We start from the raw sequence: 223869 nt of genomic DNA, 5'->3' as shown, positions 1-223869 counted from the left end.
TCATACGTTCTATCTTTTGCCCGTCAAAAATGCGATTCTTCAAGAGCCCTCTCAATATACTTGATCTAGGCGCCACGCTCTCTTTCTACGCTGACGCCATCATGGTTCGATTTGTCGAGGACGAGCCGAAGGATGTTGTCGAGTTCTTATCAATGATTCGTATTTTCCGGCTTTTTAAATTAACGCAACATCATCAAGGATTACAAATTCTGATTCATACCTTCCGTGCAAGTGCAAAAGAATTGATACTTTTGGTGTTTTTTCTTATACTGGGCATCGTCATATTTGCTGCACTGGTGTACTATGCCGAGAAGATGGAAGCTAACCCCAACAATCAGTTCCAGTCAATCCCGTTAGGTTTATGGTGGGCTATATGTACAATGACTACAGTAGGATATGGTGATATGACACCTCACACATCATTTGGAAGGCTGGTAGGATCGCTTTGTGCCGTTATGGGAGTCCTCACAATTGCTCTCCCAGTTCCAGTGAGCTATTTTGGGCAGAAAATATATCAAAGTAGTTAAAAACATCAAATGTTCAGGTGATCGTCTCTAACTTCGCCATGTTTTACTCCCACAATCAAGCACGTGACAAACTACCAAAACGGAGGCGACGAGTACTTCCCGTTGAACAGGTGACTCTTTACTTTTGCAGGGTTTTTGTAAAGGTCAGTTTTGTTTTCAGATTCGATTACAAGCTCGTCGTCATGCAGCGGTTTTAGAGCCATCCGGGTCGCAAGGAGGACTAGGAGGATCGGCGATTCGAAGGAAGAATATGCCAATACTTATAAGTGAGAGACACGAGAAATTTTTATAGAAAAAAAATAAAATTCTTTTCAGACCAAAACTGTTGCGGTGACGAGGAGAATCATAATCATAAGCATCGAGAGAAATCGGAAAATTCGGGTAAATGAGCGTAAAATTAGAAAATTACACTTTCAGCTTAACTATCTCGATTCCTACAAAAGATATCAATATTTTGTCAACTGATAAAAGGATTGTCACAACGTCTTAAATGTTTTATTAATTGGCAAATTTTCAATATCTCTCATTTAAATCAAAATTATTGAGCTCAAAGTGCAAGACTATATATCCAAAGCCTCCGATAGAACAAGATCTTATACCACTTTGAGCTCATGTATCTCGATTTCTAAACAAGCTATCAAAACTTTGCATACTGTTAAGATGTTTTTCATCTTATTAACAACATCTAATCAATTGACGTATTTTCCTTATCTTGCAAAAGAGCCGATATAAATTAGCTCAACATTGTCAGAGTTTGTTTCATTACAGCTTTCATATCAGTTGACAAAATTTAGATTTCTCTAATAACAATTAAGATAATTGAGCTCAAAGTACAAGGTGGCATTCTATCTGAGAATTTTTTTGTAAATTGAATGAATTGAAAATTTGACCTCAGTTTTTTTTTTCCGACTTCCAATGGCTCAGAATTTTAGATGAAGGCACAAACAGCTCCAGTACGGCTGGCGTGGACACGGTCGTAAAATTGGGGCCAAGTGAAACGGCTATTACAACGACTGTTTTAAATTGATTTTCATTTTATATGTAGCCCCGTCTCCTACCGTAACCCAGGTCATCCTTTAAATATTTCATATTTTTAACTTGCTCCTAAATTCTTTTTTCCTATCACCTTCATTGTAATCCCGCGCTTTTCCTTCATTTTTTGAAATGCAAAAAAAACTTATCTGAACAAACTGAAATTTTCTTTCTTTATCTACTTCTATTACTACACTTGACATTATCCTCTAAACTACAGAAGTCAATTCGGAATCTCACCTGTTTTTAAATTTTTTGAGTCGCCCCAAGTCTTCTTGAAATTTTTTCATAATTGTTCTATTGTAAATTTCCCAATAATTTTGATTTTATTTATGATTTGAATTTAAAAAAATAAATAGAAAAATAAATAGAAACACAGTCTTTTAGGAGAAGATTGAAAAATCACAACGGGGGTCATTATGTTTTTGGAGATTTCATGGTCATTTTTACAGGAGTGGCACTTTTACAGTCTGGGAGAAATGGGGCAAGAAAATGAGGGAGAGAGATGAAGAGAGTCAATTAATGTCCGATTGGATTTTTACGACGGCACTTCATTAGAGCATCAATGACATAGACGAGAAGGGTAAAGGTGGTAGAAATCTGAAAATGATCTCGTGTACTTTTAAGAAGAGGTAGCATACCAATGGAATGGTGAATGCTTTAGCATACGGGCTGTTTTCATAATCCACCACCAGTGTAATATAGGCTACCGAGTACAAGAATGTCTGGAGATAGACCAAGTAGCGCTCCTGTAACTCGATTATTTTAAAGTAAAAAAGGTTTCGAAAATCTCCCACTAAAAGGTATGGATTGGTCTTGTAGAATGCGTCATAGGCGCCGGCGACGTTTGCGATAATCAGAGAAATAGTGAGAAACATGCAGAATCCATTGAAAACAGCCAATTGGAACACTTGGGAAGAAGTGAAGTATCTGAAACAGAAAACAAGATTAGTATGAATAATTTTGAATTTGTTTACCTCTCTCCGCAGTAGAGAAAATGTGGGTTTGGATAGCACCAGTAGTTGGTGAGGAATGTGATGAAACCAAATACCTGAGAGAGGAGAAGTGAATATTTACACTTGGAAATTCATTCTGTGAGGTATTTTTTATGGAACTTGTTTTTGGATGTTAAAGGAGGAGGAACCGGAGAATTCAGAAGTTGCTTTTTTGTGTGTTTTTTGATTTTCGGAAATTTCTCAACATTCTTTAAATGATTTCAGAGAACGCCACCTAAAATATTAGCCTTGAGCTAATTTATCTCGTTTCCTGAAAGAGATATCGAAAATTTGTCAACCAGAAAAATGTTTGTAATAATGTCGTCAACGTTTCATCTGTAAACATATTTTCAATACTTTGTGCAGAAACTGAGGCAATTGAGCTTGAAGGGCGCATATGGGGTGGGTTTTTATAACATCATTTTTAAGCGTCTACATATTGAAGCGTTTACGGCAAACGTCCAAAAACATTGCCAATTTAAAGACACACATTTACATTAAATTTGTTCAACACATAAATTTTAGAAATTGTTAATTCGTTAATGGTAATTGGTTTTTTTTAAATGTTATAGAATTTTAATAATCATTTTCAAAATTTAGTTCATGCAGAAATTGTAAATGAGGGTCCAAAACGTAGTCCTAGTATTAGTCTGTTCCAAAATACGTTATTTGTCTTATAAGAAGCCCATTTGTGCATTCATTACCTCGAGCTCCTTCAAATGATTAAAACATATCAAATGATGAATTATTTATCATAATATTACCAATATTTCATCAGCGAAAAAAGTTTTGATATCTCTAATGGGAAATGAGATAATTGAGCTCAAATTTGACAAAGCTCCCCTCTCAGCTGCGACTGTCGTCTTTTGGGCGAAATTAGGGGCATCGCCGTCTTTTGGGCAAACATGGGTGCCTTTTGGGCGCAGTTAGCGCCGCCACCTTTTGAGCAAGCTTCGGCGCCTTCTGGGCGAAAAAATAATTTTTAGGCGAACCCAAGACGAAGGAAGAACCTGTTAGGCGAACCCAAGGCGAAGCCAGCCAGCTTTGGCTTTTGCTTTTGCCACCTTTTGAACGCTGATTGGGCACCTTCTGGGAAACTCCCTAGCGGAATCTGGCCAACCAGCGCCCAAAAGAAGACAGTCGCAGCCGAGTTATTACAGGTTTTACATTAAATTGAATTTTAAAGCCTTGACAAAGGAAGTACCCCAAGTGTCACTTCACGTTTTCTTAGATATCGGTGGCAAAAAATGTCCCTTTTTTAGACTGGCAAAAAACGGATAAGGTGTCCATAGGCAGGTTGTGAAAAAAATATTTTAAAGTCAATTCAATTGCTCACTTATAACATGTGAATTTTTTTTTCGAAAATTTTGGCTTCTTGATCACGATTTGACAATTTTCTGCCAAAAAAAAAACAAGAAAAAACTGATTCTTCGATTCTCAGAGCTTTTATGTTGTATATGGAAAAATGAGTTTGAAACATAGCTGCCCCTTTAAAGCTATTTATGATTTTTTGAATGGACTTGATACACTTTTTCTGAAAAATCATAAACATTTTTGTCATTCTGCTGTACCTGCGGATGGTCCGCTTATATTATTTAGTTTGTTTTAGTCCAAAGAAGACACATTTTTTGCTACCAATATCTAAGAAAAAGCGAGGGGACACTTCGGGTACTTCCATTGTGGGTTTTGAATTGATGACTAGTTGATGATAACTTTAGCTTTTCAAGAAAATATCAATTTTTAAATAATATCACGAATTCAGGTTTTGAGGACAGTGTTTCATAAATAGTGGTCGAAAACGTGGTCACAAAAATACTTTCACCTAAAAAATCAAACTTGTGACAAACCCCTCATTTCTCAAAAATCCACCTCTCTCATAAAAACCTAAAACTCACCAACTGCAAAATCTTCAACCAGTTCTCCTTTCTCTCGAAGAACGCTCGATTGAACATTAATGGTGGTCCATCGGTCATTTTCGTAACGTTCCTTTTCTTGTTTTTGTTCCCAACGACTCTTTATTCTTTCTTCTTCTCAAAAAGGTTGTAATGACGAAATTGGGTTGGGGGAGAGGTTGTGCCTGAGAGTACACCAATGAAGAAAAACAAGCGATGAAAAGAAGGAAGAGTGAGCTTCAGAAAAACAAGTAGCAAAAGAGAGAAAACGAAAACGGACAGGAGGATGTGTGATGGGTGGCAGCCGGAAAAGGAGGCGCTTCTTTTCTCGTTGAAAGGAAGGATGAAATGAAAATTTTAATTGAGAGTGAGTGTTGAAATTGGATAAACTAACTGGCCATCTTGTGCATCGCTGAGTTGAGAGTGTTTTGGCTCAAAAAGAAATCTTCTAGAAGAGAGAGTGAAGACGATAGAATGAGGAGTGTCTGATTTTAATGGGGGAGGGAGCGGACACTAGAGCGCAATTATAGTGAGAAGAGCAAGCCAATGCATTTGGAATGAGTAGGAAATGCAAGATCCATATTCAATTTTAGGAACCAATAAGGAACGGAAAAGGGAGCGTGAGCGGGGGGGAGGGGACATGCAATCCAATGCAAATCAAACTAATTTAAAACGAATTCAAAAATAAGATGAGAAGATTTTCTTGTACTGGATTTTATACGATGAGCATGGAATCAAGAGAAAAGATGCAACTCATCAAATATTCTCCACTCTCTGTGAGAAAATAGGAAAAATAGCGTGTATCTTATACTTTTTATGTTTTTGAAAATAGAAAATGTGCATAGAAAAATGTTAAGGGTCGGAAAAGAAGCTAGAAAATAAGCTCATTCGGAAAATTCAAAATTTCCCGGTTCATTAAATATGTTCTTGGAAAAAAAGACACGATTTAGTCGAAAACATGAGAGAATGCATTACACGAAGAAATTATAGGAAAAAGAAAGCGAACTGAAGTTCAAAACCATTTTTGATGCTCAAAAAAACAGGAAACTGATAGATATCAGCTATCGAAATATTTGTGGTTCTTCAAACTTCTCTGAAGCCATATTCATGGACCATTTTCTCTACGAAAATCAATGAAATTTTTTCCAAAAGGGAGGGAATATTGAAAATTCACTGAAAAATCACTTAAAGTTCCTAGTTCTATACATTCCTGTCAGTTGCATAAAAAAACAAAGTTTTTGAGTTAAACAAGATCAAGTCTTGAATTCTAATTAGATGATTATAAACTTGTTATACTATTCTTTTAATTTTTTTTTGGAAATAAGGAAATTGCTAAAATTTAGTGTTAACATAAAACAAAATTAACATGCCTTTTCCATGTAAATAGAAGAATTTTCGGAAAAAAACACGGTTTATTTTTCAAGTTTCACGATTTTCCAGTCAACATTTTCATAAAAACGGGCTCAGGAAAAAATATTGAGATGGATTTCGAAAATTCTTGTGTGCAAAAGGGTTTCTTGCACTTGTAGTTTTTCCATAAATTTTATATTATTTGCTTGCCACCTATCCAGGGGAGACAAAAAATTACTGAATTGCTCAAAAAATGCGCATGTAATTATCTATTCAACACATGTTTAAACAAAAAATGACGTACTGAAGGGGTATAAAAGTGCAAGGTGCTGACGGTAGGAGACAACAACAAACATGCTCCGTTTGACAATCATTTCTCTTGCTCTTCTAGTCTGTGCTGCCAATGCCAACCTTTTTGGTGGTCTTCTTGATTCCGAACAGAAAGTTGCGGTTGTTGAGGAAAAGGTATTTTTTCAAAATTCCAATTTTTAACAAAAATACAATTCTCAGACTCAAATTAACAATAATGAGGCCCAACTGGAAGAAACTGGCATTGCCGTCATTGACAATGACACCCCGATTGCCGCTGCCATGGATGATATTGGGTCCGAAGGACAATCCAATGGAGTTGTGGTCCGTGCTAAGCGCTACTACGGTTGCGGTTGCTGTGGATGCGGTGTTACTTGTGCTACAATGGCTCCAGGCGCCACGATGGCCCCATGCGGATGCGGATGCTGTGGATGCGGATATGGGTAACTTGCTAAGTGGCTTATTTAATTTTGAATAAATTATGTTTTGTTTACCTCCACATACTTAAAAACTTGTACTACAATTCCGTGAGCTTGAAAAGAAGAATTTTTGATAACAATATTATAGTTGCAACGGGCCCGGCCGGCCGGAAGACGAATTATCTCGGCAGGCCCGCCTCCCACTGTCGAAAATTTCTAATTAAAAATTGGGATTTTTTTTTAAAGAAAAAAAGTGCCATTATTTAACAAAATTAACAAAGTAGAACGGAGTAGAAAAATAGGTTTTTTTTAGCTCTTCAAGAAAATATCAATTTTGAAATAATATCACGAATTTAGGTTTTGAGGACAGTGTTTCAAAAAATTTTTCAAAAATTTTTCAAAAATTTAAAAAAAAGTTCAAAAAAATCAGCATCTGCACAAATGGCAAGCCAGTCCGTGATTTTGCACTTATGGAAAATATTTTCCTTATAATAAAAAAAATGAAGTTGCAATTTTTCATTTCTCAATTACTCTTTCCTCACATTTTTGAATAGCTTGGAAATTAAAAATAAATAGACGTGACTTTTCAAGAAATACAGAGGAGCCAAGCTAACGAACAAGTAAAAACTAGATTAATTCACGCCAAATGCGCACCATTCAGTTGTTGGGGAGAACACGAAAACTTTTAAACTGAAATTGAAAATTTTTCTGAAAAAAAAGCAGTATGAGTGGGGGAGGCTACTTCTGTGATGACTCACTAGACAGTTTGCGGCCAAAAATGGAGGCGCCAGGAAAAAAAGAAGAAGAATCACTCTGTTTGCTTTTCAGGACACTAAAGGAAGACCTCTCTCCACAGAAAAAAACACATATCATAAGTATATTTCTATACACCGGATGACTAACATTCAGACCACCATGTGCACTTTTCGAAGTAAACCGAGGAAATAATATTTCTCAAGACTAATTAGAAACATGAAGGGGTGTGTAAGATGACAGAGAGCACATGTTTAGTGCCAAAAATTCATTAGCCCGTGCATATGATGCTAGGGGTGAATAAGTAGAAGAAGAAGAAAATGTAGAAAACGAAGAAAGGAGAGGGTAAGAGCTCATACAGCAGCTCATTTCTTTTTATATATGCATGTAGATATGTACGAAAAAGAGATCTTGAGAAAAATGAGGTAGGATTACCGGATAGAAACATGTAAAAAAGTAGTAAGTGATAATAACAAGTTGTTGATAAGGAGAGATTTTCAGAATCTCGAGGGAAAAAAGAAGTAAGTGTGATATTGAGGAAAATATAGAGAACAGAAGAAAAAGAGAAAGGGAGAAAAAAGGGAGGTTGGATTTCGGTTTTCTAATGAGCCTCAAAACATTCTTGGGTACTTGAAAATTTATACACATTTTGAGGCTTGAGAAGACGTTTTCTACTACACATGATGTTTATAAAATTTAAAAAATTTATAAAATTTAAAAATGAAGAAAAAATAGCAAAAGACTTTGTAAATCCAGATTTTTAGAAAAATTTTAGGATGGACTAGAATTAGCCTACCGTATTTCCTCTATTACGAGCCAATGGGCTTCTATTTTTAAACAATTTATTTTCAAAAAAAAATGTTTGTTCAAAAATTCACAAAATTGACAATTCGGAAAAAAAGACTTTTGAAATCCAGCCTTCTGGAGAATTTGAAATTTTTATTCTGCAATTCTGAATTTCAAAATTTGGAATTTATGAAATTCTGAAATTTTAGGATTTCGAAATTGGTGGGCTTCTATTATAGGAAATACGGTATGCAGACAATTCTGAAGTTTTTAGAATTTGCTCGCCAGTTTCAGCTGAGTTATATCAGTTTCAGTACAAAAACAAAACCCGCATTTTTTGTGCACAAATAGAAATTCTCAAAAAACGAATCCCTCCACTTTGAGGATGGTTCAAATCATGAAATGTATTATATGCTCCTTAAATTAAATGAAAGTTCATTTTTTAGACATTTTCTCGAATAAATTTTCAATTTTAGAAAAAAAAATGAGAAAATTTCCGAAATATGAACTTTCATTTAATTCTAGGTTTTTAATACTGAAACTGTTATAACTCACCTGACACTGGCGAGAGGATTTCAAAATTTGGGGAGCAAATTTTTTAGGACCCGGGTTTTCCATCATTTTCCAATATTTTCCGATGTGCTGAGGTGCAAATTTAGAGACACTCTGTTTTAGGCGAGTCTTTCATTAGCCTTGAAAGCACTGGAAAAGCCCGGTTCGGTCTAACCCGGCCCGGCAAGTTGCAATCATAAAAAATCAGATTCAAGTGTATACGTATACCAGCCATCTGTTTGCCGCGCCACCGGCGCTTCAGTATATAAGAAAGATAGAATTCCGTCGCAAACGTGCTAGAACCAGGAAGAACAACACACACACACACACAATTTTATGGGAAATGAGTTGGTAAGCAATAAGAGAAAGAGCATGGAGCAATGCAAGGTAACAACAGGCGAGAGAAGGGGAGAATAAACACACTAGGATACACATTTTTGATAACACACACACACACTTTGAATGTTGTTCAATGAGAGTGTGAGGTTAGAAACATAGGAAATGAGTCAATTGGTGTAGGAAATGAATGAAAAAAAAGTCAATCCTGAGAGATATCTTTCGACGGCAAATTTGTCTTGCTCAAAATGCACTTGATGGATTTCCGATGACAAAATGCATGTCATAATATAGTCGGAAAAGGAGGAAGTTGTGAGAAAAAAGAAAATTAAAATTTCAGCTCCTTACTGAAAAATTTAAGAAAAGGGAGGAAAATAAAAAAGGGAGGAAAAAGAAAAAAAGAAACAATGCTGACGTTGGAAAACTCGCCGACAAAAAACAAAAACAAAAAGTTATGAAATCGGGTTAATTCGAATTCTCCAATGGGTAAATTTTGCTGCAAAATTTTAGAAATAAAGAAATGAAGTTTTCTTGTTTGTGTTGAGTTTTCGGCATTCTCATGTTCATAGACAGAGACACAGAACATTTCGAAGCGTATCAGAAACTTGAGAGGGTATGCATACATATACATAGCTTCATAGTGATTTTGTTGGCGCAACACTATTTGCATATGATGAAAATGAGAGGAGTAATGGAGAAGAGACCTTGTAAACCGAGATCTCGGTCAAAATAGATTGATAATACCATTTCTACACATTTTCAGCCGAGTTATATCAGTTTTAGTACCAAAAATCGCGTTTTCACTGCAAAAACAACTAATTTCAAAATCGATTCTCTCAAATTCTAGTAGATCTCAGAACAATGAAAGTGTTGTGTTTTACTAAGAATTTGATGAAACTACATCTTACAGAAAAGTTCAGCGCTTCAGCTCTATTCCGAAGAAGGTTACAGTCAAAAAACCTGTCGACGCGTTCTTTTTGTCCAGCACTGTATGTGTTGTCACCAGGCTTCCAATTGTTTCTAAATTTTTTTGGAAATGAGTGTTTTAAAATTTCCCCATTTTCCGATTAATGATATCCGAAAACAGGGTTCAATGAAAACAAAATGTCAATAAACATTTTTGGGACCATTCTCTCGAAAAAACCCATTTTCCTAATGTTAGGTTGGCAGGAAAGTAACTGTCCCTTGTTTTAATTGTGAATAATACAAAAACCAGGTTAAGCCAAATTAGCAGTATGCACCGTCGTGGTCTTTTATCTTTCTCGTTTAAGAGTTATTCCATTATAGAAGATAATAATTCTTTATGAGCAGAAACCTATTTATACCGTTTTTACCAACCTTTAGGCGATTGAGAAGATCTTCATCTGTCTCGTCCTTATTGATAAAATCGAAATAAGTTCCATAGTCATCCTTAAATATTAGTGTTGCTATGATAATTAAAGCTTGTTCGCTAACCGTATGCTTGGGCGATTTACATTGTTTTCCAATTCCTTGCCACATGCATCGCAAAGTAGCGCAGTTATTATTATCCTTGAGTACATGTTGCCACGGAACTCGTTCCCACGGAACTTGAAGAGATGAAAAGGAAGTGAAATAGTCAGAAGCAGCAACAACAATGGACCTACCACCATCACACACTGGCCTTTGTATTATGAACATCTAGATTTATCTACATAAGATAGTAGGTTGTTGTGGGTGATCCTTTCTGTAAATGGAAAAGTGAATATTGTTGTTCGATCAAAGAGAACACTGTTATAAGCCACATCTACGTATATACAGTGCGCGTCATAATGATAGGACCCCCCCCCCCTCCAAAATGAGTGTTCTGAAAAAACCAACAAAAATCTAAATACTGTGAACGCAGTTGGATTCAACGTGTGGTGGAAAAACCGGCTCTAGTATGAAATTCTGGTCCTTAAAAAAATTCTGTTCCTTAGAAAAAATCCTGGTCCTTAAAAAAAATTCTGGTCCTTAAAAAAAATTCTGGTCCTTAAAAAATTCTGGTCCTTAGAAAAAAATTCTGGTCCTTAAAATGCGTTAATGTAAATGTATATTTTTCATCTGAAAATTTCGTAAAATCCATGAATTTTGTTGTTTTAGTTTGTGTTTAAGAAGTTTTCATGATAGACATTAAAATGTTGTTATTAGAAAGATAGTAAATGTTGCAAGTATCAAAATAAAGTGCACATATGGTCTATTTTCTAAAGGAACATCAGAAAAATTGAAAATATACATATTTCGAGTTTCACCAAACTTGAAAAATGCTAGTTGGTAAGAAATAAACACTGAAAGGACCATCTCTACCAGATTCCGCAGGTCGAGTAACGTTCCAAGTTAAGTGTGTGTATTTTGATCCTCCTTTACAGATATAAAATTTTTTATTGGATCTAATCTGTTAACCATAGTTTCAAAACATATTTTTTCGGAAAGGCTGTCCTGATGGCTTTACATAAAAGAGAAAAAAATATATCGGAATCCGAAACTTCAAAATGTACATTTTGCGTACAAACTTGTGGTGCAATAGTCATTATCAATTTAAAAGTAATAATTCTTACGGGATGTATGGTATAGAATGGGGGTACTTCTGTTCATAGGCCGTAGGAATCATATAGAAAAACGAAAATATGAATATGAGATTTCACACTAATTCAAGAAGCTTCAGGAGTTTACATGTTTTTGAGTAAAAAAACTAAACTATTCAATCCAGACTATGTGAATGTTTTTTTCTCTTTTATGTAAAGCCATCAGGACAGCCTTCCCGAAAAATGTGTTTTGAAACCATGGTTAACAGATTAGATTCAATAAAAAAATTTTATATCTGTAAAGGAGGATCAAAATACAAAAAATTAGGCAAAATACAAGTAAACACTTAATACTTGGAACGTTAGTCGACCTGCGGAATCTGGTAGAGATGGTCCTCTCAGTGTTTATTTCTTACCAACTAGCATTTTTCAAATTTGGTGGAACTGGAAATATGTATATTTTAAATTTTTCTGATGTTCCTTTAGAAAATGGACCATGGGTGCACTTTACTTTGATACTTCCAACATTCACTATCTTTCTAATAACAAAATTTTAATATCTACCATGAAAACTTCTTGAACACAAACAAAAACAACAAAATTCATTTTAAAGGAGGCCAGACATCAAAAAAAAAGTTTTCCTGATATTTTGCATAGAGAACCCCCATGCGGGGTTGAACTCATGACAGGCAGCTCAGGGGTACAGCGCCGCTACCGGCTGAGCTACGGAGGCGCGAAGGCGCCTGACGACCGATGGTCTACATAAGCGCGGCGCGATTTCGTCCCCCGAACTGTCCCCCGAAATTTTTGCTGTCTCGCCTCCTTTAAGGACCAGAATTTTTTTCTAAGGACCAGAATTTTTATTTAAGGACCAGAATTTTTTTTAAGGACCAGAATTTTTTTTAAGGACCAGAATTTTTTTTAAGGACCAGATTTTTTTTTTAAGGACCAGAATTTTTTAAGGACCAGAATTTTTTTTAAGGACCAGAATTTTTTTTAAGGACCAGATTTTTTTTTTAAGGACCAGAATTTTTTCCTAAGGACCAGAATTTTTATTTAAGGACCAGATTTTTTTTTAAGGACCAGAATTTTTTTTAAGGACCAGATTTTTTTTTAAGGACCAGAATTTTTTTTAAGGACCAGATTTTTTTTTAAGGACCAGAATTTTTTAAGGACCAGAATTTTTTTTAAGGACCAGAATTTTTTTTAAGGACCAGATTTTTTTTTTAAGGACCAGAATTTTTTCCTAAGGACCGAATTTTTATTTAAGGACCAGAATTTTTATTTAAGGACCAGAATTTTTTTAAGGACCAGAATTTTTTTTAAGGACCAGAATTTTTTTTAAGGACCAGATTTTTTTTTTAAGGACCAGAATTTTTTAAGGACCAGAATTTTTTTTAAGGACCAGAATTTTTTTTAAGGACCAGATTTTTTTTTTAAGGACCAGAATTTTTTCCTAAGGACCAGAATTTTTATTTAAGGACCAGATTTTTTTTTTAAGGACCAGAATTTTTTTTAAGGACCAGATTTTTTTTTAAGGACCAGAATTTTTTTTAAGGACCAGATTTTTTTTTAAGGACCAGAATTTTTTCTAAGGACCAGAATTTTTTCTAAGGACCAGAATTTTTTTTAAGGACCAGAATTTCATACTAGAGCCGAAAAACCTATGATTACAAAAAACAAAATTTCGGACCAATTTAGCCATTTTCAAGCGCAGAAGACGCGAAAATCACTCTCGAAAATCACTCAGGCCGCGTCATAATGATAGGACTCCCCCCCCCCCTTGGAAAATGAAAAATCTCAAGTTGTTTTTTTTGGGAAAAAAGTTTAATTTTTTGTTAAAAATTGTCAGAATAGCTTCAAAGCAGAATTTATATCATAATACACACAATTATTGTTTTCTCTACTCATGTTTCAGAAAAAATATTTTACAGACTTTTTCGTCTTTTTCAGGTTTTCTGAAATAAATCTTCAATAACTCAGCTCCTGGGTTTTTTTTTTGTCTTAGGTCCTTTTTGAAAAAGCCACATATCTTGATATATTTATTCGATGAAAAATACAATAGGCTGTGAAAGAATTTTTTCACCATGATACATCATAATTTAAATGAGATAGAAAAATTAATTAAGAAAAAATTAACTCAAAAAAGAGAGAAATAGAATTGAAACCGAAATTTTGAAAATTTCGAATGATGATTCAAATTTTTATAAAGGAAGAAAAGCAATTCAACACTAAGAACGTGTAGCTCGGGGGAATCTTTGATATTTTGTATACACTTTGGGAATTTTATTCAGGATGCCTCAAGCCGACGTGGGTCAAAATAATGGCATTGTTTTCTATCTATACTTTTTGAATTGACATCTCGATACTATTTATCACAATTTGGAAATAATGCAGAAAAAAGTTCTTTAAAATAAGCAAGAAAAAAAAAGAAAAAATACACTGGTGACAGGAAATATAGTATGCATCAAGGAGATCATGAAAAGGGAGTCTGCATGTCAAGATCACATTAATCAACAGTGCGAACTTTTCTAGCACGAGGACAATTAATTGGTTCTTGTTGGATTTGTCAGAGTATAGATAGAAAACAATGTCATTATTTTGACCCACATCGACCGGTTGGCTTGTGGCATCCTATATAAAATTCCCAGAGTGTATACAAAATATCAAAGATTCCCCCGAGCTACACGTTCTTACAATTAGAGTTGAATCGCTTTTCATCATTTAGAAAAATTTGAATCATCATTCGAAAGTTTCAAAATTCTTGTTTGAATTCTATTGCTTTCTTTTTGAGTTAACTTAATGAGTTTTTCCTTCTCATTTAAATTTTGATGTATCATGGCAAAGACATTCTCTCACAGCCCATGGTATTTTTCATCAAATGAATCTATCAAGATACGTGTCTTTTTTCAGAATCTTTCGCCTTCCATCCAATTCCCATACTCTATCTTTCTTTTTTTTTTTAATTTTTGAAACATTCACATTGTCTTTTTTGTATGGTTCCCATCTTTTATCTATTCTGCATGTATGACACATTTTCCCAACGATTAACATATCAGATCGTTTAAAACCACGAATGCATACAGTTTTTGACATGATTCTCTAGAAATTCGTGACTTTTTTGAACAACGTTTCCGCGATATGTTATTGTTGTTTTATGAGAACTGCAGGGCTATAGTGATATTTTTTATTCGCCGTTAAAGCGCTTGTATAAAAGCAACTCTCCCCCGATTACTCGCCATTTTATTCCGTATAACAGTATAGCTGATGCTTTTTACTATATAAATTCGAAACTTTCAGATCATCAGCAGTTTTTTGCCGCTGAAATGAACAAATTGTTTTATGTTGACATTTAACTTCTAAATGCAGCAGATATTTATTTAGCAAGGTGACGATGAATGAGAAAAAAAAACCATTGAGGGACAGGAAATATAGTATGCTTAAAGCAAAAAATAAGTCTGCATGTCAAGACGACATTAATCAACAATGTGGACATCTCTAGCACAGAAACAATGAATTGGTTCTTGTTGGGTATGAGAGGGCATAGATAGAGGACAATGCCATTATTTTGACCCACTTCAACTCGCTGGCTCGGTGTTTTTTGCCATTGACTCTGAAAGTGCCGAAGTATCCTGAAAAAAATTTTCGGTGTTTATAAAAGCTCCTTGAAAAGTTGAATTTGGGTGTGAGATATCAGAAATTCCCCCGAGCTATACGTTCTTAAAGTTGGATCGCTTTTCATCCGTTAGAAAGAGTTTCGTTACAACCACCCGAAAATTTTATGAGCCCTTTTATTGCGGTATCTTCTGGGTTTTTTTCTCTGTGTGATTTTTGTATAAAAGCAATTCTCCCCCGATTACTCGCCATTTTATTCCGTATAACAGTATAGCTGATGCTTTTTACTATATAAATTCGAAACTTTCAGATCATCACCCAGTTTTTCGCCGCTGAAATGAAATGAACAAATTGTTTTACAATCCCGTCGAAACCCTCAGCTCCGAAAACAGCAAAAAGTTGGTAGAAGTCACTATCAAACGTCTACCACCGAACGCCGTGCTCTATTACCCGCGCGGCGGACAATTTATTCAGTGGCCTGCTTTCGGAGGGTAAATGTTCACTTCTGATTCATTTGTAAGTTCACTTTTAAGCCACGTCACCGACGAGTGGCTCTCGAAAAACCGCTGCCCTGGAGAGCAAGCTCTTCTTCGTGGAACACCGTTGGTAGTTTCCGCGGATGTGAAAATCCCAAACTCGTTCCCCGCCACGGAACTCCTCATTGTGACCCGAGTGGAAGGAGGGTCCCTCCGAAACGTAAGACTACTGAATGATCTTAATAGCATTTTCATATTTTAGGAGGGTAAAATCGGAAGTCAAAAACCTAGCGAGGTGCCGGATCAAAGAGCTGAAAATGCGCAAATCGGAGGTCATCAACCTAGCGAGGTGCTGGACCAAACAGCTGAAATTGCGCTTCTGAAAAATGAAATCGCGCTTCTCAAAAGAAAAGTAATATATTGATGAAACGGATAATAATAAAACACTGCTGTTTTTAGATTGGGGATCTGGAAGTGAATTATTATAACCTCAAGAGGTCTCATGAGGACGGAATGAGAGGGATTTAGAGCTACCCTTATAATTTTAAAGAATGAGGAAATGAAAGGATTTTGTATTTTATTTTTCAAATTTGTTTGTTTTTATACACTGTTCCCACAAAAAAGTTCCTTGAGGAGTTTCGCTTTTCTTTGAGAAGATAAAGATTTCCCAACTTTTCCATGATACTCCACCGATCGCTATCTTCAAAAAGAAACTGACGAACGATAATTAATCTTTTCCATGCTCCCAACCGGGTCGATCGGGATAAAAACGACTAAGTCGTGGATCTTTATCAAGAGACCAACTGACGAGAACTCTCAACATTTTGGATACACCAAAGTAGAAAAAATGAGCACAGTTGTTTTTTTAGTACTTCTCCCCACAATGAGAAATAAGATAAAAATATAACAACAATGAATTCGAAAATTTTGAAAATCAAATCGAAGCTGTTGCTCAATTTTTTACACCAGAAAATATTATTTTAACACCCGGAATTTCGAAATACTCAAAAATAAACTTTTTCATTGTTTTTTGGCTAATTACTCGTTTTGTCTATATGTGTCGTGGAATACACAAGTAAACCTTATAAGTTTGTTTTCAGATGACCTTGTTCCAGTTCCTCCGATGGTTTTGTCAGCTCATCCATCTTGGCTCGTATTATAAGTTTTTAATATTAATGATGTACACGCTCTTTGGAGCTTGGATGTTCAAGACCCTCGAGACGACACCACTCACTGAAGGAATTGGAAAAACCCCCGCCCTGATCATAAAAGAGCCCCAGGTAATTATTTTAAAAATGAGTTCAAATTTTAAGAATGAAAATTTCAGGATGCCTTTATCTTTTTGAAGAAGTTCCAAGAGACCGCCGCAAAGATGCCCGATGAATTGCTTTTGCAATTTGTTAAGAACCAAAGCGACATCCTGTTCGCCGCATACAAAGCTCAGGAAGAGATCGACTGGACGTGGTGCCTGGGTATCCTCTACTCAGTGGAAACGTACACCACGATTGGTAAGTTTTTCTTATGATCACTCTGTATCTTAAATTCCAATTTTCAGGTTACGGTTACCCCGTCGTAAGGACATGGCAAGCAAGGTTGGCCACAATCATCTACGCAATGATTGGTGTCCCATTCTTCTTGGTATACCTCGCGGTAATTAATTCGATTTTCAATATCAGGGCTTTAAATAATGGTACTTGTAACAGTTCAAACATCTAAAACGTTCAATTGAGTATTTCATTGAGATATCTTTAAACCGAGCTTTAATTAGAACGTTTTTCTTTTTATAATCAATTTGCTATGTTTCAAGCTGTCTGGTAATTTTTTGTCGAACATTTGTTACATTACACTCTATGAGATAGGTGAGCAAGATAAATGAGAAGCACAAAGATCTATTGAGAGATATCAGAAATAATCAAAAAAGCAATGGTTCCCTTTTTAGTCGGTCGGAAAGACCATGAGCAAAACCATGGCAAGGATCGACAAGAGAATGCGTCGAACTAATTTTGGAAAACTCCTCCTCTACTCTCGAGTCCCGGTAAGTTAATAAGGCAATTAATTTAGAGGGTACAACAGATTTGGGGTTATTTGGGTACAAAGCAATTTATGGGTATAAAATCTTCAAGTTAGGGGTGAAAAATCCTTGCGAAAATCCATGTTGTGTACCCACGAATGAAGGCTTTTGTATCCCTAAATCACTTTGTACTTCCCTTGTACCCCCGAATTGTTGTATCCTCCGAATTTTGTGCCAGTTAGAAATTGGTCTGAATTGAGAGTTTTGCACATTTCAAGATGGCCAACTCCGAAGCTTCAGAGGACCCTTTCTCGATCAGAATCGCTGTAATGATGCTGATTATTTGGATCTGTTTCACATCGGCATTCTTTTCTGTTTTGGAAGGTTGGACTTATGCAACTTCTGCATATTTTTTCATCGTCACCATTTCGTTAGTTTCCAAAGTTTTTTTGCTTCTAATTTAATTGCCTTTTTCAGAACAATAGGATATGGTGATTTGATTTTCCAAAACCAAAACATGATTCCATTCAATTTGTCGCTTATTCTGAATGGAATGTGCCTTATTTCCATGTGCTTCGAATTGACTATTAAAAGGATCGCCAAATGGAAACAAAATCAGTTCGAAAAACATATGAAAAAGATTCAAAAAATGGCATTACTGGTGTACGAGAAGGATCTATTAGTTGAGGACGCCTCACATCTTGATATTTGCATAAATCGTGAGTCTAAATCTATCGAAATTATTTTAAAATCACTTCTCCAGCTAACCTAATGGAATACGCTGCAACTCATACAGGCGAAGAGACAATTGGTTTCTTTGGAGAAATGAAAGAATGGGCTTATGGTATTTTAGTAGATCATGTGATCCAGTCCAAATTGGAAACGAATCCAAACTATGCTGATGAAGAGTTAGACGAAGAGGAAGGACAAGAAATGGTAAATATGGTTGTTGGCTCAAACGAAAGAGGAACAAGAAAAAATACCGGAATTCGTAAGTAAATTTTTAAAACTGTAAGGTATTCTTTTTTACAGTGTCTTCTTATTCTTGCACCTCAAAACGTATGATTCGCCAAACATATCACACACTCATTGATCGCATCAAGGCGCTGGAGCAAGCCAAGCCAAGGAAAAATGACATGGACTCAATAATGTTTATCCAATTTTTGGAGAACAAAAAAGTCGTCAAACTTGTGGAACTATTCAAGCATCCAAATCAGACTACAACTTCATGTCAAACCGATATTAGTGGACCAGTAGATCAGAAGACAAATCAAACGATGAATGAGAAAATCGGTAAATTTCATTTTGATATCAGGGATGCAGTCATAGCCTCCTCACTCCAGGCTCATGTTTCCTTCAACCTACCGCGTCTCCGATTTCAATCAGATCAAGCAAAGATGGTGAAATCGAGGTTTCTCTTTGGTCAATTGCATTCAAGGATCTGAAGTTTGGTGGTATAACTGAGTATTTCTTTTATGAGGGTCTTATCGGACAATCTACGGACTCAATTCTTTATGTGAGTTTTTTAAATGAATTTCAATTTTAAAACAATAACAATTTTCAGTTAGATGAAGATTATGTCAAAATTCCAGTCCATATGTTACGTCGAAGAACTTTGCAACCTCCAATGAGTCCTCTATCAAACCAGGCTTCATCACTCAAAGCGTTGGTGGTACAAGAACAACACGAAAAGGACAATTCAGAGAATCAATCAAAGCAAAGAAGGCGGACATCGTGTTAACGGGCATTTCGGGAGTTTTTCGGAATTTATGATTAGGTGTGAAACTTTAAATTTTAGAGTTTTTTTTTCATTTTCGGTTTCAAGTTGTTCGGGTTAAAACCTTAGATTCAAAAATTAGATTTGGAAAACAAAAGTGAAATGAATTCAGTCAAATTGTGACTTTTTTCAACATAATTTAGTCGAAAAATGGGATTAAATTTCAAGATATTGATTTGCAGAACTAAGAAACAATGGTTGATTTGATGACAATCTTCAAAATTTTCGATTTCTCGTTTGACCTACTTTTCCTTCAACTTTCCTTTAACATATTATTAACAATCTCAAATCAATTTTCAGTCTTTCTTTTATGTTTTTCTCCCACTTTGACTGATTTTCAGTATATTTTTTCAATACAATACCATTTTATTGAGCTGATTTGTATATGAAAATTTTCCTGTTTTTAGTTTTTTTTACTCTTTTTTTCCACTGGAAAAGCTAAAGCAAATTAGAGATCAAAAATGCTCGGTTTTATCTCCTGGTGAAGGAAGAGAAACAGACACGCACAAAAGACTTGGACCAGAAAAAAGATGAGAACATGTGTGGTTGAATATACAACCTCCAACAAACCTTTGGATGAGTGAGAAAGCAGCAGTTTTGAAAGGAATAAAAAAGTTGAAGTTCAATTAGATTGTCAGAATGGTTAGCTCCCCAGCGGATTAATTAATAATTTTTCAGGAAGTTATACTGCGAAATATTCTCAAAAATTGCAGAAATGACATTCAGTTATTTTCTAGTTATTTTATTTATGTTTTGGAATATTGTTTTTTTGAAAATTCAAAAAAGTATCATGTATAAAAAACCTGAGTTAACTTGTGTCAATGAAGCACCAATTTTTCCAATTTCTTCGTAGAACCTATGCTTGTCATTTTTAACATTGCTTCCGCATTAGAAAACCAGAGATTTTGAACATTCCGGATAAAAATGTTTTTTTGAAAAATTTTGAGTAGGCGTATTATTAACTGGAATAGTGTTTCAACAAATTTATTATAAATTCACAAAAATTAAAATCAATCCACAACAAAATTATTACTCAAATGCCAGTCTTTTGATGTCGCTTTCGTTGTGCCTCTGGTTCTGGCTTTATATAAAAAGGATCCGGCTGCTCTGGTTGACCTTCTATTTCTTCGATTTCTTGTTTTATTTCTTCGATTGGTTTCCGCTGGTTATCAACAGTTGGTGGTGTTATGTTGGCTTGAAATCTGATGCCGCATTCATGAACATTTACTTTTAGGTAAATAGAACGTGTAAATGATTTACCAAAAGGAAAATAGAGTGATTGGTATTCATGAAAAATTGGTAAAAGAAAGCATTTTCCTTCAGATTTACAGTGATTTTTCATTTTTCACGTCACTGATATTTTCTTTTTCTTTTTGATTTTTCAGTGATCATTTTTGTAAATATTTACACCTGTAAATCGATTTACCAAAAAATGGATTTACCGTATTCACAAAAGGATTTACTCGAAGTAAATATTTACCCTTGTAATCTATATTGAAATATTGTTTTTCACAGTAATTTATAAAAATATGGCAGAGTTGACAAAAGCTATTACGTAACTTTATGTTAAAAATAGATATCTAAATATTTGGCAAAGCTAGACCTTCATTTGACAATTAACTTTTTTTTGCTTATTAGCATCTGTTCTCTTTGGGAGCAATAATAAATAGTTACATTGACTCAAGGCCAGTCATAGGTCACCTCTAGAAATGGTCCAAAAAATGAAAAATTGAGATTATTTAGTTTTTGCCAAACATAAAAATAAAAAGCGGAAACGGTCTAGAAATTGTAGAAAAATGCTATTTTTGTCATTTCATTAACTTTTGAAGTGATTTTTTGGGGATGTGCAACTTTTTTGATTTTTTTTTTCATTTTTTTTTTATCTAGAAATGTTGTGTGCTTTTATAATATTCTCAGTTTCATCATAATTGAAAGTTTCAGTTTCAATATTTAAACTTTATTTTAATGAGTTTCATCCAAACAGTGAGGAAACTCTTATTTTCCTACCCCCAACTTTGGTAAATAAAATCAAGTGAGTAAATCATTTATCATTAGGAAAATAATTTTCATGAATACCAATCACGTTATTTTCCAATGTGTAAATCGATTTTCCTATTAAAATTTTTAAAAAGTTAACGTTATATTTTTCTTTCGTAAATATTTTCCTTGGTAAATGCATTTACCTAGGTAAATGTTCGTGAATACGGCCTCTGGAAAGGATAAATGAAGACAACTAGTTATTGTATAAACTGAAACTTACTGTCTATGAGCGGAATTACGATCATTGTCCAATACTCCCGAATCGAAGAATTTTCCAAGAGCCCGATGATTCTGAAAAAGGTGTCATACAAGGAATTCGTGAACTAAAAATATTTTTACAATATATGAAGGATGGGGAATTTTGTCTCCCAACTTGATAAACTTCAGTTTTCTATCTTCCGAAAGATGTGTGCTCCGGCCTGGGATGTTGTTGATTCTGAAAAGCATTTTTGTTGGAAAGCTAGACACCACAGAACGTACTTATTCTCTAAAAATTCAGGAACTTCCGTTTTTGTCATTTTTTCATGAATTTGGTAGTGTATTTTTTTATTTTTTTTATTCATGACTTTTCCTGTTTATCGTTGTTCTTCGTATTCTCTAGTTGTTCCATCTTCCTCTTTGAGAAATCAATAAAAATTTTACTTGTTCAAAAATTGGAGTTAGCCATTGTTTATGAATTTCTTTTTCTTCCTTTTTTTTTGTTTATTTCTGTCCCTTTTTCTTCCCTAAAACCATTTGAAAATATGTCATAAAATCAGTTTTCACGTGAAGTAATTTCCAAAATTATTTTCTTAAAAATCTTCACAAGATAATTAATTTTTTTCTTTCAGAAAATGGCTGATGATCATGATCTTTTAGGTTACACTGTTCAACTTGTCGAAGAAATAATGAATGACCAAAAATAACTGCAACTGGACTATATACGTATGATGGATGTATACTATATACGTATGAACAATGAAAAACAAATCGAATTGAACGACAAAACAATCGAAAACCAAGATTGGATGATTAAATTTCTCCTTCTCGAATTGAAGGACACCATCATCACAAAGAACAAGAAGATCGCGGCTTGGAGATCAACCGCATTGAAATGTGCGCCACCAACAAGCGGACTTCACAGTGAGTTCAACATATTTTTGAACTAATTTTAAATTCGCTTGAAAACTAAAAACCTAGATTGAGCTCCTTTTTTTTCAGAATTCGCCGACGAAAAAGACGTTCCCGACGTCGACGAAGAGTTTCTTGCAATTATCAATGATATTCTGAAAAAGCAGAAAACTGTGCCCGGAGCTACGCAATTTCCAGAATACGCCGACAGCAGCAAAGGTTTATTGACCAACGAAGGCAAAGCTGCGTTTAATGATTTTCTGAAAAAAAGCACAAAACTGTGACCAAACCTGGAGCTGAACCAGCAGTCGAGAAGAATACGACAAACTGGAAGAATAATTTTCAAAATCCCACAAGTTGGACTCTTGGGACTTATTTTGTCATCTCACTATTGATTTGGTTTCTTTTTTGAATTAATAAAAATATGTTGTTAATCAATGTGCTTAAGTTTCTGTAAAGCTTTTCAGATGAAAAATGCAACAAGAAGATTTGAAAAAGCATTTTGCGCATTTTTTCTAGAACATGATTTCAAACGTTCTCAGCTCACTCATTTGCTCTAAAACGCTAAAAAAAGTTTTCAGTGAAGCCACCGGCATTGTTCCTTTCTGTTTTTGGAACATTTTATTGTTTAAAACTTTGATCGAGCCCTTCCGAGTGCAAATTTCCTATATTTTATTTACACAAACTTGCTTCTTATTTCTTAATTTGAGCTTCTACCATTTAACATCATCCATTGTACGAATAATGGATTAGTTGCAATCAGTGTAGAATTACAGTGTATGATTACATGTTCTTCAACGATTCTCAATGAATATGGAAAAATTATGTCTTTAGGCTTAAATTTCAGCTCTCAAAATACCCGAAATCATCTGGGCAAAACAATCCGCTCTGTGTGGCCGATGGAGCACAATTTCTTATTCCCATCTAGGAGCTTAGAAAACCATCGCCACGGCCTCTTGATTACAAATATGAATACCGTTATTTCCGCACGTTCTCACTTGTTTTTGCATACAAGAGTGTCCTGAGACTTTTATCTGAAAACAGAAAAATTTATATTCCTTATTTTAGATCTGATTCATGCATACGACTTCGTGTTTTCCCATTCTAGAATTTTTTGTCATTTACCTCAATCTAACTTTCCACACTTTCTCTTTCTTCTCAGATCAAAGTCCAAATCGTGTCTAGACATTGCTAACTACTTAGCACAAAATGGACAGATGATGTTGTTGGCACCGTATGTTTTGGAATCAGCAGACACGTGCAAATATGGATGATGAAATTTTTGTGAGAGTTGGAGAGAGCGCATATGCATAGAGCCATGTGAGTCGTTCGAAGATGGGCGCGAAACGCAGAAAATTTGTGTTTATTAGTGTTGATTAATTTCTACTTTAAACAACCTTAAAATTTATTGAAATCAATGAAAAATAATATATCTCGGACTCAGAGACATTTCTCGCCGTATAAGCCCTGTATGGGGAGAAGTAATTTCAGAACATGGCTGCTGCCAAACCTGTAGTCACTGGCGACATCGATTTCGAACTTTTTAAAACTATGATGAAGCAGATCGATTCTGATATTGACGACATCATCAAGGAGAACGAGGAGATCGAAGAATTGAAATTGATCGCATTTAAATATGCGGCCGCATATGCGCGAGATCCCAATGAGTGATTTTGAAATTCGTATTCTATTTGTTTTCTCATGTTTTCAGAATCCGCCGACGAAAACGAAGGTTCAAGAATCTCTGCCAAAGCTGCGTTTAATGCTTTTGTGACAAAGCAGGGAGCTGTGAGCGGAGCTGAAGCAGAAGCAAAAGTCGAGGAAAAAGACGATAAACTTGAAGGATAATCTTCAGGATTCCACTAGTTGAACTGCTGGTACTCGTCTCATGATTTTATTGTTGAAATTTTTATGAACGATTATTACTATGGTTTTTATTTGCCGAGGAAAACGAATGACACCGAAAAGAGTCATGAGATTCGAGAGAAATTTGGAGAAGATCGGAAAATAGCCCCAATACAAAGTCGATGAGATGTTTGAAACACGAAATGAGATGAACACAAAGTTTTGAGGGGAAAATTGGAAAAATATGTGTGACGGGGAAAAATATGTCGGAATCGGGAGACTCGTAGCCGGGGGAAAGAACGGGAATGTGAATGGGAGCTAGATATCGGCGACATCCGAAGCCAACACGATTGTATTATTGGAGAGAGTTTCGAGCAGCTTTGCTTGTTCGGCGACTTTTTCAGCAAGCTTCATGTGGGACAGCATAACTGAAAATTAAAGAGGCTGATGAGAGAATTTGGAAAATTTCACAAATTTGAAAAAACAATTCGAAAACAGCTGAATTTCGAGTTCATTTTAGAAGTAGCCAGCCAATGAAATGGAAACACTTCAATCATACTTGTTGACGGGCCGGCTGATAACTCGCTTCACGCTCAGAAAGCTTTACTACCTCCCTTGAAAACGGAATGTATTAAAGTCCTGGCTGACGATTTTTCTTCGGTAAGATTCATTAAATGTCGAACAACACTTGATTAATTGATTTCAATGATGGTCGAGGCTTATTGGAGGTTGTGGAGCTCGCCGAGCTCTATCATCTGGCATGTTATTTTTCCCACGATACCAAGCATGAAACGAGTTATCAGCCCACCGACATCACTTTTACAGTTTTCGTACAATTTTAACAAAAATTGAAAAATTCAGGAAAATTGTTGAGAAGTTGAGAATAAATTCAGCTTTTGGATGAATTGTGGTCACGTTTTAGTACAAAACTTGATCAAAAACGGCTTTACATACTGGACCATAAACCTATTTTGATCAAAGCAATAGAAATCATAAGTTTGCCAAATTTCAGTCGACCGTAACAGCTTGTCCCGGAATCTGACCAACCTCCGGCCAGAAGCCGACGACACCAGATATACTTGCTGAAAGGATTGGACCGCCCGTTCGAATGTGATTACTCTTTTTTATTTGAAATATTTTCTTGAACTTGCTGAAAAACTCACTTGTAACCATGCTCGTGTCGTTTGGCGGCCCATATTTGTTGATAATCTCTTCCAGCGCAGCAATCTTTTTTTCCTGTGCCTCAGCCTCCAACTTGTATCGGTTGATTATCTTCTCGTTGATGTCGAGCATATCGTCTTTATTCTTCATGAGTTGATCCCAGTTCTTCAAGCGTTCCTCCTGTCCTTGATACATCTTCTCCAGATTCTCGAACTTCTGATCTTTTATCTCCATTATCTCCGTGAGACTTTTGATGTGTTCCTTCCTGATTTCGTTCAGCTGTTGAAGATCTTCGATTGTTTTTTTCTTACTGTTGGGCATGATCTGAAAGAAAAAAGATATAAAATGACAAGTACTGAAAAAGAAAACGGGAATTCAATTACTGGAAACACGAACAAGAAAAAACGCCTAGGGCACATAGAATCCAAACGCAACGCACGTCTGGCAGCGACGCGGTCACAGAAAAAACATATGCATAGGTTGCTGGAGAGAGTGCAAGACACAAGCAGAAGCGTTTGTAACGAGAGACGCTTGATTATAGATGATTATAATAGAGGGCAGCTAGAGAAGAAGAGCGAGCAGCAGGAAGGGTAAAAGAAGAAGAAGAAGAAGGGGAAAGCGACAGGTTTGTGTTAGAAAGTTTCGTTCTTCTTCTCCTACTTGTATATGTTCTCAGAATTTACTTTCTAATAGGAACTCTGTAACCCCAAAAAACCAATGAAGCATTTTAGAAGGAAAGTCAGAACATGAAATTTTATTAAAACTGAAAAAGTTTGTAACGAGAGACGCTTGATTATAGATAATTATAATAGAGGGCAGCTAGAGAAGAAGAACGAGCAGCAGGAGAAGTAAAAGAAGAAGAAGAAGAGGGGGAAAGCGACAGGTGTGTGTTAGAAAGTTTCGTTCTTCTTTTCCTACTTGTATATGGTCTCAGAATGTACTTTCTAATAGGAACTCTGTAACCCCAAAAAACTAACGAAGCATTTTAGAAGGAAAGTCAGAACATGAAATTTTATTAAAACTGAAAAAAGACATCGGAATTTTGCTCAATGTTGTACCCAAAATTGGAGAAATGTTTGGATTTTTCATAATAATTGAGATGTGTTTGTTGCTATTTGGGCATCAGTTCAGAATACGTCGGAAACTACATCAACCATTTCCTCATCAGCACCCTCGACGTTAGCACTAGAAGTTCCGACGTCAGAATTGGAGCCTTCGACGTTGGCACTGCAGCTCTCGACAGGTGCATTGGAAGGTCCGGCTTCAGAAGTGCCGGCAAGAGCATCAGAATTCCTTACATCAGAAAGTTTGACGTTAGCACTGGAGCTTCTTGCGATTTCTTTAGAACCCCCACCATTAGAGCATTCTAAGTTAGAATTTGAAGTTACAACTACTTCATTGAAATTCCCGGCATCAAAACATCCAGCATCGGAAGTTCCAGGTGCTTCGGCATCAACAATGGTTGGTTTCTGCATAGCATCCTCTCTCCATGGCATTTCTTCAATGGATTTTTTCACCAAGTCTTGCAAATCAGACTGCCAAGGCTCTGAAACAAATTTTTCTTACAACGAAACATCATTACCTTGTAAACCCAGATTTTGATGGGAATCTCAGCAAAAATACCTTGAAATTTGTGGAAAAAGTTGGATATGAACAATCGTTTTTTTTGAGAAAATGTGTGGAATATAGAATTTTTCCAATTTCAGGTATAGCACAATAAATATCATGTTCACCTTTTAAAAATTTAGAAAATCGTCTTAAAAGATACTGAAACTAATATGACTCAGCTGAATCTGGCAAGAGTTCATTTATTCTGAAATTTTTATCAAAAAAATGGGTTTACGAGGTATTGAGGTTTTGTTTTTTTTTTAGAAAGAAAACTTGCCTATTTTATAATGGCACGCCGTTCTCGGCAAGCTTTTATTTTGCCAAAAAATAATTGGGCTTTGAAATTTTTGAAATAGTCAGGCATTGCCTGTCGCAAACATGGTTATACAATCGTAAAATGGTTAAACAATTACCTTGTGGAGCGCCATGTTTGAAGAAAGTGTTGTTTGTCACATGTTCACGAAGCTTCTCAATGCTGAATACTGCTCTGAGTGGATCGTAGTTGCTAATTGCGTCCATTTCAGCGAGAACCACGGCATTAGTTGTTTTCAATTCCTCCAAGCTCTTCTTTTTGGCGATGTACTCCTTACTGTCTACCATTGGATCATTGGCTAGTTCTTGGGACATTTGGTCAATGCGCTTTCTGTTCGCAAAGAAAATTGCCGATTTATCAAAGAAGGCTTTAGCATCCATGACACCAACATCTTTGGCATCAATATCCATGGCTCCAGTGCCCATGGGACAAACATCCATAGACCCAGAAGTCATGGTACCAGGATCCATTGGACCAGAACCCATTAAAGCAGCACTGATGGGGCCAACATCCATAGGATCAGCATCCATGGTACCTAAAAATTCTTTATTATAATTTTTAAAGTAATTTTGAATAGGGGTACCGTAAAACCTGTATTGGAAGGGTCCACACACTGTCAATTTCAAACTCAGACATCTCAATTCCCATGCAAAATATCAGAAATGTGTCAACTAATAAAATGTTTGTGGTGTTATGATAAAAATTTTATCAATTGACAACTTTTTTCCTATATCTCTGACAGGAACCGAGAAAAATTGATTCAAAGCTAAAAGTTGAAGGGCCTTTTTATTACAGGTCATAGGGTAAGTATGAAGGAATTTAAAAAAGAGAATGTCTGAGAAGAAATGAAAATACGACATGATAACAAAGAGAAAATTGAAGAAAAATAAGAGAAAAACGGAAACAAGAGAGATGAGATTTCCCGAGAGCGAAAAGAGGTGAGACGTCCACTAAAAGAAAAAGAGAGACAAAATATAAATGCATATACATATGAAATCACACAGCTACGTTTCTTCCGCGACGCGCAGTCTCACGCGGAGCGGTTTTTCCAGCCAGCGCTGCGACGTTTCTAGGGAGAGTGAAAAGAAAGAAAAGTGAGAGAGAGAGAGAGAGAGAGAGAATGCGAAATGAAAAAAAAACACTCTCGCTGGAAAGTCGACGTGTCTACGTCTCTCTTGATTTACAAATGACAAACAAAGTGTGCCGAATAGCGGAGTACGGGGGAAAGAAGTGTTCTTTGGTGTTGATGGACTCCAATTATGCGGAGGGAGATGTTTTGAGCTAGCTTTTGTTCAGAATTACTGGAAAAAGGCTTAAAGGAGAGTTTCCTCAATCTGTGTCGGGTTTTTTTCTGAAACTTTAGAAATTTCTAAAATTACCAAGCCGTGCCAAATTTTACCAGACCGGGATTCATGAGGAGTAAAGTGTAAACAAATGCGGCAAAGGACCTGAAAGCGAGTACTTCTAAGATGGCGAGTTACTAGTGTGGTGTGTAATATAGGGAAAAGGGTTATTAGTATCGCACCTATTGTGCAACGGATAAATGCCCTCAAATATGGCAGGTGGTGCAAAAGAAAAAGTGTCACAGGAAGAAGTACTCATCTGTGTTTTGGTAAGCTATGACTAGTTAGGTGGATTCAGAAACATATTTTTAGAGAGAACGGAAATGAAGTTTGGAGGTACTAAGGGAGTATTGACCGCCAATTATTTGAAACTGAACCAAACTATAAGAAGTGGGTTTTGGTAGAGCCACACATGGCTTGTTTATAATTTAAACCTACATAGTGAAATGATGAGCAGTTACCAGGATGGAAAAAATTGAAGTTGAGAAAAACTTTGTTGCAAGTACAAGAAAATGAAATCCCCTTCCCCGATGGTATCTCGAATGATAATGTCACGAAAAATTAATAGGGAGATTTGTGATACAAAAAAAAATCTCATATCACATTTTCTTGAACATCAAAATAGTTTCCCGTTCGAAGATATTTGTTGCAGTTGGTAAACTGTGCAACAGATGAAGACGAGGCTCACGAGAAGCAACATGAAGTTATGACGACTGCGCAGAGTTGTACGAGAGAGTGCAGAGAAAAAATATGGATCGCATTTAGAAGAAAAAATAGTGTGTGGAAGTATGATACTATTTGTCATCATGATTTGAAAGCGGCGGTGAGCACCAAAATATATTAATTGGCGATGACTTGTGTTCGGTGCCTTTTCGGCTACGTTGAAACATCAAACACTTGGGACTCAACAAAACTACTGTGGGCATGGAGAAAGGGAAATCGAATTGATAATCAAGGAAGCTGATTGATTGGACGGCGGTACAACGTCCTCAGTTCGGAGGTTCAAATTACCTGAAAATTTTGAAATTTCGTAGCCCCGACGTGTGATTTTGTACCCCTAAATCACTTTGTACCACCTTGTACTCTCCGAATTATGTGCCTCTTCTGCCACCGTGCTACAGTTGGTAGTAACACAAAATTTAGAACTGTGGTTTCACAAATCCAATTTCTCAAGAAGCCCATGTGAATACAATTTCGAGAAAACTTTTTTCATGTCCTTCTAAAGCACAATGATCAGAGTCGAGTTTGCACAACTTCTTGGTTATACTGTCCTTAATTCATGAAATTGGGGTCATTGTTGAAAGCATATTTGAAGCTGCTTTTTCCCAACGTGTGGTTGAGAATTTTTAAATTTTCAAGAAAATATCCTTTTCATGTTGTTGGTGTATTGTTCGGTTCTCCGGTAATTGGATTGCTGAGTCGTTTCTACGAATGCGTTGAGAAGTTACCGGTCGCTTCAGAATGTCTAAGAACAAAAAAGAGCTGTCATTCCACTTGACAAATAAAGATAATATCTCAACTGCCAATCTTGAGTAACAAACAGTTTTCCGGTGGCCTGTTCTTCGATATGTTGATCTTCGTGTTGAATGGAAATGAGACGTCACTGATATTACTTGGCAGATTGCCTCAACGCTGGAGAAAAACAAAATATCGGTGGTCACTTGAAATGAATGATGAAGATCAAGGCATAGTCTACTCTGGTAGACACCGCAAGGAAAAATGATTATTAAAGCTACGAACCCTAATTAGAGAATATGAAAATATCTGATAGTTCTTATAGCGCCGCAGAGGTATGTCCCTACCTCAAGATGTTCCATAAGGAAAAGTTCCTATCATTATAGAATGGTCAGATCTTAAAAGTTTTATAGTTTTTGAATTATTATTATTATAAAAAAATTCGTGTTTTGCGCAAAAATATTGGCAGAGAGAAAACGAAAATGTTTTAAATTCATGCGTGCCTCCAATGCCCATAATTACGTGGTACGGTACCAATGAAATATGTATTTACTGTAATAGCTGTTGTTGCCTTTGCTGCTAGTCCAGTTATACGCTCGTCGAGAGATTTAATTTAATTTAATTTGTTTATTGATCAGGTGTAATAAAACATTAGAGGGCAAGACATGAAAGACTCAGAAAAAAAATGCCCCTCACGAGTCCGATCTGAGTAGGGGAGGGGAAACGGGATAATTTATATATTTGACACAGGAAAGATGTAACCGGTAGAAAAAGAAAAATAGGGAGCAAATATATCAATAACGGGTAATACTGGAAGAAATTAAGGATTCAAACTCGGAAGGTAGGAGAAATCGGGTAACTTGGGAAGGGAGGTAACTTGGGAAGTGAAGTAACTTGGGAAGTGAGGTAACTTGGGAAGTGAGGTAACTTGGGAAGTGAGGTAACTTGGGAAGTGAGGTAACTTGGGAAAATTTACAAACAATGGTCTCGAAACCTGTTATAGAATAGCCGACACACTTCCAAGATTAAGTTGGTTTTTCTTGTCTCCCATGCAGGTTTTCAAAAACGTGTAGTCTGATGAAATGTTTGTGATATTATTATAACAATTTATCGGTTGCCAGCTTTTAAATGTACTTGTCCAGAATCGAGACATATTGGCTCAAACTTAAAAGGGTTCTTTTATTAGAAGTTTTACAGTAATATCATTATACCACATTCCTTGAAATCTCTATCGAAAATTTCCATACTCGTCCTTCTTCTCACAAGGTGTCTTAAAAGTGACTCTTGTACTCTCTTGAACGTCACAAATCAGAGAATAGAAAAAGGTAATTTTATGGCAGAACTGAAGATCTTATCTTAAAGGACAGTTCCGAAAACGCAACAAGTGTCATCTCGATAATTATTAAAAACGCATTCTTCAGATCTTTATGGCAGAAAATTTGAATTCATGTGATCAGATTGAGTTGGGATTCAACACTTTAATACTGCTTAGTTGTGAATGATGATTTTTAAAACTAAAACTTAACGAGCCAATTTTCAGTAGAAAACTTTTTTAGAAAATGTTTTTCCAGCGAAACATCGTTTTTCAGGCATTCGAGGTATTCAAAAAAAATTATCTCTGCCCGTATGGAAGACATCAAAATTTTGACAACTGATAAAATATTTGAAATAGTATGATAAACAATTCACCAGAAGACAACTTTTTTATATTTTCGACAGGAACCGAGATGAGTTGTCTTGAAGCTAAAGGTCTCGGCCTTTATATTACAGGTTTTACCCTAAGTAAAAACGAGTGATAACCCTCCTAATCTCAACTCTCGTGATAAGCAATCAGTATGCTCGAAAAATCTCAAAACATATGGGTACACGACATCATCGAAACCCTTGACCTAAATAAATTTTGCACTGTTGTTTACAGATTTCTCAACCGACCCAAGGCCTACCGTATTCTCTATCTTCAATTCAGCCATGGATCAAAAAACGCCGTCTTTTTGATAACAAGTAATTTTGGTTCCTAATGTTGTTGTGGTGAAGGCCAAGAACTCAATAGAGACTTGTTTACAATCAAAATGTATCGAAACGTAGAAAACAACGATAAAGTGTTGAGAGTTTATTGGAAAACTGTATTTACAAATACTGAAATCAGGAAAAGGAAATTTTAGAAGTTAAGAAAACTTGTGAGAAGAACGGAAAATAAGTAAAAATGAAGATCTGGTGGAAATAAATAAATTCTGAATTTCAAATTTCAAGAAAAGATGAGTTTAGAAAGTGTACAAAGTTTGTGATATTCTAGGAATTGCTTGAGGAGGTGCCTGGCGATGTACTTGCTGAGGTGGTTGCGGAGGTCCAAAGAATTCCACTGAGTTTTTGTTATTTTCGTTCATTGCTTTTTGAGCTGAAATAATAATTTTTTGTAATAATCCCGGAGCCCCTTGATCTTACGAAATTCTAAAACGGTTGGATTGGCATCTAATTGCTGCAACAATTTTTTCTCAGCCTCAATTTCTCTTGACTTTACCACCTCGTTTCCTAAAATAGAAGATATGAGAGATGGGGGAAAGACGAGTGAAGGTGAAAAGAGGTTTTCAACCTTGCACTTTTGAAGAAAACATACAGTACCGGTCAACAAAATATTCAAAAACGTCTTTGTCAGTTTTTTCAGGTATTTGCAGGAGTCTGATGCTCGCCTGTCAAGTTTCTGAACCTTCAGAAAAATTTGATAAGTGTAAAACAGACCTAAATTGATAATTTTGCGTTCACAGAATTTATTGAAAATTCCTAGCTTTTCAGCTATTTGACGATTTCTTAAAAACAGGAGAGTTTCACGTTTTCAGAACCAAACGTACCAAAAAAGTGGGCTTTCAGATATCGGGAAATATCTGAAAAACTAGAAATTTTTGCAGTATTCTGTAAATGCGAAGTTTTCAATCTAGGTTTGTTCTACACCCTACAACATTTCAAGCTGATCAAAGGCATGCCAGACAAGCTCCAGACTCCTAAAAATTGTCAAAATTGGCAAAATTAAACTGAAAAATGCGTTTTTGTATGTTTGATTGACCAATGTTCCACTTTTGTGTCAAAACTCCAGCTCACCTATTGCTTCTTTTTCTTGTTGTTCTTTGATAAACTTCTGAAGTGCGACATCAAAATTATTCGCGGAGAAACACGGCATGAACTGAAAACAAATTATTCTGAAAGTCTTTAAATTCCAGATTTCCCAGGTTTCCGATGCATCTTGAAACCTAATTGGCTCATTCATAGAAAAACGAAATTTCATTTGAAAAGGAAAACCTTTTTAAGCGAATTCGTCTCACATAACATTGCGGAAAGCCGTGACGTCTTAAAAGGATGTGCAATTCAATAAAGTTCCCTTTTTTCTGGTTCTCTTTTTTTGCAGATTTCCCTCTTTTTCTTTTTTTTTCTCAGAGTTTTTCAGTTTTGGTGTATCTCTTTTTTCTCCGCTTCTACCTGAATTATCTCATTACACCCGCTGCAAACCCTCTGCCGACTCGTTGTACTGGTTTGTTCGTCGCAATGTGTCCATTCACTCCACTCGGACGTTACCGACCCGATGCCGTGTTGGCTATCTGCGCGAGGTGATCTTGTTTTTCGCAATTTATCTCTGCGAGTAAAACTTACCTGCCGTAACCGGTTTGTTGTCGAAGGGATAGGGTGGGCTGTGTGGTCGACCTCCTGAAAGCAAGCAAAACCTCAAGAATGATGGATGAACGTGCATTCTAGATAATCGCAACCGACAAGTTGTAGTAGGTAGTAGTAAGAGGAACTAAATTCTAAATGAGATAAATAGAATGGGTGTAACTAAATTCCGATATCTTGCGATAAATCGTAGAATATGATGACGGAATTGGTAGTAAAGATCAAGAACATTGGATACGGTATTTTTTCAATGGCTTGGTAATTGGGGACAAAAAAACACCATTAATACAGTAATCAGATGATCTACTTCCGCTGATGATGATAAGAGAAAAAGCTCAAGAATCACAGAAATCCATAGTTGCGATTATTGTAGCAAAACTGAACCGTTCTATTCATCACGTTCACTGTATTTTCCCTAATAGAAGATCACCCTCTATGTGCACTTTGATCTTAATTATTTCGTTTCTTTTGAGAGGTGTCAAAAATAGTCAACTGATGAAATGTTGGCGATAATCTGATAAATAATTTATCAGTTGACAATTTTTCGTATTTTTACAGGAATCGATATAATAGAGCTCAAAGTTGACGTGTTGGGTAGGCTTCTATTACAGAAAATGCGGTATTTTGTTTTTTGCATACTTGCAACGGGCCGGGCCGGGCTGAATTGTAAATTTTGAATGCTGGATTGTAAATATTGAATTTTCAATGGTTAAACAAAATTTTTAAAAATAATTTTTTCCGGAGGTGGGATCGGACTGAAAATTGCATTATTGAAGCAAAATAACATTTTCCTCTCAAAAACTAGTTTTTTTTTGAAAACTTTCAAAAATTTAACAAAAAAAATTTTTGCCGGGCCGGGCCGGGCCGGGCCTTCAACGATTTTTGCAAATATGATTTTTTGTTAGATTTTATCGAAAAGCTTTAATCAACAAAAAATTGGTGACGATAAGAAAATTTTTTATCAGTTTACCATCTTTTGCCATTTTTTACAAAAGCCGAAAAAAACTTGGATAAGTTTGATGGAAACTTTTATTACAGAGTTAACGGTATCAGGAATCAGGAATTTTTGAAATGAACTTTTCGTAATTTTCCGGACCATTGAAGGCTCTAAATTTCGAAGTGTTTTTTTTATTTCAGAATGTTCCTGTTTCGAAATTTTCAGAATTTGGGAATATTCCAATTTCGAAAAAATTGCAATTCTAATTTTCGAGTAGAAACCCCACTATCATATCAGACAATCGGTGAAAAATTTTGCGAACATTGTTCTCTTTTAACATACCGTAGTCCAAAAATGTCCAATTCCAAAATAAAAAATTTTGGAATTATTCCAGGCTTTACTTTCAAAAATTTTCGGAATTTTCGGAATTTTTGGAATTCCGATTTTTGTTCCAAAAGTTTTTATTGTTTCAACATATCTTTTATTACAAGATATACGGTAGCAGGAAAATAACATAACGTTTTTTTAGAACTTCAAAAGATCCCTACCCTATGAGCAATCCCTCCAAAAAGTAATTTTACGCGAAAGTCAAAAATAATGCTCTCCACAAATACTCCAACAATGTAGTTTTCGTGTGACCTTAATCCCTTGAGAAATTTCTCACGCCGGGCTTCACACTTTCTCAATCCTAATCTCTACCCTATAATTGGCGCATTCGTATATTTTTCATACTTCATTATTAGCTTTTAGTATTTTGTTTTTGACTATTTTCGACATTTGAACTGATATGATTTCATATTTTATAGGCACACTTTGAGTGTTTTCTGTCATTAGCGCTCGCTCTTTTTTCTACCTCTACCTACCTAAAGCCGAACTAGTGACACATGATCCGAGCTCAACATAATCCACTTTATAAGCCAGTTCTGGTGTGAAATATTGATTTTTCGTGTGCCGCGTATGCACGTTCAGGATGCAGTTGAGTGATGCAAAGTCCGGATAATGGAGAACAGAATGGCACGCGACGGACCGCATGGTCTGAAAAGGTTACTGTATATAATTAACTGCAGGCGAAACCATATGTTTCGCTTTCTTCTTTTAACAAATTCTCGAAAAAAACGGTTTTCTCTCAAATGCCGCTGATTGCTATCTAAAACGTTTACCTTCGCTTTAATGCATTCCAAAACGCATTCGTTTTCACTTGCCACCGATATAACTTCAGATGCGTGGCCTAAAATTCTTTTTTTTTCAATTATTTTTTCCTGATAATCTCAATACCTAAAAGTATGTGTTGTGGGATTCTTCGGAAAACGTCATCACAGGACATGGGTAGTACGGTATCTGAAACATTTAATTTTCGTTCTCTTTCACTTTGTTCCGCTCATTATTTTCACGGTAATTTACTACTTGTTGCTTTTTATTACTTTTCGTTCTGATAAGATAAGCCCCAAATTTATCACCTGTCGTTTTTGAAATTTACGACCCCAGGGGAGAAAAAAAAAAAGTTAAAACAGAGAGGGAGAGAGAAAGTGAAAGCACAGCGGCGGAATGAGAAGTTTTTTTTGAACTTCTCTTATTTTCTACTTTCTCTTTTCTTTTCAAGTATTTCCAACTCACCGGGAATACAAATTTTCTCAATATAGATCACATTTTGATTCGGCTTGTACTCAAGATATCCATTCGGGTTTATAGCATCGGAGTACACCGAACATTGCCTAGTTTGACGATTGAAATGAGCTGAACGACAGAGAAGCGGCAATCGAGAAGAATCGGCATACTGTAATTGAGAAATTACTTCCCGGTTTCCGAACTTTGTTCTTTCAAAAATGCAACGGTTTTTGCCTTCCACGATTTACCGTATTCATCTAATCGGCGCGTATCTTCTTTTTCTTTTTTTCGTTGCCCAACAAAATAAGTTTCATCCGTGTCATAGATCAAAAGAAGATGGTAATTGACGTAACGCATTTAGAAAAGAGGCCTCTGCTAAGAATCTACAGTAACCCGAAAGAAAGAAATCATCTGTGGGCATCTGTGGGAAGCTAAGTATGTTATAAATATGACTCGAGCTAAGTAATAGGGTTAATTTTACGAACTTGTTTAAAAAAAGTTACTTCTCAAGGTTACAACAAAATAAAAGTGAAACGCTCAGAAAAAAGTAATTTTGGAACTTGCAACAGGCTTTTTTCAAGATTTTAAAAGTCCAGCCCGAGTTTGAAAAAATATTTGGCTTGCTAAAATTTTTTGATATCATGAAAAGTTTTAACAACATTTTCCAAAAAAAAATTGTTTCTGAAATTTAAAATTGTTTTCCAAATGACTTTGACAATATTGAATCTTTGTTATTAGACTTTAAAATCATAGACTGCACAAATTCCAGCCGAATTTGATTTTGCATAAATGCGCAAATTGAAAGCTACCATATCCCATAGAACCTGTAATAGAAAAGAACTTAACTTTTAACTTCGAGCAAATTAATCTCGGTTCCTGTGAAAGATATAAAAAAGGTTTCAACTGATGAATTGTTTACCGATACATAAAAAAAAATTATTATTTAGAAAAAATTCTTATTTAGCAAATTTTTATACCTTGCACATGAGCCAAGATAAATGATCTCAAACTTGGCAGAATCTGTTTTTTAAAAGTATTACGGCATCTGTACTTTAAGCTCAAATATCTCAGTTTTGATACGTGAAATCAAAAATCTGTCAACTAAGAAGATGTTGGTGATTTTACGAAGATGTTGGTGATTTTAATATATGACATTTCCTCAGATAGATGTCGTTAACGTTGAGCTCAATTATCTCCATTCTTGCGTAAAACATCCAAAAATGTCAACTGATGAGTTATTCATCATAATATGAGCAATATTTTATCAGTGGACAATATTTTGATATCTTTTATGGGAACCGAGATAAATGAGCTCAACGTGCACGAATAGTTACACCTGCTCTAAATTTATTTAGTGGCCAGATATTGAGTGAAAACAATATGTGTCTTAAACCCTCATTAGGAGAATACGGTACTGTACAAAATTCAAGACATGACCCAATTAGTCTCTGTTCTCTCTATGTGATCCTTCTTCCACTTACTGTGCTGACCCGGCACGCCTGCACACACTGTTCAAGAATCGCCACCGGAAACGTGATCGTTGCTTCTCGTGATACCTGAAAAACACCGCCCACTACTATGAAATCTGATTAGTTACTAGAAATGACCTCGACGCCTTCAATTACTTGTATCCGAGAGTGTTCTCCAATTGGGCAGTCGGGAACGATGGGCAGGACCTAAACCGTTTTACGTTTCAACTCCGCCCCCGAAAAGCCTGTATAAAAACCAACCTCGACGGCAAAGTTTCGTAGTGTGTTATCAAACTGGTGATTACTACTAATACTATCAACTGCTGCATCGGCGGCCATCCCGGCTGCCATCTTTGGTGCTTTCCAATCTCCCTCGGCGACACCAATCGCATTGCTCACTATCTCAAACTGGTCTCCTCCCAGTTTTTTGATCTTTATATTCTGAAAAAGTTTTGTATGTTTCCAAAGAGACGAGTTTCAGGAAGTCATGGCTCCACCAAACTGTGAACAATCTAATGTTTCAAAGATTGCTTCTGAAGAGGCAAAAGATCAAGTTGCGGCCGAGGAGATGGCCAATCTCGACCTGGCTCGAGCAGCCTTTGGAGAAGTTCGTCGAGGAAATGACCGTTATCTCCATGCTATTCTTGAAGATGATGAGACTCGAATTCCAGAAGGAAGACCAAGAGCTGGTAATTTTTTAAACTACTATTCAGTGGAACATTTTGAGGTTAAGCTACCATTGCCACCGTCTCAAGAGATGCTCCAGCTAGCGGAGATCAATCCAATGGATTGGAAGACTCAGGAGTCGATGCTCCTCTCATTGGCCACCGTCCTCGCTCGTATTCGGTCCGCGAGAGACCATCTTGGCTGAGTAAGGATCTTCGTACAAGTACCGTATACCAGTATCTTAATTTTTGATCTTCACATACTGGTTTAAACCGCGCATCGCATCTCATGCCACTTAAATCTAGGTCAACCGTTTTCGCAACAGGTAGTCTTATCAAATCGCTTCTGTGCATCGAGTGAAAAGTTAGAAGAAGACACCTTACGTGCCTTATCAATCGAAACTAACTGATACGTTTTGATTGATAAGATATCTGCAAAAACGAACTGAGTGGGTGGCCGAAGGTTGGTCGTTCAGCGGGCCGATCATGATTTTGCTGCCTAACGAGACTAGAGTGTTTTGCGCGCAGAAGTTCAAGAATCAAATGAATTAGTGGCACGAGATGATGTGTAGAAAGATTAAAGTTGAGGATGTGATACTTTAGAATAGTTTTCAAAAACAAATAGAGAGTTAGTTCATTTAGAAATATACTATCTTTTCAGAGAAAAAACCCAGACCATCCAACACATCTACGGAAAATGCCAATGAACCACAAAAACGCGAGCCTGCCCCATCAACATCTTGCTGCGCTGGTACTCATGATTTTGGTTTGTGAAATTTTTTTTGAGAATTTATTATTTGCTATAGGATCAATAGTCGCGCATCCAATAATGGCAGCGGTCCTCTCAAACACAGTAAATTTGGACTGCTTCCGACGTCATTTGGATAATCCAGAAGGTCGAGAGAAACTTCAAAAAATGGCTGAAAAAGCGTTCCCATCATGCAGTCACTCTCACTCATGGCTGCCAGAACTTCCAAATGGATTATCCGACGTTCTGCCAGAAGTTGAGCAGTCAGCAGCTCGCCGAGAATTGCCAGTATTAAGCCCAGCTGAACAACTGGCCCTCGCTGCTAGCGACCAAAGAGCTTTGTTCTACATAGAGACAGGTCTCAGGGCAATTCTCGAGTCATCAACATTGCAAAACCCAACCTCAGGTAAGTATGAAGCAGTTTGAAAACTTACTGGTTTAGGCGTTTGAGGGGTAGCAAGTGCTGTAGGTAATTGTCCTGTGAATGTAGGTGACTGTACGGGTTGGAGGTCCACAAGTTGAGAGGTGTTTGGTGGAATTCGAATATTAACCAACTCTGATAGGCAATCCCATTGAGGGATGAGATGGGTGGTTCCGATAGTTGGGAGTAGCGAAGCTATCGCGCATTCGGTATTTCTAGAAATTCGAAAGTTTTGAAGAGGGTCCCGTAAAACCTGTAATAGAAGGGTCCCCTAACTTTTTGAATTAGAGCCAGTTTATCTCAATTCCCTTTGAAGAACTGGTGAACTGTTTATCATGATTTCACAAACATTTTAACAGTTGACATATTTCAAATATATTTTACAGGAATCAAGATAACTGAGCTCAAGTTTCATAGTGCCGTTCTATTACAGGTTTTACTGTGAGCAGGTTGAGGAAGGTTGTACAGATGGATATGATTCATAGTGCCTACAGTAACCCAAACAAAAAACTCACCCCAATGCAATTTCTCTTTTCTTCAAAGCCTCTGAAGCTGAAAGAAAAATCAAATTTCACCCATTTCCAATACTTCTCAAACTTACTCGTATCATTCATTTTCAATGGTGAAGGCACACTAAAAATCTCACAAACATTACGATAGTAGTCATACTGAACGGTTTGGCATTGAGTGTTGTAACGTATACACGCCGATTCGCATGCGTCTAGTGTAATTGAAGTTCTAGAACGAATTTATCAATATGATACGCCTATTTATCACTTACAATGTCTCAATAGATTTTCCGCAAGATATTCGAATGTTTTTGTGGCTCATAAAACATTTCTTTTTCTGAGCAATCGCTAGTACAAATAGTAGAAAAATTGGCAACAAGTTCATGATTATTAACCAGAAGGGGGAACAGTGTTACCGACTGGTCAGTCTGCGGCTAGCCACCGTCCACAAGCGGGTCGGTGCATTTTAAGAGGATTACACTACGGATTACGGTCACTGGTTATACATAGAATACCCGGCTAGGTAGGCTTGTTCAGCGGATATAGCAAAAACTAGATCATGATACCCTTCAAAATTTATTTGGAACTTATACTTTTCAAAAAAAATTGTCAAGAGGGTTTTTACAGGATCTGGAACTCAATTGGTAAGACCTGCGGCATACAGAATGGAAGGATTCTCATCATCTATGCAATACTGGGGATACGTGTGCCCGATGGATGAATTTTGTTACCGAAAAGTCCCAATTCAGCCAGCTATTGAAGCGCCAAAAAATGAGAAGGATCGACAAAAATAAATTTTCCTGAAATGTTCATTTCTTGATCTTCTTCTTTTCAATTTTCTCGTTCTACCATTTTCTTTAAGTTCTGTATTTTATCTCTTTTTTAATTTATCATCTTTTCTTCTGTAATATATTTGTGTGTCCGAGTTGCTTACATTTAGATCATTTTGTACGATGTAGAAAAATGTATAATCCTTTATTTAATAGTAATAATAATAAATGAAATAAAATATCAGTTGTTTTTCTGTGGATCAAAAAGTGGAATCACAAACTACTATGCACTGCATAAAATACTGTAACCATTCTTATAGAATGTTTTCCAAACCGTCAGCTTTGAGCCCATATATCACATTTCCTGTGGAATATATAAAAAATGTGGTTAACTTATCAATTATTAAGTATACAATCAATAATATGTCAGTTGAGAATTTTTTAAATATCTTCGGGAAGAAACAAGAAAACATAGCTCAGAATGAAAGGTTAGGAGACTCTTCTGCTACAGATATTACGGTATCTCGCATAGTTGGAATGTACAAAGCATGTTTGATTGAAAAGCAGAATCTGTAATTTTGTTTAGTACACTATAAAATTACCTCAACGGTGAACAAGTTATTACCTGAAAAAGTGAGTGGTCCGATAAAGCTGAAACGCGACATATCCCATTGGAAAAGTTAAATTTTTTTATGGCCGGTACTGTACACGTGTTCCTCACGTGTTACCAAATCGCATACATTCATGTTCTTCAAAATTACATTCAATAGTGGAACAGGATAACCTATGTATGCCGGAACATCACTACTTCATAATTTTCAATTCGAGAAAAATTAAAGTAGATAAAGAAACATTGAATGCTGTCAAAATCGCTTTCCCTGCCCTAATAGAATTTTTCAATGCAGAATGCAACCCTGAATCTGCGTCTTTTATGCATATCAACAGAAATGGAAATCCCCCAAGAAACTATTTTCACGAAAATATTCATAATCCCCGCAGGTCCCATTATCCTCCTCCTTCCTAATAGCTAATATTGTTTTTGCTGCTCCAATAATTCTTCCCCCTGCCTCTTTTTTTCTCACAATATATTTTTGCGCGTGCTAAACAAGAAAAAATTAATCCCCGTATTGGGATTATCCGATAATTTGTCTCCTATTCATCTTCGTGGAAGAGATTTATTGCATGCACTTCTTTTGTCCTATAGAATTGTGCTCAAGGCAAAAAAGAGCAAAAGGTACACATCATTATATAGAGATGGATATCTATTTTTCTATGTTTTCGCGTGAAAAAAAAACGCACTTTTGAAATTCTCCAATCTCGACGTATATAAGAAGAGAGGGTGGTGACGTGAGAAAACTCATTTTTGAGAAGCGACCTTTTCATTTTATTCTTATCGGGGCGCGACTTTGCTTGAGCCCCTCTTAGTGAACCACTTTCAATTTTCTTGAGAGTTATCCCAAAAAGTTATTTTTGAAAGTGCTAGGGGAATATTTAGAAGAAGTGAACTCTGTTTCTCAATATTTGGAATCTTTTGAGTCACGTTCTAGAACATTCGAACAAATTTTTTTGAAATGAAAAATAAGCACTTTTATTTTTGAATTTGTTTTGAACCTGTTGAGTCACATTTTAAATCATTTTAGCTAGTTTTATTTTTATATCTCATCTACAGGAAATACAAAATGATGAAATCCAAAATCCACCATTTAAGATGTTCACATTTTCCTTCATAACATACGAGTGTAATGAATAAATATGACGAAATCTGGAATTATCCTAGAAAAACTTTCAGACGGTTGATCTCAAGATTATCCGAACGCTTTGGAAAAAGGATTTTCTTTCTATCATCATATCATGAGAATTCTGTAATAACCAACCAGAAGACTTTCATCAGAGGCTTTTCAATCAGACTGCTCTTTATTTTCTTGATATTCATCATCCAAGGATTATTCATCCCTGACATTTTTGTTGGCTCTTTCATATTTTCGTACAGCACATTAATATTTTTTTCGGTCTGTTAAATTTAACCCAAAAAATCACGCGCGGTTAAATGAGTTCTAGCAAAAAATCTAATCAGCACACCCTCAAATGGATATAAAAGTATAAAACATGAGCTCAACTAATCAAATTTGAATTTGGAAAAAAACGTATCTAGTACTTTTTCTGCGATTTCGTATAGCTCGTTAAAAACACAATTTTCTGGTCTAGGTTGTGATTCTGGAACGTGAGTTTTGCTGTTTGTATCATTCAATTTGTTAGTAGTTTCTGATTCAAACGGTTTTGAAAATACAAAAAATATTTAAAAAGGCAGTATTCGTCCCTATCATTGACGAAAGAAAACGTACTATTCACTACATTCCTACTGTTCTGACATTATAATCCGCTCAGGTCCCCGGCACCAAGACTTCGAAACTCCGCCCTTGCGCCAGTTACTACTGTATCCTCAGCTGGAGTGTATATAAACCCCTGAGAGTTCAATTCGAGCCATTTTTCTCTTGATTTGAGTTCTCCTTTTCTGTTGGCGCCAGTTCGTAGACTGGAAATTAGCGGGGGCACTGATAAGCGTGGGTTTCCGTTGTCCTTTCCCATTCCCAACTATTTTTCACGAAAAGTCACAAGTTTCGGAGAGAGTGGTGCCATGGCACCGTCGTATCTGGCTCTTTGAGACCGGAAGGAAACAAAAAAAGTTCTAGAGGCGGGGTCTGGTGGTGAAAGTTTTTATCAACCATTTCGAGCTCAGTAACAATTGGGGGTTGATCTTTTTTGATTCCTAGAAAATAGATCGGTCACGCTGTTGCCCCCTCACTACCTCGGATGCATGGTGCAGGTAGTAGGCAAGCTTCTCTAGAAATTGGGTTAAAGTGGAAATTATGGCTTTTCAAACTTCTGAATATTCAAGTTTTTAGAAATAAATTTTTTTCTAAACATCAATTTTTATAGAAGCCTAAAATGACTTACTGTGAACGCGCTAATAGAAACCCATCCTATGCGTGCATTTTGAGCTCAATTATCTCGATTCCTGTGAAAGATATCAGAACAATGTCAACAGAGAAAATGTTTATAAACACGCAAATTATATTTTTTCTATTGACTGCTTTTTGATATCATTCATAAGAAACGAGATATATTTATTTGAAGTTGACTGTTAGAAGTTATCGTTCTTTCTCTAATAGACGCTCACAAAACCGTCAACTTTGAGCTCAATTATCTTTCTGCCTGTGACAGATATCGAGACTTTGCTAGCAGGTTTGGTTATTTTTTTTTTTGATATCTCTTGTAGGAACCGAGATAATTGAGCTCAAAGTGCAAATTTATGATGGGCCATTTACTGTTTTTGGATCAGTGAAGATAATGTTACAATACGATTTATTCCAGATTCAGTCATCACCAACTTGTAGGAAAATCATTGTATAATACCTTGAAAGAAATTCATTTTTTGAGATATTTTCTTCAAACATCAATTCCGACAAAGGCCTAAAATGGCTTATCCAGTTTGAATTAGCTGAAATGTTTTCCTATGTTGAATTTTGTTGAATTTTGTTGAATTTTGATGTTGAATTTTGATGAAAAGATTCAAGTGCTACAGTATCTGAACTTAGTCTACATATTTCCCTCCCATTAGAAGCGCCTCAGAGATTTATATTTTAGACTCTCAACAACAGTAACCCCATCGTACTCCTTACTCATCAACTAAAAAATTCTGAGTGTTTCGAGATACGAAAGAAGATAGATAATCTATTCTGGTTGCTCGAAACATGTCATCTCGTACATCAGCCTTCTCCTTATCTCTCTTCATCTTATTCCTCCTGTGGAGACTAACCAAATGTGCTCTTTGCATCAAGACCACCCTTTTCGTCGCCTTTTCTTGTCCTTCTTTTTCTCTTTTCTTTCTAGAAGAAGCAAAAACTTGCCTGCGGGTGCCCGTCGAATCTCCGGAAACATTCTCAGTCAAACTTGACTTATTCACGAATCCTGCCCTTGGTTTCCGGCGCGACGAGGTTCACCTCTTCCGTTTTTTTTTTCGCTTGCTCAGGTTTCGCTTTTTTTTGTTGTGTTTTTTTGATCCGAAACCTTTTTTTCACACCCTAACAATCTGAGAAATTTAAAGAGTTTGGTTTCTCACAGAGATTAGAAATTCCAGATTATAAGATCCCTCTATTTCTATATTTCCCACTTTGCAAAAAAAGCGGAATCATGATTTCCGATTCTTGGAAAAACGCCTCGTCAATTTTTGTTGTTTTTTTCATTGATAAGGACTTTGCCATTTCTTCATCGTATCATTACATTTTTTCCCTTTTCTGAACTCATCAAAAATCAAGTGCAAACCACAAAACCAACATTACCTTCTCAATTTTGGCTACTCAGTGAACGGAAGGAAAGGGCAATGTCTGCAACAGCAGCCTACGGATTAGTTGATCCTGATGGAAACCATACTATACGAATACCTTTTTAGAATCTAGTGTATGGTGTGCTCGGATTAAAGTGCACTCTTTAAAGTTTCTTCCTAATCTCCTAGGGGATTTGAGGAGGATGATGATTTGTTGAACAATCAGCGGATAAGGAATTTGTGATAGATCAACTACAGAAAGAAAAAATTCGAGAAAGGTTATTATTAGAATAAGGGGAGGGGGTGATTTAGATATGGCTTCCTAATAGGCGGATTACTCTGAATTTTACCAAAGATTGTTGTGTATATAATTAACCACGTCTAATTATTATTTTCCTGAAGTCCTGTGCTTGCCATTCTCATCGATCTGTCTCTTGGTAAGTTTCCAGAAATCTCTAATTCTTGATTTTCAGAAAAACTTGACACAAATATATTTATATATAAATAACTTCATATCCGGATTCACCTGCTCCATTACCCTTCCAGATTAATTTCGAGATTTTGAGGTAAGTCTGATTTGTGGATTCTTGAGCAGATCTACAGAACCGGCCATTAAGATACGCAAAAAGCCTTTTTGAATTGATTTTTAGCCTATCGGGCCATTTTCAGGAGTCTAAAGTTTGGTTGTAAAGTTTCTGATCGCTTTGAAATTAACGGTGCGTGTTAAACAGGCTTAGATTAAAAATTTTGCAAACACAGAACTATTTGGAAATTTCTAGTTTTCAATTTTTGCAGATTTCTATAAGATACTTGTTTTTTAACATTTTCAGTCCAAAATGGGTGGAAATGGTGACTTTCAGAAATCGGCAGATAGCGCGAAAAGTGGGACATTTCGAAAAGTTTTGTAAGAGCATAGTTACCAATCCAGGTCTGTTTCACACCCTCTACAATTTTCAAAAGAATAGGAAAATTGACAGCCGATCTCCAGACTTTTAAAAATGCTCAAAATGGCAGAAAATAATTTGAAACTACTTTTTTTCTATATCTTGTTGACCGATACTGTCAAGTAAACTAGAAAACTAACAGCTCAAAGCATTTTCAAACATCATTTTTTCCTTTTTTGCCTTCTTTTTCTCCTTCACCTTCTCCCCCTCATAAATAATGCACTTAGCGGTCCCGTACGAATGCTTCTATCAATTTTCCCGTAGAATAGATTTTTTTTTGTGGGCCCCATTTTTTCTTCTCTTCTCCTTTTTTTCCGACTAAGATCATAGTTCCTTATATTCTCGTTTTTTCGCACTTCACACTTCTCACAAAACTCGATTTGCATCAACATTTGAATGAGTGGCTGATCCCTTTCTCGTCACATCTCGAATGATGAAAAGAGCGAAGACTAGAATATTCAAATGCAGCATAAAAAGAAGTAGAGAGGGAAACGTTGCTCAGCTCGACGAGCTCTGGACCAAGAGAGTGCTCAATTCCTTTGAAACTTCCGGCAGGGGTTTTGCTCACGTATTTGTGTAAGGAAACAGGGGGCGTTTTTTTTTTGCTGTGAATGGAGATGGAGTAAAAGGTCCCAAAGATTTTTATTTCAAATTTTTTTGAAAGTTTGGTTTTGTGAGAGTCGTCTTTTCAGATCAACAGCGTAAACTGAAACCTCCGAAAGTTTGAAAACTTTTTGAAAAATACTTAAATTTGATCGGAAGGGGTTTCGACATTTCGGGATCTAAAGTACCGTATTTCCTGAACTTTAGCTCACCCAAACTGTATCTCAGAAAAACTTCGCAAACTACCTGTGACTCGAAAAACTAATTTGGCTTCAGTCAATTTTAACAATCTCCTATTTCACCTGTTCTTTGTGATTCACGCCAAATTTTTAGAATAGTTTGCATTTTAAATTTGTTTCATCAGACAGCTGAAAAAATTACCAAACACCTTGGTTTTTTAAAAGTTTATGAAAATGTATTTTTTAAAGAAACTATCAACTTTGAGAGACTCAAAACATCACAATACTCCGTATTTTTCTTTGAGCTAAATTATCACAAATCCTGTGAACTACGTATTGTAAAATTTGTATTAGAAGGGCCTCATTAATAGAAGGGCCCCTATAATAGAAGGGCCCCCGTAATAGAAGGGCTCTATGTGAAAAAGGACCCCCTTTAAAATGTGTTTTGAAATCAGTAAATTTCCGTACTTTTCAGTGTAAAATATTCCGGGAACTCCACAATTTAATAGAAATTTGTTAAAACTCTATTTTTCGATGAAAATCTTGCCAAATTTTGGTGAAATCGGCAGATTTTCATGAATTTCGAACAAAACTTCGTCGAATTTTTTGATGCGAAATTTCGGGAAAAAAACTGGCCGGAAAAATAGAAGGGCCCCTGTAATAAAAGGGCCCTCCAGACCTTGGAACAATAAAAGGGCCGGCCCTTCTAAAACAGGTTTTACGGTATATCAAAACTATGACCTTAAAGTTGAAGTTTTGAGTGAGCTTCTATTACAGAAAATACGGCATGCGTCCGTCGAGCCAAACAATTTCCAAACCCTGAACGCTCAAAAAGATTAATTGCAAATATTCAAGATTTCAGGTTTCCATAAAATCCTCCAATTTCACCTGTTCTTTGTGATTCACTCCCAATTTTAGAATGGTTCGAAATTTGAATTTGTTTCGTCAGAACAGGTGAAAATAATAAGCAAACATCTTGTTTTCTTGGTTAAAAATACCTTTAAAGTTAACTCTTAATTCTGAAAGGTTCAAAAGATCATACTATTGAACTACCGTAATTGATGTTTCAGAAGTTCATTCTTTAAATGCACTTCAAGCCTATTTATCTCGGTTCTTAAACGAAATATCAAAAAGAAGTAAATTGATGAAATATTGGTTACCGTATTTCCTCTAATAGAAGCCCATGGGCTTCTATTTTTCAACCTCTCTCTCAGGGTGGGTTTTAATGAGAGAGTGAGCTTCTATTTTTCAATGATTAATTTTCAAAAAATTTTTGTTCAAAAAATCAGGAATTTGTCAATTCGGAAGTTAAGAATTCTGAAACTCGGTGTTTTTTTAATTCGAATTTTTCATTCTGCAATTCTAAACCTCAAAGTTCCAAATTTATGAAATTCTGAGATTCTAGAATCTCAAATTCAAAATTCAGGAATTCTGTAGATCAGAAATCAGAAATTGGGAAATTTTCGAGTTCTAAAATCACAGCAGCTCTAAAAATTCTGGAATTTATAATTACCGTATTTTCTCTAATAGAAGCCCATGGGCTTCTATTAGAGAGGGGACTACAAATAGAGGTGGGCTTCTATTAGAGGAAATACGGTATTTTATGATGAAAATTTCATTGGTTGACTATAATTTGACATCTTTCGAAGCAACCGAGATAAATTGGCTCAAAGTTGAAAGTTGGCGTGAGCTTCTCTCAAAGAATAGTCCCAATGGAGACTTCAATAAAATTGGATAAAACGTTCTAGACTTCGATAGTAAGAACTTCTAGACAAATACAGAACGCAAATATTATAAACAGTGATTTTGTGCTTCCCTTTCTCCTCCAATCCCCTTAATAGCTCTTTAATGTATTCCGAGTCATCCATCCCTTCCCCAGTTTTTCTCTCTTTCCCTTCCTTCCTTGCTGATTTTTTCATCACACTTCCTGCAAACGGAAATTGAAGTCATTTCAGATGTGAATACATTTAGCAGATGTTCAGCATGGAAAATCGGCTTGTGTTTCTATGGTTTTGTTGAGAGAAAAAAAGACGAAGAAGAGAAGGAAGATGAAATAAACGGAGCATGAGTGAATGGGGCGGAAAATGCCGAAAAGATTCGTCCTTTTCGCTGAGAAGCAGCAGATGGAAAACGACTCGACGATGCCAGTTATTTTCGTTTCAAACTGATGTGACCGGCAGGCTTTTTCGATTCTTCTTGAGCGAAGTTCACTGAAAAGACCCATTATTCCAACCATCATTACTTTTCTGTTTATGACAACCATTCTGCCCATCATTTATTATTTTCTGCCATCTGGCACCATAGGACGAAGAGCATCTGCTTGGTTTTTTTTTTTTTTGGATTTTTTGTTGAACTTGGAATTTGTAGTCCACCCTGTCACCTGGCACTTCCCCATCTGTCAAACTTCATTCTCTTTTTTTCGTCTGGTTGTCGTCGTACACGACTTGCTCAGTGTTCACTACTCATTAGAATATCATTGTTGGTAAATTTGAATACCAAATAATTCCTGATCACTAAAAAATTTCGAGACAGTATTCGATCAGTTGAACTATTATCTACAGTAAGAGAAAGTTTGAGAAAGTTTTTGAAAATTTATCAAACTCAAAAATTAATAACTCAAAGAGCTAGTATAGGGTGGAGTTGTAGGAGAGCATTTCCGTAAGTAGACAAATATTGAATAAAAAAGTTTTCCCATTTTATAAAACACTAGTAAAAATCATGATTCATTTCCGATTACCCAAAATAGATGAACTTTTATTCAAACTCTAAGAACTGCCATCAGTTTTAAGTACATGTTAGCAAAAAGTAGTCAGCTATAATATGTTATTTCTAAAATAAAGAAGTATTTGGTCCGTTCACTACTTTTTGATAACTATAACAGGAACCGAGATGAATTGTCTTGAAGTTAACGGTCATTCTATTGGTGTTCATGGTATTTGCCTATCGAAATGAAACAAAAATGAAAAAATTAATCAAAGTTCTCTAATTTACAAACTACAGTAATCACTTGTGAATTGGGAAACTCACTAGATATCAGTCATACTCAGTTTTCCACCAACTGAGAATTTCCCATTCCCAGTGAATATCCTTGTTTTCGTATAATTTTTCTTTTTCCTTAATCTAAAATGACGTATATAGATTCCCCCTCTAATCCGGATAGTTTTGATTCCTGATGTAAATAACACTAATCAGAAAACACCGAAAAACAGATCATAAGCTGATTTCCATAGATCAAGGCTTCTTCTTGGAATCGGCTCTGTAGGCGAATGTGGACTTATATGTATATTCTAATCAACCCACAGGTGTGGCGAGTACAAACAGCAAAAAAATGGATTCAATTTTTATTTCTCTAGAATGTGATCTGATTTTGTATGAAGGGGAGAATGAGACTAATCAGATTTCGATGCCAATATATTTTCCCTATGAATTGTGATTCAAAATCGGCGGATTTGTGTACTATGGAGGAGGGATTTCACTTTTTTTTCGAAATTCATTCTGACTCACACGTAGATATGAAAATCACTGATCAAAGTTCTCAAACTTCTATTATATACCCACCGTGAGAAAAAAATAACTGAATATTATTATTTTGCGTCTCTTTTTGCTCTATTCTCACTTGTTATTCTCGAAAAAGCGCCACATCAGCGTTCTGTGGGTTTTTTGTCATCATTTTCTCTTACTTTTCACACCTCTAGAATTCCGATTTTTCAGCAGAAAAGTTTTTGTTCAATTCAAACATCATACTGTTCTTGAACTAGAACTGGTTACTAGTTAATGAAGTATTTCCAATTTTTTGCCCCAATTAGAGATTCTTGATCTTCAAAAACTACTACCTGGCGAAAAAAGTGATACATTTGCGAGCGAGACAAAAGTGTCTGTTTGATTTTGCACTGCCCTTGGGGAGCTTTTATCCTCCCACCGAAACACGTTTCGGATTGTTGAAATAAGGCCAGTAAAAAAAGAACGTTAGCAATGTTTGTCCAGCCAGTCAAACAAACACCATATTCATTTTTACGTTATTTTTTCTAACTTGTCCAGAAATGAGAAGTGGGGGGGGAGCACTTTTGAGAGCGCGAAAAGTTGATCTACCGATATTTTTGAGAAGAATAGGGGTACAGGAGATTTTGCGTTATTTTTGAAGTCAAGCTAGACGTGTTTGACATGTAACTCCAAAGCAAAATTCTGAAAAATTTCGAGAATAAAGTCTCTCAAATATCATTTTTGAGCTGTGCATTTTGAGCTCAATTATCTCGGTTCCTGTAAAAGATATCAAAAATTTGTCAACTGATTAAATATTACTCATAATATTACTAATATTTTAAAAGTTTGAAAATTATTGATATCTTCTATGGGAATTGAGATGATTGAGCTTGGAGAAAAAAATACTGTTTCATTAGAAAACTCACGGTAGTTTTTATGTGATAGGTGCCGTTTGTGATATGAAATTTTATGGCGAGGATTGGGGAATTCGTTAGTTATAAAATATCATAGAGTTTAAAGTTTGCTGAACTTATAAATTCATACTACCAATATTTTCTTATTTTGTAGAATTATGATGTCTCTTACAAAAATTTAAATAGCGTACCTCTCCAATAGAAGGCGTCAACTTTGAGCTCAATTATCTCGGCTCCTCCAGAAGATATCAAATATGAGTCAATTGATAAAATGTTTGCCATCGAATTCTCAAAATATTGTCAGTTGACACGTTTTTGATATCTCTCACATAAATTGAGATAATTGAGCTCAAAGTGTACAAATGCTCCTTTTAGAGAAAATACGGTAGTTAAGCTCATAGTGAACATGTAGGGATGAATATTTCAAATAGGAAATATTTGAAGAAAGTCCAACATCTAAAATTTTTTTGATGTTCAATTTGTCTGGGTGGCCATTCCGATAAAATTCCTTTCTCTCTCGTTTTGAACTTCCAACGCAACCCCTTGATCTTTCCATCCTACGGCACTTAGGAACACGATTCCGTCAAATTACTATTCCCTCCGAAAGTGAACGGAAATGTTTCCATACCAACGTTCTTAATTCTACACCAGGGTCGGCGCAACGGGTGGCTATTTGCGCATCCATCTCTCGGAGTGGCCCCTCCCCGATGGGTAGAGTGCCGCACAGGTTGCCGCGCACTCCGCACCTTGGTTTAGCCGACCACATCCATTTTTCCTTCTTCTTCTTCTTCTTGTTCTTCTTCACCCTCACGTCGACGTTTTTCCTTCAACTTTGTGTGGCCGGCCATTATTTGCGTCTCTTTCTTCATTTTTTCTTCTCGAAGGCTCTCTCTTCTCTTTCCGTCTATCTCTTTTCTCAATGCCAGAGTTGATGAGATGGAATGGAAAACGAGACGTGTGGAGGGGGTTGAAGAATCGAAAGAAAAACGACAGCCGGCGAGATACAACACAACAGACAGCCTCCTCCCTCCATCACTTTCTTCTGTTTTCCCCCCGGTCGGCGTTATCTCCCCTGCGCTCTCCAACTTCCTACAGTGTCTGTCGCAAGGTCTGCGTCTCTTCACCGCCACACTCACAGCACATTAGTCAGCACCCCTAGTCTCTCTTACTCTCTATGCGTAAGCCTCTCGTTTCTCGGCGTCTCGCTGTCTTTTTTGATGCCACTACTCTATTATGTGTTTGAGGTGGTGCGACTCTCTTCAGATCCAGCGCTATTTCGCCCCCCCCCCCCCCAGGCACTGGATGGATTCTCACTGTATCACACAGAAATGGACGTTTGTATGCCCTCTACAGTAGAGGTGGGAGGAAAAAGGAGGAAATGGAGGGAGAGAGAGAGAGAGAGAGAGAGAGATAGAGATAGAGAGAGAGAGAGAGAAAAGGAGGTCCTTTTCCAAATGATACAACAACGTTTTGGTGGTTGCGAAGAGGGAGGTGATCGCAAATGATGATGACTACTGGATGATCATGATTAGTTCTGTTTCCCCATATTTCGCATATTTAATTTTTAAGTGTGTGGAAACATCATACATCCCAACTCCTCGTGATGGATGGCAAGAAAAGAACGTGTGTGTTCGACGTCACATTTCATTCTCTTCTTTATCTTCTCTCTTCTTTTGAATATTTTTTTTCTGACCTTTCCTCTTTCAAACTTTTTTTCCCTTATAGCTCAATTTTTGAGCTTGTCTTTTTTATCTTCGTTCTTTACGAAAATCATTTCTCTTGTCGATCTTCAAAAGCCGTTTGAAATGCATCAACGACTGCATATACACATCGGGGAGGGATTATTGGGAAGGCCATGTCTTCGGATTAAGATCTTTTCCACCGTGTGTTTTGATCTTTGTCTAGGTTTCCCCTCTCCCTGGGGGTCATCTTGTCTGTCTCTATTTCGGTCTCATCTCCTTGGAATCTCTCCTAACGTTTTGTTTCGTAAACATTACAGTAGCAAACTTTTGTACTCAAAGAGCACGAGCTACTGATGATGACACGCGTGTATGTAGAAACAGATCGGGAGAAAAGAGACAGAAAGAGTTGACTTCCCCCCCCCCCCCCCCCTTGCCTCCCGTTTTCTCCCTTTTCTCAACACGCCCGTGTGCTCGACAAAAGTATTCCCAAACAGTGGACCGATTGAAAAGAAACTAAATAATCTTTCCTCTCTTCATCTTCTACCTCCTTCATTTACCTCCCCAACCTTTAACCTCTCTCTCTCTCTCGTTCTCTTCGGGAGATTTGAGCGCGTGTGTCAAATCAAAAAAGTTCACAAACGTCATAAGTTTGTGTTGATTTGATCTTCCACTCTGGCGGCGCGACAACGGAAACCACTTTTTTTCAGGAATCACTTTTCTTGTAAATTTTTCTATTTTCAAAATGATCCCTAAATTTAGCAGGCTGTCTATCAACTGATAAACTTGATAAACAGAGAGAAAGGAAAGAAGAAACTTAGAGAAATGAAGATGATAAAGATAACTCGAGTCATTTGGTAACGTAACGTCTATATGCCTGGAAAAAGGAAAATGCTCGGTGAAAGTGAAAGGGTCTTGTCCTTTTTTAGCAAAAAGGGCGCCACTAAGTCGTTGTTCACCCATTCGAGGCGCCATCACGTCCCTCATCTATCTTGTTGAATACCATAGCACTTGAAGAAGGCAAAAATTGCGAGGGAGAGAAAGAGAGAGTTCGAAAGTGTCGGTGTGGACTCCGCCTTTGTCCGCTAGACTTCTTTTCGGAGGCAATTCGTTTTTTTTCTTGTCTTTTTTGTTGTCTCCACCAATCCACCAAGACAAGGGCTTGGTGGGTCCTAGAATTTTTCTTTTTTTTCTCTCTCTCACACTCTCTTCGAGAAGAAAAAAAGTCAAAAGTGGGGGAAGTCTCGGTGTTTGGCCGCGAGCCAACCACCGACCATCGAGAAGTTAAAAACAACACATTCATTCAGCCACCCCCCCCCCCTCTAAATCACTTTTCTTTAAACTTTTCACTTTTTCTCTCATCCTCCTTATCTCTCTTTTTTTAAAGTTCCATATCTTGTGTTCCAGTGGGCTTCCCTTCTTCTTTTTTTTCTACCTCTCTATTTTTACTCGATTTCTGAGATTAATAGATCTCTCGAGAAGATTTCTGAGACACCGAGAGAAAATGAAAAGAAGCGATTGCTCATCTTCTTTTTTCCTTATTTTTTGTAACAAAAAATACCCCGTTGTCCCGAGCGACCCCTTTTTTTCTCTCGTCCTGCGGTCCATTGGCTCCGTTGCTCTTTAGAATCGCAGTCCTTGGGAGAAGAAGAAGTGGGGGTGGGCTCGACGACAACACGGCAAACCACTCAAACTCATCAAACCGCGCTCACCGCACCATTGCGCTTTATGCGTGTGTCCAGGGTCACATAGGAAAAATGCGGAGCAAAAAAAACGGCAAAAAAGGAAAGAGAGGAAGGCAGGAGACCCCGGTGAAGGCTTTCCCCCGTTTTTTTTCCATAATTGCTTCGAATCAATGAAGATAGCATCGGACCCTCTTACTTTCCTCTCTCGCCTTGATCCTATCTTTGCCTTCTGTCTCACAGTTGTTTTTCAAGGTCTCCCCAGGAATCGCGTTTGTTGATATGATTTAGGATCCATTATCTGCATCTCTAAGATTGTGGACCGTAACACAACAGTTGTTATCAATTAAAATGCAAAAATGAATGTGATTGTGTAAAAAAAAAAACACAGCCGGATGAGTGCACGTGCACTCATCCATTCATTTATTTTCAAACTCACCGCACTAGTATACTAATCCTTCTCTCTTCAATGCCCATATATTCCTCTTTTCCATCTTGTTGCTTTTTTATATCTCTAGTTTCAATTCTGAAAAGTTCATTGTTCGCTGCTAAAACATAATCTCTATTCGGGGATTATGTGTTTTTTATTTCGCTATGAATTATTTCCGACTTTCCATTCTCTAGACATAATCCTTCCACTTATAATGAGAACTTTTAGTTGATCTTTTTCGAGAAAAAACGCAATTTTTATAAACAATTTTAATAATTTTCAGCTGCCAATGGCATACGCTCCGGGTTCTGGAGGTGGTGGAGGAGGAGCGCCTCCAGGACAACAGATGATGTCACAAAATATTTCTGCAGAAGCTTATCTTCGATTATCAGTGAGTTTTTCATTTATTTTTGCAAATAAGGTGCGGTGATTCACTTGCGAATTGCAACCCTGTCCCTGATTTTTATCTCGTTGTCGTATTCCTGAAATCTAATCTATGCCTTGATCTTTTCTCTGTCTTTTCGCTCCAGATTCTTCTTCTTTCACTGTCCATACGCCTAATCGTTCATCAGAGGTTCAGATAAGGTCATCGAGAAAAACATAAAGGAAGAAATACTGTAAAGTATTTAAAAACTGTTTTCGGTTATTCTGACCACTTCCAGAAGTCCGGAGCTCGGCTGGAAAGTTTCTGTTCTTGTTTGAAATTCTTGCATGGTCCTAGATTGAAATTAAACCAAGATTGAAAAGTGTGCATTAACAAAATTTTCGAAATTTCCAAGTTTTTTTTTGTAATTTGTCAATTTCTGAAAAACCCCTTTTTGTGTAGTTTCGAGCGGAAAACATTTAAAAACAGGTGTCTTTGAGAAGTCCGCAAGTAGTTGAACAACTAGAAATTTTCTAGAACTTCTGTAAATGCAAAATTTTAAATCTAGGGCTGTTTTGCGTCCTTGAAAGTTTTCAAAATGATCGGAATCTTGAGAGCCGAGCTCTAGACTCCTGAAAATAAAAAAAATGGCCAAAAATCAACTGATAACTCAGTTTTCTTATATCTTTTTGTCCGGTATCGCACGTGATTAATCAGAAAAGGAACTATTTTAGAATTAACACCCGTTAAAAGGTGCGTCTATCTTCTCACTTGTTCTTTGATACTGTCATCGGTTCCTTGGTCGGCAAAAAAGAGAAAGATTCGAAGAAAAATGTGATTTTTTGAAATCATCCAAGACCAGCAAACGATAATTTTCCCATCTCTGTGTCCCCAGCGATAAGAAAAAGAAACACAAAGCGATGACTGTCACAAGTCCCGATCTCTCTCCCACCTTTTTTGTGTTCTCTTTTTAACACATTTCTTGTTTGATCTCTTTCCGAAACTTTTCTCAACATTCCTCAGTCTCTTCCCATCTAAGCCCCCCCCCCCCCCTTCGGTCTCGTTAGTGTCCAATTTCACAAAATAACTTGATCGCGCATGAACCCGAGCCTTTCAGGACACGGACCAAGAGCACCCTCTCAGGACCTTCTTGATGTTTGTCGCTGCCTTTTTTTCTTTTGCCCCCCGATTGTCTGTTAGTTGGTGTCGGGTTTCTAAGAGAAACACAAAAACACACACACACACAAAATTTGACGTTGGTTTTTTTTCTTTGGTGTATTTGGAAAAGAAGATGTGCCTAATGGGGGAAAGGTGGTCGGTAGTTAGAGCAAACATTACGCAAGACAAAAAAGTTCACACGTACCGATTTTTTTTTGTTTGATTTATACGTAAATGATAAATATATATTTAGTCTAGGGGTCATTGGGGAATCATTGTGTGGTCAGTTGGTGTTTTAGGGGTTTTAAACATTTCCAACTTCATAGGTACTGTAAAATAGTTTTGAGGGATCTTTTATCACACTATTTCCCATTATTGGAGCTCACTCAAACCGTTAAATTTAAGCTCATTGATCTCGATTTTCGAGAGAGGTAATGTAAATTTATCAATTGATAAAAAATCGGTGAGATCATGATAAATAATTTATCAATTGACACATTTTGAATAGCTTTCACAGAAATTGAGATAATTGAGCTCAAAATCGATAGTTTGGGTGGGCTTCTATTAGAGGGAGTACGAGATATTACTGGAATATTGATAATTTTTGTAGTGATCCTTGAGAAAAAGACATGCTTCTCACTAATTTTAAGATTCCAAAAAAACACGTTTATCAAATTTTTAAAAAGAACTTTTAAATAACGCTAAAATTATCAATTAGCCCTATTATGAGAACCCCTTTTTTTCTCGATAATTTTGAAAATACTATTCCGCTGTCTTTTCATTTTTTAGGTTTTGATTCAGCTTGAAAACTCAAAAAATTCCGTTCTCATATCTAAAATACGCTTTACTTAAACGTCACCTCAAATCAAAAACTTAGTTGAATTATTCAAAGAAATAACCCAGCATCAAAAAATATGGGGGTTTTATTTTGACAAAAATTTTACGTGCACTTTAAGCTTATTTATCTCCGTTTTTTTGAGAAATATCAAAAATCTGTTAACTGACAAAATATTGTTGGTACTATGACAGACATTTTATTTGTTGAGCAATTGTAGATATCACTTGCAGGAACTGAGTTAATTGAGCTCAAATTGCAAGCAACGGCTAGAAATTTATTAGAACAGGTATTTTCCGAACCACCTGAACAATAACAAAAATTAGCAAGAAAAAAAAACAATACGTTAATGCACTTTTGTTTTCACTCCAATTGTTTTTTAATAACAATTACGCTCACAATAGACTCCGTCTGATATCACTCAATCAAGAGAGTGTAGAATAATGGTCTCACAGCTGATCGTGAATTGTTGCCAATCACCCAAAAATGGACACATACAGGATGGGAGGCCTGTTTTTGTCTCATTTGTCTTCATCTTCGACTTCTCGCGCTGTCTAGATCTTCCGCTCTTTCTGATCTTTTTTTGCGAATTTCATTTCTTTCTTGTCATCTTCCTCTCTCATCGCGTCAAACCACATAATGATCACGTGAACTCACACTTATTTTCCATCTGCTTCGTTTCCTGCGTTAGATGTTTAATCAAGCCTGTTTTTGTTCCTTCCATCCTGACCCCATGTCCTCATTTTTCTTCATCTTCTGCTCTTTAGAATTTTTCCTTTCCTATTCTATTCCCAATTTCAAAACTTCTTCTCTCCCTCTTCTCTTTTTCCTCTTTGACGATTCTTCCTGAAAAAAAGAAGCAGAAAAATGAGTGCTTTTTTCTGTGCTCCTCACATATCACTTGGTCTGTTAGTGTCATGGGACCCGGGGGCACTCCGAGGAAGAGAGATCCTTTCAAATTGTCGACGAAGGCTCAAGCATCTCTTCTGGACCCTCCTTCTTCTCAAGTGAGAGGAAGATTTTTGAACACGTTTTTTTTTAAACGTTTGGTTTGTCGGCTCGTCGTCCCTAGAGAAGATGGATGAGATAAGAAAAGTAAGGAAAGGAGAAGATTCTGGACCAAAGTACAACTTGAGGGGACCACAATCATAGATTTTCGCGAGCGGAGATTTATAGCCGAGACAGATTAGACATTTGTGTTTTGAACTTTTCGAAATTATCAAAAGATCAGAACTAAACACATTTTGCTAGATTTCAAAAATTATCAAGTTGATTTTTAGGGTTACATATATGTACCGGTCAATAATTAATAAAAAACGTATTTCTTTTGTTTTGCTGAAAAAATATATAAATCGCTCAAACTTTTTGTGGAACTATACTATCTACAGTATCCGTCAAAATATATACAAAAACGTGTTTTTTAACAATTTTCTGGGGTATGAAGCTCGGCTATCCGGTTTCCGATAACTCTGAAAATTTTGGAGGGTGTAAGAAAAACAGACCTGGAATTAAAAATGTGGCAATCACGAAATTTTCAGAAATTCGCCAATTTTTGAAAGACACTCGTTTTGGCCTACTTTCACACTGAGAACTTGAAAAACTAGGTATCTTTCATAAACCAGTAAAAAACTAAAACACTCTAATAGGAATTTTCAAAAATTCTGTAAATACATGTTTTCAGCCCATGTGTGTTTTACATCCTTAAAAATTTACAACGTGATTGAAAACTTCAGCTTATGTAAGCTCCAAATTCCGGTATGTAGTCAAAACGGGAAAAATAACTTAAAATTGGGGTTTTGTATATTTTTGATATCCTAAAAAACTTCATACTAATTTGGAAGATAATGTAGAACCTGTTGTAAAAGAGCCGGCTTTTCTATTGTTTCAAGAAACCTCTGAAGAGATTTGCTTATACAGGTTATACGGTATTCAGTCTAACCCATATTCCTTAGACCCCGAATTCTCCCTGTCAATCAACACCCAGAACTTGGAACCGTGCCAACCCATGTATGACCAATCCACTATCTTCTTCCGATCGTCTTATTTCACAATACCCACCACCATCATCATCCCTGTGTCTCCGATTCTCTCATTCCTGAGTCATTGATCACTTCACCCCCAACACAGCCGGTCGACCATCCGAGTAATGATAACAGACACATACACACACAGGCCCGAGAAAAATTCAGATAGATACAAAGAGTAAGAGTGTCCATACATACACAACAATCGCTTTTCAAAATAGTGTTGAACATAGGTGAGAGCTGCAAAACTGCATGACATTGTGACGTCGTGTGGGAATAGGTGACGTACCTTTCTTGTGCCTCTTTTGCCGGTTTTACGGGCAAAAAGAGCGAAAATGATAAGGGAAGAGGAGAAAAGAAACAAGACTATGAACTGTTGTATATTGATAAATGTTATTACGAACAGTGTGTGCCTGAGGGCCAGTGTGCGCTTTGATCTAGGTGATAAGAGAAATGACTTGTCCTGGAATGGACGAGTCATCTTGGAAGAAGAAACAGTACACATGAACGAATATACATCTTATCTTTGGTGTTCTATCGCTGGTCCGATATCTTCTAAAGAAGATATCAAATTAGGAGAAGGATGTCTCACTGCAAAAGGCAGAGAAAGATCAACCTGGGAACAATCAGACCTTTTTTTCTTCTCCTATTCTGTTCTGACTAAAAACGTGATCGTTTCTTTGCCCGAAAATGAACTTTGTACATGTTCGATAAATCATTCGTCTTCTTCATGCTAATCAGTTCACGTGATCTTCATTCTGTCTTTTTCTGTTCCTCCTTTTTTTTTCCTAAGAATTCACACTCTCTGCTAAGAATAAACAGTCCCGGTCAATAAGACAAACGAAAACGTCTTTTTTCAGTTGATTTCTGGCCATTTCGACCATTTTCAAGAGTGTGGAGCTCAGCTGTCAAGTTTTAGATCACTTCGAAAAGTTTCGAGAGTATGAAACAAGCCTAGAATGCAAACTCCGCATTCACGAAAATTTTGAAAATCCCCAGTTTTCCAGCTATGCCCATTTTTTGCCTGTTTTTGTAGAAAACCGTGAAAAAACAAGTCTTCCAGAAATTGGCGAATAGGTGAAAAACTAGAAAAGTTCTGCGGATGCCAAATTTACAATCTAGGTCGGTTTTACATCCTCCGAAGTTTTCAGAGTATCTGAAAGCTTGACAATCAAGCTCAGAAAATTAGTCAAAATCAACTAAAAGCACTTTTTAGTATATCTTACTAACGGGTACTGTGGATTATATATTTCCACAAAAAAGTTCAAACTATTTAATTTTTTCAGCAAGTACAACGAGAGCAGCTCAATCAACAAAGGATACAAGCACAACTGCAAACGAATGGACCTGGAAGCTTGGGACAACAACCACAACCACAGCAGCCGCAGCAACAGCAGCAACCACAAATGCAGCACGTTCAGCAGCCACAGCAACCGCAGCCAGCACCCACGCCGGGTCAGCAGCAGCAACTACAGTTGAATGCACAATTGCTGCAAGCACTCTCCTCACCACAAGGACAAAATATTGTGAACATGCTTCTGATGCAGCAAGCGATGCAAGCACAACAAACTGGAGGACAGACACCGCAGCAGATTTTGCAGAATCATTTGGCTCAGCAGCAAGCTCAACAGCAGGCTCAGCAACAGGCTCAAGCTCGAGAACAAGCCCAGCAGCAGGCCCAACAAAATGCTCAACAAAACCAGCAGCAGCAGCGTGCCCGCGAGCAAGCTGAGCAACAGGCTAGAGCACAACAACAAGCCCGAATACAAGCCGAACAGCAAGCTATCACAACTCGGATAATTCAAGAACACCAAGCTCAACATAACACTCAGCGAGAGCTTCTCAATCAAAAACACGCTCAGGAACAACAGCAGTTGCAAATTCAAAATAATCAACAGATACAACAAATATCAGCTATGCAAAATCAAGTTGATCCTAATGTAAGGTTTCATCAGAAAATTCAAAATTTGAAATTAAAAAAAAAAAATTTTCAGATGTTCGGTCAACTTGTCCAGGCACTGCACGCGCAGATTAATCAAAACAACACAACTTTGCAAAATCAACAACAAGAGCAGCTTCGGCAGTTGCAACAGCAGCATCAGAATCAACTGGAACAGGCGCTTCGACAAGCTCAACAGCTCGTGAAAAACCAACAAGAGGAAGCCGCTGTTCGACAAGCTCAAGCTCAAGCTCAACAAGCGGCTCAAGCTGCCCGAGAGCGAGCAACGCCAGCACCTACTCAACAGCTGACTCCACAACAGCAGCAGTTGCAGCAACTGCAGCAGCAACAAGCCCAGCATCAACAACTCCAGCAGCTCCAGATGCAGCTAACTCTACAACATCAGCTTCAACAACAGCAGCAACAGAGAGCACAGCAAGGAGCTCTACAAAGACCATCGGTTGCTTCGACACCAATGCCACCAGCTGCTACTCCAGGAATTGAACAAATCGCTCAATTGCAACAACTTCAGCAGCAGCTTTTGCAACAGGCTCAATTGCAACAACAAAATCTTCAACAACAAGCTGAGCAACAGGCACGCCAACAACAAGCTGAACTTGTTGCCCGCCAGCAAGCCGAACGTGAAGCTCGTGCAAAAGCTGAGCAGGAAGAAAAGCTGAAAGCAGAGCGTGCCGCACAAGAAGCCAGGGAGCGAGAGCTAGCTCGTCAACGGGAGCAACAAAATCAGCAACCACAAGGAAGAACCGTGTCGCAAGCGTTACAGTATATCCAATCGATGCAAATGCAAGCAGTACCCGAACAGGGCACCTCAAATAGCGGTAGGTTCTTTTCAATTTTTGAATTTTCTTTTTGTCTCACCCTATTTGTCACATTTGTGTTTAATGACTCAGTTTTTTCCCCTTTTTCTAAACTAAGCTTTGATTTTTAAAAACATCTGTGTCGGTTTTTCCCCCCTTTGTTTCTCCCAAACCATTTTCCCTTTGTCTCCATTTCTCCCTGGTTTCTACCCCTGGATCCTTATATCTACAATTAAAATTCCCACAAGCGCACACACACACCACACCACAACTCCTTTTTCAAAAAAAAAATCTAGACCCTTTGAATTTTAGAGAATCTATTCATTTTCGGTACCATTTAGAGGCATGCTAGATAATAGAGCAGTGTGTGAAGTGTCAGGATATCTAATTCATTATCATTTCATCCATTCATATAGAATTGAATTCTTCTGCACCAGATACTTCTAACCAAATTATTTCTTTTCTGGAATGCTCTTCCACTCACCCCAATCATTTTTCCCCTTCAGCAGCCGAACCAACGCAAGAAGAGCGGTTGGCTCAGATGCTCAACGAGCAGCAGCAGCAAATGTTGCAAAATCAGGCACGCGAAGCGCAGCACCGTCAAATGCTTATCTCATCGACACCAGCGCCAAGAGGTGGTCTCACTATGGGAACACCAATTGCAATTGCAAGACGTGAAGAGCCGGCTCCAGCTCCTGCGGCTCCCAGCACTTCAGGGGTGACGGCGGCATCACGGGGTATCGCAGAACGCACGCCAATTGCAGTGCAACCTATCAAACAAAATTCTAACCCGGCTATGCTACCATCCTCCTCATCCTCCTCGACATTCGCGTCGCGCAGCCATCAGATTTTAGCACCGTCGCTCTCCAAATCGTTTGAGCAGCCCTCATCATCGAAGACATCGTCCGGCAACGAGTCGATGTCGGACCACATCAGCCGTATCATCTCTGAGAACGAAGTGATTCTTCAAGGAGACCCGGTGAGTGTGGCTACGACTAGCGTGATATGGATTTTTTGTGGTTTTATGATTTGATACCAAAAAATGCAATTAAAGAAACCAACCTGAAAACCCAAAACCCTTCTCCATGTCAATTTTACGAGTTTTATAATTTCAATCTGATAATTTTTCTTTGTCCTTTTTTTTGTTCGACGTCTTCGAATCTGTCCATTTACAGGTGATTCGCAAAAAGCGGCCGTATCATCGCCAAATAGGTGCGCAATCCTCGGTCGATCACGACAGTAATAGTGGTGGTGAGTTGTGGTGTGGTTGAGTTTCTTGAAAGCATCATCGCCTACCCTATCCCTTGTCTATCCTAGATCCATACTTCTATTATCCACTCCCCTTGCCCGGTCCCCCGTTTCTGCTATACCGTCTCGATATTTTGCATGCCAGTGCGTGTCTGCACGTGTCCATTATACATATTTAAATATATCTATATATCAAATTGTGTCCGTCCTGTAACACTATAATAGGTCTCTTATTTTAAGGCTCTACACGGACTTCTCCCGGACCAAACAACAGAATGTTGCAAGCAGCCAGTCGGAGCCAAAGTCTATTTGAACTAAGCGGATCCCGACAGTTTATGGGAAGTCTAACTAGTGGTCAACCATTGCTACGACAACTTCAAACCCAAAACGATCCAAATTTCACCCCGGAATGTGTCTACTGCAAGCTCACTTTCCCCAACGAAGCTGGTCTTCAAGTTCATGAGCAAGTGTGCTCCAAGAAGAAAGAGTTGGAGAAGGCTCAACAAGCGGAGAATCAACATGCTGCTCTCAAACGCCGCCATACTCATCAAGATGCCACTTTTTCAATGCACTCGCCAATGGGAGCTCGTACGCCGTCAAATATGCCAGGGCCCTCGGATCCGATAAAACGGATAAAAGAGGATTCAATTGAGTTGAACAATTTTCCATCAACATCCGCTGAACCATTGGTTGTCATCCCAAGACCAATGACAAAAGAGCGCGAACTGCAAATGAATCAAGCAATGGGTCTTGCTGCAATAATTCCACCATTTGTGAGTTTTTGGAGTAGTCTAACATACAATACCTGTCAATATGATATACAGAAACATATTTTTCAGTTAATTTTCGGTCATTTTGACCATTTTCAAAAGTCTGAAGCTTGGCTGCCAAGTGTCCTATTACTTTGAAAACTATGGAGGGAGTAAAACATAACACAATTGAAACTTTTACACTCATAAAATTTTTCGAAAGGAAATAGTTTTTTAGCTATTTGCCAATATCAGAAAAAACTCTCCTTTTTGGCCTCTTTTTGCACTGAAAATGTGCGACAAATGGGTGTTTTCAAGAAATCGGTATTAGCTGAAAAACGGAATTGACGAAAAACTCTGCGAATGCAAAGTTGCCAATCTAGGTCTGTTTCACAGCCTCTAACATTTTCAAAGTGATCGAAAACTTGACAACCGAGTTCTAGACTCCTGAAAATGGTCAAAAATGACTGAAAATTATTTAAAACAAGTTTGTTTTTGCCCTTCTTATTCTCCGGTTCAATTTCAAACCTTTGTACAGCTCCAAGCATATCTCGCCACAGCAATAATGAGCCAAACCTATACACTTACGCCTGGAACTCTCAAACACATCTATGACACGTACAACATGTCTCCTCTTGCCATACAACAATTCCTTCAATCTGCTCAAGCACTAGAAGTAACCCAACTGAATGAAATGATTGACCAACTTGAACGAACATATCAAGCCGATTTGCACACCGAAATTGTAAGTTTTTTGATTGTCTAACTGGTTTTTTTACTAACCCTGTTTTTTTGTTTCAGATTCAAACTCTCCCATCTTGTGAGGTCGAAATTCGAGAGATTGCAAAACAGCAAGAAGCAATGAGCCAAGGAGTGCAACCAGAGCTTTTGGTAGCGACGACATGTCTTCTTTCTCACTCAAGTGGAGCTCGAAGAATTCATACACGAGACCAGGAGTTTACATTGATCAAGTATCATCAAGCAGATCGAACTGAGACAGTGGAACACGAACTTCGAGCTTACTACTCGTTGGAAGTTGTTAATCAACGATTTGTGGCTGATATGCGAGAACTGAATCGCCTTTTAGAAATGGCCGATAAACTTGTGCATCTGCTGAGATCAGACCCCGTTGGACAAACGTCGTCTCTTTATGTATTTGCTTGTGAACAGGCAACAAGTTTGAAGTACTTGCTCCGATCTTATGGAATGGTTCATTTGACAATTGTTGCCAATGTCGCCGAAAGGTTGGGCATTGCATCGCTGATAGATAATGGACAATTCATAATTAATGCTCCGGAACAAGAGGAGATCAAAGAAGAAGTCGAGATGCCGAATCCTGCAGTTCCGTCAGGATCAGAAGGAGCGGCAGGAGGAACCGTCGCTTTTAACGGGATGATAATCAAAGAAGAAGTCGTGACACCACCCCCACAAAACTTCCAAGATGACGATGACGACGATGATTGTATTATTGAAGTCATCGACAAGGATCAGGAACGTCGGATACGGATGAATGCAGCCGCCCAAAAAGCGGAGGCGGAAGCCCGTATGGCTTTAGTTCCACAAAATCAGCAAGAGCAGCAAGTGGTAATGAATCGAATGACTGGAGTTCCATTTATGGTGAATTCTATCGGCTTTGCACAGAATGACATTGGAATGCCTGGTCCAAGTGGGCTCAAAGTAATTGAGGATTCAAAAAACGGGATACTTGGTGGGATGGCAACCGACCAGGACAACAAATATGGGATTGCTATGAAACAGGAGGAGGTGGAAGTTGTTGCACGAACGCTACCGCTAAACATTGAAGATCTTCGTTTAGAGCCGCAGAGAAGTGGAGACACGGATAAACCTTATTGGCTGGTGATCGACGGCAACATCGGTGGCCGTCCGTCCTTCATGGCTCTTCCTTCAACCGCGTCGCGCACCAATCGCACGACAAGCATCACCTCTGAAACCTATACAACTGTGCCACGACAACAGCCGATATTTGCTGAACAAGACGGGACGCATTCAATGTATGCAAACTGGGCAAAGCCAGTTCATAACGATGTGGAAACTAAAATGAATATATCATTCATGGGAATGGTCACCCTGAAGAAGCAAACAGGTCATCACAAGTTCTGGAAATTCACAACGGCAAACAAAGAGCTTGGGAACTATCGAATGACACATTCGTCATTTTGGGATATCAGCACAAAGATTCGGGATCGACAGGCCTCGATGAGCGAGGACAAACCAGTGGAGGAGCCGGACTACGATGCAAAACTCATTGATAGATTAGTTGGAGGTACTTATAATATTTCCGATGTACAAATTGCAACCTCTGCTCCAGTTTCAATGCCAATGATTGTGGCGCCAGAGATGGCGACAGCTGCGGGACCAAGTGGAATAGGTGGTGGACCCAGCACTTCAGATCAGCCGCTGATGATGAGATCTCCTCGACCACCGACTCCGCCGCCAAATGTCGTGCTTCCACCGCCACCAACACCACCACCTATTCCAGCAGCGGAAAACTACGAACCAATGATCGTAGACGAGGAAAATGAGTATGTTAATGCTTCAGCTTTATCGCTTTAATCTTAACCCCAGTGTTCTTATTTTTAGAGTCATTCCAACCAGTGTCGTACTAACCGCTCCTGTTGATGTGCCAGTTAAACATGAGCAAGAGTATCCGATGGAGGTGAAAATTGGAGAATCGTCGGACGAAAGGTAATTCCCCTTATATTTATGTGCAAATTCTGTTCTCTTACCCTTATAATGCGAACCAAATAAAATCATTTTTTGCCAATTACATATGTTTCGTTTTTTTGTGTTCGTTTCATCTCTCAACTTTTCTTCGGGTGTGATAATAAGAAAAAAAAGATACGCCATATCTTATCGCATGTCACTTTCTTACCACTGTGTTGCCTAATAACGGGAGTTTTTTGTGTTACAGACCCAGCGGAATCATCATTGATGATGTTGGCCGTTTCAGAAGCGCCAATCGCCATATGAAATATGTGAGCCGGATTCGACCAAAACACGAGCAGATTATTGGTGGCCATCGCACCGACGAGGTATTCATCTGCGCTTAAAATCTTCCCATTATATACTCAAAATGTGAGTCTGCAGGTCTATGTGTATGTACGTGGTCGTGGACGTGGAAGATATATCTGTGATCGATGCGGAATACGGTGCAAAAAGCCAAGCATGCTGAAAAAACATATCAAGTACGATTTTCTCTCATTAGAAAACAGTGATAAGCGTTTTTTCTTATACAATAATCATTGATAATGATGATGACCAAGAATGATTAAGTAGTTCTAACCTTTTTTTCAGATCACACACCGACATTCGCGCTTTTAACTGCAACGCATGCAATTTTTCGTTCAAAACCAAAGGCAACCTGACTAAACATCTGAGCTCAAAGACCCATCAACGGCGTGTTTCTAATGGTAAGCAGAAGTGATATAACATACAGTACTCGTCAATTAATATGCAAAAAAAAATTCCGTGAATCTCCGGCTATTTTCAGAAGTCTGGAGCTAGGTAATCAAGTTTTTATCACTTTCAGGAATTTTTAGACTGTTGAACAAACCTAGATTCAGAACTTTGCATTCGCAGCATTTCTTGGAAATTCCCAGTTTTTCAGATATATTCCGATTATTTGAAAGATATTCCTTTTGCCAATTTTGCCAGTTTTTGTACGGAAAACGGCGAAAAACGGGTGTATTTCAAAAATCGGCAAACACTTAAAACACTAAGAATTTTTAGAAAATTATATGAATCCAGATTCTTTAATCTAGGTCGGTTTTACACCATTCAAAATTTTCAAAGTAATCGGAAACTTGGCCGCTCCAGACTTGAAAATGGTCAAATTGACCGAAAATCAACTGAAAAACATGTTCTTTGTACTTTCACAGACCAGTACTGTAATTAGAAGAAACCCTGAAAATGAGGCCCTGAAAACCATGAAAACCCCTGAAAACGTATTCTAAAAAAAATCATCTTCAAAAAAAATTAAAATTTCAGCGAACGCTGGAAATGAGAGTGACGGTACCACACAATCTACAAGTAGCATAATGAATATGGAAGACGCATTCAAGATGGAGCCACTATTCGACGCCTATGATGATAACATGTAAGCCTATTCCTTATCTTATTATCAGTAAAATCAACTTCTTTCAGCTCCTCCGATGAAGAAGAAGATTGCGGCCACCTCAACGGCATGCAAGCAGAGCACAAGTTCAAATTCGGCCAGGAGCATATTCTCATGGAGCGTACCGCCCATACTCCGCCCACTCGTTGGTGTCTTGTCGAGGCTCAAAACGACCACTACTGGCCATCGCCAGATCGCCGAACTTGCATGTCAGCTCCACCGGTGGCCATGCAGCGTGAACTTGATGACCGAGGTGTGTGCTAGATCCAGTGGCTCAATGTATCAATTATCGTCGGTTTTCAGCAATGAGTCCCGTCTCGGGTACCATCTCTCCATTCACCAATCGCCGCAATCACTCGCCGTTCTCTGCCGCCTCGCCTCGTAGTCGTCTTATCTCCGAATCACAGCAAAATGACCTATCCACTGTTTTCTATCAATCCGATGATCCCTCATGCAGTTCACAGGTATGCATCTTACTTCATCTTTATGTCATCGATCATATTTGAGATATGAAAAAAGAAAAAAAAAGGAAAAGATAAACTATTTAGAATCCCAATTCATTTGGCCTCAAGCAACTTCCGTCTAGCAGCAGCGGCGGCAGTGGCGGCGCAATGATTAACAATGTGAATTTGTTTCAAAAAGACGAAATTCACAAATGCGAACATTGCGATCGCACCTTCCGCAAGACGTCAGAATTGTATCTCCATCAACATACTCATAACATCGAGTATCAGCTCCACAAGAATCGAATGTTCCAATGCTCGGAGTGTCGGATGCCGTTGCGTACAAAGGCGCTTCTATCCAAACATCTTCATCAAATTCATGGTGTCAATGTGAGTTTTAGTTTTTTTTTATATAAATTTTTTAATTTTCAGATGGATGAATCAGTAACAGCTTGCATCGACCCTTCAGCTACTACTCAATCAGTTCTTGGCGGTCCGTCTACAAGCAATCCTCGCTCTTTCATGTGCTACGATTGCGATATCGGATTTCGGAAGCATGGAATCTTGGCCAAACATTTGAGGTTTGTCTTAGTGACCCTCAACTTGGTGGCGGGACAATAAAATATCGAAAAACGTATTTTTAGTTGGTTTTTGGTCAATTTGGCCATTTTCAGGAGTCTGTATTTTGGTTGCCAAGTTTCCTATCACTTTGAGAAACTTGGATTGTGTAAAACAGTCTTACAGAATTTTTGGAAAATTCCTAGCTTTTCAGTTACTTGCTGATTTCTGAAAGACACTTTTTGTTCGACCCGTTTTTGTACAGGAAACCTGAAAAAGCAGGAGGTCTTTCAGAAATTGTCAAGTATCTGAAAAATCAGGAACTTGAAAAAATTCTGTAAAAAAAAATTTTTCGAGTTAGGTTTGTTTTACGTCGTCCTAAATTTTCAAAGGGATTGGAATGTTGAAAGTCGAGCTCTAGACTCGTGAAATTGGTCAAAATGGCCAACTGAAAAAATGTTTTGGAAATTTTTTTGGATTTCTTCTTGACCAGTACTATTTATTCAATAATTCAGTGTTTATTGAAGTTTTAAAACAAACACTTGAAATTTTCATTTATAATATATCTTAATTCAGTCTAGAACTTCCTCTTTCAGATCCAAGACACATGTAATGAAATTGGAATCACTCCAAAAACTTCCTGCTGACACAATGTCTTTGATAACTCGGAAAGATAACGGTGCCTGTTTGAACGAAGTGGATACCACCGATTGCGAGAGAGCCCGCGTGTCACTTCTCGGTTAGTTTTCAACCTAATTTTGGTTTTTTTTCCTTTTTAATGATCATCTGTTGTGACGTGAAAGTTAGTGTTAGTGCGGTGGTATGTGCTTATCATTATCACAGGTGAAAAAAGGAGAGAGAAAAAAGAGATCACGTGAATGCCTAAAACAGAGAAGTAATGGCTTATCAGTCAACAACCGCAAAACATTTATATCTCTAGATGTTGCCACTGCTCATGAGATTCCTTCTTCTTTTCTTGTGTTTTGTTTTCCTTCTCTAATCGCCTCTCCTCTTTCAGCAATAGTCACGAGACTACGAACCGACCTCGACAGCGAGGAGTCAAGCAGCTCCGCCCCACAAAGCGTTGCCTTGGCTCCCGAGGTGTTGAGAGCGCTGACGGCCAACACTCTGACACCGGCGGCGCCCTCTTCAGCACCGATATCCTCCTCGACGCCGCCGTTATCGACAATACAACACAACACGGTTGTGTCCTCGTCGTCGTCGTCTTCTTCGGTGAGTGCTGTGTCGGCTACGGGCAGCCAAAGTAACGTGTCTTGCGTTAGCAGCTTCAACAACTCCACTATGTCGCCCCAACCAACTGTGGTTCAGCAGGTGTTGTTACCAACAATCCCTCTTCCTCGCTTCCCGTCGGAATCGTCCTACACGCGCTCCACAAAGAGTCCAACGGAGGAGGAGGGCACGAGCTCAATCAAGCGATCGTCGAACAATTTGCCCAAAACCATTCTTCGCATTTCGGAAGTGCCAACTGTGTTTCCAACCAACCTAGTGAGCTCTCACTCTTTCCTTCTGTCCCTTACTTCTAACTCTGTCCACTTATTTTTTTTTGTCCGCAAAAAGTGTATTTTGTTTCTTTAAAGAAAAAGCTAGTGTCCCTGGGTTCATGGGTTTCTAATTCCTATTATTTTTTCTGATTTGCAAACACCATAATACCCAATTAATTACAGAAAACTGATTCGTCATGTCCATCTCCATCTCTTGCCAACCATGTTCATTCCCATTCTGCGAAAACATCACCGTCACCTGCAACAACGCATTTTATTCATCGCAAACGGTAATAAACCATTCTCGCAATCCCCTACAATTCCGATTCTTGCAGTTCGGAGTCTTCAATAATGGGACACACGGGCCCAACCATCGCCAAACAGACACGTGTCTGGAATCCACCACCACCGGAGCCAGTGTTCACATCGCAACCCCTGCAGACAGTCTTCGTCCCACCAGAAAAACCGAAGACCCCCGAGACCCAATCGCAGTCGATTCGTCCAAACTGTAATAGGCCGAAACCAATTCCGGACAATACTAAATGTATGATTTGTCATGAGCAGCTGGCAAACCCCATTGAGCTTCAGGTAAGAATCATTTGTTGGGAGCAGTGATGAACACTAATTTTTCAGGTTCACATCCACGTCGATCACTTTCAAATAAGAGATGGAGCTGAATTCAAATGCCCACGAAACAACTGCGGGCTGAATTATGAGACTGTAGATTGCCTACGCGCTCATGTCAAGGCTCATTATGAGAATGATCAGAAAATGTGTAAGTTATCGTTTCTGTTGGATCTCATGTACAGTACCGTTTTTCAATTGATTTTGATCATTTTCAGTTGCCTGGAGCTCGGTTTTCAAGTTGTCGATTACTTTGAAAATATCGGAGGGTGTAAAACAGGCTTAGGTGAAACTATTTGCATTCACTGAATTGTTATCAAGTTCTTCATTTTTTAGCTACTTGTCGATTTCTGAAAAACACCTGCTTTTCTCACGTTTTCAGGAGAAAAACAGAAAAAGCTATCTTTTAGAAATGGGCAAGTAGCTGAAAAACTAGAAATTTTTGGAAAATTACGTCATTTAAAAATTTCCAATCCAGGTCTGCTTTACACCCACCCCCCCCCCTTTAACCAAAATTTTTCAAAAGTAATCGGACATTTGACAGCCTAGCTCGAGACTACTGAAAATGGTCATAATCAATTTATTGACGGTACTGTATATTACTAAATCTATAAACTTTTGAATAAACAAATTGCAATTAAAAATATCAAATATTACAGTACTCGAAGAACAAAATCTGCTCGCTGATGTCTCTGTTATAATCCCATCACAAGCAAGCTCACCAAAAGTAGAACAGAAGTTCACAACTCCTTTCAAGCTGATTTCCGATCATCATGAGATCTACAATCCTGGACCATCGACGTCTACTGCTCTGCCACCGAAGACTTCGGACTAATCCATCTAGTCATTTTGCCCCTCCCAACATTCCAGCTTTTACAAAAGTTCAATTTTCTGTTTTGCCAGTTTTTTTCCTTCAGAATTCTATCTTTCTTTCCAGTGTGTCGGTATCATGTGATTTTCAAACACTTCGGCTTTTTTTCAGCTGTCGTCAGATTCTAGTTTTTTCATCTGTCGGGTTTTCAAACAAAAATTTCCTGATCTTTTCCTTCACCCCGGAATTCTATATTTGGTGGTTCTTTGTAATTTTTTCTCCTTATACCTTAAAAAATGGTGTTCAATTGTTCCTTTTCTATTGTAAATACTTTTTTCTTTGCCATCTATCTTCCAATCAAAATGTGAGTAAGTCTCATTTTCCAGTTTGTAATTTCTTTTCCTGTCCCTTGAATAATATAATTTATGGATAAACAAATTTTTTGGTCAACATAATCATTATCAATCTCTTGTGATGGCAGCTCTAGACTCCGTGTTGAGCAAAGAAGATGGCAAAAGAGGCGAGGATTGTATCAACGACGACGAGGCACCAAGCACCGACAGCCATCCAGAAGGCGGAGCCAATCTGAAAAAAATTGATGTTTAGATTTTGTATTCACACGGAAACAACTAAGTACACAATACCGTTCAAAGAGATATACAAAAACGTAATTTTCAGCGAATTTTTAGGTACTTTGACTATTTTTAGAAGTCTGGAACTTGGCTTTAAAGCTTGCGATCACTTTGAAACTTTCGGAAAATTTAAAACAGACCAAGATTGAAAACTTTGCATTCACAGATTTTTTTGAAAACTGCTAATTTTTCAGCTATTTGCCGATATCTGAAACACACCCATATTTCAGATTTTCAGTACAAAAACAAGCCAAAGAGAGGTGTCTCTTAAAAAATCGGCAAACAGCTGGAAACTAGGCATTTTCAAAAATTCTTTGAATGCAAATTCTTTGAAAAAAATTTCATAGTGTTTGTAAGTTTATCATTCGAGCTCCAGGCTCCGGAAAATGGTTAAAATTACCAAAAACAAACTGAAAAATTCGTTTTTGCATATCTTATTGCCCGTAACCGCATAATCCTTACATTAATGTCCAATTCCTTTCCGTTGAAGAAGTTCTGAATGTCAACATCATCTGAAAATCAGAATAAAAACAGACATCTCTAGTTTCTAAAGCTTCATACGTCTAACTTTATCGCTGTTGTAGTAGAAAACAGCAATGGCGATGGTGAGCAAGATGGTGATGAGGAAGGAGAGTGGCGAGAGGGGATGGAGAAGATATTTTTTGAAGCAGCAGGTGCATCTGAAAAAAACATAATGTTACTTCAGTGTTCTGTCTGCAGAAGCCCATCCGAATCGTCAACTTCGAGCTTCATTATCTTGATTTCTGTGAGAGATGTTAAAAATTTGCCAACTAATAAAATATTGATGACATTATGATAGATAATCGATCAGTTGACAAAATTTTGATTTTTTTCATGGAAATTTGAGCTTATGGGCTTTAAGATAAGTGGATGGGCTTCTTAGAGGAAAAATTAGAGGAAAAACAGTATTCAAAATGACCCACGAGGTGAGGAAGTTCCAGACGAAGGCAACAATCTCCAGGATTAGAGCTGATATCATGCAGATGGCGACCATTTTCTCGTAGGGTTTCATTTCCTGCAAATTTTCAGTGGTTTTCTCCACCAGTTTCTGGAAGACTCACCTTCCAAAAACGAGCGCATCCGGCGGCGTCGGTGTCACAGAAGAAGGGAAGGATTCCAATAAGACGCTCCGTTTGGTTAGCGTCTACATGCTGGTACAAATCAATTAGGTCAGCTTGGACGGTGGTCCACTCTGAGAAGTAATTTATTTTCTATATGGTATAGCTTGTGCCACGTGGCACCACAACTCACTATCCGAGAAGGTGGCTCCAAGAGTGAGCGCGATGGCACCGAGCATGACGACCCCAAACACTAGTTGAGTGAGCGATGAGCACATCTCCTGAAACAATAACAAAAATAACAATCAAAAAGTAAAAACGAATGAAAATCAATGTGGAGGTGGGAAGCGATGTGGAAAAACTGTGGCAAAAAAGGGAGGGGGAGAAAATGAATGCAAAAATTGATGCATCGACTTTTTTGGGATTCGAGAAAAACTGTGATTTCCACCCTCTATACATATTGAGGGGAAAACGTTCCCATGGCTTATTTTATGGTCGAGGAAAAGTGACACGTCTTTTGATATATGTTTTTAGGAGTTTCAAGATGGAGTAGAGGAATACGAAATAGAAAAAAATATATATATACAAAAAAGGGGGAATATAGATTGAACTTTTTAAAACAATATAGCTGACGTATAGGGTAAAATGATGCAATGTAGATTTAAACAAACAAAAAAAGCTGGGCGGAAAAGTGCACGATTTTTTTAAATCCAATTTTTTTGAACTTCTATGAGAAACTGTTAAATTAGAAAAATATTGATTTTGTTGCAAGGAAAGAAGCCAACACTCAAATTTTATTATGGCATCATACGCTTCGATTCGGGATGATAAAACTTGCAGTTTTGTACCAGAAAAGTGGAATGTTCAAAAAAGAAAAGAATCAAAAGCTTTTAGCACTTCAGCAATGGTTCTGGAGACAATTATCTCGTTAAGAGTGGGGTAATTGGAAAATGAACAAAAATCAGAAATAATAAAAAAACAGTTAATGGATATAATGTCTCCAAAACCGTGAACTTTGAATATCTCATTTTTTGTGAGAGATATCCGAACATGGTGAACGGTCAAAATGTTAATTATAATATCAAAAATGTTTTTTTCAGTAAACAAATTTTTGATTTCTTTGACAGGAACCTAGATAGATTCGCGTAAAGTTGAAAAATAAGTAGTTAAAGTTAGAAGTTCGGAATTCATGATTTTCTGAAAACGAGAACTTGCTAAAATTCCAGATTAAACAATTAATCTCAGTTTGCACAAAAGTTTTTAGTGAAAGTCCGCTTGAAACCTCATTCCAAATATTTTCGGACTTTTCAATTTTTCGGTAATTTTTGTAAAATTGTTTTTTTAAGGTCATATTACTCTGGTGCAAACGCTAGAACTAAAAGTCTCCCAACGACAACTACCGTAACCTGAAAATCATTTTTTTCAAATTTATTATTCCAATTATTGTGCAGTTTTAATCATTTTTTCTTTTCATTTTTTAAGAATTCTCATTTTACGACTTTTTCGAGGAAAATATACCACGAAAAGCGGTAAAAAACTAGATATCGAAAACGGAAAATAAGCAAAATATTTTTAGGTTACGGTAACTGTCGTTATGGGACCTTCGGCTTCTTTTTTTGCTCTTCTAGAGCCCGATTTTTGTGCCAGAATAATAAAACAAATTTCTATTATTTTTTTAGCATTTGCTTATAACTATAGAAATATTATTTAGAACGTTTGATTCTGTTCACACCTTATCGTCCGTTATCCTTATAATTTTTGCATTGTATTTTTTCGAACACGTTCTCATTTGCCACCTTTTTCTTTCAATTCCAATCATCTTGTCACATACACATCATCGTATTCTCAGCTCCTCATGTCATCATAACCATACATGTCTATACGAAATCGAATGATTCACTATTTTATTCTCCCATGCATTTCTTTTTCGTTTTTTCTTTTTTTGAAGAAAAGCCGCGAAACAAAACAAAATTCGTACAGTTTTCATCTCCATCGAGCCTTTTTGAAAATGTCGCGATTCGGTGAGGAACGAAAAAAAAACAACTGTATACGGAAATTAGTCATCGTCTCCTCGTCTTGCTCCTCCCTTTTTTGCCTCCTACCTGTCCGGAGCTTCCGAAACAGTGCCATTCGTGCTTCCCCATCCGTTCCCACGATGCCGTTATTTTTTAGGCTTCTGTTTCTCGCAAACTTTTTGGTTACTGTAGCTCTTGCTGTGCAGCAAGCAGTGACTGTGAAAGGAATAGTAAACTGTCGAGGACAGAAACAACCCGGAACATTTGTGCAGTTGTATGATGAGGATTCGAGTGAGTTTCCTGGAATAGTTTGACAATTAAGCATGTGTTGATTATATTTTCAGTCTTCGACAGCGACGATCTTCTTGGATCCGTGATTGCTGACCATCGAGGAGTTTTCTGTGTAAAAGGAAACACTGAAGAGGTTAGTTTTGTAATTTAGAAAATATAATGTACTTTTAAATTAATTTTTACCGATTTTGGCTATTTTCAGGAGACTTGAGCTCGGCTGTCTAATTTTCTATCATTTTGAGAATTATCGGGTGGTGTAAAACAAACTTAAATTTAAAACTTTGAAATGACAGAATTTTCTAAAAATTTCTAGTTTTTCAGCTAACTGCCGGTTTCTGAAAGATACCTGTTCTTGCACGTTTTCAGTACTAAAAAGAATGTTGTTTAGAAAACGGGAATAGCTGAAAAGCTTTGAATTTTTGAAAAATTTTTTGATTACAAATTTTTCAATATTGGTCTGTTTTACACCCTTCAAACTTTTCACGGTGATAGGAATCTTGACAGCCGAGCTCCAAACTCCTGAAAATTATATAAATTACCAGAAGTCATCTGAAGAATTTGTTTTTGTATATTTTTTCAATTGGTACTGTATACTTCAATCATGATTTTTTTTTCAGTTCACCACTATCGAACCATACATCTTCATCGAGCACAATTGCGGTTACGAGGGTCTCAATGAAAAGGTGAGCCAATTTTTTTGCTTCTCATATTTTTTAATGTTTCAGAGAGTCTTCACTAGAATTGTTCCAATCGAGTACATCACAGAAGGACCTAAAGCCAAACATGTCTACCATATGGGAGACATTGAACTTCTCACAGCTGGTATGAATCGGAATTTTAGAATTGTGTTAACATTGTCTTTAGATGCTCCTGTTCAAAAATACGACAAACGGATTTATGTAGAAACAAATATTGATGAGAGAATTCGACAGTGCATTCCAATCTATGTGCAATATAAGAGATACTATGAGAAGGTGGATTCAGAAATTTCGTTTTTAATTTTTGATCTTTTTTCAGACCGTTTTTGAAACTAAAACGCATGAAACCGTCCTGCCGACCGACGAAGAACCAGTTGAAATTGAGGAGCCGGTTGTGGAACCAACAGAAGGAGAGCAGGAAGTGGTGACGTCATCTACAGAAGAAGTACAGGAAACAGAAGCGCCAGTGGTCCATCATGAAATGTCTGATGAGGAGAAGAGACTGGAAGAGGAGAGGCTCCGATTGGAAGGTGATTTTAAAATTGTTGGTTTTTTTGTTTCGAAAATCAAGTCTTCCAGAAGAGCAACAACGACTCGATGAGATTCGCAGACTCGAGGAAGAATCCCTACGTTTGGAGGAAATCCGTCGTATCGAAGAGGAGAAAAAGAGAATTGAGGAGATCAGAAGACAAGAGGAAGAACAACAACGGATCGAGTTGGAACGTAGAGAAGAAGGTGAGAATTTAGGCGAATAAGTTCAAAAAACGTAATTTTAGTGTATTTTTGGTCATATTAAACCATTCTCAGCAATCTGGAGAATTTTCCGATCACTTCTCAAATTTTTTATGATGTTGAACTTTTATCTAGGAAAATCATTTACTTCCAAAAAATCGAATTAATTTTTCACCAAACCGAAAATGGTCGCGTGTAAATGTACGGAACATTGTTTTCCTTTTCTCGAATGATTTACCTGCTTTTGAGAGGTAAACAACTTTGGACTCAAATTTCTCAACTACTATGAGCTGAAAACTCATCTTTTTTGGACACCATACAGTACATTTTTAGCTCTACCTATTCATACCATTTTTTCAAGATTAAATGATTTTAGTGGAACAGACAATATTGTTTTTACAATATTATTCTATCAATAAATAATTTTTTTAGACTGAGAACCTTTCAAAAACTGGCTGTGAACATCAAACTTAAATAGTACCCCTATTTATTGAAAAAAAGGAGTATTTATGAAAAAGTAACTCCTGAAAAATGATTAAAATGACCGAAAATCAACCGAAAAATACGATTTTGTGTATTTTATTGACCGGCACTGTATAACAAAAATAATTGTAAATGAACAATGAATGATTCAGAACGCCGTCTGGAAGCTGAGCGTCGAGCTGCAGAAGAAAAGAAGCGAGAGGAAGAGGCGAAACTTCAAGAACAAAGACGAAAGGAACAAGAAGAGGAACACAAAAGAAGAATGGACGAGTATCATCGACGAGAACAAGAGCGTCAGGAAGCTCTGAAGCGTAGAGAAGAGGAAATCAAACGACGTGAAGAGGAGGAGAAGATTAGAATCTCCACGTCGTCTTCTGAAAAAGTGGAGAAGAAGGATCCGTGTGTTCACTATCCAGTCTTGACTCATGTAAGTCTGAAATAGGTTGAATGTTGTGAAATATGGAATTATGAATAGGAAGAGATGCCAGCAGATGGTGGTATGTCTGTGTGTTTTGTGTTTCATTATGGAGAGAAAAATACAAAAATAGATTTTTTTTTCTTTTTCGCCTTTTCACTACTCAAAGCTTCAACAGTTTTCTCAGGATTAATTCACCGTCTTTCCTCTGATAGGAGGTCACCCAAACCTTCAGCTTCAAGCTCAATTATCTCCATTTCTGTGAAAGTTATCAAAAATTTGTCAATTGATGAATTATTACTGGTATCATAAGAAACACTTGATCAGTTAACAAACTGTAAATATCTTTCACAGAATCAAGATACCGTAAGTATTCTAAAAGAACGCCATCCAAACCGTCCATTTTTAACCCATCTATCTCATTTCCTGTGAAAGACATCAAAAAGTCGTAAACTGACAAAATGTTCATCATAATATCAGGAATATTTTATCAGTTGACTACTTTTTAATATATTCCAAAAGATCCGATATAAATTGCATCAAAGTTGACAGTTTGGGGCGTTCTATTAGTGAGTTTACGGTAATTGCGCTTGAAGATTCATGGCTTGGGCGAGGGAATACGGTAATAGTGGCAATTTAAAAAAAAATAAATTTTTTCAGATCCAATCTATCAGTAGATCCATTGAAGCTCGTCACGAGTACGTCGAAGATCCATGTCTCAAGAGATAACCATAACACTCATATCATTCCATCATCATCAATTGTCTAGTAATAATTCAATTTCTCTTTTTAAATTGTTTTTTTTTTGTAATGCTACCCAAAATAACTGCTATCAGATCTTTTATTACGCTTTCAATCTTGATTTTCTACTCAATAATTTCACATGCAATTTAATTATGACTTATATTTTACAATTTCTATCTAAACCAATTTTACAGTTATTTTTTCCATTCTTTCGAGATCACACATAATGAAGTTGTTTTTTCACAATCGGTTCCAATCGGACAATCGTCGTCGATTTCACACGGGTCACCGATTTCGTAGATTTTGTTGTTCTTTCGATTGCCACTGAAAAGATAGCCACTTTCTCTCAAACTATCAAAAAAGAACTGACGCTGGTCCATAGTGACAAACCACATATGACATTTTCGGGCAGTTTGCGATTCCACACCCGAGACGATACGTACGATCCCATGCCATCTATAACGACTACTATTCCTTATCTTATCAAAAATGACCTCGTACCTGAGTGTAATGTCCAATCGCTTTCCCTTTCAAATCCCATAGTTCGGGTGTCAATACGTTATCAATTGGCGTACCGAACTCCTCTAGTTCTTGCCACCATTTCTCGACGGCCTTAAACAGTTTTTGTTTTTGATTGATGAGGAAGCGATAGATCAAAAAAACAGATACCGTATGAATTAGACTTCGGGGATCAGGATTCACAAATGAACTCATATAGAGGTTCTGTCCCTGGTTGGGGCGTTCGTAATGGGAGGAATGGGCGAAAACGCACTTGTTTGCCCAGTTCTGTGCAAATCGTTCCAGCATACAATCATATTCCATTTTTATCATTTGACTTGCTTTTGGCTGGGAACTATTGGTTTCTCCGTTCCACTCGAAACCCTTTGCTAGACGCGATCTAGAAGAATGCTTTTTAAATTTGAATTCAAGTTTTGAAATTTTTTCACTTATTTGAAGAGTTTGTAGCTCGGCTGTAAAGTTTCCACTTGCTTTGAAAAATTGCTGAGAGCGTAGAACAGACCTAGATACAAAACTGTGGATTTCCAGAAGTTTTCGAAAATTCGTAGTTTTCAGCGATAGGCCGATTTCTCAAAGACACCAACTTGTAAAATTCCAGGCAGGCCGGACCTGAGGAAAATTTCAAGGCCCGGGCCCGGCCCGGTAGGCCCCGTAGCAAAAATGTTGTCCTTTTGAGCCAAATTTTGAGCTCTCAATACAATTTTCCCCATTTTTTTTTGTTTTTTTTTTGGATTGTTTGTCTGTTTGATCAAAAAATATCAAAAAAACTCGAAACAAAAATTTTTGATTGAAAAAAATCACATAAGGGTCCCCCTTATGTGTTTTTTGAAATTTTCAAAACTTGTGAAATGACGGGCCCGGGCCGGGCCGGGCCTCCGAAATTCTGGAAAAAGCCCGGCCGGCCCGTTACAAGTATGAAAGACACTATTTTTCGGCCCATTTTTGTGCTGAAAACGGGAAAAAATTAGATTTCTTTCATAATCCGATAGATGGTTGAAAAACTAGGAGTTTTTCTTGAAAAACTCTGTAAATGTGAATTTTAATCTAGTTCTGTTTTATACCCTCCAAAATTTTTTAAGGAATCGGAAACTTGACAGACCAAGCTCAAGACTCTGGAAAATGATCAAAATGGCCGAAAATCGTATGACTGTACCTATAAAAATTATGCTGTTCTAGTGTAAAATTCCTTGTCACATCTGACACTTGTGGATTGTTACACTGCATACTGTCTCCACTATCTTTGGTCATCTGCGGCGCCTGACAAAGGCCTTCAGGCACTAAACACTTGGATCCTGGATACGTGAAGCAGTCCTTGTCTTCACAGCATGGTTTTCCATTTTCGTAAATCATCTCTTTTTCGCATTGAGCCCTGAAAACTTGTTTTGGGTTAGTTGCTGTTGAAAAATAAAATTTTTCGTCACTTTTCATTGTAGAGACAGGTGAACAAAGCCGACTCTGTATCCGGGCACATGATATACGAACATCCGACACGGTATGTTTTCCCTTTTGCCATCTGGAAAACAATTTTTTTTGCTTTGAATACAGTAATCTTTTTACATTCGCCCATCCAAAATAATTTCGTCTTGCGAAGAACCTATTTTTCTGATCCTCATTTCCCCGTTCCTCTCCTTGCTGCCACCAATATTTCATAGCGTTTCTCATATGTACTGTTGAGTCGTGACCATCGAAATAATAATAGAATCTGAAAGTCGATTTGATCAAAATTATTACTTTATTTTTGCTAAAGTGGTCACCGCTTGAATAGTTGAGCGTTCGAACCGAGTACTGATTGAGGCATGAAGTGTTGGGGACACGAGGCTGACCAGTTGGCGGCGAGTGCAGCAAGTTCACAATCCCAGTCCTAAATAAGTGTTTTGACTTTATTTTGAAGCAAAATAGCTAAGATTTTAATTTCACAACAAAAGAGGTATAGTACCAATAAATAAGATAAACAAAAAACTATTTTTCCATTAGTTTTTCACCATTTCAATCATTTTCAATAGTTTGGAGTTTGACTGTTAAGTTTCCGATAACTTTGAAATTTTTAGAGGATGTAAAACAGACCTAGATTAAAAGTTTGTATTCACACAAATTTTTGAAATGTCCTAGTTTTCAGATAATTTCGAATTTCTGAAAGACACCTGTTTTTTCATATTTTCAGTACAAATATAAGCCAAAGAGGTGTGTTTTGTTCTAAAGCCCTACGATAAACAAGTGTCTTCCAGTAATAGGCAAATAACTGATAAATTAGGAACTTATGCAAAATTTTCACAAAACAGCAGATCTCTAGACGTCGGATATTTGTCAAAATGGCCGAAAGCCCACTGAAAAGTCACTTGTTGTCTTTTGTTGATTGGTGATGTATGTTTTTTTTTAAATCATAGTAACCCAACTGAAGGGATCAAAAACAAAATTCGAAAATCCTCGGAAACTACAGTAACCCTGACCACTTTAACGACAAGACAAAAATATGCCCTTTTCTTCAAACTAACCAGTTTATACATGTTTCTCGCACTGTTCATGAGACCTCTTTTGTTCCTCTGCTTGCCATAAGCCAGTGATCTTCGTAATTCGTTATGTGTTGTTAGGATGATCTCTTGCTGTAGCTGGGTGATCGTTGATTCGTTACACACATGTTCGGTTAACAGTTCTGAACGGTGGGGTACCTTTAAAGGGTCAAGAGGTTCCATAACTTACCCTCGTCCAAGCCACCTAAAGCTTCTACAACCTTATCATCTACGGCGTTCCACACATTTTGTTCTATAAGATCATCACTACCACTTCCCTCGATGTTAGTACTCTGAAAACCAACTTTTGAACTTAAAAAAGACCATAAAAATCCAAGACTATCCCCACTTAAAAGATAAAAAGACCAATTTTTTAAAAAAGATGAAAATCCTCACCTGCACATAATTAAAAATAATAAAAGTAGTTGCCACGAACAAAATCCCGTTCATAATAGTTATCAGCAAGCAAAGAGCATTACGGGTATTGAAATTCTTTGTCACCACCGCTGAAATTTATTTTACGTTCCCTTTCAAACCACCAATAGCTCCGCCCCTAGGTTACCAGTTTTCTACGCCTCCTGAAAAAAAGAAAGAGAGACGAAACCGTCTAGGAACTTCTGATGCGCCGGCGACGACGACGACGACTTTGAAACGATAGAAACCGAAATCATCAAAACCAAACATAACAGAGAAAGTGAAAACGATGTGTTTTTTGGGACTTTTTTGTTTCAATGGAGTGATATGGTAACATTAAAAAAAGCGAAGGAAAGTTCAAAAGTCGGTGGCAATTCGATACAACTTGGAAGAATGGAGAAGAAGCATCGACACAATGACTATACTATATAACAGACAGTACAAAACACGATCACTGTAATAATTTATTAGTTTTGATAGGTCTCTTTTGTTCTGTAAAAGGGCGTCGCTCCTTACAGTTTTTCAATTTTATGCTAATTCGTTCGTACCTGTGAAAGCATTGGTAGAAGAAGAGGTCATATTCTCCGTGAAGACAGTCAAGTGTTAAAAAACCGCGGCGACAAAAAGTGAAAACCCAAAATTGGTGGTAGTGACAGCATATGTGGTAGTAGTGCCTTTCTTTTATGAAGCGGCGCTTTATATGTTTATTATGTTTCTTCTACGTTTCCCTTCCACAATAAAAAACCACTTTCCCCTCTCTGCCATGCAAATTTTTTATTCGGTGTCGTCTGGGTTTAAGAATTATGTGGTGAGAGGAAATGAAAAATCTTGTTTTCACTTTTCTCGTGATTTTGATCAGATCATCAATTTGGTTTCCAGGTGACAGATGAAACCGAAAAGAAAAAAGGGTGTTCTGAAAAAAAACCTACTGTCAGATTTGGTTTGATTTGATAAGTGAACTTTATTTTATTTGAATCGAATCGAATGATTTTGATTAAATCAAGGTCACAGCGAAAAAAAAAACTGAAAATCAAGTGAATCGAGGAAATTTTTGTCAATCAAGGAAGTGGTGGAAGAGTGGTGGAGCGGCTGGAAAAATTGATATACAGTAATGGTTAATAAGATTTATAAAAACGTATTTTAAGGTGATTTTAGGTCATTTTGACCATTTTGAGATTTTCTAAAGCTTGGTTGCATAAATGAGAGGTTTTTCTGAAATTGGGGTTTTTTGAGGTCGGGAAAAATAGTCGGATTTTTAATTTTGATAAATTAACCAGCAGTTTGGTGTTTTAAGGCTAAATCAAGTACGAGAAACACAATGATGTCAAAATGTGATCTGAAAATGTCTCATTTTCGAAATGCTGAGGTCGAATTTAAAAAAACAGTTCAAAATTTACAAATCACTTCACGTATGCTTGGTCGGCAAGTTTCCGATTGCGTTGAAAATTTTGTAAGGTGTGAAACAGATTTCCGAAAATTCTTAGTTTTCCAACTATTTGCCAATTTTTTAAAGACACCCATTCTTGCCCGTTTTTAAACTGAAAACGTTAAAAAAACCAGGTGTCTTTCAGAAATAGGCAAATAGCTGAAAAACTCAAATTTTTCCTTTTTCTTCTCGGTCTGTTTTATAACCTCCAAAACCTTCAACGAGATCGGAAATTTGACAGCCGAACTCCAGACTCTTGAATATGGTCAAAATTCAACTGAAAAATACGTTTTTGCATATCTAATCGACCGGTACTGTACCTATATAGACAAAGCACGTCAACTCTTTGCTCGCATTTTGCATAGGAACATCCCATGGACTCTGCTCCCACTGCCTTGTTATTCGAATTGCTAGACGCCAATTGGAGAGCAGCTTGAAACTGTTGAATGGTGGCTTCAGGGGTTGCAGTTCCGGTGACTGGAAAACTGACTTTCAAAGTTCCATCAGTAACTCCTCCGTTGTCAGTTAAACACTGTTTGATAACAGCAGCGGCTTTCGATTCCAAAGTGCAGTCCCAAGTCTAAACAATGACTGTAAATTTCAAATTGCTTAACTTTTTGTTTTTACATTTCCCTTGGCAACCGACTGAAGAAGAATGTTCCGTGTAGCAGTGGCCATCCCATTTGCGCACGTAGTATCAGCTATAAAACGATCAAGTGTTGGGAGTAAAGATCAATTTTGGGAAGCATCACACAGTTTATAGGCGATGTGTTTCGGAGATATCAGAATTGGACAAAAAAAAACTGCGAAAAAAACTAACCTGCGCGTTTCGACCGCTGTCTCTCTAGTAAGTAGTTGTCGTTGGCGATGTGAATTTGGCTTCTGTGAGAAGTTTGTGTGTGTGTGTGTAAAAAAGTCGAAAAGATTTATCTAGGTTTTTTATCGTATTGTCGGAAAAAACGAAAAAAGTGATATGAAAGAAAAAATACACCAAAACAAACTTTCGTGATAGAAAGGGATCTACATAATTTTGAAAAACAAAAAACTTAGGAATTACTGCAAAGTTTGTTAACATATTATGGGAAAAGTAGGACTGCTGTAAGAAGTTAGTGATATACTGAAAAAAAAATTACGGTAGAACTTCGAGGTTACTGTATAAAAAAGTATTGTTGTTGCTTCAAGGTTACTGTTTAAAATATGATGGTCCTGACTTTGGTCACTTCATGCGAGATTACGGTAGCTACGTCAACATTCCTGTATAACAGATTACTGTACGGCAGATTACGGTTGATACTTCAAGATTACTGTGTAAAAGAATATGACAATGACTTAGGTTTACTTCATAAGAGATTACGGTAGAAATTTCAAAACTACTGAATGGAAAATTACGGTATATATTTCAAGATTACTGCATACAAAACTACGGTGGATACTTCAAGATTAGTGTACAAAAGATGGCGACTGTTACTTCATGATTACTGGATGAAAGGTAACTGAAGATAGTTTAAGGTTACTGTATAAGAGATAATGGTAGATATTTATAAATAACTGTATGAAAAATTACGGTAATTACTCCAAGATCTGAAGTACATATAAACTAATTCAGAAATTTTCACTAGGATCTATTTTTGTGTTACAATAATTTTTTGGCAAACTGAATTTTCGATCTCCTACCGTAAAATTTTTTAAAATCCCAATTCTTCCGATTCAAAACTTTTTCTGACAAAACTTACTGTACGACCACGAAACAAACCAATAATCCCAAGAGAATCTGCTGCATTGTCAAAAAATTGAATGAGAGAAATAAATGGATTGCTCATTTTTACCAAATAGACTGACTGAGTGTCCTATTTGCGCACCTGGTCCACATTCAACCACGCAGTAATCAACAATAAAAAACTTCCTGCATGGCAATGCAGTAGCGGAGAGAAAGATCGGTTGAAAAATCATGACTCTTTATTAGCTTTTGGTTTTTTTTTGATAGACAGAAAATGATATTGCAAACTAGACGGAAATGAAACAAAAAAATTGGAAAAAAATGAAAAAAAATTGGCAGAAAAATTAAGAAGCAAAACTTATCATTATTAAATTAAAAAGAAAAAAATACTATAAATGGGAAGGGAACTTAGATTTGAAGTTTAGATTAGAATTTCAAATATTAGAATTGAATTGTAATAAGGCGGGAAAAGAGATCATTGGATTGGTATGGGAAAGAGAAAATAGGATGCATAGAGTAGTAGTCTTCATTTTGGTCCGGCATCCATCGTCTGCGATTTGCCAAATTTGGAGAATTTACGTGGAAGACCGATTGAGCGAACGCTGGATAAACTTATTTTGCGCGTTGTAGTGGTTGAGGAGGAAGAAGAAGTTGTGCTTTCCACACGTCTACCCTAAAACCGCATACTATGAACGTTGCCGGTGAGTGGAGAGTGCCCAAACTCGGTGGTATAGGATAGATAGGTATTTAGTGTGCAATTGTAAATTTATATAAATATGTAAATGTTAGTAAACTGTGTTAGTAAACACGAAATGATACTTTCTGAAAAAATAAAAAAATTTTGATCTATCTAAATCAATCATACAAAATAAAAATCACATTTCAAAAATAAATCACGAATATGAAGAAAAAACACAAAGATAGGTAGATCATTCACATCACAATCTCAAATGTCTTCTCCTGGTAGTCCGGCATAATGGATCATGTAATAAGTCTCGTCTTTTTTCGGTATACCCTCTCGCAACAACTTTGCCATTTCCAGAAAATCCTGTAGTATAAAATCATACTATAAATCATTTTTTAACCATATAATATCGGGTTAGCTTTCGGCGAATATATATGTAGTCGTTAACAAGACCCATTTCATATTTATTGAGACATGTTAGTGGCAATAGGGGAATAATATTAGCAGGAGAAGAGAACGTTTTTGTGTTTCAGGTGCTTGTATCATATTTGCTTTACGTAAATCAATATATATTGAATCATGAAGAAATAAATAATAATATATCATACACACGATTATGCAGACAAACATGCGGAAGTTTTTGTTGAACATATTAAGAAATGAAATAGGATAGGATAGAGAGGGTGGTTGTGAAAAAAGTGATTTTTCGGGAAAGTGATAGATATAGAAGTAGAATCAAATTGAGAGAGGGGATTCATGTTTTTGGTGAAAAGTGCGGTTCATCACTCGTGTCTGGGATCCATGCTCGCTTTTGCAGCTTCCAGTTTTGATATAAATGATCTCACTTTTTCGAGTGTCGCGTGTACAGTATCCTTTCGGTTCTCGAGCACGAAACGGCCCATGGATTTCCATCGAGATTGCGCCTTCCACACGTTTTCATTTGGACCCAACACTCGGCTCGTGGTTCGGTTGTTGGGATATTTTGGAGTGACTGCAAATAAAATTTGTTAATTGAATCTTTGAGGGAAAGATAGTAATAGAATAGTGATTTTACTACAAGAGAGATAGCTGAGTAAAATTTGTTTTGGAAAAACCCAAAATTTGAATTGAAACTCATTTTTCTCCCTTCACAAGACGTACAGAAAAAAATTTCAAATGATTCAGATAGTTTCAAAACAACCGTAAATGCTCTAATAGAAACCCACACGTGCGCTTTGAGATTGATTATCTTGGTCCCTTCGAAAGGTAACAAAATTTTGTCAACTAAAAAAATGCTTTTTGAGAAATTGCCAATATTTTATCAGTTACACACTTTTGATTTGCCCTACAGGAACGGAGATAATTGTATTCAAAGTCTACTATTAGCTGTCGATTTTATTAGAGCATTTACGGTAAATGAAAAATTGTGCGCTGAAAAGGTGCAATACGATACGGTAACATGAGCAATTGAAAAAAAGTGATAGAAGATAACGATAATAATATAGCCCTACGATCATTGCTCCTTTTTCGCGCCAGCGAAAGTGCTTGAAGCATACTTTGACCTTGATTAATTTTTGTGTCATCACACGTTTCTTCGACCAGCACGTATTCGGCATCATCAACGTTTGGACGCCGAGCTTTCACAAACACCTGAAATTTTAAACTTTAGTGATTTGAAGATTTTGAGGTTAAGAGGTTTTGAGATTCTAAAGCTTCAAAATTTTAGAAACCTGAAATTTTAGAATCCTAAAATTCTGAATTTCTGAGATTCTGAGATTCTGAGACTTTGAGATTCTGTGATTCTGAGATTCTGAGATTATGGAACACTGAGATTATCAAACTGCGAGGTTCTGAAATTCTTGTCCTACAAAATTTTAAAATTATCGAACTCTTAGATTGCAAAATTCGGCTCTAGTTGGTTATTTTGGATTTTAAAAAAATTTTTGGGTTTTAATAAAAATTTTGGATTTTAGAAAAAAATTTGGATTTTAAAGAAATTTTTGGATTTTGAAAAAAAATTGGATTTTAGAGAAGACCAGAAATTTTTGGATTTTAAAGTTTTTCAAGGTTTTTAAATTCATCAAAATCTAATATTTAAATTCATCAAAATCCAATATTTTCTTTAAAATCCAAAATTTTTTTAAAAACCCAAATTTTATTAAAATCCAAAATTTTCTNTAAAATCCAAAATAACCAACTAGAAAATTTTCCCCAAAATTCTAAGACCACCACATTTTGAAATCGAAAAAAATGTTAAAGATGAAAGTATGACATTTCAGGACTCAGATGTTCAGAAATTTAGTATCCAAAAACTGAAAATCTTGATTATGATATCTTGAGATATCATATTTTCATATTTCAAAATTCTGAGATTCGAAGACTTCGAAATTCGAGATTCGGAGTTACCATATTAGGAAAATCTCAAAAACTTTTCTGTTCAAATTTTTTTGTGTTTTATTATATCTGATTTTTAGTGCCTCAAGTTATCAATTTCAAGTTTCATAGACCAACCTGTCGAATAATATCTGCTGCTGTGCTGTTAATTCCAGCCCTCAGAATTGCATACGGCTGATCTTCGCTCACATTATGAACACATACCAAGAAAGTGTCGCCCATCGATCGCGCACGTGGATTCAACCCTGTAACCCCTAATCCATCATAAACCTTTTCCATGCCACCGATGCCATCCTTACACTTGCCTTCTGTCACTTCAAGGTGCTCAGCGTCAGTGTCCAATGAGCGTCCGTGTAGCTGATTGCTGATGCACTTTTAACATGTCCATCTTTGATAAGTGGACTTGGTGAAACTGACGTTGAACTACCACCGGTTCCAGATTTTATGATTGATGTTATCCAAGCTCGGGAGGATGGGTCCTAGAAAGAAAATATGTTAGAACTTTCAAAAGAAATATCTTCTCAGTCCACTTCAAACTGTTAAAATATGTATGTATATCTCCCATTCCGTTCCTGGACCACTCAAAAAATAAACAAAGCTCAAAAAAGTACAAAGTTTTGGATTATATATGCCAAAGCAATACATGAGTCATGCGAAGCGGATATTTGTGGAGCCGTATTAACACCATCATCCTAAGAACTCCTCAAAACACCAAATTGTGGCCATTCTTTTTGGTTTTTTTCTGCGTCTCGTTCATCAGTCGTGTCAGTCGGAAGATCTCACCTATGAGCCCCTCTCATCGGATCATTGAGGCAATTTGTAGAAGTCGTCTTGATTATTGGGGAGGAAAAAAACAAAAAAAGGAATTTTGGGAAATTGATAAATAGGTTACAATATCATAGCGGATGGGTAGAAGCGGTGGGTACATAATTGTGTAGTCAGTAGGAAGAAAAAAAAAGTGTGAAGATGAAATCAGACGTTAGCTGAAAGTGTTGACGCGTCGAATGTGGCGGCCCAGTTGAGTTTACGTGACGATTTGCTAGTTTTGCGCTGTCGACGCTTTTCCTCATAACTCACACTTCCTTTTTTGCGTAATACGAAGCGTCGCATCGATCCGTTCCAGCAAGCAACAGCGTCCATTATCGGCTCGTTTAGAGGAAGCACCTGGAAGATTTGTTTAATTATTTTAATTCTAATGATCTCTAAAAAATTTTTGAGTTTTCCTTGTTTATCGCTAGCAAAAAAAATTGAAAAAGAAAATCTACATCTACAGTAATCCTTCCAACAGTCTTCTATCCTACCCTCTGCTCAATCGGATCTTCTCCTGACGGTGCTGGCAGCGACTCCTCAATCAATACATACTCCTCAACTTGGTCCGCATTCTTTCCGGCATTCAGCAGCGCTTGCTGCATCACTGTCTTTACCGTACTACCCGATTCACTGTGTACAGTAATTGCGGTCTCATCGGCAAACGCGCCAGTGATGCGAAGCACGAAGATTTGCTTTTTCAAAATTGGCGTGGGTGAGAGGTTCGGAGTCTAAAACATAAATGGGTTTGCTAAACATGCGAAAAATCGTTGGGTAGAATACCAAATCAGTTCGATAAGCCAGTGTGTGCTCCAAATTACAATAAGAGTTTGAGTCATCGTCGTGGAGGTAGATGTGCTCTTCTTGCTCGAATCGAGTTCTGAAATAAAGAATTCTAAATTACAAAGACGATATCGAAAACTAAGCAAACTTTTTCTCCAGCAAACATTCCATTTGATATGAGTGAGATAAATAAAAAACAATAAACTATGTAAAACAATGCTATATGATGTGTGCCCGTTGTAAATATGATTAGATCATAAAAATAATCGATAAGGTTCATTAATCAGATTGTGATTTTATCACAAAGTTTTTGAGAGGACCTGGAATAGTTTGTTAGTGTTAAAAACTGAAAAAAAAGTTAGATGGTGCCAAACATTACCTCAAAAAGATCATGGCATTGTCAATTGGAAGATTCGTGGATGTGCGAAGCGGAAGATGTCGGAAACCGGGTCGAATGCATTTGACAGGCACCACTCGATGAGCAACAACCCGTCCGTTTTGGCCACTGTCACATACGGCGATTCGGAGGAATGCCAGATCAACACAAGCAATGCGTAGCTGTGTAGTGTGATTCCAGATCGGATTCACAGAATTTCTCTGGACAACTTTGGATTTTTCACGGACACAATCGTTGTGAATTCCGATCACTTCAATTTCAACGTAGAGACTAGCGTAGTGAGTGTTTGGATAGACGTGTTGGCCAGAGATGATCTAAACTTTTGAATTTTGTGGAAAAAAAAAAGGCTACTCACCGTCAAATTCAGCAGCAACGCCGAATGTCCAGCAATATCCTTGGAGAGCGGCAAGAATTTATTATACAACAAGTGAGATTCATCCCAAAGACATCTTGGCTTCAACTGATAGCCACAGTTTCCACTCTGCTCGAACATTGCTTGATTTACAGCCATTATGACATCAGGTGTTTGGAAGTTGAGTGCAACCATTTGCATTCCATGAGCCCAGCAGTTGATAGGGTTGAAGTTAGATGAGTCGTAGTGCTTGGCACTTGGATATGTTCGGATCAGCTAGAAATTTTAGTTTTGTTATACAATTCCGTTCAATTACATGTACAAAATCGTATTTTTCAGTTGATGTTCAGCCATTTTAACCATATTCAGGAGTCTGAAACTTGGCGGTAAAGTTTCCGATCATTTTGAAAATTTTGAAAAATTTGTAACAGACCGAGATTGAGAACTGTGCATTCACAGAATTTTTGAAAGTTTCTAGTTTTTCAGTTATTACCGATCTCTCAAAGAATACTGTTTTTCACGTGTTCAACACAAAACGAAGCCAGAAGGAAGTGTGTATTTCAGAAATAGCAACACAGCCGAAGAACATGAAATTTTCAAAAAATTCTGTTAATGCAATGTTTTCTATCGAGGTCTCTATTACGCCCTCCGAAAATTTCAAAATGATCGTAAACTTGACAGGCGATATCCAGACTTCAGAAAATGTTCGAAATGACCGAAAATCGAGAGAATATTTGGATATCTTAATGGTAGGTCAAATCTTACATGATCTCTAGTGTAGGAAATGCATTTCGCTGGATGACGCTTCATCAGTTTCTTTGCTGCATTCTCATTCAACGAGGTGACTTGATAGCATGTGGCAGTTGCATTTGGTCTTGCACTAGACAAATACTCGGATTGAAGCTCCTGACTCAACTGGGTGCTACTCCTCTGACGTCGCGGTGGAGCAGGCGTACTCAGAAGGGTTGATGGTGTTCTGGATCTTGTTGAGAACGATAGGCTGGTGGTTGATGTAGGAGGATCTTCCACTATCAACCGAGGAGATTGAATGCCTTCAACTGGTGGGAATCCCTGGAATTTGATAATTAGATTATTTCAATTCCCCATCCACCCTCCTCCCCCGCCTCCGTTTTTGACCTACTTTAAACTTAGTGGCTTGCATGTAAATGACAATGTCCGAGAGCTCGGGAGCAATCTGGACTCCAGTGTTGTTCTTTCGCGGTTGCTGGTTGCGGATGGCATTCTGTGCTAATTGAGCATAAAGCACTTCATCTTCAGTCTTTCCCTCGTTGGTCTGAAAAAAAAAAGAGTGAGTGCGTTGGTCCTAGATGCCTATTAGATTACCTTGGATGCACTCTTGCTGGTTGATGGCTTCGCTTGCTCTACCGAATGATCACTGCACAGGGAGTCTTGTTGTTTGATGTTTCTCACTGATTTCTCAGCACGTTTTGATGCCTTCGGACTGTCATCCTTCTCGCCACGAACTGGAACTTCTTCCTGGTCATCTTCCTCATTTTCTTCATCATCCAGGAACTCGTCTAAGTCGTCATCCTCCACTTCATCAACAGTGCTGGAAATTCACTTTGTAAAAGATGGTAAAGCAAATAGTCATGCATGTAATTCTATCTCTTCTCTCCAGGCTTCTGATATGATAGATAGGATTTTTGAAAGAAAAAGTGATATAAAAACCAATTTCCAAAAAACATAACAAGATAGATAGTGAAACTGAAAAGAACGGAAATAAAATGCTATGAAAATAAATTTTGATAGTGTTCCTGAGCAGTTAGTACCTAGATCTGAAGATGGAGGTTGAGTTGCTGAAATTCTGGGTTAGTACACTTTTACCTATCTGATTCCTTTCTTACCTGCTCTCGTACGAATTCTTGCTCTGCTTTCTGTGCAAAGTCAGATTCGTCTCTCCACGCTGAATGGCTCCTCTATCAATCATTGGTAAGGGAGTAGGAACATCCACTGGAAAAAATGCTCTGATTTATCAAACTTGAATTTTGAAAGTTGTTTTTTACCGATCATTTTCTTGTTCTTAATCAGAATCTTATTTTTCATCTGGAGAGGGCATGGTAGCCTTGGAGAATCTGAGAAGTCGGCTTCAAAGAGGAAGTTTGTAACCAACAAATCGCCGAGCACCGTCTTGAACATTTGTGCCATTTTTGCCTGTTGTTGGAGCGAACAATGATTCTCGATGGATAGAATCACGGGAAGATCCGAAGTGATGAAAGCGGATTTTTTGATGATTTCAACGACCTGAAACGTTTTTAGTGCGATTTTTGTGTTGTTAGGTGCAACTGACCTGTCTAAATCCAATTTTGCTAACAAGAGTGTGTCCGTGATAGATGAGTGGTAATCCATCATCGCCGTCCCAACAGTCAAGCTCTACGCAACGGCACCCGGTGAGGAGAACCTGAAAAGGGGTCGAGTTGTGCTTGATTTCCGGTTTTTGGGAAACATTTGGTTTATTTAGGAACCAGAATTCGAAAAATCTGAATTCTCTTTCCTCTACGTTACAAGAGAATATGTTTTTCTGTTTCATCACTACGAAAAAGGAATTTTATGTCACATGTTTATTAAATTTAGGTTTAACGTGGTAATAATAAGGCAGAGTTTTTTCGAGTTTCATGCCCGTTCGGGCATGATCGCTTCGAGACCCGCGGCGCCTGGAAAGTGTGTGCGCCTTTAATCTCGCGCGTCCTTTTTCTCCGCTCTTCAACGAAAAACATAATATTCCGACCAGGGTACCGTAGTATCTCTAATAAAAGAACACCCTGCCATGCATTGACTTTGAGCTCAACTTACTTGGTTCCTATGAGAAATATTGAAAATTTGCTAACTGGTGAAACATTGGTGATATTATCATAAAAAATTTATCAGTTGACCATTTTCGTTATCTTTCACAGAAAATGAGGTATATGAGCTCGAATTTGCCGCATGTGTGCACGGTATTCATGTTATGACAGTTTTTATCGAATTTGTTAACTTTTGAAATTTTTGAGTCGTTGGTTTTCGTTTATTTCTTAATGATTATTTTTTAAACGTAGGAGCCTATTCGAATCGTCATCTGTAAGCTCAATTACCTCGATTTATGTGAAAGGTATCAAAAATTTGTAAACTGATAAATTATTTACCATGATAGGACCAATATTATATCAGTTGACAATTTTATGATGTCACTTACAGGAATTGAGATAAATTGGGTTGAAGTCAAAAGTTAGGACACAGGTTTTACGGTGAACATTCAGTTTAGTTTTATTAATTCTAAAGTTTGTGTGTAGGTGTATTCAATGTGAGAAAGTTATTTTTACTTGCAAAACTTTTTTTATTTATACTGAAATTTCGATCGTGAGAACACAAAATTTCTCACGAAAAATACCAGGTCATCCTTGAGAATAGCCCAAGAAAGTGATGAAGTTCTTTTAGATCAACCTCTAGAATTTCTTGGAAAAGCTTCTCCATAAAATTTTCCTCATATCATAAAAACCCCAAGCTGTGCCATCTCTCACGCCTTCAATTTTCTTCCTTCGAATCAGTCTAACGGGTCCTCCCGGTGTGAGAACGAGTGTGTATGTGTGTGCGCGCGGAGCTGGTGCCAATTTTAAAGAGGGCGAGATCGACGAAAAACGTTTTTTTTTCTTTTTCGTTTGAAAAAGCCAAAATGCATCGCACGTTGAAACACATGCGTACACTGCTGAAATGAGCCCATGTCCTAGCAAAACCCCTCCTGATGACCCCGCCCGTAGATTTGTTTGTTGTTTTGTGACACAGAAAAAAAACACACAGAGCAAGAAAACACAACACGACGTGTCAATTTAGTGTTTTTCTAAATGTATACTTTACTTACCTTCTTTTCAGAGTATCTGTTCTCTTTTTTTCTTCTTTTTTTCTATTCCCATTCTAACGTCAGAGTCAAGTATCAGGTTTCTATTTCTTCTATACGCCACAAAAACACTCTTATTGACCCAGTGGTCTCTGCTCTTGCAGAAGAATTTTTTGTTCCAAAAATGTTTCATCTCATTTAGGATTCTACGACCTCAAAAACCAACAACAATGTTTCAAAATAGAAAAAAAGCTTTTTCGTGGAAATTAGGCAATTTCCGTTTTCTCTTTTTCTAGCTTGTTTGAATTGCACTTTCAGGGCAGGCGATGATGTCTGGTCTAGGTTTAAAACCAAATCACGTTTTCACCAATTCCCTATTGACAAACCTGTCTGTACATCTCGGAACTGCTGGGTCCCTTCAATTGGTGTCCCGTCAGATAAGTGTTGTGGCTCGAGTTGATGTAATAATGCGATAGTGGGTAGCGCAAATCTTCCTCATCGGGCTCGATGGTTTCCGGCACGAATGCAAAATTGACCGGGTCGCACAAGAAGCGCGTGAATCCCTCGAAAGACATTTGATTTTTCTGACGACATGTGGCATCCGGCTCATGATCCTGAAATTGTGAAATTTGTTTATTAAAAGAGTTGAGATCTCGTGCTTCTTTTTTTCATTCTCTACTTTTTTCTTAATATTTGGAGGTTTCCTTCCAAAAAAATCATAAAAGTTAATTTAACCGCCGGGACATATCAGTTTAATTTAATACCGAAAATACCCTTTTTCAGTGCAAATCAGTAATTTTTTAAGACAATTTTTTTCTTATTGTAGGATTAATCAGAAAGTGACAATTGTTATGGTACATGTAGAATAAAATGCAATTGCATATTTCAAACATTTTCTCAAAAAATGTATCCTTGAAAATTTCGAAATTTTCACGTTTTTACAGACTATATTGAAAAAATGTATTTTTTTGAGAAAATGCCTGAAATATGAATTTTCATTCATTCCAGATTGTTATAAAACGTTTAGAATAGCTTCAGAATAACCTATCTAGACGCGTCCGCTAACATTTCTAGGATTCGATCGCCAGTTTCAGCCGAGTTATATCAGTTTCAGTACCAAAAAATCGCCTTTTCAGTAGTAGTAGTAACATCAATTTTTAAAAACGATTTCCTCAACGCCTGGGACGTTTCAGAACATGAAATGTGTTGTGTTATACTCAGAATGTAATGAAGTTTCATTTTTCAGATATTTTCTCAAAAAAGAAATCTTTTCAATTTTCGATAAAGTTTGGAAAATCGTGAAAAATTTCCAAATTTCCGACAATACATTTGTTTTGAGAAAAGTCTGAAATATGCAATTGCATTGAGTTCCACATAAACCACAACAAATTTGACGTTCTGAAGCGTCCTATAAATCAAGAAAATCTTGTTTCCCTTTGTAAATTCTAAAATTCGTGGAGTTGGACTTTAAGTTCGTTTATTTCAAAAAATCTCATGATTTTTTCATTTTCCGATCTTTCCCAATTTTCAAAGATTTTCCTTTCAAAAAACAAAAGTTCATTTGTCCACTAAGGTCTTGAAAACTTGAAATTTGTTCTCCACATCGCTCTCTCATAAATTAAAAAAGAGCATCCCGGATGTGATTCCCCTGAGGATGTCAACCCCGGAGGCCTTGCTGAAAGCTTTCACTTCTCTTTTCCCAATCCTAGATATAAAACTTTTGCCGTGGAGATATCTAGTTTAAAATCTAGTAGGTTTAGGGTGGGAAAATCACTTTGCTCCAATTCTAAACATAATTGAAACTAGGCGCCAACAAAGGACATGAGAGAGAAAGAGAATCAATTGAGTTTCGTTTTCCTTTACATGTCCTAAATTATTCAAATTTTTTTCCCCAATTTTCACATTGCTGCTTCTCAACCCATAATTTTTTTCTGATCATATCATCACTTCTCATTTCCGCTCTGTTTTTAGTTTCTCAGTAAAACTAACTATATAGTAGTAATTACTAGTTGAAAAAAAGCGAGACTTGTGATTGTTGAAAGAGTGTTGTTGACGCATTTGAAAACGCTTCTTCTTCCCCCCTACCCACGGGACAATGTTGCTAGGCGCGATCCTATTTTTCTGTTTCTATTTTTCAAAGTCGTCATAAAAAATAAAGAGAAAAATAGAAACTTTAGCTCTCGAAAGTCACATTTCTCTAGAACATTCAATCATAAAAGCTCGGAGAGATGCTCTATGTTTTATTGTTTTTCATTTCTTTCATTTCGAAAAGTTTATAGGGCGTTTCTTCTTGTTTGATCTGTTGCAGAGCCAGGCTGTTTCGATTTTTCTAGAAAAATCGAGAATGTTGAAAACGATTTTTCGAAATAAACCCATCTGACAAGAAAACCTCAAAATCTTGCAATTTCAATTTTTCAAGAAAAGAGCAAAATAGATCACAAATAGTCTGTCTAGACATTTTTGAAAATTTTAGAATTCAAGTTTCAGCCGAGTTATATTAGTTTTATTACCGAAAATCTCGTTTACAGTGCAAAACTTTTTTAAATACGATTTTCTCAACATCTAGAGCGTTCCAGAACATGAAATTTGTTTTGTTGTACTTAAAGTTTTGTTTTTTAAACGTTTTACCAAAAATTCTTTTTTCTCTAATTTTCGAACCTTTTCCCAGCACTTGCATACATTCAAAAAAAAATGTTCGAATAATGAAATTTCATTTCAGTTTGATCATAACACAATGATTTCTATGTTTTTGAACATCCTAAATATTGAGAAACTCATTTTTGAAAATTGCTTTTGCACTGAAAACGAGATTTTTGTTACTGAAACTGATATAGCTCGGCTGAAACCGGCGAAATTTTTGGATTCAAAAATTTTCATTGGTTTCTAGATACGCTATTTTTGAATTATCTAGAAAATTTATCAAAATCTGAGTTGAGGTTCCCTTGTCAGTTCAAATTGGAAAGCAAGCCAGAAAATGATTTTTTTCAATTTTTCTAAATGTAAAAATTTGATGCTCTTGATCAAAATCGAAATGGCACTTTCAAATTTATCCATCGCCCTTCTCCTCGCGTTTATCTCAACGATTTCCGTATTTCCCCCTTTTCTACTCTATATCTCATGCACCGATCTCATTCCAGAACACACCAACCACCGGACATTACCATTTTCTTTCTATTCTTTTTTCTCTTTCCGAAAGTCAATCTAAAAAGAGAGTTGAGTCTCCCGGCGCAAGAAGAGGCGAACCCGAGAAAGGTGCTGCTCGAAGCCACGCCCACATCTTCTTCTCCGGCGTCTTCTCCAACAACTACTACATCTCTTTTTTGCGCTCCCGCTTTTACCCCATCCCATTCAGTCATTGCGATGCCACGACCGGCGACCGAAGAGGACGACGTTCGAGCGGCCAGCACCACGTGGACCAATCAGCCAGAGGTGGAAGTCTATGGAGCTGTGGAGCCGGTAACAAATAAATCTTCTATGACAACTCTTCAACACCCAGACGTTCAATCGACACCAACAATGCCCAAAAAAGTGAGATTTCTACTTTTTCTTTTTTTTTGTTCTTTGGGTAGCCCAATTTTTGAAAGAGAGAGAGAGAAAATTTTTGGAGGGGTAAAAAAGACAACCACGACCATCAAAATGAAAATTGTTGGGCAGCATGCACCAATCCTAAATTGCTTCTTCTTCTTTTTCTTTTTACTGGGTTGCGCTGCCCCATTTCTAGAAAGCGAAGACACAATGTTTCAAATTTAAAATATTACAAAAAAAATTTTTTTAGGTCTCATTCGCTGCTGAAGTCGACGAGCAACAGGAGCGGATCAGCAAAGAAGGCGCACGACGGGACGCATGCTGTTCGATTCAGTGAACTTAATTTCTAATTTCCCCACTATTCATTCTTTCCATCCATCCCATCTCCGCGAGATGACACCACCCCACGGGATTTTCAATTATTTTTGTCTAATTTTTTTCTTCTTCAATCAATAAAGTAGCTTTACCTGAATTAACTTGTTCGCCGTTGCCTCGTCAATTTGCTCCATTTGATGAGTGTTGACAAACGCGCGGAGCATTTGCGGTGTGAGCATTGATGATCGCGATGTGTCCATGAGTCCGCCCATGCTGAAAGTGAGAGATTGGAGGGAGAATGTTTATAATAATATATGCCAGTTTTTCGAGGGCGTGGGAGACTCTGGTTTTGAAAGCTCAAAAAAGGATTTCTGAGAATTTCCATCGTTGTTTTGACATTTTTCCTTTTCTTAATATCAGGATATTCACTTATTGTGACTCCTGTGACTCTGACTCGTTTTACGCGCGTTTTGGTTCATGAATAATTTATATGTAAATTGCACAAAAGTTACATCCTAGGCCTCTGCTGTCTTCCATGGAACAAATATATAAGAAAAAAAAACGTGTCTCCTTTTTTTGTGTCCCCACCTTCATTTTGTTTTTTTTTCTTTCTTTTTTTCTTTTCCTACGTCACTTCTTCATTTTCAATGAATAAAACTTGAGATGTCTGTTTTTTTCTTCATCTATTCTTTTTTTTGAGTCGTCAAACTATTATTTTGCAAGACCTTTTTGGCTTTTGACTCTCAAAAAACTTCGTAAAGTTCTTTAAACCCACCTATTAACACTGGCAAGTGCAAGAGCATTATAGATTTTGTTCTGCTTCTCGCTGATGTGATGTGAGCTCACTGTCGTGTTCTTGGTGAGGAAATCTGAAAATGCAGAATTTTTCGTAAAACTGAAAGCCAAAATTTCATACCATTTGACAGAAAATCGGCGTTGTATGAATTCGAGACACTAGCAAGTCTGGACTGCATTCTGGGGCTGTGACGATCGCGTTCCCGTTTTGGACAGTGTTGTGGTGTGGTGGCGGTGGATAAGACATCATTGAACACATCTCTGAAACATAAATTTTTGATGAAGACAGAGAGAAAAAAGCGAGAGGAAAAAATGATAAAAAATTATTGAATAAATAATAATGACTGCTAAAAAAAGATACCTCAAATCCTTCCTCATTCTGGTGTTAAAGAGTCGGAAGAGCTCTGCAAACTCCACAAGAGTCAGTGGTTTCTCTTGGAACTCTTTTCCGGATGGACCGCTTAGGCCAGAGACTTGAATTGACATTTGACCGGAACTGCTGATGGAGCCAGAGTTGGGAGTTTCTCCACCACGTGATCGCCATGATTTGCACGATCTTCCTCCGACAGAGCGACCTGTAAAGAGTTGTATAATGTTGTAAAATGATACCTGTTCCCAATTAATATTGCGAAATTGACCTGTTAAAAATCATAAAATGGTCATAAAACTCTAAATATAGACTTTTTGAATATACCGAACGCGATATAGAAAAACGTGTTTTTCAGTTGATTTTCGACCATTTTTTACATTTTAAAAATTCTGGAGCTCGGCAGTCTAGTTTCCAATCATTTCAGAATTTCGGAGGGTGTAAAACAAAATTTGAATAAAAACTTTAAATTTACAGAGTTTTTTTTTAATTTATAGTTTTTTAGCTATTGCAAGTTTCTGAAATACATCGCTTTTGGCCCGTTTTTTGTACCGAAAACATGAAAAAAACAAATGTTTTTTCAGAAATTGGAAATTTGCTGAAGAAATAGGAATTTAAAAGAATTGCATAACTGCAAAGTTTTGAATCTAGGTCTGCTTTACACCCTCCAAAATTTTCGAAATGATAGGAAACTTGGCAGCTGAGCTCCATAGTCCTTAAAATGGTTAAAATGACCCAAACGTTTTTTGTATATCTAGTTCTGTAGCCTCAACTCACCTCCATAGGAACTGCTCGTCGGTGTCCTTGATCTTGGCGTGTAGATACTATCCAGGTCTCCGGCGTCACTGTTTGCTGGCTCGCCACGTGGCTTTAACAAGTATCCAGGAGAGTTGGGACCTGGTGGACCGGATTGGGAGGATATTTGAGATTTGATCGATGGCGGACGAACAAGTGGAGAGTGTGGTTGTGGAGATTGGGATCGGGATCCTTCTCGAGATGCTCCGCGGAGCTTCTTTTGCATGGCATTTTTCAGATTTTTTAGTCTTAAAATGACTTGAAGTTACAGTAAACCGAATTATCAAGATTTTGAAATACCCTATATTTCATACCTGAACTTCAAGGTCAAGTATCTCGGTCCCTATAAAAATATGAAAAATCTGTCAATTGATAAATTATTCACCATAATATTGCTAAAATTTCGTCAGTTGACCGATTTTTGATATCTCTCCTAGGAGCTAACATAATTGAGCTCAGAATAAATGTATCGTAAACAGTCTGATAAGACGACTTCCGAATTAAAAATTTGAGTCAATTTATCACATTTTCTGTGAAGAATATCAAAAAGCTGTCAACTGAAAAATCGTTTATGATATCATAACAAATTTTTTATCAGTTGATAGATTTTCGGTATCTCTCATAGGATCCGAGCTACATCGGCTTAATTATTAGAGTTAGAGACGCTGTTCTATTGAAGTGCTTACGGTGTATGGTAGTGTTTTTTCAAATCTTTATGGTATCAGAAACGTCATTGTCTTGTTAATTAATTCCACGAGATTTTTCAACTTTAACGTATTTCTATAAGGTGAACATTCCCATAACATACCTGCTCTTTGCACCTCCTGGCTCACTGGACAACGACGAGTCATTGGGTCGAGTTGCACTTGTATTCGTTTGGCTCAACCCTAAAAGTGTGAGGGTTACCGAAACATTTTGCATACTTTAAGTGATCAGAAAGCGCTTTTTTATCAACAGAATGTGCTCCGAATATAGAAAGAAAACCCAAAATGTGGGCGGGATAGAAAATTCACAGCAAAAACGGAAAGCGTTTTTTATAACATTGATTGTGATGTCCTGACCTCTCTCTTCTCACTTTGCTTGATAAAATTTGAGCATACCAACACATAGCATAGAAAGAGAGGAAACAAGTGTGGAAGCGAAACAAAAATAACATAGATAACAATTTCTTCTTAACCTGTATGGCTGCGCGTACTAGTCACAAAAACAAAAAATCAACAAACCAAAGCCTTTCCAACGCTCAACTCGCCCACCAAATGCTTGAAGTGCTTCGAACGGTCGTGGTCCGCAGTTGGCTTCACCGGTGATCTCATACAAGGACAGGTACACATTTTTGATCCACAACATACGACGGTCCGGGTATCTTTGTTGTCCTTGAAGACTTTTTACCACAGATTGTAACCCGTTCGTCCAAAATGGGCGATTTGCTGGGGTGCCAGGAAATAGATAAACTCGTTATCAGAAAGCAACTGTCCATGACTGACTTTCCAGCAACTGACCGGAACCGACATTTCTTCCATAGAATGACGCCGATAAATAGCCTATAAACTCATTTTATGTATTTTCATATTTTTTTCTGCTTCTAACCTCAATGTCAATATCGTAGCTATCAACCAGTTCAACGCCCTTCACAACACTTAATTTGAGTTCTCCTTCTTCAACTCCTACACCTCCTGTTCCCGGAGCTCTTCCAGATGGCATTGGAGACGCAGCACCACGACCTGAGTCAAGTGGTTGGAGATTTGCAACGGACACTTTGGCAAGCACATCCTGAATCATTACAAATTAATTACTTACTATTTTTCTCTCTTCTATTATTCTCACTTTTTCCTTGGGATCTCTGTTCACAGAGTAGGAGATTTTATGCCAGTTGATTTGTCCACAACTTGGATCAAGTCTGAGCAGACACAGATTGCTTCGTCCCGAGTCTGGCTCATAGTGGATGACTGTTGTTCCGTGTTGGAGACGTTGGATGACGTCAAGGTCGAAGGTCAGTGTGTCAAGTGGGATAAGAGCCACTCCATGAGAGGAACCACGAACCACTTGCACTGGTTCATAGGCTGAAATTTTGTTTTTCAGGCTTCTATTGTTTCAAGTTCTTAAAATTTACAAAAAAAAATCAAATATACAACGAAATCTATCGTAATTGCGAAATTACATGAACTAAATCATAAAACGCCCATTAAAAATATTAGAAATAACCCTAAAAAATATAAATATAGATTTTTTAATATACAGTATCGGTTAGTCAGACATACCAAAACCTATTTTTCAGTTCATTTTTGGCCTTTTTGACCATTTTCAGGATTCTCGAGCTCGGCTGTTAAGTTTCCAATCACTTCAAAAAATATGGAAGATGTAAAACAGACCTAGATTGAAAACTTTGTCTTCACAGAATTAAAAAATATATTTTTTTCAGCTATTTTCCAATTTCTGAAATACACTTTTTTGTTCTGTTTTTGTGATGACAGTGAAAAAATAGGTGTTTTTCACAAATTGGTAAATAGCTAAAAAATTAAGAACTTTAAAAAATTCTGTGAATCCAAAGTTATTAATCTAAGCCTGTTTCACACTCTCCGAGATTTTCAAAGTAATCGGAAACTTGACGGCCGACCTCCAATCTACTGAAAATTCGCAGAAAATGTGACCGGTACTACAGTACTGGCCAAAAAGATATTCGCAAACGGTTTTTTGAGAGTAACTTTGCTGAAACTTAAGGGATCGATCTGAAAATTTTACTGTGCATGTCGTACACGGTGACGACAAATTGCGTACAAGGAAATTGCATCATTTTCAGAAATTTTTTGTTTTTTTCAATTTTTTCAATTTTTTCGTTTTTTCACTTTTTTCATATTTTTATATTTTTGGATATTATGGTTTCTAAGAATGTTGGTTTTGGCTCCTATGTATTTAAAACTGTTTACAGACATGGCCAGACCCCTCGGAAAAAAAAACATCTCTCAGGACATCCGTAAAGCCATCGTCATCGGCTTCAGAAGTGGATGTTCCAAGGACCTCTTGGCGCAGCAGTTCAATGTTACTAAACGTGCCATCGAGAAGATCTTGAAGCAGTTTCGGGATGAGGTAATATTCAAAAATAGTATAGTTATGGAAAAAAATGTTTAGGGAGCCTTGGTGGAGCGAAAATCGCCTGGAAGACCGCGTATCACGTCGAAGAACATGGATCGGAACATCGTCCGAGTTTCAAGAGAGGATCCCCAGAGGAGTTCTACGGACATTCAGATGGTCGTGAAGACACCAAATGAAGTCACACCATCCCTGAGAACCGTCAGAAGACGTCTTCAAGATGCTGGACTCCATGGACGACGGCCAGCTAAGAAACCATCGATCAGCAAGAAGAACAGAATCGCCCGCGTAGCATGGGCCAGAGCTCATCTCCACTGGGGACGTCAGGATTGGGCTAATCACGTGTTCAGCGACGAATCCAAGTTCAATCTGTTCGGTACTGACGGTATCAAGTGGATTCGCCGTCCGGTTGGATGTCGGTTCGATCCCAGCTACCAGCTCCAAACCGTCAAGCATGGAGGTGGATCGGTGATGGTCTGGGGCTGCTTCTCTGGGACTTCAATCGGCCCGCTGAGAAGAATTACAAGCATCATGGATCGCTTTGTGTATGAAGACATCTTGGAGAACACAATGAGACCCTGGGCAAGGTCTACTGTGGGCCGGGCGTTCTTTTCCAACAGGATAACGACCCGAAGCACACCTCGAAGCACATCAAGGAGTGGTTCCGACGCCGCCACGTGGATCTTCTGGACTGGCCAAGTCAATCTCCGGACTTGAATCCGATCGAACACCTCTGGGAGCATGTCGAGAGACAGCTTAGAGGGGTTCGTGCCTCGAATGCCAACCAGAAGTTCGACCAACTCCAAGATGTCTGGCAGGCCATCCCGATGTCTGTCATCGACACCCTTCTCGACTCGATGCCAAGAAGATGTCAAACGGTAATCGACGCCAAAGGCTTCCCAACGAAGTACTAAAGCTATTTTATTCATTTTCTATTATTATTTTTCGTTTACCGGTCTATCCTAGATCTCAGAAGTCAAAGTTCCATTTACCGGTTTTTTGCAATTTTCATGAATTTTTCGATTTTTTTTCAATTTTTTGAAATTTTGACTATTCTTGTTGTTGAATCAGTTTCTTTTACCGTTTTAAACTTTGTCTTAAAATATCAGATTGATCGGGAAGTTTCAGAAAAGTTATGCTCGAAAAACTATTTGCGAATACCTTTTTGGCCAGTACTGTATGTACAACACAAAACAACTCAATTTTATTGGGGAGGGGGGCTAAAATTACTGTAATCTAAATAAAATCTTACTCTTCGTTTCTTTTTCTTTTTGTTCTCGCTCATTCTGCGGAATCTGAGTGGTGGCGATAGCTTGATCCTCCAGCATCTTGATCATAGTTCGACTATGCCGGTGGAACAGTTCCAAGTTGTCCAGTACTGAAAAATCATTTCTTATTGAAACATTTTTTTTTGCCAGTGAAGAATAAACACTCACCAATAGCAACCAAATTGATTTTATCGGCATTCAACAGGCCGCCAACTCCGATTCTAGACGAGAAATGATCCTCTCCGTTGGGATCGCTCATAAACTCGAGCTTCTGCGTTTCGCCTTCTTGTCCAATCACCACAATGTTCGGCAAATCGTTGACAATGGCGTAGAGATCGCGAAGGAAGATTCCGAAAAATGGAATGACACGAGATTGAGGCATCCGGAGAGCACGCTGGACTGCGTTGATGTAGGCTTGTGACGGAAGTGCTTGGTTGGCCGGCAGCAGTGTTTCACAGAGCTAAATGAGTTTGAATTTAGGGTTTAATGTCAATTGAACTTTTTTCTGTTGTCTTCTGAGTTCGCGGGAATAGCTGATTTGAATTTTTACATGAAAAAAAAACTAACTGAATCGAATTGAGACTTTTCTTCCTGTCGAAGGGACAACCAGAATGGTCTTAGCTTCTCGCTCTTAAGTCCCATTAGAACTTCTACTGCTGCATTAAAATTTCCAATGTTCCAACATGTTTCCACAATTCTGAGGATGGCAGTGAGCGCGACTTTCCGGTCGTCATGGGTTGGCTGACTGACAATGACGTGGGTGATCCAAGAAGAAACCTACAATGTTGAAGGGTTAAAGGTTAAAGAATCATGTCTAGCTTATTTCTTCTAGTAGAAGCCTACCCAAACCGAGAGTTTTGTTTTGTTTTTTTTTAAATGTATCTCGATTTCTGAAAAATTACTTAACATGATATCAGCAAATTTGTTTTAGTGGACATAGTCTGTTATCTTTTACAGGACTCGTTAAGCTCTACGTTGACGGTTCAGGTAGTCTTCTATTAGAAGAAATACGGTAGTTTTTTGTGGAATTTAATACTCAACGTACCTCTGACAACCGCTTGACAAGATTCCGAACTGGACTTGGATTCTCCGAAACTGGTACCGATGTCAGATCACAGCTCACATAACGAACATAATCCATCGGTTGGATGGAGTAAAAAAGCTGATACTCGGTAGAAGAAAGCTGGAAGGCAACTTCTTCGGGAAAATGAAGAATGTACTGTAGTCGTTCGAGTTCGAGTCGGAACAAAGTGATGGGTTCTTCATTTAAAATGAATCCGGCGGTGGCTGATTGTGTGGACGAGGTGGAGTCACTACGTGACGTTGCTGAAATAGGAATTCGGTTTTGTTATGGCTCTTTGATCTCGGGATCTGGTGAGCCAGATTCTTCAGGCTTAGAGCAGAACTTGATTTGTAGTAACAGTAATCCCTTTTTTCGTGAATAATTAGAATGAAAATTTTTAGTTTTCTGAAAAACCATAAATTTTCTAACAGAACGCTACCGTAGACTTTCAAAGTTTTTCATAGTACCACCAACATTTCCACAGTTCGTAGTTTTTATACAGTACCAAGATATATAAGAACGTGTTTTTCAGTTGATTTTCACATTTTCAAGAGTCTGGGGCAAGTTTCCGATCATTATGAAAGTCTGTAAAATAGACCCAGTTTAAAACCTCGGATTCGAAGAATTTTTTGAAAACTCCTAGTTTTCAACTTTTTGCCTAATTCTAAAAGACACCTGTTTTTTTCAAGTTTTCTGTACAAAAATGGACTAAAAAAGTGTCTTTCAAAAATCTGCAAATAGTTGATGAAGCAGAAATTTGAAAAAATGATCCGTGAATGCAAAATATTTAATCTAGGTCAGTTTCACAACCTCTAAAGTTTCCAAATTGATTGGGAACATCACAGCTGAGCTGTAGACTCCTGAAAATAGCCGCAATCAACTGCATACTTGTAATCCGGGCCTTTGCCGGGCCTTCGCAGGCCTTGCCATTTTTTCTTTCAGAATTAATATTTTCGAACCAACTAAATCAGATATGATAGCGCTCCACGAGTACACTCTGTTCATAGACAAGATGGTTAAGATGGGTAAGCCACTTTATGATCTGTAACTTTGTTCATAGATAAAATATAGTATTCCAAATAATACCGTTTTGTAGTACTCGTGGAGCTCTATCATATCTGATTTAGTTGGTTCGAAAACATTGATTCTGAAAGAAGTTATAGCAGGGCCCGGATTACAAGTATGATCAACTGAACAAAAAATACAATTTTGTGCATTTTATTGACCGGTACTATACTATATCAGAAGTTCGTCAACTGATAAAATGTATGTCATAATATCACATTTAATATATTGACTCGTTTTCGACATCTCTTACCTAAATTAAGATAATTAGGTTCGAATTGCACGTATACGGTATCTTGATTTGTATTCAATTTTTCTAGAAGTTTCCCTTCGGTTTTAGTTTTCACCATCTCCCCACTCTGTCAAAAACAAGCAACAATCAGTTGGCTATTCGATACGAGGGTCCCAAGAAAAAACCGACTTGGTTTTCTTCTTCTCGCCCCATGTGCAATTAGGGTTTTGAATTGTGCCTCTTGGTATTGTGTTGCAATTTTTTTCTGGGTGCCTTCTCGAATTTTCTCTCTCATCTTCTTTTATTTGGTCAGTGTTTGTGATTTTGGTGTCAAAAGGAGAGGGGGAAGGATATATGTCGGAAAAGGGGGCTGTATGCATATCTGTTTTTTCCGTGACCCCAACACATTCTTAGTGAAATTTTTGAAAGCCGAGAAAGAGGAGAAGAAGAGGAGGAAGGAAAAAGCTGGCCCGCTAACAAAAAATTACTTCCATGAGAACGAATTGTTTAGTTTTAGTTTCGAAACAAAGAAGCAGAAGGAAAAGAAAAAGAACGTTTTGGGACACACCCTTTTTTGTCTGTGGATGATGGTCCATCATCATCGTCCCAACCGAATTATACGAGCGTCAAACTTGCACAACCAAGAAGAAAAACCAAAATGGCTTGAGCTTCAACACAAAAAATTCGATTTGAGCTGATTCGCTTTAAAATTTCCTTCGAATTTTGTTTTTCCTGGGTCTAAATTTGCTTTTTTTTGCTTGAGTTTCTGAGGAGAGAAATTAGTTAACTCAATGTTTGAGGCTCGAAAGGATGGCAAGATATTTTTGCTAGGAATTTAGCTTTTGAATCTAAATGATCAAGCTAGAATATTCTTCTTGGGAATTTTCTTAAAATTCAAAATTTAAAGCGAAGGTCAGAGTTACATGGGATCAAATTTGCTAATTGGCTATTTTAAATTTTCTAATTGAACCTATAAATTTTATTCCCGGAACTGAAATATCTTTTAAAAAATATGCTTATAATTATAGAAATAGTTTTTAGGTTTGAAATTAAAAATAGTTCCAAATGAAAGCACTAAATTAGATTTTTTTCAAATCATGATACATTTTAGAAAGAGTTGACACAGAAAAACTTTCAGATTTGATCATTTGTGCTAGATAATATTGGTTCCAAGTTTCCAGAACCCTTATACTGTGTTTCCTCTAACAGAACCTCCTCCAAACCGCAAATTTTAAGTTCCATTATCTCGATAACTGTAAAAGATATTGAAAATTTGTCAATTGATAAAATATTTGCGACATTATGATAAATAATTTATCTGTTTACAAAGTTTTCATATCTTTCGTAGGAATGGAAATAATTGAGCTTGAAACTACGTTTTTAATAGAGACAATACGGCATTTCGCAGCATTTTCTCTCATACAGTAGCCAAAAACAAGAGCTTGAACTCTCAAAACTTCCGATCAAAATTGCACTTATCTCCCAATTTCATCTATTTTTTCAAAAAAGTTTATTTTTAGTGACTAGCATTTTTTTTTCTTTATTCCGGATATCTACACTTTCATCTGGAAACTTCTCAAGACGAAACAGCCAAAAGGGAGGGGAAAAAACAGAAAACTCAAATGTCGAACGAGATAAGAAGTGGAACTTCTTTTTTTCTCATATAAAAAAGTTGGATATTTGACATCAGTTTTTTTTCTTGCACACCCTTTTGGGACTCTCAGACTGCAGAAGCAAAGAGACTTACCAAGATTACAAACATAAACCAGTAGACTATCTGGATCGGGCGGAATTTCAGGCTCCTCATGATCGTGAGATTTTCCGAGTGCATGAAGCAGACGGGACACAACCGATGTCATCTTACTTTCATGAGGCATTTTTGATGAATCATAATATAGAGTTAGGGTACAGTAATATTATCCAAAAATATTATAATAATCGAAAATGTATAGGGGAGTGTTTTAGTGCCCAAAGCTCGGCTGCCGTTTAGTGACGAAAAACCCAACAGATAAGAGATGGCACCCGTTTCAGGAAGGCAGCGGAAGAAATTTTTGACTCAGATCTACTAGAAGGCGGGCGGCAGATAAATGGGCGAAAAAAAAAAAGAAAGGAGCAGCAGAAGAAGAAGAAGATGCCAGAGGAGGAGGAGGAAAGAAACTGGAGGCATCTTGGATCTTTGCGTGCGTTGGGCCTTTGCCACCAGCCCAGAATTTTCCCTTGAGAATTGCGTTCATATTTTTCAGTTCGCACTGATTGGTTAGAATATTGGGGGGAGGAAAGGAGGGTAGGAAAAGGAACAAATGGTGGGAATGAATCAAAAAAGTTTGAGAAAACACTTTTTGATTTTTGATGGATCTAACATCTCTTGTAAGATTTAATGATGGATGAATTATTTCTTCAATAAAAACATTTAGAATTTGTGAGCATTGAAATATTTGACAAGCGATTTTGTTCAGAAATTTTGCAAATAAAAAAAATAAATATCAAAGAATCAAAGAATCAAAATTCTTTGAAAAATGAGGAAACACAAAAAGTTAAAATTTTCTAAATTTTTATAAGTCACTAGAGAAGTTAACCTTGCCGACCAACTATTGGAAAGACTGCTCTGTTAAGCGCCGTGCAACGCAAATGCCGCCACCAGTTGTCGGCCAGAGACGTACAGTAACGGTCAATAAAAAATACAGAAACTAATTTTCCGTTGATTTTTTGGCTATTCTAAGCATTTTCAGACGTCTGGGTCTTGGCTGTCAAATTTCCAATAATTTTGAACATTTTGAAGGGTGTAAAACAAATCCAGACTGGAAACTTTGAATCCTCGGATTATTTTAGAAAATTTTTTTTTTTGTTTGCCAAGTTCTGAAAACCCTTCTTTTTAGGCGTTTCACGTACTAAGAACTTGGAAAACCTGGTTTCTTTCATTGGCAAATACCTAAGGAAATCCGGAAAAAAGTTCTGTGAATGCAAAATTGTCAATCTAGGTCTGTTTTACACGCTCCGAAATTTTCGAAATGTTCGGGAACTCCACACTTGGGAAAATGATAAAAACAGCAGAAAATCAAGAGAAAAATTGTTTTTTTTGTATATCTTAATCACCGGTACTGTACATGATTGGGGTATTATAGCTAACATTAAAAATAGTGAATATAGCATTAACACAAAAAATGCGTGATCTGGGCTCTGTTGGACTTTACATTAAAAAATTAATAAATCTGAATCCTCAATAATCAGTTAGAAGCTGAAACATGTGAAGTCCCGTATTGAAAAAATGAAATGGGGTAGCTAAAGTAAAACGACTGTTATCACTAGATTTCGAAATTTCAAAAAAAAAAAAACTATTACTAAAGCATAAAAAGCAACCTTTTAAAATTGTGCTTATCAGTTTTCAGATAAAATAGAAATTCCAAAAATTGTTCTATTTTGACTTTCCATAATTCTAACCCACTTGTTGATCTTACCTCAACAACCACACCCTTGTGAAATATTGGATTATTCATACTATTATCATAACAAAAATTCTTTTTACGGTTTTCTTTTTTTCCAGACACAAAAAAAAACCCAAATATTTTGACAAACTTACGATGAATATAAGCTGGGATGGTACGTTTTGTCAAACGTCTCGTTTTCAGCACGCTTTTCAAAGTGTCCCAGTTCATTGCATTTTGTTGTTGAGATATATTTTGATGGTATTCTATTTACAATGATTACTGTAAGGGGCTAATTTCTATTTAGAAGATATTCAAAGAGCAAAAGACCAAAAGGTAAGATAAGAGAAAGAGCGTATAAGAAACAAAAAAAAAGAAGTTGGGACACGTCGTTTGTATAATATCAATGCAAAGAAGATGATATTGATGTTTTTGGCCTCAACTTTTTTTCTTATCCTTTCCAGGAGACGAAAAAAGTGACGGTTTACCACAAGGAGGAGAGAAAAAGGAAGGACAACAAGATCATGAACGTGTGAATGAATCATTCTAGGCGAGGAGCACTGATAGTAAGAGTTTCTGTTTTGGAAAAAAAAAGGAAAAATCGCTGCACGTGAGTTCTTTTTGTGGTTTTCAAAATACAAAAGTGTTTTGGATTAGATAACTCAAAAAAGAAAGAAAATCGATTTGAAAAATAGTATGAATCATACAATTTTTCAGGATTTTCGGGTTTCAAAAACAGGGAAAACTACATTTTGGTTTCAAAATTTTTCTAGTTGCTTCTCAAAAAAAGTAGATCATAAGCCAAAAACTGCTAAAGACCTCACATATTGGAAATTCTATTGGAATCAGTAACCACTGATAGTAGTAAAAAAACGCGGGAACACAAGCGAGAGTAGTCGGGAAAATGATGTTATGAAACTGTCAAAACGATGACGTCTATCACTAAAGAGGAAAAGAGAAATTTGCATTTAGAAGGATTTTGAAATCAAAAAAAAAGATCACACATGTTTTGGTGATGATCTTTAAAATTGGTTGATTTGAACATTTTTCAGAAACTTCTTTTTCAAAAAACAGTTGGTTTTGAACATAGATTAATCTTGAAAAAAGATAGCAACATACTTCTCCCGAAAATCTAAAAAAAGAAATTTTAATCCCAAATAAGAGGGAAATACGATAAGAGTCAAAAATGCTACTCTCAAAGGTGTTTACACTGATAAGAAGTATAAGGAAACCAAAAAATAAGACTAGAGGAGACCAGTAATTTTTAAAAATGGGGTTGAAATGATTTCAGAAAAAATATTCTAGTTGAGGATCAATTAGTTGAAAATGATAGGGCACAGGAATGTAGGAATCCTATTACGATTTCTCTCTTTTTCTCGTACTATCTATAACAGCCCCCCGAATGAACCTGAATGGGATTTCTTAATGGGGCATAGTTGACAGTTTAGTGTTGAAAGAAGGAGGCAAAGTTCTTGACTATCAATTCGTTTTCAGAAAGTTTTTCAAACGAGAAAACCAACGTACAGACTGTCGCCTCGGTGTGAGAACGATGCATCGACTGGTTGAGACTGCGCTGGATTGAATTGCTAGCAGAATTTTGCATAATCTCCCATAATGTCATTGATATCGATTTCAGTGCATTATACGATGGCGCTGCAAAAAAGAGATTTTATACACTTTTGAAACAGATAAGGTTACACTTTTAAAAGCACTAACGAAGTGGTTTTTTTTTGCTAAGAGGGGAGAAATGAGCAATATGATAGGCAGGATAGACGCATTTCCGTGGTTTCAAAATTCTAGTGGTTTTTTTTCTTGTGAACGTTGGTCAAGATAAAGATGTACTCAAACTAGAGTTTTTACTTAATTGTTTCAAATTGAAACAGTTTCACAATAAGAAAATTTTTTCGGACATTTTAGAACTTTTTCAGTATTGAAAAAACCGGACCCATCGATGGGCCGTGATTTTCAGTTACAGTAGTTACCATAATTTCGAAGTGCAAAAAAAAATTTAATCAGAAAAATTTCGATTTCAGTTACAACTTTGATAAAAATCTGGGAAATCAAAACATTTCGTTTGTCAGAAATGAACTCGACTAAGAATTAGAATAAACTTAAATTTTGTAGTTTCGAAGGTTTGAGTTGCACGAACATTGATATAAATAAAAAACAGAAAATTTTCATTTTTCTTTTTTTTTTCAAATTACATATTTTGAAAGAAATATTTAGAAATTTATTTTTCAAAATGTATTTTTTAAACAATTTGTTTTAAACAGTAATTGAACATTTGTGTGCATCCTGATTTGTTTTATCAGTTTTGAATAATTATAGGTTATCTTTTTCTGAGCAAATGAGAAACACTAGTCTTTCTTTAAAGTATAAGTTTGATTTACAAATGGTCTTTCATGACTTCGTCATAAGACTACGGTCTCTAATAGCCTATCCACGTACACTTCGAGCTCAATTATCTTGGTCCCTTCAAAAACATGTTGTATCACAAAAAAAGTTGGACTGGTAAATCATTTATTATAATATCACTAATATTTTATCAATCGACACATTTTTGATTTCTTTGAAAGGAACAGAGATAATTGAGCGTAATTTTTATAGGGCGGCCTTCTATTAATCAAGTACGATAGATCAAAACTCAGGTTTTCGAATAATTTTTCCGTAAAAGCTCATTATGGCCTGTTTTCCAGTATGCTTCTCACTTACCAATAAGTTGCCACTTGGTTCCACGAAACTCCAAAAGCAATTGATGCTTGCTGACACCTCCACCAACTCTCCACTGTTGCAGCGTCGACGCGTGCTGTCTTTTCAGCACAAGTTTTGTGGATCCGTCAAGTAGACACAGTTGGGCAGACGATAGACAGAGTAGTCGTAGAGTCTGTGGAGAAAACCACTATTAGAAAGCGAGAATACGGACTGTCCCCCAGAAAACCCCAAAATGAAACTGAAAAGGATTGAGAACCGAGGGAGGATGGATCAAAAAACCACGGAAGACGTTGGGTAGAAAAAATGAAAGAGACTACATGCAAGATGTTCCATCCAGATTAATTCCTCTAGAAAAAAATTTCTAGACATGTGAAAAAAATAACGAAAAAAGAGAACACGAAGAATGATGAGAGAAGGCAAAATAGAAAGAAAAAAAATTGAGAACGACGCAATTATGCGGTAACGCAACACATGAGCTTTGAGAGCTTTCAAGATGTCGCCTGATTTCTATTTTTTCTTTAAGGGAAATCCTCCCTTTTGAAAATTCAGGAAAAAAGTAAACAAGTTTTTTAAAGACCATAAAAAGTCAAAGATAGGAGGAAATGGGTGTAAACATCAAAAACGAGTGGACACACAAGGAAATTTCTCGAATAGTCGCTCAGGCGTCGGACAATTGAGTTTTTTCATCATTCTCGGATCGTTTTGCCTTACCTGTTAAGTAACAAGTTGTTAGACAGAAACGCAGAAAAGAAGAGACTCAGACAAAACAAAAAGTAGAAAAAATTGTGTTCCCGACAATTGAAAACGAGTGGTGTCCTACTGTTTGTTTTCTTTAGGGGTTGTTTCCCGGTTTCGGAATCAATACCCCTGACAACTAATTGCTTTTGAGTCATGGAGCGGCTGAAAATTGAGAAAATGGAAAAAAGAAAATCGAAATTCCTAAAAAATTTTTCCCACTTCACCCAAGTTCTAATCCGATCAGCAAATAATGTCCGTATCCTGCAAAACTCGGACGGTAAACCCCAAAAACTTATTTTTCCAATTTTTAGGATTTGAAACAGTCAGCGAAGTTTCAAATTTAGTAAAAGTTTTATTCACAAAAAGCTGTTTTTGTTTTTTTAGTTGAAAAAATTCAAACTAAATGAGCAAGGCCGTATGTATTTGAAGTGAGGTCTCTCCTAAGAACAGAGTCACAGAACAAAGCGTCTCGCACTCTACACAATCACTATAAGATACGCAAAAAGAGTGGAGGGGAGGTTAGACTTCGAGTGCGTGTCAATATAACCCAAGCATTTTCGAGTTTCAATTTGTTTTTCGATATTTCATGATATTCTCGTACCCTGGATAATTGTTTATTCTTAAAAAATCAACTGAAATTTAGGGGAAAATTGGAGGAAAACTCCTTCTTTCATTATATAGGGATATTAATTTTGATTCATGTTAACACTTTTAAGAAGATCGGTCATTCTTAAAATACCGCATTATTATTTAATTTGAACTATGAATTTCATAACTTCTCTACTCGAAAACTGATGTTTTTCAATACATAAAAATAGCATACCATATCTTTCGAGATATTCAGCTCAAAATGTATTCTCTTGACTCCAAAAACAGGAAAACCTTTTTTTTTTTTTGAAAAATGAACTCAGTTAAATTTTTGAGAAAAAAAACGATTTTCCAAAGAAAACTTTCAAGGCCTGTATCAGAAAAAAAATCAAAATGAAATCCAAATTTCGAAAATTGCGGAAATGATTTCGTAACTGTACTTTCTCGGAAACAATCGCGAACAAAACAGAATGTTTGTTCAACATTCTGGACGGCTTTGGAACTAACAAAAAAGTGGTTAGACACGGAAAACTGGATGAAAAATTTAAGGTCACCGACCATCGAACAATAACTTTTACTGTTTTTGTTTTGTACTTATTCAGGCGGAGGACTCGTAAACAGATTATTTAAAATCGAAAAGATAGAACTTTCTGGATAGAATTTTTTAGCTACAGTACTACGTCAAACTCACTTTTCGAAGTGTTCGTCCGTGTAGCAACTCTTTGACTTGAAAAACTTTACAACCAAATGCGGCGAGTTTTTTGGCGGTCTGAAAAAATTTGAGCAAATAGGCATAGTGACTAGGTACAGACATTAAAAATTTTTTTGAGACTCACAAAAAAACTTGGCTATTATCCATAAAAGCATAAAAAAGTGATGTGCTAGCAGGTGTAAACGTTTGTAAAACTAACAACAAAGATTAACTCTACAAAATTTGATTCTTGCTCAAGTTGAGCACAACCCCGACCGACGAAAAACATTTAATCATGGGTTTTCTCAGGATTTTTTCGGATTTCCTCTACGGATTATTGTTCCCTGACTTACACTGATGTACAATTTCTTCATGTCAATTTCGCTCTCGTAGACATTAGTGTGAAACAATTTCCTCTTCCTTTCTTTAACAAGTTTTATCGTTCTTCGGTCTCCTCTCCAATCAATCGGTAGACATTGAGCTTGCATCTCTTCTGACATCAACCCATCCGTATTGGTTATACACCTCAACAAAGTCGGAGTTCTGGATCTGTGTTGATTTTCCTCAACCACTGATTGAGCTCTGCTGGCGTTGGTGGACTCGTTCGGGAATCTTGGTGGTGTACAGTAGAGATTTTGATCTACTTCCCATGGGGTGACCATGATTTTTTGAGCGAGGTCTCGGATTCGACCTAAAAAAAGTGATTGGAGACATTACTGGATAAAAATATCAAATGTTTTGGGTTTTCCGAGTTTTTTGAAGTTAAGATTTTTTGAAATTTCTGAATTTCTGAATTTCTGTATTTCTGAATTTCTGAATTTCTGAATTTCTGAAATTTTCAAAATTTTTAAACTAAAAAATTATTTATCATAATATCGCCAATATCTTATCAGTTGACATGTTTTTGATACCTGTCATAGGAATCAAGATAATTGAGCTCAAATTTCACAGTTTGGGTGAACTTCTATTAGGGACAATACGGAATCTGTGTTCAGTAAACTCTGAAATTTGCAGACAAATAAAAAATTCTAGATCATTTTTTCCAGGATTTCGAAGTTTACAACCTACATTCCACTAATAAAATTCGAAATAATAACTTCTGCTCTTTTCTGTCAACGTTGCTTACTTACCAAACTGTCCTTTCAATAAATGCCTTCTAATAGTCTGTGTTCTTTTGTTGCTGGGCCATTGCTCTTCAACTGACAACTGAATACTTGCCAGATAAGCAGCATCCTCTTTTGGACACGGTAAGCTTCCGGATATCACTTGGTCTTGGAACTGGAAAACATGGTTTTATTAAAACTCTCAATTGTATGAGTTACTCTAAAAATTACAACTTTCCGCCCTGATTTTGACTTGACAATTCTGTCAAATAGCTTATGATCAATAAGATAATTGATTGAGAATAACACATTTCTGCTATCACTCGCACTTTCATTCCGACGAAAATTCAGGGAGTCACCCATTCTCGAAATAATAGAATTGCAGTAGCAGGTGAATAGGCACAGTTGGTTCTTGAAACACTTTTCGTATTCGTTTTCAATCGTCCACGAGTCAAATACAAAGAAATCGCTAGTTGAGGGAAGTCGTTGAATAAGTTCCCAAATCTTCTTTTCGTCATGGTCTATCGTGAGAAATGTGTATTTTGGATTGACACGTTTCTTTTCTTGGTTAGGGTTCAGAGATGAGGTTTTCTTCTTTTTCTTTGATTTGAAATCAAGTTTTTGAATTATAGTATCTAAAATAGTAGAGGACATGACCAGAAATAGAAGGACTGTGAAGGAATGAAAGGTACAACCAAAAAAGGTACTGTTTCGTCATTGATAAACAAAACTAGTCGTTCTTTCGAATCAAAACACGGAGCATGTGCAAATATAGAGTGCTTTATCAGTAGTAACACTATGCCTAGAAGCGTGTTTATAGTTTTATTATATTTTTTAAAAATTCAGTATGAAGAATAATAATAATAATAATAATAAACAAATAATACACATATTTCATCATTATTTCTTGATGTCTTGAACTCCTGAAACAATTGACAATGCATGAATCTGTTTTGCCAACTCATCGACATCATGAAACTTCTCATTGGTCATTCTCACAATACGAATCTCACTTTTCTTGTCGGGGAACAAAAGGTGTTTCAGCGTATTCCGAGTAACATTGCGCATTTGTGCCAGAAAGTCTTCGTGAGTAATTGAGGTTCGTTTACATTCGTAGTTGTTCGTGTTGTTGCTATTCCGTCGCCCGGCAACCGTCCGAGTAGCAAACCACTTTCGTAGAGAGCTTTTTCGTCGTATTGCCGCTTTGATTTGATCCATGTTTTGAATTTTGGGAAGAGATTTGGAGCGTTTGAGTTTGGCGGTTAGTTGTTTGGGGTCTGGGATTAATGCACCAATGTGGAGGGAACGGCGGGGAGCTCGAAGGTCCTTCGTAGGTGCCATTCGGTCTGGAAAGTATAGTTCACATCACAATGACAACATTTATCAAGTCACGGAGAACTGAATATTTGATTAATACCGTGAAACCTGTATCAGAAGGGGTTCTTCAATAAAGTCCCCTCTAATACAGGAAGGCTCAAGTAATAAATAGAAAGGCCGCTCAAAATGTGATTACAGAAATTTGTCTAAACACATTTTTTGCTAGAAAAATTGTTTTTTTTTCTATTAAATTGATAGACTCTAATAATTTTGAATCAGATTTATGAATAAGAATAAGTTAGGAATTTTGAGCATTTTGAAATTGCGAGCTGTATTGTTTAATATGAGATTGTTCCGTTTGCATTTTAATTTCAGTGTTTTTCTCGGTATCAGTTTACCCTGAGAACATCACATTGCGAGTTAAATTCAAAAAAAAAACATTTTCGCGATCTCAAAAAATTTCAAAATTCTTGAATTTCCCAAATAACGCTGTATGGAGAGAATCAACCGATTCTCTCCGCAGAAATTTCCGAAATTAGCAGAAATAATAGAAGAGCCCCTCTGATTGAAAATCCCTTTGAAGGTACTATGGAACAATATAAGTCGGCCTTTCTAATACAGGTTTTTCGGTATTCAGATTGCAAGAGACATTGAAAAGTGGAACACCAACTATTGAACAACAACAAAAAGAAGAAGAATTGGTCAGCCGATGCCGGTGGGGCAATTATGAGGATTCTCTCAAAAACCGAACATCAAGTTTTCTGTCTCAGATAGTTAGAAGAGCTTACCGGATGAATGTTCATCGTAGTTGGAAATAAATTCCTCCAAATTCCGGACAGTTCCATCGGTAGGGACGGTAACTTTGACAGTTGGGAGGACAATTTCGGAATCTGACTCGTTCTCAGTCTCTGTCTCCGTCTCAAAAATATCACTTTCATCCATCAACTCCCGAATCGACGGCAAATCGTGCATTGTTCGTCTTGGAACCGGACCATTTGGGAATAGGGCGCCGATAGTGGCTCTACGGACTAGCTCGGAGATTCCACGATTTGAAATTCGAACCTTTGATTTTCGATTCATTTGGGTTCGGGGAGCGGTGGAAGCAGAAATGGAAGAAGTAGGAAAAGAAATCAGTAAAAAGAACAGTAAAAAGAAGACAACGGTTGAAAAAATATATGAATCATAAAACCAAAAAAAGAAAAGAAACAAAGAAATGAAAACATATGAAGCGCGTGGTTGTCTCTCAAAAAGAATCTTCTGGAAAATCACTTACCTCCAAATACTCGTCATTAATTTGCTCATTATTCTCTGCTCGTGTTGGCTCTTCTTCTTCTACATGAGTATTGACGACGTGGATAATTTCAGCGCACCAGTTTTTGACAGTCGGATGTTGAGGAGAGTTTAGGATTGCGCGAAGGACATCAGTGCACTCGTTCATGGAGGACACGACATTTTTATTTCTAAAAAATTCATTTTTGAAAATTTTTGACTATAAAAACAAAATTCACAGTTGATTTTTGGCCCTTTTGAACATTTTCAGTGGTTTGGAGCTCGTCAGTCAAGTTTTCCTTCACTTTGAAAATTTTAGAGGGTGCAAAACAGACCAAAATTGAAACTCTGCATTCTTAGAATTTTTCGAAAATTCCTAGTTTTTGAGTAACATGCCGTCATTTGAAGGACACCTGTTTTTACTACTTTTTTACTTTGGAAAATAACTGAAAAACTAGAGATTTCAAAATCATTCTGCAAATGTAAATTTTTCAAATTAGGTTTGTTTCACACACTCCACAATTTTCAAAGTGATAAAGAACTTGATAGTCGAAATCGAGGCTCCTGAAAATGGTCAAAAATGGCCAAGAATCAAAAGAAAAACATGTTTCTGTATATGTTATTGACCGTTTTTACCTCTTGTTGTACACATTGAGCAAGTTGAGAATCAGCTGTCTGACACATTGAAAATCTGGATTCATTTCTGTCATACTTGCCAGATGAAGAGGGCTCTCTCTATCAGGAACTCTCAAACTATCACCGGAAGATCTTGATAGGGCTCTTCGGGGAATCGGAATACGTGTTCCAATGGTTGATGCTCGTTTTCTCAACACAAAGCTGAAGAGGAATGGTCCAGAATTGTCAGAAGCGATGCTGGTTCCTCCAGAGAATGTAGAAAGTCGAAGGCCGACACTGGATCGAGATGAACGTTGACTCATGACGGAGGAAGCACGACTCGACCATCCACCAAGAGAGGTTTCTGGAAAAATATTCAAAATGGTTATTTTTTCCAATTTATAAAATGAGGAACCTAAATTTCAATTCACTAAAATTTGCAAAAAAGAACTTCCCATGCCGGGAATCGAACCCGGGCCGCGTGGGTGAAAACCACGAATCCTAACCACTAGACCACATGGGATGGCGAGTGTATGTCTATTCAATGTTCTAAACATGTTGAACAAACACGCAGCCCATTTTTTCCTCCCTCTCTCTCACTCTCGCTCGTCTCTCGCTGACTCACCATCAGAACTTTTCCGGCTGCCACCTATCTGACCGCTGAGAAGAAGAGGAGCGCAATCGGACACTTCACTGCCCGACAATTCGGGCGAGTTGACAAAGTAGCCGAATTCAAATTGAGATAGTGCAGATGGACGGCGAATTTCGATCAAAGGCAGTCCAGGAATCGCTTCGGACTTGATGGACGTCGTGTGTCCAACAACATTGTTGTTCCTTCTTCTAACGAGTTTCCAGTCAATGGTCCAGGAGATCTGAAACTTATCATCTAGGACTGAAAAAAACAATTAAATTATTACCTTGGAGGACTAGCTCCCTGAATTTCCAGCTCCGGCAAATACACATATCCCATTGTTCTTGGTCCAATTTTCGAATCATTGGAATCTTGCTGTCCATTGCTTCTGTAGGTTAACCGTTGAGCCTCTCTTCTTGTCAATGGATAGTTCTGGAGTTTTCTGGTGAATTCCAGCACTGCATCCGAGCCACTTGTATTGCTCTCATTGGAATCTCCTGAATAATTATAATTTTTAGTAAGAAATGAAAATTGTCAGAAGGGTAAGTGTACAAACACTATTATATGCATTTTCAGTAAAACCAAAAATGTAAGATGATACATTTTGAAGAAGCAAAATGTGTGAGCTAACAGAAAATTCACGGTGCACAGTAACAGAGTGCAAGAATTGGAAAATGCGCGGTGATTACAGTATTTTACAGTTCATATTGAGCAATTTTGACTATTTTCGAGAGTCCGCTTAGCTGTCACGGTTTTGATTATTTTGGAAGTTTTAGAGGGTGTAAAACAGACTTAGAATGAAAACTTTGCATTCACCTAGTTTTTTTGAAAAATATTTTTTCAGCTACTTGCAGATTTCTGAAAGACACCTTTCTTGGTCGGTTATTGTACTGAAACCCTGAAAAAGTGAAATCGGCAACAAAGTGAAAAACTAGGAATTTTCAAAAAATTCTTAAAATGAAACGTTTTTAATCTAGGTCTCAATTACACTCTCTAAAATGTTCAAAGTGTTCGGAAACCTGAAAGCCGAGCTTCAGAGCCCTGGAAATGGCCAAAAATTTACTGAAAAATATATCTCGTTGACCGGTACTGTAGGTTCCTATCTAGGCGGGCAACTGTCATAGTTATCATTTTCAACTTTTCATGTCTCGCATGCGGTTACTCAGATTGAAGAAAAAAAGAGTTTTTACAGAAACTCCAGGCACAGTGTCGTGTGAAAATCTTATCAAGCATTTTCACAAGACATTGTTTGATGTGTGAATTTTAGAGAAGTAAAAATGAATAACACAACAAAAAGTCACTGTGCGGTAAGGTGGATTCACTTCTCGATGTCCTCTTGCACGGATCTGTCCCCATACGACTCCGAAAAAGGGATTGAATGTATTTGGGCAGATGCTTCTGAACGGATGACGAAGAGGAATTGGTCTTTTTCGAACGATTCGACCCGCTACTTGTATCTGTTCCTAGTCTGAAATATAATTTACGTGTTTCTGTATCCTTCCAACTAGTCGAACCTTTTCCTTCTCTCTCGATTCTTGATATCCTTTGCACCAGAACTCAACCGTTTAGGCCGAATAATCTCAACTGAGCTGGACCGTCTTATATGAACTCTCTTCGATGCTCGAGATCCTTGATCGACGCGCAGATAATTTTTGTCCCGTTTACTATCCTCTCGCCTATCAAAACATTTATCTTTACCGAAATTTCTGGAAAATAAGCGGATATCAAACAACGGCCAACTTAAAATTACACGACAATTTTATACCTATTGTTTCCCAGACTACAACTCGAGTGAGCTCTCGGATCGTTGATTGGTTTGCATACATGATCTACTACAGTAGTCGCTGCTACTGGCCGTTTTTTGGTAACAAGACCAAGATCCCAGGATAGTTTGTGAAGGAGGAGACGGAGAAGAAGGACCGAGTCAAGAACCAAGCCAAGTTTACAAAGATGTGCTTCCAATTGTTCCAGGGATATCAGAATTTGGCAGCCCAATTGTGTCAACTTCTCTGTGTTTTTCTCAATGATATTTTTCTGTTCAGATTGGTTGGGAAGAACTGCCGGTGGAGATCCCGCACTTGGTGATTCTTCTGTTATTGGCTCACTCGCAGATAGATGTTGGCTCTGTCTTACGAGCTGCAAAAAATACGAATTGTGAAAAAAATAAAGATAAATTGTATTTTCAATCTCGTACTTCAGCCACTTCAGCCAACACTTTCAATAATACCCCTTCCACGGAAACAGCTGATCTGGAAAATGTACTCCGGCTACGCGGCGTGGTACATGTCTCGCAAATGTAGTCGTCCTCGTTCTGTTGGCTTCCACTTTTTAGAGACGGCTCGGATGCTTCAAATTGTACTGTTTACTGAACATCAGGCTCTTGCAAAACCCACTCATTAGATTAAACAGGTTGACTCGACTATTAACTTGATCTCCAATGCCGACGTAGACCAGAACTCGCGCCGCATGATATTTGACAAAGGTTCCGTACTTTGTACTATGGTTGGTATAGTAAAAAGCATCGCCTGGTAGAAGCATGTTGTGGAGCTTCTGTTCAACCCCTACTTTAACAAAGTTTCATGAGTGGAAGAATCTAGAGCTATTAAAGCAACAACTTGCAGAAGAATGCATAGTAGTTGAGGTTCTAAAGTTGTTTCCAGGAGGGATATAAAGCTTTGGAGTTGATGATACTCGGATAGTCGATTCCGGAATTTTCTGAAAATCATATTTTGAACTTCAAATGTTTTTTAAGGATTTCCCCTACTTAGCATGTGTCAAGAAGAGCAACAATCTGGCGACTAGAATCTGTGTACAATGTGCACAACATTGCCTCCATCGGTGCGCAGGACTGCAAACGGGGTTAGAGCCATCTCGTTGTTGCATTGTTAATGCGTTGTGCAGAGCGGCAATAACTGAATGATAGAAATGACGACATGTTTTTAGTGCAAACACACATACCATGGCCAGGATCCATGTCACTGAAAGCATTCATTAAATCCGACTTATGGCGAGTGGGTGCAACTGTTGGCGATGGAAGAAAAGATTGGTCTCTGGAAATAATTATTAGGTGGAGTAAACTGGAGAATTGGAAGTAGTACTTATAGTTGGCTCCATAAATGAAAACGTGATCGACAGTTGAGTTTTGGTCTGCGTTGGAGTTGAACGATTCGCCAGCTGGAAAATCTTTTTCGTAGATGTGCACTTTGAGCTCAATTACCGTAAAAACTCTATTAGATAGCCATGGCACTCTATTGTTCGGAAGTGCTCTAGGATGGCACTATATTAGATGCTGGCATTCAATTAGGGGTGGCTATCTAATAGAATTTTTACGGTATCTCGGTTCTAAGGAGCGATGTCAAACAAAAATTTGTTAACTGATAGAATGTTGGTGATGTTGTGAACAACATTTTATCAGTTGACAAATTCGTGATAGCTTTCAAAGCAACCAAAATAATTGAGCTCAAAGTGCCCATATAGAGTTAAAACACTTGAAAACTAAAATCTCACATGGTGTTGGGGGTTCATCAGAATCAAAAGCATGAGATCTATTCAAAATCCTTGACGAATGAAATATGACATCGTTGAAAGCAAACAAATCATGTACCAAACCAGCATCAATGATCTGGAAGACTCTAAATTACATATTTCGGTATAATTCAAATATAGCCCCCCACCTCAATATGACCCCCCCCCCCACCTTATAAACAACTATAGTAGAGTCCCCCACCAGTACAAAAATTGGTGGGGGGGGGGGGGCTCTACTGAGGTGTGGGGGGCTGGAGTTGGATTGGTTGATTAAAGTATGGTCCCCCACCAGTACAAAGTGGGGGCCTATTCTTGAAGAACCTGGTATTCTTAAAATATGGCCCCACCCCTCCCTGCCTTCTTCAATTAAATCCCCCCCCCCCAAACATTCAAAAATAGCCCCCCAAAAAGAGAACCTTATCTGAGCCCCCCCACTTTATTCAAATATGACCCCCCCCCCCCACCTATTCAAAAATAGCCCCCCACCTATTCAATTTTAGACCCCCACCAATTCAAAAATAGGTCCCCACCATTTTTTGGCCTAAGCCTGAATTTTAGAATGTTTTAATTTTGGAAGTTCTGATAAGATATAGATAGCTGAAAAGTATTTTTCAGAAAAAGTTCCCAAGAAACAAGGGAAAACTTTTTTTGAATTGGGATGGACCATTTAAAAGTGGGGGTCTATATTTGAATTGGTGGGGGGGGGGCTTTTTTTGAACTGCTGCAAGTGTCTAGATTGTTGGAGGTGGGGGGCTCTACTATGGTTCATTTTGGGGGGCTATACTTGAATTGGGGTGGGGGCTATATTTGAATTCAGCCCATATTTCCCGAGTACACTTAGCAAAAACCTTATTCAAAGTGTTAAGTGCAGAAAATTGGCGGCTTGTCCCTTTCTGAAGAAATGTGAAACAAAACGTGGCAATTTGACTAAGCAACCAGGTGAGATGAAGTTTCTTCTGCTTTTTATAAGTTGGTGTCGACGATTCGTACTCCTCGATGGCAGTCTGTAATGTTTCGGAGTATCTTCCATGCTTACGATGGGCTGGACCTGACCAAGCCTCTTCCAAAACTTTTCGTGGTCATTAAAAAAGTTACGAATTTTCTGTCAAAACAAAACATTTGCAAAGAGTGTCATTAGAAAATTGTTTTTTTCATTGACAATCGAAAATTTCCTCAAATTTCAAATGGTTTTTTCTGGAACCTGGTTCCCGTTTTTTCATTAATGGTATTTTCGAGTTTTCAATCAAGTCTCACATGAATCATTTTGTGCAGCAGCCCTCCCATATGAGCGTCGAATTGATCGCGATCGACACTGCTTGGTGTGTTCTCCATTTGAGTTGCAAATTTGGAAAGAGAGTTCTGGAAGTTGCTGTTGAAGAATTCCAATTTTTTGCGAAAACTTACGACAATATTGTCGAGACATTCCGGATTACATGCCATCTTCTTCAACAATTCCCATGCCTGCTCCCAACTGACACAGTCGATGACAGGATCTGGAGGAATACGAATACAAGATGAAATCAAGCGTTTCTCGGATAGTGTTCTTGAGTCCGAGCGAAGAACCACATTTCGCCACATCTTTTTTAATGATTTTTGAATAAGTAAAACGGAGAAGGGATGTTTGGGGGAGAGCTCTAAGATTCAGAGATTCAGATTGAAAATTCCAACTTCATCCCTCCTCTCACTCTCTCTCTCTGCCTCTTTTATTCCTCTTTCACCCTCCATTAATCCCTATTTTCGCACACATCTTTTAGGGGTGTCTTTAACGGGTGGAACCACCGAAAATGATTTTGATTTTGAGAAGGGGGTCGTGGTGTTGTTTGCGCTGTCATAAACTGACGTTGGTATTAAACGTAGGGGATCTTAGAAAACCTGACATATCGAAAAAGAAGAAGGAAAAAACCAAAACAAGCAGCCGAAAAAGTTTGCAATGATTGCGATGACAAGGTTTTGAAATTAAATTCCTTCTCAATGAAGTATGACAAGAAAACGAGAGGAGAAGGAGGGGAGGAACAAGAAAAAAAAGAAAGTCCCATTTCAGTTAGTTCTCCTTTATTTTGTCGTTAGTTTTTTTTCTTCAAATGTATTAGGATGGACAAAATTCAATTTTTTGGGAATTTTTTCCAAGAGAAAAGTAACATCGGATTCATTTTTACAAGGTTATCTCAACACCTTGTGAACTTAGAATTTTATGAGAATTTCGGGATAGATCATACTCCGGTCGCCGATTTCAGCCGGGTTATACCAGTTTCAGTACCAATATTTTCAGAAATTTTTTTCAACTTTTTAAATTAATCCAAGTGGTGGAAAAATCAAAAATTTACAAAAAGGTTTCGAAAAACGTCTGAAATATGAAAAATTAATCATAAGTATAACACAACTAATTTTATGTTCAAAAATATTTTGAAAGTTGAGAAAAAAAATCGTCTTTAAATGTACTGTTTTTGAACTGAAGATAAGTTTTTGGTACTAAAACCGATATGAAAGTAGCTAGCGGCATCTAAAAACTTCAGTGGTACTTAGATAAGAAATTTTCAAACAAACCTGAGAATTTCATTGAAATCTGGATATTAGTTTTTAGTTAGAACAATTATAGAATTTCCAATTTTCAAAAAAAGAGCTCAACTATTTCATGAGAATACTTTTTTTTCAAATTTCGAATCTCTAGGATTGAAAATACTTGAACAAAATAAGTTCAAGTTGCTTGAAATAAAAGAACTCAACTAGTTGATGAGAATGATTAGTTTTTCAAATTTTCAAGTTTTAGATTTTAATACACTAGACCAAAATAATTTCAAGTTGCATTCATAAATTTAACGGTTGTCTCAAAACCCTACTTTCTCAAAACTCGGGTAATCGAAAACCCTCTAAAAATAAAGCCTCTAAAAATTAATCAAACGAAGGCAACGGCGGTGGAAACACATTTAAGATTGGGGCCAAACTGCAGAGAGCCGAATAAAGCAACAAAGTGTTGTGTGCAAACTCAAAACAAGAAATTGGGGTTTGAAATCGTAGGAAGCGGGGAGGAAAAAGAAAGGAATAGTGATAAGGGCGGGTCGGAAGCTGGAAATCTGCATTGAAAGCAAAAAAGCAGCAAAAACAAATAAACAAACCGAATCAAAAGTAACAACTTACATTCTTTGACATTTCTGGATTTGCGATGAAGTTGAAGTGAGACCAACGACTTCCTCCTGGCAGATTCTTTGGCCGACGACGTTTCCAGCATACTGCACGTGGAGACACTCGCTGCAGCAGACGGTTTTGGGCTCAGAGGTGCTTTGGACAGTGATCGCTCTCCTTGAGAAACTGAACAGAAAATAAACGACACACTAGGCAACTCAAAAAATTTAGCGAGGGTAGGAGATAATGCTGGAGCAGTGAGTGGAAAAAAAATCAGAGTGCTTTCATTGATCCTGTGTCGTCTTCTGTTGGAGAGAACGCGTATAAATCAAATTATGAAGTCATCAGCGGGTAGCTAGCACTTATAAGACAAAGATAGAGGAGAAGAAAAACGAAAAATTGTGCATATGTGTGAGCTCCTCTAGAACATGAGACGCTCCGATGTCTAATTTGATACACAACTTTTTTCACTCTTGACACTCACCATTGTCGACTTGAAGTCGATTCCAATTTTTCGCTGATGGACCTGGTGTGGATCGAGACGGCGGTTCACTATCTCCAGAGCACGCGTTCTTGAAAAGCTCTTCAACACATGTCTGCTGAAGTTTTTTGAGCTCAGGAGCAAGGTCAAGTGGACAGATTCCTCGCATATTTTTTTGCTCAATTCTGGAAATTAATTTTGGTTCGAAAAGTTATATTTTTGGACACTCACTGGGCTCCAAAGAAAATGAGCGTGTGTAGGCAGGGCCACGACAGCGGCGATTCTCGTACGGCTAACATCAGCGGCGTGTTGCCATCCTCATCACCTACAATCATTATTAATTCACCAATTATTTATTTTTGCCTCTTCGTTTTTTTCTTGACGACAGGAAAATGAGGAGTGCGTGGTTTGAGGTGGTAGACTCAATAAAAAATGCGTTTGATAAATAAGATATCTATCATACAGAGTTTTCTGGGGGATATTAATAATAATAGCTGAATAACAGTGTTTGAAATAGAATTTTGAAGCAGATACATAGAATAAATCATTTTTTGAATTCCTGATTGGGAAGTAGTCAAAATTGCAAAACGGTCTTGAAAAAACGGTCCAGAATTTTTCAATTTGTCAGAAAGTTTCATAAAACACTTCTGAGCATCTAATACAAATTCAACGAAACGATATGAGCAGCTCCCAACAACACAACTCTTGGCTTAATGCCAATCATTGAAAATTTTCTGGAACGTTTGTTCAGATTTCAATTTTGACAGTCAAAGTATACGGCTAAATAAGAGATTATGCAGTGTTTCTCAATCGAATTTTGAATTACATAACACTTTTTTCCTCATTTTTGGCACTTTTTCGAGGTTTTCGTTTGATAAATTTATTTTTGGCATTTTTGATATATTTTCCCAATGAATTGTAATCGTTTTATTTTTATTACAAAATTTTGTTCTACGTTTTATTTTTTTCAAATTTGCGTGCTTTCCTAAATTGCACATTTTTAGAATATGCCAACTTCTCCCAAGATCTTTCTCCCGAAATTCTGCAAGACCTCTCTCCTCCGCGTACCTAAATTGACATCTCCTCCGTAAGCGATGAGCAATGCTATCAGCTCGCTTGACTGCGACCTCACTGCAACACCCAACGGCGTCTGATCCACAATTGACACGACACGAAGCTGTGAGCACGTTGAACACAATTCTGGCGTCATGGAGTGCGTTCTGAAATCATTTGGGATCTTCATAAATGAAAAAAAAAGAAAAACGCGGACCTAAAATACAGCCCTTTTTATATATTCTTATCACGAAGCTCTTTGAAGAAGATCATTGATGAAAAAGAAGTACCCGACTCACCTTGGAATGATTGACGTCAGTGGTATATTACCAGTCGCCGTACAGTTTCCTTTACAATGACACGATGCTGGTGTATTTGGATCATAGCCATTTTTGAGAAGAAGTTCAACAATGTCTCGTTGTTTGTGAGCAACAGCCATGTGCAAAGTATTCATCATTGCACATGTGGATCTGTAGGAAAACAAGGAACTAGAAATTGAGGAAAAAACTGACAGACGGAGAAAATGTTTCAAAAATGATATTTGAAAAATTTATATTTTTTAAGAATATAACATTTTTAAAGATTTTTAAAATTCTTAAAAACGATATAGTGCCGATTAAATGATATGCAAAACCGTATTTTCAGTGGATTTTTGGCCATTTTGACCAATTTCAGGTAAGCTCTTTTTTACCTTTTAGTACAAAAACTGGCCCAAAAGAGTGATCATTCAGAAATCGGCAAATCGCTCAAAAACTAGGAGTTTTCGAAAAATTCTGCTAATGCAAAGTTTTCAATTTAGGTATTTTTTGCACCGTTGAATACAGGGTGGCTGAAAAGTATTGAGACACTTGTTTTTTGTTGTCGAGTTGTGCAACAATTGAAAGATCGAGGACATGTGTTGGAGCTTAATGGTGGGGACCTATTTTTGAAAAAAGAATATTCGAAGTTCGAGCCTTCGGCCTTGATGCACGCCTTCAAACGAGCTGGAACAGAAGCGACGGTGCGCCGGAGGTAGTCATCGTCAAGATCATCCCATGCTTTGAGCAAAGCGGCCTTCAGTGAATCCACATTTGGGTGCGATCGAGCCATCACCTTTTCCTCCAAATATCCCCAAACGGAAAAGTCGAGTGGATTCAGATCGGGCGAGGAAGCGGGCCACATGTCCTTGCCCCAGTAGCCAGGGAAATGAGCGTCGAGAACAGCTTTCGTGGATTTCGAGCCATGGGACGGGGCCCAATCTTGTTGAAGAATGAAGGGTTGCTGGCCAAAGTGGCTAGTGACCCACGGACGTAAAACATCCATCAACACCAACTTTTGGTACACATCCGAGTTGATTTTCACATTTCTATCAATGAAAACCAATGGGACTATACCTTCCGACGTCAATCCAGCCCACACCATCACTGACTTTGGAAAAAGTCTCTTGTAGGCCAGACGACGTTTTGGGGACTTTGCTTCGTCCTTTGACAACAATTGCCGAGCATTCTGTCGGTTCGGAAGCGGCTCAACCGTAAAAATTTTCTCATCAGTCCAAATGACTTCAGAGAGGCGGCGCACCTTGAGTGCGTCGAGCAACTTTTTCGCTTTTTCGAGCCGATTCTTCTTGGACTGTTCTGTGAGGTATTGGCCACGAAGGAGCCGATAACTGTTCAGACCCAAGTCCTTTCCACAATGGATTGAACCGATTGTCTTGAGATTCCGACCGATGAAGCCATTTGGTTCATGCTGACCGCATCATTTCGTGTGATTCTCTTCTTGATGATGCCACGAGTCCGGCGAGTGTTGACAGTACGAGGTCTTCCGCTTTTCTTAAGCTCCAACACATGTCCTCGATCTTTCAATTGTTGCACAACTCGATAGACAGTTGCTCTCGGAAGAAGAAGTCTTCGAGCGATGTCACCGGTGGAGATGCCGTCGTTGACAGCTTGGCAATGGTTTGGCGATGAGGAGAAGCTCGCATAACTTCGTGAAGAGATAAAGTGATGGGAAATGGCTCTAATGTCGGCTTATATACGCTCCCTATTTTCGAAATAATACGAAACTTTTCGAAAATACGACTTGGCACGGTGCCAAGAGCCATCATAACAAGTGTCTCAATACTTTTCAGCCACCCTGTATTTTCAAAGTGATCGGAAACTAGACATCCGAGTTCCACTCCTAATAGTTATTAAAATGACCAAAAATCAATTAAAAATACGTTTTGTACATTTGTTTTGAACATTATACTTTTCTGGTATTACGTAGACTACCTAAAGTGACTGTGAGACACGAAATGCCACAAGCAAAAAAAATTATGGCCTTGATTACTCATAACAAATGTATCTAGCTGTGAAAAAGCGTTACACTACTCTTTCGATGATGTTGGATGTGTGAATGCTTTTTAGAAAGTTTATAAATATTTTATACACTCCTCTCTGAAAGTTTTGGTTCCTGACAACTGAATGTCTGAGAATTTCGCGCTTCTTTTTTTTTGTCTTGGAGGTCCAAGAAGTTTGAAAATTTTTCTATGAATCTAAAACTAGCGAAGGTATCCAAAATATGGATGTGATTCACATTCCGAGGCATACATCATTTTGATAAATGTAGATTGCTCATGTTTAAATCATGCAACTTGTCACCCCCTATCTCGTCTACATGACATTCAAAGCCCCCACCTTCCTCCTGAATGCGTCGACACCGTACTGCTGGCGTTGGAACGGCGATGCGCCCCCGCGCCATGTCTTCGTTGCGCGAGATCGGTCAGTGTGTTTGTGCTACCTGAAAGATAGGGGAGAAATAGAGAAGGCTCGTGCCGAGGGCTCATCAATTCAGGGGCGTCCACCCGAGTTTCCTATGAATTACCAATTGACGGCGATGTTGACATTGGTTGTTTTGAACTATGCGCCGTCAGCAACCTTTCCACCAAGTTCACATCTTCATAATGTATTGCCTGGAAATTTTACGTAACTGATTAGAAGGATCGGAGATAAAAGGGAATAAAAATTCAATTTGTGTCTGTGAAGCCGGGAAGTTTAAAAAGTGGAAATAAAAAAGCGTTGATGTCTGTGGGTGAGCGAAGAAATAGCAAAATGTCAATAGAAAAACAATTCTAGAAAAAAGGAGAGGAACAAGAAAAAATGCAGTAAAAGGACACAAGTCATCAAGTAAAAACTTTAACGAACATTTCGGACGAGACGAAAAAGTTCATTTGTCACGAGTGACTCTTTTTTTGTTGAAACGTTTTTTTATTCAGAAGACAAAAGGGCATTCCTAGAGTTTTTTTGTATAGAACGTCCATGGGATCCTTCAGCGTTGAGAAGTTTCAAGATAAAAATAGTTTTAAAAAATCAATTTTTACTAATCGAAAAAAAATTTTACGGGAATAAGAAAAATTAGCCATTTGACACTAAAAAGTGTCAAAAACGCCAAATTTAGCATAGAAATTTAAGTTCTATCCATTTAAAGCAAATTCCCTCGTTTTTTATTATTACAAAAAAATGTTGTTAAATACGAAAATAATACTCAAGTTTCGGCTTTCACTTTGAAACTTTGGTCGTTGGAAAAAACAATTTTTGTACTTGTAAAATTTTTTGAAAAAAAAACGGGCCCAGCTTTTTAAAAATTCTCTCGGCCCTGTCCGATAGACCCGTGTTGCCAAAAAATAATTTCCTGAGAATTTTTAAACTAAATTTGAAGGTCTTGAGAGCCCGGCCAGGACCTCTTGATTTCGAAATTTCGAAAAATCATTTTTCAACTTCAATTTTTTTTTTGTTTCATTACTCCTTGTTAATAATTTTTTATATAGACTATATAAAATTCCCACTTTCAAATTCAAGGAACGTCAAACACAGACAACAAAAGTGGGGAAGACTAAGAAAAAAGAAAACAGAAGAAGAAATGAAACTCGAAAGAATAAGGAAGTTGTACTTGACCCCAACGCAGAATTTATAATGAAAATAGGACTCACCTCGAGCATTATTTCCGACAAGTTTTGGGTGACAGATGGTTTTCGATCATCACTGAAAAATAGACGTCTTCGTAGTTTTCGTGGTGTCGATCGTGATAGTCGCATTTTTTTTGCTTTCTCTCTCTCGAAATATTTTGAATTTATGATGTTCGAAGATTTTTTCTCTTTTTATACTACATACTAGTATATTTTAACGGACCATAGATCTCTGTGATAGACAATGAAATAAGGGAAGCTAAAAAAACAAAGGCTATTTGTATAATTAAATCAAACTGCTACAATACAAGACATGTTTTATTTTTGTCATATGTTCATTTGTTAAAAGATAAAACTAACATTGACGTAGATAAGTGGAAGGATCGTTTTGTAAAAGGAGAATCTATGCATTCAACTAAGTATTTATAAGTGGGAGGGAAATGAGCTGCATTCGAATTTGATATTCAAATTATTCCCGACTAGCGGGGACTGTGGCGGTCTCCGTTCTTTTTTTGAGATTCTAATTAGGATAACAAGTGAGTTGTATTTTGATTTTTAATATTTTGATCTCAGATATTTGAATTTTTAAAAATCGATCCAGTGAAAAAACGGCTCCACTATGACATTTAAGTCCTTCAAAAATGATTGGTCATAAATGTCTTTGGTATACCTCAGAAATAATTTTCTAGTCCTAAAAAAAAGTTTGTCCTTCGAAAGAATATTGGTCCTAAAAACATTTTCTAGTCTTTGAAAATTTTTGGACCTTTAAAACATTCTATGGTCCTAGAGCTCAAAACCATAACTGAAAATTGAAGTTTCAAATTGAAAAAATTCCTGATCCCGATCAGTTCATTTTTTTCAAATTTCAATAAAAATCACATAGCTTTCCTTCTTGACCTTACCGTTCCCGCATAACTCTCTGCGCAGCGCCAAAAGTGAATGATCTGCCAGTGTCCGTGGGTGTTCCGACGAGTGATGAGCACTCGCTACTTTCTCCCGTATACCGTCGACCGGATAATCCTGAAGTTTGATATAGAGGGAAAAAAACAACACATTAAACGTCTGACTCATTTATGATATAGAATTTTTTGTTGATAAAACAAAAAAATGTCAGAAAATTCTTGTAAAAATGAAAACTATGAATAGAACCAACAAGAGGAGCGAGTTGTCATTATCCAGAAAAAAAAACGATGCACTAATGCTCAATGATCCTCGCCTATTTTGTTTCTTTGAAAATGACGAGAGACACTCGAGGAAATAATACTGGGAGGTTTTGCTGTTCTTAAAGGAGAGAACGTTTTTTTTTTGAAAACTAAAGATTAGAGGGTTTGAAATTTTGAAGTAAAAATTCAGAAGGGACTTCTAGAAGAGGATGGCTCACCTGATTGCCCGCTTTGTTGTCGCTGAAGTCGTTGCCGAAGTCGTTTGGCAGTGGATGCTGATGGTTCGGTTCGTGCCAATTCGGTCGTATACCCAAAGGGGTACCTGTACTCATTGCCCATTTATTGATTATCAAAAATACCCGATCAACGGAAAAAATGTTGTGTGGATATTATGTTTGAATCGGGTAGGAGTGTAGGCCCCTTTTTGCTAACAAAATGGAATAAACACATACATATATTGAAATTTGATTATCTGCTTGGCGTAGAGTTGTGGATTGAAAGCCAAGGAGTTTTTTTTTCGTCTCAGTAGGAACAACTTAGACAAAAATATGAAGAGAGAAGAAAAACTGAGAAGACTAGAGACTGACTTAGTTCCCGAGAAATATGGGGATGGGGTGATAAGCAGGAAAAGATGAATTAGACTTCTTACATTACGATGATGACGGAAAACACATACCTGTTAGTTGAAGGGAGCACTTAGAAAATGATGCCTAAGGAATTGGCAAAGGAAATGGTAAATTAAAACACATGCGTAAATGTGTCATATGATCCTTTCTCCTAGTCTAATCAATAAAAATCCCAGAGTTCATAGGACCTGTTTTTTTTGGTCAAGCTAGAGCTCTCAAAAGGCCAGAGATTCCTTTTCCTCTTCAAAACTTTTTTTCGACTTCTTCGACTCTCTCCTCCCATCGATCAAATTACACCATTAACACCCCTTCTAACGATAATGGTCAGCTCGCATTTCAAATCGCATCCTAATTCTTTTTTTTCTTTTTTTATTATGACTTACTCATCACTAGTCAATTCAAGTTCACTGACATGGAATGACTCCCAAGTGTTACCTTCGAAAAAAAATCGAGACCTATATGGTTGGATAGAGCGTAAAAAGTTATTTTTGATTCCAAACGGAATAGTTGGTAAAAATTGTTTTTTGGGAGTTATGGTCCAAAAAGTACCAAAAAATGCCTAAATTTTCAAAAAATCGTAACTTTGTCAGTTTATGTCCGTTTGTTGAAATTTGAAAAACAATAGATAGACAATTAATTGAACATTTGCAAATAAATTTTATTAATTTTTTCCTATTGATTGGATTATTGATTTTTTGAAAAAATTAAAAAAAAATTTCAATATCTTAAAAATCCTAGGTTAACTTTTTTTCATTATGTTCATTGAATTCAGCACATTTGATTTACTATGGAACCATATCAATACCCCGGGGGAAATCATGCTCACACAAGTTATGCCGAAAAATATCGATTTTTGGCAGTTTGCTTCTTTGAATTCGTTGTCCTCGGCGGCCGGTATGGTGAGGGGCATACTTGTTTTTGTGATTTTTACTTGCGCATCGTTTGCCTAGAGTGTTTCAAATAAAATCCTGCGACATACAAAGTCAATTTTTCAAATGCCGTACCATTTCTTAAAATCATCATCTTGAAAAAATCAAAATTTTGACATGTGACCGGGCACATCTATAGTTAAACTTGATAGAAACGGCCAAACTGTTTTCTTAACATAATCAGAAGAACATAATCTTATCAACGGCTTGAACAGAATTTCGATTTAGGCCCTAGAATCAAAAATATTTCCGATTTTCCGAGCTTGACCCCTATTTTTGGTGAAGTGTGATATGTGACAGGGCACATCTATAGTTAATCTTGATGGAAATAGCCAGACTCTTGTTTAAACATGATTAAAATGACAAAATCTTATCAACGGCTTGAACAGAATTTTAAAATATCGAAAACCGTTAACGCCATTTGATTTAAAATGAAACAATAACATAGAAAAAAGTAAAACCAACTTGGTCCTTGTGGTGAAAGTAGGTTAAACGAACGATTTCTGAAAGATATCCTTCCAGCTTCGGACAGCCGAAATCGACCTTTTTCTATTTCACCTATTTTCACGATACGAAACAAACCAATAACATTTTTCTAATAGTATTTTTTAAGTTTAAATCGAATGGCGTTAACAGTTTTTCGATATTTTTCTTCGTTCTCAAGTTATGATCAAAAACAAAAGGTGTCCCATCATCAGTGAATATTTTTATTTTTAGGGCCTAATTAAAAATTCTGTTCAAGCCGTTGATAAGATTTTGTCATTTTAATTATGTTTAAACTAATGTTTAGCTGTTTCCATCAAGTTTATCTATAGATGTGCCCTGTCACATATCACACTTCACCAAAAATAGGGGTCAGACTCGGAAAACCGTAAATATTTTTGATTTTAGGGCCTAAATCAAAATTCTGTTCAAGCAAATGTTCAATTAATTGTCTATTTATTGTTTTTTAAATTTCAACAAACGGACATAAACTGACAAAGTTATGATTTTTTGAAAATTTAGGCATTTTTTGGTACTTTTTGGACCATAACTCCCAAAAAACAATTTTTACCAACTATTCTGTTTGGAATCAAAAATAACTTTTTACGCTCTATCCAACCATATAGGTCTCGATTTTTTTCGAAGGTAACACTTGAGAGTCATTCCATGTGAGATTAAATGTGGTTAGAGAAAAATAGGACGAAGACATTGATATCAAGTTGAAAGTATGCTAAGAAGAAAAGAATGGAGAAAGGAAAGTGTTGGTGAATAATTTACATGACAATCACTGGAAAAAAAAGCAGTGGAAAAGTCAGCTTGCAAGAAAAAAATTGATTTTTGAATCGTTGTCTATGGATTTCTTAAGATGTCGATTACTTCGAAAAGCGCACGCAAAAAGTTTCTGATTTCACTTAAATGATTTCACTTAAAGTTTGAAAATCTAAAATTTTATTCAAAAATCACATTACCGAAACTCCGAAATTCTTCAAATCGGAATATTTTAAAAATTCCGGAAAGTTCCGAAATTTTCAAAATCGGAATACTCCGAAATCTGGAAACTAGAAGTTCTCGAAATTTTGAATTTCTAAATTGAAATTATCTGAAAATCTGAAATTATCGGACTCGAAATATTCCTATATTCAGTAATTTTCAAAGTTGCAATATTCCAAAAATTCTGAAGTTTTCCAAATCGGAATATTTGGAAATTCCTGAATTTTCCAAATCAAAACTTTCCGAAAATTTATGATTTTTAAAATTGAAATAGTCTGAAATTTCAGAATTTTCCAAATTGCAATATTTCAAAATTCCTTAATATACAATCGGAAAATTCCGAAATTCTAAATCTCCAAAAAAAATTGGCATCGAAATATTCCAAGTTTCTGTAACTTTCAAAATTGGAATATTTCAAATTATAAGATATTTATTCAAATACGGAATATCTTGAAATCCGGAAAATTCTAAGTTTAAAACTCGAAATATTCTGAAAGTTTCAAAATATCAAAACTTTCGGAATTTTCGACATTCCGAAAAGTTTTGAAAAGGCATATATTCGCTATTCATCCGATTCAAACACAAGAACATGAGAACAATGGGAAATAAAAAAACCATTTTTAGAAAACCCACCGATCCGTTGTTTCCATAGACGAATCCCGTGATGTTGGCATTGAGTCGACCTGGAAAATAACTAATTATAAAAAACCGTCAAAACGGCGAGTATTGATTGCCCTAAGCGTTTTAACCTATCCACAATTTATCTATTTTCCACAAAAAGAGGATATAACAGACAGAAAAGAAGGAGATGAGCTGAAAAAGAATACGCCAGGGCATGTGGAAGATTAGCAAATTCGGGATTAATTTAAGCTGTTGATATGCACATCCATACACACACACATATCCACACATATACATATATAGATACACTAGCACAGCGTGTGTGCCTCTATACAAAAGTGTATCTAGAACCAGTGGTTTTCTGGGATTTTTGACTTTGATGAATTTTAGAAGAGTCTTACGTTACGGTTTCTAATGGAAGATGATAACAATAGCAAATAAAAGAAGAATGTATACGAAGACGTACGTTCCGGTATCATCGTCATCATAGTACATGTTTTTTGAGCTTGAGATTATTTTCAAGATTCGAAACTGGATGAAAAATGAAAAATAGGGTTCGCTTTTATAGGAAAAGTCATATGGAGGCGAATTGAATGAAAATGTTAATGGCTGGTACGATTTCAATCCCAAAGGGCTCAGAGGAAACATTTTAATTTATTCCAAACCCTGCGATTTTTTTCCAAAAGGAAGCCGACTTCCAAAAAATCCCTCTAGATCGCACAAGATAAAACAGGACCACCTGTCTGTTATGGGTGAAATTGGGAACGAGCAAATAAAAGAAAAAAAGGAAAAGAGCTGTCAAGTTTTGATAGAAAGTAAACTTTTTTTTTGAAAGTTAAACTTCACATCATTCTTATAAAGAGAACAGAGTGTGATAACAAAAAATCTCAAATCAAAAATAGAACGGAGCAAGGGGAAAAAGAACAAAGAAAAGCAAAACAAAAACAATGTTCGAAATCCGAGGTGATAATTAGTGTTGATCTAGATGATATCCCGAGCGGTCAGCTGAGAGAAAGAAAGACCAGGAGACCAGACAGAAGAGATCTAGGTAGGTGGTTGAGGACCATTGTAATATAGTGGGGTGGGGGTGGGAAGTGGACAATGGCAACACAATTGACTGATCGAAAACCGCTTTATTATTTTTTGTCAATCGGAGGCTTTTGGTTTTGAACGGATCACTGGTCATTTTTAAAGGTGTGAAACAGATCTCAGTTTTAAAACTTTGAATTGACATGATTTTTTAGGCCCGTTCTTTTACTGATAACGTTTAAAAACACGTTCTTTTGAAATTCGGGATATAGCTTAAAAACCAGGAGTTCAAACTAGGAATAAAAACTAGGAATTTTCAAAAAATCAATGAATGCAAAGTTGTCATTCTAAATCTGTTTTAGATTTTCCAAAATTTTTGAAAGATCGGAAATTTAACAGTCGACCTCCAGACAGCTGAAAGTGGTCAAAACCAAGAGAACAATACGCTTTTGCATATTTCATTGACCAGTACTTAGAGAAAAAAACTTCGAAAAGTAAGGAAAAGTCAGATTCCGTTTTTTTTCAAAACAGCTGGTCAATTTAGGCCTTTTAAGAAGTTTAATTGAGTTTTGGCTGAAAATTGATACTTTTTTAAAAATCGAAAAATTCTAAAAAACAGTAAAATAACCTTCGAACTTGCCTAGAATACTATGTCCGAGTTGTAGTAGAAAATACAAAAAAAACAGAGATATCAGTAAGTTAATAATGAGTACTAAAAAAGTTCACATGAAATGAACGCAAAATCGTTCAATAGTGTCGTTGGGCAATTATGAGAAAGGGAAGTGGTGGGGTATTGCCTACGGGAAACTAGCATACAGGGATATGGGCCAATGTTGATGGCAGTTTCCTAGGTTGATAGTTTAGGGTGTATTCTAATTTTGGGACTCGCATCGCCTATTATTTCCCGTCCCATCACCCTACATAATATTTTTAATCGATAGATATCGGTTTTTTTTAATTTAACAATTATCACAAATCCGTTCAAAAAAGATGCATCACCGTCCTCTTCGAAAATCAAAGCTCTTTGAATAACAAGATTTTCAAAATACAAAAAATTCAAAACGGTTCGATTGTTTTCATACTCTTTCGAAATTCTCTTTTAAAATTCCAAGAAAACTATATATGTTTCTCTTTTTGTCCCATCTTCTCTTTTCAAAAATAGATGAAAAAAGTAAAGAACACATAGCTGTTCGGCTTAACTATATGAGTTTTTTAGGCTTCTGACTTTTGACAAACAGCTGGTGGCAGAACAGGAAAAAGAAAACGAAAATTATATAAAAATGACTGGTGGAAGGGGTCAGACACACTGTCGTGCACTTTTATCTGATCCTTCCTATGCTAGGACTACTTCTCTGTCTTGTGACGCATTGAGGGACAATGTTGAGATTAGCTTTTTTCCATCAGTCTTCTTTTTTTCATATGGATATGTAAAAATTATTGAATGCAGATTAGTGGATCCTCTTATCTCCCGGCTCGAGGATCATAATCCGCTGGTACTAGTTCAACATGCCTTCTTATCTGAGAGGGACAAACTTCAAGAATTTTTTTTCTAGTCTTTCTTTTTTGAATCATGATTCATAAAGAAAATGGGAAAAAACTGGTATATGGCTTCAAAGATTTCAATTTTGAGTCTAGCAAAGAATATAACAATTTTGACCCCCTATACCAATATGAGCAGCAAAAGATACAGTTTCCGAGTTACAGTAATTCCTAAATTCTATGACGTGATCTCAAAGATATCAATCAAATGCAAAAAGTTACAAAATAAAAACAAACAAGTTCTATAATCAGGAAATGAGCAGAGGCATGAAAAGTGCGAATAAAAAGCGGAAACTCGAGGGCTGCTTTTTTTTCATAATGTGCTGCACATGACACACTGCAGTACACACCATTTTTTTGAACTAGAATGTGTTAAAATGGGTGAAAAAAGAATGGAAAAGATTGAATTTTGTGATATTGCTCTGAAGAATAGCAACAACACCACAGGAAGAACGTAAAGCGGACTGATCCCCAAAAGATAACGAGGAATAAATTGAAAAAAATTGATAGCTGAATACAAATCTTGTGCGTAGGTATATTATATAAAAATAAAAACTAAAACTGCTAATTTCCTCTGACCGGAAATGGAGTAGGAAATTGAAGTTTGAAGTTTTAGCCTATTCATTGGGTGAGTGTTTTTTCTGAAAAGGAGAACGCAGGGTGGGATGGAAAACTCCCAAAAAAGAAGTGGCGAGCGGAACAACAGAAAACAATGAAATTACTTGTCCGGAATTCGATAATTACGAGTTGTCTCTTTTGAACGAAAATAAAATGTCAAGGAATATCTGATATCTGACACTGGCGAATGGGGGAGGAAATTGCATATTAGTAGGGTGAGGACTTCTGCAAAACTAGTGGACCATGTAATTTGCGCTTTTGATTAATTTTGTTTTTTTTTTTAATTTTAGACGTGTAAAAATCACCAAAAAAACTACTGATACAACACATTTTCGTTGATTCGACCATTTTCACTAGTCTGGCTCTGATGTTAAGTTTCCGATCACTTTGAAAATCCAGGATGGTGCCAAACGGACTTAGATAAACAAAATTGCATTCACAGAATTTTTTGAAAATTAATAGTTTTCCAGCAATTTGCAATTTGCTGAAAGATATCAATTTTATTCATTTTTTCAATTTTTTAAAATTCATTTTTGCTTGAAGGGTGTCTTCCCAATATTGGCAAGTAGCTGAAAAACTAGGAACATCAAAAAATACTGTGGATACAAAGTGTTCAAAGTTTTCTAAATGATAGGAAAGTTGACAGCCGAGCTCCAGGTTCCTGAAAATCGTCAAACATTACCGACGATCGGCTGAAAATAGGTTTGTTTCAAAACCTTTTGCAGAATAGTTCAGAAGAGTACAGTTGTCTGATTGACTTGAATTGGAGTTCTGTTTATTACTGGATTTTCATTAATACGTACATCTTTCTTATGAAGTTGGAGCATGAATTCTTAGTTTTCAAAATAAAACGTCAAAATTACAGTGGGGATTGAAACAAAACCTGTAATAGAACAGTCCATATATTATTAACTTTGACCCAATTCATTTAGGTTTTTGTTAAATACATTAGAAAGAAATTGGCATAAGGACAGTAGTCCGCAATAATTCCTTGGAAGCTAAGATGCTCTGTGTCGAAATTGACAAAGTTAGTGCCATTTTGCTAGCGTTTTTATGGTATTCTAATCTTCAATACTAATTTTTTTTAACAATATGAAAAAATCGATATAAAAAGCATATTCACAATAAAGAATAAGGCGTGATAGCGACGGAAAGAAGCCAGCAAATTGTCGGGATGTGCTTTATCGATATAAGAGTATGAAAAGAAGAATACTTTGTTCTCGTCACATCCACCTATGATTTAATCCTCCCTTTCCAGCCCCGTAATCTCATTTTTTTCGCGCCAAAAAAGTACAATGGGAGAAGAGAGAAAAGATGAGCCATGTGATTTATCACTTATCACTTTTTTCTGGTCATGTCAGTGTGAGCTAGGAAAAAATAGGAGGAGGAACCAAAGCATAGGGGACCGAGCACATGTAGAATAAGTTTCCAGAAAATGTTTTTTTTTGTTGCAGACAGGAAACTAATTTTGACTAATTAGAATGCAGAAATTTTAAAAACGAACCATCCTTTTTGCTGTTTGAAGCAGGAAAACAGAAATTAAATGAGCAATTAGAAAACTCTAATAAGGATAAAGTTCAAGAGCCTGAACTAATTAATTAGAAAAAGAAGAACTATTCATGCAAAAAAAATTATCACCAGCTGAGATGCAAAACGTCATGAGAAATATTTTTTGCGAAAATGAAACAGTTCAAAACAAACTTTCAACCAAAATTTTTTAAAAATTCACTTACCGATGGAAATTTGTGTGACGCCCGAAGAGACATTTCGCGAAGAATATGTTGAAGAAACTGGGACAATGTCGATGATACACTCATGTTTGATACACTCCGACGGTTACCACTTTGATAAATTAGAATTTCGCGGCTCGCCGTATTCTCTCCTGTGAACTTTGTGCATACAGTGGAAGAAGAAGTATGTGTAATGACTTCTTCTTATTCTTTTTTCTTCTTCGTGTATGCACATGTAGAATAAGGATGAAGGATGGGGCACATACACACAACAATTTGCTCTCGACACCAGTAGTTTTGCATTATGTATGAGATATGTGCACTTATTCTAATCAAAAAACGACGAGTTCAATCTCATTAATGTTTGTTGTTTTTTTTCTTTCTCGAAAAGTTGAGTGACTTCTTGTGACTTCTTGCAACTTTTCATGGTTCGGTTGTTCCACTTCTAAGAGGTGTGTCCAGGTTGGCTTTTGGTCTGAACGTGGTTCGGAGCGTATAGAAGAGTTCTTCCAAAGGTAAACGATTTTCTAGGTTTCGTTCAGTTTGTTATCATACCGTAAATGCTCTAAATCAAGCCCTTATACGTGCAGTTTAAGCTGAGATATCTCATTTCCTTCAAAAGATATTAACAAAGTTTTGACTGATAAATCATTTACCGAAATTTCACAAATAATTCGCCAGTGGACCGATTTGTGATGATTATCAAAGGGACCGAAATAATTCAACTCAAAGTGAACATATAGGGTAGACTTCTATTGGAGCATTTCACGTACATATGTTGACTTTTTTCTGTAGAAGAGTTTTGGTAAAAGAAATTCTCTTGAAAGCTTCAAATCATTGCTCCAAATGTATCAATTTTAAACTTTTTAGGTTGGAAGGAAAGTAAATGTCCCATTTCGTGAATAACACAAAAACAAGAACTATCAAGGATTGAAAGTATGCGCCGTCGTGGTCCAAGACATGCTGACATCATTCAGGTAAATTGTGGATACCGTCCCTCCAAAAGCCAGCTGGCCGCGAATCAAAGCATACCTTCTTAGCCGTTATATCTTATCGACAGTGTAAAATTATTCTTCCTCCAGATGACTTTGCATATCTCCCAATAACCAATAATGAAAGGAACAAGTCTGGGGTTTACGGAAAGTGGAGAGCCGTCCATCCAAAGCGGCTTAGGAATGAATTGTTCTTTAAATAAAGCGAGATCCTATGTTCCACGGGAAGTCAAGTAAGACATGGGCCGCTTCAGCTGGACGATTCTTCTTCACGCCCCTCAAACTCCTAATTTGGCCCTTTCATTATTGGTTATTAGAAAATATGCAACGTCATCTGGTGGAAAATAGTTCAAAACTGTAGTTGAAATGAAATCTGAACTTGAAAACCACTTTGAGTCGCGGCCAGCTGGCTTTTGGAGCTATAGTATTCACAAGTTATCTAAATGTTGTCAACATGCCATGGACAGTGACGGTGCATACTGTCAATCTTGGATAATTCTTGCTTTCTTGTTACTCACGAATTAAAAAAATGGACAGTTACTTTCCTTCCAACCTAATAATTTATAGAGTATAACAGATTAGAGCTTCATTTTTGTACCTGACTGTATTTCTGAAAACTTTTAAACAAAGCAAGAAGTGAGTGCGATTCTTGAATGACAAATTTCAGAATTGGTTTTTACATTTTCAGCACGTTTCTGATTACAAACTGTATATCTCCTCAGAATGGACTTTGACTAAAACGTTGTCGACTAAAATGTCATGATCTTATACAATACCAGTCAATAAGATATGTAAACACACTTTTCCAGTTGATTTTCGGCCGTTTCGACCATTTTCATGAGTCTGGAGTTTGGTTCTCAAGTCTTGGGTCACTTTGAAAACTTTTATGAGTGTAATAGAGACCTAGATTGAAAACTTTGAATTCATAGAATTTTTTGAAAATTCCTAGATTTCTGCTATTTGGCAATTTCTGAGAGACACCCTTTTTCAGTTTGTGGGACTCCAAAGATAAATATATTTTTCTGAAACTGTCGAAAAAATTATTTTTTTTCTGTCCTGTACTGTGTATTCCATGATCCGGCACGATGAAACCGCGCAGCTGCAATGTTATGTTAATAATCAGCTTTTCAAAAAATTTATAAGCATTTTCTACGATTTAGAATTGTTCATTGTAGTGTTTTTTCAATTTTCTAAAATCACTATCAACCCAAAATCCAATTCTGATAAAACCAATTAAATCTTATTCTATCAAAAATACAAAAAACAATTGACCAAGGAGGGTAATGATCCCCAACTGATAACTCTCCACCGGTTGGCGCATGCTAACCACTACACCATCCCTGGTCGGTATTATATGAATGTTTATGAGGAGAGATAATCGAAGCAGTGGGCGACGTAGACGCGCATCCATTGATGATAACAAACAGCTTCCACATATCATTTGTACAAGAGGAGGCTATCAATCACTATTAAGTGATTAGTGGTGATTCCTTATTGATCTAAACAATTGACATAAAAGTTTTGATTTTTATAATTTTTTCATTATATCAAGATTAACGGTAAAATGACACATTATTCTAAATTAGGTTTGAAAAACAAAATTATAATTATAAGAAAAAATACAAATAGGAGAAAAAAGGAGTGAAGATCGTTTTAAGTTAACTGATTGAGGAAAATTCATTTTTTTAAAATAAAATCATTCTCAAAAGTTTTCACACTAACCCTAGTGGAGAGTAAAACAAGCGAATTCATACAAAGAAGTTCATACAACTATATTGCACTCATGGAAGAAAACAAAACAAATTTGGTCGAGGCTTATTTAAACGATCATCGAGAACAAAATGCATGTTGTTTGTTAGAAAAAAAGAAAATGGTGTTCGAATTAGACCGGGATGTAGAATAAATGGGTGTGTGGATAAGTGAAACAGTACGTTTGAGAGTAAAATGTTCATGAACTCGTGTGTTGGAGGGGGGAGCGGCGTGGGGGATAGATAGAGAAAGAGGTAAGTGTTAAAAAAATAGGACCTAACCATGAAGATGGTAACAAAAGGAAACTTTCAAAAAAAGGAAGTTTAGTCTTTGAGAAGAGCGTCTGGACTTTCTCGTTGTCCTGGTCGGTAGGCTTGCTTTTTGTCTGAAATTTGGAAATCTTGAATTCTCAAAACTTTTTCTAAAATTAGGAAATTTTTCGGCCTTAAAATTAATTCTCCTTTTTAGATAGATAGTCATACCTCAAAACTTTTATTGCAATCCCACATACGAAGTTTGAAACATTGAATTTTAGGAAAAAAAAAGAAATCTTTTTATAAACTGTTGCAAAAATCATAATATTTGTACTCTTTGGCCTATACCTCTATTTCTAGGTACAGTACCGTTCAATAAGACATAAAAAAACGGATTTTCAGTTGATTTTTGCTATTTTTATCTTTTTCAGGAGTCTGGCGCTTGGCTGATAAGTTTCCAATATATTTGAAAAATTTTGGAGGTATACAATATACCTAGATTGAAAACTTTGCCTTCTCAGGATTTTTGAAAATTCATAGTTTTAAGCTATGTGCAGATCGCTGGAAGTCACCTGTTTATTACGTTTTCAGTGCTAAAATGGGTCAAAAATAGATGTCTTTCGGAAATCGGCAAAAAGCTGAAAAACTAGGAAGTTCCAAATTCTGTGAATGCAAATTTTTCAATCTCGGTCTGTATAGCGTCGAACATTTTCAGATTGATGAGAAACTAGACAGTTCAGCTCTAAGCCCCAGAAAATTGAAAACAGAGCCGAAAATAAATTGAAAAATTGGTTTTTGTATATCTGCTCGAGTATGAGATTTGGAAACTTTTGTTAAAAATTTAGCAAATAATCTATTAAAAACTCACTATTGGCCACTTGTAGAAAATAATTGCCGAGATCAAAATCAAAAGCAAAACCGTAATGGATCCAAGAATAATCAAGGCGGTTCTCATTCCGAAGAACGAGCTCTCCGAGAATGGGACAGATGGGCGAGAATCCGACGAGGTGGTCACCTCGATAACACTTCTAGATGAGGTCACAATATCGTCGGCGGCTTTGGTGAATGTGATAATCTGAAATTTTCATATGTATGGATGTCGAGCAAGTACAGTATACCTTAGTAGTAGTGGTGTCCATTCTAGCGGTGCTTGAAGGGAATTTCTGCCGCAATTGTGGAGTGGTGGCATAGTAAGTGTCTGGTGGCAGTGAGGAGCCCTGAAAAGAACATCTGTATGAAGAGATCCATTTAAAACAACACGTATGTACATGTCTTATATTCTTTTATTTGATCAGTCCCTTGCTTCTTCTCGTAGTACTCAAGTAGCCTTGACCTATAGAGAAGTCTCCCCCGGCGGTACGTGAAACCTAAACCCTCTTGTTGGACACACTTTGTGTCGAAGAGTCAAAAAGACAGGAGGTGAAAGCCTGAGATTCGAGAAACAAGTCAAACATTGGAGTCGGTGTGAGCGGCTTTTGTCTCCCGCCGCACAATCTTACAGCTTGTTGAGGGAGAGAGCTTTCCGAACGCCTGTTTTAAACAGGGTCTCGTTTTGTTTGACTTTCTCAAGCACAAAACGTAAAAGAGGAGTTAACTATTTTTCCCGCCACCTCCCATGAGTTTTCTCATATGGTGCTTACCCCTCCGATGGAATTCGAAGCCTTCCTCCACTCAAGACGCACACTAATCCTCCTTACTGTCACCTCATCAAGCACCTAGTGTAGCGCGCCGTAATTGTCAGTAAAATTGATGCACAGGTGTGAGATGATGAGGATGGTCCCTCTATTCAATACGTCTGCTACGGTAATTCCTAATTCAATTGTGTACTTATTGCGTGTGTAGACGCGTATTGTTGCATCAGAAGGGCTCGAACAATACCCTACGGACCAGAAAGGGCAAGGTGTCCTCTTGTATTTATCATTTTTGGCACATTTTTGATAAAAAGGTCATGGAGAAAGGTGTGATAAGAATTGTTATTGCCTTACCTCCAAGTCGCTGTCTTCGTCGTCAGTGATACCATTGGCACTTCCTTCTCCGACGTGCACACGTTCTTCCTCGTCAATTGACTGAGCGAAAATCAGTGTGGCAAAGAAGATCAAGAGAAGGACACTCGTTTTCCTTAGCAGCATTCTGTAAATTTTTATTTTTGGAATTTTTGGAGTGCAAATCCGATTTCGATATAAAATGAAATAAGAAATCTAAATTGGGTAAAACAATAATTCCGTTCAGATGAAAGAAACAAAGAAAGAGACAATGGAGGTCATAATAAATAAGTTATATAACTTAAGGACCACGGGTCGAACATTTGGGAAGAAAGAAGGAGGGTCGGCAAAAAATAAAAGAGCCGAAGATTGATGAAAAATGGAGTAGTACACCTGGATGTAATACACCTAGATACAGAGGGGAGAAATTCGTGAGAAGTAAAACTGAAAGTAGGGCAATTTTAAATTAAATAAAATCCATAAAAAGCGTTTTTTTTTGAAAATCATTATCAGGAAATATCAGAGAAAACTCCTTACACAAAACTGAAGACGTCTAAAAATGTGACAACTATTTTTTTTTCGAATTTTTAAAATACCAAAACAACAATATCCATTCAACATTCGGTCAAAAGATATAAAAAAATATATTTCAGTTGATTTTCGGCCATTTTGACCATTTTAAGAATCCTGGAGCTCGGCAGTCAAGTTCTTTTGGACAGTATAAAACATCCCTAAGTTGAAAAATTGCATTTACAGAATTTTATGAAAATTTTATAGTTTTTTTGAGGAATCGACAAATAACTTAACTTCTAGCAATTTTAGAATAGAACTTCCAAAAAATTGTTTTCTCAGAACGGATTTTCTAAGCTTTTGCAAATAACTGGAACCAATGGAAACCGCCACAAAAAGCTTCCAAACCTAACTACCTAAAATTATTGACTACATTATGCCGATTTGAGGAAAGGTGTCGAGAAAAGAATAGGAAGAAGAATAAAAGTGAGCAGCAGACTGTATGTGTATAATTAGAGCGTGGGGCGGGTGGTGCGCATCGTTTGGACGGGGGACACTCTCTGCTCATGCACGGGAAAAACGGACGGGAGGGTTAGGACGAGGGGGCAGGTGGCATGGGAACAAAACCACTAGGCGTTTAAGGTTGATCTTGTTAGTCGACTTGACTTTACCAATAACTAAATTGAGGGGTTGAAGAGGCCTGCTGGCTGGGGAGTGTTTTCTACATCGAAAAGTAGTCCTTACAAGCCGGATGTGAATCAGAAATTGTCTTTCTTCATGTTCTATCATGAAGAAGATATCAAAACTGTTGTTTTTTTTGGGTGTCTGGTTGACAAGAGAGAGAGAGAGAGAGAGGTAAGTCAAGGGTAGTGAGTAATCAACGCGCTAATTTCTATTGTCAACATTATTTCAACAGATTAGCAATGTCTTCTGACTACTGTACAAGTAAAAAAAATAGTTATCATGCAACAAATTATTTCATAATAAACGGAATTGAATGTTATGATATCATAATTATAATTATATCATATGATTTTTTTGGATTGTACGTTTTTCTAAAAAATTGTTTCAATTGAAAAAAGTTTGATAATTTTGGGTACTACAACGTTCTCCTATTCAAACCACAGACTGATAATACAGAAGTAGGAGTGTCGAACTTGATTTTAATTATAATCGGCTTATCAAAAATTGGTAAATCATATTTCTAGCTCTTTTCGCCCAAAACCAATAAACACAGCCATAAATTTTCGACTGTTTTGTCTTTATACTCTCCAATTTCTCACTTGAGAAAAGGGGTATGATAACGAATATGTATGAATCAGAATATGATGCGTACGGTGTACAGGGCACAAATATCTTTTATCTTTTCGGTTGGAGGGGGACGACGAAGACCTTGGAAGACAGTGTGTAGGTGAGGGGGGGGGGGGGTCTCTGTGACGTTTCAACTGGCCCCTGCCAGTGATCAGCGACGATGATGAGGCCTGCGCATGAGCGTAAGACGCCACACGAACACATTAATCTTGGCCGTAATTTTCTCACCAGTTTTAATAATTACTACTTTACAGTACGACGGCCTGTCTGTGTGGTTTTGGTTCTGAAGCTGGATGGATGGACAAATCAAAATCCAACAGTATAATTTCATTTTCCGCAAAGATTTGAACAATAATAGTTAAGTTACTACAATTACACAACAGTACCGGTCAATATGATATAGAAAAGCGTATTTTTAAGTTAATTTTTAGCATTTTTAAAATCCCGGAGATTGGCTGTCAAGTTTCCGATCACTTTCAAATTTTCGGAGAGTGTAAAATAGTCCTATATTGAAAACTTTGCATTCACATAATTATTTGAAAATTCCTAGTTTTACAGCTACTTGCCAATTTTTGAAACAAACCTATTTCGGCCTGTTTTTCTCCAGGCAAAAAGGATTGACATCGTCAAATTGCTGAAAAGCTAGGGATTTTCGAAAAACTATGCGGATGCAAAGTTTCGATCTAGGTCTATTTTCAACTCTTCGAAATTTGAAAAGTGATCGGAAACTTGACAGCCGAGCTTGAAAATTCTGAAAATGTTTAAACTAGCAAAAATTATTTGAAAAATAACTTTTTGTATATCTTATTTACCGGTACTGTTTGTTGTTTCTATATTTGTCGTACTTTTCAAAAGTTTGAAAAGTTTAACTGTGTAGCTGTTTAACTGTGTAGCTTTAACTGTGTAGCTGTCCACTGTAAAATCACAACCGTTAAGAAAACCTAGGATGTCTATTGAAATGCAAATTAAACTTGCAAAAAACTGAGATTTGAAAGAAGCAAGAACTTCAAAAGAACGAGTAAGATAAGAATAAATTAATGAATAAAAACGAAAAGAATAAAAAACACAGAAAAAAGTGTGATTTTTCTCTCTCTAATTGTTTTGGATCTTGACTGATCGGTTCGAAAAAAAAACGATGATCCATCATTTTCTTACGACAGGTTTTGCATTCAGTGTTTGAATTTCAAACTTGATGTGTAGGAGTATTGAAATTTCCAAACTTAACAAAAAGATTTGTTCAAAAAACAGGAAAACAATTACAAAATTTTTTTTCCAGATTTCGACATTTTTGAGAAAAGTTCTTTCAGTAATTTCATTTTTTGTTAAAAAAATTATAAAACACTGAATTTGAATTTGTTAATTATGAACTCTCAAAAACCAATATGAAACTCTGAAAATGATTTTTAGAGATTTTCAACAGATACGGTAAACAAACGTTAAATTTTGAGCCAGTTTATCTCGGTTCCTGTAGAAGATATAAAGATGTGGTCAACTGATAAAATATTTGTTTACATTCAAATGAATAATTGTTCAGTTAACAAGTTTTTGATATCTTTCACAGGAAACGATATATATGGGCTTAAAGTTAACGGATTGGGGCGGGAGAGGGTTATCTTTGTTTGTCTTTTTTTGGTTAATCAGATTTTTTGAAAATAACAATCCAAGAAAATTTTTATTGAATTTTACTTCTAAATTCAAACTATAGATGTAGTAAAAAAAAACTAAAGTCAGTCCAATTCACACCTTCTTCGCAAGCTATTTTCCTCCGCATTGACAGTGAGTAATTAGCGCTAACCAGCTTTAACCGTTTTGAAGGTCGGCTTAACTAGTCGTCACATTTTTTGTAGGATTTCAAAGCTGCCTTTCACTCAATTTAGAGAATACCAAGGCCAAAAGACATTCAGCCTCCGATTCCAAAACAGTACAAGTTATAAAGAAAAGGAGGAACAGAACGGTGTATATATGTTACAAAATTCAATAGAGCGTGGAACAATTGAAACCGGGTAACAAGCAGCAAGTTATGCGTGAACACCAAATCGCTTGTCTTCGATGGAACCTATTTTAAACGGAATAATGATGATGATGATGAGCGGAAGAGAGAAAGAGAGGTGAAATCTGATTTTTCCGGAGGAGGAATCTTTTCTTTTCTTTTTCTTCCCAGATGAAACGACAAGATATCCCATTGTCGGTGCCCTTTCAACACTTCTCCGGACACATGCATGTTTTGCGATTAAAATGATTCATGAGGTGGCTAAAAAGGGTGGCTAGAAAATGCGAACGGTGGGGTTTGCGTTTAAGAAAACTAATTTAGAAAGTGTCAAGCGAGGTGGTCACTAAAAATGTGTTGGTTCTAAAATACGAGAAATTGAGTTTGCAGTGCCAGGGTCCAAATGTTCAATGTGTCCCCAGAGGGCTCCCCTGGTCAGTTTTATTGCCGTGAGAACATGGTGTTTTCGGAAAATTGAATTTTTTGGGACATTGTCAAGCTAGTAGCGAAAAAACAAGCGGAATGTTTGAAACAATATAAAAGGCAACAATCTGACGCCTTCTGCTGTCCACACCCCATACCAAAAAGTTGTCAGTTTTGATTAGCTGCTGACATATCATGACAAGCCGCCCTGTCTTTTTTCATACATGAGGAGAACATGAAAAATGGAAATGAAAAAGAAAAGAAAAAAACAAACGAGAGCGAGGTGAATCATGTTAGATTCTTCCCATATTTGCTTTTTAAAATTTCTTTTTTTCCGCTATCAGTTAACGTTGTGGCGGGCGATCTTTTGAAATGGTTGAATTGATGGACTTATCGGTTTAAAAAACGTGCGAGGTTTGAAAAAACAAGAATTTTGCAAAAAAGGAACCTCGACATCTTTGTTCAGTATATATTTTTTGGATTTGCGATTTAGGGTTTTCTATAAACTAGTTTCAAAAAAGGGAACCTGTCAGGATAGGTTGACTATCTGAGATATCCAAAAAAATTAACATCCATTTGCGAGTTCCAGCCGAGATATCTGTTTCAATACCAAACCTTGCGTTTTTAGTGAAAAAAGGGATTTTTTAAACGATTTTCTCTACTTCCAGGACGCTTTAGACCATGAAACTTGTCGTGTCATGCTCAGAATTCAATGAAATTTCATATTTCAGACAATATTTTGAAACATTTTTATTCGAATTTTCGAATTTTTCCACCCCTTTGGTTTATTCAAAAATTCAAAAAAAAACTATTTTGTGAAAATTATCAGAAATATAAAATTGCCTTAAATTTAAAGTACAATAAAACAAATTTCATGTTCTGTAACGTCCGAGAAATTAAGAGAAAGTCTTTGAAAGTCGCCTTTTTGCACTGAAAACGAAATTTTTGGTACTGAAACTGCAATAACTTGGATGAAACTGGTGAGCCGATTCAAAAAATTTCGAAAATGCCTTGATAGGCTATTTTTAATCTATCTTGAAATTTTCATAAAAATCTGGGTTTACAAGGTATTGAGGTTCCCTATTAGTGTTTGAAAAATTAAAATGTATAGAAATAAAAAAGACTAGAACTCATCTCTATATGTCAAAAACAGTGTCCATCCAAGCAAACTGAGATAGCGTTTAGCCGCCGGAAAAAAAGGGAGAAAAAGTAAGAAACAAGACAAAAAAGTGACATTGATTCTAGTGTTCTTTATGGTTATGACAAGAAAAGTAACTCCCCCTCCGCGTATAGTCTCTCCGATTCTAATCGTTGATGACGGACGCGCATCTTATTTCTATCTATACTATATCTGAACAGCATCTCCTAGGACACTGTATATAAAAATCTGTGCATAAATCAACACAAGATTTACATCTCAGGTACTTGACAAGAGGGAAATGCCGACGGGTAGGGAGGGGGGGGGGGGGGGTTTGAAGGAGCTCTTTCTCTTGGAGCCGGATGTTTTTTTTCCCACGCATTTAGGAGAGAGTAAAATGTTTCTTTTTTTTGTTTTTGTCTTCATCATAGTTAGAGGAGGATGGCAAAAAGCACTGGGGGGCGAAAAAAAAACTAATTTGAAAGATACGAGGCGAAGGACTTCTGCCCATACACAGAAGTTTCGTTGGGGCCGGTTTGTGATGTCCCTGGTGAGAAGACAATAAAATTGTGCAAGTCCGTATGTAATTCTGTGTGGTCACATCGTGTTACGCGACACAAGGAAGACGCTCGCTCACACGAGAAGAACTAGAAATTTTTTTCGGAGCAGTGCACAAGAAAAAAAACTGGATAGGGGAGGGAATAAGTCATTTTTAGAAGAGATAGAATCGGATATTCAGGGGATGAAGAAGTCTCTCTCTCTCTCTCTCTCTTTAGCTTGCCATCTTTTGTTTTTGAGCCTTCATAGAGATTGAGATATGGATAGTGATGCAAGAAAAAAAGAATGGGAAGAGTGGCCCGGAATAATTCGGAATTTTGGCTTGATTGGAAATGTGGGAGTAGGGTGGAGCCATGTTGCAAAATGAAAAAAAGAGTTGAGGAAAAACGTGGGAGGCAAAAAGAGGGAGGCGAAAAAACTGATTAAGGTAAATGCCAAAACCTGAGGAAAAGCAAAATGAGAAAATTGAGCTACACAACAATGTTGGCGGTTATAGTGCTCTGTGGTGGAATTGGGAGTAACTGATAAGCGAATTTCGAAGCCAGAACTTTCATAATAAATATTGAGTGACAGTTTAATGACATTTAGGAAAATTACGAAAAATTTAGACAAATTTAAATAAATTAAAAAGGATGTTTTAGATTATATAGCCATGTGAGAAAAGAAAAAGATGAAATAAATTTTCCTGGAAGTCGCAAAAACGAACTACCATGTTTTTTGAAAATTTCTCGTTTTTCCGACCATTCTCGTAGTATTTTTTCGACGATTTTTATTAGGTTGGAAGGAAAGTAACTGTCCATTTTTTTAATTCGTGAGTAACACAAAAACAAAAATTATCCAAGATTGGCATTATGCATTGTCGTGGTCCAGGACATGCTGACAACATTCGGGTAAATTGTGGATACCATCTCTCCAAAAGCCCGCTGGACGCGACTCAAAGTATTTTTTCAGTCCAGATTTTATCTCATCTACAGTGTTGAACTATTGAACTATTTCCCTCCAGATGACGTTGCATTTATCCTAATAACCAATAATGAAAGGTCCAAATCAGGAGTTTTAAAGGGCGTAAAGAAAAACCGTTCAGTTAAAGCGGCCCATGTCTTACTCGACTTTCCGTGGAACATAGAATCTCGCTTTATTCAAAGAAAGTCAATTTAGTCCTAAGCCGCTTTGGATGGATGGCTGTCCACATTTGTTAACCTACAGACTTGACCTATTAATTATTGGTTATTCGGAGATATGCAACCTCATCTGGAGGGAAAATAATTTTACACTGTCGATGAGATAAAAACGGCTTTTTGGGAATACTTTGACTTGCGGTCAGCTGGCTTTTAAGGCGACGGTATCCACAAGTTACCTGAATGTTGTCAGCATGTTGTGGACCACGACGGTGCTAACTGTCAATCTTGGGGAATTCTTGTTTTTGTGTTATTTGACGAATTATAAATGGACAGTTACTTTCCTTTTAACCGAATTCTATTTTAATATACCGTTTCCCAATATTGTACACCTATGAGAATCTTTGAAAAATTGAGAAAGTTAGAAAATGAAATTTAAAATAGGCCCAAAAATACGGTAGTTCGCTTTTGCGCTTCCAAAAAAAAAAGAAATTTACCTAAAACAGTTCGAATTTGCATTTTTCTGATTTCGAAAAAACGGCGAATTCGCGGAGAATTCACCTCCTGACCCAATAAATATGCTCAGAGCTAAAAAATTATTTTTATGTTGGAACACAACCTGGCACGATAAGTGATTGTTGCTACAACGTTTGATGTGGGTCATTTGGAACAAACAAAACAAAAAGCTTCTGAAAAAAAAAGACAAGTGACGAGGTTCTTTTGATGATACCGCCAGATGGCTACCGAAAAGGCCAACTTTTTTGGGCTTTCAATCTTTTATTATCTTCAATATATTTTCAAAATTACACCTAACCTTTGAAAAAACGGATTCGGAGAAAAATGCCACAAAAAAGAATTTCAAAAAAATTGCAACATTTTTTGGACAAGATTTTTCTCTTATCAGTAAAATTATCACAACGAGAAAAAAGGAAAAAATTCCGGTGGTGTAGGTGTTAAGTAAGTGGAATTTGTTTGATGTACAGTTTATCAATCTTGAACAATGGGTGGTACGAATTCATACGTCATCACAAGAACAAGCGAAACGAGAAAAAAAAGGAGAGAATGACACAAAAGTAGTTGTTAGGAGGACAAGGACAGACAACTAGTGTTCAAGCCCATCAAAAAAGTGACAGGTTGTCAGTAGTCGCAATGTCCACAACTATGATTCTGACCTCATTTTCTTTCATGTTGTTTATATATTCTGGTATGGTCATCTAAGAGTCATTATAACCGAAAATAGCGATTCAGAAGATGTTTTAAAACAGAAATTAAGCTTCTAAAAGTTAATTGTTTCTCTGTTGATTTCGTGACTGTTGGAGCTTTTGGTTATGTTGTAATTTTTTACAAAATAGGTCTTGAGCTTGGCTGCCACGTTTTGACTCAATTGGAAAATTTTGGAATGTGTGAAACAGACCTAGATTGAAAACTTTGCATTCATAGCCTTTATGAAAATTTCTAGCTTTTCAGTTATTTGCCGATCACTGAAAGACACAAGCTTCAGACTTCTAAAAATAGTCAAATTAACCGAAAATCAACTGAAGAATACATTGTTATATATCTTATTAACTGTTACTTTTGTGAAATTAAAAGAGTAAAAATTAGAAATTAAAAATAGGAATTAGAAGAGTTCAAAGAGTTAAAAATCGGTTTCTAAAGGACTTAGGACCAAAATTGTGATTTACGAGCGGAAACAGCAAGACCATATATCCGGTAATGACCCTAGCTCTCTTTAGCTCACAAATTATGACAGCTGTCGTATATTACAATTCTTTTTAATTACAAACGAGCTAATTACCCGAAAAGCGGCAGCCCTTACACTAAGGAAGTCAAGAGTCACATCAGCGAGCTCTAAAAAGAGAAGAATGAGAAAGAGAAAGTATTGGAGGGACAGTCTTTTTGGCAAATTTGCATAGAAGGAGATTAGGGAGGGTTGACCTGTAACCCTCTGCCTTTGTGTTCTCTTCCTCCTTCTTCTCCTATCGTTACCAAATTTGATAGTACTAGAGATCAGCTCGAGTGTTTGTTCTTCTTCGCGCATCGATCACCTGCCACGTATCTGATTCTTGCCGTGAGCGTGCCTGTTAGCATATTGTTGCTTTGGCAAACACATACCAACCGGTAGAGCAACCAAAAAATGACAAGACAGATGAATGGTAATTTAATGAGAGTGAAGGGAGAGGAGAGGGATTGGATTGATTGAAAAAAGATGAAATTTGAGATGCCTTCTTTGGAGAAACATGGAGATCTTTCTGAAAAACCAGGACCACTAAAGAACGACTGACCCAACCATCGGATTACATTGCGTAAAAATCTAATGAATGGCGTCATGGTTAGTAAGTTGAAACTTGAGATGTGATCCTAATGAAAACAAATAGAATAGTAAGGATCCAGAAATCATCTGAGCAAACTCTTAAAACTAAAAAAAATTGTTTTTTTCTACCGCAATCCTTCAATAGAACGTCACACTCCACTTGCACTTTGTGCCCAATTATCTCGGTCATTATGTTGGAAACAGGAGAAAACTCTTTTGAATTCATATCAATAATTTATACCATTCCTCATGAAAAAAAGACGAACAAAACATTTTTTTTTTTTTTTTAATTGATTTTATTTTTATCTATGACGTTAGAAATGTGAAAAAAGTTGTTAGTGAATAAAATAATTTTCAGATCAATAATAGCTAAATATGTGCCTAGCATTTGGGCAAAATTCGATGATTTTCAGTATTTCTATGCGATTATCAAAATTTCATTTTTCTTTTCCTTTTCTGATTATTATCATTCCTGATTTTTGAAGTTTTCGAATTTTCAAACATTTAGAGTTTTCTGAACAACCACGCTCAATCACTGAATTATTAAAGCAAAATGAAAATCAACAGAAAAAGCAATTCAGCAAATTTTTGACAGTTACAATAATTTTCAGCTCCAAAAATTTTTTCCCGGAATTCCATTCTTAAACTTTCTCTGGGAATTAGTTTCCGGTTGAAAGTTCATTCCGAAAATGTTTGTACTTTCAAAATGTTCGGGAATCTATCGTTAGAAAAATATTTCTAACATTCAATAAACTCTACAAATTCTACAAAAATAGCACCAACTTCAAAAAAAACCACACCCAAGAAAAAACCCATCTAACTATACCCGGGAAAGCCCACACACAGCCACTTTAGAGGTTTTCGGTTACTTGTAAGACAGTGAAAAAGAACAAGAGATGAGAGATGCTCTGCCCCTGTTTGTCTTGTACCACATTGAATGAAAAAATGATACAGTGCAAATAAAACAAAAGTGGTGAGAGCTTCTTCACCTCGGGCTTTTTTATTTATTTAATCAGATTTTGAATGATTGGTTTCTCATAAAACGTTTCTTATGAAAAGAGAGAATCCAGGAAAAGAAAAAGTTTAATCAAAATACTAGGACAGACACGAAAAAAAATAGATCATCGCGTAGCATTTCTTACGTCTCTCTTCAATTCGTTGTAATAAAAAAGTGAACCGATGAGCGCGACGTCAAAGTGTCAGGTGGCTCTTTTTCAAAACCAATCACTACGCTTACAACTGATTTCTTTTTTCTTCTGCTCAGATTTTTTCTGGGGTTTCAATGACGGCTCGTTTATTTTCACAACACCTCTCGCTTTTTATCGGTTGAGCTATCATTGCTTTTCATCTGATGTGCGAAATTTTTTCCCGCTATTATTTTGTTCAACCAATTTACACTAAGATTTATTGCATGAGAAAAACAGGAAAAGTGTTTTGTGGATCTTAAAATGAAACGAAACGAAAAATGAAAGAAAAACGATTGGTCATAACTTTAATAAGCCACTATAAAAATGGTATTAAAAAGAAAAATGCTTTAGAAATGAAATGTCTTGGAACACACACACACACACACACACACACACACACACACACACACACACACACACACACACACACACACACACAGACACACTTTTCAACTGGATTTTGAAACGACAAAGTGGTGTCCCGGGTATTATAGTTTCGGTAGTATCGACCTTCAGACAATAGGGCACCATGTTTTATTGTCACATTTACCTTTGAAAAGAGAATTAGATTTGAAGGGATACGACGGAAGACTGGGTTTTATTCAAAATGGTAACAAGAAAAACTTATAAAGTTGAAACAGATTGATTCTGCACCAATCTCCAATAAACCCCTCTCAGCTGAAGCAATTCTTCATGTGTTCCTTGTTCGGCAACTTTCCCATTTTTCAGCACGGCTATGGAGTCTGCATTAACAACAGTTGACAATCTGTGAGCCACGACTACTGTAGACAATCTTTCACTAGCAGTGTCTAGAGCATTCTGGACGACTTTTTCAGAATCGCTGTCTAGTGCACTGGTTGCCTCGTCTAACAGCAAGACCTTTGGATCTTGAATAATTGCTCTGCCGATGGCGATTCGCTGTTTTTGACCTCTAGTTGGGCACCTCGCTCACCAACAATTGTGTCCAATCCCTAGAAAAGTAGAATTAAAAGTTTTGATATTTCAGTGAAACCTGTATTTGAAAGGCCAATTTAATTTAAAGGTACGTTTAACGTTCTCTTCCGAAATGTGTTGTTTGAAATTGAACATTTTACAACTTCACAGAAATTTGTTGGACCCCAACTTTTTGCTCTAAAATTTGCTCAATTTTGGAGAAGTGATTCATTTTCATGAATTTTGAATGGAAGTTCGCCGAATTTTTCGATAAAAATTTCGCGATAAATTGCTTATAAAATAAAAGATCCCCCTCCTATTGAAGAGCCTTTGTAATAACAGTGTCCTTAATAGGTACCTTGGAACAATAGAAGGGCCGACTTTTCTAACACAAGTTTTACGCTATCCTGCATTCCTGAAAATCTTACCCCAGGAAACTGTTACACGAAATTGAATGCGTTGGCAATTTTCAAAGCTTTGTCGATTTCCAACTGCGATACATTTCCGCTCAATCCGTACAAAAGATTCTCCACAATGGAGCAGTTAAACAGTATCGGCTCTTGTGAGACTAATTGCCAAGTTGGAACGTAGATGATGTAAAGTAATATCCTCTATTCGTTCATCGTCAATTTTCTGAAAATATCGCTATCAGATTTTTTCAAACTAAAATTCTTACGATTTCTCCATCATCTGGTTGATAGAACCTCTCTAAGAGAGGTTCTATCAAGATTGTTGATTTTCCGCACCCGCTGGGACCAACCAATGCCAATGTCTTTCCTGGCTCAACTCTCAGGTTTACTCCATCCAAAATAGTTTTGTCCGGACGTTGCTCATAATGAAACTTGAGATTCTCTCCAACAACTTTTCCCAGCTTGATGTTCTTTGTACCGTCTTTAGAGCCATAAGCCATGGTTTCTGGATAAGTGAACAGATGGAAAATCAATCCAGCTGCATGCGCTGCTTTTTTGTAGTCTGGAAGATAAGCTACAGCCGATCCAGCCATAAGCCATAAGTCATAAGTGGAAGTCAATGTGAGAGTCATCGACACCATGTAAGTTTCCATTGGCATAATTTCTTTATGCATCGCAAGCCAAGTTCCGAATTTAAAAGAAATCGAATAGATGTAAAAGAAGCAACAGCAGAAAAAGCCGTTTGCTGCACCCTGGATTACCGCTCGCTTGAAACACGAATTATGGCTTTTTTGCAAATGATCTGCGACCATATCCATTATTCTGTCCTCCATGTTTAGTGCTCGAACTGTTCGGATGTGCTCTATGGCTTCGATCGCTGCCTGAAATCATAAAATTGTTAGTTGCATTCGATAATAATAACAATTACCCTATTGCTATTTTCAAAAGCCAACGTATCCTTCTCGATAGCGCCATCTATTGCTCTTTCGTAACAGTATTCAGCTAAATAGAGAATAGGACACAGAAGAAGGACCTAGAAACGTTTTTCTGATTTTGAAATTTTTTTCAGTTCTACCTGAATGGTCATCTTCCAGCTGTACACCGTAGAAGTACTAATTGCAATTGAGATTGCTACAAAAGTCATAAAAACCGACCCAAGACGATCGTCAACAGAAGCTTTTACATTTGAAGCATCTGTGTTTAGTCGATTTGACAAACGAATTGCAGAATGCTTAGGGTCGTCGTAAAAAGAGCAAGGTAGTGACATTAGATGTTTGAATGATTTCATTCGAAGTCTTGTGGAAAGTCTTTCAGACACTTTTCCAAGATAGTAGTACTGACAGCGAAGTGTGATTGGGCGGAACAATGCGAGTAGGAGTATGGCGAATGCCCAAAAGTGCCCGTAGATCATAATATCTTCTCCATTCATGGCGAAGGCCTGATCATATTTTTATTTATTGATTAACTGACACAGTGTAACTCACTTCATAAGCCCTCACAGTCAGTTTTACCGAAATCTGATAGCTCAATCCTTGCAAAGCACTTCCTGCTAGTGCAGTCAAAAATAGGCAATAGTCAGGTTTACACATTTTGATGATTTCTCGAAGGTTCGATTTTTGAGCACCCTCCTCCGTGAGCTCATTCATAAGACGTTTTATCTCATCGTCTTGGGCTTCGTTTGTTTCAGAAAATTCTGTTCTGCTAGAATCTTGACGAGCTGAAAGTTCCTGAGAACTGTGATCTAGAACGTTGCCTGAAAATTAAAAAATTTGTCATTTTCCAACTTTTTTAGTCTGACTTGGTTGAACATGAGCTGGCCAGATCACTGTAGACTCCTTGCAACAAAATTAGCTTTTCATGATTACCAACTTTAACGATTTCTCCTTTATCCATCACAATAATTTTACTAGCGTTTCTGATTGTTGAGAGACGATGAGCAATGACAATCGTTGTTCTTCCTTCGGATGCCTGAAATGCGAACAAATAATTAGGTTCTAAAAAAATTGATCACCTTTTCCAGAGCTCTCTGCACTACATGTTCACTCTCATTGTCCAGAGCACTGGTCGCTTCGAGAAGCAAAATTTTTGGATTACGGACCAAGGTTCTCGCAATAGCGATCCGTTGTTTTTGTCCACCCGACAGTTGAGCTCCTCTTTCTCCAACAACACTTTTGATTCCTTTCGGGAAAGAGTTCACAAAATCATAGGCATTCGCCTTTCTCAAAGCTTCGTAGATTTCGGAGACAGTAGCGTTGGGATTTCCGAACAGGATATTCTCCTCAATGGTTGTTTTAAAAAAGCACTGGTTCCTAAGACACCACTCCAATCACTTGACGAAGCTGATTCGAATGGATGCTATCTAGTTTCACTCCATCTATCAAAATATCTCCGGAATCTACATTATAGTAGTGTAGAAGTAATTGAACTACAGTACTTTTCCCACTTCCACTGGCACCAACAAGTGCTATAGATTCTCCATGTTTCACTTCGAAAGATATTCCTTTGAGGACTGGAGCCTCAGGTCGGCTTGGATAGACAAATCGGACACTTCTAAAGGAAATATTACCTCGGACATTGTCAAGATGATTTTTTGAGTCATCATCTACTTCAATCTCATTGGTATCCTAAAAAAAATAGCAGGGTTTACAAAATCAATGGGACATTCTCACATCTAATAGAATATCAGCAATAGGTGAAGTTGAAGAAACTGTACTTGCAAATTTAGATAAATGAGGAGTGGCTTCGTTCAAGCAGTAGGATCCAAGTAGTAAGAAATTATACAGCCTAACAACAATGGAAGCTGAGAGTTTCCTTTTGTAGATTATATTCGCTCCAAAATAGATGATCACAGTGTTCAAAGCATTGATAAAGAAAAAACACACTCCTCGAGATGCCGAATTGTAAAATGCTTTGCGGAATCCATATCTCTCCCCTGCTTTCAATTCCTCTGAATATCTGTGAACCTCCTGTTGTTGCCCAGTCAGGGAGCAAACAGTTTTGAATGCTCCTAGAGCTTGAAAGGCTATGGAACCTGCATTTGCATAATGTTTTTCCTGTTTGCTAGTGATTTCCATTTAAACTTGATAGAAACTGCCAAACTTATTTTTTAACATAATCAGAAGAACATAATCTTATCAACGGCTTGAACGGATTTTTGATTTAGGCCCTAGAATCAAAAATATTTACGATTTTCCGAGCCTGACCCCTTTTTTTGGTGAAGTGTGACATGTGACAGGGCACATCTATAGTTAATCTTGATGGAAATAGCCAGACTCTTGTTTAAACATGATTAAAATGACAAAATCTTATCAACGGCTTGAACAGAATTTTAAATTAGGCCCTAAAAATAAAAATATTCACTGATGATGGGACACCTTTTGTTTTTGATCATAACTTGAGAACGAAGAAAAATATCGAAAAACTGTTAACGCCATTCGATTTAAACTTAAAAAATACTATTAGAAAAATGTTATTGGTTTGTTTCGTATCGTGAAAATAGGTGAAATGGAAAATGGTCGATTTCGGCTGTCCGAAGCTGGAATATCTTTCGGAAATCGTTCATTTAACCTACTTTCACCACAGGGACCAAGTTGATTCCACTTTTTCTATGTTATTGTTTCATTTTAAATTGAATGGAAATACCATGACTTCCCCCGGGGTATTGATATGTTTCTATAGTAAATCAAATGTGTTGAATTCAATGGTCGTAATGAAAAGAAAAGTTAACCTAGGATTTTTGAGATATGAAAATTTTTTTTGAATTTTTCAAAAAATCAACAATCCAATCAATAGGAAAAAAATTAAAAAATTTTATTCTCAATTTTTCAATCAATTGTCTATCTACTGTTTTTTAAATTTCAACAAACGGACATAAACTGACAAAGTTATGATTTTTTGAAAATTTAGGCATTTTTTGGTACGTTTTGGACCATAACTCCCAAAAGAAATTTTTTACCACCTATTCCGTTTGGAAGCAAAAATAACTTTTTACGCTCCATCCAACCATATAGGTCTCGATTTTTTTCGAAGGTAACACTTGGGAGTCATTCCATGTTAGAGTTCAATGAAACAAAAATCAACACTTCTGCTTTATTGCTTATCTGTTTCTGTCTCAAAAAACTCACTTTTCCATCTTTGACCTGAGCAAATTAATGAAGCAAAAAAACTAGAAATACATCGCTCTAACAAACGTTTGCATATATAATTTCTGAAACTTGGATTACCTTTATTCCCTTTCACCAAACCGAATGCACAACACTAGGCAATCCTAACACATCGGGAAAAAAAATGACGCGAGAGGGTCGTCGCCTTTTTTATTTATTTATTGTGTTCTCAAAGGTGTTTCTTTGAACTTTAGGGATGTATATTTTATTTCAAATGACATCATAGGTAAGATCCATGACAAAAAAAGTTATTTCTCCTGTTTTTGAATCAGTCTCCAGTAGGCGCGTTTGCGGTGTAGAAGTTCTTGGTGAGTTCCTAAATTGTATTTAGAAAATTTTAACTGCTTTTTTGGGATTCTACCTTGTTCCACGACTTGTCCGTTTTCAAATACTGCAATTGAATCGGCATTAACTATTGTAGATAAACGATGAGCAACAACTACTGTTGACAATCGCTCAATGGCAGTGTCCAGAGCATTTTGCACTAGTTTTTCACTATCACTGTCCAATGCACTAGTTGCTTCGTCTAGGAGGAGAATTTTCGGATTTCGTAAAATCGCTCTAGCAATAGCGATCCGTTGTTTTTGACCTCCGGATAGTTGGGCACCGTGCTCCCCGACAATGGTGTTCAGACCCTGAAAACGCTTTAATTACTGTAAGTGTTCTAACCACTCTATCCGTTTTTTCAGCTCGATTATCTTGGTTCTTTCAAAAGATATCAAAAATGCGTCAGCTGCAAAAATAATTTTTGTAATGTTACCAGAATTTTGTTAGTTTACAATTTTCTCGTATCTTTTGAACGAACTGAGATAATTGAGCTCAAAGTGAACGAACCGAGGTAAATGGGATTAATTTTTTTCGAAATCTTACCTCTGGGAACTTTTGTATAAAATCGAGCGCATTTGCTGTCCGTAGAGCTTTCTCGATTTTTATCTCTTCTACTAATTCTTCTAATCCATAGAGCAAATTTTGCCTTATTGAGCAATTGAATAGTACTGGCTCCTGGGCTACCAGACCCAAATTTGAACGCAGATGGTGTATGTTGATATCTTCTACATCTTCATTATCGATTTTCTGAAAACTTGATCTTCAGATTTCTTTCCCCCATAGGTTTTTGCAACATACCACACATCCAGTGTCCACTTGATAAAAGCGTTCGATTAGAGAAATGAACGATGACTTGCCAGAACCACTAGGGCCAACCAGAGCTAGTGTTTTTCCAGGTTTAAGGGACAAATTTACGTTTTTGAGAACCATATGGTCGAGACGTTGATGATAGTGAAAACTGATATTCGATCCTTTCACTACCCCATTCTTAATTTCCATACTCCCTTCTTTGGAGTCATAAGGCATGGTTGCTGGAGTTTTGAGCAAGTTGAAAATTAATCCAGCAGCATGAACAGCTTTTCGGTACTCCGGAAGATACAACATGACGTTCCCAACCATATTCGAAGTGTAGGAGAGAGTTATAAATGAAACATACATGTTCATTGGGAGGATTTCTCTCTGGAGAATAAGGTGGGTGCCAAATTTAAAAGAAGCTGCGTAGAAGAAATAATGACATATAACGGAGAACCCATTAGCAAGACCCTGAAACCATTTTCCTTGAAGGGTGGATTTTTTCTTGAAAAGTACAGTTTAACCTACCAAGGTGATGGCTTTCCAGCGATACTTTTTTCTTAATACTTCCAACTCTCCAATAATCATTGACATGACTTTATCCCCCATATTTAATGAACGGACTGTTTTGATATTGTTCAATACTTCAACAGCAATCTGAAAATTTGATAATTTTGCTTTTTTCTTTTTTCCTTTTTGGGCCTCAACAAACCTTATTGCTTTTCTCAATTAATGCTGAATCCTGCTTGACAGATTGCACAGTTGCATTGTCATAGCATCGTTTTCCAAAATACAAAATTGGGAAAAACAAGATGATCTATAATAAATCTATAAATTTAAAATCCAAAAATCCTTTAGAACCTGAATAGTAAGTTTCCATGAATAATAGCTGGCAACACTGATGGATACAAGAAAAGAGACAAGTGTAGTAAAAATGGTTCCTAGTCTTGAATCTACGGCACCCTTGACATTCGAAGCATCGGTATTTAAACGATTGGCAAGTCTTGTTGGGGAGTTTTTAGATTCGTCGTAAAATGCGCATGGCAAGGACAACATGTGATGAAAGGATTTGATGCGAAGACGAGTTGATAGTTTTTCGGCAACTCTTCCATAGCAATAATGTGTCGTATATGCTGTGATAGGTCTGATGAGGCCGAGGGCAAAAAACATTGAAGCCCAGAAGTGTCCGTATATTAGAATATCTTCTCCTTCCATCGAGTAGGCCTGAATAAGGCGAAGTATTCGATTTTTTTTTGAAATTATTGTTTAATTTTGCTCTTCTAGCTCAATTTTCTCAGTTCTCATCAGAAGTATTAAAAATCCCTAAATACTCTTTTTTCTTTTCCAGAACTGTTACCGATTTTCGGAAAATCGCAATAATTTTAATTGGGGTTTTTAAAAATGTTTTTTGCCTGTTTCCGCAATTTCATGTCGGCTTTTATCTATATTTCAACGTGACTTGTAAGACAAAAAACAACGAAAAGGTAAAAATCGACAGTAGAAAACATATACAGGAAAAAAAGCAAGAACAATTCGAAAAATAAGAATAGGTTAACATCTTTCTGATGCGAATTCTCAATCAAAACAAATTCGCACAAAAATGTTAAAATGTTACAAATTTTCAAAATTTTGTTAATTCTAAAACCGATATAATTAACCCTTATTGTGAAATTAATGTTCAATTTTTTTAAATAAAAAATATGGAATACAAACTTACTTTATAGGTCCGCACAATTAATTGAGCTAGCAATGGAGGCGACAATCCCTGCATAAAACTTCCAATAATTGCTGTTAGCAGCCAAAAGTATTGAGGGCGACACTCATTGATAATTTCCCAGAAACCAGAAGACACTTCCTTCTCTTCTGGGGTATCCGTGAGACTAGCTTGGCTACCCTTGGAACTTTTCCGAAGCGAATTTGAATTTTCTTTTATTTTGTTAATATCCAGAGGATCTTTTTGACTTGTTTGCTTTTCTTCAGAGTCAAAAATCTGAGAATTGATCAAATTGTTGTAGGCGCCAGCTTTTTGAATCAGGTGTTTATGAGCGCCACTCTCGATTATCTAAAATTCTAAATAATGGTCTCATTTTAATTATCTGTTATGCTCACTTGTCCTTGTGACATTACAATAATCTTGTCACAATTATTGATGGTTGAGAGTCTATGAGCAATGATTATCGTTGTACGACCTTCTGACGCCTAAATTGGTGGGGTAAAAAAAGTATTTTGAAATATCCTTACTTTTCTCAACGCCTTTTGAATTTCCCGCTCACTTTCATTGTCTAGAGCACTAGTTGCTTCATCGAGCAGCAAAATCTTTGGATTCTTAACCAAAACTCTGGCAATGGCAATCCTTTGTTTTTGGCCTCCTGAGAGTTGTGCACCTCCTTCTCCAACAATAGTTTCGATGCCATTAGGAAACGAAGCCACAAACTCGTAAGCGTTTGCCTTTTTCAGAGCGTCGAAGATTTCAAATTTCGAACATTCCGGATTTCCAAACCGAATATTCTGTTCGATAGTTGTGTCGAAGAGAATTGGCTCTTGAGATACAACTCCAATATTTCGCCGCAATTTTTTCAGACTTATGTTCTCGAGCTCCACTCCATCAATCGATATACTTCCAGAATCTTTATTATAGTGACGAAGAAGTAGCTGTACTAAAGTACTCTTTCCACTACCACTGGCTCCTACAAGAGCCACACATTCTCCTCTCTTGACTTCTAAGGAAATTCCTTTGAGGACTTTGGCATTCGGTCGAGTTGGATATGAAAATCTGACATCTTTGAACTGTATAACTCCATTTATTGGTTTTTGGTCATCCGGGACATCCTCATTTTCGATATTGTCATCGTTAGATGTCAAGATTTCAAAAATTGATGAAGCAGAAGAGATCGCATTGAGCAGATTGGAAATGTGGGGTAACACTTCTGCCAAACTATAGGCGCTGAGCATCATGTAATGAAACAGCTAAAAATTTTATAGCTAGAAAAATTATCTCTAGAAAAATGAAATATTCTAATCTTACTGTAACAATGCTTGCTTGATCCATAGTTTTGTTGTATATCAATCCTGCTCCAATGTACAAAAGTGTTCCATTCAATGCGCTGCAGAAAAAGTTGGTAACTGCTCGAGAGGTGGCAAAGAGAAGAGCTCTATGGATACCATGTTTTTCTCCAAGCTTTAGTTCAGAAGAGTAGCTGAAAATAATGATGGTTTTGAATTACAGTAAAACCTGTGACCCTCTGTGATAGAAGGGCTCCTTAAAGAATGAGTTGAAAATTCAAATATTCCGTACGTTTTTAGTGGGAAATAATCCGAAATTTCATCTTATTTGTTTCAAAACTTGCTCAATTTAGGTAAAATTGATACACTTTCTCCGGAGGTATATTTTGGAACAAAAGCCGGGCCTTCTAATACAGATGTTACGATATCTATTGATCACTTACCTCTTCAGCTCATAGGATTGGCCATTCAAAGATATAACAGTTTTAAAACAGCTCAATGCTTGATAAGCAATGCCTCCCGCATTGGCATAGTGATAACTTTGTGCTTTACTGGCTCCCATCATACTTGTAGAATTGATAAGCCCAGAAAAAGCAAGACCAACTGCGAAAAATAATCCGTATGAAGCAAGTTTCCAATCGGTATAAAAGGCAAGTGTGGTCCCAAGAAAAACATTAGTAGATAAGTGAATGATTGTAGCGAGTTTCTCGTTGAAAACCTCTCGGAAGCGATCCATGTTACTGAGTTTATATTTTTATAGAAGACTATTGGCTCTTTTCTGAAATCGGACGCCCATGAACAATCGGAGACTTGTGAAGAATCTATTTTTGAGTCTTTGATTATTCAGTGAGCCGCCCATTCCAGAAGAAAGTCACTTTTTAAAACTTACTCATTCAGCACAGCTGACAACTGTCCAGTAGATACAGTATCAAAAAATTTTGCGTCCTTGTGAAGTAGTTTATGTATGAGTTTACTTCTAACCCGATAGGTGGTATTATCACCGACATATTTGAACAAAGAAAACTGGGAAATGGTTTCTAAAATTGAATGAAAAAATAATCTCACTTGAAAAAATCCAAAAATAAATAAAGCACAGCCCCCTAGAAGAAAACGAATAGTGACTGCATTCATATCAGACTGAAAATCTTCAAAAGATGTGTTGAGGTCAGAATTGTCTGAAATTTAAAACATTCGAAAAATTCTAAAAATGGTAAAAACGTACCCAAAGTCTCATTATTCATTGCTGATGTTATTTTTGAAAATGTCTGAGATACTATTCCATAGTTTTGGTTCATAATCGGCTGACATATTCCAGAACATATTGCAAAAAATAGTGCGAACATGGACAAACACTTCTCAAGGTTAGTAGTACACTCCCACTTAATGTTTTTATTCATTTTGGCTTCCAATTGAGAAAAAAACTCACAATTACAAATAAAAATCTAATGAAATTCGAATACATTTTTACATTGTCTGATGGTGGCAAGAGCACTTTTTTCTCAGCCATACCCGAATTTGAACTTCATATCAGTAGCTGATTGTTCTATTTGTACAGCCAATTGTGACGTAAAGTTTCGAAAAAAACGAGAGACCGAGAAAATGAGTAAGATAAGGAGAAACTGTGTCTCTTCGAAACGTGTGGTCTCTATATCACAGTTCTATGTTAGAAAATAAGTTGAGAACGATTTGATGATGTCATTTCCTAGGAACTATTCATCCTTCCTCAAAAATAAGCAATGATAATTTTTAATTTCTCATGATTTGTGTAAAATTGCGAAATCTCAATGAATTGTTACAGTCACTTCTTATCATTAAATTCTTTGACAATTTTAACTGCAAAACATGAAATTTGATTTGAAATTGTTTTCTTTTTGGGAATTGCTCTTATTTTCCTGGAATAGAAGGCCAATTTCATTTCTTCAAGGTTTTCAATTCGATTTTTTTATATAAATGGCACAAATAGATGATTGTCAATTGCATCCAAATCCAGGTGGTATTCTTTTGTGCAGCTCGTCCAATGAGAAAAGCAATAACCTCCATTTCTAAATTCTTTCATTTATTATTTTATTGTACTTTTGATCCATGAAAAATTATGGTCCTTGAAGGGTGTTCATGTTAAATATACAGTATTGGCGCCTTTCAGAAACTGGTGGCAAATAGCTTTAAAACAAGGAATTATTAAAAAAATTCAGAAAAGCAAAGTTCTCAATCTACCGTAAAACCTGTATTAAAAGCGCCGGCCCTTCTATTGTTCCAAGGTACCTCCGGAGGGCCCTTCTATTACAGGGGCCCTTCAATTAGAGGGGGCTCTTATATTTTACGGCCGTTTTTCCCGGGAATTTTTCATTGAAAAATCGACGAGTTTTCGTTCAAAAGTCATGAAAATCTGTCAATTTCACAAAATTAATCAAGGTTTTGAGCAGAAAAATAGATTTTCAACAGATTTCTATCAATTTGATGAATTCCCGGAATCTTTTTCACTGAAAACGTACGGAAATTCTTTAATTTCATGACTGTTTTAAAGGGGTTTTTCTTTACAGGGGGCCTTTCTATTACGGGGGCCCTTCTATTACAGGGGGTCCATTTATTTTTCCAAACCCCTCTCCGGAAGGACCTTCAATTAGAAGGGCCCTCCTATTAAAGGGGCCCTTCTAATACAGGTTTTACGGTAGGTCTGTTTTACCTAATTTTCACAGTGATCGGAACCTTGACAGCCAAGCTCCAGACTTTTGAAAATACCAAAAAATCAACTGAAAAATACTATTTTGTATGTCTTATTGACCGGTATTTTCATGTGAACACTTTGTAATATCCATAAAATTCTTTATTTTAATTTATTTTCAAAAGTTCAGTTCTGTGATGCCGTTCATTTGTGTTCTTTGCAGCGTCATTTGGCCATCGAAGCAAAGCTTGATGAATTTCGGAAGAAAGGAAGGAAGTTTTTTTCTGAAATTTTTTGTTTTTTTTTCATAAATTGAAAAAATTGAGCTAAAAACACTATGAAAAAAATTGTAAACTCACCGTTTTGTCAGTTCTCATAAAGACCACCTCTCAATAGAAAGGGAGGGAAACGAGAAACAGGAATATCAGAAAAATCAAAATTTAGGATCCCAATCGGGGTTCCATAGAAAGATATTGAATGACTCAGACTTCGCAAAAGGCGTCCTGAGACTATTCCAGTCTAAACAAGCCACAAAGATTTGCTTAGATCTGACCAATCTGCTCCACCTTCAGAGAAAACATCGAATAGCAATGAATTAGGGAATCTCCTGGAGCCTTTTATAGGGGTTGTCGTAAGTAGGCGTGTCGTTGTCCTTGGGAAGTCTGGGTTATGTTAAATATTGTGATTTTATGTGAAATCGTTGAAGAGAATACAAAGTGTTCACATGAAAATACCGGTCAATAAGACATACAAAATAGTATTTTTCAGTGGATTTTTGGTATTTTCAAAAGTCTGGAGCTTGGCTATCAAGGTTCCGATCACTGTGAAAATTATGTAAAACAGACCTACCGTAAAACCTGTATTAGAAGGGCCTCTTTAATAGGAGGGCCCTTCTAATTGAAGGTCCTTCCGGAGAGGGGTTCGGAAAAATAAATGGGCCCCTTGTAATAGAAGGGCCCCCGTAATAGAAGGGCCACCTGTAAAGAAGAACCCCTTTAAAATAGTCATGAAATTAAAGAATTTCTGTACGTTTTCAGTGAAAAAGATTCCGGGAATTCATCAAATTGATAGAAATCTGTTGAAAATCTATTTTTCTGCTCAAAACCTTGATTAATTTTGGTGAAATTGACAGATTTTCATGACTTTTGAACGAAAACTCGTCGATTTTTTCTATGAAAAATTCCCGGGGAAAACGGCCAGAAAAAAAGAAGAGCCCCCTCTAATTGAAGGGCCCCTGTAATAAAAGGGCCCTCCGGAGGTACCTTGGAACAATAGAAGGGCCGGCGCTTTTAATACAGGTTTTACGGTAGATTGAGAACTTCAGGCGCCTTCGCGCCCCCGTAGCTCAGCCGGTAGCGGCGCTGTACCCCTGAGCTGCCTGTCATGAGTTCAACCCCTCATGGGGGTTCTCTATGCAAAATATCAGGAAAACTTTTTTTTTGGTGTCTGGCCTCCTTTAAGTGTACCCAAAATATCTTGAAATATTTCAGTTTTCCCACCTATGATTTGTTGAAAAAAGAGTCGTTTTGCACTACGGATCCATTCAAAGAATTCCATTATCCTCCAATGATTCTCAACGGAGATCTATCACCGGTAAGACATTGAGAATGAAAAAACTACGTTTACAGAACTACAAAAGTTACTGTAGTTTAGGAAATGTTCAAGTTTCAGAGCTACGAATTCAATGTTCTATTCCATCACAATTGCACTCAAGGAGGGCTTCGCCGTTGGGCATGTTATTATTCGCCAGAGCCCCTCGTATTTTGTCCTGTTGATGGAGAGTGAGTACAGTGATTCTACAGTAATTTAAAACAAAGGTTTCACATTTTCAGGCAAACGGTTGCGATGGATGTGTGGATTGGGAACAAATGGAATTCTAAAGAGTGTTGGCCTCTGTTTGCTGATCCAATTTTTTGAATTGATGAATTTTTAATTTGATTAATGAATTTTTCGTGTTGCATTTATTTCAAACTTCAAACAGTTTCAAGTTTTACAGAGTGTCCGAATTTCAATTTTTTTGAAAATTTCTATCTTTCCGATTTAAAGATCAAATTTTTGTTGAAAGAGTTTGAACGCCCACGCATTTCTACGAAACCTCGAAAAACAGCTCTAGGCTGAAACTGTCTCTTTGTTAGTTGTTTTTGTCTAATTACTTTTTCATGATGAATGTTTATGGCTAATTGCCATGTCCTTGATTCAAAGAGTATATGTCATTCATTGATGTAATTATGTAATTTGACTTGGAAAACAAATACTAATGAATAAACACATTTTTTGCGTATAATTTAGTGCGTACAAAGAAAGTTAAAAGGAATGAAAAATTAGAGATTATTGGGTTCCTTTAATACTGGCCAAATTTCCTTCTTTCCAAACCACGATCAGCTCTCCAGCATACTCAGCCAGGAATTCTCCACTTGAAATATCTTCTTTGGCGAATATGCCGTATCCTTTCGTCTTTGTATCGCGAAACTCCAGCTTCGGGTTTACATAGCCCTTTGAGACATTTCGGTCATTGCAGAGTTCTCCTGCTGCAGCATCCTTGATAAGTTCCGCCTTTGGTTTTTCATTGCCTTTCGTATCCTTTAGTTATTGTGCCTCGACGCTCCAATTTAGGGAAAGGAATATCACAAAAATCAAAGTATAAGGATCCCAATAGGGGTTCCATAGGGAGTCTTAGAAGGGGGGGGGGGGGATATTCAGAAAAATAAATAAGTAGAATCCCAATCGGGGATTCATTGAGCGGTATTGATGAATTCCTAATGGGGTGTAGATTGATCCAGAATGGCTAAGACTGACCAAAAGGCGCCTGAGACCATTCCTGCCTAAGACAAGTCTAAAAAACTTTCTAGGCCTGATCAAACTACTCCGCCAATCGAGAGAACATCGAATGCCAATGAATATGGGAGTCTGTTGGAGCCTTATATAGGGGCTCTCCAAATGGGCGTGTCCAGGTGAATGGGCGTGGTCTTGGAGGAGGAGGATGAGTATGCGAAGAGAGTGTGGTCCCAGGGAAAGACTTTCTATGACGTACGTTAACGAGATAAATCTACCAAAGCTGGCAATAAGATAATTGAACAATGGACAAAGTGCCCATCAATCTATTTTTATGACCTTTTTGAAGAGTCTCTCCATGTTTTATGACCCTTCTGAAGAGCCCAAAGTATCCTAGAGGGTCATAACATATGCCACCTTACCCAAAAGAACATTTATATATATTCAACAATTTTGTTACTTTTAAAATTGAAAACCAACACACAAAAAAAATTGAATTTTTGAAAACATTTTCCAGCAACCATTTCTTTCGTCAAGTTTGAAATTTGAAAAACGACTGTCATTCTATTAGGTTGGCAGGAAAGTAACCGTCCCTTGTTTTATTTGTGAATAATACAAAAGCAGGATTAATCCAAGATTAGCATTATGCACCGTCGTGGTCCACGACATGTTGGCAATGTTCAGATAACTTGTGGATACAATACCTTCAAAAGCCAGCTAGCCACAAATCAAAGTATTCATTGTTTCCTGTTTTTCACATAAATAGTGCAAAATTTCGTATTCTCTAGATGAGGTTGTATCTCTCCGAATATTTAATAATCTGATAGAGCTCAGTCGGGACTATAAGTAGGTGAGGGAGAGCTTTTTAATTTCTTCCAGTATTACCCGTTATTGATATATTTGCTCCCCTATTTTTCTTTTTCTACCGGTTACATCTTTCCTGTGTCAAATATCTAAATTATCCCGTTTCCCCTCCCCTACTCAGATCGGCTTCGTGAGGGGCATTTTTCTGAGTCTTTCATGTCCTGCCCTCTAATGTTTTATTACACCTGATCAATAAACAAATTAAATTAATTAATCCAGAATTGTCAGAATGTACCGTCGTGATCCACAACATGTTGGCAATTTTCAGATTATTTCTAGGGTAAAACTTGGGAGTCACTATATTAATGCAATATATTTTTGCCGGAGACCTTTTTCAATTTTTTCTAGTTAGTTCAATGTTTTTATTTTTTCAGATTTCCAGATTCTTATATGTTCTCACGTTATTCCGGTGTTTTTTCAGTTGCATTGGTCAGACACTCATTTGAGAATTGGCTAATCAAGATGAGAATATGCCAATGGGAAAATTGTCATACTTTATGACCCTCTTGGAAACTATAGACTCTTCGAAAGAGTCATAAAAGACTCTTCAGAAGGATCATAAAAATAATTGCTGGGCACTTTGTCCATTGTCTTATTATCTAATTGTAAGTACTTGGAGATTTATCTTGTTACCGTATGTCTTAGAGTGACAGTCAAAACTCAAACTTGATGAAAAAAGTCTTCCGGGGAAAAATGTTTCAAGAACTCGAACTCACAAAATTGCTCTAAAATAGTTGAATAAATGTTTTTTATGTACAATTTTCTCAAATTCTCCGATTTGCAGAAAATTTCAAATGCTGTTATATTTTGTTACATTACTAAAAAAATAAATTTTTAAAAATTTGATTGAAAAAAAAGTTTTCGAAAAAAAAAACAAAAAACAAACAGTTTTAAAAACTTCCAAAATTTTTTGAACTTTCAGCTCCAGATTTTTTCAACATTTCAGATTTTCAGATTTTTTATCTTTGAACGGTTTTCAGGTGTTTTTTAGTTGCATAAGTCGCAAATCTGGAATAGGCTAAGTAAGATAAAAATATGATAATGGGGAAAGTGTCACATTTTATGACCCTTTAAGATACTATAGACTCTTGATAGTGCCATAAAAAATAATTGCTGGGCACTTTGTCCATTGTCTTGTTACTTTATTTCCAGCATTAGTAGATTTACCTCATTAACGTACATCATATTAGGTTGGCAGGAAAGTAACTGTCCATTTTTCATTAGTAAATAACACAAACACAAGAATAATTCGTTCCCATACCAAAAAAGGGTTCTCCTTCATCGCCCGAAAAATATCGCCCCATTTCGCTTACTGACCCATTCGCTCGAATTTTCGAACGATTGGTATGTGATCGCATCAAATGGGAATTCCTCCATCAATTCAGTAGTCTTCAACATGGTTTTCTCTCCAACAGATCCTGCACCACCTCTCTAGTTCAATCTTTTTCGAATTATAAAGCTACTCTTTTGAAATACAATACACTAGACGTCGTCTTTTTCGATTTCCGCAAAGCTTTCGACCAGATACAACATCAACTTCTCATCCAGAAACTTTCTAGCTTTGGAGTCCCTAAATCTTACGTAGCTTGGTTCTCCTCGTTTCTCTCTGGTCGAACGTTCTCTGTCAAAATCTATGATTTTATTGGACCCCCTTCCTCTGTCATTCCCTCTGGTGTTCCTCAAGGATCAGTCTCCGGTCCCTTACTATTTCTCATCTTCATCAATGATCTGCTCTTAAGACTTGAACAAATCCCCTCTCTTCACCTTGCCGCCTTTGCTGATGATATCAAATTGTATTCTCATGACCCAATCGCCCTTCAAACTGGTATCAACATGGTTGTAAATTGGGCTACCGCCAACCATCCCCCTCTTGCCCACTCTAAAACTGCCCTTCTTCGCCTAGGTTCCCATAATTCTTCCCATCCTCTCAATATTGCGGGTGTCGCACTTACTCCCTCCTCCTCCGTCCGGGACTTGGGACTCATTACTGATTCCTCTCTCAAATTCTCTGCTCACATCAACAAAATCACATCTTTAGATAAAGATTCAAAGATAAAAAATCTGAAAATCTGAAATGTTGAAAAAAACTGGAGCTGAAAGTTCAAAAAAATTTGGAAGTTTTTAAAACTGTTTGATTTTGTTTTCGAAAACTTTTTTTCAATTCAAATTTTTAAAAATTTATTTTTTTAGTAATGTAACAAAATATAACAGCATTTGAAATTTTCTGCAAATCGGAGAATTTGAGAAAATTGTACATAAAAAACATTTATTTAACAATTTTAGAGCAATTTTGTGAGTTCGAGTTCTTGAAACATTTTTCCCCGGAAGACTTTTTTCATCAAGTTTGAGTTTTGACTGTCACTCTAAGACATACGGTAACAAGATAAATCTCCAAGTACTTACAATTAGATAATAAGACAATGGACAAAGTGCCCAGCAATTATTTTTATGATCCTTCTGAAGAGTCTTTTATGACTCTTTCGAAGAGTCTATGTTTCCAAGAGGGTCATAAAGTATGACAATTTTCCCATTGGCATATTCTCATCTTGATTAGCCAATTCTCAAATGAGTGTCTGACCAATGCAACTGAAAAAACACTGGAATAACGTGAGAACATATAAGAATCTGGAAATCTGCGACGGTGCATTCTGCTAATCTTGGATTAATCCTGCTTTTGTATTATTCACAAATAAAACAAGGGACGGTTACTTTCCTGCCAACCTAATAGAATGACAGTCGTTTTTCAAATTTCAAACTTGACGAAAGAAATGGTTGCTGGAAAATGTTTTCAAAAATTCAATTTTTTTTGTGTGTTGGTTTTCAATTTTAAAAGTAACAAAATTGTTGAATATATATAAATGTTCTTTTGGGTAAGGTGGCATATGTTATGACCCTCTAGGATACTTTGGGCTCTTCAGAAGGGTCATAAAACATGGAGAGACTCTTCAAAAAGGTCATAAAAATAGATTGATGGGCACTTTGTCCATTGTTCAATTATCTTATTGCCAGCTTTGGTAGATTTATCTCGTTAACGTACGTCATAGAAAGTCTTTCCCTGGGACCACACTCTCTTCGCATACTCATCCTCCTCCTCCAAGACCACGCCCATTCACCTGGACACGCCCATTTGGAGAGCCCCTATATAAGGCTCCAGCAGACTCCCATATTCATTGGCATTCGATGTTCTCTCGATTGGCGGAGTAGTTTGATCAGGCCTAGAAAGTTTTTTAGACTTGTCTTAGGCAGGAATGGTCTCAGGCGCCTTTTGGTCAGTCTTAGCCATTATGGATCAATCTACACCCCATTAGGAATTCATCAATGTCGCTCAATGAATCCCCGATTGGGATTCTACTTATTTATTTTTCTGAATATTATACTCTTTGAATCAAGGACATGGCAATTAGCCATAAACATTCATCATGAAAAAGTAATTAGACAAAAACAACTAACAAAGAGACAGTTTCAGCCTAGAGCTGTTTTTCGAGGTTTCGTAGAAATGCGTGGGCGTTCAAACTCTTTCAACAAAAATTTGATCTTTAAATCGGAAAGATAGAAATTTTCAAAAAAATTGAAATTCGGACACTCTGTAAAACTTGAAACTGTTTGAAGTTTGAAATAAATGCAACACGAAAAATTCATTAATCAAATTAAAAATTCATCAATTCAAAAAATTGGATCAGCAAACAGAGGCCAACACTCTTTAGAATTCCATTTGTTCCCAATCCACACATCCATCGCAACCGTTTGCCTGAAAATGTGAAACCTTTGTTTTAAATTACTGTAGAATCACTGTACTCACTCTCCATCAACAGGACAAAATGCGAGGGGCTCTGGCGAATAATAACATGCCCAACGGCGAAGCCCTCCTTGAGTGCAATTGTGATGGAATAGAACATTGAATTCGTAGCTCTGAAACTTGAACATTTCCTAAACTACAGTAACTTTTGTAGTTCTGTAAACGTAGTTTTGAAAACAGCAGTTTGGTTTTTTCAAACGCTTTTCTAATCCAATTGAATGTAAACTTTTTCAAACTATTTAGATCGGAACGAACAAAGTCAAAGCATTCTCAATGTCTTACCGGTGATAGATCTCCGTTGAGAATCGTTGGAGGATAATGGAATTCTTTGAATGGATCCGTAGTGCAAAACGACTCTTTTTTCAACAAATCATTGGTGGGAAAACTGAAATATTTCAAGATATTTTGGGTACACTTAAAGGAGGCCAGACACCAAAAAAAAAGTTTTCCTGATATTTTGCATAGAGAACCCCCATGAGGGGTTGAACTCATGACAGGCAGCTCAGGGGTACAGCGCCGCTACCGGCTGAGCTACGGAGGCGCGAAGGCGCCTGACGACCGATGGTCTACATAAGCGCGGCGCGATTTCGTCTCCCGAACTGTCCCCCGAAATTTTTGCTGTCTCGCCTCCTTTAATAATACGTATTTGTTTTTGTTTTCTCAAAAAGAGCTTCAGAATGGGCTTATCTATAATTAATCTCGCCTAATTTCAACTTCTCAGTGAGCTCATTTTGAAGCTTACGACGTGGAAAAATTTAATTTTCAAACCTCACACCAAAATTTCACCTTCCTTTACCAAAAAACTCACGTATTATCCTTGAATTCACATCGAACTTGATATTCCAATCGGATCGGATTTGATCAGAGAAAATCCCAGAAAAATTAGAAGAAGAATGCGATGGAAAATTATTTCCGATTTCTGAAAATTTTTCATCCGAAGGGAATATTTATAGGCGAAAATTTTTTCTGAAATTTCCCAGATCGTAAAAATTCCAAATGTTGTGAAACTGGAAAAACTGTGAGAATCTCAAATTTATTGGGAAATTTGATCTTTTGATCGGAAGAATCGGAATTTCAGAAAATGTTCAATATAAAAAACTTATTTATTGAAAACTCTAAAAAATAATTCTAAAAATCGTTAATAATTGATGTCTCTGCACTTCTTATTATCTCCAATTTCGTGGACAGTGCCGTTGAAACTGGCACTGTGTCTGAACAGAGAATGAACAATCAGACAAAATTTTTCGAGTTTTTTTCCTTCAAAACTTGGCTCAAAATAGTTCAACTGTGAGGATTTTGGTATCGGATATTGTATGCTTAGCAACGTTTGGAGCTGAGCATTCGAAATCGCAAAGTTCCTAGAGACGTTCAAAAATCTAAAATCCGGCTAACAAAAGCATCGTTTCGAAACTTTCAAGTTTTCGATGCTCGAGAGTTTTTGATAGTGACTCTATTATTACTTGAAGCACTGTACGAAACAGGATCTATTGGAAGTTCATCAATGTGTTTCTATGGATCCTCGATTGGGATCCTAATTCTTAATTTTTCTGATATTTATTCCCTTTTTCCTCCGATCCCTTCACTCTTCGATGTTCGTGCCAATGAGAAGGTCACCTATGAGCACATGGCAATGAGAAAGAGGTTGAGCTGATCAAGGATGCTGCAGCAAGAAATCTTTGTGATATCCGCAACGTATCCAAGGAATTTCACAACTCGAAGCTGGACATGATGACTGAAGACTACGGGATCGTAGCCTAAGAAGATATTTCAAATGGAAAACTCCTAGAAGAATACGCTGCAGAACTGATCGTGGTTCGGAATAAGGAAAACTTAGCCAAAACTGAAGGAACCCGATAATCTCGAATTTTCAATTTTATAACTGTTGTTCGTTGCACGCAATAAACTTTACATGTTCAAAAATTTGTTCGTACCTGAATATTCGTTTTCGAAGACAAATACCATCAATCATATGGACATATTAGTGTAAGGGTCTGCAAGACCCTTATTACTCGAGTTTTGATTTTAAAAAACTCACTTTTGATATCAATAAATCTTCATCGCTGAATTTGCCTTGAACTTTTCTGAAAAGAAAATTTTTTTTGACGATTTATCAATATTAAAATTTTAGAAATAATATACGAACCTTTTGTTTTCATTCCATCTAGCGAACAGATTCAATAAGTAAATCAGCAATGTGCCAATCGAACCAAATCCAAGCAAAATAAATATTGTAAGGGTCTGCAAGACCCTTATTACTCGGTTTCCCATGTAATCGGTTCTACTGTTTCTAATCTGATTCCTTAGCGCCACGACGTGCCTTTCTCTCTGGACTTTGCCCCAAGAGTCATGAAATACCATTCTTACATGTGACATATTGGCTCTAAGAGATCAAGATAGAGATTCCCAATCCTCCGACTGCAGAAGCTCTAGACAAGGGCTCTCCAAGATCTACACCATCTCTTATTAAATTCCTCATTTTCCATTATCTATTTGTCAACATTTCTGTAACCCCGCCCCAAATTCCATTTATTCCCCGTTTGTATATAAGCCCATTCATGTAACCCTAGAGTCACGATTACACCTTATTCTTTTGTACAGCGCACAAGTCGCCCTTTTCCCCTAAACCAAACCTAAGATTAGAGAATAAACCTATTTCATATTTATGAACTCTTATTTTAGATTCTTTAAATAAAGACATGACAAGTATCCATAGAAACTTCATCATGAAAAAAGGTACTTAAAGTAGGTATCTGTCAAAAAAGACAGATTCATTGAAGAGCAGTAGTTTGGGATTGTGTATAATTGCTTGAGCAAAAACTATTCTTTTTTTTTGCCTTCCAGATAGTAGAGCACCTCGTTCTTTTTTCTAGTCCTCAAATTATCTGAATGACCGTTTTACTCTAATAAAGTTATATGAGAACACTGTTAAAACATACAGTAGGCATTTGTGAAACAATTTTTACAGGTTAGAAGTTTCAAGTTTTCTTTGAATATCTAGGTCATTTTATAGTCCATCCGAACAGAATTCTAGAATTGAAAGAAAATTCTAGAATTCTAAAACAATGCTGGTTCCTGGATTACCAGAGCAATGAATTTCGAATTTCATTCAAATGAAATTTGATCTTCTAAGCGAAAAATCTGAGTTTTCGAGAACTTGAAATTCTGAAATCCTGAAAATTTAAAACAGTCTGAAGTTTAAAAAAAATGCAATGCGACAAATTCATTAATTCAAATGGTAGATGTATCAACCCATAAGTGGCCAGCACTCTGTCGACCTCCCTTTATTTCCAATTTCCACATCCATTGCAGCCGTTTGCCTAAAAATTTCAAAACCATTTTTTTAGGATTAATGTAGAATTACTGTACTCACTCTCCCTTTACTGGAACAGTTGCGAGGGTTTCCGGCGAATAACATCGCCAAATAAAGGGGATCCTTCCTTCGCCTTGAGTGCAATTGTGCCAGAATAGAACATTGAATTCGTAGCTCTGCAATTTGAAAAATTCAAAAAACTACAGTAATTTTCGTAGTTCTGAAGAAATATTTTTGAAAAAAGCAGCGCCTGTTTTGACTTGAGAAGCGTTTCAAAACAGGCCTAATCACAACTTTTCATCGCTTATTTCAATTTTTCAGTTGCATCGCGGCCGTGCGTCACCTGTCCAAGCGGAAATTTCAAAATGAGCCTGGCCGTGCATGAGTTTTTTTTTGATGCGCCGCTCAAGTCCAATCTAATGAAACAGTTTTTAAAATGTTTCTATAGGAATTGACAAAGTTAAAGAATGCTCAGTGTCTTACCGGCGAGAGATCTCCATTGAGATTTCTTGGAGGGTAGCGGAATTCTATGAAGGGATCCGTAGTGCAAAACGACTCTTGTGTCAAGTAATCATGAGTTGGGAAACTGAAATATTTCGAAATAATTCTTGCTGGAAAGTTAGCAATTAACGTTGCCCTCCCGGACCAAAAAACCCACGTATTATCCTCCTCATAGACAGTCAAATTGGCACACCAGTTCACATTGAATTGGCATCGAACATTTAGAGATATATTAATCGGATCGGATTTCATCAGAGAAACTCCGAGAAGAATTGGAAGTAGAATACGATGGAAAATCATTTTCGATTTCTGGAAAATTTCTCTCTGACGGGAATTTTTATAGGCGATTTTTTTCTGAAATTTCCCAGATCGAAAAAATTTGAAAATTTGGGAAACTGGAAAAACTCTGGGAATCTCAAATGTATCGGGAAATTTGATCTTCTGGTCGCAAAAATCGGAATCGGAAAAAAATTTTAAGCTATCATGAAATTCCAAAAAAAACTTCTAAAAATCATTGCTGATTAGTGTCTTTGTTCTCATCACTTCCAAAATCGTTGACGCTGTCGTTGCTGTAACTGTGTCTGAAAAAATTTTTCCTATCCAAGACTTGGCTCAAAATAGTTGAGATTGGATGATTTTGGTATGAAATTGTCGTATTTTTCATGCTGAGCAATGTAATGTAATTCATTGCGAACCATTTAGAACTGATAATTTTGAGATCGTTAAGTTCCTAGAGATGTCCAATATCAAAAATCAAACTAAAATATTTCTATTAGTCGGCTTATAATTGCTCAAAATTGATGATTTAGAAATACTGTCTTCAGATCCAGTTAGCCATGAAACATAATGCACACTCTAACTCAAAAGGAATACCGAGAAATCTCCTCTCCTCCTCCCTTTTTAATTGAAAGTAATTTTTTCTCAAAATTTTCACATTTCATTTTTATGCTCCTTCAAGATATTGTCGGATTAAAAAAAGTGACACGTAAAAATCTCGGAGACGGCGCTCGTGTCGATTTACGAAGGGGCGGAGCGAAAACGGATACTGTAGATAACAAATTTATTTATGTGAATTTAGTGAGATTTTCTGAACAAAATTTTGATTTCTTGGTCTAAAAATGATCGTTAGCATCTCTAGAATCTATTTTTCAGCAAAAAAACTAAATTTAAACGCGAAAGTAGCTCGAACGGAAATATTACGTTTTTGCCGGACCACCTGGACACGCCCACTTAGATAGACCCTATATAAGGCCCCAGCAGATGCTCAAAATCATTGGCCTTTCTATGGAACCCCGACTGGGATCCTAATTTTTTTATATTTTTCTGATATTCCTATTTCTATTCCCAATGGCGAGTTTCTGGTAATTCTCAACACCCACTTATGTTGCCTCCGACTCAAAGGTCCCGACGGATTTCAAGATGACCAACAATGCGGGATCAGAAAAAAGAGTGAAACTGACTGCCTCCGACTTCGACATCATCTCAACTCGAAATTTCTCAAATCCAATGTTCGATGACCGGAATGCAGAAGACAGTGAACAATTTTTTGGATGGATGGATTTGCTAGAAACCACACAAACTCGGAGGTCGCTCACAATTATGTCTTCACGTTTTCCAACAGAAAAAACACGGAACTCTTCAAGGGAACTGAGACAACCTATCGACAACAACGTAAGCTCCAAATTATAAAACGCTTGTCTTTATCATTCATTGATTTTCAGAGTCGCGGAAATGAAACCAATATCTGATGTGAGTGTGGAAGCTGGAGTTGCAGTGGATTGGTTGGCAAGATAGAGAATGTCCATGTCAAAAAAAGCGGATCAAAGAAGAGAAAGATAGATGCTCTTTTGAAATTGATTTGAAGAAAGCTAGGTCAAGAAGAGAAGATGCTGATTCGACCAATGTTTTAAATGTTCTAACTTGTGAAAATTGATTGAAATAATAAAAATTACGAATAAAAAAAAAAGTTCAGACGAAAACAATATATTCAACATGAACGCCATTCATTTTTCAATAGAGCTGTACCAGTCGGTTTGAGCCCGCTGCCGGGGGCTCAACCTCCTGGTTACCGCTTACTGTATCTTACACTGGAATTACTAATTTCTGAATTTCCCACTTTCGAGCCCGATACTTCGAAATATTTAGATTTTCAAATTTTAGATTTTTCCAATGGGAGTCCTCATCTATCTAATGACCGTCTCTGATCGCTACCCTGGCCAGGCCGTTTGTTTTTTGGTTATTGAAGGCGTATACAGTTTTCTGATTTTCTGAAGTTCGAATGTTGAACCAAAAAAAAACTAAAATTTGAAAAATACCAAGAAAATTTTGGAATTTTTCGGAAATTTCTGGAAATTTCTAGAACGTTCTGAAACTTTCTAGAATCCTTTGGAATTTTCTTGAAATTTCTTGAACTTCCAGGATTATTCTAAAAATTTCTGGAGCTTTCTAGAATGTTTCGGAACTGTCTAAAACGATTTGGAGTTTGCTGGAGTTTTATTGACATTTTCTTGAAATGTTCTGGAATTTCCCAGATTGTTCTAACTATGGTCTCAAATATATAGCTCACCGTCCATTTGAGAGAGATTTTAGAAAAAATAATATTTTTAAACTCAATTCCATGTATCCCTATACAATGTATAGTATACATGCGAAATTTTTTTCGAAAATTGTCACTTCTTGATCACGACTCGATCATTTTCTGAGAAGAGAAGATGATAATTCGATCAAATTAATAACTTTTTTATATTGCTTTAAACTTCAAAAAGGAATTGGAATAAAAATTATGAATTCTACGTAATGTTCAGAAGAAAAAAAAGTATTTTCCATGAAAACCCTTTAGGAACAAACTTTCAGACAAAAGCCATAAATCTTTATATATATGTGAAAATTAGGTATACAATATCTTAACATAAAAAAAAGTAGAGAAACTAAAAATCGTTCATCTGATCTTTAGTTCAATGGATAGAGATTAGACTAATTCTCAATTTGCTTTAATAGAATCGAGTCAAAACTAGCAAAATGTTGTGGTGCATTCTTAACTGCTTTTTTTACATGTGAAAAACCCAACGAGTCCATAAAAAGTTGTTATTTATTTAATTCCTTTCTTTCAATACAAATTAGGAAGCTTGTTTCCGAACCAGTTTCCAATAAGCACCTTTCAATTTGAGAAGTTCTTCGTGAGATCCTGAAACATTAAAAATATGATCACAATCGTTTTGAAATCATCTCACCTTGTTCCACAACTTTCCCCATTTTCAAAACCGCAATGGAATCTGCATTCACAATTGTAGACAAACGATGAGCAACTATTATAGTGGATAATCGCTCACTGGCAGTATCCAAAGCGGTTTGGACCAGTTTCTCACTATCACTATCCAATGCACTTGTTGCTTCATCCAAGAGTAGTAGTTTAGGATTTCGTAGAATCGCTCGAGCAATTGCGACTCGTTGTTTTTGCCCTCCAGATAGTTGGGCACCTCGTTCTCCAACAATTGTGTCTAGTCCCTAAATCAACCAAATCACCAAAAACTTCATAATGGAAGGCTACATTATACTTGCACTTTGAACTCAATTATCTCCATTTTTGGGAAAGATATGAAACTTGTGTCAACAGATAAAATTTTGGTCATATTATGAAAAACATTTCATCAGTTGACAGATTTTTGCTACCTCTTATAGAAATCGAGATATTTGAGTTTTCAGTGCGATGCAGTGTAGGGTGTCATCACATTAGAGACGGTATATGAAAACCTAGTTAAAACTCACATTTGGCATTTGTGAAACAAAGTTGTAGGCGTTTGCAGTTTCGAGTGCTGTTTCAAGATTTTGATCACTTTCTGGTCCATCCAAACCATAAAGCAAGTTTTCTCGGATCGAACAATTAAACAAAATTGGTTCCTGGGATACCAAAGCCAAATTCGAACGCAAATGATGAAGATTAATGTTCTCCACATTTTCATGATCAATATTCTAGAAAACTCATCATAATTATATTTTTTTTCCAGGTCAACTCACAATGTGTCCAGTGTTCACCCGATAAAACATTTCTAGCAGTGAAATGAATGTCGATTTTCCTGACCCACTCGGACCAACCAGAGCCAGAGTCTTTCCAGGTTCAAGGTGTAAATCTACATTTTTCAGAACAAGATGATCAGGGCGTTGGTGGTAATGGAACTTGACATTCTCGGCATTAACGATTCCTTGGCTGATGTTCGTAGTGCCCTGATCGGAGTTGTAAGGTGCTGTAGCTGGATAAGTGAATAGGTTGAAAATCAATCCAGCAGCATGTAAAGCTTTCTTGTAGTCCGGCAAGTAGGAAATCGCCGATCCTGCCATGTTGGATGTATAGGATAGTGTCACCAATGCCAGATACATATCCATCGGAAGAACTTCGCGTTGAAGAATTAAATAGGTGCCAAATTTGAAAGATAGGGCGTAGACAATTTGAGAGCATCCCGCGGAGAAGCCACTTGCAAGACCCTGGAAGTTTGATTTGAATAGATCAAGTTAAAATTGGACACACCAAAAAAAACGCCCTCTTGTGATATTTCCTCTTCAACATTTCCAACTGCCCTGTGACCATACTCATCACTTTTTGCTCCATGTTTAGGGACCGCACAGTTTTGATATTGTCAAGCACTTCAATAGCTATCTAAAAATTAGTACTTTTTGGGGTTTAAAAAAAAAACGTAATGGATACCTTATTACTAAACTCGAATGCTAGGGAATCCTGCTTGATCGACAATACTGTAGTTTTTTCGTAACAATATTTGGAAAGATATAGCACCGGGAAAAATAGAAGGACCTAGAAACCAAACAAATTTTTTGTTTTTTTTTTGCTTAAAACTCAACTAACCTGAATAGTGAGCTTCCATGAGTAGTAGCATGCAATAGTGATCGCTACAATGAATGACACCAAAGTCATTAGGACACTTCCGAGTCTTGCATCTACTGCTGCTTTCACATTTGAAGCATCAGTATTCAATCGGTTGGCCAGTCTTGTTGGTGAATTTTTAGGATCATCATAGAATGCGCATGGTAATGACAACAAGTGTTGAAAGGATTTGATTCGGAGACGAGTTGATAATTTTTCTCCGATTTTTCCAAAGAAGAAATACTGGCAGTATAAGGTGATTGGGCGGTACAGGCCGAGAACGAGAAACATGGATGCCCAAAAATGACCGTTGACCAGGATAGCCTCTCCTTGCATTGCGTAAGCCTAAAAATAATATAGAGTACCGGGCAGTTTTTGAAATAAAACTTTTCTTTCGAAAAAATGTAACAAAAACGAGATACTTTTTTTTCTAATATAAACCCATCCAAATATTCAAATTTGGTCTCAATTATCTCGATTTCTGTGAAAGATATAAAAAAAGCCAACTGATAAAATTTTGGTGATATTCTGGGTGATAATTTGTTATCAAACAAATTTTCGATATCTTTACAGAAATCAAGACAATTGAGCGCAAAGTTGACAATATGGGTAAGCTTCCATTAGATCAAATACTGTAGCCAAACTTGCAAAATGTTTACTCAAATGTCAATTTTTTCTTTTTTGGCTATTTTTTGTTTTGACAGCATTTTTCATAAAAATGAGATTTTTCGAAAAAGTTGAAAATTCAAAAAAAAAAGGATTTCTTATTTTTAGTATAATTGAAGCTTTTCAGAGAAATGCCTCGGAATTTTTTTACAAAGTTAAAAGAAAATGTTTCCTATGCTGTACAAAACAGAGCAAAATAAATCAAAATACCTTATACACTCACTTATGGCTAGTATAATTGAAGCTTTTTAGAGAAATGGAAGCACTCTGCCATTTTTTCACGATTTCATAATTGCCTATTGATCCACCGAAAAAAAGCAAAACAAATCAAAATACCTTGTACACTCTCACTATCAACTGAGCCAGAATGGGAAAACTGAATCCTTGAATGGCACTACCAACAACAGCTAGAAACAACATGCAGCAATGCGAACGGCATTCTCTGAGAATCTGCCATATCGTCGAACTCATGGTTTCTTCCTCCGGTGTATCTTTGAGTTCTTCTTCTAATTCTTCATTAGTCGGATGCTTTGTTTCACTGGTGGCAATCGTTTTGATGCTTTTTTCAACTACCGAATCTTCCGAGTTCAAGGATTGTGCTTGGACCAAGTCTTTGTAAACAATGGAGTTCTCCATCAACTTGTCATGAGTTCCAGATGCCACAGTCTGTAAAAATCTCGCTTCAATTTTATCTGGATGTACAAACCAGTTAACCTTTCCATGAGACATCACAATTATTCTATCACAGTGCTGAATTGTGGATAGCCGGTGAGCAATTACGATGGTTGTACGGCCTTTGGATGCCTGAATCGTTTTTTTTTAAAGATGATACTGTCTTCTGAGAAGTTTGTTACCTCTTTCATGGCAATTCGAACAACATGCTCACTCTGATTATCTAATGCACTTGTCGCTTCATCCAAAAGAAGGATTTTCGGGTTTTTCACCAAAACACGAGCAATTGCAATTCGTTGTTTTTGACCGCCAGAAAGTTGAGTACCTCTCTCACCAACGACAGTTTTGATACCTTTTGGGAAGGAGTTCACAAAATCATAAGCATTTGCAACTCGTAGAGAATCGTAGATTTCCAAAGTAGAAGCTGCAGGATTACCAAACCGAATATTTTCTTCGATTGTTGTGTTGAAAAGTACAGGTTCCTGAGAAACGACTCCAATATTCCCACGCAGTTTCTTTAAGTTGATTTTGTTTAAGTCTACATCATCAATTAAAATATTTCCAGATTCGATATTGTAGTAATGGAGAAGTAGCTGTACAATAGTGCTCTTTCCACTTCCACTTGCACCCACTAGAGCCACACATTCTCCTTTTTTGACATTAAACGTGACTCCTTTTAATGCCTGAGCTTCTGGACGAGTTGGATAAGAAAATTTGACATTATCGAATTGAATATCTCCTTCAATTCGTTCGGAATCACGTTCTGTATCATTTTGATGGTTTTCAATTATATCATCTTTAGAAATTAGTACTGCAAATATAGGAGAAGCTGAGGAAATTGCATTGGATAGATAGGAAATATGAGGAAATGCCTCGCCCAAACTGAATGCACTGAACAGCATGTAATGGAACAACTGCAATAACATTTCTAAATGGGAAAATAAAAAATCATGAAAAAAAAAACTAACCGTCACAATAACAGCTTGATCCATTGTTTTGTTGTATATCAAATCAGCTCCGACGTACAAAATAATTCCATTCAATGCATTGCAAAAGAAATGAGTGACACTTCGAGAAGTGGCCAGAAAAAATGCTCGTCGTGCTCCATATTTTTCTCCTGCTTTTAATTCTTTTGAATACCTGAATTTTTAGTTGCAATTCAGCAAAAATTTGAAACCTTCAAACCTTTCTAATTCTTGCGCTTGACCGTTTAGAGATATAACTGTTTTGAAAGAGCTTAAAGCTTGGAAAGCAATTGCTCCTGCATTCGCATAATGTGTATTTTGTTTGACAGTAGAACCCATCATACTTGCAGAATTGATGAATCCAGAAAATGCAATACCGAGTGCGAATATACTTCCATAGGAAGCCAATTTCCAGTCCGTGTAGAACGCGAGAGTGGTGCCAATCACAAAATCAGTAGAAAAGCAAATGATAAATGCGATTTTTTCATTGAATGCCTCTCGGAATCGTTCCAAATTACTGAAAATAAAAAAGTGAGGGATTGTGATAAGTTTTATAAAACGTTCTTCAAAAATTAAAAATTTTTTGAACGGAATAACTGGATTCTCAAAGAATCTGTTTAATTTTCGTCCACAAAAAACGTTTATTATACACATTTTAAATAAAACACTTTTCTAAAATTTTGGCGCCGTGAAACCGCGCTCCGCTCAACAAAACGTTTACAGCACTAATTTTCAGCGGGGGATACCGTACAATAATTAAAATTTTGCGAATTACCCATTTTTTGAAATATTTTTGCTGAAACCGCAAAAAATAAACTCAAAGTTGACAGTTCAAAGTCATTCCTAGCAGACTACTCACAGTATCCGGATAAAAATGATACTCACTCATTCAAAACTGTTGATAAATATCCAGTAGACACCGTGTCAAAATATTGCGCGTCTTTTTGAAGTAGTCTTGATATGTATTTCCTTCGAACCCGATATGTAGTATTATCTCCAACGTATTTGAATAGGGAGAACTGAAAAATAGTATGACATTATCTGCAAGAATCATTATTATTTTCACCTGAAAAAATCCGAACATTGCAAATGCACATCCAACCAGTGCAAAATAAAGAACAACTTGGTTCATCTCATTGTGGAATACTTCATAAGCCTCATCTAGCTCGGATGGATCTTAAAATGTGTATATTTAAAGAAATCCCATTTGAAACCTTACCTAACGTTCTATTATTCACGGCTGAGGTGATTCTTACAAAAACATGAGACACTTCTCCAAACGTATAACTCAAAAATGGCTGACATAATCCTGTACACACTGCGGAAATCGTTCCTAACAAAAATAATAATTTTTCCAATTTCGAAGTGCATTTCCACTGAAAATTTCCAATTTTTCATAGTTGTAGGGGAGGAAAAAAACTTACAACTACCCGTGCAAAACTTGAAAAGTTAGAATATTCCTTTACATTTTCTGCCGGCAACAGCAGATCATTTTCGTTGTTTTCCATTATTTGTAATCTGACCAGTAGGAATGATTAGTTTTCTATTTCTTGTTTCATTACGTAAAGTTTCGAAAAATAACGAGAAACGACCAATACACACTCTTTAAAAGACATTGTGTCTCGTGCAAGCCAAATATACATCAAAGATCTCTACACGAGAGAGGAAAAAAGAGACTAAAAGAAAGAGATCAAACTAGAGTGATGTGAAAAATTATTTTCTGATTTTTATCGCTTCGAGAAAGTTGTTAGCGAAGATTTTCGCAAGCGAAAATAAAAATTAATTATTCTGAAAAAAATGAAACAGTGAGAACAGAAAAATAAGGTTCAAGTGAAGATGATAGAAACATATGACATGTTTTTTGGAGAGGAAAAAAATATTTTCGAAAAACAAGCGACAACAAAGAACAGATGAAGATAAAATAATAATAATAAATAATAAACAATTATAATAATTTTTTTCGATTTTTTGAATAGTTTCAACTAATCACTCGGTGCCTGAACATGCATTCCTTGCTTCTGCACCAATCCCCAATAGACACTCCTCAATCTCAGCAATTCTTCATGTGTTCCTTGTTCAGCAACTTTTCCATTTTTCAGCACAGCTATGGAATCTGCATTGACAACGGTTGACAGCCTATGAGCAACCACTACGGTAGACAATCTCTCGCTAGCAGTGTCTAGAGCATTCTGAACCACTTTTTCAGAATCACTGTCTAGTGCACTTGTTGCTTCATCCAACAGCAAGACTTTTGGATTCCGAAGGATCGCTCTAGCAATCGCGATTCGCTGTTTTTGACCTCCGGATAGTTGGGCACCTCGCTCACCAACGATTGTGTCCAATCCCTGAAAAAATTGAAAGTTATTCGTGCCTATTCTTAGAACTTTTTGATTTTTTGGAATTTCCGAATTTTCAGGTTTTCAGATTTAAAAAAATCGAATTTTCTAAAATTTAATTTTTTTAAATTTTAGAATTTTTTTTTTAATTTTTTTTTTCGGAAGATTCTGGAACTGTCTAGAATTTCTGAATATATCCCAGTTTCTGAATTTTCTGATATTTTGTAATGCCCGAATTTTCGGAAATTCAGATTTTTTGAAAATTAGAGGTTTTTGAAAAGACTCAAACTTTGGAAGTAATTTTGGGAGTAACTGACCTGAGGGAATTGATACACAAAGTGGAATGCGTTAGCTGTCTGTAGAGCCTTCTCAATCTCTAGCTGCGGAACTTGACGGGTCAAGCCGTACAAAAGGTTTTCGCGAATGGAACAGTTGAATAATGTTGGCTCTTGAGACACCAAAGCGATATTAGCACGCAGATGGTGGAGGTTGATGTCTTCAACGTTTTCTCTGTCGATTTTCTAAATTGACTATTATCTGTCTGAATTTCAAAAGGAAAAACTTACGATTTCTCCATTAGTCACATGATAGAATCTCTCCAACAATGAAATAATCGTAGATTTACCGCAACCACTGGGTCCAACCAATGCCAGGGTCTTTCCTGGTTCGACTTTCAGGTTCACTCCATTTAAAATCATTCGATCTGGCCGTTGATCATAGTGGAATTGAAGATTTTCTCCAACGATTTCTCCCTTTTCAATGTTTTTCCTCCCATCGCTAGAGTCGTATGGCATGGTGGCTGGATAGGTGAACATGTTGAAGATCAAACCAGCAGCATGGACGGCCTTTTTGTAGTCTGGAAGATAAGCAGCCGCACTTCCAGCCATATTCGCTGTCATGGATAGAGTCATCAATACCAAGTAAGTGTTCATTGGTTCGACTTCTTTTCGAAGAGCCAAGTAGACACCGAATTTGAAGGAAATTGAGTAGACAAACAGGAAACAACTCATTGAGAGACCATTAGCTGCTCCTTGAATGATTGCTCTTTTGAAGTAGGAGTTGTGAATCTTCTGAAGGTGGTTGGTGATCGATGACATCACTTTGTCCTCCAAATTTAGTGCTCGCACAGTTCTCACATTCTCCAGTGCTTCGATAGCGGTCTGAAAATAAGAAATTGCGGGTCAACATTCGCGAATGGTGAGAAATAGCTACTTACTCTGTTACTATTCTCAAATGCGATTGAATCTTCTTGAATAGCATTCTCAGTTGCTGCTTCGTAGCAATATTCGGCAAGATACAAAAGTGGGAAGAACATAAGAACCTGAAAAAAAAGTTTGATCATACCGGCTGACATGTCTCTTCCTGGCCGTTAGAAAGCGGCTGATAACTCGTTTGAAAATTAACATTTTGGTCTAGACAACATATAAGATTATAGAGCTCGGCGAGCTATACAACCTCCAACAAGAATCAACCAGCTCGAAAGCGGTATAATGGTCCGGGCCGACAATTTTTTTTTGCCTGGCTATCAAATTGATAGGCCGCACCCCGTTGATGATTTAAATTCTTTATGTTTTTTATTTGAAGTTGTAGAACTTGACAAGCTCTATCATTTGATATGTTGCCTTGCCCAAATTTCCAATTTTGAAGCGGGATAATCACTAAAAATTTAAAATAAGTACCTCCAATGTCATCTTCCAACAGTAATTGGCCGCTGTAATGACAGCAATGGAAATCGCCACCAAAGTCATAATCACACATCCCAAACGATCGTCAACAGCAGCTTTGACGTTTGAAGAATCGGTATTCAGTCGGTTGGACAACTTGGTAGCCGAGTGCTTTGGATCATCGTAGAATGCACTTGGTAATGAGAGCATATGTTTGAACGATTTCACTCGTAGACGAGTAGACAGTTTCTCGGCGACTTTTCCAAAGTAATAGTACTGCAGGTACAATGTCAAAGGTCTGAATACTGCCAAGAACATGAAAGAGAGCGCCCAAAAGTGTCCGTAGGTCAGAATATCTTCTCCATGCATTGCGTATCCCTAAAAATTAACAAATATTTTAGCATTTTCATAACGGTTCTAGTGACAGCATCTTACCTGATAAGTTCTGACGATCAATTGGGCTAGAATAGGGTAGCTGATACCTTGGATAGCACTACCGAACACAGCAAGGAACAAAATACAGTAGTCTGGACGACACATTTTCACAATTTCTCGGAGATTCGACTTTTTGGCTCCTTCTTGAGTAAGCTCATCTAGCAGACGCTCCATATCATCATCATGTACTCCTGCATCAGTGCTGGTGCTTCTTTGGAAGGAATAGCTATGCAATGGGGAGAGCTCGTGGGAGAGTTGTCGAGCGGTGAGGGGTGGGAGTTCGTCTGGAATAATTTTAGCTCTGATATGCTGAACTGAAAACTTTTTTCTCACTATGATCATCATGAGAGTTCAACAATTGTGCTTGGACCAGGTCGTTGTAAGCACCTTGCTTGGAAATCAACTCGTCGTGGTTTCCAACCTCGACAATCTGAAAATTTTGGATTTCTTGACTACAGTAGTCAGGGGTGATGTCAAAAAACTCAAGCTCAAGCTCACCTCTCCCTTTTGCATTACAATAATTTTATTAGCATTTCTGATTGTCGACAGACGATGTGCCACAACGATTGTAGTCCTTCCTTGCGATGCCTAAACTTTTAGATGAAGTTGCTCATTCTTCCGGCTATAGTTATTTCACTCACATTTTCCAGAGCCTTCTGTACTACATGCTCACTCTCATTGTCCAAAGCACTGGTCGCTTCATCTAGGAGCAAAATTTTTGGGTTACGGACCAAGGTCCTGGCGATAGCAATACGTTGCTTCTGTCCGCCAGATAGTTGTGTTCCTCGTTCACCCACAATTGTCTTGATTCCTTTAGGAAACGCACAAACGAAATCATAGGCGTTCGCTTTCCGAAGTGCTCCATAAATTTCGGGTAACGTCGCTTCCGAGTTACCAAATCGGATATTCTCTTCGATGGTTGTGTTGAACAGCACGGGTTCTTGAGAAACTACTCCGATAACTCTTCGAAGCTTCTTCAAGTTGATTTTGTTCAGCTCTACTCCATCGATCAAAATGTTTCCGGACTCAATGTTATAGTAATGGAGCAGAAGTTGGACTACAGTACTCTTTCCACTACCACTTGCTCCAACCAATGCGATGCATTCTCCATTTTTGACATCGAATGAAATTCCTTTTAGTACCTGGGCATCCGGGCGAATGGGGTAGGAGAATTTCACATCTTTGAAGCTAATGTTGCCCTGTACGTCTACTCCGTCTTCACAGTCTTCTTCATCTCGCTCGATTTCATTGTCATCCTGAATTTTTCACATTCATTCATAGTAATCTTTTTTAAAATTTACTGTAGTTAACATTTCAGCAATGGGAGCAGTTGAAGAAATCGCACCAGCTAGACGAGAGATGTGTGGAAGAGCCTCACTAAGGCAGAAAGCTCCAAAGAGCAAGAAATGGAAAAGTCGAACGACAGTACCAGTGTCCAAAGTTCCGTCGTAGATCATATTGGCTCCAAAGTAGAGGACAACGGTGTTGAGAGCATTGCAGAAAAAATAGGTGACACCTCTAGAGATAGAGTAGAAAAGGGCTCGGTACAGACCATACTTTTCTCCTTCCTTGAGCTCTTTGGTGTATCTGAAGATATTGAACATAAAATTCAGTTTTTTTTGTAAATTCCTTACCGTTCAATCTCCTGACGCTGACCATTCAACGAGCAAACAGTTTTGTAGGCTCCTAAAGTTGAAAAGCAATTGATCCGGCGTTAGCATAGTGTGCATTCTGCTTATCTGTGTTCTTCATCATGCTCGCAGAGTTAATAAGACCAGAGAACGCGATACCAAGCGAGAAGACGATACCATAGGAAGCTAGTCGCCAATCTGTATAAAATGCGAGCGCTGTTCCAACAGTGAAATCAGTGGCGAACGCGATGATGAGGGCAATCTTCTCATTGAAAACTTCTCTGAATCGTTCCAAGTTGCTGAAAATTGTAATTATTTGATAAAATTAAGAACATTTTGGTGACTCACTCATTTAATATTGTTGATAAGTGTCCAGTAGACATACTGTCGAAGTAGCGAGCATCTTTTCGCAGGAGTCGAGAGATGTACTGTTTTCTGACACGATAGGTGGTGTTGTCGCCGACGAATTTCATGATAGAGAACTGAAAGTCAGGAATAGTACGAGAATTTTAAATTTAGAAGTGATGGTAGTTCTCAACGTGCATTGATTTCGGATAACAGTAATATTCTCCAGGAAACAAGGGCCATCAAACTTACCTGAAGAGATCCAAAGGTAAAATAAGCGCATCCACAGAAAAAGAAGTGCAAAATTACACTATTCATGTCTCTTTCAAATACTTCGTAGGCTTTTTCGAGATCAGCGGGGTCTGCAATCGAATTTTCCTCTTCAGGCATCTAAATTTCTTGTAAAACTCACCTATTGTTTTGTTATTGATTGCATTTGTAATTGTTACCAGTACTTGAGACACTTCTCCGAATGTATAACTCATGAACGGCTGGCAGAGACCGGTGAGAAGTGAAAAGAAGATGCCGAGCATAAATAGTAATTTTTCGAAACATGATGTACATTTGAACTGAAAAATTACAACTTTTTTACTTTTCAGCAGGAGCAGAAAAACAAAGAAAACTCACTATGACACGAATAAAACTGAGCAGTGGTGAGGATTTTTTCTGGCTTTCCTCGTGCAGCAAGGGAGTACTGGAATTGTTCGAATTTTCTTCCATATTTTTGTAGTTTTACAACTGTTCAAACAATCGCTCTCGTTATCATTACATTTTTCGAAAGAAAGTAAAAATCGGAAAGACAAACTAGAGACGTCTCGCATAGAAGAGACGCAGGAGGTGTGAGAAAGACCTCGTCCTCGATGTGTGTCCGCGCGCACGTATTCTAATGTACTCAATGGCAAACAATTTGCCATCCGCACTTACTTGTCCATTGTGATGGGTGTTCGCTTTTGATAAGACAGTCCTTTGGGCAAACGGGTCGTCGATGGCTTTTAGGTGAAGAGAGCCGAAAAAGAAGACATTTATGTATTGCTCAAGTGTTAGAGTGTATTGCGCAATACTTGGCAATTCTGACGATTTTTAGTAATTGGATAAAGAAAAAATAGTGTCTCCGCCTTTCGATTATTTTTTATCAAGATTATCGAATAGAAAAAAACGTCATTTTTCAGCGGAAACAATAGATCAAGTGGTGATAAGAAAGTGAAATTTGTGCGCTGTATTATAGTTTGAAGAAAGAATTGTTGGTTCTTTTGCACAGGGATAGTGAAGAATTTGTATTGAAATGGGTGAAAAATGATTTTCAAACAGTTTTCCAGGAAGAAAATATTTTTAAACCGAACACTTTACCAGAATTTCCCCTTCCCCATACCGTCAACTTTGAGCTCATATATCTCATTTCCCGTAACTCATATCAGAAAGTGTTAAACTAACAAAATGATTACTGTAACATTTCAAATATTTTGTCCGTTGATACCTTTTTCATATCTTTCACAGAAAATGAGATATATAGGTTCGAAATTTCGAGTTAGGGACATTCTGTTAGTGTTTATGGTATGCAGTTTACAGAAACTGACGACATGGAAGAGTAAATCATTGACATGACCAACTGAACAATTAAACAACACAAAAAAAGTACCATCGAAATACTCTAAGAAATGATCCAGCCAAAAATTTGGTATTTTCAGCATAAAACAACAAAAAATAAAAATATGAGCCATATATAACCAGAAACTCTCAAAAAGTAACACAATTCTTCTAATACACAATTTCTGTCGTTACTAATTTGAATATGATTTCAATTTGGAAAAGTTGAACTTTTGAAGCCATTTATCAATTTTCAGGATATCTTTTTTTAGAATACCCTCAAACTTGTGAAAGTCGGTCAGTATTTCACATCTTCTGACTGCAAGTTTTTTCCTTATATTTTCCATGGCGGACGATGCGGAGAGGACCAATGAAAACCTGATCTGATTGAACATTACCTTTTCTTTTTTTTTCTTCCAAAACTTTGTTTATTATAGTCTAATAAAAAGTTTATGCTTTTTAGTATCTAATTGCAGGTTTTTCCAGACGACAATTTTCAAACGACATTTTTAGAACTTTTTTTTTTCCAATTCGATTTCTATTTTTGTCGGTTTTTCAATAGTGAAAATGCGCAAAACAGGCAATTTTTAGATTACTGCAGTTTTCATTGTCGGTCCTTCCACGACCACGAACACCGGCGTTTCCTTTCCACAGCTCTGATTTATTTGTATCAGAATAATAGACCCAAGATTTCGATACCAGAGTGAAGTTGTATTCGCGTTGCATACCTTCTGAAATCATTTTTGCATTAAATCACAGCATTCTGATCATTCTGTTATGTTTTCAGGACTCAGGGCACACCGTTTTTAGGTTTTTTATTTGAGTAATTGCGCAAATTTTGCCGAAACGGAATATAACACTAGAAAGAATCAGTTGTCTCAGGAACATCAAGAAGAAGCAAGGAACTACCTGGAATTTGTTTTTCGCACTTAGAATCTGAACAATGTAGTCTCCAGACAATTCGTATTTTTGATCATATATGGTCTCAAATGTCACGTCTAGTTGCTATGGAAAATGCTATTATTCTATATTATTGAGTTGGACCCCCATGCCAGTAAATGGATGGTTGGGACTGAAGTAAGAAAAATACAAACTTTAAAGAAATTGATTTTTAGGATTTTGAGAAAATACTTTTTTTCTGGTTTCTGAACTGACAATAAGCTACTCACACTTTCTTGGTTTTTTGGTATTTTTTCCAGTTTCAAGATCCGTACAATCGAATTTTCAGATTCAAACCCAAATACAACGAGTAAGAAATTGAAAATTTCGGAAATTTTTTTTGTAAATTTGATTTTCGATACTTGAGGATCTCCCAGGTGAGTTTCTCATGTGCTACCGTAACCCATACTCGAAAAACCAATAAAATTAATTTTCCTTTGTTCCAATTTCCCCATTAAAATGATAGTTTCGTTGACAGATTTCCGAATATCTTTTTCAAAATAGATCTCATGACACTCCAAAACATTTTTCTAGTTACATTACGGAGCACACATAATTGTGAAAGGGGGTGGAGGAAAGAGACGAGGAGCGAGTACTGTAGTTTTATTGCCTTACCTTGGTCAATAACAACCCGAAAAGAGTGAAGAACGATTATTCGAAACTCTACCGGAGGTGAAAAATTGAATTTTTCCCGGGAACTTCTTTCCTTCCGGTTTGAAAACTGTTTGATTTTTGCATTTTCAATGGTTACTTGAACTTTTGAGAAGCCGCATTCAAAAACAATGTCCACGAAAAATGATTTTTCTGAAAATTTACCCTATCTTGAAAGAAATGAAACAAACTTTTTGAGTAAATTTCAATTTTTCAATTTTTGAAAAATCTCCTTGTCGGATTCGGTTTAATATTCTAGTTTACCCCATTTATACTGAAAACAATAGTTTTGAGGGGAACAGTTACGTAATCATGCACTTATAATACTGTTTCCCATCAACACATCATTTTTAGAATGAGGAAAAATTTAAAAATTCAGTGTGAGCACAAAACAAAATTAGTGTCCCTTTTTCATTATAAGAGAAGAATTTACAAAATAAAAAATGATTTTTTTTCCGATTTTTTAGTTTTTTTTATAAAGTTCAGAATTTACTTTTGAAAATTTAATGAGTCTGCCATTATTTCCCAAAATTTTGATTTCTAGAAGCTATGATTTTCGATCGAATTTGGGACCCGATCCGCAGAGTTTTTGGGGGACAACGTCAACGAGTCAATGTCTACCCAGAACAAGAATTATACAATGTGAGCCACAGATTAATTTTCTTGTTTCCATTGAATTCCAAAGTATTTCTTTCCAGACTGAAAGACAAGCTTTCATGGCCTTGTATTCATTGTACCAGTCAACTGTCAATGATCTTCGTGGACACCGTAACCCAGCAGCAAAGGAAACCATCAAAAACTTCGATGACGAGGCCTATCCAATAATTTTCGCCGGATTCGCACGCACATACAATTATGAGGAAATGCTGGTCAGTTTTATTGTCGGAGTTGTTGTGCGCGAAACAAAGAAAAGGGAGGAAAGATAAGATAAGGAAGTTCTGTGTTAATTGTTGGGTGGCCGAGCAGTGAGAGCTGAAATTTTATGAGATGGGTCATATATGAGTGATAAGGAAATAGGAAGGGAGCACTAGTTCGGTTCAATTAGGACTTTTGGAATTTTAAAGGAGGAAAGACAAGAGGTGTTTTTCTAATTCCGAGAACATAATCTTTTTCATGTTTTCCGCCTTAAGGAGAATATGGAGGTTTTCGAAAACCTAAAATTTTCAAACATCTTGAAAAATGACTTACTAATTTGATCTTTGATCATTCGATTGCTAAAAGCAAGTACAATATCCGCGGTCCTCTCTCGACACCTTTAGACACGTGCCGCGTATGTTTTGTCTGCTTTCAAGTTTGAATTTTCCCGCCGAAAAAAAATATTCGCGTACCAGTCACCGGTGTCAAAACATTTCATACTAATTATACACCTTGTCCCACCAGAAAATTATATCTTTCGAAGAGAAAGAAAGTTTTTATTTATTTTTTAATTCTAAAATTCGGCAAATAGATTTTTTTTGAAAAATTATTTTTCAGTGGAAGATCATAAACTTTGGAGTCCTAGGAATGTTTCAATGGTTTTCAAATCGTATAAAAATTGCAGAAAATAGTAAACAAAATTAGAGGGAAACTTTTAAAAATTCGTTTTTAAATTGAAAACTTTTCTTTTTGTCAAATTCCGTTTTTAAGATATATTCCATTTTCAATTTGAAAAAAATTACAATCAAAAGTTCGCGCAATTCAACTTATAAACAATCCAAGTTGTATACTGTAGGTTAGACTCCGCCCCTTTTCAATTTTGCTTTTTCAACGCTTTGAAAATTCTCAACAAAACTACAGTATCCCTCTTCCCTTCTATCATTCTTCGCTGCGCAGCGAAATCCCACAAAATCCCTTTTCAATTAATTCTTACAGAATCTTCGTATCGCTCTACAGAACATAGTCATTCGCATCGGGATCAAAGTGCGCGAGATTGAGTAGGCCCCATAACTCATTTCGTTTTATTTTTCCATTTTGCTTTCTTCCTTCCCCAACACACCGCCTCTTCATCCCATTGACTCCCACCCCTTTTTCCATTTTCTTCGTCCCTTAAATTTCGTCCTCCATTTCATTTAAAATTGTTGTATTTGATTCGTTTGCTTTTATGTTCGTAAAATTGTCGTCATTCTTTTTTTTTCGAACTTTTTTCTTTCTTTTTCAATAGGGTTTAACCCCCCTGAAATTCTTGCTTGTATCTCCTTATTAATCTTGTATCCAATCTGACATTTCAGTTTGAGGTCGGGTTAGCCCCATTTTTTAATCTTGTTTCAGCATTCCAATTTCCGCACTAGCCACATTTTTTCGCCATAGCAGAAAAAAGGTTATTGCCTAGTTATATCAATCCAAAAAGAGGCAGGCGAAATATTCCTTAAAAATCCGCCCCCTGTCCTCGGTACCCATTCATTTGTTCTTCTCTCGCTCCGCCCCTTCCTATCAACTAACCGTCTCCAAAAACTGATAACCTTTTTCAGTCTCATTCTTGGTGTGAACGATATGAATGCCCTCCGTCGTTTGCTCGGTCCGGCTCCGTATGATCCAGAGAGGGAATTGAGAGGACAGGTGGCTGAGGAGTTGAAGAAGGGAAGAAATGGAATCAACGATCTTTCTGGATTGGTGAGTTTATTGGGGCTCAGTATCTAAGACTACATCGAAAAGGAGTACATCCATACTTGCGGGCCTTTACCGGGCCTTCGCGAGCCTTGCCATAGTTTTTTTTTAAATTATAATTTTTAGGCGGACTAAATCAGATGCGACAGATTTTGACGAGAACTACAAAACGATATTACTTGAAAAATTGTGTCTTAACTGTGAACAAAGTCACAGACAAAATAAGAGGACTTGCCCTGCGCCATTAGGCCCGGCTTCTTCAAGGCTTGTAACTTTGTTCATAGATGAGATACAGTTTTTCAAATACCGTAAAAACTCTAATTTAATACCATGGCGTTCTTTTTTTCAATGTATAGGTGAGAGAACGTTGTATTAGAGGGTGGCATTCTATTAATCGATTAAAAAAATTTTCGCGAAGATTCTGATGATGCGCAAAATACTTTGAGAATAAGCGAAAACTGGGGAGTAACCAGGGAGAAACAAATAAATAAAAAAACCACCTAATTGCGTAATGTCTCAACCCTATCTGAATAGCAAAAATTAATAACATGATGAATCGTAAATTTTTTTTGAGGTATCATTCTATTAGGGGTGGCATTCAATTGGAGGATGGCGTTCTATTTTTCAGATCACAGCTCAGCGAACGTTCTCTTAAAGGGTGGCGTTCAATTAGGAGGGGCTATATATTAGAGTTTCTACGGTAATATTGTTTTGTAGTGTTTGTCGATTTCTATCATATCAAAATATTTTTTTAAACTTATTTTTTTTTGAAGAAAATGTTTGAAATATGAAATTTCATTCAACTTTAAGCATAACACAACAAGATTCATGCTCTGAAACCTTCTGGGAGTTGCGAAAATCGTTCTTGAAAATTGCTGTTTTGCTGAAAAAGGCAATTTTTGGTACTGAAACTGATATAACTCGGCTGAAACTGGCGAGCGGTTTCTAATATTTTTAGAGAACCTATTGTGGATCTATTCTGATATATTCATCAAAATCTGGATTCAGGAGGTGTTGAGGTTCCCGTACCTATTGATTCGAAAAAACAGAAAATTCCAAAAACCGAAATTCCAGGTCTTCCGTCAGCCATTAGCTTACCAGAAGCGTAGAAAGGATCGGTGTTCCGCTTTGGCGGCCATCGTTGAAAGCAACGGAAATCAATCAGATCTGACTCTCAGTGTAAGTTTACATTCATAATCTGATTCTTTGTCTAAATGCCAAATTTACAGACCCGCCACGATGATCTCAAGACTGTCAACGCTGACATCGAATTCTTCAAAGCTCGCATGGAAAGCGACAAGATTGGCTACATCGCGGCGTGGAGACAAGCATGGAGAAAGTATTGGATTCGCAGAGCAGTGCGCATCGAACGGGAGCGTCGCAGAAGAGAGTGGGAGCTCATCGAGAACGGCGTGACTCCAGTCGACCAAATCAAGTTCTATTACTAAATTTGTTGGATCGGATCATTTTTGTATCTGTACTTTTGGTTTGCTGGCTCTCCTTTCCTTTTTTCCTTTTTTTAACTGTAACAAGTTCAACTTGATCATCGAATCTCTTTCTCCCTTTCCTTTTTTCATGCCTCCAAAATTTGTCTGTTTTGGACCTTGGGTTTCTTCGGATTCCAATCTTCTCATTGGACTCTTCCCTTGACAAAGACCATGGTCCCTAATAAATCCAATCTTCTGTTAGTCCAGCTGCAGTTTTATTATCACATTTGACAGATTGTAAAAAAAAAGAAAAATGAAAGTTCAGATGGGTGTCCTTTTGGGTGGCAGCACCTGGAGCCGATCGCCGAGGATGCCTGGTACGGAGCACAGCTGAGGGATACGATAAAAACAACAGATTGGATAAAAAAACAACTGGATCGGATAGATTGGAGCGACGATGCAGCTGTGGGATTACTGTAGAAATTGAGAGCCCTATTAGAATCTAGTAGATCCTAGCTGTCTAAAAGTAAGATCACTTTTGTGTTTAGGTTACCGTAATTCAAAAGCTTAGGGGACTGTGGTTTAGAAGTTTAGATTACTATAAATCAGAAGCTTGGGTTACTGTGAATCAGAAGCTTTGGTTACTGTAAACCAAGAGCTTGGGTTACTGTAATTTATTAGCTTGGGTAACAGTAAAAGCAGCTTGGGTTACACTAAATCAGAAGTCTCGGTTACTGTAAATCAGAAGCTAAGGTTATTGTAAGTAATTAGCTTGGGTCACGGTGAATCAGAAATTTGGGTTAATTCAAATAAGAAGTATAGGTTACTGTACTCCATGGGTCCTTCCTCTATTTACTACCGCGTTTTAGATCTTCTCAATTTAAACTTATCCTTACCGTACCCCCATCAAACAAGTCTATAACCACCCGGAATCATAGTTTACGATTTGTGTACACCGGACCGACAACTGCCGGTGGCCCTTTGAGCTCTTACTCTTTATCAGTCCTCCATCGTCAATCACTGGTTTATTTGAGACATCCTTATCAGTTTGGGAGACCATAAAGAAGGTTTGGAGGGGCTCGCGAATGTTTCTAATCAGCGTGATGTTTACCTACAAATGGACATCGTTGTGTTGTATTGTACATGTTCCAATTTAGGTTCTTAATTGATTTTAGGAAGTTCTGGACCAATAAATAGCTCTGGGAGTGGTTTTTCCTTTTTTTTCAGTTTCTGATTTCTATTTTCTTTTTGTCACAACTGTACTTTTTTGAAAATATAGAATCGAGGAGGTCATAAAAATCCCATTCTCTTCCTGTTGTCTCCTCTCCCCGCTTTAGAATTTCAGCTGTGTTTCTCATAACTATTTTTTGTACCTTTTCTTGAGAATTGGTTTTTTTTCAGAAAATTTGAAGATGAATATGGAGATGCATGAATCAGAAGTGTTGGGTTTTCTGGAGGAATCTATGGTGGGTCTTTTTTTTGGACGATTATGTGATCCCAAAATTTTCAGGTTGAAATCCGAGAGTTCTCTAAAATCCGCAACTATCACTTCCAACTTGTCGATGGATTAAATCTCTTGGTAAATTCATATATTCAAAGTGCCGATCAATATATATATATACGTATTTTTCAGTTGATTTTCGGACATTTAATCATATTCCGGGGTCTGCAGCTCGACTGTCAAGTTTCCAAATATTTCGAAATTTTTTGGAGGGTGTAAAACAGATCTATATACAAAATTTTGCATTCACAGAATTTATTGAAAATCTCTAGTTTTTCAGCTATTTGCCAACTTCTAAAAGGTACCGCTTTTAGACGCTTTTTTGTACTAAAAACGTGAAAAAACAGGTGTCTTACTAAAATCGGCATATATTTGAAAAATTAGGAATATTCAAAGAAATCTGTAAAGCAAAGTTTCCAATCTCTTTTGTTTTACAACCTCCGAAGTTTTCAAAGTGACAAGAAACTTGGTAGCCGAGCTCCAGACTCTTGAAAATAGTCAAAATGTCCGAAAATCTGATGGAATGTACGTTTTTGTATATCTTATTGACCGGTACTGTACATTTTTTTCCTTGGATTTCTGACTGAAATTTCCAATTTTCAGCTCTGCGACCCAAATGTCAAAACCCATGACGAATTCCCATTACAAATAGAAAGTCTCAAACGATCCGGCGCCTTCATATGCATGCACGCGAACGAGAATTACCATGTGAGCGATTTTTTTTCTCGAGGGTTGTATAAGGAAGGAGAGAGTCGGAAAATTCCTCCAATCCCTTCCAAAAAACCTACTCCCTTTTTATATGGTTTATGTGCTTCTAGAAATTTGGAAGACGACTCGAAGACGTCAACGAGGACCTGCTCGTTCTCACCTCCTACATTGTTCGTCACCTCTACCTAAACGAAGATGGATAGGGTCCTTCCGGCTCGTTTTTGAATTCAAATATGTATCTGGGACATATTGTCTTATTTTCGCGTCTCCTTTCATCTTGCTTCCCCATCTTCCAGCTTTCGTACACCACCTTCCACCCAAAAAGAGGAAAATAAATTTTAAAAAAATCCGAAATTCTTCTAGATGTTTTTTTCTGATATACCATGTCTATAACAGGGGCTAGAGGAATGTACTCTTGCATTTGTTTGTTTTTTCTTCTGAAAATTTTATGCGTGTTCGAAACGGTGTGCGCTTCTTTCGCCCTTTTCTCACAATCGTTTTTGACTGTTTTTTTATTTTCCGCTCAACACTCAATCATAAATCGGGCGAAATACGGCTCGCTTTCCCATCGATTTCGTTTTTTTTGCAACGCTCGAGGGGCGGGGCTTACAGCCGACTGCCGCGGCTGGATCTCCCCATGAGTTTCGTCATTGGACGTCCGCGCTCAGTCTCGGCAAGCTGTCTGGTGAGGTCTTCTATCGAGATGCCGGTCAACTTGGAGATGCGAATTAAGGTTAGTAGCTCTACTGATAAGACTCTATGAGGATACTAGTAGACCATATCCTGAGTAGTTCAGTATCCTGAATAGCCCTATGAAATAACGTGTTTCAGAATCTGGACGATGTGTTCCGTGAGCAATGGAATACGTTCGATGAGGCGTCTAAGTATATCACAAAAGCGGTGAGTTTCGGGAGCAGGAGGAGGGTTCCGGAGTAACACACAAATGGAGAATTGAGAAATTTGAATTTTAAAGACTCTTCCTGAAAGGATCTGTGAGTGATGGGCGCCCTTCAAAGGCTCCCTGGGTTACGGTAACAAAAAACTTATCCAAACAGTCTGGAAAAAACTTCCTAGTTTTGCAGGTACCTAGACTTCTCGTAAAACCAATTTCCATATTCCAGATTTCTTCTCAATAGCTGATTGAATCAAAAACTGGTAGGAAAAGTTATAGTGTATAAAAAATGGTAGGATCGCGTGACTAAAAATCGATAAGGTTTGATTAGGATTTTAGGACTTAAAAAATCATTTTGATAGAAATTCGTTTGGAACATTGGGGGAAAACGACATTGGAATTTTCCAAAAAAAAGTAATCCAGAATACTCCAGACTCATTAGTAGGACCTGTGTCAGAGATACCGTATCTGCGTCAATGGGAACCTACTCATAACGTGCAATTTGAGCTAAATTATCTCGGTTCGTATGAAGGATATCAAAAAGCTGTCAACTGATAACACTTTAGTAAAAAACAATATATCAGTAGACAATTTTTTGATATCTTTTGAAAGAACCGAGATAATTGAGCTCAAAGTGCAAGTATGGGATGGAAAGGCGTCACCTATATTCGCATTTTGAACTCAATTATCTCGATTGTTGTGAAAGATTCAAAAACTTTGTCAACTGATAAATGGTTCATCATATCATCACCAGGATTTTACTAGTTGACAACTTTTCGATGAGTTTCAAAGGAAATGAGATCATTGAGCCTAAATTGTCCATCTAGGATGGGAAGGCGCTACCCAATATGAAATCAAGGGTGGGAACACGGTTTTCGGAAACGAGTTCCAGCAGGATATAATACGGAGAGTAAGAAATTGAGCAGAAAGTTTTGAAGCATTTTTTAATGTACAGCGAATGTAATATGGGTGGCGTCTTAGATGATTATGATGAAACGGGACAATGAATAGATTATGGGCAATTGAAATTTCCCGGGAAACTAGAGTTTTATACAAAAACTAGATCGGATAGAAGTCGACGGTACTCTAAGGATTCTAAATTGTGATCACGGAGACAATCAAAGTAGGATATATAGGAATAGTTGAACTTCTTGTAACATCGGAACAGGAATGACTTTTGGACGACTACAAGAAGCTTGACTTGCTCCTTGAGGACGGGGGAGAAAACAATTGTACCGTACTCAAGAATGAATGTAGATGACAAAACATTTTACGAAAATATCCATTTTAGACTGGCGGAGAATATTAAAGAAAGGTTAATTCGTTGGTGTGCTTTCCGGAGTGTGGTAGCGAAGTGGTCAGAGAAAGTCAGTGACGAATTGGGAATGACTCATAAATCACGAATCCTCTGAACAGTTGGCAATCTCTCGTCGTTAATTGAAAAATGATTGTTAGTGTTATTAAAGGTGGGGGGACAGGAGATTTTACGGGGGATTTTTCGGGCCAGAGTATGCATTCTACCGTGACGGTGTACAACGCTTAATGTCACTCTGCGTACAGCTGTCGTCCTCGCTTTTATGTATCCAATCGGGCGACCGCTTTCTCTTTGCCCGTGTAGCTCAGTCGGTAGCGGCGCCGCACCCTCAATCCTCGCCCCACACGTTCAACTCCTCGAGGGGCATATTTGAACGAAATTTCGAGAACATTATTTTTTTCATGTCCCCCCACCTTTAAGACGTCTTTTATGAGAGAAAGAGATAGCTTCACAATTAGTGGGTGCAACACGCATTTATATCATTTATATTTATCTATTGACACATTTTTCATATCATTTCTTAAGAGCCGAGATAATTACATAAGTTCGAAGTACGTAAAGTGTGGTTTCCTATTAGAGCAAAAACGGTGTCTCTGGTTATGCGATAGGTCACTTTTGAGTAGATATCTGGGTTTAGTGAGTTCTATTTGGTTCTATTTGGGTTAGTAAATTTCAAAATAGGTTTGCTAAAAATAAATGAAGCAAGAAACAACAGCTACATTTTGAACGCCGATTTTTTATTTCAGCTCACCCACGAGTACTTTGGACCATGGCAACACATCTCGAATATATTGGGAGCTTGTCAGAGCCGCAACAAAATCATCACAGGAGACTATCTTCGTGCGGACAGCTACGAATCGATGAGAGTGAGTACTGAACTTCATTCGAACACAGTAAAAACCTTCCTGATTTCAGATCATCAACACCCGTATGACCGATGTGCTCAACGCGATCATTCCAGTCCGTGACTTCATGGCGTTTGCAATAGAGCAGTATGAGAAACAAAAAGAGGAGACTCGCATGGAGATTGAACGTCTGAAGCAGTTGGAGGAGGCTCGTCTCAAGGAACTTGGACCGATCGATGTTTTGAAGAAGGTCGTGGATGGGCTCGATGAGCTGAAGATCGTTACCGTCAACAAGAAGACAATTCAGCCAGCGGCTCCAGCCGAGGAAGCTCGAGCTCCAGCTCCATCTGAGACCAATCTTCTGCTCAACGAGCAAGCCGAGAAGTTAAATGTCTACGAGGAGCCACCAAGACGTGGACGTTCGTTCTTCAAGTGCTTTGGAAGACGCTAAACCCCTGGATCCTGGAAAATCAATGGTGCTGTACTTCAAAGCAGAAGGATATGCTTAATTTCATAACTTTATAATTGTGCCAACGACATAATGTACATCGAACAATGTAATATCTCTTTTCTAAATATATTTCTCTCTCTCTCTCTCTCTCTCTCTCTCTTTCTCGTATTCTGATAATGTTACTCCTTACCATTGAATTTTAATAAATAAACTTTGTACCGAGATGATGGAAAAGGGTGAAGGGTGGCTCAAGAATCGATACACCGTAAACCTGTATTAGAAGGGCCCCTTGGATAGAAAGATCGGCCTTCCTTGTACCGGTCTTTTATTAGTTGCATCTACTTACCCAAATAGACCGTTCAAAATTGTCTCTACAGTTCAAAGATTACGGCTCATCTAACTATTACTACTGTAATTGTACCTGGCTCGCACCTCGCCTAATAAAACGATCGTAAAGTGTCATAAAGGCGACAATATTCTACCGTCCGACGACAACAAGTACCTCCACCGCCGATAACACTCATTTACACTGCGAGCGGCAGAATTGATTAATTTACATTTTCACAGAAAACTCAAAACACCTCTTTTGGTAATTTTTGAATGTTGTCATTTTTCCTCCTTTCAGAATTCTCCTAAATTTTTAAATTTCAGAACAAACAATTCCAGTTGAAACGGTTCTTTTTTCTGAATTTTCCCACTGAAAAGGAGAGAACATAAAAAATGAAAATTTTGCTTCCATGTCTTTTCTTCCAAGAATGCAATATGATTTTTGTTTGGAGGGGGGGGGGGGGGGGGGAATTGGAAATGACACTTTTGGTGTTGGCGTGATTAAGATTAGAAATTATTTTTGGTTTGGACTTTTTCTCGTTTTCTGGAGACATTTAGATATTCTGAGCGCTTTTGTCTTTTGTGTGAGCTGGAACTAAAGAGCATGCATAATGATTTTTTTTCTGTTTTTGTGGTTCTGTTCATTCCAAAAGAGCAAGTTCAGTTCTTGAACAGTTTGGACACATGATTTTTTTGTGCGTTCATTCAAAATTAGTTGTTTTCTCTGATAGAAGAAAACCCTATACGTTTGTTACTTTGAGTTCAATTAGCTCGGTTCCGGAGAAAGATAGAAAAAATTGGTCAACTGATAGAATATTTATCTTGATATCATCAATACTTCATCATTTGACAAATAATCGATATCTCTCCCAGGAATCTAGAGAATTGAGCTCAAAGTATACGGTATTTGGTTGGCTTCTATTAGAGCAGATATGGTATATTCACCATTTGTTTTGCAGAAGTTCAAAATCTGTTTACCACAAAGTTTCACCGGTAAAATCTGTTCCTAAACTTGAAAGAAAAAACTGTTGCCTCCCTCACTTTCCTTTTTTCTTTGTTTTCGATTTCGTGAATAATTTTCACTTTCCGTTCACCTGTCTAATATCAAAAATAAGTTTTTCTATAGGATCCTTAATTGCACGTTCCAAAATTCTTCCATCTCGTCGTTTAAAACAACGAAGACCTTTGTGTTTTGTGCCCGCAGTTCTAAATGGCAACCGTCGCCGACCCTTCACTTTGCATTTCGCGTATAGCATTTATGACTTTTTGTTGTGCAAAACAACATGTCTCAGTCGTTTTTTTTTGCTAGGCTTCAACACAAATTTATTCTATTTTAGGAGCTCATCCCTTATGAAGGTCGCGCCAGTTATGGATGAAGTTTTCGATCTTCGTAGGAAAATCCATATTGTAAGTTTGCCAGTTTCCAGTTTTAAAATTGAAAATTGAACTTTCAGATGAACGCCGAGAACTTCATCAGAGCCAAAAATGAGCATTCTCTCTTAATCGCTCAGGTAGACGGGATGGTAGGAAAATTTCAAGAGAACGTTTTTAATTTATTGAATTTTTAAGAAAATTGATACTTTTGCTGATGAGCTCAAGGAAAAAGTTGAAGCCATTCGTCGCAAAGGTGCTTACTACTCAGTTCGTGGAGGAATGAATTTTGTGGTAAGGAGAGATGCAAGGGGATGAAAATAGAGCTAACATTTCACAGAAATAAAAAAATTTGGTACCGTAGTCTAATAGAAAATTACTCGAACTTTCAACTTTGAGCTCAATTATCTCGATTTTTGTAAAGAATATAAAAAACGTGTCGACTAATATGAAAACTGTTATAATTATGCGGTATTTCGATTCATAAAAAATCCTATCAGAGAGCAAAAAAATTACTGATCATAAGGCAGAAAACGAATTTACTGATTTTTTCTGCTGTCAAAACTGAAAAAAAAGCCTGCAAGCTACAGGAAAAATTTTATCTGCATTCAAAAAGTCTCACGAACCTGAACAATTCGCTATTCTTTACTAAAAATTATCAAGAATTACAATTGTTACAAATTTCAAAAATCGAAATTTCCAAAAATTGAAACCTACAGGAAACGTTGAATTTCGACAAATTCTACAAAAACGTTCCGCCTTGAAAATTGATTGAAGTTGAATATTTTTTTTAATTTCAGATTTAAAACTTTTTCGATAATGCCTAATTTGCAGCGCTACACCAAAAGCCTCTCCGAACTCAACACCATTCTTCGCCGTATTCTTTCCGGGCAACAGATCAACATTGATAACTGAATTTTTGTTTTTTTTTCTCTTTGACATATTTTTCACTTCTAAACTTCAATCTGTTTTAAGTTCAAACATTTTCTCTCATTTTGTGTTCATACCAAATCACTTTTTTTTCTCTTGTTTTTTTTCTCATTTTGTTGCAAATGTTCATTTTTTTTGGTATTCTCAAAAGCCAATAATAAAATTTGGGTTATTTTATAAATTTAATTTCCAAGTTAAAAACTTGAAAAAAAGGAGAACAACGTTTTCAGAAACTTTATTCTAAAATTATAAACAAACAGAGAAATGTTTGTTTACCCTGAAAATATCCGAGCTAAACCAATCAAAAAAAATCTTATGAAATCTTTTTTTTTCATATTTCTGAATTTCATAAGTTTTTTTGCTTCTGAACCTGATTCCCAAAATCATCCTTCTTGCCTTGTACTAATAAAAAATGTATTAATGAGCACCAGAACATATCAGCAACCAACTAAAAAAAAAGAAGGAAAGGTGTAATTATAAAAAGGATATACCCAATGTGTACACATGTGTGTGAAATCCTATATCTGCCTCTCATAAGTATAGGTTCATAGATCATGCTCACACCATCGAGCTCCTTTTATTCGATTTTTTCATAAAGGTGTATTTTGTTTTTTTCTATGTCACACTGGAAGAGCACATGAGAAAATCTGTCTCTTCAAATTTTTTTTCAACATTTGTATTCTTAGAATTTGACGAGTTATAATTGTAGCTCTCAGTCTTTCTTAAATATAATTTGAAGAGACAGGTGTGTTTTTATTTTTCTGCTTGTTTTCTGCTTTTTCATACATTACAAGCTACTGAAATTTCTAGAAAATATCAGCAAGAATTCTTCAATCATCTTTTTTTTTGCTTTCGGTAAAACAAAAAGCAGCATTAGTCAAATTTTCGTCATACAGAAAACAGGATGACTCATTCTTTAAGAGGGAAAAAAGCCTTTAATAATTTTTTCTGTGTTCTTTCTGGATTCGTATTCTCTTACCAGCTACAAAAATTTATTTATTTTCGTTTTCAAATTGACAGCACCACCGGCCGAAATGTGATTATTAATTTTTCTTTTCTCCAGAAACCGGTGTCTTTTCTTGTTTTCTCTTCATTCTGCATTTTCAAGTCATATATTTTAGTTACAAAATGCCATCGCACCCTATCGATGATCTTACTGGAGCTCTTAACTGGCTCACTCATGGAGATGAGCTTGAAAAATACGAGAACCTCAAATCTCGCTACCACAGGCTTATTAGAGGCCTCTGCACTATTGTGAGAACAGTGATTCAGAACTTAGAGTGTTTTATTCTTGCAAATTTGAGATCGAGATGGAGTGCATGTCTGATTACCATTACATTCTTGAAATCTACGACTCGGCAGTGGCTATGGGTCTAAATGTCATCAACGAAGATTTTCCCAAGGCTACTACGAATGAAGACTTTGCTGTGAGTAACTGTTTTAATATTTCTTCTGGAAGAGAAAAATAGGACTAATAGTAAAACACTTACCGTTTTTGCTCTAATAGACGCCCTTCATGAACGAGCACTTTGAGCTAAGTTATCTCGGTACCTTTGAAAGATATTTTAATTTTGTCAAATGTTGGATTATTCATCATCACATCACCAATGTTTCACCAATTGACGGATTTTTGATATCTCTCATAAGAACCGAAATAATTGAGCTTAATTTTTGTACTTTACAATCATTTCGTAACACACCATAGAGTGAGATAACCGGTTTTGAAGCGGCAAAACTCTCTGAATACTAATTTTGATTTTTTCTTCACATTTTTGGTGAAAAAGCCTCATGTCTCATCGGAATGGGATGTTTTTATTTTCAATTAAAATAACAATTATCAGAGTAACGGAAACACTCGGTTGTAATTTTTTAGTTCTTCCACTAAAATCTCCAAAAATAATTTTTTTCTTATTGTGTAGATACCGTTTTAGGTCATCCTATTAGGATTGTCACAACATTAGCTTCAGAATAAAACATTATCTAATGTCGAAAGTTTCTAATCATTTTGTTATTTTTGGTAATTAGAATCAATAACTTCACATTTCTAAGCTTCAAAATTTCCAGATCATTTTCGGCAAAATGGAGGTCGCAGTGGACAAGCTAGAGGCTGTGGACAGAGTCATCACTGGATGCGTCAGCCGTAAACTCTTTCTTCTTCGTTGAACAAACAACAAGTACTCTCATTTTCAAAAATGCCTTTTGTGCCAGTGAATTCTCCCGTTTCGAAATCCCCCAAAAATGAATATTTTTGAAATTCATTGAAAACAACATTTCTCCGGTTACCTTTTCTTTTTTCTCACTATCTCTTATTCTTCTTTTTTCAAATGTGATACAGGGTGTGGTACAACTCATTTTCATTTTTGTTCGTTTTGAATGTTCAATCTACAAATGATTTCCAATGAAAAATACTTTTAAAATGTATCAAATCTTTACCAACGTTGTGGTGGTTGTTGTCTTTTGTCGTAGTGATGACGTGGCGCCGAATCCATATGGATATGGTGAACCCTTCCAGGATTTTCGAAAATGACCTGAAATCTCAATTTTAAAAGCAACAACTTTAAGATTTAAAACCTCTTGTCCAGGATTTTGAGCTTGCAAACGGAATGATCTTCTCAAAGCTCGAAGAACATAACAAACCACTAAAGAGGCGCAGCCAAGCACTGTTAAGACAAAAGAAATGAGCATGGCCCACCTGAAAATTTGAATTTTAAGAAAAATGAGGGAAAATATAAAAATATTGACACTCACGTCAGAAAATGTGGATCAATTGGAGCACAAATGTACTTCTGGCCCATGTTGTTGCAATTTTGAATAAAAACGCATTCCGATTTGTCGCAGTGAGATCGGCAAACGTCCATGGTGTCATGGCAGACCAATTGCTCAGAATGGATCGCGTTTCCCATTTCTAGAACAAAATTCAAAATGTTAAAAAAACAATCGATAGAAAAGAAAATGGTCAGATGGTCAGTCAAGAAGGTAAAAGTGACAACGCCCAAGAAGAAGACGTTATTTTGAGAAAAAGAGGAAACAAGAAAACATCGTTTACGAGACGGAGAAGTTGACCCCAAAAGAATAAGGCATGGTCAGGGAAGAGAAGGAGACTGATCAGAAAACGAATGTTCGATTAGTCCTTGCCGAACTGGATATGATTAGAACAGCAAAATGTCGGATAGAAGAAGCATATGCAGGATAACAAGACGTAAAAAATATGTGTTTTGCATCCAGGAGACAGGTGTCAGATGAGACGTCAATCTGGTAAAAACAAAAACTCCTAATTTCTTTAGAAATCGAAATTCCGGAATCATGTTTCCAATAAAGTTCGAAATAAGAAACGCCCAACATGACGTTTATCATAAATCTGGAAATATGGAATTACAGTAATCCGAATTTATGTTTCAAACCACAATAATCTGAAATTAGGTTCTGAACATTAGTAATCTGAAACTGCTTTTTGAACTATGTACAGTAATCTGAATTAGGCGTTATACTACAGTAATCTGAAATTATGTATTAACTACAGTAATCTGAAACAATTTTTTCTTTTTTCCACCGACCTTTCGAATAACAGGTGCACCCCTCCTGTACGACAACTAATAAAAACTCTCGACCCAAACTAAAAAAGGACCAGTTTCAAAATGGAAAAAAAGATCCCAGGTGCATCACAGATGGCCTCAAACCCCAGCTGTGACCTTTGAGCCCATCGCTCATCGAGGCGGAGAGAGTATGGTACTATTCATTTCAATCCAACTGAATCGCAATGAGTGGTGACTATCCAATAACTTCCCAACCTGGCTCCCCAGATCTGCTATTGGACATCCGTGAGACTAAGATTGACATTTATCCGGCTCCAAGCATTGTTGAGGTCGAGCAGACCAGCTTCTACAGGTTAGTAGATTTTCCGTTTTTTTCAACAGGGTTCGGAATTTTAAAAACGTTTCTGGAATATAGATTAACAACCGAAACTTTCTTCGATATATTTTTAGTTGAATTTCAACGTTAAATGTTTGGAAATATATCATGTTTTGTTGGATGAATCTGAAAATTCTCAAATGTACTAACCAAAAATTAAGCCTCAATTTTGTAGTTGACAACTTTTTTGTAAATGTTTATCTGAATGAGATATACCGCTTGCAAATGTTAGTGATGTTTCTGAAAGTTTTGACGCTTGGTTGGTTTTGAATGGTATGTCTCATTTGTTTGAACTTATACAAAAAAGCATACTTGCAACGGGCCGGGCCGGGCGGGGCTTTTTTTGGAATTTTCAGAGCCCGGTCCGGCCCGGCCAGTCTCGGCCCGGGTTTTCAGAAAAAATTTTCCTGACTTTTCAAAAAAATTTTTGAGGTCAATAGAAAAAAATGAATGATTTTTCTGTCAAGTAAAAAAAAATTTAAAATAAGAGTGTCCATAAAAAAATGTTTCACAAAAAAATTTGAAAATTTTTCTGAAATTTTAAATTTTTTTTTCAAATTTGAAGAACCCGGGCCCGCCGGGCCGGGCCGGGCCCTGATTTCGCAAGTATGCAAAAAAGTTGTCAACTACAAAAATGAAGCTCTATTTTTGTTCAGTAGTGTCATGAAAATTCCAACAAAAAATTCGACCAAGCTCATTGATCTCAAATAATAACTACGGCTCTAGTTGGTTATTTTGGATTCAATAAACTTGATTTCAAGGAAAGCTAGAAATTTTTGGATTTCGAACTATTTTCTATCCTAATCATCGATATTCGGCTGAGAAATAAAAACTTCTCTGATTCAAAGATTTTAAAATAATTATTTTTATTTTTCCAGCCGCGTTAAGAAGTTCGTCGCCAACACTATGGCCAGCATGATCTGCGCCATTGCTGACCGCCCATATTTAAACTTCACCGGCCGTCCACTCAACGTCCAGACCGTCTACATCACCAACGACGATCTCCCACCAGTTTGAAGCGTGCTCAGACCAATTTTTATAATCGCACATTCTTTCTCATTTTTTTAAAATTCAACCCACTCTTTGTTTTTGTATTCGGTCTGATGAAATATGTTGTTTGTATCCTTGACATCACTGTTTCTTCTGGACTTGAACTTTTGAATGCTCAAAAAATCAAGAATTCGTGAAAAATGTAATTCTTTGAAACCTGATAAACAAGATGTTAAGAGCAGGTGCACACAGAAGTTTTTCGCGCGCTTACACTACATAATTAGAGCAGGCGGCTCGCTCATGCCCGCGCTGTTAGTTTCCAAGCAACGGCATAATCATGAACGCGCGACTTGACTTCTCCTCTTTGGCGTTGCAGTAGCTACGTGTTCTGAAGTGAAGCCATGGCTGCGATGGTGATGGCATGGGAAATTGCTACACTGTTAAGAATGCGTCTATTTTATCAGTTATAGAAGATGCGCTACAACCTGGTGAGTTCTTTTTTGAAGGATTTTGACATACAGATTTTGTGAATTTTTGATCAATTCGACCATTTTCAAGAGTCTAGAACTCGGCTATCAATTTTCAATTTTCTTTGCAAGCTTTGAAGGGTGTGAAATAGACCTAGATTGTGAACTTCGCATTCTTAAAGTTTTTTTTCAAAAAGTGCTAGTTTCTCAGCTATTAGCCAATTTCTGAAAAGCAACATTTTGCACTGAAAAAAGCTACAACACGGCCGTGTTCCAAAAATTGGAGAATTGTCAGAAATTATTTAAATGTAAAGATTGCAATCCGGCTACCGTAAAATCTGTATTAGAAGGCCCCCCGTGAAGGAGTTGGAAAAATAGAAGGACACTCTAAAAATGTATTGTTTGAAATTGAAAACTTTCGTACATTTTCAGTAAAAAATATTCCAGAAATGTGTCTAAACATAGTTTTGTTTTTACTCAAAAACTTTCTTAATCTTGGTGAAAATGATGAATTTTCTTGCATTTTAATGCATTTTAGAAGGACCGGTATATTTGATACAGGTTTTACGGTATGTTTTACACCCTCCAAATTTTTTAAGGTTTTGAAAAATTTGATTGCTGATCTCTAGACTCCTGGAAATGACCATACAACCAAGAATCAACTGAAAAATAATCTTTGCTTATCTCATCAACTGATACTGTATGGAAAATAAGGCTATTTTAGGAAGCCCCTTTTCTGCATTTCTGCTGGCCGTTGAAATTTGTCTCTGCTTCATCTTCTTGTTCTCAATCCCCAACACCAGAAAAGACTCCATTTTCTGTTTCCTCGCTATTGTATTGGCTCCGTATCTGGTGAAAACTACTGTCGAAGTCGCATATTTTGTATCCATCTATTTTTATACCGCTTCTTATACGTTTTGGAGCTGGGTGCATGATTCCGTAGTGTCGTTTTGCTATTCCAGTTTCTTGTTCAATTATCAGTATGGATTGGTATTTTATTCCTGGCAGGGGATATATGCTGCAATCAAGAAACGGCCGGTGTCTAAGTCTAAAACAAGGTGAGGTAGTTTTTTGAATTTCATCTTTCGAATATTGAGTTCCACATGGCCCTACATGCTGATATTTATGATAACTCTTATCCAGTCTGCTATTTATTGGCAGATAATGACCGTTGGTTTAGTTTCCGCACTTCTGATTCTAGTTCTGGCTCCAATTTCCATAATTGTGGTAATTTTGAACAAGAAACTAGTTTAAAAATATTACCCCGATTTCAGTCCATTCTCTGTGTATTAATCTGCAAAACAGATCATACATCCATGTTTGAAATGGTTAGGGAAACCAAGTCGAGACTTCTATGGAATATTCCATGCCTGGTAATATCACTGGCAGATGTGTCAGCTGAATTATACTTGAGTGAGTTTTTGCCGCATTTCCTCTAATAGAAACCCACCCCAACCGTCACCTTCAAGCTTCATTAATTCGATTCTTTTGAAAGATATCATCAACTATTAAAACGTTTATGAAATTGTAATATGATAAATAATTTATCAGTTGACACATTGTTGATATCTCTCGAAGAAATCGAAAAAAAACTGAGCTCGAAGCTGCCGGTTCGGGGTGAGCTTCTATTAGAAAAATACGGTAGTTGTCCCAGTTTAACCTAAAAAGTTTGATTCAGATTTCCGCCCAAACGCTTATAAAACAACCGCTGTTCATAACAAAGGATATCTCTTTCCGATCCTTTTCCCGCCGGTTGCCATAATTGTATTGTTTTTAACTTTGCCTGCTCTCAGGTAATATCACAGCTCAGGACTATTCATTTCATTCTCAAATTGTTTCAGGCGGGCTATTTTCCCATGTTGCTACAGTAATGAAACCGATTCCGATCGAATGTTCCTACTTCGACGTAACACCAACTCATCCAGCGGTTCCCCAGCTCCTTCTGAGCAATCCAGTGTCACTAACCACCCGATAATCACGTACCCCAGCAATACCGTAGTCCCCTACAACACAGAACCCCCTCCATTTTATCCATACTATACTATGCCTCATGTATATCAGCCTGGATTTCGTCAAGGGTATGGACAACATTTTGGCCAGACTCCTGGTCAATTTTGTCCTCCGGAAAATGGTCAACCAATGTACTTTCCGATTCCAATAACTTTCTATAATCCTTCGAATGTTCCGCTGATCAGAAATCCAAATGATTTACCACCGGTGCAGTGAATTCGACCGAAAACAGTTGTTTACTTTATTTAAATTCGAAAAATGTATTAATTTTTGTTAGTTCGATTTTCATGCAATAATAAATGGTTACATACATTTTGAGTAAAGAAATAAGAATGCATACAAGTCCGAGATAAGTTCAATATCATCAAAAAGCACAGTGAGAAACTGTTTGGAAAGATAGGTGAAATCAGAAAAAATTCAGCAAAAGAAAATCAATCATCATCCTCTTCTTCCTCCTCGGAATCCGTAATTGGGATCAGCGAACGATCCTGAACAATTCCGGTTGGTGTCTTGGCGAATTGACGGAGTGCATCTGGATCCAGTTCCTCCATAGCTTCCAATGTCTCCAGATGGGGTAGGACAGTCTCCCAGATCTTGTTCTCACGGATCATCTCAACCACAGCGTCAATTTCCGGCTTCATGTAGCGATCCTCGTTGAGTGGTCTGAAAATTGATAATTTTTTAGAATAATTTTTTTATCCAAAAAATAATGAAACTCACGGAGCCACGGAGCGGACAAGAGTGTAGACCTTGTGGAGTGGAGCAGTAGACATTAGAGGCTTCAGGAACTCGATTCCTTGACACGCGGCCAACAATTCCATCGCAAGAACCGCCTCGACGTGTTCAACTACAGTAAGTGCTTTGCGAGCCGAGAAGCCTCCCATGCTGACGTGATCTTCCTGAAAAATTCTAATGTTAATCATCTAATAACAAAGTTTTCACCTGGTTGCAACTGGTTGGAATGCTGTCGACCGAAGATGGATGGCAGAGGACTTTGTTCTCGGAAACTGCAAAAACACACGTCTTCAAGTAAGAATACAAAGATCATCTATACCCAAACTAGCAGCGCACAGCTGCACAGTCATGAAACCAGAGTTAAGCCCTCCGTCTGGGGTCAAGAATGTTGGAAGACCGCTCAACTCCTTGTTCACCAGTCTTTCCAAACGCCGCTCACTCATTTGGGCCAACTCGGCGACGGCAATTGCCAAATAGTCCAATGCCTTGGCTGGGTACTCTCCATGGAAGTTTCCACCGCTAATGATTTCCTCCCTATCGGCAAAAACTAGCGGGTTATCAGTGGCCGAGTTCATCTCGGTGGTGATAATTTCGCGAACAAACTCAATTGTATCATGAACAACACCGTGCACCTGCGGCACGCAACGCAGAGTGTATGCGTCTTGAACTTTTGAGCAGTTTCGGTGAGACTCTGAAAGTTAAAGGTGGTGGAGATTGAAAAGGGCTAGATCTATGATAACTACCAGCAATTTGCGATGGGTTAGCTTCCGAATGGAGTAGGGCACGGAGGCGAAGAGCAGATAGATTCTGACCACGATGTGGACGGATTCTGTGAATATCCGGGTCATAAGCTCTAGTGGTTCCTTTGAGAACATCCAAAGACAACGCAGCAATCACGTCAGCCTGACGGGCAATGTTGTGAGCTCTTTCCAAGGCTAAAAATCAAAATTTTCACTGAACCTCAAATAGTTCAAGCTTACTGAATGCTCCGAGAGCTGTAACCATTTGAGTTCCATTGATCAGGGCCAATCCTTCTTTTGGTCCTAGCACCAATGGCTCCAAGTTATTCTTCTTGAGAACAGCATCCGCTGGTCCCCATCCGGTATTTGGACTCCACATTTTTCCTTCTCCGAGGAGGCCGAGAGCAAGATGAGCCAGTGGGCACAAGTCTCCGGAACATCCGACTGTTCCTTGCTGAGGAACGTAGGAGACGCAGAAAGCTGAAAATTAAATATTTTTTAAAGTTGTGGTTAATTATTCCAGATACCATTGAACGCTGCAATCATCTTTTTGATGTTTTCCACCGAGATTCCACTGTGACCCTTGGCCAAAATGTTGATGCGAAGAGCCAAAAGCATACGAGCTCTGTTTGGGGCAAGTGGTTCTCCATAGCCAGTTGCATGGGAACGAATCAGGTTCAATTGGAGTTTCTTGATCTTCTCCGGTGGAATAGTGACATTGGAGAAGGTTCCGAATCCAGTGGTGATTCCATAAACTGGTCTATGCTCCGAAGCGATCTTTTCCAAGAAAGTTCTAGCCTTCTTGATTTTGACTTCGGCTTCCATGGATAGCTGGATCGCACATTCTCCCTTTTCACATCTGACAAGATCCTCTGGTAGGAGACTGTTACCATCCAAGATGATCAGCTTGGTAGGGGGTGCCAAAACCATTGGGGCGAGAGCATCGGCAAAGGAGACTCTGAAAAAGTTTCTTTTAAGTTTGGGGAGAAAGAAGAATACCAACTTTCTCCTTCGATTGTCAATTCTATCCAACTCGGCGCGAGCATTGTCGATTTCTTCTTGCTTCTTGGCTTCCTTAGCATCCTCGGTTTCTTCGACATTAGCAGCAACGATAATGAAGTCACTATCCTTAAGAACATCTGATACTAGATCTTCAGGATCCAAAAGAGAGTTTCCAATGGTGCGTCGGACTTCAAAATAGTTATCAGCCAAAGGAAGTTTAGGACGAAGGCGACGAAGCTTCTCAACGGACTTTCGAGCAACCTGAAAGATGTTACAATAGAGATGTGAAGCTTTCAAGTAGGCTTACCGAATGAACAGTATCTTCTGGCTTGCATGGCACAACCAAACATTCAGTACCAATTTGAACTTGGAGACGCATCTTGTCGCACACCACCGTCGGCAACGACTGTTGAATCTCGAATGAGGCAAAGATGGGCGGGCAGTGTTGGATGGTCACGTCTTCACCGTCGTCCTCTTCGGGTTGCACCTTTTTACGGCTGTCGATAGTCATCAAAACTGAATGGGAGTACTGTTTAGAAGATGATGTTGAAAATGGGGTCGGTGTGGTTATCACATGGCTCTATTAGATCCAATAAAATAAACGAGAAATCGTTTAATGAAGGAAGAAAGTAGAAGAAGGAAGGAGAGACAATCGAAACAGCCAATTAAAGTTTTTTTTTGTTTAATTAGTTCCCTTTGATAGATCAGAATGAACGTTTGATTTCTCACAGAACATTTCATTGAAATTATCAGAATCTGTTACAATGAAATTGGAAAAATAAACTTTTAACAATCAGACAAGAAAAAAAAAGGTGATGCCGTTGTGTCAGGTCCTATCAAAAATGAGTCGTACGGCTCGAAAAGCGTTCCATATCAGTGATTTTTTCCCACTTTTTTTGACGTTTCTATTCAGGTGATAGTGATGATTATCAAGCGACACTCGTTGGTACGGCGAAAAAAATCGGAATGTGTGTGCGGCATAAAAATTGAGACTATCAGGCAGTCATGATGGGTCGACGAGCAGTTTTGACAGGTCTGAATCGATTTTCACAAGTTTTATGGTGCATTTTTGGTTGTTTTCAAGGTCCGTGGTCTCGACTGTTTTAGCTCAAAGGGCTCTGACGTTTTCGAGGACGTTTCTGAAATGAGATTCCAGAATTTTTACACATACAGTATCGGTCAATAAGATATCGTAAACACTCTAAAAGAACGCCACCCAAATTGTAAAATTTGAGCTCATATTTCATTTTCTGTGAAAGATATCGAAAAGTGGGAAACTAATAAAATGTTGCTTATATTATGCTAAACATTTTATTAGTTTACAACTTTTTGATATCTTTCAGAAGAATTGAGATATATAGCTTCAAACAAGGACGGTCCGGGTGGCGTTCCATTAGAGTGTTTACGGTATACAAGAAAAAACCTATTTTTCCGTTGGTTTTTGGCGATTTTTACTATTTTCAGGAGTATGAAGCTCTGCTATCAAATTTCCGTCAATTTAAAATTTTGGAGAACGAAACAAGTAAAGATGGAAAACTTTGCATTCTCAGTATTTTGCGAAAATTCCTAATTTTTCATCTATTCGCCGATTCCTAAAGGCACGCCTTTTTGATCAGTTTTTGTACTACAGAAAATATTTTTTTCCATTTTTTCATACATGATCGGGTCCAAAAAAGTGTCTTTCAGCAATCGGCAAAAAGCTAAAAATTTTCAAAGAGTTCTGTAAATGCAAAGTTTTCGATCTCGGTCACACCCTCTATAAACTTGAAAGTGATTGGAAATTTGACAGACGCTTAAAAATATCAAAATAGCCAGAAATCTACACCTTTGAGAGTCTTATTTGAATTTCACAAGTTTTAGGTGCTTTTGTGGTTGTTTCAAGATTCTTATGTCTATAACAATGCCGCCACATTTATCCTTGAATATTCTGTTTCGTTAATCCTTTGATATCACCTTCCTGCAGACACTTTACAGCTCTTTAACTATGCCGCCAGAAATAGGGATGAAACATCAAGAGACAAGGTGCGTCATTGATCAGATTCTGCGCACTAAACTTTTATGATAGCCAAACTCCTCGGGACGGAACAAAACACTCCTCGTTGATGACCCGAGGATTCCAATTCGTTTTCTCATCATCCGTATTTTATTACCACGTGGGGTTGGGGTTGGTGATTTCGTCATATCACTTGACAGTCCAGTCATTGATTCTAGAACTAGTTGGATGGTTACCTGAACAACACATTACAGTTACAGTTACGATTCAATTACTTTTACTTGACAAGAAATGGTTACTACCTGGTTTGCAGGGGCCAGGTTTCATTTAGCGGGGATGGAGGGGCAAAAAGCGGGAGGGGGAATAGAGGGGAAAACTAATAACGTACTCGTTACCAAAATTAAATTCTACTTATAGAAAAAAAAGAGAGCTTACAAAGAAAAATTGCATTGCAATGACTAGGAAATTTTCCAGTGACATTTTTGTATGTAAGAAGCGAATGGGTTACAAAGAATGGAGAACCAAAAGGGGGGATTAGATAGAGAGCTCGAATTTGACATCGACATTGGTGGCACGGGCAAGATCGACAATGTTGGAGAGCTTCACGACCATCTTGGCAGCTTCGTCGAGGTTATCGCAAGGAAGGATTCTGAGTTGAGAGGTAGCAATGAGAGCCTTGGCGTCTTCGACCTTTGTTCCTGAAAAAATCAATTTTTGTTTTTTGATGTCACATTTTGTACGTTTTGTCTGTTATCAGACATATTAATTTCTACTAAACTGTCTGATCACAACTATACAACAAACCTTGCAGTCTGACAACAATTGGAATCTTGAGGTCCAACTCTCTGGCGGCTTGAATGATTCCTTGAGCAATGACGTCGCAACGCATGATTCCTCCGAAGATGTTGACGAGAATTGCTGAGACCTTGTCCTTGTCGGCGGTGATAATCTTGAAGGCTTCAGTGACTTGCTCAACGGTGGCACCACCTCCGACGTCGAGGAAGTTGGCTGGTTCTCCTCCATGCAACTTGATAATGTCCATAGTGGCCATCGCGAGTCCGGCTCCGTTCACCATGCATCCGA

At 37.1% G+C, this 223869-nt stretch overlaps 41 protein-coding genes and 1 non-coding gene across 42 annotated transcripts in view; 17 read left to right on the top strand and 25 right to left on the bottom strand.

Moving 5' to 3' along the window:
• Positions 1–29: 29 nt before the first annotated feature.
• Positions 30–1554, top strand: CBG27573 (the record flags this gene model as incomplete). The annotated part of the gene is made up of 5 exons (XM_045239262.1): positions 30–488; positions 545–637; positions 727–793; positions 843–908; positions 1460–1554. 5 exons carry the CDS (start codon positions 30–32, stop codon positions 1552–1554), a joined length of 780 nt encoding a protein of 259 aa, XP_045100025.1.
• Positions 1555–2078: 524 nt separating this feature from the next.
• CBG17604 lies at positions 2079–4527 on the bottom strand (the record flags this gene model as incomplete). Its single annotated transcript, XM_045239261.1, has 6 exons — positions 2079–2159; positions 2201–2308; positions 2357–2489; positions 2537–2610; positions 3578–3628; positions 4450–4527. The coding sequence occupies 6 exons, from the start codon at positions 4525–4527 to the stop codon at positions 2079–2081; spliced, it is 525 nt and encodes a 174-aa protein (XP_045096257.1).
• Positions 4528–6150: 1623 nt separating this feature from the next.
• CBG17603 lies at positions 6151–6552 on the top strand (the record flags this gene model as incomplete). The annotated part of the gene is made up of 2 exons (XM_002644067.1): positions 6151–6261; positions 6307–6552. The coding sequence occupies 2 exons, from the start codon at positions 6151–6153 to the stop codon at positions 6550–6552; spliced, it is 357 nt and encodes a 118-aa protein (XP_002644113.1).
• A 2864-nt stretch (positions 6553–9416) lies between these two features.
• On the bottom strand, positions 9417–9506 carry CBG27572 (the record flags this gene model as incomplete). Its single annotated transcript, XM_045239260.1, has 1 exon — positions 9417–9506. The coding sequence occupies one exon, from the start codon at positions 9504–9506 to the stop codon at positions 9417–9419; it is 90 nt and encodes a 29-aa protein (XP_045100024.1).
• Positions 9507–9548: 42 nt separating this feature from the next.
• On the bottom strand, positions 9549–10610 carry CBG27571 (the record flags this gene model as incomplete). Its single annotated transcript, XM_045239259.1, has 2 exons — positions 9549–9611; positions 10407–10610. The coding sequence occupies 2 exons, from the start codon at positions 10608–10610 to the stop codon at positions 9549–9551; spliced, it is 267 nt and encodes an 88-aa protein (XP_045100023.1).
• A 4820-nt stretch (positions 10611–15430) lies between these two features.
• Positions 15431–16092, top strand: CBG27570 (the record flags this gene model as incomplete). The annotated part of the gene is made up of 4 exons (XM_045239258.1): positions 15431–15579; positions 15622–15784; positions 15827–15976; positions 16024–16092. The coding sequence occupies 4 exons, from the start codon at positions 15431–15433 to the stop codon at positions 16090–16092; spliced, it is 531 nt and encodes a 176-aa protein (XP_045100022.1).
• Positions 16093–16664: 572 nt separating this feature from the next.
• Positions 16665–19316, top strand: CBG17601 (the record flags this gene model as incomplete). Its single annotated transcript, XM_045239256.1, has 9 exons — positions 16665–16844; positions 16892–17072; positions 17120–17214; positions 17504–17599; positions 17854–18005; positions 18053–18294; positions 18339–18566; positions 18608–18975; positions 19140–19316. 9 exons carry the CDS (start codon positions 16665–16667, stop codon positions 19314–19316), a joined length of 1719 nt encoding a protein of 572 aa, XP_045096256.1.
• Positions 19317–22399: 3083 nt separating this feature from the next.
• On the top strand, positions 22400–22786 carry CBG27569 (the record flags this gene model as incomplete). The annotated part of the gene is made up of 2 exons (XM_045239255.1): positions 22400–22514; positions 22593–22786. The coding sequence occupies 2 exons, from the start codon at positions 22400–22402 to the stop codon at positions 22784–22786; spliced, it is 309 nt and encodes a 102-aa protein (XP_045100021.1).
• Positions 22787–24665: 1879 nt separating this feature from the next.
• Positions 24666–25829, bottom strand: CBG27568 (the record flags this gene model as incomplete). The annotated part of the gene is made up of 2 exons (XM_045239254.1): positions 24666–24775; positions 25511–25829. 2 exons carry the CDS (start codon positions 25827–25829, stop codon positions 24666–24668), a joined length of 429 nt encoding a protein of 142 aa, XP_045100020.1.
• Positions 25830–26635: 806 nt separating this feature from the next.
• Positions 26636–27959, bottom strand: CBG27567 (the record flags this gene model as incomplete). Its single annotated transcript, XM_045239253.1, has 2 exons — positions 26636–27054; positions 27530–27959. The coding sequence occupies 2 exons, from the start codon at positions 27957–27959 to the stop codon at positions 26636–26638; spliced, it is 849 nt and encodes a 282-aa protein (XP_045100019.1).
• Positions 27960–32488: 4529 nt separating this feature from the next.
• Positions 32489–36783, bottom strand: CBG17597 (the record flags this gene model as incomplete). Its single annotated transcript, XM_045239252.1, has 9 exons — positions 32489–32622; positions 32670–32756; positions 33321–33402; positions 33726–33814; positions 35685–35856; positions 35982–36049; positions 36097–36159; positions 36436–36555; positions 36675–36783. The coding sequence occupies 9 exons, from the start codon at positions 36781–36783 to the stop codon at positions 32489–32491; spliced, it is 924 nt and encodes a 307-aa protein (XP_045096255.1).
• Positions 36784–38382: 1599 nt separating this feature from the next.
• CBG27566 lies at positions 38383–41032 on the top strand (the record flags this gene model as incomplete). Its single annotated transcript, XM_045239251.1, has 5 exons — positions 38383–38584; positions 38629–38766; positions 39222–39326; positions 39367–39714; positions 40866–41032. 5 exons carry the CDS (start codon positions 38383–38385, stop codon positions 41030–41032), a joined length of 960 nt encoding a protein of 319 aa, XP_045100018.1.
• A 14500-nt stretch (positions 41033–55532) lies between these two features.
• Positions 55533–72475, top strand: Cbr-sma-9 (the record flags this gene model as incomplete). Its single annotated transcript, XM_045239250.1, has 21 exons — positions 55533–55634; positions 60911–62402; positions 62888–63360; positions 63557–63632; positions 63870–64402; positions 64917–65123; positions 65180–66921; positions 66980–67084; positions 67311–67431; positions 67487–67584; positions 67676–67809; positions 68387–68495; positions 68543–68766; positions 68817–68977; positions 69062–69537; positions 70111–70253; positions 70455–71062; positions 71200–71306; positions 71352–71604; positions 71650–71791; positions 72300–72475. 21 exons carry the CDS (start codon positions 55533–55535, stop codon positions 72473–72475), a joined length of 7482 nt encoding a protein of 2493 aa, XP_045096254.1.
• A 459-nt stretch (positions 72476–72934) lies between these two features.
• Cbr-clc-4 lies at positions 72935–74440 on the bottom strand (the record flags this gene model as incomplete). The annotated part of the gene is made up of 6 exons (XM_002644064.1): positions 72935–73036; positions 73546–73595; positions 73645–73763; positions 74028–74119; positions 74166–74296; positions 74356–74440. The coding sequence occupies 6 exons, from the start codon at positions 74438–74440 to the stop codon at positions 72935–72937; spliced, it is 579 nt and encodes a 192-aa protein (XP_002644110.1).
• Positions 74441–76317: 1877 nt separating this feature from the next.
• On the top strand, positions 76318–79525 carry Cbr-ttr-14 (the record flags this gene model as incomplete). Its single annotated transcript, XM_002644063.1, has 9 exons — positions 76318–76468; positions 76522–76601; positions 77086–77151; positions 77194–77290; positions 77333–77442; positions 77486–77696; positions 77746–77901; positions 78534–78808; positions 79457–79525. 9 exons carry the CDS (start codon positions 76318–76320, stop codon positions 79523–79525), a joined length of 1215 nt encoding a protein of 404 aa, XP_002644109.1.
• A 209-nt stretch (positions 79526–79734) lies between these two features.
• On the bottom strand, positions 79735–83540 carry Cbr-scl-22 (the record flags this gene model as incomplete). Its single annotated transcript, XM_002644062.2, is given in 11 exon segments — positions 79735–79864; positions 79911–79996; positions 80042–80152; positions 80210–80438; positions 81213–81428; positions 81481–81572; positions 81617–81920; positions 82448–82539; positions 82552–82709; positions 82757–82859; positions 83529–83540. 11 exon segments carry the CDS (start codon positions 83538–83540, stop codon positions 79735–79737), a joined length of 1533 nt encoding a protein of 510 aa, XP_002644108.2.
• Positions 83541–83835: 295 nt separating this feature from the next.
• On the bottom strand, positions 83836–85084 carry CBG17590 (the record flags this gene model as incomplete). Its single annotated transcript, XM_045239249.1, has 3 exons — positions 83836–83893; positions 84727–84986; positions 85034–85084. The coding sequence occupies 3 exons, from the start codon at positions 85082–85084 to the stop codon at positions 83836–83838; spliced, it is 369 nt and encodes a 122-aa protein (XP_045096253.1).
• Positions 85085–86649: 1565 nt separating this feature from the next.
• On the bottom strand, positions 86650–111514 carry Cbr-plc-1 (the record flags this gene model as incomplete). The annotated part of the gene is given in 32 exon segments (XM_045239248.1): positions 86650–86796; positions 87618–87799; positions 88299–88437; positions 89299–89481; positions 89547–89660; positions 90259–90345; positions 90483–90719; positions 90772–90868; positions 91151–91482; positions 91524–91796; positions 92286–92591; positions 92662–92814; positions 92865–93090; positions 93386–93491; positions 93545–93782; positions 93829–93939; positions 95736–95963; positions 99342–99462; positions 99965–100058; positions 100106–100245; positions 100346–100559; positions 101129–101394; positions 101955–102033; positions 102400–102527; positions 102539–102687; positions 102734–102916; positions 102971–103206; positions 105486–105611; positions 105670–105961; positions 106069–106278; positions 106547–106827; positions 111439–111514. The coding sequence occupies 32 exon segments, from the start codon at positions 111512–111514 to the stop codon at positions 86650–86652; spliced, it is 5754 nt and encodes a 1917-aa protein (XP_045096252.1).
• CBG17589 lies at positions 98710–99211 on the top strand (the record flags this gene model as incomplete). The annotated part of the gene is made up of 2 exons (XM_002644059.1): positions 98710–98877; positions 99125–99211. The coding sequence occupies 2 exons, from the start codon at positions 98710–98712 to the stop codon at positions 99209–99211; spliced, it is 255 nt and encodes an 84-aa protein (XP_002644105.1).
• Positions 111515–112727: 1213 nt separating the features above from the next.
• Cbr-frm-9 lies at positions 112728–117769 on the bottom strand (the record flags this gene model as incomplete). The annotated part of the gene is made up of 6 exons (XM_045239247.1): positions 112728–112936; positions 113996–114167; positions 116013–116090; positions 116366–116703; positions 117143–117290; positions 117347–117769. The coding sequence occupies 6 exons, from the start codon at positions 117767–117769 to the stop codon at positions 112728–112730; spliced, it is 1368 nt and encodes a 455-aa protein (XP_045096251.1).
• A 246-nt stretch (positions 117770–118015) lies between these two features.
• CBG17584 lies at positions 118016–126050 on the bottom strand (the record flags this gene model as incomplete). Its single annotated transcript, XM_045239246.1, is given in 18 exon segments — positions 118016–118461; positions 119221–119686; positions 119706–119892; positions 120338–120680; positions 120942–121188; positions 121248–121444; positions 122249–122415; positions 122462–122653; positions 122713–123083; positions 123142–123293; positions 123341–123497; positions 123560–123662; positions 123712–123859; positions 123906–124121; positions 124455–124569; positions 125321–125476; positions 125727–125831; positions 125877–126050. The coding sequence occupies 18 exon segments, from the start codon at positions 126048–126050 to the stop codon at positions 118016–118018; spliced, it is 3942 nt and encodes a 1313-aa protein (XP_045096250.1).
• Positions 120768–120839, bottom strand: CBG28471. The gene has a single exon. It is a non-coding gene (tRNA).
• Positions 126051–127361: 1311 nt separating the features above from the next.
• Positions 127362–133961, bottom strand: CBG17582 (the record flags this gene model as incomplete). Its single annotated transcript, XM_045239245.1, is given in 10 exon segments — positions 127362–127543; positions 127608–127778; positions 128064–128258; positions 128305–128356; positions 129070–129131; positions 129142–129293; positions 129426–129596; positions 131781–131883; positions 133033–133124; positions 133951–133961. 10 exon segments carry the CDS (start codon positions 133959–133961, stop codon positions 127362–127364), a joined length of 1191 nt encoding a protein of 396 aa, XP_045096249.1.
• An 11879-nt stretch (positions 133962–145840) lies between these two features.
• On the bottom strand, positions 145841–147900 carry CBG17577 (the record flags this gene model as incomplete). Its single annotated transcript, XM_045239244.1, has 4 exons — positions 145841–145902; positions 146636–146846; positions 146890–146988; positions 147757–147900. The coding sequence occupies 4 exons, from the start codon at positions 147898–147900 to the stop codon at positions 145841–145843; spliced, it is 516 nt and encodes a 171-aa protein (XP_045096248.1).
• An 11262-nt stretch (positions 147901–159162) lies between these two features.
• On the bottom strand, positions 159163–168489 carry CBG17574 (the record flags this gene model as incomplete). Its single annotated transcript, XM_002644052.1, has 19 exons — positions 159163–159267; positions 159990–160520; positions 160568–160672; positions 160715–161077; positions 161124–161392; positions 161505–161607; positions 161651–161917; positions 162522–162670; positions 164164–164437; positions 164673–164876; positions 164928–165392; positions 165450–165578; positions 165634–165738; positions 165783–166145; positions 166639–166983; positions 167031–167120; positions 167163–167888; positions 167947–168118; positions 168368–168489. 19 exons carry the CDS (start codon positions 168487–168489, stop codon positions 159163–159165), a joined length of 4887 nt encoding a protein of 1628 aa, XP_002644098.1.
• Positions 168490–169265: 776 nt separating this feature from the next.
• CBG17573 lies at positions 169266–172503 on the top strand (the record flags this gene model as incomplete). Its single annotated transcript, XM_002644051.1, has 4 exons — positions 169266–169285; positions 172077–172179; positions 172258–172367; positions 172419–172503. The coding sequence occupies 4 exons, from the start codon at positions 169266–169268 to the stop codon at positions 172501–172503; spliced, it is 318 nt and encodes a 105-aa protein (XP_002644097.1).
• A 411-nt stretch (positions 172504–172914) lies between these two features.
• On the bottom strand, positions 172915–174649 carry CBG27565 (the record flags this gene model as incomplete). Its single annotated transcript, XM_045239243.1, has 3 exons — positions 172915–173166; positions 173839–173922; positions 174623–174649. The coding sequence occupies 3 exons, from the start codon at positions 174647–174649 to the stop codon at positions 172915–172917; spliced, it is 363 nt and encodes a 120-aa protein (XP_045100017.1).
• A 2062-nt stretch (positions 174650–176711) lies between these two features.
• Positions 176712–176753, bottom strand: CBG27564 (the record flags this gene model as incomplete). Its single annotated transcript, XM_045239241.1, has 1 exon — positions 176712–176753. The coding sequence occupies one exon, from the start codon at positions 176751–176753 to the stop codon at positions 176712–176714; it is 42 nt and encodes a 13-aa protein (XP_045100016.1).
• A 1132-nt stretch (positions 176754–177885) lies between these two features.
• Positions 177886–180174, bottom strand: CBG17572 (the record flags this gene model as incomplete). The annotated part of the gene is made up of 5 exons (XM_045239240.1): positions 177886–177970; positions 178022–178131; positions 178301–178403; positions 179849–179876; positions 180162–180174. The coding sequence occupies 5 exons, from the start codon at positions 180172–180174 to the stop codon at positions 177886–177888; spliced, it is 339 nt and encodes a 112-aa protein (XP_045096247.1).
• Positions 180175–181262: 1088 nt separating this feature from the next.
• Positions 181263–190513, bottom strand: Cbr-pgp-8 (the record flags this gene model as incomplete). The annotated part of the gene is given in 18 exon segments (XM_045239239.1): positions 181263–181335; positions 181389–181504; positions 181812–182183; positions 184677–184697; positions 184955–185013; positions 185060–185333; positions 185595–185798; positions 185844–186308; positions 186352–186480; positions 186529–186633; positions 186685–187047; positions 187705–188172; positions 188223–189180; positions 189226–189672; positions 189891–190024; positions 190042–190137; positions 190172–190381; positions 190430–190513. The coding sequence occupies 18 exon segments, from the start codon at positions 190511–190513 to the stop codon at positions 181263–181265; spliced, it is 4578 nt and encodes a 1525-aa protein (XP_045096246.1).
• Positions 190514–190563: 50 nt separating this feature from the next.
• Positions 190564–196136, bottom strand: Cbr-pgp-7 (the record flags this gene model as incomplete). The annotated part of the gene is made up of 17 exons (XM_045239238.1): positions 190564–190626; positions 191003–191350; positions 191659–191862; positions 191908–192501; positions 192558–192662; positions 193021–193383; positions 193441–193724; positions 193774–193870; positions 193897–194028; positions 194082–194696; positions 194742–195027; positions 195075–195126; positions 195231–195370; positions 195420–195553; positions 195669–195796; positions 195829–195985; positions 196023–196136. 17 exons carry the CDS (start codon positions 196134–196136, stop codon positions 190564–190566), a joined length of 3816 nt encoding a protein of 1271 aa, XP_045096245.1.
• A 731-nt stretch (positions 196137–196867) lies between these two features.
• Positions 196868–197395, bottom strand: CBG27563 (the record flags this gene model as incomplete). The annotated part of the gene is made up of 2 exons (XM_045239237.1): positions 196868–197185; positions 197351–197395. 2 exons carry the CDS (start codon positions 197393–197395, stop codon positions 196868–196870), a joined length of 363 nt encoding a protein of 120 aa, XP_045100015.1.
• Positions 197396–199139: 1744 nt separating this feature from the next.
• On the top strand, positions 199140–202621 carry CBG27562 (the record flags this gene model as incomplete). Its single annotated transcript, XM_045239236.1, has 6 exons — positions 199140–199232; positions 199289–199459; positions 200442–200503; positions 201038–201179; positions 202248–202352; positions 202403–202621. The coding sequence occupies 6 exons, from the start codon at positions 199140–199142 to the stop codon at positions 202619–202621; spliced, it is 792 nt and encodes a 263-aa protein (XP_045100014.1).
• A 1391-nt stretch (positions 202622–204012) lies between these two features.
• CBG17567 lies at positions 204013–205012 on the top strand (the record flags this gene model as incomplete). Its single annotated transcript, XM_002644047.1, has 4 exons — positions 204013–204066; positions 204111–204179; positions 204705–204809; positions 204920–205012. 4 exons carry the CDS (start codon positions 204013–204015, stop codon positions 205010–205012), a joined length of 321 nt encoding a protein of 106 aa, XP_002644093.1.
• Positions 205013–205512: 500 nt separating this feature from the next.
• Positions 205513–208312, top strand: CBG17566 (the record flags this gene model as incomplete). Its single annotated transcript, XM_002644046.1, has 4 exons — positions 205513–205542; positions 205641–205709; positions 207763–207882; positions 207932–208312. 4 exons carry the CDS (start codon positions 205513–205515, stop codon positions 208310–208312), a joined length of 600 nt encoding a protein of 199 aa, XP_002644092.1.
• Positions 208313–209989: 1677 nt separating this feature from the next.
• On the top strand, positions 209990–210925 carry CBG17565 (the record flags this gene model as incomplete). The annotated part of the gene is made up of 4 exons (XM_002644045.1): positions 209990–210046; positions 210094–210162; positions 210209–210304; positions 210845–210925. The coding sequence occupies 4 exons, from the start codon at positions 209990–209992 to the stop codon at positions 210923–210925; spliced, it is 303 nt and encodes a 100-aa protein (XP_002644091.1).
• A 1143-nt stretch (positions 210926–212068) lies between these two features.
• Positions 212069–213103, top strand: CBG17564 (the record flags this gene model as incomplete). The annotated part of the gene is made up of 3 exons (XM_002644044.1): positions 212069–212194; positions 212245–212367; positions 213005–213103. 3 exons carry the CDS (start codon positions 212069–212071, stop codon positions 213101–213103), a joined length of 348 nt encoding a protein of 115 aa, XP_002644090.1.
• Positions 213104–213369: 266 nt separating this feature from the next.
• CBG17563 lies at positions 213370–213843 on the bottom strand (the record flags this gene model as incomplete). The annotated part of the gene is made up of 3 exons (XM_002644043.1): positions 213370–213468; positions 213512–213632; positions 213689–213843. The coding sequence occupies 3 exons, from the start codon at positions 213841–213843 to the stop codon at positions 213370–213372; spliced, it is 375 nt and encodes a 124-aa protein (XP_002644089.1).
• Positions 213844–214697: 854 nt separating this feature from the next.
• On the top strand, positions 214698–215866 carry CBG27561 (the record flags this gene model as incomplete). Its single annotated transcript, XM_045239235.1, has 2 exons — positions 214698–214825; positions 215728–215866. 2 exons carry the CDS (start codon positions 214698–214700, stop codon positions 215864–215866), a joined length of 267 nt encoding a protein of 88 aa, XP_045100013.1.
• Positions 215867–217631: 1765 nt separating this feature from the next.
• CBG17561 lies at positions 217632–218532 on the top strand (the record flags this gene model as incomplete). Its single annotated transcript, XM_045239234.1, has 3 exons — positions 217632–217719; positions 217985–218099; positions 218148–218532. The coding sequence occupies 3 exons, from the start codon at positions 217632–217634 to the stop codon at positions 218530–218532; spliced, it is 588 nt and encodes a 195-aa protein (XP_045096244.1).
• A 215-nt stretch (positions 218533–218747) lies between these two features.
• Positions 218748–221304, bottom strand: Cbr-haly-1 (the record flags this gene model as incomplete). Its single annotated transcript, XM_045239233.1, is given in 8 exon segments — positions 218748–218979; positions 219037–219239; positions 219259–219323; positions 219371–219742; positions 219795–219986; positions 220032–220271; positions 220319–221054; positions 221101–221304. 8 exon segments carry the CDS (start codon positions 221302–221304, stop codon positions 218748–218750), a joined length of 2244 nt encoding a protein of 747 aa, XP_045096243.1.
• A 2016-nt stretch (positions 221305–223320) lies between these two features.
• Cbr-suca-1 overlaps positions 223321–223869 on the bottom strand; it is a gene marked incomplete at both ends in the record, with an annotated part of 3232 nt that continues 2683 nt past the window's right edge. Inside the window, 2 exons of the mRNA XM_045239232.1 lie at positions 223321–223484; positions 223591–223869. Coding sequence (XP_045096242.1) covers positions 223321–223484; positions 223591–223869 — 443 coding nt within the window. The remainder of the gene's footprint in view (positions 223485–223590) is intronic.

The sequence above is a fragment of the Caenorhabditis briggsae genome, assembly GCF_000004555.2.
Source record: "Caenorhabditis briggsae complete genome, chrX, whole genome shotgun sequence".
Classification (NCBI taxonomy): Eukaryota; Metazoa; Nematoda; class Chromadorea; order Rhabditida; family Rhabditidae; genus Caenorhabditis; species Caenorhabditis briggsae.
This window is presented reverse-complemented; position numbering and strand designations above follow the sequence as displayed.